General features: G+C 48.2%; 5 protein-coding genes, 2 long non-coding RNA genes, 100 other non-coding genes and 5 pseudogenes across 108 annotated transcripts; 6 read left to right on the forward strand and 106 right to left on the reverse strand.

Annotated features, from left to right (window-relative positions):
- Positions 1–11,030: 11,030 nt before the first annotated feature.
- Positions 11,031–11,103, reverse strand: TRNAM-CAU (transfer RNA methionine (anticodon CAU)). Its single transcript has one exon. It is a non-coding gene; the product is annotated as a tRNA-Met (tRNA).
- Positions 11,104–20,781: 9,678 nt separating this feature from the next.
- LOC144134106 (uncharacterized) lies at positions 20,782–21,960 on the reverse strand (annotated as a pseudogene).
- A 4,010-nt stretch (positions 21,961–25,970) lies between these two features.
- TRNAM-CAU (transfer RNA methionine (anticodon CAU)) lies at positions 25,971–26,043 on the reverse strand. The gene has a single exon. It is a non-coding gene; the product is annotated as a tRNA-Met (tRNA).
- A 2,379-nt stretch (positions 26,044–28,422) lies between these two features.
- TRNAM-CAU (transfer RNA methionine (anticodon CAU)) lies at positions 28,423–28,495 on the reverse strand. Its single transcript has one exon. It is a non-coding gene; the product is annotated as a tRNA-Met (tRNA).
- A 131-nt stretch (positions 28,496–28,626) lies between these two features.
- On the reverse strand, positions 28,627–28,698 carry TRNAM-CAU (transfer RNA methionine (anticodon CAU)). The gene has a single exon. It is a non-coding gene; the product is annotated as a tRNA-Met (tRNA).
- A 5,060-nt stretch (positions 28,699–33,758) lies between these two features.
- LOC144134108 (uncharacterized) lies at positions 33,759–36,552 on the forward strand (annotated as a pseudogene).
- Positions 36,553–39,460: 2,908 nt separating this feature from the next.
- On the forward strand, positions 39,461–42,453 carry LOC144134109 (uncharacterized). The gene is made up of 8 exons (XM_077667089.1): positions 39,461–39,645; positions 39,985–40,071; positions 40,129–40,204; positions 40,279–40,356; positions 40,525–40,733; positions 40,804–40,963; positions 41,825–41,953; positions 42,416–42,453. The coding sequence occupies exons 3-8, from the start codon at positions 40,192–40,194 to the stop codon at positions 42,451–42,453; spliced, it is 627 nt and encodes a 208-aa protein (XP_077523215.1). The 5' UTR covers positions 39,461–39,645; positions 39,985–40,071; positions 40,129–40,191.
- A 997-nt stretch (positions 42,454–43,450) lies between these two features.
- LOC144134110 (uncharacterized) lies at positions 43,451–61,035 on the reverse strand. Its single transcript, XM_077667090.1, has 2 exons — positions 60,162–61,035; positions 43,451–43,620 (listed from the first exon to the last, which is right to left on the reverse strand). Exons 1-2 carry the CDS (start codon positions 61,033–61,035, stop codon positions 43,451–43,453), a joined length of 1,044 nt encoding a protein of 347 aa, XP_077523216.1.
- Positions 44,819–44,891, reverse strand: TRNAV-CAC (transfer RNA valine (anticodon CAC)). Its single transcript has one exon. It is a non-coding gene; the product is annotated as a tRNA-Val (tRNA).
- On the reverse strand, positions 44,993–45,065 carry TRNAV-CAC (transfer RNA valine (anticodon CAC)). The gene has a single exon. It is a non-coding gene; the product is annotated as a tRNA-Val (tRNA).
- On the reverse strand, positions 56,101–56,173 carry TRNAV-CAC (transfer RNA valine (anticodon CAC)). The gene has a single exon. It is a non-coding gene; the product is annotated as a tRNA-Val (tRNA).
- Positions 61,036–63,512: 2,477 nt separating the features above from the next.
- On the reverse strand, positions 63,513–63,585 carry TRNAM-CAU (transfer RNA methionine (anticodon CAU)). The gene has a single exon. It is a non-coding gene; the product is annotated as a tRNA-Met (tRNA).
- Positions 63,586–63,675: 90 nt separating this feature from the next.
- On the reverse strand, positions 63,676–64,839 carry LOC144134913 (uncharacterized; annotated as a pseudogene).
- A 2,470-nt stretch (positions 64,840–67,309) lies between these two features.
- LOC144134111 (uncharacterized) lies at positions 67,310–68,467 on the reverse strand (annotated as a pseudogene).
- Positions 68,468–91,991: 23,524 nt separating this feature from the next.
- On the reverse strand, positions 91,992–92,064 carry TRNAV-CAC (transfer RNA valine (anticodon CAC)). Its single transcript has one exon. It is a non-coding gene; the product is annotated as a tRNA-Val (tRNA).
- A 1,891-nt stretch (positions 92,065–93,955) lies between these two features.
- Positions 93,956–94,028, reverse strand: TRNAV-CAC (transfer RNA valine (anticodon CAC)). The gene has a single exon. It is a non-coding gene; the product is annotated as a tRNA-Val (tRNA).
- A 275-nt stretch (positions 94,029–94,303) lies between these two features.
- TRNAV-CAC (transfer RNA valine (anticodon CAC)) lies at positions 94,304–94,376 on the reverse strand. The gene has a single exon. It is a non-coding gene; the product is annotated as a tRNA-Val (tRNA).
- A 103-nt stretch (positions 94,377–94,479) lies between these two features.
- TRNAV-CAC (transfer RNA valine (anticodon CAC)) lies at positions 94,480–94,552 on the reverse strand. The gene has a single exon. It is a non-coding gene; the product is annotated as a tRNA-Val (tRNA).
- Positions 94,553–94,654: 102 nt separating this feature from the next.
- Positions 94,655–94,727, reverse strand: TRNAV-CAC (transfer RNA valine (anticodon CAC)). Its single transcript has one exon. It is a non-coding gene; the product is annotated as a tRNA-Val (tRNA).
- A 103-nt stretch (positions 94,728–94,830) lies between these two features.
- On the reverse strand, positions 94,831–94,903 carry TRNAV-CAC (transfer RNA valine (anticodon CAC)). The gene has a single exon. It is a non-coding gene; the product is annotated as a tRNA-Val (tRNA).
- Positions 94,904–95,005: 102 nt separating this feature from the next.
- Positions 95,006–95,078, reverse strand: TRNAV-CAC (transfer RNA valine (anticodon CAC)). The gene has a single exon. It is a non-coding gene; the product is annotated as a tRNA-Val (tRNA).
- A 626-nt stretch (positions 95,079–95,704) lies between these two features.
- TRNAV-CAC (transfer RNA valine (anticodon CAC)) lies at positions 95,705–95,777 on the reverse strand. Its single transcript has one exon. It is a non-coding gene; the product is annotated as a tRNA-Val (tRNA).
- A 451-nt stretch (positions 95,778–96,228) lies between these two features.
- Positions 96,229–96,301, reverse strand: TRNAV-CAC (transfer RNA valine (anticodon CAC)). The gene has a single exon. It is a non-coding gene; the product is annotated as a tRNA-Val (tRNA).
- Positions 96,302–96,576: 275 nt separating this feature from the next.
- Positions 96,577–96,649, reverse strand: TRNAV-CAC (transfer RNA valine (anticodon CAC)). The gene has a single exon. It is a non-coding gene; the product is annotated as a tRNA-Val (tRNA).
- A 448-nt stretch (positions 96,650–97,097) lies between these two features.
- TRNAV-CAC (transfer RNA valine (anticodon CAC)) lies at positions 97,098–97,170 on the reverse strand. Its single transcript has one exon. It is a non-coding gene; the product is annotated as a tRNA-Val (tRNA).
- A 275-nt stretch (positions 97,171–97,445) lies between these two features.
- On the reverse strand, positions 97,446–97,518 carry TRNAV-CAC (transfer RNA valine (anticodon CAC)). Its single transcript has one exon. It is a non-coding gene; the product is annotated as a tRNA-Val (tRNA).
- Positions 97,519–97,793: 275 nt separating this feature from the next.
- TRNAV-CAC (transfer RNA valine (anticodon CAC)) lies at positions 97,794–97,866 on the reverse strand. Its single transcript has one exon. It is a non-coding gene; the product is annotated as a tRNA-Val (tRNA).
- Positions 97,867–103,527: 5,661 nt separating this feature from the next.
- Positions 103,528–103,600, reverse strand: TRNAV-CAC (transfer RNA valine (anticodon CAC)). Its single transcript has one exon. It is a non-coding gene; the product is annotated as a tRNA-Val (tRNA).
- Positions 103,601–103,700: 100 nt separating this feature from the next.
- TRNAV-CAC (transfer RNA valine (anticodon CAC)) lies at positions 103,701–103,773 on the reverse strand. Its single transcript has one exon. It is a non-coding gene; the product is annotated as a tRNA-Val (tRNA).
- Positions 103,774–103,873: 100 nt separating this feature from the next.
- Positions 103,874–103,946, reverse strand: TRNAV-CAC (transfer RNA valine (anticodon CAC)). Its single transcript has one exon. It is a non-coding gene; the product is annotated as a tRNA-Val (tRNA).
- Positions 103,947–107,707: 3,761 nt separating this feature from the next.
- LOC144134112 (uncharacterized) lies at positions 107,708–114,121 on the reverse strand. Its single transcript, XM_077667091.1, has 2 exons — positions 113,264–114,121; positions 107,708–108,273 (listed from the first exon to the last, which is right to left on the reverse strand). Exons 1-2 carry the CDS (start codon positions 114,119–114,121, stop codon positions 107,818–107,820), a joined length of 1,314 nt encoding a protein of 437 aa, XP_077523217.1. The 3' UTR covers positions 107,708–107,817.
- A 3,805-nt stretch (positions 114,122–117,926) lies between these two features.
- Positions 117,927–117,999, reverse strand: TRNAM-CAU (transfer RNA methionine (anticodon CAU)). Its single transcript has one exon. It is a non-coding gene; the product is annotated as a tRNA-Met (tRNA).
- A 130-nt stretch (positions 118,000–118,129) lies between these two features.
- TRNAM-CAU (transfer RNA methionine (anticodon CAU)) lies at positions 118,130–118,202 on the reverse strand. The gene has a single exon. It is a non-coding gene; the product is annotated as a tRNA-Met (tRNA).
- Positions 118,203–118,333: 131 nt separating this feature from the next.
- TRNAM-CAU (transfer RNA methionine (anticodon CAU)) lies at positions 118,334–118,405 on the reverse strand. Its single transcript has one exon. It is a non-coding gene; the product is annotated as a tRNA-Met (tRNA).
- A 4,246-nt stretch (positions 118,406–122,651) lies between these two features.
- LOC144134113 (uncharacterized) lies at positions 122,652–125,038 on the forward strand (annotated as a pseudogene).
- Positions 125,039–125,933: 895 nt separating this feature from the next.
- LOC144134916 (uncharacterized) lies at positions 125,934–127,816 on the forward strand. Its single transcript, XR_013315298.1, has 3 exons — positions 125,934–126,114; positions 127,084–127,257; positions 127,650–127,816. It is a non-coding gene; the product is annotated as an uncharacterized LOC144134916 (long non-coding RNA).
- A 212-nt stretch (positions 127,817–128,028) lies between these two features.
- Positions 128,029–129,608, forward strand: LOC144134914 (uncharacterized). 2 transcript variants are annotated; one of them, XM_077667721.1, is made up of 8 exons: positions 128,029–128,314; positions 128,391–128,456; positions 128,530–128,586; positions 128,654–128,740; positions 128,798–128,873; positions 128,948–129,025; positions 129,194–129,402; positions 129,473–129,608. In XM_077667721.1, exons 1-6 carry the CDS (start codon positions 128,257–128,259, stop codon positions 128,964–128,966), a joined length of 363 nt encoding a protein of 120 aa, XP_077523847.1. In that variant the 5' UTR covers positions 128,029–128,256; the 3' UTR covers positions 128,967–129,025; positions 129,194–129,402; positions 129,473–129,608. The 2 variants fall into 2 exon arrangements, with proteins under 2 accessions (XP_077523847.1, XP_077523846.1); XM_077667720.1 differs by having other exon boundaries at positions 128,391–128,459; positions 129,473–129,605.
- Positions 129,609–144,335: 14,727 nt separating this feature from the next.
- TRNAV-CAC (transfer RNA valine (anticodon CAC)) lies at positions 144,336–144,408 on the reverse strand. The gene has a single exon. It is a non-coding gene; the product is annotated as a tRNA-Val (tRNA).
- Positions 144,409–145,719: 1,311 nt separating this feature from the next.
- TRNAV-CAC (transfer RNA valine (anticodon CAC)) lies at positions 145,720–145,792 on the reverse strand. The gene has a single exon. It is a non-coding gene; the product is annotated as a tRNA-Val (tRNA).
- A 611-nt stretch (positions 145,793–146,403) lies between these two features.
- TRNAV-CAC (transfer RNA valine (anticodon CAC)) lies at positions 146,404–146,476 on the reverse strand. The gene has a single exon. It is a non-coding gene; the product is annotated as a tRNA-Val (tRNA).
- A 1,273-nt stretch (positions 146,477–147,749) lies between these two features.
- TRNAV-CAC (transfer RNA valine (anticodon CAC)) lies at positions 147,750–147,822 on the reverse strand. The gene has a single exon. It is a non-coding gene; the product is annotated as a tRNA-Val (tRNA).
- A 436-nt stretch (positions 147,823–148,258) lies between these two features.
- TRNAV-CAC (transfer RNA valine (anticodon CAC)) lies at positions 148,259–148,331 on the reverse strand. The gene has a single exon. It is a non-coding gene; the product is annotated as a tRNA-Val (tRNA).
- A 448-nt stretch (positions 148,332–148,779) lies between these two features.
- Positions 148,780–148,852, reverse strand: TRNAV-CAC (transfer RNA valine (anticodon CAC)). The gene has a single exon. It is a non-coding gene; the product is annotated as a tRNA-Val (tRNA).
- A 101-nt stretch (positions 148,853–148,953) lies between these two features.
- TRNAV-CAC (transfer RNA valine (anticodon CAC)) lies at positions 148,954–149,026 on the reverse strand. Its single transcript has one exon. It is a non-coding gene; the product is annotated as a tRNA-Val (tRNA).
- A 100-nt stretch (positions 149,027–149,126) lies between these two features.
- Positions 149,127–149,199, reverse strand: TRNAV-CAC (transfer RNA valine (anticodon CAC)). Its single transcript has one exon. It is a non-coding gene; the product is annotated as a tRNA-Val (tRNA).
- Positions 149,200–149,468: 269 nt separating this feature from the next.
- Positions 149,469–149,541, reverse strand: TRNAV-CAC (transfer RNA valine (anticodon CAC)). Its single transcript has one exon. It is a non-coding gene; the product is annotated as a tRNA-Val (tRNA).
- A 269-nt stretch (positions 149,542–149,810) lies between these two features.
- TRNAV-CAC (transfer RNA valine (anticodon CAC)) lies at positions 149,811–149,883 on the reverse strand. Its single transcript has one exon. It is a non-coding gene; the product is annotated as a tRNA-Val (tRNA).
- Positions 149,884–149,980: 97 nt separating this feature from the next.
- Positions 149,981–150,055, reverse strand: TRNAL-GAG (transfer RNA leucine (anticodon GAG)). The gene has a single exon. It is a non-coding gene; the product is annotated as a tRNA-Leu (tRNA).
- A 1,290-nt stretch (positions 150,056–151,345) lies between these two features.
- TRNAV-CAC (transfer RNA valine (anticodon CAC)) lies at positions 151,346–151,418 on the reverse strand. Its single transcript has one exon. It is a non-coding gene; the product is annotated as a tRNA-Val (tRNA).
- A 101-nt stretch (positions 151,419–151,519) lies between these two features.
- On the reverse strand, positions 151,520–151,592 carry TRNAV-CAC (transfer RNA valine (anticodon CAC)). The gene has a single exon. It is a non-coding gene; the product is annotated as a tRNA-Val (tRNA).
- A 103-nt stretch (positions 151,593–151,695) lies between these two features.
- On the reverse strand, positions 151,696–151,768 carry TRNAV-CAC (transfer RNA valine (anticodon CAC)). Its single transcript has one exon. It is a non-coding gene; the product is annotated as a tRNA-Val (tRNA).
- Positions 151,769–152,375: 607 nt separating this feature from the next.
- TRNAV-CAC (transfer RNA valine (anticodon CAC)) lies at positions 152,376–152,448 on the reverse strand. Its single transcript has one exon. It is a non-coding gene; the product is annotated as a tRNA-Val (tRNA).
- Positions 152,449–153,217: 769 nt separating this feature from the next.
- TRNAV-CAC (transfer RNA valine (anticodon CAC)) lies at positions 153,218–153,290 on the reverse strand. The gene has a single exon. It is a non-coding gene; the product is annotated as a tRNA-Val (tRNA).
- A 95-nt stretch (positions 153,291–153,385) lies between these two features.
- TRNAV-CAC (transfer RNA valine (anticodon CAC)) lies at positions 153,386–153,458 on the reverse strand. The gene has a single exon. It is a non-coding gene; the product is annotated as a tRNA-Val (tRNA).
- Positions 153,459–153,553: 95 nt separating this feature from the next.
- TRNAV-CAC (transfer RNA valine (anticodon CAC)) lies at positions 153,554–153,626 on the reverse strand. Its single transcript has one exon. It is a non-coding gene; the product is annotated as a tRNA-Val (tRNA).
- A 95-nt stretch (positions 153,627–153,721) lies between these two features.
- TRNAV-CAC (transfer RNA valine (anticodon CAC)) lies at positions 153,722–153,794 on the reverse strand. The gene has a single exon. It is a non-coding gene; the product is annotated as a tRNA-Val (tRNA).
- A 263-nt stretch (positions 153,795–154,057) lies between these two features.
- TRNAV-CAC (transfer RNA valine (anticodon CAC)) lies at positions 154,058–154,130 on the reverse strand. Its single transcript has one exon. It is a non-coding gene; the product is annotated as a tRNA-Val (tRNA).
- Positions 154,131–154,225: 95 nt separating this feature from the next.
- On the reverse strand, positions 154,226–154,298 carry TRNAV-CAC (transfer RNA valine (anticodon CAC)). Its single transcript has one exon. It is a non-coding gene; the product is annotated as a tRNA-Val (tRNA).
- A 436-nt stretch (positions 154,299–154,734) lies between these two features.
- TRNAV-CAC (transfer RNA valine (anticodon CAC)) lies at positions 154,735–154,807 on the reverse strand. Its single transcript has one exon. It is a non-coding gene; the product is annotated as a tRNA-Val (tRNA).
- A 448-nt stretch (positions 154,808–155,255) lies between these two features.
- On the reverse strand, positions 155,256–155,328 carry TRNAV-CAC (transfer RNA valine (anticodon CAC)). The gene has a single exon. It is a non-coding gene; the product is annotated as a tRNA-Val (tRNA).
- A 101-nt stretch (positions 155,329–155,429) lies between these two features.
- TRNAV-CAC (transfer RNA valine (anticodon CAC)) lies at positions 155,430–155,502 on the reverse strand. Its single transcript has one exon. It is a non-coding gene; the product is annotated as a tRNA-Val (tRNA).
- A 100-nt stretch (positions 155,503–155,602) lies between these two features.
- TRNAV-CAC (transfer RNA valine (anticodon CAC)) lies at positions 155,603–155,675 on the reverse strand. The gene has a single exon. It is a non-coding gene; the product is annotated as a tRNA-Val (tRNA).
- A 269-nt stretch (positions 155,676–155,944) lies between these two features.
- Positions 155,945–156,017, reverse strand: TRNAV-CAC (transfer RNA valine (anticodon CAC)). Its single transcript has one exon. It is a non-coding gene; the product is annotated as a tRNA-Val (tRNA).
- Positions 156,018–156,286: 269 nt separating this feature from the next.
- TRNAV-CAC (transfer RNA valine (anticodon CAC)) lies at positions 156,287–156,359 on the reverse strand. Its single transcript has one exon. It is a non-coding gene; the product is annotated as a tRNA-Val (tRNA).
- Positions 156,360–156,456: 97 nt separating this feature from the next.
- On the reverse strand, positions 156,457–156,531 carry TRNAL-GAG (transfer RNA leucine (anticodon GAG)). The gene has a single exon. It is a non-coding gene; the product is annotated as a tRNA-Leu (tRNA).
- A 1,290-nt stretch (positions 156,532–157,821) lies between these two features.
- On the reverse strand, positions 157,822–157,894 carry TRNAV-CAC (transfer RNA valine (anticodon CAC)). The gene has a single exon. It is a non-coding gene; the product is annotated as a tRNA-Val (tRNA).
- A 101-nt stretch (positions 157,895–157,995) lies between these two features.
- Positions 157,996–158,068, reverse strand: TRNAV-CAC (transfer RNA valine (anticodon CAC)). The gene has a single exon. It is a non-coding gene; the product is annotated as a tRNA-Val (tRNA).
- A 269-nt stretch (positions 158,069–158,337) lies between these two features.
- On the reverse strand, positions 158,338–158,410 carry TRNAV-CAC (transfer RNA valine (anticodon CAC)). The gene has a single exon. It is a non-coding gene; the product is annotated as a tRNA-Val (tRNA).
- A 265-nt stretch (positions 158,411–158,675) lies between these two features.
- On the reverse strand, positions 158,676–158,748 carry TRNAV-CAC (transfer RNA valine (anticodon CAC)). The gene has a single exon. It is a non-coding gene; the product is annotated as a tRNA-Val (tRNA).
- Positions 158,749–159,517: 769 nt separating this feature from the next.
- Positions 159,518–159,590, reverse strand: TRNAV-CAC (transfer RNA valine (anticodon CAC)). The gene has a single exon. It is a non-coding gene; the product is annotated as a tRNA-Val (tRNA).
- Positions 159,591–159,685: 95 nt separating this feature from the next.
- On the reverse strand, positions 159,686–159,758 carry TRNAV-CAC (transfer RNA valine (anticodon CAC)). Its single transcript has one exon. It is a non-coding gene; the product is annotated as a tRNA-Val (tRNA).
- A 95-nt stretch (positions 159,759–159,853) lies between these two features.
- On the reverse strand, positions 159,854–159,926 carry TRNAV-CAC (transfer RNA valine (anticodon CAC)). The gene has a single exon. It is a non-coding gene; the product is annotated as a tRNA-Val (tRNA).
- Positions 159,927–160,021: 95 nt separating this feature from the next.
- On the reverse strand, positions 160,022–160,094 carry TRNAV-CAC (transfer RNA valine (anticodon CAC)). The gene has a single exon. It is a non-coding gene; the product is annotated as a tRNA-Val (tRNA).
- Positions 160,095–160,357: 263 nt separating this feature from the next.
- Positions 160,358–160,430, reverse strand: TRNAV-CAC (transfer RNA valine (anticodon CAC)). The gene has a single exon. It is a non-coding gene; the product is annotated as a tRNA-Val (tRNA).
- Positions 160,431–160,525: 95 nt separating this feature from the next.
- Positions 160,526–160,598, reverse strand: TRNAV-CAC (transfer RNA valine (anticodon CAC)). Its single transcript has one exon. It is a non-coding gene; the product is annotated as a tRNA-Val (tRNA).
- A 95-nt stretch (positions 160,599–160,693) lies between these two features.
- Positions 160,694–160,766, reverse strand: TRNAV-CAC (transfer RNA valine (anticodon CAC)). The gene has a single exon. It is a non-coding gene; the product is annotated as a tRNA-Val (tRNA).
- Positions 160,767–160,861: 95 nt separating this feature from the next.
- On the reverse strand, positions 160,862–160,934 carry TRNAV-CAC (transfer RNA valine (anticodon CAC)). Its single transcript has one exon. It is a non-coding gene; the product is annotated as a tRNA-Val (tRNA).
- Positions 160,935–161,198: 264 nt separating this feature from the next.
- On the reverse strand, positions 161,199–161,271 carry TRNAV-CAC (transfer RNA valine (anticodon CAC)). Its single transcript has one exon. It is a non-coding gene; the product is annotated as a tRNA-Val (tRNA).
- A 431-nt stretch (positions 161,272–161,702) lies between these two features.
- On the reverse strand, positions 161,703–161,775 carry TRNAV-CAC (transfer RNA valine (anticodon CAC)). The gene has a single exon. It is a non-coding gene; the product is annotated as a tRNA-Val (tRNA).
- Positions 161,776–168,136: 6,361 nt separating this feature from the next.
- Positions 168,137–168,209, reverse strand: TRNAV-CAC (transfer RNA valine (anticodon CAC)). Its single transcript has one exon. It is a non-coding gene; the product is annotated as a tRNA-Val (tRNA).
- Positions 168,210–173,308: 5,099 nt separating this feature from the next.
- Positions 173,309–173,381, reverse strand: TRNAV-CAC (transfer RNA valine (anticodon CAC)). Its single transcript has one exon. It is a non-coding gene; the product is annotated as a tRNA-Val (tRNA).
- A 6,037-nt stretch (positions 173,382–179,418) lies between these two features.
- On the reverse strand, positions 179,419–179,491 carry TRNAV-CAC (transfer RNA valine (anticodon CAC)). Its single transcript has one exon. It is a non-coding gene; the product is annotated as a tRNA-Val (tRNA).
- A 787-nt stretch (positions 179,492–180,278) lies between these two features.
- On the reverse strand, positions 180,279–180,351 carry TRNAV-CAC (transfer RNA valine (anticodon CAC)). The gene has a single exon. It is a non-coding gene; the product is annotated as a tRNA-Val (tRNA).
- Positions 180,352–180,975: 624 nt separating this feature from the next.
- Positions 180,976–181,048, reverse strand: TRNAV-CAC (transfer RNA valine (anticodon CAC)). Its single transcript has one exon. It is a non-coding gene; the product is annotated as a tRNA-Val (tRNA).
- A 101-nt stretch (positions 181,049–181,149) lies between these two features.
- On the reverse strand, positions 181,150–181,222 carry TRNAV-CAC (transfer RNA valine (anticodon CAC)). The gene has a single exon. It is a non-coding gene; the product is annotated as a tRNA-Val (tRNA).
- A 100-nt stretch (positions 181,223–181,322) lies between these two features.
- TRNAV-CAC (transfer RNA valine (anticodon CAC)) lies at positions 181,323–181,395 on the reverse strand. Its single transcript has one exon. It is a non-coding gene; the product is annotated as a tRNA-Val (tRNA).
- A 101-nt stretch (positions 181,396–181,496) lies between these two features.
- On the reverse strand, positions 181,497–181,569 carry TRNAV-CAC (transfer RNA valine (anticodon CAC)). Its single transcript has one exon. It is a non-coding gene; the product is annotated as a tRNA-Val (tRNA).
- A 269-nt stretch (positions 181,570–181,838) lies between these two features.
- TRNAV-CAC (transfer RNA valine (anticodon CAC)) lies at positions 181,839–181,911 on the reverse strand. Its single transcript has one exon. It is a non-coding gene; the product is annotated as a tRNA-Val (tRNA).
- A 268-nt stretch (positions 181,912–182,179) lies between these two features.
- On the reverse strand, positions 182,180–182,252 carry TRNAV-CAC (transfer RNA valine (anticodon CAC)). The gene has a single exon. It is a non-coding gene; the product is annotated as a tRNA-Val (tRNA).
- A 101-nt stretch (positions 182,253–182,353) lies between these two features.
- Positions 182,354–182,426, reverse strand: TRNAV-CAC (transfer RNA valine (anticodon CAC)). Its single transcript has one exon. It is a non-coding gene; the product is annotated as a tRNA-Val (tRNA).
- A 268-nt stretch (positions 182,427–182,694) lies between these two features.
- On the reverse strand, positions 182,695–182,767 carry TRNAV-CAC (transfer RNA valine (anticodon CAC)). Its single transcript has one exon. It is a non-coding gene; the product is annotated as a tRNA-Val (tRNA).
- Positions 182,768–183,035: 268 nt separating this feature from the next.
- Positions 183,036–183,108, reverse strand: TRNAV-CAC (transfer RNA valine (anticodon CAC)). The gene has a single exon. It is a non-coding gene; the product is annotated as a tRNA-Val (tRNA).
- Positions 183,109–183,209: 101 nt separating this feature from the next.
- On the reverse strand, positions 183,210–183,282 carry TRNAV-CAC (transfer RNA valine (anticodon CAC)). Its single transcript has one exon. It is a non-coding gene; the product is annotated as a tRNA-Val (tRNA).
- A 268-nt stretch (positions 183,283–183,550) lies between these two features.
- Positions 183,551–183,623, reverse strand: TRNAV-CAC (transfer RNA valine (anticodon CAC)). The gene has a single exon. It is a non-coding gene; the product is annotated as a tRNA-Val (tRNA).
- Positions 183,624–183,724: 101 nt separating this feature from the next.
- On the reverse strand, positions 183,725–183,797 carry TRNAV-CAC (transfer RNA valine (anticodon CAC)). The gene has a single exon. It is a non-coding gene; the product is annotated as a tRNA-Val (tRNA).
- A 101-nt stretch (positions 183,798–183,898) lies between these two features.
- On the reverse strand, positions 183,899–183,971 carry TRNAV-CAC (transfer RNA valine (anticodon CAC)). The gene has a single exon. It is a non-coding gene; the product is annotated as a tRNA-Val (tRNA).
- A 101-nt stretch (positions 183,972–184,072) lies between these two features.
- Positions 184,073–184,145, reverse strand: TRNAV-CAC (transfer RNA valine (anticodon CAC)). The gene has a single exon. It is a non-coding gene; the product is annotated as a tRNA-Val (tRNA).
- A 269-nt stretch (positions 184,146–184,414) lies between these two features.
- Positions 184,415–184,487, reverse strand: TRNAV-CAC (transfer RNA valine (anticodon CAC)). The gene has a single exon. It is a non-coding gene; the product is annotated as a tRNA-Val (tRNA).
- Positions 184,488–184,756: 269 nt separating this feature from the next.
- On the reverse strand, positions 184,757–184,829 carry TRNAV-CAC (transfer RNA valine (anticodon CAC)). Its single transcript has one exon. It is a non-coding gene; the product is annotated as a tRNA-Val (tRNA).
- Positions 184,830–184,926: 97 nt separating this feature from the next.
- TRNAV-CAC (transfer RNA valine (anticodon CAC)) lies at positions 184,927–184,999 on the reverse strand. Its single transcript has one exon. It is a non-coding gene; the product is annotated as a tRNA-Val (tRNA).
- Positions 185,000–185,100: 101 nt separating this feature from the next.
- Positions 185,101–185,173, reverse strand: TRNAV-CAC (transfer RNA valine (anticodon CAC)). Its single transcript has one exon. It is a non-coding gene; the product is annotated as a tRNA-Val (tRNA).
- Positions 185,174–185,270: 97 nt separating this feature from the next.
- Positions 185,271–185,343, reverse strand: TRNAV-CAC (transfer RNA valine (anticodon CAC)). Its single transcript has one exon. It is a non-coding gene; the product is annotated as a tRNA-Val (tRNA).
- A 5,027-nt stretch (positions 185,344–190,370) lies between these two features.
- Positions 190,371–190,444, reverse strand: TRNAV-CAC (transfer RNA valine (anticodon CAC)). Its single transcript has one exon. It is a non-coding gene; the product is annotated as a tRNA-Val (tRNA).
- A 96-nt stretch (positions 190,445–190,540) lies between these two features.
- Positions 190,541–190,614, reverse strand: TRNAV-CAC (transfer RNA valine (anticodon CAC)). Its single transcript has one exon. It is a non-coding gene; the product is annotated as a tRNA-Val (tRNA).
- Positions 190,615–190,710: 96 nt separating this feature from the next.
- Positions 190,711–190,784, reverse strand: TRNAV-CAC (transfer RNA valine (anticodon CAC)). Its single transcript has one exon. It is a non-coding gene; the product is annotated as a tRNA-Val (tRNA).
- A 97-nt stretch (positions 190,785–190,881) lies between these two features.
- Positions 190,882–190,954, reverse strand: TRNAV-CAC (transfer RNA valine (anticodon CAC)). The gene has a single exon. It is a non-coding gene; the product is annotated as a tRNA-Val (tRNA).
- Positions 190,955–191,049: 95 nt separating this feature from the next.
- On the reverse strand, positions 191,050–191,122 carry TRNAV-CAC (transfer RNA valine (anticodon CAC)). The gene has a single exon. It is a non-coding gene; the product is annotated as a tRNA-Val (tRNA).
- Positions 191,123–191,859: 737 nt separating this feature from the next.
- On the reverse strand, positions 191,860–191,932 carry TRNAL-CAA (transfer RNA leucine (anticodon CAA)). The gene has a single exon. It is a non-coding gene; the product is annotated as a tRNA-Leu (tRNA).
- A 2,380-nt stretch (positions 191,933–194,312) lies between these two features.
- On the reverse strand, positions 194,313–194,385 carry TRNAM-CAU (transfer RNA methionine (anticodon CAU)). The gene has a single exon. It is a non-coding gene; the product is annotated as a tRNA-Met (tRNA).
- A 20,171-nt stretch (positions 194,386–214,556) lies between these two features.
- TRNAM-CAU (transfer RNA methionine (anticodon CAU)) lies at positions 214,557–214,629 on the reverse strand. The gene has a single exon. It is a non-coding gene; the product is annotated as a tRNA-Met (tRNA).
- A 35,089-nt stretch (positions 214,630–249,718) lies between these two features.
- Positions 249,719–257,201, forward strand: LOC144134917 (uncharacterized). The gene is made up of 3 exons (XR_013315299.1): positions 249,719–249,825; positions 254,464–254,622; positions 256,992–257,201. It is a non-coding gene; the product is annotated as an uncharacterized LOC144134917 (long non-coding RNA).
- An 8,476-nt stretch (positions 257,202–265,677) lies between these two features.
- On the reverse strand, positions 265,678–273,834 carry LOC144134918 (uncharacterized). The gene is made up of 5 exons (XM_077667722.1): positions 273,789–273,834; positions 272,350–272,362; positions 270,776–270,888; positions 267,350–267,511; positions 265,678–265,898 (listed from the first exon to the last, which is right to left on the reverse strand). The coding sequence occupies exons 1-5, from the start codon at positions 273,799–273,801 to the stop codon at positions 265,888–265,890; spliced, it is 312 nt and encodes a 103-aa protein (XP_077523848.1). The 5' UTR covers positions 273,802–273,834; the 3' UTR covers positions 265,678–265,887.
- Between the last annotated feature and the right edge of the window lie 2,022 nt (positions 273,835–275,856).

Below are 275,856 nucleotides of genomic sequence, written 5' to 3' on the forward strand. Positions count from 1 at the left end.
TCCGGGACTTTAAACCCCAGATGCTATACCATACCTTTACAACGATTCGCCATTGATTGAAGATGATTGCTAGCGCTGTCTAGAACAACACCAAAAGTCCCGAGGTCGTCCTCGTATGGTTAGACTGTCCTCGTTCCAAACAGAACACTCTAAGTACCTTCGAGTGGATCATGGCTAATTGTCCTCATGAGCATGTGCTCAGTTAGTAGTTTGCTAGACGACTCGAGGATGAAAATTCCTCAAACGTCCTACCATCGTCCTATCACAGGACAATATTGTGGTAGTTAACTAAAATCAAACCAACTTAATCTCTCGCACTCGGCTTCAATTACTTAAAAACTTCAGTTTATTAAAAGATGTGTGTAGAATGCCGTGATATAATGAATTAGAAACCATGGTGACCGAAAACATTATATATGCATTAGAAGATATATTTTTGCCTTTAAACCTGGTCTTATATACGCCAACCTTGTGATGAGGTTTACTGTTTAGATCTTTAGGTCACTCGTCTTTTCCATTCAGGCCGCAGAATTGAACTCCAGAGAGAGATCTCTGCGACCCTGGACATGGTAAACCCGTGCTGTGCCTCTTCTTTTTGCTTATTATGATTAGCCTCTTCTGCATTATCTTTGAATACGGCCCTCCTATGAAAAAGAAGCTCTTGGTTCAAATCTCAAGTACTCCTGAAAATGCCCTCAAACGTGATCCTCGAGACATCCTTAGTATGCGCAACGCACGGACAAATGAATCCGAGTTGAACTGCTTGAGGACCAATTAGAGACAACCTGAGAACCTGACGTGGGCATCCTGAGGTCATACTCTGGACGTTTTTGCGTTGTCTAAGCTATGGTAACAGTCGTAGTAGTAGCTACTAGAAAACCGCTGATATGCATACACGGTGAAAAAAGGAAAAGCAGTAGGAAATCTCGCCCTCGTCAGGGGCCAGTTATCCATGCAGCCTTTCACTGGTACTCCCTCGCAGGTACGTGGGATCATGGGCCAAATTTGGACAACTAGAATTGTGAGCCTCGTGCGACTCGGACCAAGGCGCGCTAAATTCTGGGGGAGCTTGAAACACGGCCCAAATAAGGTTGCTTTAACGTCACAAGCCAGCGACAAGTGCGACCATTTTGACAGCCAGAAAAGGCTCTGGTGGAAGCTAATCTAAAGTTCTCGTCCAAGGTGCAGAACAAATCTCTATTTTGAATCTTTTGTTCTAATTAGAAGCACTAGCACAGACTTGAACCTCCATCGTGTCCATGACCGCGCTTGACATGTTCAAATCTGCTGCATCTGAGATAACTAGAACATATATATTGTAGCGGATGAAATGGCTTTAGTACAGGTGAGAGCTTTACACGGTCGCCGACGGCCCAAAGCCCAGATCAGACTGCGCGCGCCACTCTCCTCTTCCTCGAACTCCTCGGAGGAACGATTTCCCCGGGGGCAGATGATTCTCGTCCCCGTCAAAATTGGTAGATCAACGATGGCAGCGATTCAAGCGAGCCACATGCATGAACAACTTGTGTCTTGCCGGAACGGCGCTTATCCGTCGTCACCTTGGCGACGACGTAATTCACGTCAGTCAGTTGGTCCAACACGACGAAGGGGCCATCGTACTTGTACAGGAACATTCTCATGCAATCCTTCCCTTGCGGGTTGGCGTCCAAAGCCCATGAAAGTCTCCTGGAGATTAAGACGCACGATGACGCAGGTCGTATAGTATTCTTTGGAACGGCGTTCTGAGGCCAGTGTACTTAAGCGGGCTATACGACGGGCTTCTTCGGCACGGCATTGTATCTGGCCAACGGACGCGTTTTCGTCGGGGGAAAACGGGAAGATGGTATCAGGAAAACGCGGGGAGTTCTGGAACGTAGCAAATAGAAGGGAGAACACCAGGTGACCTCATGATTGGCAGTATTATAGGCGTACGTCACATATGCGTGTGCACACCTGTGTAACGCTTTGCTTCTATTTCCCAGTTGTGGCCTGCACCTGAAAACATCCATCGCCTGGGCAAGCCCAGACGCCCAGCCGATCAAGTTTGCCTCCGAACAGCGAAAGCGTCCACTGCGCCTGCGCTGTGATACGCCCCGAACGCCGCCTTCCCTGACGCTACAAAAGGAACTGCTTCGTCGCCTCCTGCTACATTTGGCAGTAGCGACTACCCGTGTGCGCGCCTGTGTAACGCTTTGCTTCTATTTCCCAGGTTAGTGAAAGTACAGTTTTTTTCCCTTCCTGTTTCATGTACTTCGTCGCTTCTGCCGGGTGGATAACTTAGTGCTTTTGCCTCAAATAGTGTTGTGGAGCTTGGTTTTTGCCCAGCTGTTTGTTCTTGTCCCTTTGCATCGTTTTGACTGTACGTTAACACTTGTTGAGATGAAGGACGAGATGAAAGCTGAATTTGTGAAGATGGAAGAGGAAATGAAACAAGAACTCAAGGTTTTCCGTCAGTCGATAGAAAGGGACCTGCGTAGTGAAATCCGGGACCTAAAGAATGAACAAAAGAGTATAACCCAAAGCCTTGAATTCGCGCATGCAACAACAGAAGAGCTAAAGAAGAAACTGGATGACGAGGTTGCTAAAAACCGCCAGATAGAAGCTCAAAACGAGGCACTTCAAATGAGGCTCATGTCGACGGTGACCAAATTGAAAGACCTAGAAAGCCGGCTAACCCGCTCCGAACAATACTCTAGGAAGAACAATTTTGAGATACAGGGTGGGATTAAAACTGACCACGAATCAGTCCCTGATGTTCTGATGTCCCTGATGTCCCTGATGTTATAAAAGAGCCAATTATTGAGGCTGGCATCGAAGTCTGCCATCGTGTGCCGACCCGAAGTCCCGATAAAAGTAACATCATCGTCCAGTTCCGGGCACGCACTAAGCGCGATAACGTCCTCGCGAAAGCGAAAAAGGCTCGTTTCACGAACAGCAACATCGGTCTTGACACTTCAGAGCCCGTCTACATAAACGAGCACCTATGTCCAGCACTTAAAAAAACTTCTAGCCCTGACTGTTAGAAGAAGTACGAAAACAGTTGGAAGTCCGTTTGGACAAGCAATGGAAAGATCTACGCAAGGCAGGCCGATGGCCTGCCGGCAGTGTAAATTCTCAGTGAAGCGGACATCGATAAAATATTTTCAGACCAGGCTAGGGTTGTATCTTCATCTTCTAACAGTGACTGAAGTATGTACAGGCTTAGCTGCTTGTACGAAAGGTAACAAAGGATATACACAAAATGCCAGTACAGCTCAATTGCCTCAAAAGCCTAAAACCTGATGGCACATTATCTTTTCTTCACCTAAATGCCCGTTCGCTGGTATATAAGCATGATGATTTCGAACTCCTGCTGAATTCCGTAGATATCAAGTTTGATGCTATTATGGTATCCGAAAATTGGTATACTGAAACTTCCTGTTCGTTTAATCATCCGGCTTATAATAGCTTTACACTTTGCCGTCCGCATAAAAGGGGCGGTGGTTTGCTGCTCCTTTTGAAACATTGTTTTAACGGGCATATCGTTGAAGAATACTCTGACTCAAATGAAAATTACGAGGTATTGACGGTTCGTGATGCTTGCAGATTTTTCGCCGTGGTTTATCGTCCACCACACGCAAACGTCGCAATTTTTTGCGTTTTCTTGAACTCCTTTTTGACTTCATATCATTAAATAAGTACTCTATTTCTTGGTGGCGATGTAAACATTGACCTGCTTGTCAATTCAACCTGTCGAACTCGTCTGCTGTCTGTTTTTGATGCGTATGGCTTTGTTAACCTCATAAATGAGCCCTCACGTATAACATCATCCTCGCAAACTCTAATTGATATATTTGTTACAGATGTTGATATACCTGCAATCTCTGGAACTCTTGTATGTGATAATAGCAATTACTTTCCTATTTTTGTATTTATTCAGGATAAATATGCCCCCAGGACAGACAGCTCACCTCCCTTGCTTTTTCAAAACATCACCGATACTTCTTTGAACAGTTTTCGCACTGATATTCAAGCCCACGCCTGGACTCATGTTCTTGAAAAAACTGATGTTGATTCCATGTATGACGCTGTCATGTCAGATATTACAATCCTGTACAAAAACATTTCCCGTACATGTCACGCGTAAATAACAAAAACTCATGGAAGCCATGGATTACAAGCTATCTTCTAGCTCAAGTTAAATTAAAAAATAAGCTATACTGGAACTTTGTTAAACAAAGGATGTGTCAGAACTTCAAACGTTTAAATCATTCAGGAATCGTTTAAATGCCAAACTTAAGCATGCCAAGCATCAGTATTTGATGGCGCATTTCAATGACGCAATTAAAAATACTGATTTGCTGTGGAAGCGTTTAAACAGTCTTCTGCGATGCAAAAAACAAACTGCACTGAGGGTGGGTAGTACATATGTGACTGCCAAGGTGCTCTCTGATATGCTGAAGGACCCCTTTATTGGCGTGAGCGCCTCAAGCAGACTGCCGGCAATAAGTTCGGTCCCACTTACCGGACGAATTTCAGTCAGTAATAGCATGGTATTTTTCCCCACAACTGCGACAGAAATTACAACTGCATTTCAGGCAATGAAAAATTCTAAATCACTGTATGTCAATGACATGCAGATTTCTCCAGTTAAGTATGACCTTGATCTGATTGCGCCTGTCTTATGCCAACTATATAACCTGGTTCTAGAATGCAGCTGTTTTCCCAGGAACATGCAGATTGCAAAAGTGGTGGCCCTATACAAAGGAGGTGATAAAAATAACATCAATAACTTTCGTCCCATCTCCGTACTGCCTATATTTTCAAAAGGTTTGGAAAAGGTAATGCACACGCGTCTTTACAGTTTCCTAAACAAATTCTCTCTGATCTCGCATTATCAGTATGGCTTCGTGAATGGAAAATCCACGGAATCAGCTCTATTAGCTGAAAAGGAACTCACCATTGACGCCTTTGAACGTAAAGAACTTGTACTAGGTCTGTCCATTGATTTTTCAAAAGCGTTTGCCTGTGTCTATCATAAAACCCTATTGTCTAAACTGGAGGACTACGGAGTGCGCGGCAGTGCAAATCTTCTTCTTTCTTCATATCTTCATAAAAGGTGCCAATATGTAAATCACAATAATCATAATTCTAACATAAAAAGCAACCTTTCCGGCGTACCTCAAGGAAGTATCCTTAGGCCTTTGTTATTTGTTGTTTATATTAATGATATTTTTTCCCTGCATGACGCCGTAGCATGGGTTGGTTACGCGGATGATACTGCTATGTTTTTCAGAGGGGAAAATATTGATGATTTAATTTACTCTGCAAACCATGGACTGTCATTTGTTAGCGACTGGTCGCAAAGAAATCATTTACGGTTGAACGCTAAAAAGACACAGGCTATTCCTTTCCGCACTTAAGAACACAAATGTTAACCCCGAAGGTAAGATTCTTTTAGACGGTGTGGAAGTATTGTTAACGAAATTAAGACCCTTGGCGTAACATTTTCTGAGACCCTTACGTGGAATAAGCATGTTGAAGTACTCTGCAATAAACTTAACAAGGTTTGCGGGATACTAAACAGACACCGCCAATTCCTACCAACCGCACTTAAACGCGTAATTTATAACTCCCTTCCTTATCCCTTCCCTTACGGCGCGGTTCAGGTGTCCAACGATATATGAGACAGATACTGCGCCATTTCCTTCCCCCAAATTCAATTATTATTATTATTATTATTATTATTATTATAACGGACTATTTCTGTCTACACTAAACTACTGTCATCTAATCTGGTAAACTACATCTAAGGGAAACAGAGGGAAACTTAATATCTGTCATAAACGTGCCTTGCGTGCAATTGCTAATATTCCATGCCATGCGCATACTTCTGATTACTTTCATCAGTTTAAAATTCTTCCCATAGAATCCATCTATCTTTTTCGTCTCACGTCTACATATCTCCCGTCCGTTTTGGCGTGTAATCGCAGCTTCCTGGACTTGATAAATCTTCGACCCCACGTTTCCTTCAACAATACTCGTTGAAATGACTCAGGGGTTGTGCCTTTCTGTCCTACAGATTATGGTCGCCAGTCCATTTCTTATCACGCAGCTGTTCTTTTAAATAACCTTGCGGCCACCGATGTCTGCCCGGAAAAGATGTCCAAACGAGCTGTTTATGCACATTTTCTTGCAGCTAGCGCCTGATAAATTTTGTATTCTTGTGTTTGTACTTTTTCGTGTTCTGGATTTTTGTTACTTGTTGCTTATTTTATTGTATCCTGTGTTTCTGACTGGCATGAAGTGCTCTGTACTGCTGCAGATTCTTTTTTTTTGATTGGTGTTGAAAGGTTTTTTTATAGGCATTGTGTTTAAGCTGAAGTGTACTTAAGGAAATCGAGAGGGTGGGAAATGGCTACCAGATCCCTTGGAGGCAAAGTCGAATACTTGGACGTGATGCGTGAAAATGTCTTTCAGGGTACGTCGTTCACTAGACGGGAGCGATTTGTTGACCATACGCTCTAGCGCAGCACAGTATTCAGACTTCGCTTGCGCGGCTCCTCTGCAACGAGAAATAGTTTCAATGGTGGGGGTCACATGGTTCTCAAATCTCGCGAGTGCTAGACCACAAGGAAGACGAACAGGCTCTTCTGACACATTCACAGTCCAGAGGTGTGCATGACCACCCACTGCCTCCAAGGTGGCACGTGGCACCAAAACATTTTTTTCGACCCGTTCGAAACATCTGGCTTGACGACTATTGAGTGTCTTCCCACGAAATGGGTCGGATGATTTCACAGGCACAAATGTTGCCGTCAACGCAGGCAGCAGCACAACTTCCGTCAGGGAGAGAACTCCTCCATGATAACGGGACAGGTTATCCACTAATGCGGGAATAATGTTCAGCTTCAAAGAAATTTCCCCGGTACTGAAGTCGAGCGTTGAACCACACTCGTGCAAATAGTCAACACCCAAGATAACATCATGTGTGGCACGTCTCAACGCAGCGAATTCTGTTCTGTAGCCCTCGTCACTAAGCACAACTGAAGCTGAGCACAGGCCACCCGGAACAAAGGTTCACTTCCAACTCCACATAAAGTACCGGTTCTGTCCCACACAAACTTAACTTTGTGCCCACGGCGGTTCTTAAATGAAAGGCTCATAACTGACACAGCGGCACCAGTATCAACCAAAGCATCCACTTCAACATTTTCAACACACACTGACACTTTGTTCTTTAAGATGATCACAGGCAGAGGTATTCGCGAAATTGACCGTCTGGCGACCTTACCTCCACCGGTCGCACCACCTATTTTCTCAGCGGTGGAGGAACGAAGCGGCGACGTGGGGATGGTGAACGGCCTTGTCGCTGCGGCGGGTCGGAGTGATGCTGCGATCGGAGACAGGGGAGTCATTGCGTGCACCGCGGTGGGGAGAAGGAGGCCGATACAAGGTAGCGGGTGGCCGCTCCCATTGGGCGTCATTCCTGAAACGTGGTGCGCGTTTAGCAGGGGGTCGAGAAAGTATAGACGACGCGGGCAAAAGCGGGAGATGGGTCCGCGGCGCCCACAGCCGTAACTTATGGGCGGCTAGCGGCTCTGGTGGCTCACAGTAGAATCCCTTCGAAGTTGAGGAGAGGCGAATGACGCGCGACGAGGCTCACCACGAGGCACCTCATCAGGATGAGACGGACGCTGCTGGAAATAAGGGTGCGAAGCCGATTGCTGGGTCCGCTCGGAACCGGAGTTGTAACGTGTGGTACGTAGTTATTTGGCGCAGTCCATGGCGTACGCTGTTTCTATATATGATGACACGGACCTCGATGTCTATTGGTAAGGTAGATCAAAATTTGTACGTTGCCGCTGAGCAGCCAACTCCTCGCGTACGATCCTCCTGACTATAGAAGCGATATCTTCTGCCTCGGGGATGTCGATGCTGGCGACGGATGTCACATTCGAAAGGCGGCCGAATTTCGGCGCTATCCGGCGTGCTTTAACGCTTCAAATGCACGGCACTGCTTTATGACTTTTGCAACCGTAGCAAGGGTGTCGCGTGATACAAGGAAGTGATACACGTCTTCAGCAACCCCCTTCAGAAGGTGCCCTACCTTGGCGTCTTCTAGCATCTGCCGGTTGACAATGCGACAAAGTTTCAAGACTAACTCGATGTATCGCGTACTACATGTTTCACCGGGCAGCTGTGCTCTCTGGGAAAGTTTCTGCTCAGCACGTTCCTTCTTCGCAATAGTATTTCCAAGGGACTTCCTGATTTCTTTAAGGAATCGGCTCCAGGTCGTAAGAATTCCCTCGTGGCTGTCAAAGTCAGAGCCGTGCAAGCAAAGAAGAAAACGACGTTGTACAGGCGGGCGGTAGAGTCCCAACTGTCGTACTTGCTGCACCTTTCATAATGTCGAAGTTATTCTTCAACGTTCTCTTCGGTATCGCCGTGGAATGCACGCGGCTCTCGCTGATGGAGCAAGGCCGTCTCTTCGTCAGGTCGCTGTACCCGAGTCTGCGTCGCTTGCGGGGTATAGGCATTGGAAATAACTCTTGAGGCGAGAAAGGTGGCAAACCTGCTACACGGCGGCTGCGACGGGGTACTGGCGAATTCAGGGCGTGTGCACCCATCACCTCCACCAAATGTAGCGGATGAAATGGCTTTAGTACAGGTGAGAGCTAGTGATGCAAAACGATAGTATCGATAGTTTTTTGAAGCGGTCGATAGTGTAAAAGAACTATCGATAGTATTATCGATAGCACTATCGACAGTACTATTGATAGTGTGAAAAACTACCAATAGCGCTACTATCGATTTACTATTGATAGTACTATCGGTAGTGAGACTGCCGACAGTGAGACTTTCTTCTACACGCCGAGCAAGTTAATCAATTTTAAAGATAACTGTCGGGGTTTGAGAGCTTGCTAGAGTTACAATAAGTGCACCACTTTAAATTGAGACGCAAAAGCGGGACAATTCAGTTTAAAAGGTAGGTGGGAAATTTTGAAAGTATTTCCGATAGTGCTATCGATATTACTACTATCGATAGTTTTTTACCATAGATAGTTTGATAGTGACACAACTATCAAAAGCATCCATAATACTATCGGTAGTCTTTTATCACTAGTGAGAGCTCTACGGATGAAAGCTGGTCGCCGACGGCCCAGAGCCCAGATCAGACTGCGGGCGCCACTCTCCTCTTCTTCATCGAACTGCTCGGCGTAACAGTATGTATACTTCGTTTACCACTCATTCCCCAATGTGGACTAAAATTCCTTTGGACATCATATGGAGGTCATAAACGTCCACAGGACGTTCACGGATGTTTTAGGGCCCACTAGATCCTCTCTGTAAGGCCGATCGACCCTGAGAGTAAATAAACTGTAGCGCGACCCAAGACGGCCGCGCCTGATGCTGGCCAGGAAAACGATAATGATAAAGACTAGGAATATATATATATATATATATATATATATATATATATATATATATATATATATATATATATATATATATATATATATATATATATATATATATATTGATAAACAAGGCGAGTGCCCTAAAAGGTGTTCACTAAAATGTGCTAAAAGGACGCACGACGTGCTTGCAAACACAAACACTGCAAGTTCGAATGAGGTACCGCCAGGCTTAGGCCAGGTTCAACGGTTGAGGTAATGAAATAATCAAATGCGCGCATTTGCTACCGCGCTGACGTCAGCTCGCTCAATTCTATGCAGGCCTGGACACTCGCGGACGGGCGGTACAAACTTGTTCATCATTTTATGTACCTTTTGTTTTTGTAAATATTGCATATAATGTATATGAAAAGCTCTACCCTGTCATTGTTTTCATCGCTTCCGTCTGTACTTGTCCATCCTATCCTCTACCTGTCCATTAATTTTTTATTTGATTTATTTATGGAATAATGCAGACCCTAAGATGGGTCCAAGCAGGAGGGACAAAAAATATACATAAAAAGAAATGATTTATGCGGCTGCGCTGCTTAAAGAGGTGATGACACATTTTTTTAGGCTTCAGCTGTTAATTATTTGTTGTTCGCTATGGATCTAAGAAATGGGCAAAATATGAACTCGTTTAGCTAGTAATTTGCGATTGAATTTTTAAACGTTCTCCCGAAATGTGTAGCGGTCGGGCAACAATGGCGCACGCTCGCGCCCAATGACGACATAAGCCAACGGTCACGTGCTTGCTCGCGACTGAACTGCGCATTGCGCGTAGTGAGTGCAGCGGAGTGTTATGTTCCTGGTTCAGACTAGGGGTGAGGAGTTTTGAAGGGGGGAAGTTCGAGAGATGAAGCAGGGTCGCACACACCACAAGGGGACAAAGGCGTGTGTCCCTCCTGGCTCTGTTTAGCTTCTGCTGGACTGCCAGAAGAAAAAAAAAATACGGGCGATTTAGTTTACTTCTCTAAATGCGAAGTATGTGCACTATGGTTGAAAACAAGTCAAGAACGAAGCGGCGAATTCCGTTCAAAGGAGGCCCTCCAACCAATGCCGTCGACCTGTTCTCGCGACTTCTCGTTAATCCATTTGTATCTGGAAGGGTGCCAGTTAGGGGCTGACAGGTGAAACGGGAATAGTCACTTAATCGGATTTTCAGCGGTGTTATGAAAATATGTCGATGCCAATTGCTGGAGGGCCACCTATGAGGGGACTCGACCACTACATTGTGGAGTTGTATCTGATTTTATCGGGACGCGACTCATTTAGCTTTCTGTTCGAGGCTAGGTTTTCAAGGCCAGGCTTCAGGCAAAGATCGGTGAAATCAGTGAAAAGAGAGCTTAGCGGTAGATTACTATAAATTATTGGGACCACTTGAGGCATCATAAGAGGGCACTCCGATAGCGGCGTGCTCTGTATTCATTGCGCATGGACTCCTTCGGGAAGACCACGACATGCAAGGCACAGCGCGAGCGAGTGGCAGGTAAACATGCAGGGTGAACACTAGCGGCAAAAGCATAGTGTTCTCCTGCAGAAGCCAGCGGTGGATAAAGTGGGAAGGAAGTTAAAAAAAAACTAACTCCGCCTTGCCCCGGGTGAGGATCGAACTCACGACCTTCAGATTATGAGACTGACGCGCTGCCTACTGCGCTACCGAGGCGGATGAAATGACGCTGCAAAGGGTCCGTGCTTAGGGGGACAGAAGCTGCGATTTTGACCGGATGTGAGCATATATTTATCATCTCTGGATGCCCCAAAACGCACTTTTTGGCGGCACTCGCCTTCCCGAGGTGTCCCCTGGTAAATCACTTTGCTGCATAAGCCTTGCGAGCTAAGTGGTGCCGCTAGCCTACTAGGCCACGAGGGTGAAAGACTGTATTGTTGCTTTTTAGGGCCTCCGGCTAAATCAACCAAAGAGGGTCCCTACATCCTTGCCAACGCGAGTGTTCTGGAATTGACTGAAACCTTAGCGGTTCTGCGCAAGTAGCAGTGAACTCGGTTCGTTCCTGTTCGATTTTAAAACTTTCGAAAGCGCTGCTACGGGGGACACCAAGAGAAAAAAAAAACGAAGGACAAGCGCTTGTCCTTCGTCTTCTTTCTCTTGGTGTCCCCCGTAGCAGCGCTTTCGAAAGTTTTAAAATGATGTACCAACACGCTCAACTGTCCGTGTTCCTGTTCGAGTGCACCGAACGGTTGACCTTGTTCTTGCTGCGATCCTTGCGCCCTTCGGGGTGAAGTCGACATTTCTGCTTTGGCTTTGGGTCGAGCTGCGCTCCCCTCGGCAGTGATTTTTTATTTTTCGACATTCTGGGGTTGAGCCGACCTGAGCTCCCCTTGATTATGGCACACAGGGCAAAGGCTAACAACGCAGAACCCTTGTTACACTTCAATTGCGTTGGTTAGGAGGTGTTTCCTGGCGTAGGCCACAGGGCGAGTTTTAGTAGCCTTCATGGCGAAAACTAGCATAAAAAATTTTAAGTGTGCACAATTCAATCTTTGATTTTTCGGTGAGATATCTCCTGAACAATAAGCACGGGTAGTTGCGTCCCGTGAGGCAAAAAGCAGTTATACAGCCTGTCTGTGGGGAGGACCCTTGTGGCCTCCAGTCTGAAACTAAAGAACTGAAACGGAATTGACGGCCTCCAGCTTGCTGGGGAGAGGACTTTGGTCCTGGGCACGTCGCGGCCCTTCCAACTTGCGCGGCGCCCTCGGCTTGCCGAGGCAGAGGGGGATTCCTTGAAGACCCCTAGTCTATTTTTTTCTGAATTGACGGCCTCCAGTTCGCTGGGGAGAGGGCTTCGGTCCTGGGCACGTCGCGGCCCTTCCAATCTACGCGGCGCCCTCGGCTTGCCGAGGCAGAGGGGGATTCATTGAAGACCCCTAGACCTTTTCTTCCTGAGTTGACGGCCTCCAGTTTGCTGGGGAGAGGACTTTGGTCCTGGGAACTTCGCGGCGCCCTCAGTTCGCTGAGACAGAGGAGGAATTTGGACTCCTGTGACTTTGGATTTGACAACTCCTCTTTGGTCGGTTGGTTGGCGTCGTGGGGTCTGTCTTAGTTCTCATTTCGTAGATAGGATTTGTTAGCTTAGCTTCTGACTCGTCTATTATCCGGTTCCACTCCATCCCCTTTTTTCTTTTTCTATCCTTTTTTCTCTTTTTCATTATTTATTTATTTTTTAATTTTATTTATTTTTTCTGCCTTCTTAAACGCGGTCGCCCTGGGCGACGTGGTTTCTGAAAATGGCTCAGTTCACCGTAGAATACTCCACGGCTCCAATTATTTGTACTTTGTGTTCAGAGCGGTTAACATCTAAATTTAAACTAGAGCAGCACTATAAGACATGTCATGCCGTTAACCTGCTGTGGTTGTGTGCCATATGCAGGAATAAATTCTTATCCTTCTTTAAAGACCATGTCTAGTGATGTGTCTTCATGTAAGAAGCGGTTTCAGGAGGTGCAGTCCATTACACATAACACAGTTTCAGTTCAACCTACTCCGACCCTTGAGGCCTCCCCTGGTAGTTGTCCTCCTGAATTGGAAGCCATAGAACCTGAGGCTGGCATTGCTCCTCTTGGCTTTCAAGAGGCTCATTTTAATGCTCGTCCAGACCTTCAACGTACTATTAGCTCCCCTGAGCCAGTTTCTCAGGCAGCCTCGACTATTCTCATCCAATCTATTCTCATTGTAGATAGGCTGAGTCCGATCTAGTTTCTGTGGCGAGTGCGGAACTTAGATTGGGCTCAACCTCGAATATTAATCGGGCATTCCATGACAGCTTTTCTCCGCGTTCCATCTCGGCGATGGCCCAGGCTCGTCGCCGAGAGGACTACAAGAATATTCTGTCTATGATGCGTGCTAATAACATGACATCTCCGCCAGATCTCAATAGCTTTCATGACTCGGCTCCTGGTGGTCAACTAGCGCAACCTTTAACATTAGACTTTGAGGTCACTATACAGGTTCTTCTTGAGGTCGGTGTGGGGAATGAGGGTATGGCTTCAGCTTTAACTTTTGGACCCCTCTCCATTACTGACTTGTGGGACCTGTACAAAGCGTTTGGTTTCCGTACCGAGATACCTAAGTCAAAAGTTCAGACTCAGACACAGACAAACCAAGGAAAAAAACAAGAGCAGCCGCCGCAGGGTACGTTTTCGTGAGCACCAGCAGCTATACGCTCTTGGGCCTAAGGTTCTCGTTGACCATCTATTACTCGACGGCACCAAAGCTGGATGCTCAATGGATGATTGACACTCTCTCTTTGATGACATCTTTGGCAACCCATTAGCCCTTGTTTCCTCTCCACTCACAACAGAAAAAAGGTTTGAGGTCGATGAGGACTTGTTCTCTGTGGGTGAGGCGGACCAGGTCCTCCGCATGATGTCCAAGCATTCTGCTCCCGGTCCTGATGGTGTATCTCTTAAAGAACTTATTAAAATCCCTCCTGCGATACTAACAGGAATAATAAACAGCTGGTTTGCTTTTGGGGCTCTCCCTCAGGAAATGAAGGAAAGCTGAACGCTTTTCATTCCGAAGTGTTTACAACCCAAGGGTCTTTCAGACTTTAGGCCAATTTTCATCTTTCCAATCTTGTATCGACTGTTTTCCGAACTCCTTTTGTCCCGCCTACAAGTTTCAAACAACTCCAACTCTTTTCAGTCTGGTTTCGCGGATGATCGGTCCATCTCATCCAACTTAATTCTCCTCTAAGCTCTTATAAAATTTTTGAAATCAAGACACCGGCCTTTCTTCGCTGTGTCTCTTGATCTGAAGAAGGCTTTTGATTCCGTTTCACACCACTTCATTTTTCTGCTCTTGAAGCACACAAGGTGCCCCTAAAAATTCAGCTTCTCTTGCTTGAAATGTAAACAAATTGCTGTAGGAAGTTCTGGTGCCTCGGCACCACTGATAACGTGAAGGTGCCTCTTAGAAGAGGTATCAAACAAGGGGATCCTCTATCCCCTTTCCTTTTTAATCTGGTTTTAGATCCACTTTTGGACAAACTTAATTCTTCGGGCGCTGGAGTCCATCTCACTGATTCATCTCTATCCGCTCTTGCCTTTGCCGATGACCTGCTCCTGAGTTACGATACGTATGAAGGCTTGAAGACCCTCACTGATCGTACTTCAGAATATTTAAATAATCTAAACCATGAAATAGCTCCCGCAAAAACACAGTATTTCGGTTGGCGTCCGGACCACCAGTCCAAGTGGTTCAAGTACGGTCTTCCATATATGAAAGTTAACAACGTCCAAATTCATAGTAAACAGCCCAATGAACGTATAAAGTACCTCGGCTTCGGCCTTTCTCTATTTGTTAATAAGCCTCCTAAAGTTGTTTCGGAGAACGCAGCTGCGCTGCTTGAACTGGTGGCCCGGGCTTCGCCGAAGCCATTTCAAAAACTTTATTGTTGGCGGCAGCTTGTGCTGCCGGCATTCTTGTATGGTTGTTCCAATAGTCTATTGGTCTAAACAGAGGCATGCCATTTGGACCGCATGGTCAGATTGAAAGCTAAAAAGGTACTTCATTTCCCATCCGGTTTCCTCAACTCACACATTTGGATGCCTTCCAAGTTTGGGGGTTTGGGGTTCCTCCATCTTGAGCGTGTTGCTCAAGTAGTTCATTTCAAGTTTTTAACTCAACTTCTTAGACTCAATGAACGTTTCATCTTTGAGCTCTTGGAACTTGTCTTAATGCCCCACTATCGGCACCTCGCTGAGCGGTTCGGAGTTCCGGAAGGGGTCACCGACCCCAAAAATGCTAGCGCGGCCTTGAAAAGGGGTGCCAAAAAGTTGTGGCCACACTATCTAACCCGGTATAACAACCTGGATTTGTGTGCGCATAGGCACCAGCCTTATGCAAACGCTTGGCTAAACACGAAATACAAACTCTTACGTGATGGCGACCGGATCAAAGCGCTTCGTCTACGGACTAACTTATACCCAACTAGAGCACTAACCAAGAAACAGAGCAGCGACCCAAGCTCACAGCTTTGTCGGAGATGTGGTCTCCGTCGTGAGACTACTTTCCATATCCTACAGGAATGCGAAGCCATCGATCTGCCCAGAACAGAGCGACACAATTTTATTGCTAAGCAAGTCGCTCGACTTGCTAGGGAAAAACTCCCCGGTGTGGAGGTCAGTGAAGAGGCAATCTTCACCACGACCAGAGGGACGCGTCTAAAACCTGACACAGTAATAGAGTCAACCTCACATGTCCTTGTAGTTGGCATTGCTGTAGTATGGGATGCCAATGAGGGAATCCTTTCAAGCAAGAATGCTGAGAAAGCCAAGAAGTACAGCGTGCTCCGGGCCAACTTCCCGGCTGGGAAGAAATTCCAAGTTTTTGGAATGGCCTTTGGTGCCCGAAGCATGCTGTGCCCATCAACCATCAAGGTGGACAAGCTTCTTGGTTTGACTTATTCTGACCTAGCATGGCTTGCTTCCAAAGTGTTAATTGGAAGTTTAGTATGCCTTGGACGTTTCACCAAGAAAGTGATTTTGTAGTTTTAACTTTGGGGGATGTCTCCATTTGTCCTCGCGTTGGGTTTCTAGTTTTAGGGGATTTGGGGCTGGCCGCTGCTTTTACCATCTTTGGGGGTTTTGTACACAATTTTGGTTTCTCCATTCTCTCGAGTCAAACATGAACTTGGGAGGTCAAGATGGGCATGCAGCCAAATGCGGTGGGCTACGGCTCGCCCATTTTGGACCCGCAACCATGTTTCCCCCAGCAGCGGCGACGTTCACCCTGGGTAGTGTACTGCTACCCTTGGAAATGCATGTTTTTAAGCCTGCTTAGTAACGGCCAATACACGCGCTGTCCCCCAGCGTTAACAACGGCGGATTATGCCTGCATTATATGAGATCCTGTAGAAAGTGGTTTAATAAAAACTTGTAAGTGTGCAAAGAAGAGCAGCTCGATTTATAATGTTTATATATACACGTACTGACTCTGTAACAGAGATGCTGCGTCTTCTCAATTTTCCACTTCAAGCGTAACGTCGCCGAATGGCAAGACTAAAATTTTTATTTCAATATCGATATCTCCCATTACTTGGTCCCAAAACAACTTACTCATCTGAGAGGGAGCAATGAATACCCTTAACAAACCCCGAACCCATGCATTAATGTGTACGCTAATTCTTACTTTCCGAGGACGATAGCAGAATGGAATGATTTACCAGCATGTCTTACAGTCCAGTACATTGACAACGTTCGGAAAAGCTATCTCCATTTCACACTAAAAATTACTTGTTTTTTTATATGTCATGCGCCTAACTACTACATGATGACATCTCGCCTAAGATGAAGGCCGGGAATATAGAAAAGTTTCCCTTTTTCCTTTCCGGTGTGAAATAACAGTACGTTTTTAAAGTGAATGTTTTTTAACACTATTTCTGTAAAAAAAGAAGAGGGAAACATTACGCTGAAAAAAATATGAATGTAGATGACGGCGACTTTGTATTTCTGTTTAATGAACAGGAAACCTATTACGCCCCACCACTGTAACGGCCCCACGGCCAACAGTAAAAAAATGGGATCCCAACGGTCTAAAATAAACAACTACACCTTGCCCCGGGTGAGGATCGAACTCAGCACCTTCAGATTATGAGACTGACGCGCTGCCTACTGCGTTACCGAGGCTTTTTTTTTCTTTATTACCGGTATGATCACGTTCAATGTACAGACAAAACACACCAGCCAGTCTTCGGTTGGAGGAGTAGGGTTAAAATATCTTCAGGCACACCAAATCATCAAATACATTAATCCACTCAGGGGGGTCAGGTAACGCCTGATAGACTTCTCTCATGTAGATCATATGCTGGATGAAGTTTTCGCGTACAGAGTGAGCAGTAACGTCAGCATGGCGGACTGCCATTCGGGTTTGCCACAGACTGTGAAGGCCCAGTAGCATCAACATATCAAAGGGAATGCCTTCATCACATTTAACAGGGAGAAACCGGATCCCGTATGGCGTTATTGGCAGTTGTTTCTTAAGGGTTAGCTGCAGAATGTCCCAGTGGAATATAGGGTCCCAAAAGTCAATAAATACGTGTTCAATAGTTTCTGGTTTTTTGCAGAGTAAGCAGTTGATTGTCCAGGGTACAAATATCCCTTTCTGATCTGGCCACGCTTTTACTGGTAATGTGTTCGTGTGCAGTTTAAAGAAAAAGGATTTGACAGAAGGTCTTATCGGCATTTTTCTAACCCGTTTTAAAACGTCCTTTCCTGGGCCACCACAGTAAACAGACCTTTACAATGGTGTCGGCAGTAGATTTGCAATTAAGTCCGCGTGCAGTTTCTTCTTCGTGACAGAACATAGGTAATCCATTGAAAACCTTGCATGCAACATGCGAAAAGAAACAACAACTCCATGAAAGTAACCAGTCACACGGCGACATCTTATATCACTTGTAGCCACAATAAATTCAGGGAGCGCTTTCGCAAGTCGCACTTGTATGACTGAGCGCAAAAAACTGTCGCTTTGGTCCCGCAGAAAAAAAAACGCGACACAATCTGTCTGATAAACAAATGAGAAAGACCTAGGCCTCCATCGCGGACTTTTCGAAAAAGGTTGGCACGACTCACCCTCTCCCATGTTGAGCCCCATATAAACACAGCAAAAACCCGATGCATTTTCTGCACATTTGTGCGGGACATAAACAGTACTCACAACACATACCAAACTTTAGCGATTAAAAACAAATTGCACGCAGAGGCACGCGCAAACATTGAAAGGCCGCGACCCTGCCAGTTTCCCGTCCTCTCCTTCATTTTTTCCGTTGCGTGGTTCCAGTACCTTGCGGGTTCCTGGTAGTGCTCGAAAGGCACACCGAGGTACGTCGTAGGTGCGCCTGTCAATGTCGTACAAGCAAACCTTTCTGGCTTGATGTCCCAGTTACCGTGCCATATACCAACACTCTTTTCCCAGTTTATCTCTGAACCCGTTAGCTTACAGAAAGCCTTAGCAAGGTTGACCACTTCTAACACACTCTCGCGATCTTGACAAAATACGGCTATGTCATCAGCATACGCCAACAGTTTTACCTCCGTAGAATGCACTTTGAAGCCTCGTATTGATGTTTGGTGAATTACGGCTAAACAAAAGGGTTCGACATATATAGCAAACAAGAGGGGAGACAGTGGGCATCCTTGCCTTACTGAAGATTGTACTGGGACTCTTTCTGTTAATGACTTATTTATTATGAGCTGGGTACAGCAATCTCGATAGGCCATCATTACACCGTCTAAAATTGTGCGGCCTAAATTTGCATGCTTCAATACGCAGAAGAGGACCTCGTGTGACACTCTGTCGAAAGCTTTCGCCAAATCTAGTTGCAACATGGCAACTTGGCCGTCCATGTCGTCGCAGCATTCTAACACATTTCTTGCTACATGAGTGTTCGTGAAAATCGTTCGCCCTTTGATGCCACATGTTTGATGCGGCCCAACTAAGTGCTTGATCACCCTTTGCAGCCGCTTCGCGAGCACTTTCATAAACACTTTGTAATCGGTGTTCGTAAGGCCGATAGGCCTGTATGAACCTACTGACAGCAGCTTGTCACGATCATCCGTCTTAGGGATCAAAACGACATGAGCAGCCCTGAAGGACGGTGGCACTTGCCTTGTTTTATACGCCCCATTGATAACGCGGTGTAACACACATGCCAGTTGATGGGCGAAAACCTTGTAAAATGTGGCTCCCAAGCCGTCTTGTCCCGGGGACTTTCCTACCGGCAATTCGCCGATAGCGGCCTCGATTTCGCGAACACTTATCTCTTCCTCAAGGCTGTCTCTGACATCGTGTGCTATCTTTGGCAGATAAGTCATGAATTCAGTAATGAAAGTGTCACTTGCACGAGTAACGTTGCTAAACAACTCGCGATAATATTCCACGAACGCCTGCTCTATCTTTTTCTGCTCGCCCGTCACCTCGTTCTTATAGCGGATCTGTTTGATTTCATTTTTTGATGCATACCTTTTCTCGTCACTAAGAGAGCGTTTATTCGGTGCTTCCCCAAGCCATCATCGTTGGCCCCGGGCACGAGTCATAGCTGCCTTATATCTTTCATTGTCTCTCAACTCATGTTCACTTTTGGTTTTTTTTATTTCGTCTGCCACTTTTTTAGGCTCCAAAATCACTGCGTTTAGCAAGTATTCTAGTTGGCGCTGAAGATCTTTTTCATTCTTCATCTCATTTCGACGCTTGATGCTTGCTCTTTCAATCGCTGCCATTTTAACTTCATTTTTGAATTGTTCCCAGGCAGTCGAATAGTTTTCTTGCTGATCATTCACTAGCCGCCCTAGTTTTTCCTCAACTGCTTCAACAAAAGGTTCATCATTGAGCAATTTAGCGTTCAACTTCCACAGGTGCCAGTTAAATCGTGGCTGCTTTTGCTTATTGCCAATGTTGAAACTCACAAGGCTGTGATCAGAGAATGAAACAGGTATAACGTTGTAACTATTGCAAAGGGGAATTAGAGCGAGGGACACGTAAACTCTGTCAAGCCTTGCTTGACTACCTTGTTGGGTGTGAGTGAACTGCGGCCGCCCGCCGCTTGTTATTGTGTGACCCACATCCTCCAAGTTATAGTCCACCACCAAGGAGCTAAGTAACTCGGCGCTCCTATCACGTACGTATGCTACTCTAGATCTATCCTCAGAAAAGCAAACGCAATTAAAGTCTCCCAGCAGAATAAGATGTCTTTCACAAGGCAGATACTGATTAAGGTGTTCAAAGAAAATACATCTCTCACTGACATAGTTCGGGGCATAGACACACACCAGACGCCACTTTTCTCCCGACAACGAAAAATCCAAGACGATGAGGCGACCATTTTCAGACACAGTAATCATTTCCTCAATAATCCCCACACTTTTGCGTATCAATACAGCACAGCCAGCAGATTTTCCAGCGGCATGGCATACCCAAACATTATAAATCGTTGTGAAAGGTGACACCATAAGATCAGTCTGCTCTTGTTTTTCCACCTTTGTTTCTTGTACCGCAATTAGATCTAGCTCATTCTCCATGCAAAGGCGACTAAGCTGGTATTGCCGTCGCCTTGCAGCAAAGCCCCTAACATTGATTGTCGCTATGCGTAGCGAAGAATTTAAGCTATTTGCCATTTTGAATCAAGCAGCATGATACCAATGAAGTCATTAGAAACATGACTGACACTTTTCTATCACTTCTAAGGTGAAAAATAACATGACATACAAAAAAGAAGTCCAGTAACGTCTTCAGCCGTACGTCGAATGTGTCGCTCGTAGCTTAAGTGATTCCGACCATTTCGAATCCGTAGTAGCCCGGCACCTTCGACGACACCAAGTTTGTGTGCTAAGTGGGCGTCACCGCCGAACGCCTATCCGGCGGGATTTTCGGTTGCGGGCGCAGCGTCGGTCGACGCACACCCGGCGTCTTTGGCGGGGGTTCATCGTTGTTCGGCTCGCTCGGTTGTCCATCCTGGGTAGCTAACTCGTCATGAGTTCTCTTCACCACCGCACCACTTGTGCCTGTCTCGCTGGCGTCCATTGCCTCAGCTTTATCCGTAGCACTTCTTCCGTCGTGCGAGCTTAGAGAGATTGCACCCGTAGTCGTGTTCGTCGCAGTGGGCTCCGGTTCAGAAGCGGTGAGAGACGGAGAATCACTGGCCTTGGGGTCACCTCCGGACTTCTCTTCTGGAGACTTCGCGTCCTCGCCGCTCTTCTCCTCTGCTCCTTTCGAAGCTTCCTCAACTTCGGCTTCATCCTGCAGCAGGTCGTTGACGTCTAGAACCTTCGCAGCTTTCTGCGTGACAGAAGCATGCGTCTTCACGCACTGCTCTTCTCCGTGGCCGTATCGGTGGCATAGTGCGCAGCGTGGCACGCGGCAGTCGCGTCGAATGTGGCCGGTATTGCGACAGCGCAAGCATAGCGGGGCCCTACCGGGCACCACAACAAGCGCCAGTTCACCTGCAACACGGATCTGATGGGGCAGGTCATCCACTGTCACGCCCGTCTTCAAATTTAAGGCCACCAAGCGTGTCGAGGACGCTTTGTCTTGCACACTTTGAGCACGCCAACGTTCAGGGGAACGTCCGTCACTCTGCCGTACGGCAAAAGCGCCGCCCGTATGTCATCGTCCAGTACGTTGTGAAGCATCCAGTGAAGCTTGATACGCAAAGCTTGGTTGTTAGGATCTATCACAACGCACCGCCTTTCCTTCACGGTCAATTCCTTCAAAGCCAAAAGCTTATGCACGCCGTCTCCGTTTTTGAAGGTTACCGCCCATACATGACTCATCTGATACGCCCTCAGGGCGATAACTTCAGACAGTAGGCCTAGGCTAGCCAGTGTGTCACGGAAGTCTTCCACATGGTATGGCCTTTCACGCGCATTGGCATGCAAAAAAAGTGTTCAAAACAACTCGCCCTGTAGGTAGCTGAGGCAAAAGCACTTGATAATCCGGGTCATCACAGCCAGAAATCCTGTTACCGCGGCCCTGCTGGGCCGCTGAAGCCGCTCCTACGGAGCCCATGACACACACGTCCGTTCGCCTCGGCGTCCGGAAATGGAATCCCACTGCGTTACTGAGGCGGATGAATTGGTGCTGCAAAAGGTCCCAGATTAGGGTGGAAGCCTGCTTAGTAACGGCCAATACACACGCTGTTCCCAGCGTTAACAACGGTGGATTAAGTGAGACTGAAATAAAAAAAAAACGAAGTCCGCCTTGCCTAAGGTGATGATCGAACTCGCGACCTTCAGATCATGAGACTGACGCGCTGCCTACTGCGCTACTTCTTTTTTCTTTATTGCCGACTTCGACATCCAAAACAGACACGATCAACTATAAAAACCTGAAAGCACACCTTTGCATGACACGGTATGTTAAAAATTTTTGAGTCTTACCAAACCGTGTTTTCACTGATGAGGTGGAGGTGGTGTGGAGTTTAAAGAAAAAAGGATTTCATCGTTGGTAACATTGGCATCTTCTTAACTCGATCTTTTAACTACATCAGCTCCTGGGCCTGCACTGTGTGGCAAACGATATATCGGTGCAGAAAGTATTGTGTCCACTAAGTCCACGTACAATTTTTTTCTTGACATTACACAAATACTCCATGGAAAACCGAACATGCAGCATTCTGTACGCGAGTACTACTTCTTTACGGTACCCTTTTATCGCACCATTTACCTTCACAGAAAAACCTACAAGAAAGCCAGGGAGAGGTCGACAAAGCCGAACTTGCTTTACGGTCCGGAGAAAGCCATCATTTTGATCCCGAAGGTATATGAAATGCGAGACAACTTGTCTCAAAAATAGGTGCGCCAGGCCAAGCCAACTTCTCTTCACAGAAAGAAACAAGTTTGTTCGACTCGTCCTTCCCCAGGTCGAAGCCCAAGTAGAAACCGCAAATACACGATGAAGTTTTTGAATGCTTGCCAGGGAAGCACTCAGCACATTCATCACATAGCACACTTTGGCAGTGAAAAACAGGTTACATATAATGGCACGTAAAAACATCCATATTGTCTTCCTTGCCATGCATCACTTCTTTCCTTGGCCCTCGATGCTTGGTCTTGCCAGTACGAATCTGGGTCCTGGTAAGAGTCAAGGAGTACTCCTAAATACAACGCTGGAGTGGTAGACCAGCGTATTCGAGAATAGTGTTCCGGTGTGACATCCCAGCTACCATGCCAGAACCGTTTGCTTTTTTCCCAGTTGATCTGGGCCCCTGTGCAGGTACAAAATTTGTGTACTAAGTTTGATACCTCAGAAATATTTTCTGCATTTGCACAAAAGACAGCGATGTCATCGGCATGAGGCAATATTTTTACGTGCGCTGATTGTAGCCTAAAACCCGTTATGCTTTCATTATTCCGGATGGCCAAGCAAAGTCGCTCAAGGTAGGCCGCGAATAGCCATGGCGACAGGGGAGACCCCTGCCTTACAGAAGATCGCAATTGCAGGCTGTCAGTGAGTACGCCGTTCGCAACAATCTGAGTCGTACAATTTGCGTATGCCATTCTAACACCCTCTATTATTATTTGACCAACATTTGTATGCTCTAATACGGCAAACAGGACATCGTGAGGCACGCGGTCAAAGGCTTTTGCCAGATCTAGTTGCATCATCGCCACTTGGTCATCAAAAGAGTCGCAGCATTCTAGTATGGACCGTGCCACGTGTATGTTAGTAGCAATACTTCGACCTTTTATGCCACACGTTTGGTGCGTGCCTACAAGCGATGTTGTAACACCCTGAAATCTTTTCGTCAACACTTTCATAAAAATCTTGTAGTAGACGTTGTTGAAGCTTATCGGGCGATAAGACACCACCATCAGCAGCTTTTCAGGGTCATCGGTTTTAGGAATGAGCACTATGTGCGAAGTTGTGAAGGACAGCGGAACACGTTTTTTCTCATAACTTTCAACGACAATGATTTGCAGAATCCGCGTTATGGCACTTTTGAAAGCTTTGTAGAAAGCTGCTCCCAGGCCGTCAGGGCCAGGAGCTTTACCGGTTGGCAATGCATCTATCGTCTCCTCTATTTCTTGCACGGAAATCGCCTGTTCAAGCCGTGTTTTGACTTCTTCGTCAAGTTTCGGCATAAGTGGTAACAATTCACTATGGAAACCCCTTTCGGCTTTTCGCGAATGACCCAGTATATTTTTGAAATGATCACAGATTGCTTCCTTGATTACATCACTGTCCGCCGAAACCCCTGCCCCAGTGTTTCTCTGTCGTATTTGCTTTCGACACGAGTATCGTTTTTCATCACATATCGCTCGCTTTGTTGGTGTTTCCTCTGCCCATAGCTGCTCAGTTCGCGCCCGAATAACTGCCACAGTGTACTTATCAGCGTCCATTTTTTTCCAGCTGTTCTTTGACATCCCTGATTTCATTAAAGCATGTGCCTGGTTGGGCGTTTTCTATACACGTGCGGTATTTAAGCTGTTCACGAAGCTGTGGTTATTTTTGTTTCTCGGCATATTTCAATTGCGTACTTTTTCAATCGCTCTTATTTTTAATTTGCTTAAACTCCTCCCACTCTGCATCGAAGCTCGACGGTTGAGCTGTAATTAGCTTCTATAGTTCTTGCTCTAATTCCTTAACAAATCCTTCGTCCTCCAACAACTTATTATTTAAGTTCCATAAATGGCAATTAAACCACTTTTTACTTTGCTGCCTACTAAAGGTTGTAATCACTAGAGCGTGGTCACTGAAAGCCACAGGTCTGACTTCATACAAGGTGCATAGTGAAACAAGTTCTGCCGACACATACACTCTGTCCAATCGGGCATGGCCATTGCCCTGAAAATAGGTATACCGTGTATAAGTGCTATTTGTAAACACACTTCCAATTTCATCTAAATCATGGCCATAGACCAATTCGTTCAAGATCTCAGCACTCTTATCTCTCACAAATTACCTTTTTGCGCTATCGGAAGCCTGACAGACGCAATTGGAATCGCCCAGTAGGATCATCACCTAGTCACAGTTTAGGTAAGTCTCAAAGCGGTCACAAAACACTCTTCGCTCGGTGCATACACACAAATAACTCTGAACTCAAGGCCGCAGACAAAAAATCAACGACAAAAAGACGGCCGCTATCACCAGAGAAAAGTGACTACACAGTAATGCCGAGATCATTGCGAGGAAAAAGTACGCGGCCACCCGAGGCACCTACAGAATGACACACACATACATCAAAGTGTGCACGGAAAACGAACACCATGCTTTGTGTAGATTCTTGGCTTTCAATTTTATTTTCTTGAATTGCAACTACGTGCAGACCGTTGTCTAGGAGAAGGCGACTGAGCTGGCATTGTCGCCTTCTTGTTCCAAGGTCTAGCACGTTTAAAGTGGCTACACGTAGTGCTTCACATAGGATGATAGCCATATCGAAAAAAAAAACGCCATATTTTATGGTGTCTGCCATCGCGCCACACCTCAAAAATCCCCACGCACCAAAACGGGCTCTAGGCATGAAACTACGGAGGAGGTTTCCCCGCCTGCCATGTTTCGGCCGAAGTACTCGGCCGCGGCTTCAAGGTCGGTCGCCTCATACCTGCTGCTTTGGACGGCGGCTCGTCTCCGCCATTGCCGTCCTGGTGAAGCGCCGTGTTGTCGCCGTCGTCGTGCGGGCTCTTTGCCGCCGCCAGGCTAGCCGCTCCCGAAGACATGTCCATGCTCTCAGGGTCAGGAAGAATGCAAGGAGCGCCAGTAACGACTGAGGATTTCACCTCGCCCTCCGACCTCGGCACGACTTCCTGGCGAGGAGCTGGTTAAAGTATTGTGACGCCCGCCTAGCAACAATTTTCTCCTGTTGCGGTGTCTCCAAGACATTCTTCGCCTCGCCCTCTGCTGTCTGAATCGTAGCGGCAGACATCTCTTCCATCTACTGCGCTACCGAGGCGGATGAAACGATACTGCAAAGGGTCCAAGCCTAGGGTGGAAGCCTACTTAGTAACGGCCAACACACACACCGCCCCCAAGCGTTAACAACGGTGGATTAAGTGAGAAAAAAAAAACGAACTCCGCCTTGCCCCGGGTGAGGATCGAACTCACGACCTTCAGATTATGAGACTGACGCGCTGCCTACTGCGCTACCGAGGCTTTTTTTTTCTTTATTGCATGGAAGAACTTCTGTAGAAAGGAGGAAACTTCAATCAGACTAGTTCGCGTCTCATGTTACCGGGCTGCTTAATATGAGCCCCCCATAGCCCTAACTCACCACTGCATCCCCATCAAAACATCAAAATTCAGGGAGGCACACACAAGCATCTAGGCACGGCAGCCAGCTTGGAGGTTCGTCGCGAGCAGCATATACACTCCTCACCAACGCACACTGTTCCCGAAACACAGATTTGGACGATCTTGGTGGCTCGGCATGTCTGTCCATCATACGGCTTTTCCAAAGACTGAATAGTCCCATCAACACAAACACGTCATAAGGCACAACAGAGTTTTTGTCTACAGGCAGAAATCTAATAGTGTATGGTGTAATTTCAATGTCCTTCTTAAGAGTTCGTTGTAGTATGTCCCAAAAGAACATGGCATCACGGCACAGGATGAAGCAATGATCAATTGTCTCAGGCACGTTACACAGACGACAATTCACATTCCAGGGTATAAACATCCCCTTGTCATTAAGAAATGTCTTGACAGGCAGCGTCGCTGTGTGTAGTTTGAAAAAGAACGTTTTAGCGGCTGCCTGAATGCACATCCGCCTAACACGCTTTAGAACACTGATGTCCAAAGACCCCAAATAAGGCTGCCGATACAATGGTGTAGGGAACAAAGACTCAGTGAGAGCCTGGGTCATCTGCTTTCTCGAGAGGCTATACAGGTAATCTAAAGAGAAGCGCACAGTGAGAAAATTGAAAGTGTCAGCAACCTCCTTAAGAAATCCCCATAAAGTCCCCTCACGAGCCTGCACAGTCGGTGCGAATAAGTAAGGCAAATGAAAACTAAGCCGCCTAATGAGCACAGCTACCAGAAACGGGTCGTTTGCCGATTTGAAAAAGAAAAAACGGGAAACGAGTTGATGCACGAACAGGTGAACAAGGCCCACTCCACCACCCTCTAAGGGAAGGAACAAGTTGTCACGCCTCATCGGCTCCCATTGAGAGCGCCAAACGAATGCTGCAAATATTCTATGTATTGCTTGCACCTTCCTCCTCGCACAATGCAGGACTTGAAGGACATACGCGAGCTTTGCAAACAAAAAAATGTTACAGACCTGTGCCCTCGCAAACACTGAGAGTTCTCTACCCATCCAAGCCTGTGTTTGCCGCCGTAGAGTTAGTTTGTGAATCCCAGTAGGCTGTACTGTTGCGAACTTGGTGCAGCGGAACGCCTAGGTACTCAAGTGGGCTACAGTTCCAGCATATACCACCGAACTGGCTTGGCCTAGTTCTCCAATGACCCAACCAAAAGCCTTTGGATTTCTCTAAATTAAGAGCCGCGCCTGATACATCGCAGAACTGTTTAGTCAAGTTTAGAGCCTCGAGTACACTCTTTTTGTCAGAACAAAAGAGGGCGACATCATCAGCGTAAGCTAAAACTTTAACTTCACATTGAGCCAGAGAGAAACCGCGGATAGCTGCGCTGTTAATTATAATGAGACAGAGGGGTACCAGATATAGGGCAAACAACAATGGAGACAGTGGACATCCTTGACGAACAGATGCTTCTAGTGGTACTGGTTTCGTTAGCTCCTGATTAACAATAACCCTTGTATAGGAGTTCTTATAGCACAGCCTTATGCCTTTGAGCAAGACGTCACCAATATTGGCATACTCCAAGACCGCGAACAAGAAATCGTGCCGAACTTTATCAAACGCCTTAGCCAAGTCAATTTGAATCAGAGCTACTTGGCCTATCTCATCTGATACTGTCTCTAATACTGAACGTGCAATATGGATATGTGTTTGAATACTGCGGCCTCTAATACCACAGACCTGATGCGGACCTATCAAGTCCATAATGACGAGCTGCAGACGACTGCTAAGAACCTTGGCAAAAATTTTGTAATCAACATTGCAAAGGGAAATTGGACGATATCCCTCAACAGTTTTCAACCGATTAGTATCTTTGCTTTTGGGAATTAATATTGTGTGCCCAGAATAAAAAGTGGGAGGCAGGACACCCACATCATAAGATGCTTTGAAAACTTCCATCAAAACAGGCACTAGGCAAGGCGAAAATGTTTTATAGAATTCGCTAGTAATACCATCTGGCCCAGGAGATTTCTGGCTCTGCAGGACAGAAATGGCTGATTGAATTTCATCCAAAGTGATAGGTCCCTTCACTATAGCCCACTTCTCATCATCAAGTCGAGGGAATTCATCCGCTACCGAGGCGGATGAATTGGTGCTGCAGAGGGTCCAAGCCTAGGGTGGAAAACTGCTTAGTAACGACCAATACACACGCTGTCCCACAGGGTTAACAAGGATGGATTAAGTTAGACTGAAAAAAAAACGAGCTCCGCCTTGCCCCGGGTGAGGATCGAACTCACGACCTTCAGATTATGAGACTGACGCGCTGCCTACTGCGCTACCGAGGCGGATGAAATGGTACTGCAAAGGGTCCAAGCCTAGGATGGAAAACTGCTTAGTAACGACTAATACACACGCTGTCCCACAGCGTTAACAACGGTGGATTAAGTGAGAATGAAACAAAAAACGAACTCCGCCTTGCCCCGGGTGAGGATCGAACTCACGACCTTCAGATTATGAGACTGACGAGCTGCTACTGCGCTACCGAGGCGGATGAAATGGTACTGCAAAGGGTCCTGGTCTAGGGTGGAAAACTGCTTAGTAACGACTAATACACACGCTGTCCCACAGCGTTAACAACGGTGGATTAAGTGAGAATGAAATAAAAGAAAACGAACGCCGCCTTGCCCCGGGTGAGGATCGAACTCACGACCTTCAGATTATGAGACCGACGCGCTGCCTACCGAGGCGGATGAAATGGTACTGCAAAGGGTCCAAGCCTAGGGTGGAAAACTGCTTAGTAACGACCAATACACACGCTGTCCCATAGCGTTAACAATGGTGGATTAAGTGAGAATGAAAAAAAAAAACGAACTCCGCCTTGCCCCGGGTGAGGATCGAACTCACGACCTTCAGATTATGAGACTGACGCGCTGCCTTTTTTTTTTTATTGCCCGGCTTCGACAGAATACAACAAAAAACATACACGGGTAGACACCCAAACTACAAAAAGGTAGCCTACAGCCCCCAGAGGGGCAGGCCTTGTCAGTTTAAAATTCCCTGAGTTCCGTCAAAGGTTCGAGCTTTGAAAGCCACTCAGGGGGAGATGCTTGTGTTTTCAGCACCTCGATGAACTTGTGCATTATCTCACGGAAATACAATCGCGCAGGCCGCGCATCCGGGTCACAATGAAATCCTGCCATTCGGGAGCGCCATATGCTATGGAGGCCCGCGAGCATTACTAAATCAAACGGCTTGCCATCTTCTTTTGCTGTAGGCAGGAATCGGATTCCATATGGATCCAATGGTAATTCTTTTTTGATGGTCCTTTGAAGGACGTCCCAAAAATATACCCCTTCCCAGCATTGCAAAAAGAAAACGTGGTCGATGGTTTCTGGTTGTTTACATATAAGGCAGTGGGATCCCCAAGGTAGGTAAAACCCCTTTTTTTCTTGGAAAGATTTTACCGACGGAGTCCCAGTGTGAAGCTTGAAGAAGAAATTTTTTGTTCCCGGTGGTACGTGCATTTTTTTCACCCGTTTCAGAACATCTCTGCCTGGGCCTCCGGAGCATATTGCCCTGTACATTGGTTCCGGCAATAACACGTCACATACATCCTTGTACAATGTTTTCCGCTGAACAGCAATTCAATAATTTTTTGAAAATCTCGCCGTCAAAAACCTGACGCTAAACACAACCTCTTTAAGAAAACCAAAAATACTTCCAGTCAGTCTCCGTTCCAACAATGAAATCTGGCACAGCACGCCCAAGCCTGACTTGGCACACGGTACGTAGAAAGGGATCTTTAACGTCTCGGAGAAACAAAAATCTGTTTACTATCTGCCGTATGACCAAGTGCCCCAGACCAAGTCCCCCTATCTTGACGCTCCTGAACAAATTTGTTCGGCTGCACCTCTCCCATTTTGAGGCCCATATAAATACAGCGAAAATACGGTGCAGCTTTTGCACATTTAACCGTGAGCAGTGGAGTACTTGCATCACGTACCAGAGCTTGCTTATCAAAAACAAATTGCACACAGTTGCTCTTGCAAATACAGACAAATTAGCACTTTTCCATTTTTCGGCTTTCTCACGCGTTTCTTCAACCTGTGTTTTCCAAAAAGGCTCAGTGTCCCTGTAAAATTCGAGTGGAACACCTAGGTATTTCACGGGTGTTGTCACCCAAGAAACGGTGGCGAAAACAGCTGGAGTTGACGGCCATTCTCCGTGCCCGAATCCCAGGCACTTGCCCCAATTCACCAAACTTCCGGTGACCTTACTGCTTCGATTGTCGTGCTTATGCTATCTTGGTTAACGCAGAAAACAGCAACGTCATCTGCGTATGCTAAGAGCTTAACTTCTGATGCCTGTACACGAAAACCATGAATAGCCTCATTTCCTATAATGTTTAGGCAGAGGGTTTCTATATAAATACAAAACAGCAGGGGGCGGAGGGGACAGCCCTGGCGTACCGATCTCTGCACACTAATGGGGGCCCCCAAGGTCTTGTTTACTATTAACCTCGTAGTGCAGTTACGGTAAGCCATGGCCACACTCTCTCTTATAACAGAACCAACGTTAATGTAATGTAGAATGCAAAGCAGCAATTCGTGCGCCACACAGTCAAACGCCTTCTCAAGGTCAATCTGAAGAACTGCGACCCGAGCATATATTGCGTCACAACACTCAAGCACGCACCTAGCCTTGTGAATATTCTCAAGAATGGAACGCCCCTTGATCCCACACGTTTGGTGAGGTCCGACAATTTTATGCATTACGGTCTGTAGCCTGCCTGCAAGAACATTCATATAAATTTTGTAGTCGACATTTGTGAGGGCTATGGGCCTGTAAGATGTTACCTGTCTGAGTTTTTCTGTTTGATCGGTTTTTGGTACGAGCACAGTATGCGAGGATGCATATGATGTAGGCAGAGCTTGCAACACATAAGCTTCATTAAATACCACTGAGAGGAGCGGTGCTAGTTCCTTCTTAAAAGCTTTATAAAAAGCCGCGCTCAGGCCGTCAGGACCCGGCGATTTTTCTGGGTTTAATTTATCAATAGCCTGTTCCACTTTTTGTTCGCTAATTGGCAGCTCTAATCTTATTCTGTCTGCGTCATCAATACGTGGCATGGCCCCTAAAATATCTCCTTAAATCTTCCCATGTCAACATGCCTCGAAGCGAAAAGCGCTTGATAGAAATCAAAAAAAGCCTTTGCAATGTTGTCATCGTCAGATGCAGTGGCACCGCCCCATTGAATTTCCGCGACATGGTTTCGCCGAGCGTGCGCCCTTTCCATTCCTAACGCCCGTTTTGTGGGTGTTTCGCTTGCGGCGAATTGCTCAGCTCTCGCGCGCACAAGTGCTCCGCGATATCGCTCTTCCTCTATCGTTTCTAGCTTTTGCTTGGTTTTTCGGACGTCTTCACTGAAAACACCCGGTGCCTTGCATTCCTGAGCTAATAACTTGTCCAGTAAAGACTTCAAATGCGCCTCGCTTAACCTTTCTTGAAAACGTATGCAGCTGGCCCTTTCTATTGCATGCACTTTTATCTGCTGTTTGCAACTTTCCCTTTGTTCTCCAACTGCTCGATTGCCATTTACGGTTATTTTATTAATTTCCTGTGCTGCAAAGCCGGTGTAAATTTCGTCTTTCAGAAGCTTATTGTTGAATTTCCAGAGGTCCCACTGGAAAGAGCTTTTACGTTTTACCGCGCCTATACTGCATTTCACCAAGCAGTGATCCGAGAAAGTTGCAGGAACAACATCGTAGCTGTGACACTTTGGCGACAGGTCGACCGATACATATATTCTATCAAGGCGGGCATGGCTACTTAGTTGGAAGTGCGTGAACATCATGCCGCGCTTGTATACCACACATTCAGTCACGTCCTCCAATGCAAACTTATCGATCAAGTGACGGAGAAGTTCGGCGCTTTCATCGCGGTGGGACCGCGTGCTGGTTTTGTCAGCCGCGCTCAAGACACAAATAAAATCTCCCAACAATATCAGGTATTTTTCTGTGCGTAAGAAACGCTGAATGCTCTACAAAAAAGCTACCCTATCCTCGCCCACGTTAGGTGCGTAAACGCAAATAGTCGCCATTGAGAGCAGGCGAAAGCAAAATCCACTACTACACAACGACCCGAAGGGCACGATCCCAGACAACACCAAACATCCTGAGGACGTCCTCAAATGGTCCAAACGTCCTCGTGGCCTCTAAAACATCCTCAATATGTCCTCATAATGTCCCTGGTTGGATTGTCCTCAAAACGTTCGCAGAATGATGTTCTCAGGTCATACCAGCGGCTTCGTGGTCCTCAAAAGGTCATTTTGAGGACATATGTTTGTGAACACGCATGCATGAAAATTATCAGGAAAATAATGCTTATATATATATATATATATATATATATATATATATATATATATGTGTGTGTGTGTGTGTGTGTGTGTGTGTGTGTGTGTGTGTGTGTGTGTGTGTGTGTGTGTGTGTGTGTGTGTGTGTGTGTGTGTGTGTGTGTGTGTGTGTGTGTGTGTGTGTGTGTGTGTGTGTGTGTGTGTGTGTGTGTGTGTGTGTGTGTGTGTGTGTGTGTGTGTGTGTGTGTGTGTGTGTGTGTGTGTGTGTGTGTGTGTGTGTGTGTGTGTGTGTGTGTGTGTGTGTGTGTGTGTGTGTGTGTGTGTGTGTGTGTGTGTGTGTGTGTGTGTGTGTGTGTGTGTGTGTGTGTGTGTGTGTGTGTGTGTGTGTGTGTGTGTGTGTGTGTGTGTGTGTGTGAAATTTGATTTCTAAGCATTTACTTCCATTAAGTTTAATTTGTGATGCATTACTGCGACGGCGCTCTGAAGTTTTATCCCTTTGACAGTATGCATGCACAGTTTTTTTCAACGACAGCGCGCTTAGACCGCAAATTGCTGCACGCGGAAACGAGAGAATTTAAACCACCGCCTTTAGCTGACTGCCGCACATGCACGCTGGTTCTAACTGCAACCCAGAGCACGCTTGCTGCGTACCAATGACAGAGAAAAACATTTGAGGTGCGGTTCCGGTAAGGCTCGTGCAACGTCGTATTCAACCACCCGCATCGCTGCTGGTTCATGTCCTGAGAAAACCGATGAGTTCTGGTCTACCGTAGTTGTGATTGCCGTTTTTTCATGTGACGACGCTATCGTGCACAATTAAAGCTTCTGCAAATCGTTTTCCTTCATGCAAGACTACGTGTTGTACGCAATGCCGCTAGCTTTTCCTTTGGCGAAGGAGCACGATTTTAGCCCGTTCACGGAAAGCGGGCTTGAATCCGGGGGCCCGTCTGTGTGTTGCTGGGTAGGCAAATTACGGTGCTTTTTATTTCAGTAAAAAATGTTCTTTTTCACAAAGTCAATCGTTCCGCAATATTTATTGCCTCTTAACATCGCATCGCACGATCAACATCATTACGTGTGTGGCCGATTCTCGTTTAAGCCAAGCCAGGCCTGCAACCGCAACGTCGTGATCGATCACCGTGACGGCGAAGCACGCACGCTACTCGCACGTGCGCGTTATTCCGCGATGGATGCCTCTCAGAAAAGTGAGGGACGCCTTTGTAGATTTGCACTACGACCTGCTGATTTGCACGATGTCAACGGAAAGTCGTGCGCGAAAGTTTCGCCGCACAAGGAAAAGACGGGTTGACGTTAGCTTGCAGCTTGCCGCGTGTGCCGAAGCTGGTGCTGATCCATTGTCCGAACAGTGCAACCAGCTTGAGCGTGATGTGTGTGTGACCGAACCTTTTGTGCCCGATACTGAGGATGTGCCGATCCCAGACCCCACAAGTCAAGATGTTGAAGCTGGGACCTCATCGGTTTTTGTAGATTTAAGCTCCGATCAGGACCTTTGTCCTCAGGTTGACAGCAGGTTTGATTACGAAGCCGATCATGAACGCGCTGACGAGGACGTAGCGACTTTCCGCCACCAGCTTCAAACATGGGCAGTGGAGTCTGGGTCGTCGCATACTGCTGTCACGTCACTTTTGAAAGTGCTCCGCAGCCGCAAGTGTTTTTCTTCTCTCCCATCATCGGCGAGAGCGCTGCTCCAGACACCGAAAAAATCGAATGAACTTTCCGAAATTTCGGGAGGCCAGTACCGCCACTTCGGTGTAGAAGCAGGGATACGGGAAATCCTGGGACAGTGTCGAGACCTGCCGCCGGAACTGAATTTGACTTTTCATATTGATGGCCTATCATTATCGAAAAGTTCTAGAGGCCAGTTTTGGACAATTCTCGGCCGCATAAGCAACCTCAAGCATGCGGCACCATTTGTGACGAGTGTTTTCTTCGGTGACAGCAAGCCGAGAGATTCAAATGAGTTCCTATACAGCTTTGTTGAAGAGCTAAATGTTCTTTTATCTACAGGAATTGCTGTTGAAGCTTTCACAATACCTGTAAAGCTAAAAGCCATTGTGTGTGATGCGCCTGCAAAGGCATTTGTTTTGTGTGTCAAAAACCACACGGGCTATTACAGCTGCACGAAGTGCTCTGTTAAGGGTGCGTACATTGAAGGAAGAGCCTGTTTTCCAAACATTAGCAGTGAGCTGAGAACTGACTGCAGTTTTAGGCAGAGGTCGCAGGAGCAGTATCATACTGGAAGCAGTATTGTTGAGCAGCTACCAATAGACATTGTGAGGGATGTCCCGCTAGATTATATGCACCTCGTTTGCCTAGGCGTGGTGCACAAATTGCTTGTATTGTGGTTCCGTGGCCCGAAAGCTATAAGGCTTGGCAGCAAAGTCCGCATTGAACTGTCAGTGAGAAATGTCAAGGCCGCACAGTTTGTTCCTTGTGAATTTTACCGAAAGCCTCGTAGCCTCACAGATCTGGGTCGCTGGAAGGCCACAGAGTTTCGTTTCTTTTTGCTGTATGGGGGACCGTGCTCCTGTCATCGCTTCTTCCGTCACAGATGTATGAGAATTTTCTAGCTTTGCATGTTGGTATTACCATTCTTTCAATGCCTAATGGCACAAAAAGTGAAGTGCAGTATGCAGGGCAGCTTCTGAACCATTTTGTTAAAGGCTTTATGAAGATATATGGCAAGGAGCATGCTTCGCACAATGTGCATGGACTATGCCATCTGGCATCCGATGTTGAGCACCTGGGGCCATTGGATTCATGGAGTGCGTTCCCATTTGAGAACCACATGTCTGCTCTGAAAAGGCGGCTCCGAAAACCAGAGCGACCACTAGAGCAGCTCTCTAACAGACTATCAGAGCAAGGAGCTGTACTGAAGGAGGCTCAGCAGACGCCAAACTTCCCACTGCTCACTGGACAACATGAGTCTGGGCCCCTTATTGCTCCATGTCAAGGGCCTCAGTTCAAAAAAGTGAAGCTGCCAGGCAGCGTGGTCCTTGCCCCATGCAAGAAGGACAGCTGCTGCATTCTGCAAGATGGATCTATAATTGTCATCGAGAACTTTGCACATCTGCCAACTGGAGCACCTTGCGTTGTAGGAAGAAAGTTCATTCAGCTCGAGGACCTGTACTCCTCTCCATGCCCATCATCAATGCTTGGCATATATAGAGCATCACAACTGTCTAGTCTGCGTGCCTGGCCACTAGAGAATGTTTCACGCAAATCTTTGAAACTCTTTTTTTAAACGCGATGCCATTATTTTTCCCCTCCTTCATTCAGAAATATCAGCATAACTGACTGTATAAACCATGAGTTTATGCCAGTGGCAGAAGCTGAAGGCTTTATCTATGGCTGGTGGCATGTTATTTTTTTCCAACTCCAAATGTATGCTTTCAAACAGTATCTCTCATCATTGCATTTCAACTTGGCCAGTACTGTTTATGTGTGCTACAGAATTATCGGCGGTATTTTATTAAATTTTACTGAGGGTTTTCTCGGTTTTCTGGTTCATGTCAGTGGTGCGTTTGTACACAAAAGACGAGAAATTCTCTATTCACTTTAGGAAATGTTGTGTGAAACAGAAATGTAATGCTTGCTGAGGGGCTAGTTGGTGCATATTTTCGTGAAAGGACCTAGTGCCGAAACAGACAGCATGCAGTAAGAGAGAAGGAACAAGCGCTTGTCTTGTATTGTTTGCTGCCTGTTTTGGTGCGGAGTCCTTTTATGAAAACATAAATGTAAAGAGGAAGGGAGTGAATAGCTTAACGAAATGATCGACTGAGCAGTTCAGTTATGGCTGTTTTTTTCCTTTCCTGCGCCTGCGCATTTGTCATTTTTTCCAAGTATTTATTTCGCTCTCGCACTAAATACACTCAGTTGTTAGTCAGCGCTCCAGTTTGTCTTTCTTGTCCTGTGTGTTTTCTTTTGCACTGTTTTCCCTCAGAATATCTCACCAGCTTACCCAACAACACACCTTGATATGGCTGGATGTTTGTGTGTGCCTTTTCTTCCCAAATATACACTACTTATGGGCAAGTATTTATTAATTGCATGAAATATTTCTTTTTTGGATGCACAACTTGCTAAATAATAACATGATTTGCCTGTGCTCCGGTGTTCTACTATGTTTGTTTTGGGTTTGTAAATGTGTGTCCTCATAAATGCATGTTTCCTCTCTTTTAAGGTGGCGTCTATTTTGTCAAATTTCCCCAAGAAGATAATGATGTGGCAGCTGTTCATAAGAACTGGTTGTCTGGAGACAGCTGCATGTGGCCACCAAAAAGGAAAGAGATCCGAAGTCTTATTAAAGGGGCAGCAACACCTGCACTCGACTGGAAAAAAGTGCCTTGCATCGTAGTGCAGGCATTTGGTAATAGGAACAATGTTTCTCTATTACTTATTGCTCTTGCATATTAATCTCTAGTTGTCCACTGTGGCCATGTAAAGTCTAAAAGGCTGTAGTATTATTCGAGGGAACAGCTCCACATTTGGGAGGGATTGTTTATGGCAGTGGCTGTTAGAAACAAACTGAAGTGAAGAGCACACCAATAAAAATAGTACTTAACTTTGTCTAAGAATAAATATTTAGGAATAATTCAATGACATGCATTAAATGAGAATGAAGGTAGATGACTTAAAAGCAGTAACAGTAAAAATTAAACCTGCCGCAGTGGTTGGATGGAGGCGAAATGCAAAAGGCACCCCTGCGCTGTGTGATGTCAGTGCAAGTTAAAGATATCTAGGTGGTCAAAAAACAGGCCGATAAGGCCGCCCGCGCACTCTCTCCCCGGGCTATCTCCCTGTCCTTGGAAGGGTACTCCCAATCAGACAATCTGGTCATTACATTCAAACAAATCACCGATTACTACAAGGAGGAGCACCGGCGCTACCCGGCCCCTTGTAAGGGTCTGGATCGCGCTGACGAGCGCCTCCTCATCAAAATTCTCACTAACACTGTACTGTGCCCGGCGGTGCTTAAACACTTCAATACATCCTTTGATGGCACGTGCCAGTTCTGTGGGGAGGTGTCTGACACCTTCCACATGGTTTGGGCGTGTCAATCTAACCCATCTGTCCCCCCCAACCCCAACCCCACCAGAGAGGACTGGGAGGCGGCCCTGCTCGGCTGTCAAGACCTGAAGAGCCAAAAGGCCTTGGTTCAACGGACGCGGGCGGCGTTGCTTGCCAATGGGGCCCCGGAATAGGGGCTCCACCTAGTACTGTGAGGGGAAAGGGCCAATAGGGTCCTACCCCAATCACCTTTCTGTAAAAATTTAATTGCTTATAAATGTTTTTCACCACCACCAAAATTATTCTGGAGCCCTCCACTATGGAGACTTCCTTCTCTCACTCCCTCCTTTATCCTTTCCCTTACAGCTCAGTTCAGGTGTTCACAGAGATGTGAGACAGATACTGCGCCACTTCCTTCCATCAAAAATCAATTTTCTATCTCAAAATAAGAAACAGCCATATTTATTAGTTTGTGGTCATTCATGAGCAGTCTGAGGTCTGCTCTTGCTAGGTCTTTTTATAACTACAGCTACCTGAGAGAACAAAATGTTGGATAGTGTCATGAGCAGTCTTCACCTAGCCTGAGTCTGATAATCTTTCGGTTACTTCATTGGTTCAATTGTTGTACATGCCACTCAATGGCTTGGAGCTTAAAGCAGCATTTCAGTTTATTTATTGCACTCTCACATCTCTTGTGTTTAGCAGAATATATAACAAATAAATGACATTGCATGTTTGTTTGTTTCTTGCAAACTGAACTAAGATTTCATTTCTTAAAATGAGTTGCCATCCCAAAAGTTTTCGTACGTACATGGACAAGTACGGAGAGTCAAGGCCCATTTTCTTTCTTTGATGGACCTTATGGCATTACTGTTTTCAGATACATATGGAGAAGCACAGAAAGGACTACGGAAGGCAGAGGACACATCAGATCTTCTGTCTGACTATGATTTATGAAGGGGAAAAAGAAGAAGACTAATCAGGCAACAGAGTAGCTCTGAGGATGAAAATGTGTCCCCCCCACCACCACAGCCACCACAGTCAATGCTTCAAAGTAATGTACATCTTAGCTTCTTTATAGGTGTTACTCTCAAATGCAAAGAGCCATTTTATACAAACTGCTTTGAAATAATTGATTGCAAATTTAAATGACCTTTGGTACTCTAGTGTTGATCAGTTGCACTGTGTACGATACAAGCTGCACTGTGTGAGTCGTAGGAAAGTTGCATTCACTGTTATAGTGAGGGCCAGGATCCAGATTCTGGTGTTGTTTCACCTGCCCAACTATTTAGCAGCTAGTGCTCAATGTTGGTAGCATTGGGCCAAATCCAGCCTACCACTGATGACAAGGAACTCCCCTTTTCAGTTCTAAGTCGCATCTTGCAGATTGTTTATATTTGGCATTGTCACACTGCAACTAAGTTAATGTTTTTTATTTCTGTTAGAAGCGATACAACGCAAGGAATCAAGCAGCAGGAAGTCAAAAGAAGCAACCGCTTTGTCCTATCCTTCACGCTTTCCTGCCCATGACGGTATAATTTTCAAGTAACCTAATTGTCCAAAGTATGCTGTGGTATTAAATGTTCTGCTTCAAAAGCTGCAATGCCTTAAAATAGAGGTCAAATGCTTTGGTTTGCAAAAGGGATGCTAGAACTTGCTGCATGCTCATCATATAAGATCACTGCAAACAAAGACTTTATGTGCCATATTAAGCTATAAAACATGGGCTATCAAGTATGCATATTACTTAGTTTTTGTGCACGATGCACATTATTTGTTACTACCATATGAAGGACTTACGTTGTTATCAATTGTAACGTTGTTTAGTCTTAAAAGAAGCAAATGAAAAACAAATAATTCTTTAAGGCACCAAGCCTCTGGTGTGGTGTTTCTTTGTGCTCATTCTTGTGTGTCAGTTTCCTTAACTTGGGGGCTTGTAGTGATGTTGATTCTGTCTCATTACAAGTGGTTTCTATTAATGAATGAGCTGCTTTGGCCTAGATTCCACATGAAAACCCCTGGCATGTTCTCTTGCAGCAGGCAGGAATGAAATGCCAGATGCCTGGAATCAGCCTTCAGGGAGGAGGGTACTTCATTCTCAGAATTTAGGTTAGTGAAGGAAGTGAAATTTAAATAGACTTTTTTGTAATATCAGGAGTGCAGTAAATGCATTTTTTATTTGCAGGTGACAGTGCTGACTTTTTCAGTAATGAACCTTCACCTGAAAGTGCTGGGGGAGATATGCTTAACTGTCGTAAGTGACTTCTGCACAGGAAAGTACCTCATACACAGGGCAGGAAAGTGATATTTTGTGTCTTTGACAGGGTATACTCGGAGCACTCAGTCGTACGGACAGTTTACACCTAATGGGAGAGAGCAATGTAAGTCTGGTGCCACAGGTACATTCTTAAACTTATGGGGGTGCACTGTTTGGCTGTCTCTAAACAGGGCAAAGATCCCAGAACCTTCAGCCTGAAAATGCCTGGCCTGCACGCATGGCTCACTCACAGCCAGAAACTCTCCGCTCCTGGCCAGGTAAGGAATCGAGAGCTATTATCCTAGTTTTCTTCCTCATATATTTTTGTTCTGCAGCACACAGGCAGAGGAATGATAGCCGATTTCCAACTTTTGGCAGTGAGTCGCCACCCTTAACTCATGGAAGGACAAGGTGTGCATTCCTTGCCAAGTGAGGATTGGGAACCGTTATTCTGGTTTTATTACTCGTTTCGTTCTCACTTTCAGCACATACTTCTTGGTCTGACGGGGGATCAACACCTCGAAGCACAGCATCCGCAGCTGTGAGGGCTCTCAAACCTGCCGGTAAGCAGTTATTAAAGGTGATCCCATTGAGTACTTGAATCATTATGTGTTCATTTTTAGTTTCTATAATTGGTTACAAAACCTTATTTCGACTGCCAGATTTAATATTACCTAAAAGAATAGCCTTTGTGCAGTGCGGTACTTATAAATATCTTTTTCTTTTTATAGAGTTTGAACAAATCATGAAGCTACTGCACACAATAGACATGAGGGTGGAGCAGCAAGGAAGACAGCTGGACGTAATATCGCGACGTCTGAGCAGCGGCTTTACATATGCTGTGAGGTCAGAGGTTGTCACACGGCCATTTAATGAAGTCAGTGCCTTTGAAGAATTCGATTCCCAGTTAGGGATGAATGAAGGCTTGAAGACACGACTTGTAAGGCACTGTTTTCATCTTTGTTGATGTTTAAACTTGTATGCAGCCTAAAAGAATGTACTTTTTCTAGTTGCAGCAACTGTGTGGCCTTGGAGGAGTGGCTGCACCACCGGCCACCAGAAATGTGCTGGAGGCCCTCATGACGCCAAAAGTCGCTGTAAACTATAGCTGGTCGGGCCAAAAAGGCAAAAAAAAGTTCTGCAGCCTTAATGTTGCAGACGTGATCCTGAGTAAGCTACTGTTATTGGTTCAGTTGTTCTGTGTACTGCACCCTTGTTACATGGGCATTTTCAGTGGTAGTTAGCTAACCATAGGTTGAACTTGATGGCAGTGGCTGTTACAATGCTGCTTTTGGGTTTAGTAGGTAAATCACACATTAAGTACATTCATATCGCCCTCATGTTTGATAGGTGGTTCCTACGCTCATGGATACTTATGGCACAGAGATACAAGGTATTTCAGGGAATTTTTAAAAATGGGGTTTTAGACAGAAAAAGAAGCTTTTTGGTGCATAGTAATGTCATTGTTGACTCCCATCTTTTATTGAACTTGCCTTAAGGTAGGAGGAGTCAACAAACACGTGTAGTGCATTTCAGGCAGTTGTGTGGTGGCTTTGTTTCTGCTTTTATTTTGTTTTTAGGTTTCCATGAATAAATAGGTCTACTCAGAGGCTGTGTAGCTGCAAATTAGGCCCACAGAAATAAAAATACAAACTCTGCTTTCACCGATCACTATGTATCACATCCCTGATCGTAGAGTGACAAGCCGCCACGGGACTGGCTGAAAGGTTGGGTGACTCCTGCCGTCAGCAGTGAGTTAAAAAAAAGGCGGGAGCTGGGACATTTAATCCGATTTAAATTAGGGAAATCGGCTGCACAGGACAATACTTTGAATTTTCTAAGAATGCTCGGAACGACGTCTGCCAACACTGGTATTAATATGCCGTAAAAAGCTTCTCTTTACCTCAAAAATCCTATTTTTAAACATTACTACCTGGCTGCTTTGAAACACCTAATATATATGGTGCACATGTGTTATTTGACTGTTGTGTGGATTTGCAATCGCATATAACTAATACGTTTTTTTTTCAGGGGCTGTGAAACAGAATTTTTCTGAGTCCACACAATGTGACGTCATTAATGTTGTAAAGGTGTGGCTTCGCCACTCAGCAAAAAAGCTGAAGAAAGAAGAGGCAAAAGCTGCAAAAGTCCTGCACATAGGTAGGTGACTTTCTCAGCACAACTGACGTAAGCTTTGAATGGGGGTTATTGTTTTCTTAATGTCCAACAATGTCAGTGCACGTTAAAGAACCCCAGGTGGTCGAAATTTCTGGAGCCCTTCACTACGGCATCTCTCATAGCCTAGGCTGAGTCGCTTTAAGACGCTAAACCCCATAAAAAAAAGTTCTCGCATTGTAGGGTCATGCAGCAGAACTATTTTGCTATGGATGAACTGCTTCAGTGCATGAGGTCATTTTATTCTCATATGAGCCCATGAATATCTGTTGGAGTGATTAACTTTTATGGCAGTTGCTCATGCAGAAGAGTGTGTTGCACTGCGAGTTGTAAGTTCCGATACTGAAAGTCATATTTGCATCTCGTTGCACTAGGAGTATAAAGAACTGTGTGCTTGAACTGAATTGCATATATTCAACTGCTGATTTTCCATCTCTATTTCTGTAGGCACCACAGAAGACAGCCGCAGCTCACACGAGCAGTAAAGGAGCCCGTGCAGCGCACCGGGATAGCAGCAAGCAGCTGAGGAATTTAATGAATAAATTATTTGCACAAATTTTTCGCGTTTTTTTATGCAGCTTGACCAGTTATAACCTCCTCAGAATGTACTCAAAACATCAGAAATTCTCCTTTTGAGGCTATTCTGAGGATGTCCTGAGGCCGGATATGAGGACCTTTTTAGTACATTTTGAGGACCATTTCAGGATGTCCTGAGGATAAAGAATGTCCTCAAAAAAACATCCTCAGTATGTCCTCAGGATATTTCAGTGTTGTCTGGGATGTGTACGCCTGCACCTCGAGACTAGGCAGCTTTTTTATGAACACAATGCATCCGGCAGATGTGCCGACGGCATGGCTCACGACCGCATAGAATCTTGACCTAAAACGTTGCACGATGCTCTCGGTGTCTTGTTCCCCTTCCACTTTTGTTTCCTGAATAGCAAGCAGATCGATATTATGATCTGTTAACATGCGGTGCACTTGGCTCTGCTTCCTCTTAGCGGCAAAACCTCTGACATTGAGCGTTGCAAAAGTCAAGGAGGTTGCGGAAGCCATATTTAAAAACGTGTGAAGACGCCGAGAGCACCGTGCTCACCTTTCACGTCTAGCACGAAGCTAGACGCCGTTGCCACCACCGGAGCCGTCAGGAGCGGATGCCTGGTTTTGCTGCGGAGGCAGTGGAGGCGCCTTCTCGGCGACCCGCTTGCCTGCCGCAAGGTTGGGCGTTGGCCTGAGTGTTGATCGCCTGGACTGGCCTGTTTTTGCTGGCGACTCCTCAAAGCCGCCAGCTGCGGGCTTGTCCCCTTCGTTGTCGGTCAGGTCGTGAGGTCGCTTGGCTGGGGCGGCGACGGTCGTCACAAGGGCGCCGCTCTGGTCCATCTGTTTCTCGCTGGTCGGTGGTTGGTCGACTTTTTTAGCCGGATGACTGGTCCCGTCGATGGATGACCCTTCATTTGTCCCAGCAGGAATTACCGTCCCCGGTTACTTCCCACCACCGCTGGCCGTGTTTCCGTCGCCGCTCGGGTGCCCAGAAGATTCCGTCGTCACCGCCGGTTTCGTCGTCACGTCGGTTCCGTTTTCCGCCTCTTCTGTCTCGGTGACGTCCATAATGTGCTCCGTCGTGTCGACTCCCATCGCCAGCCCGGTTGCCGCTGCGTATGTGCAGACGCAGTCGTGATCGGCGTGGCCGTAACGCCTGCATTTCGAACACCGGGGCACTTTACACTCTCGCCGAACGTGGCCCGTGCCATGACAGCGCAAGCACTGCATCGGTCGCCCCGGCGACACGTATCTGGTGAGGCAGATCGTCAACCTTCAAACCAGGTTTCAGTTTTAGGAGCACAGTTCGTGTTGTAGATCCCTTGTCGTGGACGCCTTGGAGGCGCCACCGTTCCCGTGTAACTTCGGTTACCTTCCCAAACGCAGCAAAAGCCGTCCGGATATCTTCGTCGGCCACGCCTTCCAGCATCCAGTGGAGCCGTAGCTTGACTTGTTGGTCTTCCGGATCAATAATAAGACATCGCCGTCCTTTCACGTTGAGTTCCTTGAAGGCGAGAAGCCTCTTGGCTCCTTCAGCGGTCTTGAAAGTCACAGCCCAAACGTGGTTGATTTGGTACGCCCCCAAAGCCACCACGTCAGGGAGCGTACCAGCCTGGGCCAGCGCATCACGAAAATCCTCGACCCGAAAGGGCCTAACACGAACATTGCCGTGCAGAAAAAGTGTGTTTAAAACCACACGTCCGGTAGACAGCTGCAGCAAGATCACCTGATAATCCGTATCGTCGTTTCCTTCGATCTTGTTTCCGCGGCTAGCAAGGGTCGCTGTCGCCGCTCCGCAGGAGCTCACGATCCTGCGTCCGTCACGCTCGGTGGCCGGAAGTAGAAAGTGATAACCGCTACACCACGGAAACGGGAATGAAAGCAGGGATTTCTTGTTTGTTCTGGGGGTTGTGACCGCGACTGCCCAAAATTGATGCGCAGGGTGCACAAAGCTAAAAAAAACTTAAACCAAAGTTTCCGCCCGGGGTCGAACTGGGGACCTTGCGCGTGTGAGGCGCACGTGATAACCGCTACACCACGGAAACGGGAATGAAACCAGGGATTTCTTGTTTGTTCTGGGGGTTGTGACCACGACTGCCCAAAATTGATGCGCAGGGTGCACAAAGCTAAAAAAAAACCAATGTTTCCGCCCGGGATCGAATCGGAGACCTTGCGCGTGTGAGGCGCACGTGATAACCGCGAGACCACGGAAACGGGAATGAAAGCAGGGATTTCTTGTTTGTTCTGGGGGTTGTGACCACGACTGCCCAAAATTGATGCGCAGGGTGCACAAAGCTAAAAATAAACCAATGTTTCCGCCCGGGGTCGAACCGGGGACCTTGCGCGTGTGAGGCGCACGTGATAACCGCTACACCACAGAAACGGGAATGAGAGCAGTGATTTCTTGTTTGTTCTGGAGGTTGGGACCGCGACTGCCCAAAATTGATGCGCAGGGTGCACATAGCTAAAAAAAACTTAAACCAAAGTTTCCGCCCGGGGTCGAACCGGGGACCTTGCGCGTGTGAGGCGCACGTGATAACCGCTACACCACGGAAACGGGAATGAAACCAGGGATTTCTTGTTTGTTCTGGGGGTTGTGACCACGACTGCCCAAAATTGATGCGCAGGGTGCACATAGCTAAAAAAAAACCAATGTTTCCGCCCGGGATCGAATCGGAGACCTTGCGCGTGTGAGGCGCACGTGATAACCGCGAGACCACGGAAACGGGAATGAAAGCAGGGATTTCTTGTTTGTTCTGGGGGTTGTGACCACGACTGCCCAAAATTGATGCGCAGGGTGCACATAGCTAAAAAAAAACCAATGTTTCCGCCCGGGATCGAATCGGAGACCTTGCGCGTGTGAGGCGCACGTGATAACCGCTACACCACGGAAACGGGAATGAAACCAGGGATTTCTTGTTTGTTCTGGGGATTGTGACAGCGACTGCCCAAAATTGATCTGCAGGGTGCACATAGCTAAAAAAAAACCAATGTTTCCGCCCGGGATCGAATCGGAGACCTTGCGCGTGTGAGGCGCACGTGATAACCGCGAGACCACGGAAACGGGAATGAAAGCAGGGATTTCTTGTTTGTTCTGGAGGTTGTGACGGCCACTGCCCAAAACTGATGCGCAGGGAGCACACAGGATAAAAAAAATTGAAGCCAATGTTTCCGCCCGGGGTCGAACCGGGGACCTTGCGCGTGTGAGGCGCACGTGATAACCTTTTTTTTTCTTTATTGCCGGTATTTTGACCCACATGAAAAGAAAACACATATTCATACATAAGCACTAAAACACAATCAGCATCTTTGTTAAAACAACGGCCGCCCAGCTTGTGCGGTCACGCTCATGCTAAAATTCCTTCATCGCCAATAATAACTCAACACGTGATAGCCACTCTGGACTACATTCCAGCATCTTTTTCTCCTGAACAAAGTTGCTTATGCTTTCTTTCAAATATTGACGTGCCGGTCTTGCATCGAGATCGGCGTGCCTTACTGCCATTCTGCATTTCCAAATACTGTGTAAGGCTATTAGCATGATCAAATCAAATGGGGTACGTCAACACTTTCAATTTTGCAAGTAGCGAATTCCGTACCCATCAAGCGGAAATTCATTTTTGATTGTGCGCTGAAGCACATCCCAAAGGAGCACAGCATCCCAGCATTCAAGGAACACATGCTCAATTGTCTCCTCCTTTCTGCATATTATACAGTGAGTACCCCAGGGAACAAAACAACCTTTTTCAGCCATCCACGGTTTGACAGTCAGAGTTCCAGTGTGTAATTTAAAAAAAGAAAGTCTTAACACCAGACGGGACTGACATTGCCTTAACACGCTTTAGTACCTTGTTACCTATACCTTCCCTGTAATGGGACCGATATAAAGGCACGGGGAGAACCACACTACAGAGGTCTTTATACAGTTTTTTCCGGTTGACTTCACTCAGGTATTGGAGTGAAAACAGCGCCGTCAAAAACCTTCATGAAACCACAACTTCGCGTAGAAAACCATGCACTCCACCGGGCATACTGCCAGCAGAGACAACCATATTAGGCAAGTACTACCCCAGGCGAAGTTGACAGACAGTGTGTAGAAACGGGTGCTTAACGTCCCGAAGAAATAAATACCGATTGACAACCTGTCTCAAAAACAAATGTGACAAACTGAGTCCTCCATTTCGAACTCGTAGAAATAAATTGGTGCGGCTTGATCTTTCCCAGGAAGATGCCCACACGAACACTGCAAACACCCGGTGAAATTTTTGGATATGAACCCTGGAGCAATGCAAGACTTGAAGGACATACCAAAGCTTGCTCACTAAAAATATGTTGCAAATTGTGGCTCTCGAGAACATTGACCAATTCCATCCATTCCATTTATTCACTCTTTCCCTCATTTTATCCACTTCACTCCTCCAGTAGGCTTCGCTGTCTTTGTAACACTCAAGAGGAACTCCCAAGTATTTAACAGGAGTCGTAGTAAAACTCATGTTGGCAAAAGTGTCTGGGGCCTCCGGCCAATCCCCGTGCCAGAATCCCAGGCACTTACTCCAGTTTACCGCGCTGCCACTGGCCGCACAAAAACTTTTAACACACTTAACAGCCTGTGTTACACTGTCGTAATCATTACAAAACATGGCTATATCATCCGCATAAGCCAACAGTCGGACTTCTAACTGATGTAGTTTAAAACCGCGCATACAATCGCTCTGTATCACGCTCAAACAAAATGACTCTATATACAAACAAAACAACAGTGGCGAAAGAGGGCAACCCTGGCGCACCGAGCGTTTGACTGGAATGCGTGAACTCACAACCTTGTTGACAATTAGACTTGTCGTGCAATCCTGGTACGCCATGGCGACCCCGCCTCGAATGATTCTACCCACATTCACATGATCTAGAATGCACAGAAGAATTTCATGAGGCACCCTACATGCAATGCAGCGATGGCGTAGAGGTAGAACATCCGCCTCGCGTGCAAGAGGACCGGGGTTCAAATCCTGGCGCCGCGCAATTCTCCACCGGGTTTAAAAAAAAAAGAAAAATCCACGTGTCGATGGAATTGCATAACCAGGCCTGGAGTGCGGCCTTATCTCGGTGACCAGAACCGACAACGCACTCTCTCACCAGAGCAGGATTTGGCCACCCTGGTGTAGTACTTGGCCACAACCTTCTATGATCAAACCAATTAACCCTCGGCCCTCAGTCCCCAGCGGCTGCAGAGCAACTGACCACTGCGGCGGTCAGACCTGTGACGCAGCGGAGGGTGCTAAGAATCTCTGGCTCCGGACAGGCCGCCATTGGAATCTGAACCTGGCAACGTTTAACGCTAGAACTTTAGCTAGTGAGGCTAGCCTAGCAGTGCTGTTCGAGGAACTAACGGGAATTAAATGGGATGTGATAGGGCTTAGCGAAGTTAGGAGGAAAGGTGAGGCGTATACAGTACTAAAGGACGGACACATACTGTGCTATCGCGGGTTAGAGGATAGACGAGAACTTGGTGTGGGATTCCTCATTAATAAGGATATAGCTGGCAACATAGAGGAGCTCTACAGTATTACCGAGAGGGTAGCAGCTATAGTAATTAGGCTGAATAGGAGGTACAAGCTGAAAGTGGTGCAGGCCTACGCACCCACATCCAGCCATGATGACCAGACCGTTGAAAGCTTCTATGAGGACGTAGAATCAGCAATGAATAGAGTAAAATCGCAGTACACTGTACTGATGGGCGACCTCAATGCGAAGGTGGGCAAGAAGCAGGCTGACGACCACGCGGTAGGTGACTATGGGATAGGCTCTAGAAATAGCAGGGGAGAGTTATTAGTCGAATTCGCGGATAGAAATAATTTACGGATCATGAATACCTTCTTCCGCAAACGAGAAAACAGGAAGTGGACCTGGAAGAGCCCCAATGGTGAGATTAAAAATGAAATCGACTTCATACTATGCGCTAGACCTGGCATCATTCAGGATGTGGCCGTCTTCGGAAGGGTGCGTTGCAGCGACCATAGAATGGTAAGGTCTAGAATTAGCTTAGACTTGAAGAGGGAACGGAAGAAGCTCGCAGGTGATCGCTCCCCTCTGGATTACCACGCTTTTCCCCGCCCCTCTTGCTGCCTGTCCACCGGACATCTCGCCGGAATGGACGCCCGCTCTCAACCGAACCGATATGTGCCAGCCTTGCGCCATCACCGCTTCGCCCGATCGTGCGCCGACTTCAGTGCACTGCACACTCGACAGACAGTTGGAAACACCATCGCCATCAACATCCTCTCCCGCTCCAGCTTTTAAGCAGCTTCGGCCACCGGCGTCGCTTTGTGGGCTCGATGGCTGTGCTACGATGCGGTCGCTTACCCCGTTCTGCCTCGCCATGCAGGTGATCGCTCCCCTCTGGATTACCACGCTTTTCCCCGCCCCTCTTGCTGCCTGTCCACCGGACATCTCGCCGGAATGGACGCCCGCTCTCAACCGAACCGATATGTGCCAGCCTTGCGCCATCACCGCTTCGCCCGATCGTGCGCCGACTTCAGTGCACTGCACACTCGACAGACAGTTGGAAACACCATCGCCATCAACATCCTCTCCCGCTCCAGCTTTTAAGCAGCTTCGGCCACCGGCGTCGCTTTGTGGGCTCGATGGCTGTGCTACGATGCGGTCGCTTACCCCGTTCTGCCTCGCCATGCAGGTGATCGCTCCCCTCTGGATTACCACGCTTTTCCCCGCCCCTCTTGCTGCCTGTCCACCGGACATCTCGCCGGAATGGACGCCCGCTCTCAACCGAACCGATATGTGCCAGCCTTGCGCCATCACCGCTTCGCCCGATCGTGCGCCGACTTCAGTGCACTGCACCCTCGACAGACAGTTGGAAACACCATCGCCATCAACATCCTCTCCCGCTCCAGCTTTTAAGCAGCTTCGGCCACCGGCGTCGCTTTGTGGGCTCGGTGGCAGTGCCACGATGCGGTCGCTTAACCCGTTCTGCTTCGCCATGCTGGTTAGTAAGCCATGTTGTCTTTACGCTAAGAAATCTAGTGATTACTTTTTGATACAGCTGCCGAGCCCGCAATGCTGCCTTGCCATTGTCACTGAGTGTTCTGATGTCATTATTTCCTTGCTTTTGTTGTCCGGCGACATAGAGACTAACCCCGGCCCTGCCTCACTCGAAACTGTAGTTACGGAACTTAAAAAATTGTCCGCCGGTCAGTCGACATTAATCGCGGAAGTTACAGACCTCAAAAACCAGTTACTAACAACAGACAACCTTATTTCTGATCTAAGCAGGCGCATCAGCGCTCTTGAAGGTCATTACCAAACCATACAGTCACTACGCACAGAGATAGAAGGCCTAAGCACTCACACCACCCAGGCAACTCGCCAGCTCTGTGATCTCGAGGATCGCATAGACGAAGCAGAAAACCAATCACGAAGAAACAACCTCATATTCTACAACATTCCGGACCCTGACCCATCTGAAACGTGGGCCGACTCTGAAAAGCTACTAATTCGCCACTGCTCCGAATTTTTGGACATCACCCTCGACCCCAAAACAATAGACCGCACTCACCGTCTTGGGCGCCACGAACCTGATCGCTGCCGTCCGTTAATTGCCAAATTCGCACTTTTCAAAACGAAGGACGAAATTCTAGCTAATGGCCGCAAATTCAAGAACACTGACTACTCCGTCGGTGAAGATTTTTCACGCCGCGTTCGCAATGTGCGCAAACATCTAGTTACATTTGCCAAAAGCAAGACTAACCGTTTTTCTTTGCGATACAAAACCCTGTTCATCCGTTCCCGACGATATATCTTCGACGAACCATCGCAATCTGTAAAAGAGATACCATAGCGGTTGCTGCGCCGCCAGCCCCCAGCCGCTCATGTACCTACCACCCCCCAGCCTAATCTTTCCTTTTCGGCGATTTTCACAAACATACGTAGTTTTCTTCCGAAACGTGAAATCATCTCCAATCTTGTGTGTTCATCTGCTAGTAACTTGCTGATACTTACCAAAACATGGCTCACTAATGGCATCACCGATACTGAAGTTCTTGCTGACTTACCGAATTTTAACCTTCTTCGCAAAGATCGCACATCCGCTCGAGGTGGAGGCGTTTTCATCGCAGTTAGCAATCAGTTCTCGTGTACAGTTATTAATATTCCATCAGACCTTGAGATAGTATGGCTACTTTGTCGCGCTGCGCCCCAAACCGTACTGCTGGGCGTTTGTTATAGAGCGCCAAATACCAACTCCGATTTCTCTCGAATTCTTAACGACGTGATCAGCCAATTAACGAGGAAATACCCAAAAGCGCATATCATTCTTTTTGGAGACTTCAATTTTCCAGAAATCAACTGCCAGACACAGACAGCTGTCGGCAACAGGGAAGCGAATGATTTTATCGAGGTCTGCCTAAACTTCAACTTAACTCAAGTGGTATCTGAACCGACCCGCGGTGCAAACACCCTAGATCTAATCCTGACTACCCACCCGGAAGCCCTCTCATCTATCACTTATCTACGCGAAATCAGCGACCATAAAGTAATCCACGCCACATTTGAGTTCCACCCATCACGACGCCAGAATCAAAACAAAACTATTCGCCTCTACGACAAAGGAAACTATGAAGCCTTTAGTCTTGAATTAAACCAATATCTCACAACATTTGAAGCATCTTTTCACGATAATTCAGTAAATGACAATTGGTCCCGTTTTAAGAAAAAGGTTAGGGAACTAACCGATAGATACATCCCCAAAATAAGCTTCCACTCGGACCGCCAGAAACCATGGTATACCAAAACGATAAAAAGACTCGACAATAAAAAGAAGCGCCTTTTCCGTGCGGCAAAATTAAAGCAATACGACGAGTGCGCATGGGAAAAATACTATACAGCCGAACGCACCTACCTATCAGAAATTCGCTACGCAAAATACTCTTTCCTTCACAACGACCTCCCCAAATTGTTGACTTCCAATCCCAGAAAGTTTTGGCAGGTCATAAGTGAGCACCCGGCACATACCATCACTCTAACTAAAGAGTCTGGAGAGGAAGCTGATGACATTGAGTGCGCTGACATTTTTAATAACGCCTTTTCATCCGTGTTCACTAATGAAATTCACCCACCAACTGCAACTTTCGCCGTCAATATAGAGTCCAGCATGCCTGCTATCGCGTTTTCTGAAGCCGGCATTACCTCGCTCATTGAACACCTTAAAACTTCATCATCGGCCGGCGTCGACAAAATTAACTCCAAAATACTGCGCAACACTAATAATATTTCTGCAATGTACTTATTGTTATTGTTTTCACAGTCGCTTTCTACAGGTTCCATTCCGGATGACTGGAAAGTGGGAAAGGTCATTCCCGTCTTTAAGTCCGGTAACAAAGATTCTCCTTTAAATTACCGTCCGATATCATTAACCAGCATACCTTGCAAAATCATGGAACACGTCATCTATTCTCAAATCATGGACTTTCTTGACGCTATCAACTTCTTTCATCCCTCACAACACGGGTTTCGCAAGGGTTTGTCATGTGAAACTCAACTGGCCGTCTTTCTTCATGACGTTCACTCTAACCTCGACCTAAATTTACAAACTGACGCTATTTTTCTAGACTTTGCTAAAGCATTTGATAAAGTTCCCCACAGGCGTTTACTGCTAAAACTAACCATGCTAAAACTGCATCCTAACGTCTTATTGTGGATCGAAGAATTCCTTTCTAAGCGCTCCCAGTTTGTTCTCGTTAATAGCCAGAGTTCCAACCCTCTTCCAGTAACATCAGGCGTACCCCAAGGTTCTGTACTTGCTCCCCTCCTATTCATAATCTACATAAACGACTTACCCTCAAACCTGGTTTGCAATGTTCGTCTGTTTGCAGACGAATGCGTTATTTACCACACGATTTCCAACACCTTTGACCAATCACAGCTGCAAAACGACATTGACACAGTGCATGCCTGGTGCGATGACTGGCTAATGTCGCTTAATCCTAATAAATGTAAACTCGTATCTTTTCACCGCCGGCGTAACCCCCATATTTTCTCTTACTCCGTTGCTAACGTTCCACTAGAATCTGTATGCTCATACAAGTACCTAGGTGTCACCTTGTGCCAGGATCTCTCCTGGCGCTCTCATGTAACGAACATCGTCGCATCAGCTAACCGGTCATTGGGTTTTTTGAAACGTCACCTACGGCACGCCCCTCAAAGTATTAAACTTCTCGCCTACCAATCACTCATTCGACCAAAACTAGAATACGCATCTGCTATCTGGAGCCCGCAACAAGCATATCTCATCAGTTCACTAGAATCTGTCCAAAATCGCGCCACGAGGTTCATTCATTCTGCCTATTCATACGACATCAGTGTATCGTCACTTAAACGACAATCAGGTTTATCAACTCTTGCCCATCGTCGTCGCATTGCTTCTCTTAGTCTGTTTCATAAGTTTTTTTTACAGTTACCTCGGACAACCACCCTACATCACACCGCCCGCTCGCATATCTCATCGCACCGGCGATCCACTGCAAGTGTCATGCCAACGCTCCCGCACCGTCACTTTTTCCGCATCCTTTTTTCTTCGCACTGCTAAAGACTGGAATGGCCTTCCCCACGACGTTGATGCCATCACCTGCCAATCAAGTTTTGTGAACAATTTAAATATGCATTTCATAAATATCATGTAAGCAACCATATTCAACCCATATTTGTACTCCCACCCCTTATGTAACACCCCCAAAGTGGGGTCTTTAAGGTAATAAAGTGAAGTGAAGAAGAAAACCATTAACGAGTTAGCCGTAAGAGGGAAAGCACAGGAGTTTAGGATAGCGCTGCAAAACAGATACTCGGCTTTAACTGAGGAAGATGATCTTGATGTTCATTGAATGCACGATAACCTGACATCAATAATTACGGAGTGCGCAGTAGAAGTAGGCGGTAGGACAGTTCGAAAAGATACCGGGAAGCTATCTCAGGTGACGAAAGATCTGATTAAGAAGCGCCAAAACATGAAGGCATCTAACACTACCGATAGAATAGAACTAACGGAGCTATCAAAGTTAATAAATAAGCGCAAGGTAGCCGACATAAGGAAGTTTAATATGGAGAGAATCGAGCATGCTATAAAGAACGGAGGTAGCCTAAAAACAGTGAAGAGGAAACTAGGCATAGGTAAAAACCAGATGTATGCATTAAGAGACAAGCAGGGCAATGTCATTAGCAATATGGATAAGATAGTTAACGTAGCCGAAGAGTTCTACACAGAGCTGTACAGTAGCCAATGTAATCAGAGCGCCAATGAGAAAGACAGCAGTGCACAGCAATGCGTCATCCCGCCAGTAATGAAAGATGAAGTAAAGAAAGCCTTAGAAGCAATGAAAAGGGGAAAAGCAGCTGGGGAGGATCAGGTAACAGCAGATCTGTTGAAGGATGGAGGGGACGTCGTGCTAGAAAAACTAGCCACCCTGTATACGCAATGCCTTATGACCTCGACTCTACCAGAAGCTTGGAAGAATGCAAACATTATCTTAATTCATAAGAAGGGAGACGCCAAGGACTTGAAAAATTACAGGCCGATCAGCTTACTATCCGTTGCCTACAAAGTATTTACTAAGGTAATCGCTAATTGAGTCAGGGCAACGTTAGACTTTAATCAACCAAATGATCAGGCAGGCTTTCGTAAAGGATATTCCACAATAGATCATATTCACACTATCAATCAGGTGATAGAGAAATGCGCAGAATATAACCAACCTCTATATATAGCTTTCATTGATTACGAGAAAGCATTCGACTCAGTGGAAACCTCAGCAGTCATACAGGCATTGCGTAATCAGGGGGTAGAAGAGCCTTATGTCAAAATACTGGAAGATATATATAGCAACTGCACAGCTAATATAGTCCTCCATAAAGTCAGCAATAAAATTCCAATAAGGAAGGGCGTCAGGCAAGGAGACACGATATCGCCAATGCTGTTCACCGCATGTTTGCAGGAGGTATTTCGAGGCCTGAATTGGGAACAGTTGGGGATAAGAATAAATGGAGAATACCTAAATAATCTGAGATTTGCTGATGACATTGCCTTGCTGAGTCACTCAGGAGGTGAAGTGCAAATCATGATCAACGAGTTAGACAGGCAGAGCAGATTGATGGGTCTAAAAATTAACATGCAGAAAACCAAGGTAATGTTCAACAGTCTAGCAAGGGAACAACAGTTCACAATTGGCAGCGAGAGCCTAGAAATTGTGCCGGAATACGTCTACTTAGGGCAGGTAGTGACAGCTGATCCGGATCATGAGAGGGAGATGACTAGAAGGATAAGAATGGGGTTGAGCGCATATGGCAAATTCTCGCAGATCATGAGTGGCAGTTTACCAATTTCCCTCAAGAGGAAAGTGTACAACAGCATAATCTTACCGGTACTCACCTACGGGGCAGAAACGTGGAGGCTAACGAAAAGAGTTCAGCTTAAGTTAAGGACAACGCAGCGAGCCATGGAAAGAAAAATGATAGGTGTAACGTTAAGAGATCGGAAGCGGGCAGAGTGGGTGAGGGAACAAACATGGGTTAATGACATCCTAGTCGAAATCAAGAGAAAGAAATGGGCTTGGGCAGGGCATGTGATGCGAAGGCAAGATAACCGCTGGTCTTTAAGGGTAACGGAGTGGGTTCCAAGAGAAAGTAAGCCTAGCAGGGGGCGGCAGAAGGTTAGATGGGCGGATGAGATTAAGAAGTTTGCAGGCAAAGGGTGGATGCAGCTGGCAAAGGATAGGGTTCATTGGAGAGACATGGGAGAGGCCTTTGCCCTGCAGTGGGTGTAGTAAGGCTGATGATGATGATGATGATGATGATGATGATGACCCTATCGAAAGCTTTCTCCAGATCAATTTGGATCATTGCCACTTGTGTGCCCATTGCGTCGCAGCACTCAAGGATACTACGCGCTACATGTATATTTGAGAAAATAGATCGGCCTTTAATACCGCACGTTTGATGCGGCCCCACCAGGTCAGTAATGACTGTCTGCAATCGCTTAGCCAAAATTTTCATCATTATCTTATAGTCTCCATTTGTGAGGCAAATTGGACGGTAAGAAGTTACTCTGCGCAATACAGAGGGGTCTTCTGATTTCGGTATAAGAACAGTGTGGGAGGATGTGAAGGAAGGCGGCAGTACATTGAGATCGAATGCCTCATTATAGACAGCAGCTAAAACTGGTGAAATTATTCTTTTTAGACGTTTATAAAAGGCTGAGGTCAGTCCATCCGGGCCCGGAGACTTCCCCGGCTGCAAGCTTTCAATAGCGTTTTTCACCTCCTCTACTGAGATAGCTGCCTCCAATAGTTCCTTCGTACTGTCGTCTAGGCTGGGCATCAACAAAAGGAAGTCCTTCTTGAAACGATCAATGTCAACGGAGCAGTTGGCAAATAACCCACTGGAGTGCTCGAAGAAAGCGGCGCACGTGATAACCGTTACACCACGGAAACGGGAATGAAAGCAGGGATTTCTTGTTTGTTCTGGAGGTTGTGACCGCGACTGCCCAAAATTGATGCGCAGGGAGCACATTGCTAAAAAAAAACTAAAACCAATGTTTCCGCCCGGGGTCGAACCGGGGACCTTGCGCGTGTGAGGCGCACGTGATAACCGCTACACCATGGAAACGGTTTTTTTTTCTTTATTGCCGGTAAACAATACATAAAAATCTCTAGCCACACTTTGGCCGAGACAATGGGTTAAAACTTTTTCATGTTAATCAGTTCATCCATAACTGCCACCCAGTCCGGCGGCTGGGGTTGACTGCGGAGAACATCTCTCAGGAAATCTGCACTTTCTATAAAGTTTTCTCTCACTGGTCGCACATTTGCGTCGGCGTGCCTGGCCGCCATTCTCGTTTTCCAGATGCTGTGGAGGCCCAGTAGCATAAACATGTCGTAAGGAACCTCCTCACTTTCTACAGGTAGAAACCGGATGCCATAAGGAGTTACAGGTAGTTCTTTCTTCAATGTTCTTTGCAAGATGTCCCAGTGGAAAACCGGGTCCCAGCAGTCGATAAACACATGTTCGATGGTCTCGGGTTTTTTGCAGAGTATGCAGTCGGTGGTCCAGGGCACAAAAATGCCTTTATCGTTTAGCCATGTTTTCACCGGAAGGGTACCGGTATGAAGTTTAAAGAAAAAGGATTTCACAGTCGGTCTTACCGGCATCTTCTTAACTCGCTTTAACACATCTTTGCCTGGGCCTCCGCAGCAAAAGGAACGGTATAAGGGAGCAGGTATAAATATATCTAGCAAATCTTTGTACAGTTTTTTCCTGGGTACAGCAGATAGATACTGTGTAGAAAAGTGAGCGCTCAAAGTGCGAAAGGCTGCCACAACTTCACGCAAAAAACCTGTTACAGCACGATTCGTGGCCGGGTAACTGGACACAACAAATTCCGGCAACACGTTGCCTAAGCGCACCTGCAACATTGTGCGCAACAAGGGATCGGTTTGATCACGTAGAAACGAAAATATTGAGACAACTTGCTTCAGAAACAAATTAGAAAGACCAAGGCCGCCCCTTTTGACCGGAAGGAACAGATTAACTCGACTTGTTCGCTCCCAATTTGAGCTCCAAATAAAGACAGCAAACACTCTATGCAGCTTCTGCAGGTTTGCTCGGGTAATGAGCACGAACTGCAATATATACCAAATTCTGGCTATTAAAAATACATTGCACACACTTGCGCGCGCGAAAACAGAAAGGTCACGTCCTTTCCAGCCATCCGCTTTTCTCCTTGCACTCTGCGTTATCTCACCCCACAACTCCGTACTGCTTTTATAGTGCTCCAAGGGTACCCCCAAGTACTTCGCAGGGGCGGTCGTCCATTTCATGTTAGCAAACACGGCAGGTGTGCTGTCCCAATCACCGTGCCAAAAACCTATGCACTTATCCCAGTTAATTTCGGACCCAGTCTTTTTGCAATATTCCCCTAAGACTTTCACAACTTCTTTAACGCTTTCTTGATCCGCGCAAAAAACAGCAATATCATCAGCGTAAGCAAGCACTTTTACTTGCGCCGACAGAAGAGTGAAACCGCAGATCCCATCATTGTGCAACAGTGATAACAGAAAAGGCTCAAGGTAGATCGCAAAGAGCAAAGACGAGAGCGGGCAACCCTGCCTGACCTAAGAACACACAGGTACAGGTTCAGTCAGCTGTTTGTTCACTATAATTCGGGTAACACAGTTGTCGTACGCCATCTGTACACCTTGTATTATCACAGAGCCGACGTTGGCATATTCTAGAATGGCGAAAAGAATGTCATGCGACACTCGATCGAAGGCCTTTGCAAGGTCAAGCTGTATCATGGCAACTCGGCCCCCGAAGGCATCGCAGCATTCAAGAACAGTTCTAGCAATGTGCACATTTGTTCCAATGGTGCGACCTTTAATACCGCACGTTTGGTGGGGCCCTACAAGGTCCTTTATGACCTTTTGCAGTCTGTTGGCAAGAATCTTCATAAACACTTTATAGTCAACGTTGGTTAGGCTTATCGGCCGATAAGCCCCAACGGACAGAAGTTTAGCCTGGTCCTCACTCTTGGGTATTAAAACCACGTGTGCTGTTTTAAATGATGGTGGCATTTTCTTTGTCTCATAAATGTCGGTGAAGACGCAGTGGAGAGCTTGGGTGAGTTCGGCTTTGAACTTCTTATAAAATTCACTACCTAAGCCGTCAGGACCGGGAGATTTTCCGGCACTCAGCTCTTCGATTGCTCTTCCCACTTCGCTTACGCTGATTGGTACCTCCAGCCCTTGTTTTATATCGTCTCCTAGTTTTGGCATACGGGACAAGAACGTGTTTGCAAACCCCTCTTCTTCAAGCCATCGCCGCCAAAGCAATTCCCGATACTGCTCAACAAACGCCAACTGAATCACTTTGCTATCATTCGTTACCTCGTTTCTGTACCTGATTTGTCTTACTTCGTTCTGAGTCGCGTACTTCTTTTCGTCACTAAGCGAGCGTTTAGTAGGTACTTGGTCAAGCCAGAGGCGTTCAGCACGGGCCCGTATCATGGCAGCTGTATACTTGTCTTTTTCGATAATCTCAAGTTTACTTTTTGTATCTCTTATTTCTTTCTTATATTTTCCCGGCTGGGAACTTTCCAGGCTTACGAGCAAGTCAAGTTGGCAATGTAGTTCTTTTTCTTTAACACGTTTATCGTGGCATATGATGCTTGCCCTTTCAATCGCGTTTATTTTCACTTGTTCTTTGAAATCTTCCCACCTAATTACCCAGTTCCCAGGATCTGCTGATAGCAATGCTTTAATGCATTCATTAACTTTAATGTCAAAGCGTTCATCCTCGAGTAATTGTGCGTTAAACTTCCACAGGTCCCACGAGAAACGAGATTTCTTGTCTTTGTTCCCCAGGGTAAACGTAACTAAGCTGTGGTCGGTAAAAGACATGTGTTTTACCTCGTATCTATTGCACAAAGGAATCAGATCAAGCGACACATACGCTCTGTCAAGTCTCGCGTGACTTTCACCCTGGAAGTGAGTAAAATGCGGCGCTACCGAAAGAACTTCAGCAACATCATCTAAACCATTTTCTTGCACAATCGAATTCAACAATTCCGCACTTTTGTCACGAAGGAGTCTTTTTGTAATTCTATCCTCTGCTTTACAAACGCAGTTAAAGTCGCCCAAAAGCACAATTAACCGCTCACAGCACACATATGGTTCAACGCGCTCAAAAAATTCCTTGCGCTCGTTCTCCCTGTTAGGAGCATACACGCATATGACTCTCCATAGCAAATTGCAATAAAAAAAATCCACTACAACCAAACGGCCAGTTTGACACACAGTTAAATTCTGCTCGACAATCCCGAGAGAATTCCTAATAAATACAGCACAACCGCCCGATGTGCCAGAAGAATGGCACACACAAACATTGTAGCGTGCCGTAAAAGGCTGCACCATAAGGTCCGCCTGTTCCTGTCTTTCGACTTTCGTCTCCTGTACGGCTATTATGTCTAGGTCATTATCAACGAACAGCCGGCTTAGCTGGTACTGACGCTTCTTGGAAGCCAGTCCCCTGACATTAATTGTTGCAATGCGCAACGCTCTAAGAGGTGTAGAAGCCATCTAGTTTAGGTACAGGAGCCATATGGTGCATACCTCGGGACACAAGGCGACGGTGCGGGTGACTTGCCTAGTCTGAGGTGCTCGATGGGTGCGGTGCCGGTAATCCAAAGTCTCTTACACAAGTGCCTCTTGCGTATGGACTGGAAAATCAGCCCATGCAGTCCGTTACCGAAAAAGGCCATCTCACGCCCACAGAAACCACTCACAGGGCACTCACTCCAACTAAGGCGGCGGCTTAGCCGCCGCTCGTTGATCGGCCTGTACATTCGGCCGCGGTTTCAACGTCGGTCGCCTGACACCAACAGTCTTCTGCGGCGGCTCGTCGCCTTCGCTCACTTTGGGCTCTCCATTCGCACTGTGCTCGTGCGGTCGCTTCCCTGCTTGGTTGCTGGTTGATGCATGTGACACTTCCATGCTGTCACCATGCTGGGGAACGACGGGAGCTGACGCCCCACCGCTCAAGACTTCGTCCGTTGGCGCCTTGACTTCTGCAGGCTGCGCTACCTGTTGCTGCCGCTTACTGCTGGGCTCCTCTACGCTTGTGGATATTTCCGTAGGGGGCACAGCAGGGGCCTTCTCCACACTGTCCCCTGCCTCTGCTGCAGCGTCTTCCGCGTCAGCCTCGTCCATGACAAGTTCGGACGAAATGTCAGTGTTGACTGGGACGGCAGCACTCGCGTACGTGCGTACGCAGCTGCTTTCTTCGTGCCCGTAGCGACGACAGGCGCCGCATCGTGGAACCTTGCACTCACGGCGAATGTGCCCAGTACCGTGGCAGCGCAGACACAGCGGAGCTCTGCCCGGTACAACCACGAGAGCCAGCTCACCGCCAACCCTGACTTCGTGAGGGAGGTCTTCCAGCTTCACGCCAGGATTCATTTTCAATGAAACCAAGCGTGTCGTCGACCCCTTGCTGGCGACACCCTGGACGCGCCACCGCTCCTTGGAGACTTCGCTCACCTTGCCGTACGGAGCAAAGGCTACCCTCACGTCTTCGTCGGGCACGTTGTGCAGCAGCCAGTGCAGCTTGACGCGGACGTCCTGGTTTGCCGGGTCGATGACGAGACAGCGGCGGTCCTTGACTTTCAGTTCGCCGGCAGAAAGAATTTTCGTCACCGCCTCAGCACTCGCGAAAGTAACAGCCCATACATGGCTCATGCGATACGCCCCCAAGGCGATAACCTCGGGGAGCAGCATCAGCTGAGCCAGCGCATCCCTGAAATCTTCGACCCGATAAGGACGGGCCCGCACGTCAGCGTGCAAAAAAACTGTGTTCAACACAACACGTCCTGTAGGAAGGGTAGGCAGAATCACCTGATACTCTTCATCCGAGGCAAAAGCCCTGTTTCCGCGGCCAGACATGACCGCTGTAGCTGCTCCAACGGAGCCCGTCATCGCACGTCCGTCACGCTCGGTGGCCGGAAGTCGAATCCCCACACCACGGAAACGGTAATGAAATCAGGGATTTCTTGTTTGTTCTTAAGATTGTGACCACGACTGCCAAAAATTGATACACAGGAAACCCGAGCCAAAAAAAAAAAACTAAAACCAATGTTTCCGCCCCGGGTCGAACCGGGGACATTGCGCGTGTGAGGTGCACGTGATAACCGCTACACCATGGACTCTTTTTTTTCTTTATTGCCTGACTTCGGCAAGAACCAGAATACACAAATACATTTACAGGGAACAATACTTAACACTATCCTCCTGGTGGGTTGTGGCTTCGTCATATTAAAACTCAAAACTCTCCAAGCGCCACCAATGGCTCTACTCTTTCGAGCCACTCGGGAGCTTCAGGAGCGATTTTCTGAATTTCAGTATACTTATACATACACTCCTGAAAATAGATCCGGGCTGGCAGTGCATCAGGATCGCAATGATATCCTGCCATTCTGGAGCGCCAAATACAGTGGAGTCCCATTAGCATAATAAGGTCTAATGGTGTCCCATCCTCACTCTCTACAGGCAAGTACCGTATTCCATGAGAGTCTAGCGGAAATTCCTTTTTTAAAGTCCTCTGCAAGATGTCCCAGAAGTATACCCCTTCCCAACAATGCAAAAAACGCGGTATATTGTCTCCGGTTGTTTACAGAATAAACAATGTGATCCCCAAGGTAGAAATAAATGCTTCCCCTCCAAAAATTTCTTTACTGGTAGTGTTCCGGTATGTAACTTAAAGAAGAATGTTTTTGCACTTGGCGGCACCTGCATCGCCTTCACACGCTTAAGTACGTCGCGTCCCAGGCCTCCACTGTATATGGCCCTGTACATAGGTTGTGGAAGAACTACATCGCACTAATCCCTATACAACTTCTTCCTGCTAACAGAAGACAAATACTCATACGAAAACCGAACAGATAGGTATCGAACACTCGCGACAACCTCTCTAAAGTAACCAAAAATACGTCCCGATAAATTTTCGGTAGAGACAACAATATCCGGCAGTACATTTCCAAGCCTTAATTGGCACACAGTGCGCAAGAACGGATCCCTTACATCACACACACAAAAAAAAAATCTGCTTACGACCTGCCGCAGAAATAAGTGCCCCAGACTGAGGCCACCGTCCTTGACCCGCATAAACAAATTCGTCCGGCTGCATCGTTCCCAGCCTGCAGCCCATACAAAAACGGCAAAGGTCCGGTGCAATCTCTGTAAGTTCATCCTTGCACAATGCAACACTTGCATCACGTACCACAACCTAGACATAAAAACCAGATTACACACTGTGGCCCTTGCGAAAATTGACAGATGTTGCCCTTTCCACCTCTCAATCTTTTCACGCATGTCTTGCGTCTGTTCTCTCCAGTACGGTTCGCTATCGCGATAACCGTCTAGTGGGACGCCCAAGTACTTTACTGGGGTCGTAACCCAGGACATGTTCGCAAAATTTTCGGGCTTCGTTGGCCATTCTCTGTGCCAAAACCCCAGGGACTTTGACCAATTCACTTTATTGCCTGTGACTTTGGTGAATTCTTTTACACATGCCATGGCCTCGGTTACACCTTGATTCACTGTGAACATTGCCACATCATCCGCATAGGCCTGCAGCTTAACTTCTGCCGCCTGAAGCTGGAAGCCACGAATTTTTTCATTTTTCATGCTATTAAAACACAACGCTTCGATGTAAATGCAGAATAGAAGGGGGCTAAGGCGACAACCCTGGCGCACCGAACGCTGCAGGACGATGGGGGCCCCCAAATCTTACAATTATTCTTGTCGTGCAGCTCCGGTACGCCAAGGCCACTCCCTCGAGAATAATTGACCCTGCATTTACATGATCGAGTATGGAGAACAGGATTTCGTGCGAAACTCAAATGCTTTTTCAAGATCAAGCTGAAGTATTGCTACACCGCTATTTGTATGATCACAACATTCAAGCACACACCTCGCTCGATGAATATTGGTAACAATGGAGCGTCCCTTGATCCCACACGTCTGATGAGGACCGACTATATCTTGATTAACTGACTGCAGTCTACGGGCTAAAATCTTCATGAAAACTTTATAATCTACGTTTGTGAGTGCGATAGGGCGATATGCTGTGACCTGTTGTAACTTTTCTGCTTCATCACATTTAGGAATTAATACTGTGTGGGATGTACCGTAAGACGGAGGCAATTCATTTACTTTGTAGGCTTTATTATACACTGCTGTCAGTACTGGCACTATTTCGTGTTTATATTCTTTGTAAAAAGCCGCACTTAATCCATCAGGTACAGTGGAACTGCGCTACCGAGGCGGATGAAAACCTGTTGCAATGGGTCCAAGCCTAGGGTGGACGCCTACATCGTAACGGCCGACACACACGCTGTCCCCCAGCGTTAACAACGCTGGATTAGGGGAGAATGAAATATAAAAAAACTCCGCCTTGCCCCGGGTGAGGATCGAACTCACGACCTTCAGATTATGAGACTGACGCGCTGCCTACTGCGCTACCGAGGCTTTTTTTTCTTTATTGCCGATTATTACATGCTACAACAAAAGTAGAAATAATAAAAACAGCAGCAGCCTACTTGGCTGACACAGGAGAGGTTAAAATCTTCTCAAGACAACTAAGTCGTCCAGAACAGAGGTCCATTATGGCTGTTCAGCTCGCGCACGATACACTTCTCTTAGGCTTACAACGCTTTCAATAAAATTTTCTCGGACCGAACGGACATTGACATCGGCATGTCGCACTTGCATTGGTGTCCTCCAAAGGCTGTGGAGGCCCAAAAGCATGATTAAAGCATATGGCACTCCTCCTTCGTTTGTGATCGGCAAAAGCCTGATGCCGTATGGATCCAGGGGAAAATCTTTTTTCACGGTTCGTTGGAGGACATCCGAATGAAAAATTGGGTCCCAACATTGAAGAAACACGTGCTCCACCGTTTCAGGATTTTTGCATAGTAGGCAGTTGGTCGTCCATGGGACGAACATCCCCTTTTCATGCAGCCACGCCTTAACAGGAAGTTTGTTACAATGTAAATAAAGAAGAATGTTTTTACGGTTGGTTTAACCGGCATTCTTTTAATTCGTTTTAAGACGTCTTGTCCGGGGCCTCCACGGTGCTGTAAACGATAAATGGGAATCGGCAGCATTGTTTCCACAAGATTCTTATACAACTCTTTTTTGGAAACATTACACAAGTACTCAAGTGAAAAACGCGCGTACAGTAGTCGAAAAGAAAGTACAACTTCTCGCATGTACCCATTGACATCACCGCACATACCTTCACAGCATGAGACAGCGATTTCTGGGAGGAGTCTCTGCAACCTTACCTGGATAACAGTCCGCAGAAAAGGATCCCTTTGATCTCGGAGAAAGATAAAACGCGACACAACTTGGCGCAAGAATAGGTGCACGAGGCCGAGCCCTCCTCGTTTAACCGAAAGAAACAAATTGGTACGGCTAGTTCTCTCCCAGCTTGACGCCCAAATAAACACAGCAAACACGCGATGCATCTTTTGAATGCTGGCCCGACTCGCACACAGAACATTCATCATGTACCACATTTTCGAAACAAGGAAAAGGTTGCAGATGGAGGCGCGTGAAAACATTGATAACTGCCTCCCTTGCCATGCATCTGCTTTCTCCCTCGCCCTTGAGCATCGCTCGTTCCAACTTTCACTTGGGTCTCGATAACAGTTAAGGGGGACGCCGAGATATTGCGTTGGCAGGCAAGACCATCGCAGCCGGGAGGAGTGATCAGGCCTCGTTTCCCAGTCACCGTGCCAAAATCCAGAGCTCTTGTCCCAGTTTACCATACACCCTGTTTGCTTACAAAATTTATCAACGATACTGATCACTTCAGTAATACTGTCTCGATTGGAACAGAAGACTGCGATATCGTCCGCGTAAGCGAGGATTTTGACATGTGCCGACTGCAATCGAAAGCCTGAGATGCGGTCACTTTTGGCAATAGCTAAACATAGTGACTCTAGGTATGCCGCAAACAAAAGGGGCGACAGCGGGCATCCCTGCCCTACAGACCAACGGACTATTAGCCTATCTGTGAGGTCACCATTTAGAATAATGCGTGTGGTACAGTTTGCATATGCCATTCTGACGCCTTCTATGATAATGCGGCCAACGTTCCCGTGCTCCAGTATGTGAAAAAGTACATTTTGCGACACGCGATCAAAGGCTTTTGCCAAATCCAGCTGCATCACTGCAATGCGGTCCCCCATCGCATCACAGCATTCCAATACAGTACATGCGACGTGTACATTCGTGGCAATGCTGCGTCATTTAATTCCGCAAGTCTGGTGCGGTCCAACCAATTTTGTTATTACACTCTGGAATCTCCTAGCTAAGACCTTCATGAATATTTTGTAGTCAAAGTTGGTGAGGCTTATTGGGCGATAGGACCCCACCAACAAACGCTTCTCTGGGTCATCTGATTTTGGGATCAACACTAAGCGATGTGGTGAATGACAGCGGTACTTGCTCACGTTCATACGCCTCATCCTGCACTCTTAGCAGTAACTGAGCGACTATGGGCTTAAATGTTTTGTAAAACTCGGCGCCCAGCCCATCAGGTCCCGGAGCTTTACCGGTCTGTAAGTCCTCAATTGCAGATTCTATATCATTCTCAGTTATAGGTACCTCAAGACTCTCCTTTACATCATCCTCAAGTCTTGGCATGAACGACAAAAAGTCTGAAGAAAAAGCATCACCAATCTCTCTTACTTGGCCAAGAAGGTCGTTGAAGTACTTTTGAAATGACCGCTGGATTACATTGGCATCACATGACATTTCAGCACCATTTCTTATCTGCCCGATTTCTTTCTGTCTAGCGTACCGCTTTTCATCTGTTAAGGCTCTCTTTGTCGGTGTTTCACCGGCCCACAGTTTTTGTGCCCTTGCGCGTATAAGTGCTGCTTTATACCTTTCACTGTCAAGTCTTTCAAGCTGGCTTTTCACATCCCTTATATCTTTTGCATATCTCCCGGGCTCGGAGCTTTCCATGCTTACAAAAAACTGCAGTTGCTCGCGCACTACTTTTTCTTCTTGTTTTTCTTTGTGTCGGTTGGAGCAACTCTTTTCTATGACTTTACTTTTTAGCCGTTCTTTGAAGTCTTCCCACTGAGCGGCAAAAAGACTGGGCCGCTCCTCGAGCAGCCTTTGCATTTCATTTACGATGGCTTTTAAAAATCCATCGTGCTCCAAGAGTTTGGCATTGAATTTCCAGAGATTCCAGTTGAAGCGCGTACACCTTTCTTTCACACCGAAACTTCCTATCACAATACAATGATCACTAAACGCCACAGGTTCAACTTTGTAACCTGTGCAAAGGGGCACAAGTTCAACAGATGCATAGATTCTATCCAATCTGGCATGGCTATCACGTTGAAAGTGTGTGTATATCGGTCTATTACCGCAGGTAAATATGCTGCCAATATCCTCTAAGCTGTTGTCACTAACCAAAGCGTTTAATAATTGTGCACTCCTATCACGCACAGGCGGACGCTTCACTCGATCGGCAGCGGCACACACACAGTTGAAATCGCCCAAAAGCAACAGCACTTTATCACAAACAATGTTAGACTTCAATCTGTTAAAAAATTCTTGTCGTTCCGAGTCAACGTTCGGTGAATACACGCATATAATGCGCCAGTATAACTTCGAAAAAGAAAAGTCAACTACAAGAAGGCGTCCACTTGGACAAGGAAAAATCGACTCCACACTGATGCCTAAGTTATTGCGCAGAAAAAGGGCGCACCCACCCGAGGTGCCAACAGAATGGCAAACACAGACATTAAAGAACGCACTAAAGGTGGACACCATACGCCCAGTAAACTCCTCACTTTCAATCTTCGTCTCCTGTACAGCTACGATGTCCAGCGCATTGTCAGCAAGAAGACGATTAAGTTGGCATTGGCGACTACGAGCACCAAGACCCCTCACATTCAATGTTGCTATGCGCAAAGCTGTGTCAACTTTCATCGCCATACGTGAGGAATAGCTGACATATGATGTACAGTGCCCGCCATAACAGACGAAACACTTCTAGACTTAGTGTGCTCTGTGCGGCGTCGCCAATCCATTAGTCCGTTTGCAGGCACCGGGAAAACCGCCAGGCAGTCCTCCGCCGGCCTTTCCGGACCTTGGAACTACCTCTTCTTGGTACTTCCACCCACAACCGCGGAAAACAGGAACACACTTACCCAGACACATTGCTGCGCTAGGGCGGCGGCTTCCCCGCCTGTCGTGTCTCGGCCGCAAAGTTGGGCCGTGGTTTCAAAGACGAGCGCCGAACTCCCGGGGATTTCGAAGGCGGCTCGTCAGCGCCAGCGCCTACCTGTGGCTTTTCACCGACGCTTTCCTCGTGGGAGCGCTTCCCAGCTATGAGGCCGGCAGCCTCCTGGCTGTAATCCATAGCCTCGCTGTTGTCCGGTCCTACGTTATCGGGATTTTCAGCAACAGCTCCCGTCGCTTCCTTCTGCGTGCTCACGGGTTCTGTTGGAAGGTCACGCTGCACTGGTTCGTCCGCCGCAACTGCGGTTGACGTCGTCGCCCCTCGCTTCGTCAGGCGCGTCAACGTAGGTCCATCCCGTGTCGCTGGCTGCCCAGTTTCACGGGCCGCGTCCTCCGCGTCCGCCTCGTCCATTAGCAGCTCAACCGTGTCTTCACTGGTCCCGGGGCCAGCAATGCTCGCGTAAGTGCGGGCACATTGGCTGTCCTCGTGGCCGAACCGTCGGCACGCTCCGCAAAGTGGGACTCGACACTCTTTTCTGATGTGATCCGTATTGCGACAGCATAGGCACAACGGGGGACGGCCTGGTACGACGACCAGCTGCAACTCACCGCTAACGTTCAGCTGGTGCGGCAAGTCGTCAAGCTTAACTCCGGCTTTCAATTTCAGTGTGACGAGCCTCGTTGTCGAGCCCTTTTCTAGCACACCCCGCACTCGCCAACGCTCTCGGGATATTTCCGTGACTTTCCCGTACGGAGCATAGGCAGCACGTACGTCTTCGTCCGGTACGTTGTGCAGCAGCCAGTGCAGCTTCAGTCGCACATCCTGATTGGTCGGGTCAATAACCAGGCAGCGGCTTTCTTTCACAAGCATTTCTCCGACGCTCAACATCTTCGTTACGGCTTCGGAATCCTTGAGAGTGACTGCCCAGACGTGGCTCATCCGATACGCCCCCAGGGCGATAACATCGGGGAGCAGCGCGTGCTGAGCTAGGGCATCCCGGAAATCCTCGACCCGGTACGGGCGGGCTCTGATATCGGCGTGCAAAAAAACTGTATTTACAACGAAACGCCCTGTAGGCAATCATGGCAGAACAACCTGGTAAGCATTTTCCTCATCAGTGAACCTGTTACCGCGGCCGGTCATGCCGCTGAAGCCGCTCCTACGGAGCCCGTCATCACACGTCCGTCATGCTCGGTGGCCGGAAGTAGAATCCCACTGCGCTACCGAGGCGGATGAAATGGTGCTGCAAAGGGTCCGTGCTTAGGGGGACAGAAGCTGCGATTTTGAACGGATGTGAGCATATATTTGCCATCTCTGGATAATAATAATAATAATAATTGGTTTTTGGGGAAAGGAAATGGCGCAGTATCTGTCTCATATATCGTTGGACACCCGAACCGCGCCGTAAGGGAAGGGATAAAGGAGGGAGTGAAAGAAGAAAGGAAGAGGAGATGCCGTAGTGGAGTGCTCCGGAATAATTTCGACCACCTGGGGATCTTTAACGTGCACTGACACATCGCACAGCACACGGGCGCCTTAGCGTTTTTCCTCCATAAAAACGCAGCCGCCGCGGTCGGGTTCGAACCCGGGAACTCCGGATCAGTAGTCGAGCGCCCTAACCACTGAGCCACCGCGGCGATGTCTCTGGATGCCCCAAAACGCACTTTCTGGCGGCACTCACCTCCCCTAGGTGTCCACTGGTAAATCACTTTGCTGCATAAGCATTGCGAGATAAGTGGTGCCGCCGGTCTACTAGGCCACGAGAGTGAAAGGCTGTATTGTTGCTTTTTAGGGCCTCTGGCTAAATCAGCCGAAGAGGGTCCCCAAACCTTTGCCAACGCGAGTGTTCTGGAATTGACTGAAATCTTAGCGGTTCTGCGCAAGTAGCAGTGAACTCGGTTCGTTCCTGTTCGATTTTAAAACTTTCGAAAGCGCTGCTACGGGGGACACCAAGAGAAAAAAAAAACGAAGGACAAGCGCTTGTCCTTCGTCTTCTTTCTCTTGGTGTCCCCCGTAGCAGCGCTTTCGAAAGTTTTAAAATGATGTACCAACACGCTCAACTGTCCGTGTTCCTGTTCGAGTGCACCGAACGGTTGAGCTTGTTCTTGCTGCGATCCTTGCGCCCTTCGGGGTGAAGTAGACATTTCTGCTTTGGCCTTGGGTTGAGCTGTGCTCCCCTCGGCAGTGATGTTTTTTTCTTATTTTTCGACATTCTGAGGTTGAACCGAGCTGAGCTCCCCTTGCTTATGGCACACAGTGCAAAGGCTAACAACGCAGAACCCTTGTTACACTTAAATTGCGTTGGTTAAGAGTAGTTCCCTTGCGTGGCCGCAAGGCGAGTTTGCACCTAGTAGCCTTCGTGGCGAAAACTACCATCAGAAATTTTAAGTGTGCACAATTCAATCTTTCATTTTTCGGTGAGATATCTCCTGAACAATCAGCATGAGTAGCTGCGTCCCGTGGACAAAAAGTAGTTCAACAGCGTGTCTGTGGGGAGGACCCTTGTGGCCTCCAGTCTGAAACTAAACAACTGAAACGGAATTGACGGCCTTCAATTCGCTGGGGAGAGGGTTTGGTCCTGAGCACGTTGCGGCCCTTCCAACCTACGCGACGCCCTCGGCTTGCCGGGGCAGAGGGGGTTTCTTTGAAGACCCCTAGACCTTTTCCTGAGTTGACGGCCACCAGTTCGCTGGGGAGAGGACTTTGGTACTGTGCAAGTCGCAGCCCTCCCTACTTCGCGGCGCCCTCAGTTCGCTGAGGCAGAGGAGGACTTTGGACTCTTGTGACTTTGGATTTGACAATTCCTTTTTGGTTGGTTGGCGTCGTGGGGTGTTTGTCTTAGTTCTCATTTCGTATATAGGATTGGTTAGCTTAGCTTTTGACGCGTTCATTTTACGGTTCCACTCCATCCCCTTGTTCGTTTTTACGTCTCCTTTTTTCTCTTTATTCATTTTTTCATTTTTTATTTTTATTTATTTTTTTGCCTCGGTGGACGCGGTTGCCCCGGGCGACGTGGTTTCTGAAAATGGCTGAGATCACCGTAGAATACTCCTTGGCTCCACTTATTTGTACTTTGTGTTCAGAGCGGTTAACATCTAAAATTAAACTAGAGCAGCACTATAACACATGTCATGCCGTTAACCTGCTGTGGTTGTGTGCCATATGCAGGAATAAGTCCTGTCTCTCTTCAAAGACCATGTCTAGTCATGTGTCTTTATGTAAGAAGCGGTTTCAGGAGATGCAGTCCAGTCATTACACAACACAGTTTCAGTTCAACCTACTCCGACCCTTGAGACCTCCCCTGGTAGTTGCCCTCCTGAATTGGAAGCCATAGAACCTGAGGCTGGCATTGCTCCTCTTGGCTTTCAAGAGGCTCAGTTTAATGCTCGCCCGGACATTCAATGTGCTTTTAGCTCCCCTGAGCCAGTTTCTCAGACAGCCTCGACTATTTCTAGCATGTTACCCTCGGTTCGTCCAACTCGGGGACGATGGACCCCTTCTGAGTTAAAGGCCTTGACAAGGGTGGAAGCATCCATTGGTAATGTGCGTGCCAAGGTAGATAATATAGCTTCCCTGTTTAAATCTCGCAGCCGTGAGGCAATTGTAAAATCCAGACGCTTTCCGGCTTGCAAGGCAATTCTTCGAAACATCCTCTCCGAATCGCAGGAGGTTTCTACCTCCAGTCTAGCAGGGACTGGGTCGATTGAGGACTCTCCAATCTATTCTCATTGTAGATGGGCTGAGTTCGATCTAGTTGCTCTGGCGAGTGCGGAACTTAGATCGGGCTGAACATCGAATATTAATCAGGCATTCCATGACAGCTTTTCTTCGCGTTTCATCTCGGCGATTGCCCAAACTCGTCGCCGAGAACGCTACCAGAATATTCTGTCTATGATGCGTGATAATATCATCACATCTCCGCCAGATCTCCCTAGCTTTCATGACTCGGCTCCTGTTGGTCCACTAGCGCAACCTTTAACATTAGACTTTGAGGCCACTAGACAGGCTCTTTTTGATGCCGGTGTGGAAAATGAGGGTCTGGCTTCAGCTTTAACTGTTGGACCCCTCTCCATTACGGACTTGAGGGACCTGTACAAAGCTTTTGGTGTCCGTTTCGAGATACTCAAGTCAAAAGTTCAGACTCAGACACAGACAAACCAAGGAAAAAACAAGAGTAGCCGCCGCAGGGCACGTTTTCACGAGCACCAGCGGCTAGACGCTCTTGGACCTAAGGTTCTCGGTGACCACCTATTACTCGATGGCACCAAACCTGGATGCTCAATAGATGATTGACATTCTCTCTATGATGACATCTTTGGCAACCCATCAGCCGTTGTTTCCTCTCCACTCACAACAGAAAAAAGGCTTGAGGTCGATTAGGACTTTGTGGGTGAGGCGGACCAGGTCCTCCGCAATATGTCCAAGCATTCTGCTCCCGATCCTGATGGTGTATCTCTTAAAGAAGTTATTAAAATCCCTCCTGCGATACTAACAGGAATAATAAACAGCTGGTTTGGTTTTGGGGCTCTCCCTCAGGAATGAAGGAGAGCCGAACGGTTTTTATTCCGAAGTGTTCACAACCTAAGAGTCCTTCAGACTTTTGGCCAATTTCCATCTCCCCAATCTTGTATCGACTGTTTTCCAAACTACTTTTGTCCCGCCTACAAGTTTCAAACAACTTCAACTCTTTTCAGTCTGGTTTCGCGGATGATTGGTCCACCTCATCCAACTTGATCCTCCTCCATGCTCTTATGAAATTTTTGAAATCAAGACACCGGCCTTTCTTCGCTGTGTCTCTTGACCTGAAGAAGGCTTTTGATTCCGTTTCACACCATGCCATTTTTCTGCACTTGAGGCACACAAGGTGACCCTAAAAATTCAGCTTCTCTTGCTCGAAATGTACACAAATTGCTGTAGGAAGTTCTGGTGCCCCGGAGCCACTGATAATGTGAAGGTGCCTCTTAGAAGAGGTATCAAACAAGGAGATCCTCTATCCCCTTTCCTTTTTAATCTAGTTTTAGATCCGCTTTTGGCCAAACTTAATTCTTCGGGTGCTGGAGTCCATCTCACTGATTCATCTCTATCCGCTCTTGCCTTTGCCGATGACCTGCTCCTGATTTCGGATACGTATGAGGGCTTGAAAACCCTCATTGATCGTACTTCAGAATGCTTAAGCAATGTAAACCTGGAAATAGATCCCGCAAAAACACAGCATTTCGGTTGGCGACCGGACCACCAGTCCAAGTGGTTCAAGTACGGTCTTCCATCCACGAAAGTTAACAACGTCCAAATTCATAGTAAACAGCCCAATGAACCTATCAAGTACCTCGGCCTTTCTCTATTTGTTAATAAGCCTCCTAAAGTTGTTTCGGAGAACGCAGCTGCGCTGCTTGAACTGGTGGCCCGGGCTTCGCCGAAGCCATTTCAAAAACTTTATTGTTGGCGGCAGCTTGTGCTGCCGGCATTCTTGTATGGTTGTTCCAATAGTCTATTGGTCTAAACACAGGCATGCCGCTTGGACCGCATGGTCAGATTGAAAGCTAAAAAGGTACTTCATCTCCCATCCGGTTTCTCCAATTCCCACATTTGGATGCCTTCAAAGTGTGGGGGTTTGGGGTTCCTCCATCTTGAACGTGTTACTCAAGTCATTAATTTCAATTTTTTAACTCAACTTCTTAGACTCAATGAACGTTTCATCTTTGAGCTCTTGGAACTTGTCTTAATGCCCCACTATCGGCGCCTCGCATAGCGGTTTGAAGTTCCGGAAGGGGTCACCGACCCCAAAAATGTTAGCGCGGCACTGAAACGGGGTGCCGAAAAGGGGTGGCAACACTATCTAACCCGTTATAACAATCTGAATTTGTTTGCGCATAGGCACCAGCCTTATGCGAACGCTTGGCTAAACACGAAATCCAAACTCTTACGTGATGGCGACCGGATCAAAGCGCTTCGTTTAAGAACTTGTACCCAACTAGAGCACTAACCAAGAAACAGAGCAGCGACCCAAGCTCACAGCTTTGTCGGAGATGTGGTCTTCATCGCTAGACCACTTTTCATGATCCAATAGGAATGCGAAGTCATCGATCCGCCCTGCACAGAGCGACACAATTTTATTGCTAAGCAAGTCGCTCGACTTGCTAGGGAAAAACTTCCCGGGGTGGAGGTCAGTGACGAGGCAATCTTCACCACGACCAGAGGGACGCGTCTAAAACCTAACATAGTAATAGAGTCAAGCTCACCGGTCCTTGTAGTTGACATTGCTGTAGTATGGGGTGCCAATGAGGGAATCTTTTCAAGTAAGAATGCTGAGAAAGCCAAGAAGTGCAGCGTGCTCTGGGCCAACTTCCCGGCTGTGAAGAAATTCCAAGTGTTTGGAATGGCCTTTGGTACCCGAAGCACGCTGTGCCCATCAACCATCAAGGTGGCAAGCTTCTTGGTTTGACTTATTCTGACCTAGCATGGCTTGCTTCCAAAGTGTTAATTGGAAGTTTAATACGCCTTGGACGTTTCACCAAGAAAGTGATTTTGTAGTTTTAACTTTGGGGGATGTCTCCATTTGTCCTCGCGTTGGGTTTCTAGTTTTAGGGGATTTGGGGCTGGCCGCTGCTTTTACCATCTTTGGGGGTTTTGTACACAATTTTGGTTTCTCCATTCTCTCGAGTCAAACATGAACTTGGGAGGTCAAGATGGGCATGCAGCCAAATGCGGTGGGCTACGGCTCGCCCATTTTGGACCCGCAACCATGTTTCCCCCAGCAGCGGCGACGTTCACCCTGGGTAGTGTACTGCTACCCTTGGAAATGCATGTTTTTAAGCCTGCTTAGTAACGGCCAATACACATGCTGTCCCCCAGCGTTAACAACGGCGGATTATGCCTGCGTTATATGAGATCCTGTAGAAAGTGGTTTAATAAAAAACTTGTAAGTGTGCAAAGAAGAGCAGCTCGATTTGTAATGTCTATATGTACACATACTAACTCTGTAACAGAGATGCTGCGTCTTATCAATTTGCCACTTCTAGCCGAACGTCGCCGAATGATCAGACTAAAATTTTTATTTCAGTATCAATAGCTCCCATTACTTGGTCCCAAAACAACTTACTCATCTGATTGGGAGCAATGAATACTCTTAGGAAACCCCGAACCCACGCATTAATGTGTACGCTAATTCTTACTTTCCGAGGACGATAGCTGAATGGAATGATTTACCAGCATCTGTCTTACAGTCCAGTACATTAACAACGTTCGAAAAAGCTATCTCCATTTCACACTAAAAATTGCTTGTTGTTGTTTTTATATGTCATGTGCTTAACTACTACATAATTACATCTCGCCTAAGATGAAGGCCGGGAATATAGAAAAGTTTTCCTTTTTCCTTTCCGGTGTGAAATAACTGTACGTTGTTAAAGTGACTGTTTATTAACACTTCTTCTGTAAAAAAAGAGAAGAGGGAAACATTACGCTGCAAAAAAATAAAAATATGTAGATGGCGACGACGACTTTGTATTTCTGTTTAATGAAAAGGAAACCTTTTACGCCCCAACACTATAACGGCCCCAAGGCCAACAGTAAAAAAATTGGATCCCAACAGTCTAAAATAAACGAACTCCGCCTTGCCCCGGGTGAGGATCGAACTCAGGACCTACAGATTATGAGACTGACGCGCTGCCTACTGTGTTACCGAGGCGGATGAATTGGTGTTGCAAAAGGTCCCAGCTTAGGGTGGAAGCCTGCTTAGTGACGGCCAATACACACGCTGTTCCCAGCGTTAACAACGGTGGATTAAGTGAGACTGAAATAAAAAAAAACGAACTCCGCCTTGCCCAAGGTGAGGATCGAACTCACGACCTTCAGATTATGAGACTGACACGCCACCTACTGCGCTACTTTTTTTTTCTTTATTGCCGACTTCGACATCCAAAACAGACACGATGAACGATAAAAACGTGTCAGCACACCTTTGCATGACACGGTATGTTAAAAATTTTTCAGTCTTACCAAACCGTCATAATAAAGTTGTTACCAACCAAACCAAACCAAACCGTCAAGCACATCAATCCAATTTGGCTGTTCAGGGAGGGCCTTATACACTCCTCTGCACCTCACAACATTTTGAATGAAATGTTCCTGTACAGGCTTGACTTGCTCATCTGCATTGTTAAACTCCATCCTGGTTTCCTACAAGCTGTGAAGGCCCAGCAGCATTATTGTATCAAATGGAAAATCATCTGTTTTGTGAAAGGGTAAAAATATTATTCCATATGCATCTAGGGGTAGTTCTTTTTTTAAGTTCTCTGAAGGACATCCCCCCCAAAAAATGGGATCCCAACAGTCTAAAAACGCATGTTCAATGGTTGCAGGTTTGTGGCACAGGAAACAGTTTGTTGACCAAGGGACGAAAATACCTTAATCGTGTATCCATGTTTTCACTGATTAGGTATTAGTGTGGAGTTTAAAGAAAAAAAGGATTTTATCGTTTTTTAACATTGGCATCTTCTTAAATCGATCTTTTAAGTACATCAGCTCCTGGGCCTGCACTGTGTGGCAAACGATATATCGGTACAGAAAGCATTGTGTCCACTTAGTCCACGTAAAGTTTTTTTCTTGACATTACACAAATACTCCGTGGAAAACCGAACATGCAGCATTCTGTAGGCGAGTAAAACCTCTTTAAGGGACCCTCTTATCGCACCATTTATATTTAGTGAAGAACGTACAAGAAATTCGGGGAGAAGTCGATTAAGCCGAACTTGCATTACGGTCCGGAGAAAGACGTCATTTTGATCCCGAAGGTATATGGAACGCGAGACAACTTGCCTCAAAAATAAGTGCGCCAGGCCAAGCCCACCTTTCTTCACAGAAAGAAACAAGTTTGTTCGACTCGTCCTTTCCCAGGTCGAAGCCCAAATAAAAACCGCAAAAACACGATGAAGTTTTTGAACGCTTGCCCTGGAAGCATTCAGCACATTCATCACATACCACTCTTTAGCAGTGAGAAACAGGTTACATATAGTGGCACGTGAAATTATCAATAATTGTCTTCCTTGTCATGCATCACTTCTTTCTTTGGCCCTCGATGCTTGGTCTTGCCAGTACGAATCTGGGTCCCGGTAAGAGTCAAGGAGTACTCCTAAACACAACGCTGGAGTGGTAGACCAGCGTATCCGAGAATAGTGTTCCGGTGTGACATCCCAGCTACCATGCCAGAACCCTTTGCTATTTTCCCAGTTGATCTGGGCCCCAGTGCAGCTACAAAATTTGTGTACTACGTTTGATACCTCAGAAATATTTTCTGCATTTGCACAAAAGACAGCGATGTCATCGGCATGAGCCAAGATTTTTACGTGCGCTTATTGTATCCTAAAACCCGTTATGCTTTCATTATTCCGGATGGCCAAGCAAAGTCGCTCAAGGTAGGCCGCGAATAGCAATGGCGACAGGGGACAACTCTGCCTTACAGAAGATCGGAATTGCAGGCTGTCAGTGAGTTCGCCGTTCGCAACAATCTGAGTCGTACAGTTTGCGTATGCCGTTCTAACACCCTCTATTATTATTTGACCAACATTTCTTGTATGCTCTGATATGGCAAACAGGACATCGTGAGACACACGGTCAAAGGCTTTTGCCAGATCTAGTTCCATCATCGCTACTTGGTCATCAAAAGAGTCGCAGCATTCTAGTATGGACCACGCCACGTGTATGTTAGTAGCAATACTACGACCTTTATGCCACACGTTTGGTGCGTGCCTACAAGCGATGTTACAACACTCTGCAATCTTTTAGTCAACACTTTCACAAAATCTTGTATTCGACGTTGTTGAAGCTTATCGGGCGATCAGACACCACCATAAGCAGCTTTTCAGGGTCATCGCTTTTAGGAATGAGCACTATGTGCGAAGTTGTGAAGGATAGCGGAACACGTTTTTTCTCATAACGTTCAACGATAGTGATTTGCATAATCCATGTTATGGCACTTTTGAAAGCTTTGTAGAAAGCTGCTCCCAGGCCGTCAGGGCCAGGAGCTTTACCGGTTGGCAATGCATCTATCGTCTCCTCTATTTCTTGCACGGAAATCGCCTGTTCAAGCCGTGTTTTGACTTCTTCGTCAAGTTTCGGCATAAGTGGTAACAATTCACTATAGAAACGCCTTTCGGCTTTTCGCGAATGACCCAGCATATCTTTGAAATGATCACAGATTGCTTCCTTGATTACACCACTGTCCGCAGAAACCCCTGCCCCAGTGTTTATCTGTCGTATTTGTTTTCGACACGAGTATCGTTTTTCATCACATATCGCTCGCTTTGTTGGTGTTTCTCCTGCCCATAGCTGCTCAGTTCGCGCCCGAATAACTGCCGCAGTGTACTTATCGGCGTCCATTTTTTTTCCAGCTGTTCTTTGACATCCCTGATTTCATTAAAGCATGTGCCTGGTTGGGCGTTTTCTATACACGTGCGGTATTTAAGCTGTTCACGAAGCTCTGGTTATTTTTGTTTCTCGGCATATATCAACTGTGTACTTTTTTCAATCGCTGTTATTTTTCGTTTGCTTAAACTCCTCCCACTCTACACCGAAGCTCGACGGTTGAGTTGTAATTAGCTTCTCTAGTTCTCGCTCTAATTCCTTAACAAACCATTCGTCCTCCAACAACTTATTATTTAAGTTCCATAAATGGCGATTAAACCGCTTTTTGCTTTCCTGCGTACCAAAGGTAGTAATCACTAGAGCGTGGTCACTGAAATCCACAGGTCTGACTTCATACAAGGTGCACAGTGAAACAAGTTCTGCCGACACACACTCTGTCCAATCGGGCATGGCCATTGCCCTGAAAATGGGTATACCGTGTACAAGTGCCATTTGTAAACACATTTCCAATATCTTCTAAATCATGGAAATAGACCAATTCGTTCAAGATTTCAGCACTCTGTGATGACCCCCATAATGCGCAGGTCCACACGGGACGGAGAGGCAAAGAGACACCGTATGGCTCAGTTTAAACAAACAGATATATTCAATAATTATACATGATTAAGATTCAGAGGCCGGGGCGTCCGGGCTTACGTGCCGACGACTTCATGGGGGCGATGGAGTGGCTCCGGAGTTGGGCTCGAGCGGTTGCTGGTGGTAGCTGCACGCCGTCGGGTTTCGGCGCTGAAGGCCCTCTTGGCGAACGATGTCGTCCTGAGCGTGCTTCTTCCGTACTGCTTCTCGATTTTTATATCCTCTTCTCCACACTCCCTAGGGTGAGGACGCCCACGCCGGAGGGGAAGGAGGGGGGGCTAGGGCTTTCACTTGGGCGCACAAACATACCACCGCACTTATTGTCTCGCCCCCCTCACGTGTTGAGTCCGAGGGAAAGAATGTTGTCTTCGAGGTAGCGCATAGCGTCGGCTGTGGTAAGGCGCGCTCTGGCCCGCTGACAGTTCCCGCGGGTCACCGGCCTCCATTCTCCATCCATCAACTGACACTCGCTCCTCAAGGTAAGGCGCGCTCTGGCCCGCTGAGAGTTCCTTTGTCCTGGAATGTGCTCGGGAGAGCCGCCCCTGGAACCGCCACGCCAATTGGGGAGGATAAAGCCTGTTTCCCCGCGGCGGCGGCGGCGGGTCCGGTTGGGCTTAAGCCCCTTCGTTCTGGTTGTCACTCTCAACGAGCATGGCTGGGTAATTGATGATGCCTGTCATCTGGGTCTCCGTCTACGCCGCGCCGTCGAACGTGGAACCTCGTAGCACACACAAGGAATGTACCTCTTAGCACACACAAGGAATGTACCTCGTAGCACACACAAGGAATGTACCTCGTAGCACACACAAGGAATGTACCTCGTAGCACACAAGGAATGTCACACTCGCTCACCCTCCAGAAGAATGTTCTCCGAACATTTGAGTCCCTGCAGCTCCCCTTGACTTTCTGAATCGCCTCGCACAGTGCGTCCGACAAAACACTTTTCGCGGCACTAAACACCACTGCACAACACCATATGCCTCCGCTGTCATAACTGGCGTCTCCAGGGGCAGCACTGATCTTCTTTTACAGATAAACATGAAACTCAGCACCCAAGCCTCTCCTTTCTAGTCCAAACTGGACGAAATAAATTTACCACAGTTACAAAGGAGCTCCCACTTCTAGCACGATCACGGCACAGACAAAAATATAGATAACGAAAGGAAGTAGGGCAGGTTCTGCATGCGCTCCGCATGCTCTCCTGTGAAGGTGTTACTTAATGACAGAAAGGTTTAACTACTAACTCCGATAACTTAACACATACGCATATAGCAATGTTATGAGCTGCGGCATTACACAATTCTGACCAGTTCACAACTCCGCTCTGTTTACACCATTAGTCCGACTTAGCTTTCCGATTTCGCAGCGGATATCGGCCTTCATGAGTCATACTAAGTAAGTCTGTGACCCTTTGTCTGCTTTGGGACTCGCGAGGGCTCGTGGCAGGAGCCTCTCCTGGCGTTATCTGCGCGGCAACCTCGCGCGCTTCTTCTTCTAGGAATGCATGAAGTAAATCCGGTGGCATTCTGGCCGTCACCTCTGGCGCCTGCCGAACAAATGCAGGAGAGGGCGTTTCTTGCGAACTATCTGCGCGCTCCGCTTCACTTCTGTCCCCATCAAAATCCGCGCTTTCCCTTTCCTCATTTCGTGAATACTGAACCGGTGCCGACTTGAGGCGATTTGCGTGTATCCTTATCAAGCGCCGGTTCACGTCTCGGACTCTGAAGTTTACCGGAGAAAGCTTCTCGACAACCTCGCACGGTCCTCTCCACTTCGTCTGGAACTTACGAGCTAGCCCAATCTGCCTTTGGCAGTTTTCAATGTACACGCAGTCCCCCACATTAAACGGCGCGTCTCTAGCACTGCGATCGTGCACCTCCTTCCTGCGCTTCGCCGCTTTCTTTAAGGCCTCCTTTGCGATGTCCCTCGCCACTTGCAAGCGCCATTCTAGCTCCACCTTATAGTCGTCCAGTGAAGCGTATGGGACACGACGGGGGCCCTCTGGCACTTCACTAGGCTGGTCCGGGTCTCGGCCGTAGAGAAGAAAGAATGGCGATTCGCCCGTGCTCTCGTGTGCTGCGGAATTGTAGGCAAACATTGCATACGGGAGCCACAAGTCCCAGTCCCGCTGGTCGCGCGAAACAAAATGCGACAGGAACCCGGCCACGGTTTGGTTCAGTCGCTCCACCGCGCCGTTGCAAGCCGGATGGTACGGTGTTGTCTGCTTCTTAGCGATCTTAAGCAGCTCGCAAACTCTCCTCATTAGCTGCGACACGAAGTTCGTTCCCCGATCTGTCAAGAGTTGCCTCGGGGGTCCATGTCGGAGCACGATCTGTTCGACAAATGCTCTTGCAACCGTGCCTGCCTTCTGATCTTGGAGTGCTACCGCTTCCGCGTATTTTGAAAGGTGATCGACAAATACTAAAATGTACTTGTTTCCGGAAGTGGTCGTGGGCAATGGGCCCATTATGTCCATACCTGTCCGCTCGAAGGGAGCCGAAACCTCAGGGAACGGCTGAATTGGAGCTGGTCTTCGTCCCTTGGGTGTTTTTCTTTCGAGACAGGAATGACACTTCGCACAGTAGTCTCTAACATCCTGTCGCATGCCACTCCAAAAGTACAAACGCTCCACACGCCTGCGTGTCTTCGCTACGCCAAAATGACCGGCGCATGGCGCATCGTGAAACGCGCGAAGAACCCTTTCTGTCCACGACCGAGGTATGACGACTCTCTCCCAAGCGGTTTTCTCTGGTCTCCCTTTCCTGGTTGGCCTCGTGAGCCGACACAGGGTGCCGTCTTTGCCAATGAAATAACCTAGCTGTTCGGGGTGAGACGGTGCGCCCTCTAAGCTTTCGATTATTCGCTTCAGGTCAGGATCTTTGCACTGCTCTGTGCGTAATTCGGCGGGGTCGACTACGGGGACAAACTCATCTATAGCTGCCACGGCAGCTGTGCGGCTGAGTGCATCAGCATTCAGATGCGTCTTTCCTGACTTGTGCTCAACTTCAAAGCAGTATTCCTGCAGGTGTAGATTCCATCTAGCGAGTCGCGAGCTAGGGTCCCTGACACTCATCACCCATTTCAGAGGATGGCAGTCTGTGACTAGCTTGAATTTGCGGCCGTAAAGGTAGCATCTGAAGTGCTTTACTGCCCAGACAACGGCGAGGCACTCCCTTTCCGTAGCTCCGTACTTTTGCTCTGTGGGGCTCAGCTGTCGGCTAGCAAAAGCAACGGGATGTTCTTTGCCCTCGATAACCTGAGATAGCACGGCACCAACTGCGAACTTTGACGCATCTGTGGCCATAACGAAGGGCAAATTAAAATCCGGGTGGCGCAACAGCGGTGCACTCATTAGCTTCCTTTTCAGGGCCCCAAAACCATTCTCCGCGTTTTCGTCCCAGCGAAAGGCGACATTTTTGGCTGTTAAGGCGGTGAGCGGCTTAGCGAGCTTGGCGAACTCCTCTATGTGCCTTCGGTAGTAACCGATCAGGCCGAGAAACTGCCGGACCTGGCGGACGCTAGTCGGGGATGAAAAATCCGAGACACACCTTAGTTTCTCAGGGTCCGGTCGCACGCCGTCAGCTGAAACAACGTGCCCGAGGTATTTCACCTCGTTTTTGAGGAATTGGCACTTAGAGGGCTTTAGCTTGAGACCCGCTCCTCTTAGTCACACCAAAATCTGCTCAATATCGCGCAAATGGTTCTCAAAACTGTCACTGTATATGATAATGTCATCCATATACACGAACAACAGCCTCCCCAGAAGACCTGCCAGGATAACATCAGCGGTTCTCTGCCAGACAGCAGGGCTGTTGGCCAGACCCATCGGCATTCTTTTCCATTCATAGTGCCCTGAGGGCGTGTTGAATGCCGTTTTCTCGGCATCTGCCGGATCCATTGCTATCTGCCAGAATCCCGCCGCCATGTCCACTACCGTGAAGTACCTGGCAGAGCCCAGCTGAGAAAGCGTCTCCTGTATATTGGGGATGGGGTATGGATCGATTCGAGTTACGGCATTTAGTTTGCGGTAGTCCACTACCAATCGATACGAGCCATCTGGCTTTTCCACCAATAGTGCTGGTGCTCCCCAGGGTGACTTTGAGTGTTCGACAATGCCGCGATCAATCAGGTCCTGCACCTGCCGCTCCATCTCCTCACGTTGGGAGTAAGGAATCCTGTACGCACGCTGGTAAACGGGCGATGAAGTGCCGGTTTCTATCCTGTGCTTTATAACGCCACAGCAGCCCAAATCCAGGTTGGACGCGGCGAATACCTCCGAGTAGTCGTTCAGCAAACCAGCCAGAGCCTCCCTCTCCCTGGATTTTACGTGAGAAAGATCGAACGACACCTTTGGAGCAGCCGAAGGACTAGCATGCTCTACAGTTGCGAGTACCGTATCGGTGGGCTCACGTTTCTCTATCGCAGAGGTGAAGAAAGCCAATGTTTTGTTTTTGGGAAGGCTCAGTGGCTGCTGGCTACAGTTAACCACCCGTAGGGGCACTCTGTGGGCGTCATTAACTGTCACGAGGCACGCGGCTGCCTTCAGGCCATTGCTGAGAGAGTCGACCGGCTCAAGCACTCCCACGGCGCCGCTCTCTACATCTGAAGGCACAAACGCGTACAAAATGTGCTCCGACCAAGGAAGGACGACCGCCTCATCGACCAGCCTGACGGCAACCCGCGAATATACCTTCTCCAATGATCCCACTGTTTGACGGGTGTTAATATCGGTAATGCGAATCTCAGCCCCTCTCCTGTTCAAAAACGGAACTTTTGAGCCGCCCGCATTAACCTCTTCCTCAGAGAATGAGACTACTACCTTCCCTTTTCTCAAAAAATCCTGCCCTAATATACCTGACACTCCGTTTGGCAGAGACACCGTGTCCGGGCATACGTAGCAGGGGTGCTCCAATGCAATTCCGCCGAGAGAGAAGTGTAACCGGTAGAGTCCACTTATGCCAAGAGGATCCCCCGTTATGCCTACAAATTTGGTTCCCATACCACCAGACGCTTCCAACACCTCGCGGTCCCCCTTCCTTCGAAGCGTGTTAAAACTGCTCTCCTTAAGCAATGGCACCTTTGACCCCGTATCTATCAACAATTCCATGCAACAACCATTTAACTGGCAACGCACAACAGGGCATGCCTCGTCGGCCACACAAACTACCATTACCTCATCATCCACTGCTCCCTCCCCACGCTCCTCAGGCTGGGGAGGACTATCTAATTTTTTGTCTCGGTATCTGGAGCCCCGCTGTAGGCTTGCTTAGGGCGTGTCTCGCCTGCTTCTCTTTGTGGCTCCCCACGGCGCACGTTTTGGCAGAACCTGGCGATGTGTCCGCGACCCTGGCAAGCGAAGCATACGATTTCTTCAAACTCTCGCATACCGCGCCTGTAGCTTTGTGGCGGTCTCCGGTTTCCAGCGAATGGGCGCTGTTGAGCGCGCGCTTCAACCTGGCGTTCTACCTGCTGAGATAGCAGCTGTTCTAAGCGATCTAACCGCTCTGTCAAGAGAGCAACCTCAGGGTTGAGCACCGCTCTCTCTATGACGCGTACTCTCGCTGCGGTTGTCGTTAACGCCTCATTTTGTTCCTCATCCAATGCGGCCTCCACGGCTTGGTCGAAATTGCTCGGCTTGCGCGAGAGCACGAACCGGCGCACGGGGTCTTGCAGACCAGCCACGAACAAAGCGGTCATTTCCTCTTTAAGTATATCCTCCGCGTATTTCTTCTTAAGCTGGTCTCCTTCCTCCTCCCTGCTTAACGTATCGCGCGCTAAGCGCTGAAGCCGCGACGCAAACGTTCGCACGTTCTCCCCTACCATCTGTCCGGCGTCACGGAACCTCTGTACTCGCACGTGACGTGGTTCAGTGTCAAAATGCTCAAACGCGAGCTTCTTAAATTCCGCAAATGATTTTGTGGATTTTACTTTTTCGTCTCGCCATGCAAAATCATGAGCAGCTCCTGCCATCTTACACCTCGCCATTCCCAGCATTTGAGCATCGGACAATCCCCCCATTTTCCCAATCTCTTCTAGCATGGAAAAGAAATCGCAGATTGGAACCCCTGTCTTATCTCCTGTAAACGTCGGAACGACGCTTCCTAATGCCAGCATGCTTGCTCCGAGCGACGGCTGTGGAGTGGGAGCTCCCTCAGATAAAGACATTTTTTTTTTCAAGCCCTCCGGTGCCTCAAGCCTCTCAAATGGGGGTAAAAGTCCCACAATCAGTCCCGTGATTCCCTTTTGATTACAAATTTGAAGTCATGAATGTCGCAGCATTCAGAGGACATTTGCTTTTGAGACCCCACTTCTGACACCAGTGTGATGACCCCCATAATGCGCAGGTCCACACGGGACGGAGAGGCAAAGAGACACCGTATGGCTCAGTTTAAACAAACAGATATATTCAATAATTATACATGATTAAGATTCAGAGGCTGGGGCGTCCGGGCTTACATGCCGACGACTTCATGGGGGCGATGGAGTGGCTCCGGAGTTGGTCTCGAGCGGTTGCTGGTGGTAGCTGCACGCCGTCGGGTTTCGGCGCTGAAGGCCCTCTTGGCGAACGATGTCGTCCTGAGCGTGCTTCTTCCGTACTGCTTCTCGATTTTTATATCCTCTTCTCCACACTCCCTAGGGTGAGGACGCCCACGCCGGAGGGGAAGGAGGGGGGGCTAGGGCTTTCACTTGGGCGCACAAACATACCACCGCACTTATTGTCTCGCCCCCCTCACGTGTTGAGTCCGAGGGAAAGAATGTTGTCTTCGAAGTAGCGCATAGCGTCGGCTGTGGTAAGGCGCGCTATGGCCCGCTGACAGTTCCCGCGGGTCACCGGCCTCCATTCTCCATCCATCAACTGACACTCGCTCCTCAAGGTAAGGCGCGCTCTGGCCCGCTGACAGTTTCTTTGTCCTGGAATGTGCTCGGGAGAGCCGCCCCTGGAACCGCCACGCCAATTGGGGAGGATAAAGCCTGTTTCCCCGCGGCGGCGGCGGCGGGTCCGGTTGGGTCCGGTTGGGCTTAAGCCCCTTCGTTCTGGTTGTCACTCTCAACGAGCATGGCTGGGTAATTGATGATGCCTGTCATCTGGGCCTCCGTTTACGCCGCGCCGTCGAACGTGGAACCTCGTAGCACACACAAGGAATGTACCTCGTAGCACACACAAGGAATGTACCTCGTAGCACACACAAGGAATGTACCTCGTAGCACACAAGGAATGTCACAACTCTTATATCTCACAAATGACCTTTTTGCGCTATCGGCAGCCTGACAGACGCAATTGAAATCGCCCAGTAGGATCATCACCTAGTCACAGTTTAGGTAAGTCTCAAAGCGGTCACAAAACACTCTTCACTCGGTGTATACACACAAATAACTCTGAACTCAAGGCCGCAGACAAAAAATCAACGACAAAAAGACGGCCGCTATCACCAGAGAAAAGTGACTGCACAGTAATGCCGAGATCATTGCGAAGAAAAAGTACGCGGCCACCCGAGGCACCTACAGAATGACACACACATACATCAAAGTGCGCACGGAAAATGAACGCTATGCGTTGTGTCGATTCTTGGCTTTCAATTTTATTTTCTTGAATTGTAACTACGTGCAGATCGTTGTCTATAGGAGAAGGCGACTGATCTGGCACTGTCGCCTTTTTGTTCCAAGGTCTCGCACGTTTAAAGTGGCTACACGTAGTGCTTCACATAAGATGATAGCCATATCGAAAAAAAAAGTCTTATTTTATGGTGTCTGCCATCACGCCACACCTCAAAAACCCCAGACCCCAGAACGGGATCTAGGCATGAAACTACGGAGGAGGTTTCCCCGCTTGCCGTGTTTCCGCCGAAGTACTCGGCCGCGGCTGCAAGGTAGGTCGCCTCAAACTTGCTGCTTTGGACGGCGGCTCGTCTCAGCCATTGCCGTCCTGGTGAAGCGCCGTGTTGTCGCCGTCGTCGTGCGGGCTCTTTCCCGCCGCCAGGCTAGCCACTCCCGAAGACATGTCCATGCTCTCAGGGTCAAGAGGAGAAGGAGCCCCAGTAACGACTGAGGATTTCACCTCGCCCTCCGACCTCGGCGCGACTTCCTGTCGAGGAGCTGGTTAAAGTATTGTGACGCCCGCCTAGCAATAATTTTGTCCTGTCGCGGTGTCTCTAAGTCATTCTTCGCCTCGCCCTCTGCTGTGTAAATCGTAGCGGCAGACGTCTCTTCCATCTACTGCGCAACCGAGGCGGATGAAACGATACTGCCAAGGGTCCAAGCCTAGGGTGGAAGCCTGCTTAGTAACGGCCAATACACACGCTGTCCCACAGCGTTAACAACGGTGGATTAAGTGAGAATGAATAAAAAAACGAACTCCGCCTTGCCCCGGGTGAGGATCGAACTCACGACCTTCAGATTATGAGACTGACACGCTGCTTACTGCGCTATTGTTTTTCTTTTTTTTTCTTTATTGTCGATGAACAATACATACGCAGGAATAAAAATCTCTAGCCACACTTCGGCCGAGACAATGGGTTAAACATTTTCATATCAATCAGGTCATCCATAACTGCCACCCAGTCTGGCGGCTGGGGTTGACAGCGGAGAACATCTCTCAGGAAACTGCACTTTCTATAAAGTTTTCTCTCACTGGTCGCACATTTGCGTCGGCGTGCCTGGCCGCCATTCTCGTTTTCCAGATGCTGTGGAGGCTCAGTAGCATAGACATGTCGTAAGGAACTTCCTCACTTTCTATAGGTAGAAACAGGATGCCATAAGGAGTTACAGGTTGTTCTTTCTTTATTATTCTTTGCAAGATGTCCCAGTGGAAAACCGGGTCCCAGAAGTCGACAAACACATGTTCGATGGTCTTGGGTTTTGTGCAGAGTATGCAGTCGGTGGTCCATGGCACAGAAATGCCTTTATCGTTTAGCCATGTTTTCACCGGAAGGGTACCAGTATGAAGTTTAAAGAAAAAGGATTTGACGGTCGGTCTTACCGGCATCTTCTTAACTCGCCTTAGCACATCTTTGCCTGGGCCTCCGCAGTAAAAGGAACGGTATAAAAGAGCAGGTATAAATATATCTAGCAGATCTTTGTACAGTTTTTTCCTGGGTACAGCACATATATACTGTGTAGAAAAGTGAGCGCTCAAAGTGCGAAAGGCTGCCACAACTTCACGCAAAAAACCTGTTAAAGCACGGTTCGTGGCCGGGTAACTTGACACAACAAATACCGGCAACACGTTGCCTAAGCGCACCTGCAATATTGTGCGCAACAAAGGATTGGTTTGATCACGTAGAAACAAAAATCTTGAGACAACTTTTTTAAGAAACAAATTAGAAAGACCAAGGCCGCCCCTACGGACCTAAAGGAACAGATTAACTCGACTTGTTCGCTCCCAATTTGAGCTCCAAATAAAGACAGCAAACACTCTATGCAGCTTCTGCAGGTTTGCTCGGGTAATGAGCACAAACTGCAATAAATACCAAATGCTGGCTATTAAAAATACATTGCACACATTTGCGCGCCCGAAAACAGAAAGGTCACGTCCTTTCCATCCATCCGCTTTTTTCCTTGCACTCTGCGTTATCTCACTCCACAACTCCGTACTGCTTTTATAGTGCTCCAAGGGTACCCCCAAGTACTTCGCAGGGGAGGTCGTCCATTTCATGTTAGCAAACACGGCAGGTGTGCTGTCCCAATCACCGTGCCAAAAACCTATGCACTTATCCCAGTTAATTTCGGAACCAGTCTTTTTGCAATAATCCCCCGCAACTTTCACAACTTCTTTAACGCTTTCTTGATCCGCGCAAAAAACAGCAATATCATCACTGTAAGCAAGCACTTTTAATTGCGCCGAAAGAAGAGTGAAACCGCATATCCCATCATTGTGTAAAAGTGATAACAGAAAAGGCTCAAGGTAGATCGCAAAGAGCACTGGCGAGAGCGGGCAACCCTGCCTGACCGAAGAACACACAGGTACAGGTTCAGTCGGCTGTTTGTTCAATACAATTCGGGTAACACAGTTTTTGTACGCCATCTGTACACCTTGTATTATCACAGAGCCGACGTTGGCATATTCTAGAATGGCGTAAAGAATGTCGTGCGACACTCGATCGAAGGCCTTTGCAAGGTCAAGCTGCATCATGGCAACTCGGCCCCCGAAGGCATCGCAACAATCAAGAACAGTTCTAGCAATGTGCACATTTGTTCCCATGGTGCCACCTTTAATACCGCACGTTTGGTGGGGCTCTACAAGGTCCTTTATAACCTTTTGCAGTCTGTTGGCAAGAATCTTCATAAACACTTTATAGTCAACGTTGGTTAGGCTTATCGGCCGATAAGCCCCAACGGACAGAAGTTTAGCCTGGTCCTCACTCTTGGGTATTAAAACCACGTGTGCTGTTTTAAATGATGGTGGCATTTTCTTTGTTTCATAAATTTCGGTGAAGACGCAGTGGAGAGCTGGGGTGAGTTTGGCTTTGAACTTATAAAAATCACTACCTAGGCCGTCAGGACCGGGAGATTTTCTGGCACTCAGCTCTTCGATTGCTCTTAACACTTCGCTTACGCTGACTGGTACCTCCAGCCCTTGTTTTATTTTGTCTCCTAGTTTTGGCATACGGGACAAGAACGTGTAGGCAAACCCCTCTTCTTTAAGCCGTCGCCGCCCAAGCAATCCACGATGCTGCTCAAAAAACGCCAACTGAATCACTTTGCTATCATTCGTTACCTCGTTTCTGTACCTGATTTGTCTTACTTCATTCTGAGTCGCGTAGTTCTTTTCGTCACTTAGCGAGCGTTTAGTAGGTACTTGGTCAAGCCAGAGACGTTCAGAACGGGCGCGTATCATGGCAGCTGTATACTTTTCTTTTTCGATAATCTCAAGTTTGCTTTTTGTATCTCTCAGTTCTTTCTTATATCTTCCCGGCTGGGAACTTTCCAGGCTTACTAGCAAGTCAAGTTGGCAAATGTAGTTCTTTTTCTTTAACACGTTTATCGTGACATATAATGCTTGACCTTTAAATCGCGTTTATTTTCTCTTGCTCTTTGAAATCTTCCCACCTAATTACCCAGTTCCCAGGCTCTGCTGATAGCAATGTTTTAATGCATTCATTAACATTAATGTCAAAGCTTTCATCCTCGAGTAACTGTGCATTAAACTACCACAGGTTCCACGAGAAACGAGATTTCTCGTCTTTTTTCCCCAGGGTAAACGTAACGAAGCTGTGGTCGGTAAATGACACGTGTTTCACCTCGTAGATATTGCACAAATGAATCAGATCAAGCTAACTAAGCTGTGGTCGGTAAATGACATGTGTTTAACCTCGTAGCTGTTGCACAAAGGAATCAGATCAAGCGAAACATACGCTCTTTCAAGTCTCGCGTGACTTTCACTCTGGAAGTGAGTAAAATGCGGCGCTACCGAAAGAACTTCAGCAACATCATCTAAACCATTTTCTTGCACAATCAAATTCAACAATTTCGCACTTTTCTCACGAAGGAGTCTTTTGATAATTCTATCCTCTGCTTTACAAACGCAGTTAAAGTCGCCCAAACGCACAATTAACCGCTCACAGCACACACATTGTTCAAGGCGCTCAAAAAATTCCTTGCGCTCGTTCTCCCTGTTAGGGACATACACGCATATGACCATCCATAGCAAATTGCAATAAAAAAAATCCACTACAACCAAACGCCCAGTTTGACACACAGTTAAATTCTGCTCGACAATCCCCAGAGAATTCCTAATAAATGCAGCACAACCGCCCGATGTTCCAGAAGAATGCCACACACAAACATTGTAGCGTGCCGTAAAAGGCTGCACCATACGGTCCGCCTGTACCTGTCTTTCGAGTTTCGTCTCCTGTACGGCTATTATGTCTAGGTCATTATCAACGAACAGCCAGCTTAGTTGGTACTGACGCTTCTTGGAAGCCAGTCCTCTGACATTAATTGTTGCAATGCGTAACGCTCAAAGAGGTGTAGAAGCCATCTAGCTTAGGTACGGGAGCCATATGGTGCATACCTCGGGACACAAGGCGACGGTGCGGGTGACTTGCCTAGTCTAAGGTGTTCGATGGGTGCGGTGGCGGTAATCCAACGTCTTTTGCACAAGTGCCTCTTGCGTATGGACTGAAAAATCAGCCCATGCAGTCCGTCACCGAAAAAGGCCATCTCACTCCGGAGCCCTCCACTACGGCACCTCCATCTTCCTTTCTTCTTTCACTCCCTCCTTTATCCCTTCCCTTACGGCGCGGTTCAGGTGTCCAACGATATATGAGACAGATACTGCGCCATTTACTTTCCCTAAAAATACCAATTATCCCACAGAAACCACTCACAGGGCACTCACTCCAACTAAGGCGGCGGCTTAGCCGCCGCTCGTTGATTGGCTTGTACATTCGGCCGCGGTTTCAACGTCGGTCGCCTGACACCAAAAGTCTTCTGCGGTGGCTCGTCGCCTTCGCTCACTTTGGGCTCTCCATTCGCACTGTGCTCGTGCGGTCGCTTCCCTGCTTGGTTGCTGGTTGATGCATGTGACACTTCCATGCTGTCGCCATGCTGGGGAACGACGGGAGCTGACGCCCCACCGCTCAAGACTTCGTCCGTTGGCGCCTTAACTTCGGCAGGCTGCGCTACCTGTTGCTCCCGCTTACTCCTGGGCTCCTCTACGCTTGTGGATATTTCCACAGGAGGCACAGCTGGGGCCTTCTCCACCCTGTCCCCTGCCTCTGCTGCAGAATCTTCCGCGTCAGCCTCGTCCATGACACGTTCGGATGAAATGTCAGTGTTGACTGGGACGGCAGCACTCGCGTACGTGCGTACGCAGCTGCTTTCTTCGTGCCCGTAACGACGACAGGCGCCGCATCGTGGAACCTTGCACTCACGGCGAATGTGTCGTGTACCGTGGCAGCGCAGACACAGCGGAGTTCTGCCCGGTACAACAACGAGAGCCAGCTTACCGCCAACCCTGACTTCGTGAGGGAGGTCTTCCAGCTTCACGCCAGGATTCATTTTCAATGAAACCAAGCGTGTCGTCGACCCCTTGCTGGCGACACGCTGGACGCGCCACCGCTCCTTGGTGACTTCGCTCATCTTGCCGTACGGAGCAAAGGCTACCCTCACGTCTTTGTCGGGCACGTTGTGCAGCAGCCAGTGCAGCTTGACGCGGACGTCCTGGTTTGCCGGGTCGATGACGAGACAGCGGTGGTCCTTGACTTTCAGTTCGCCGGCAGAAAGAATTTTCGTCACCGCCTCAGCACTCGCGAAAGTAACAGCCCATACATAGCTCATGCGATACGCCCCCAAGGCGATAACCTCGGGGAGCAGCATCAGCTGAGCCAGCGCATCCCTGAAATCTTCGACCCGGTCAGGACGGGCTCGCACGTAAGCTTGCAAAAAAACTGTGTTTAACACAACACGTCCTGTAGGAAGGGTAGGCAGAATCACCTGATATTCTTCATCCGAGGCAAAAACCGTGTTTTCGCGGCCAGACATAGCCGCTGTAGCTGCTCCAACGGATCCCGTCATCGCACGTCCGTCACGCTCGGTGGCCGGAAGTCTAATCCCCCGCTACACCACGGAAACGGGAATGAGAGCAGTGATTTCTTGTTTGTTCTGGAGGTTCTGACCGCGACTGCCAAAAATTGATGCGCAGGGAGCACATAGCTAAAAAAACTAAAACCAATGTTTCCGCCCGGGGTCGAACCGGGGACCTTGCGCGTGTGAGGCGCACGTGATAACCGCTACACCACAGAAACGGTTTTTTTTTCTTTATTGCCTGGCTTTGACTCATAACATTTACACAAAAAACACTCAACAAAAAACACACAAAACGCTATGTACATACGACACTGTCGTGGTCAGCCATCATGAGTCTGGCTTCGTCATATTAAAATTCACGAAGCATACAGAGCGGCTCTAGCCTCGAGAGCCACTCGGGAGGCTCCGCAGCTGCTTTCTGGATGGCCAGAAAGCAGTCCATTCTTTCCCGAAAATAAATTCGGGCAGGTCGTGCGTCTTTGTCACAATAATAGCCTGCCATTCTGGAGCGCCATATACTGTGGAGGCCCAAGAGCATTATGAGATCAAATGGTACCCCATCCTCATTGTCTGTGCTTAAATAACGAATTCCCTGCGCGTCAAGTGGTAGCTCTTTCTTTATTGTCCTTTGTAACACATCCCAAAAATAAACCCCTTCCCAGCAATGCAAAAAAACATGGTCTATTGTTTCGGGCTGTTTACAAATTAAGCAGTTCGATCCCCACGGTAAAAAGAAATCCTTTCCTTCCAAAAACTTTTTAACTGGGAGTGTCCCGGTGTGTAATTTAAAAAAGAAGGTCTTTACTCCTTGTGGCACCTGCATTTTCTTTGCCCTTTTTAAAACATCAGCTCCAGGACCTCCACTGTACAAGGCCCTGTACATAGGCTCTGGGAAAACAATATCACAAAGATCATGGTACAACTTCTTTCTTTTAGTTTTATACAAATAATCGCTAGAAAAACGCGCTGAAAGAAACCTAACACTTGCTACAATCTCTTTGTAGTAACCAAAAATTCCAACATTCACAAAGCATGCAGTGTACTTGAAATCTGCGAAGCAATTAATGGGCGGGTGGCTATGCTTCAGATTGATCTCGAAAAAGCTTTTGATTGTGTTTCTCATGAAATCTTGTTTTCCGTTTTAGACCATGTGAATGTCGGTTCAGTTATCCGCGAGGGTGTAGCCCTGGCGTATCGAAACTGCACGACAAGATTGATTGTTAACAAGTGCCTGGGGGCCCCCATTAACGTGCAGCGTTCGGTGCATCAGGGCTGCCCCCTCAGCCCTCTCTTATTTTGTATTTACATCGAAACACTGTGTAGGAAAATATTAGAAGACAATAGTATTAATGGCTTCAGGTTGCAAGCTGCTGAAGTTAAGCTGCTGGCGTATGCTGACGACGTTGCTGTATTCACGGTTGATCAGGAGAGCATAAGCGAAGCTTTCGGGTGTGTACGCGAGTTCAGCGAAGTCACCGGTAGCGGGGTTAATTGGTCCAAATGCCTCGGACTCTGGCATGGATGGTGGCCATCCCACCCGGACCATTTTGCCAACGTACCGTGGACGACGACACCGGGCAAGTATTTGGGCGTTCCGCACGATGCTTATCGCGAAAGCGAGGAGTATTGGAAACAGCAAACGAAAGAAGCACGTGACAGAGCTGGAAAATGGAAAGGCACCAATCTCTCCATTTTCGCCAGAGCTACAGTCTGCAACCTGTTTTTTATTAGCAAGCTCTGGTATGTGATGCAGGTTTTGCATTGCTCTCGGGTGCACATTCAGAAGTTACACCGGATTTTTGCCGTCTTTATATGGGCTTCCGAATGGGAACGTTGCAGCCGAACGAACCTGTTCCGGCGGGTAAAAGACGGGGGGTTGGGGCTAGGGCACCTCTTTTTAAGGCAGCTGGTGAACCGTTTTTTGTTTTTTCGCGACGTCTCAGACCCGTTCTTGCGCACCGTGTGCCAGGTGAGGCTGCGGCGATTGCTGCCCGAGTTTGTTGTTACCACAGAAGAGCTCTCGGGTGGAATTGTTCTGGAGGTTGTCACCGCCACTGCCCAAAACTGATGCGCAGGGAGCACATAGGCTAAAAAAAAAACTAAAACCAATGTTTCCGCCCGGGGTCGAACCGGGGACCTTGCGCGTGTGAGGCGCACGTGATAACCGCTACACCACGGAAACGGGAATGAAAGCAGGGATTTCTTGTTTGTTCTGGAGGTTGTGACCGCGACTGCCCAAAATTAATGCGCAGGGAGCACATAGCTAAAAAAAAACTAAAACCAATGTTTCCGCTCGGGGTCGAACCGGGGACCTTGCGCGTGTGAGGCGCACGTAATAAACGCTACACCACGAAAACGGGAATGAAAGCAGGGATTTCTTGTTTGTTCTGGAGGTTCTGACCGCGACTGCCAAAAATTGATGCGCAGGGAGCACATAGCTAAAAAAACTAAAACCAATGTTTCCGCCCGGGGTCGAACCGGGGACCTTGCGCGTGTGAGGCGCACGTGATAACCGCTACACCACGGAAACGGGAATGAAAGCAGGGATTTCTTGTTTGTTCTGGAGGTTGTGACCGCGACTGCCCAAAATTGATGCGCAGGGAGCACGTAGCTAAAAAAAAAACTAAAACCAATGTTTCCGCTCGGGGTCGAACCGGGGACCTTGCGCGTGTGAGGCGCACGTGATAACCGCTACACCACGGAAACGGGAATGAAAGCAGGGATTTCTTGTTTGTTCTGGAGGTTGTGACCGCGACTGCCCAAAATTGATGCGCAGGGAGCACGTAGCTAAAAAAAAACTAAAACCAATGTTTCCGCTCGGGGTCGAACCGGGGACCTTGCGCGTGTGAGGCGCACGTGATAACCGCTACACCACGGAAACGGGAATGAAAGCAGGGATTTCTTGTTTGTTCTGGAGGTTGTGACCGCGACTGCCCAAAATTAATGCGCAGGGAGCACATAGCTAAAAAAAAAACTAAAACCAATGTTTCCGCTCGGGGTCGAACCGGGGACCTTGCGCGTGTGAGGCGCACGTGATAACCGCTACACCACGGAAACGGGAATGAAAGCAGGGATTTCTTGTTTGTTCTGGAGGTTGTGACCGCGACTGCCCAAAATTGATGCGCAGGGAGCACATAGCTAAAAAAAAACTAAAACCAATGTTTCCGCTCGGGGTCGAACCGGGGACCTTGCGCGTGTGAGGCGCACGTGATAACCGCTACACCACGGAAACGGGAATGAAAGCAGGGATTTCTTGTTTGTTCTGGAGGTTGTGACCGCGACTGCCAAAAATTGATGCGCAGGGAGCACATAGCTAAAAAAAAACTAAAACCAATGTTTCCGCTCGGGGTCGAACCGGGGACCTTGCGCATGTGAGGCGCACGTAATAAACGCTACACCACGAAAACGGGAATGAAAGCAGGGATTTCTTGTTTGTTCTGGAGGTTGTGACCGCGACTGCCCAAAATTAATGCGCAGGGAGCACATAGCTAAAAAAAAACTAAAACCAATGTTTCCGCTCGGGGTCGAACCGGGGACCTTGCGCGTGTGAGGCGCACGTAATAAACGCTACACCACGAAAACGGGAATGAAAGCAGGGATTTCTTGTTTGTTCTGGAGGTTGTGACCGCGACTGCCCAAAATTAATGCGCAGGGAGCACATAGCTAAAAAAAAAACTAAAACCAATGTTTCCGCTCGGGGTCGAACCGGGGACCTTGCGCGTGTGAGGCGCACGTGATAACCGCTACACCACGAAAACGGGAATGAAAGCAGGGATTTCTTGTTTGTTCTGGAGGTTCTGACCGCGACTGCCAAAAATTGATGCGCAGGGAGCACATAGCTAAAAAAACTAAAACCAATGTTTCCGCCCGGGGTCGAACCGGGGACCTTGCGCGTGTGAGGCGCACGTGATAACCGCTACACCACGGAAACGGGAATGAAAGCAGGGATTTCTTGTTTGTTCTGGAGGTTGTGACCGCGACTGCCCAAAATTGATGCGCAGGGAGCACATAGCTAAAAAAAAACTAAAACCAATGTTTCCGCTCGGGGTCGAACCGGGGACCTTGCGCGTGTGAGGCGCACGTAATAAACGCTACACCACGAAAACGGGAATGAAAGCAGGGATTTCTTGTTTGTTCTGGAGGTTGTGACCGCGACTGCCCAAAATTAATGCGCAGGGAGCACATAGCTAAAAAAAAAACTAAAACCAATGTTTCCGCTCGGGGTCGAACCGGGGACCTTGCGCGTGTGAGGCGCACGTAATAAACGCTACACCACGAAAACGGGAATGAAAGCAGGGATTTCTTGTTTGTTCTGGAGGTTCTGACCGCGACTGCCCAAAATTGATGCGCAGGGAGCACATAGCTAAAAAAACTAAAACCAATGTTTCCGCCCGGGGTCGAACCGGGGACCTTGCGCGTGTGAGGCGCACGTGATAACCGCTACACCACGGAAACGGGAATGAAAGCAGTGATTTCTTGTTTGTTCTGGAGGTTGTGACCGCGACTGCCCAAAATTGATGCGCAGGGAGCACGTAGCTAAAAAAAAACTAAAACCAATGTTTCCGCTCGGGGTCGAACCGGGGACCTTGCGCGTGTGAGGCGCACGTAATAAACGCTACACCAAGAAAACGGGAATGAAAGCAGGGATTTCTTGTTTGTTCTGGAGGTTCTGACCGCGACTGCCAAAAATTGATGCGCAGGGAGCACATAGCTAAAAAAACTAAAACCAATGTTTCCGCTCGGGGTCGAACCGGGGACCTTGCGCGTGTGAGGCGCACGTGATAACCGCTACACCACGGAAACGGGAATCAAGGCAGGGATTTCTTGTTTGTTCTGGAGGTTGTGACCGCGACTGCCCAAAATTGATGCGCAGGGAGCACATAGCTAAAAAAAAACTAAAACCAATGTTTCCGCTCGGGGTCGAACCGGGGACCTTGCGCGTGTGAGGCGCACGTAATAAACGCTACACCACGAAAACGGGAATGAAAGCAGGGATTTCTTGTTTGTTCTGGAGGTTCTGACCGCGACTGCCAAAAATTGATGCGCAGGGAGCACATAGCTAAAAAAACTAAAACCAATGTTTCCGCTCGGGGTCGAACCGGGGACCTTGCGCGTGTGAGGCGCACGTAATAAACGCTACACCACGAAAACGGGAATGAAAGCAGGGATTTCTTGTTTGTTCTGGAGGTTCTGACCGCGACTGCCCAAAATTGATGCGCAGGGAGCACATAGCTAAAAAAACTAAAACCAATGTTTCCGCCCGGGGTCGAACCGGGGACCTTGCGCGTGTGAGGCGCACGTGATAACCGCTACACCACGGAAACGGGAATGAAAGCAGTGATTTCTTGTTTGTTCTGGATGTTGTGACCGCGACTGCCCAAAATTGATGCGCAGGGAGCACGTAGCTAAAAAAAAACTAAAACCAATGTTTCCGCTCGGGGTCGAACCGGGGACCTTGCGCGTGTGAGGCGCACGTAATAAACGCTACACCAAGAAAACGGGAATGAAAGCAGGGATTTCTTGTTTGTTCTGGAGGTTCTGACCGCGACTGCCAAAAATTGATGCGCAGGGAGCACATAGCTAAAAAAACTAAAACCAATGTTTCCGCTCGGGGTCGAACCGGGGACCTTGCGCGTGTGAGGCGCACGTGATAACCGCTACACCACGGAAACGGGAATCAAGGCAGGGATTTCTTGTTTGTTCTGGAGGTTGTGACCGCGACTGCCCAAAATTGATGCGCAGGGAGCACATAGCTAAAAAAAAACTAAAACCAATGTTTCCGCTCGGGGTCGAACCGGGGACCTTGCGCGTGTGAGGCGCACGTAATAAACGCTACACCACGAAAACGGGAATGAAAGCAGGGATTTCTTGTTTGTTCTGGAGGTTCTGACCGCGACTGCCAAAAATTGATGCGCAGGGAGCACATAGCTAAAAAAACTAAAACCAATGTTTCCGCCCGGGGTCGAACCGGGGACCTTGCGCGTGTGAGGCGCACGTGATAACCGCTACACCACAGAAACGGGAATGAGAGCAGTGATTTCTTGTTTTTTCTGGAGGTTCTGACCGCGACTTGGTTGGTTGGTTGTGAAACTTTATTTCCAGCGGATACAGAGGAGCGACACGAAGTCGCCCCCCGCTAAAACGGCGGCCGCTATCCCTTGGGCAGCGGCGGCGTCTTCAGCCAGCTGGAGGAGCTTGATATGTATCCCCGGGTCGGGGCTGAGCAATAGAGCCTCCCAATGAGCAGATTCGGTAATGAAGTGACTCGCGGGTAGGGACTGCGGGCAGTTCCAGATCATATGATTTAGATCGGCTTTCGCATCACAATTTTTGCATTTGTTTGAGTAGAGTCCTTTCGAATAGAAGCAACACAATTGGGGATTTGGATAGGTGTTAGTTTGAAGTTTACGCCAGGCTTTGGCCTGTTGCTTGGAGAGCGTTTTATCTGCTGGGGGGAATCTGAGTTTTGCAAGCCTGTAGTGCTGCAGGATTTCTCTGTAAGAAAACAACCTGTCCTTGCCAGAGTATAGGGCGGGTGGGCTGCACGACCCAGCTCGGCGGGACAGTTCTCGAGCTAGGTTATGAGCCGCCTCATTACCAGCAAGGGAAGCATGAGCAGGCGTCCAGATTAGGCGAATGCGCCGCGTGGGCTGAAAGTTTAGCAGAATCCGTGCTGCTTGTGTGGAGATTCTTCCAAACGTGTAGTTACGTATAGCCAATTTTGAGTCGCTGACAATGGTTTCTGCCGAGGATCCCACAATGGCTAGAGCAATGGCTGTTTCTTCTGCAACATGTGTGTGCTGAGTGCGTATAGTGCCCCCAGTTATGAGTGTACCACGTTCCGTGGTGACCACAGCTACCATCTTGTCAGCTGAAGAATCTGCAGCATCTACATATACCACAGAGGTATCATTAAGAAAGCGTTTGCCTAATGATTTGGCTCTCTCTGTACGACGTTCAGCGTGGAAATCTGGGTGCATGTTCCGAGGTAGTGGAGGAATGACCAGAAGCTGGCGTATATGTTTGGGAAGGTCAGTTGTGGGTCCGCCTTGTCGTTCGTATGTTATGCCTAGTGTGGACAGAATGTGTCTGCCAGTTGGTGTGGCCGATAGTCGTTCGTACTGCGAGACGGTTACCGCTTCAATAATCTCACTTAGGGTGTTATGAAGAGCGAGACCTAACACTTTCTCAGTCGCTGTGTGCATGGGTAGCCCAACTGCCTGTTTGACGCATTTTCTGATTATGGCCTCCACTTTTTCTTTTTCAGCTGACTTGAGATGTAGGTAAGGGTATACGTAAGCTATGCGGCTTATCACAAGGCTTGTACTAAACGGAGAGTATTGCTTTCCTTCAAGCCCGAGTGGCGGTTACTAATGCGGCGAATGAGTCGCATAATTTGCTGCGAGGTTCCCTGAAGCTTCCGAATTACGTCACAATTGAAGCCGTGTTCTTGTAGAATTAGGCCCAAGATTTTAATTTTGGGCACTCGAGGAATGGGGACTCCGCGAATACTGAGTTCGATGGCCGGTGGGGTTTGCGCAAGGGATCTGATGTTGCGGAATATGAGAAATTCAGATTTGGCTGGAGAGCACCGCAGCCCCCTAGGGTCTACATAGTTCCCCACGATATCTATTGCATGCTGTAGTCTCTCCTCGACTTCGGCATCATTGCCCTCGGCGGTCCACAAGGTGATATCGTCAGCATAGAGGCTGTGGTGGAGTTGCGGAACCTGCGCTAATTGGTGTGGAAGTTTCAACATTGCAACGTTGAAGAGAAATGGTGATAGGACCGATCCCTGCGGGGTGCCCTTGTTGCCGAGGGGGAAGTCATGCGAGTGGAGACCTCCTACTTGAAAATGCGTCTTTCTACCTGAGAGAAAGTCGCGGATATAGTTGAAGGTGCGGGCTCCCACCCCGAGTTCATGAAGGTTCTCCAAGATCGCATCATGTCTGACATTGTCAAAGGCCTTTTCCAGGTCAAGTCCAAGAATTATTCTGGTGTCCCGCGTTTTTGCCTCAATAATCTGATGTTTGAGTTGAAGCATTACATCCTGCGTAGAAAGTTTTGGTCGAAATCTAATCATGGTTGGAGGGTACAGCTCGTTCTCCTCCATAAACCGGTTGAGGCGGGTATGAACTACGTGCTCCATGAGCTTACCGACACAAGACGTGAGCGAAATCGGCCTGAGGTTCTCAAGGCTGAGTGCCTTCCCTGGCTTTGGGATGAGAATGATCTCTGTCGTTTTCCATATTTGTGGGATGGAGCCCTCCGACCAGCATTTCTGCATATACTCAGTTAGTGATTGTAGCGACACTTCATCCAGGTTGCGGAGGATCTTGTTGGATACTGCATCTGGGCCAGTGGCGGATTTGCAGTTTAGCCTATCAATCTCTGCCTAACCTCATCCACAGTAATGGGGGAGTCGAGCTGCGTGTTTTCCGGACCAGCATAATCTGGGAAGGCTTGGATAGGAGCATTGCCAATATATCTATCTTTAAGTTCAAGGAAAAGGTCCTCTGGTGGGCCTGCATACTCATGCACAAGCTTCTGCAGGTTCTGCCTCTGGGTGGTTCTGCTACCTGTAGGGTCAAGTAGATGACGGAGCAAGTGCCAAGTCTTAGAGACTCCCATATTGCGATCCATTTGGTTGCATATGTCATCCCAGTTTTGTTGAGTAAGTTTAGCTGCATGATCCTCGATCTCCTTGTCTAGCCTAGCTATTCTTCTGCGCAGATTGCGGTTCCATCGTTGTCGTTTGAGTCGGTTCTCGAGTCCTCTCTTTGCCTCCCATAGGTGGAGAAGCCGGCTGTCCGCAATCTCCAGGTGGTCAGCCTGGTCTAACGTATGGGTGACTGCTTTGGCATCTTGACAAAGATCCTGTGCCCAGATATCTATGTCTAGTATTTGGGGGTATCAGCTTCTCGAGCGGCTCTTTTAGCGCGGAACGTGTCCCAATCAATAAGGGTGGGGGCTCGAGCGCTACGACGTTTGTGGCCAGTTGAGGTCACTATTTCCAATATGTAGTGATCGCTGCCGAAATTTTGTTGAGTGTTTATCCATGTTGGAGTGCCCGAATTTTTAGCAAAAGTCAGATCGTGAGACGTATCCCTGGAAACACTGTTACCGCAGCGGGTGGGGACTAGTGGATCTGTAAGAAGAGTCAATCCACACTGTTGTGCGATGAGCCACAGTTTTCTACCTTTAATGTCCTCCTGTGCGTAACCTCAAGCCGGGTGTTAGGCATTAAAGTCTCCCGTGAAAATGACGGGGTGATTGCGTGCGAGCTTCAGGGTCGCCTGAAAAAGCGGGCCGCAGCTTGCCTTCCGTAACTTTGGGCTGCTATAGACATTCAGCACAAACAGACTGTGGTCGGGTTTCCTAGGCGGAATTAATTCGACTAGCACGTGTGTGACATTTGTGACTGGAGTATCGTGCTGTACTACCGTACTATTTCGTTTGACAAGAGTCGTGACTCCAAGCGTTCCACCCCGCGATGAAAAGGATTGATACCCAGCTAGCTTGCTATTAGTTTGTGTCTCTTGTAGTGCGATTAAGTCCGGTCCGTCCCTATTGTTGAGGAATTGTTGGAGTACAGCTCGTTTGCGGTTAAATCCTCGGCAGTTCCACTGCCAGATGGTGTAATTGGGTTGTGGCGCCATGTTGCTGCTAGTCGGATACCGCTTCAGAAGAAGCGGGTTTGCGAATTTTGTGAGGAAGGAGCCTGCTCTCTGCTTCCTGCTGCCTAAGTTAATTAATTCCTGCCGGTGTCTGCATAATTCTTCCATGATGGAAGTCATTGTAAGCTGCACTTGAATGAGGGTGCTGTTAGTCTGCGTTTGCGCTTCTTCAATTTTGTGAATGGTGTCGGCTAGTGCTTGGCCTTCGGACAGGGAATCGCCTGCTTTTCGCTTAGGCGGGGGTGCCCGCTTTGATTCAGCATGCATGTCCGCTCCGGCGGAGGTAGAGGGGGTAGGGTTATTGGCGCCATCGGTCGTAGGCGGTGACCCAGCCTGCATTTGTTGCTGTTTTAGAGCGGCATTTTCTTTCTTTAGGTCCTCGACCTCACGAAGTAATTTCCCTACCAGCACTTTCAGGTCCGCTAGCTCAGAGGGGTTGGAGTTAGATTTCTGGGAGGCTTTATCTGCCCAGCCTATCGTTTGCATGCCGACGGCGTCCTGGTTCAAACCGGGGTTCCGTGGCTGGTGTGAAGGAGTCCTGGATTTGGAGGCGGACCGGCCTCTCAGTTCCAGTCGTGGAAAGGAGCTGGATCGATGTCTATAATTTGTTCGTCCCCTGCTTTTGGAGCGGCTGCGTCGCTCTTTAGACTGCGGCGACTCTTGGCTATGCTGGGTCAGATGTTGGCGTTCCTGTTCCCAGCGGCGTTTGCTGACAATGTATGGAGTGCGGTAGATTTCGCGGCATTTGTTGCTGCCCAGTTCATGGCCCTTACCGCACAAGGCACACTCAGGCTCGCAGCTATGTGTCTCAGGAGGATTGGCCACGCCGCATCCGCGGCAGCGAGCGTTTTTCGGGTCCGGGCAAACGTCTCTGCGATGTCCGAGTTGTCCGCACAAAGAACATACTTCGTATTTTTTTTTGGTAGAGGCAGCAGCGAATCATGCCACCACCGAAGCTGATCCAACGGGGAACTCGCTCACCGTTGAAGAGAATGAGGACCGTCTGCGACTGCGCACCCATGCGCCGGACTCCACATATTGGAGGATTCCTTGGATGCTGAAGGTTCGCAAGGATGTAAGCGTCCGATAGATGTTTCGGAACGCCTTGGATCACTCCTTTACCACTGCCATCCGGCGTGGCGACATACGAGGTGATGACGATCTTGTTCGCGCCGTAGATGAGCTCATTGATGTTTAAGTAGCGTTCGACTCGTACCGCGGAATGGGTGGCCACCAGTATGGTGTGTTGCTTGAAGTTGAGTAGCATGCAGTCTTCAGATGATTCTGCCAAGGTGAGGCCCGCGGCGTCCCGGATGAGTTGAAAGATGCCGAGTTGGCCACAGCTCTCGAGTATACGGAGGCCGCCCGATGGCCGGAATATCACCTTGGTTAGGCCCTTGGGTAGGCGAGGTAGGCTCGACGCCACCGATTGTCGAGCAAGTTGTCGACCAAGCTTTTTCGCAGAGGAGTCGGCAGAGTGCCGCATGCTGCCCTGTCCCTGGGCGCGATCGGTTCCATTGTGTGCCGCGGGGTTATTCTTTTGGCGTTCGTGACCGGAGCGTTTCGATTCACCGACGGTGAACCAACCATATTGGTGCGAAACTTCTTCGGGGCTAATGTCAGTCCCCTCCACGGTGACTTCCATGTCCAATGTTGGAGGAAGATCCCACTCAGATAATGCGGCACAGCCCCGTCAGAGCGGGGTCGGTAGGCCTGGCGTGGGCCTAGCGGGCCGTGCGAACCGGCGAGAGCCGAAACGCAGAAAAGTCCGCAGAAACAGGCAAAAAGTTACTTGCCGATGCGTCCGACGGCGTTATCCGAGCTTCGAAGACGAAATCCAGGCAAGAGTGGTGTTGACCGTCGCTGAATTCAGCGGTGGGCATGGGTGAAGCGAGGAGCGTTCGCGCGAGCGTCCGATCCACGCCACGTCCGAGCCGGTTCTCCTGACCGCGACTGCCCAAAATTGATGCGCAGGGAGCACATAGCTAAAAAAACTAAAACCAATGTTTCCACCCGGGGTCGAACCAGGGACCCTGCGCGTGTGAGGCGCACGTGATAACCGCTACACCACGGAAACGGGAATGAGAGCAGTGATTTCTTGTTTGTTCTGGAGGTTGTGACCGCGACTGCCCAAAATTGATGCGCAGGGAGCACATAGCTAAAAAAACTAAAACCAATGTTTCCGCCCGGGGTCGAACCAGGGACCCTGCGCGTGTGAGGCGCACGTGATAACCGCTACACCACGGAAACGGGAATGAGAGCAGTGATTTCTTGTTTGTTCTGGAGGTTGTGACCGCGACTGCCCAAAATTGATGCGCAGGGAGCACATAGCTAAAAAAACTAAAACCAATGTTTCCACCCGGGGTCGAACCAGGGACCCTGCGCGTGTGAGGCGCACGTGATAACCGCTACACCACGGAAACGGGAATGAGAGCAGTGATTTCTTGTTTGTTCTGGAGGTTGTGACCGCGACTGCCCAAAATTGATGCGCAGGGAGCACATAGCTAAAAAAACTAAAACCAATGTTTCGGCCCGGGGTCGAACCGGGGACCCTGCGCGTGTGAGGCGCACGTGATAACCGCTACACCACGGAAACTTTTTTTTCTTTATTACCGGTATGATCACATTCAATGTACAGACAAAACACACCAGCCAGTCTTCGGTTGGAGGAGTAGGGTTAAAATATCTTCAGGCACACCAAATCATCAAATACATTAATCCACTCAGGGGGGTCATGTAACGCCTGATAGACTTCTCTCATGTAGACCATATGCTGGATGAAGTTTTCGCGTACAGAGTGAACAGTAACATCAGCATGGCTGACTGCCATTCGGGCTTGCCACAGACTGTGGAGGCCCAGCAGCATCAACATATCAAAGGGAAAGCCTTCATCACATTTAACTGGGAGAAACCGGATCCCGTATGGCGTTATTGGCAGTTGTTTCTTAAGGGTTCGCTGCAGAATGTCCCAGTGGAATATAGGGTCCGAACAGTCAATAAATACGTGTTCAATAGTTTCTGGTTTTTTTGCACAGTAAGCAGTTGATTACCCAGGGTACAAATATCCCTTTCTGATCTATCCACGCTTTTACAGGTATTGTGTTCGTGTGCAGCTTAAAGAAAAAGGATTTGACAGAAGGTCTTATCGACATTTTTCTAACCCGTTTTCAAACATCCTTTCCTGGGCCACCACAGTTAACAGTCCTGTACAATTGTGTCGGCAGTAGATTCGCAATTAAGTCCGCGTACAGTTTCTTCTTCGTGACAGAACATAAGTAATCCATTGAAAACCTTGCATGCAAGATGCGGAAAGAAACAACAACTTCATGAAAGTACCCAGTCACACGGCGACATCTTATATCACTTGTAGCCACAATAAATTCAGGGAGCGCTTTCGCAAGTCGCACTTGTATGACTGTGCGCAAAAAACTGCCGCTTTGGTCTCACAGAAAAAAAAAAACGCGACACAATCTGTCTGATAAACAAATGAGAAAGACCTAGGCCTCCATCGCGGACTTTGCGAAAAAGGTTGGCACGACTCACCCTCTCCCATGTTGAGCCCCATATAAACACAGCAAAGACCCGATGCATTTCCTGCACATTTGTGCGGGACATAAACAGCACTTGCAACACATACCATACTTTAGCGATTAAAAACAAACTGCAAGCAGAGGCACGCGCAAACATTGAAAGGCCGCGACCCTGCCAGTTTCCTGTCCTCTCCTTCATTTTTTCCGTTGCGTCGCTCCAGTACCTTGCGGGTTCCTGGTAGTGCTCGAGAGGCACACAGAGGTACGTCGTAGGTATGCCTGTCCATGTCGTACAAGCAAACCTTTCTCGCTTGATGTCCCAGTTACCGTGCCATATACCAACACTCTTTTCCCAGTTTATCTCTGAGCCCGTTAGCTTACAGAAAGCCTTAGCAAGGTTGACCACTTCTAACACAATCTCGCGATCTTGACAAAATACGGCTATGTCATCAGCATACGCCAACAGTTTTACCTCCGTAGAATGCACTTTGAAGCCTCGTATTGATGTTTGGTGAATTACGGCTAAACAAAAGGGTTCGACATATATAGCAAACAAGAGGGGAGACAGTGGGCATCCTTGCCTTACTGAAGATTGCGCTGGGACTCTTTCTGTTAATGACTTATTTATTATGAGCTGGGCACAGCAATCTCGATAGGCCATCATTACAGCGTCTAAAATTGTGCTGCCTACATTTGCATGCTTCAATACGCAGAAGAGGACCTCGTGTGACACTCTGTCGAAAGCTTTCGCCAAATCTAGTTGCAACATGGCAACTTGGCCGTCCATGTCGTCGCAGCATTCTAACACATTTCTTGCTACGTGAGTGTTCGTGAAAATTGTTCGCCCTTTGATGCCACATGTTTGATGCGGCCCAACTAAGTGCTTGATCACCCTTTGCAGCCGCTTCGCGAGCACTTTCATAAACGCTTTGTAATCGGTGTTCGTAAGGCTGATAGGCCTGTATGAACCTACTGACAGCAGCTTGTCAAGTTCATCCGTCTTAGGGATCAAAACGACATGAGCAGCTCTGAAAGACGGTGGCACTTGCCTTGTTTTATACGCCCCATTGATAACGCGGTGTAACACACATGCCAGTTGATGGGCGAAAACCTTGTAAAATGTGGCTCCCAAGCCGTCTGGTCCCGGGGACTTTCCTACCGGCAATTCGCCGATAGCGGCCTCGATTTCGCGAACACTTATCTCTTCCTCAAGGCTGTCTCTGACATCGTGTGCTATCTTTGGCAGATAAGTCATGAATTCAGTAATGAAAGTGTCACTTGCACGAGTAACGTTGCTAAACAACTCGCGATAATATTCCACGAACGCCTGCTCTATCTTTTTCTGCTCGCCCGTCACCTCGTTCTTATAGCGGATCTGTTTGATTTCATTTTTTGATGCATACCTTTTCTCGTCACTAAGAGAGCGTTTATTCGGTGCTTCCCCAAGCCATCATCGTTGGCCCCGGGCACGAGTCATAGCTGCCTTATATCTTTCATTGTCTATCAACTTAAGTTCACCTTTGGTTTTTTTATTTCGTCTGCCACTTGTTTAGGCTCCAAAATCACTGCGTTTAGCAAGTATTCTAGATGGCGCTGAAGATCTTTTTCATTCTTCATCTCATTTCGACGCTTGATGCTTGCTCTTTCAATCGCTGCCATTTTAACTTCATTTTTCAATTGTTCCCAGGCAGTCGAATAGTTTTCTTGCTGATCATTCACTAGACGCCCTAGTTTTTCCTCAACTGCTTCAACAAAAGGTTCATCATTGAGCAATTTAGCGTTCAACTTCCACAGGTGCCAGTTAAATTGTGGCTGCTTTTGCTTATTGCCAATGTTGAAACTCACAAGGCTGTGATCAGAGAATGAAACCGGTATAACGTTGTAACTATTGCAAAGGGGAATTAGAGCGAGGGACACGTAAACTCTGTCAAGCCTTGCTTGACTACCTTGTTGGGTGTGAGTGAACTGCGGCCGCCCGCCGCTTGTTATTGTGTGACCCACATCCTCCAAGTTATAGTCCACCACCAAGGAGCTAAGTAACTCGGCGCTCCTATCACGTACGTATGCTACTCTAGATCTATCCTCAGAAAAGCAAACGCAATTAAAGTCTCCCAGCAGAATAACATGTCTTTCACAAGGCAGATACTGATTATGGTGTTCAAAGAAAATACATCTCTTACTGACATAGTTCGGGGCATAGACACACACCAGACGCCACTTTTCTCCCGACAACGAAAAATCCAAGACGATGAGGCGACCATTTTCAGACACAGTAATCATTTCCTCAATAATCCCCACACTTTTGCGTATCAATACAGCACAGCCAGCAGATTTTCCAACGGCATGGCATACCCAAACATTATAAATCGTTGTGAAAGGTGACACCATATGATCAGTCTGCTCTTGTTTTTCCACCTTTGTTTCTTGTACCGCAATTAGATCTAGCTCATTCTCCATGCAATGGCGACTAAGCTGGTATTGCCGTCGCCTTGCAGCCAAGCCCCTAACATTGATTGTCGCTATGCGTAGCGAAGAATTTAAGTTATTTGCCATTTTGAATCAAGCAGCATGATACCAATGATGTCATTAGAAACATGACTGACACTTTTCTATCACTTCTAAGGTGAAAAATAACATGACATACCAAAAAGAAGTCCAGTAACGTCTTCAGCCGTACGTCGAATGTGTCGCTCGTAGCTTAAGTGATTCCGTCCATTTCGAATCCGTAGTAGCCCGGCACCTTCGACGACACCAAGTTTGTGTGCTAAGTGGGCGTCACCGCCGAACGCCTATCCGGCGGGATTTTCGGTTGCGGGCGCAGCGTCAGTCGACGCACACCCGGCGTCTTTGGCGGGAGTTCATCGTTGTTCGGCTCGCTCGGTTGTCCATCCTGGGTAGCTAACTCGTCATGAGTTCTCTTCACCACCGCACCACTTGTGCCTGTCTCGCTGGCGTCCATTGCCTCAGCTTTATCCGTAGCACTTCTTCCGTCGTGCGAGCTTAGAGAGATTGCACCCGTAGTCGTGTTCGTCGCAGTGGGCTCCGGTTCAGAAGCGGTGAGAGACGGAGAATCACTGGCCTTGGCCTTGGGGTCGCCTCCGGACTTCTCTTCTGGAGACTTCGCGTCTTTGCCGCTCTTCTCCTCTGCTCCTTTCGAAGCTTCCTCAACTTCGGCTTCATCCTGCAGCAGGTCGTTGACGTCTAGAACCTTCGCAGCTTTCTGCGTGACAGAAGCATACGTCTTCACGCACTGCTCTTCTCCGTGGCCGTATCGGTGGCATAGTGCGCAGCGTGGCACGCGGCACTCGCGTCGAATGTGGCCGGTATTGCGACAGCGCAAGCATAGCGGGGCCCTACCGGGCACCACAACAAGCGCCAGTTCACCTGCAACACGGATCTGATGGGGCAGGTCATCCACTGTCACGCCCGTCTTCAAATTTAAGGCCACCAAGCGTGTCGAGGACGCTTTGTCTTGCACACCTTGAGCACGCCAACGTTCACGGGAAACGTCCGTCACTCTGCCGTACGGCAAAAGTGCCGCCCGTATGTCATCGTCCAGTACGTTGTGAAGCATCCAGTGAAGCTTGATACGCAAAGCTTGGTTGTTAGGATCTATCACAACGCACCGCCTTTCCTTCACGGTCAATTCCTTCAAAGCCAAAAGCTTATGCACGCCGTCTCCGTTTTTGAAGGTTACCGCCCATACATGACTCATCTGATACGCCCTCAGGGCGATAACTTCAGACAGTAGGCCTAGGCTAGCCAGTGTGTCACGGAAGTCTTCCACATGGTATGGCCTTTCACGCACATTGGCATGCAAAAAAAGAGTGTTCAAAACAACTCGCCCTGTAGGTAGCTGAGGCAAAAGCACTTGATAATCCGGGTCATCACAGCCAGAAATCCTGTTACCGCGGCCCTGCTGAAGCCGCTCCTACGGAGCCCATGACACACACGTCCGTTCGCCTCGGCGTCCGGAAATGGAATCCCACTGCGTTACTGAGGCGGATGAATTGGTGCTGCAAAAGGTCCCAGATTAGGGTGGAAGCCTGCTTAGTAACGGCCAATACACACGCTGTTCCCAGCGTTAACAACGGTGGATGAAGTGAGACTGAAATAAAAAAAAAACGAAGTCCGCCTTGCCTAAGGTGAGGATCGAACTCGCGACCTTCAGATTATGAGACTGACGCGTTGCCTACTGCGCTACTTCTTTTTTTTTTCTTTATTACCGGTAAACAATACATAAAAATCTCTAGCCACACTTTGGCCGAGACAATGGGTTAAAACTTTTTCATGTTAATCAGTTCATCCATAACTGCCACCCAGTCCGGCGGCTGGGGTTGACTGCGGAGAACATCTCTCAGGAAAACTGCACTTTCTATAAAGTTTTCTCTCACTGGTCGCACATTTGCGTCGGCGTGCCTGGCCGCCATTCTCGTTTTCCAGATGCTGTGGAGGCCCAGTAGCATAAACATGTCGTAAGGAACCTCCTCACTTTCTACAGGTAGAAACCGGATGCCATAAGGAGTTACAGGTAGTTCTTTCTTCAATGTTCTTTGCAAGATGTCCCAGTGGAAAACCGGGTCCCAGCAGTCGATAAACACATGTTCGATGGTCTCGGGTTTTTTGCAGAGTATGCAGTCGGTGGTCCAGGGCACAAAAATGCCTTTATCGTTTAGCCATGTTTTCACAGGAAGGGTACCGGTATGAAGTTTAAAGAAAAAGGATTTGACAGTCGGTCTTACCGGCATCTTCTTAACTCGCTTTAACACATCTTTGCCTGGGCCTCCGCAGCAAAAGGAACGGTATAAGGGAGCAGGTATAAATATATCTAGCAAATCTTTGTACAGTTTTTTCCTGGGTACAGCAGATAGATACTGTGTAGAAAAGTGAGCGCTCAAAGTGCGAAAGGCTGCCACAACTTCACGCAAAAAACCTGTTACAGCACGATTCGTGGCCGGGTAACTGGACACAACAAATTCCGGCAACACGTTGCCTAAGCGCACCTGCAACATTGTGCGCAACAAGGGATCGGTTTGATCACGTAGAAACAAAAATCTTGAGACAACTTGCTTCAGAAACAAATTAGAAAGACCAAGGCCGCCCCTTTTGACCGGAAGGAACAGATTAACTCGACTTGTTCGCTCCCAATTTGAGCTCCAAATAAAGACAGCAAACACTCTATGCAGCTTCTGCAGGTTTGCTCGGGTAATGAGCACGAACTGCAATATATACCAAATTCTGGCTATTAAAAATACATTGCACACACTTGCGCGCGCGAAAACAGAAAGGTCACGTCCTTTCCAGCCATCCGCTTTTCTCCTTGCACTCTGCGTTATCTCACCCCACAACTCCGTACTGCTTTTATAGTGCTCCAAGGGTACCCCCAAGTACTTCGCAGGGGCGGTCGTCCATTTCATGTTAGCAAACACGGCAGGTGTGCTGTCCCAATCACCGTGCCAAAAACCTATGCACTTATCCCAGTTAATTTCGGACCCAGTCTTTTTGCAATATTCCCCCGCAACTTTCACGACTTCTTTAACGCTTTCTTGATCCGCGCAAAAAACAGCAATATCATCAGCGTAAGCAAGCACTTTTACTTGCGCCGACAGAAGAGTGAAACCGCAGATCCCATCATTGTGCAACAGTGATAACAGAAAAGGCTCAAGGTAGATCGCAAAGAGCAAAGGCGAGAGCGGGCAACCCTGCTTGACCGAAGAACACACAGGTACAGGTTCAGTCAGCTGTTTGTTCACTATAATTCGGGTAACACAGTTGTCGTACGCCAGCTGTACACCTTGTATTATCACAGAGCCGACGTTGGCATATTCTAGAATGGCGAAAAGAATGTCGTGCGACACTCGATCGAAGGCCTTTGCAAGGTCAAGCTGTATCATGGCAACTCGGCCCCCGAAGGCATCGCAGCATTCAAGAACAGTTCTGGCAATGTGCACATTTGTTCCAATGGTGCGACCTTTAATACCGCACGTTTGGTGGGGCCCTACAAGGTCCTTTATGACCTTTTGCAGTCTGTTGGCAAGAATCTTCATAAACACTTTATAGTCAACGTTGGTTAGGCTTATCGGCCGATAAGCCCCAACGGACAGAAGTTTAGCCTGGTCCTCACTCTTGGGTATTAAAACCACGTGTGCTGTTTTAAATGATGGTGGCATTTTCTTTGTCTCATAAATTTCGGTGAAGACGCAGTGGAGAGCTTGGGTGAGTTCGGCTTTGAACTTCTTATAAAATTCACTACCTAAGCCGTCAGGACCGGGAGATTTTCCGGCACTCAGCTCTTCGATTGCTCTTCCCACTTCGCTTACGCTGATTGGTACCTCCAGCCCTTGTTTTATATCGTCTCCTAGTTTTGGCATACGGGACAAGAACGTGTTTGCAAACCCCTCTTCTTCAAGCCGTCGCCGCCCAAGCAATTCCCGATACTGCTCAACAAACGCCAACTGAATCACTTTGCTATCATTCGTTACCTCGTTTCTGTACCTGATTTGTCTTACTTCGTTCTGAGTCGCGTACTTCTTTTCGTCACTAAGCGAGCGTTTAGTAGGTACTTGGTCAAGCCAGAGACGTTCAGCACGGGCCCGTATCATGGCAGCTGTATACTTGTCTTTTTCGATAATCTCAAGTTTACTTTTTGTATCTCTTATTTCTTTCTTATATCTTCCCGGCTGGGAACTTTCCAGGCTTACGAGCAAGTCAAGTTGGCAATGTAGTTCTTTTTCTTTAACACGTTTATCGTGGCATATGATGCTTGCCCTTTCAATCGCGTTTATTTTCACTTGTTCTTTGAAATCTTCCCACCTAATTACCCAGTTCCCAGGATCTGCTGATAGCAATGCTTTAATGCATTCATTAACTTTAATGTCAAAGCGTTCATCCTCGAGTAACTGTGCGTTAAACTTCCACAGGTCCCACGAGAAACGAGATTTCTTGTCTTTGTTCCCCAGGGTAAACGTAACTAAGCTGTGGTCGGTAAAAGACATGTGTTTTACCTCGTAGCTATTGCACAAAGGAATCAGATCAAGCGACACATACGCTCTGTCAAGTCTCGCGTGACTTTCACCCTGGAAGTGAGTAAAATGCGGCGCTACCGAAAGAACTTCAGCAACATCATCTAAACCATTTTCTTGCACAATCGAATTCAACAATTCCGCACTTTTGTCACGAAGGAGTCTTTTTGTAATTCTATCCTCTGCTTTACAAACGCAGTTAAAGTCGCCCAAAAGCACAATTAACCGCTCACAGCACACATATTGTTCAACGCGCTCAAAAAATTCCTTGCGCTCGTTCTCCCTGTTAGGAGCATACACGCATATGACTCTCCATAGCAAATTGCAATAAAAAAAATCCACTACAACCAAACGGCCAGTTTGACACACAGTTAAATTCTGCTCGACAATCCCCAGAGAATTCCTAATAAATACAGCACAACCGCCCGATGTGCCAGAAGAATGGCACACACAAACATTGTAGCGTGCCGTAAAAGGCTGCACCATAAGGTCCGCCTGTTCCTGTCTTTCGACTTTCGTCTCCTGTACGGCTATTATGTCTAGGTCATTATCAACGAACAGCCGGCTTAGCTGGTACTGACGCTTCTTGGAAGCCAGTCCCCTGACATTAATTGTTGCAATGCACAACGCTCTAAGAGGTGTAGAAGCCATCTAGTTTAGGTACAGGAGCCATATGGTGCATACCTCGGGACACAAGGCGACGGTGCGGGTGACTTGCCTAGTCTGAGGTGCTCGATGGGTGCGGTGCCGGTAATCCAAAGTCTCTTGCACAAGTGCCTCTTGCGTATGGACTGGAAAATCAGCCCATGCAGTCTGTTACCGAAAAAGGCCCTCTCACGCCCACAGAAACCACTCACAGGGCACTCACTCCAACTAAGGCGGCGGCTTAGCCGCCGCTCGTTGATCGGCCTGTACATTCGGCCGCGGTTTCAACGTCGGTCGCCTGACACCAACAGTCTTCTGCGGCGGCTCGTCGCCTTCGCTCACTTTGGGCTCTCCATTCGCACTGTGCTCGTGCGGTCGCTTCCCTGCTTGGTTGCTGGTTGATGCATGTGACACTTCCATGCTGTCACCATGCTGGGGAACGACGGGAGCTGACGCCCCACCGCTCAAGACTTCGTCCGTTGGCGCCTTGACTTCTGCAGGCTGCGCTGCCTGTTGCTGCCGCTTACTGCTGGGCTCCTCTACGCTTGTGGATATTTCCACAGGAGGCACAGCTGGGGCCTTCTCCACCCTGTCCCCTGCCTCTGCTGCAGCGTCTTCCGCGTCAGCCTCGTCCATGACACGTTCGGATGAAATGTCAGTGTTGACTGGGACGGCAGCACTCGCGTACGTGCGCACGCAGCTGCTTTCTTCGTGCCCGTAACGACGACAGGCGCCGCATCGTGGAACCTTGCACTCACGGCGAATGTGCCCAGTACCGTGGCAGCGCAGACACAGCGGAGCTCTGCCCGGTACAACCACGAGAGCCAGCTCACCGCCAACCCTGACTTCGTGAGGGAGGTCTTCCAGCTTCACGCCAGGATTCATTTTCAATGAAACCAAGCGTGTCGTCGACCCCTTGCTGGCGACACCCTGGACGCGCCACCGCTCCTTGGTTACTTCGTTCACCTTGCCGTACGGAGCAAAGGCTACCCTCACGTCTTCGTCGGGCACGTTGTGCAGCAACCAGTGTAGCTTGACGCGGACGTCCTGGTTTGCCGGGTCGATGACGAGACAGCGGCGGTCCTTGACTTTCAGTGCACCGGCAGAAAGAATTTTCGTCACCGCCTCAGCACTCGCGAAAGTAACAGCCCATACATGGCTCATGCGATACGCCCCCAAGGCGATAACCTCGGGGAGCAGCATCAGCTGAGCCAGCGCATCCCTGAAATCTTCGACCCGATAAGGACGGGCCCGCACGTCAGCGTGCAAAAAAACTGTGTTCAACACAACACGTCCTGTAGGAAGGGTAGGCAGAATCACCTGATACTCTTCATCCGAGGCAAAAGCCCTGTTTCCGCGGCCAGACATGACCGCTGTAGCTGCTCCAACAGAGCCCGTCATCGCACGTCCGTCACGCTCGGTGGCCGGAAGTCGAATCTACTGCGCTACTTCTTTTTTCTTTATTGCCGACTTCGACATCCAAAACAGACACGATCAACTATAAAAACCTGAAAGCACACCATTGCATGACACGGTATATTAAAAATTTTTCAGTCTTACCAAACCGTGTTTTCAGTGATGAGGTGGAGGTGGAGGTGGTGTGGAGTTTAAAGAAAAAAGGATTTTATCGTTGGTAACATTGGCATCTTCTTAACTCGATCTTTAAACTACATCAGCTCCTGGGCCTGCACTGTGTGGCAAACGATATATCGGTACAGAAAGTATTGTGTCCACTAAGTCCACGTACAATTTTTTTCTTGACATTACACAAATACTCCATGGAAAACCGAACATGCAGCATTCTGTACGCGAGTACTACTTCTTTACGGTACCCTTTTATCGCACCATTTACATTCACAGAAAAACCTACAAGAAAGCCAGGGAGAGGTCGACAAAGCCGAACTTGCTTTACGGTCCGGAGAAAGACATCATTTTGATCCCGAAGGTATATGAAATGCGAGACAACTTGTCTCAAAAATAAGTGCGCCAGGCCAAGCCAACCTTTCTTCACAGAAAGAAACAAGTTTGTTCGACTCGTCCTTCCCCAGGTCGAAGCCCAAGTAGAAACCGCAAATACACGATGAAGTTTTTGAATGCTTGCCAGGGAAGCACTCAGCACATTCATCACATAGCACACTTTGGCAGTGAAAAACAGGTTACATACAGTGGCACGTGAAAACATCGATAATTGTCTTCCTTGCCATGCATCACTTCTTTCCTTGGCCCTCGATGCTTGGTCTTGCCAGTACGAATCTGGGTCCCGGTAAGAGTCAAGGGGTACTCCTAAATACAACGCTGGAGTGGTAGACCAGCGTATCCGAGAATAGTGTTCCGGTGTGACTTCCCAGCTACCATGCCTGAACCCTTTGCTATTTTCGCAGTTGATCTGGGCCCCAGTGCAGCTACAAAGTATGTGTACTACGTTTGATACCTCAGAAATATTTTCTGCATTTGCACAAAAGACAGCGATGTCATCGGCATGAGCCAAAATTTTTACGTGCGCTGATTGTAGCCTGAAACACGTTATGCTTTCATTATTCCGGATGGCCAAGCAAAGTCGCTCAAGGTAGGCCGCGAATAGCAATGGCGACAGGGGACAACTCTGCCTTAAAGAAGATCGCAATTGCAGGCTGTCAGTGAGTTCGCCGTTCGCAACAATCTGAGTCGTACAGTTTGCGTATGCCGTTCTAACACCCTCTATTATTATTTGACCAACATTTTTTGTATGCTCTGATATGGCAAACAGGACATCGTGAGACACACGGTCAAAGGCTTTTGCCAGATCTAGTTGCATCATCGCTACTTGGTCATCAAAAGAGTCGCAGCATTCTAGTATGGACCACGCCACGTGTATGGTAGTAGCAATACTTCGACCTTTTATGCCACACGTTTGGTGCGTGCCTACAAGCGATGTTATAACACCCTGAAATCTTTTCGTCAACACTTTCATAAAAATCTTGTAGTAGACGTTGTTGAAGCTTATCGGGCGATAAGACACCACCATCAGCAGCTTTTCAGGGTCATCGGTTTTAGGAATGAGCACTATGTGCGAAGTTGTCAAGAACAGCGGAACACGTTTTTTCTCATAACTTTCAACGACAATGATTTGCAGAATCCGCGTTATGGCACTTTTGAAAGCTTTGTAGAAAGCTGCTCCCAGGCCGTCAGGGCCAGGAGCTTTACCGGTTGGCAATGCATCTATCATCTCCTCTATTTCTTGCACGGAAATCGCCTGTTCAAGCCGTGTTTTGACTTCTTCGTCAAGTTTCGGCATAAGTGGTAACAATTCACTATGGAAACCCCTTTCGGCTTTTCGCGAATGACCCAGCATATTTTTGAAATGATCACAGATTGCTTCCTCGATTACACCACTGTCCGCAGAAACCTTGCCCCAGTGTTTCTCTGTCGTATTTGCTTTCGACACGAGTATCGTTTTTCATCACATATCGCTCGCTTTGTTGGTGTTTCCTCTGCCCATAGCTGCTCAGTTCGCGCCCGAATAACTGCCACAGTGTACTTATCGGCGTCCATTTTTTTCCAGCTGTTCTTTGACATCCCTGATTTCATTAAAGCATGTGCCTGGTTGGGCGTTTTCTATACACGTGCGGTATTTAAGCTGTTCACGAAGCTGTGGTTATTTTTGTTTCTCGGCATATTTCAATTGCGTACTTTTTCAATCGCTCTTATTTTTAATTTGCTTAAACTCCTCCCACTCTGCATCGAAGCTCGACGGTTGAGCTGTAATTAGCTTCTCTAGTTCTTGCTCTAATTCCTTAACAAATTCTTCGTCCTCCAACAACTTATTATTTAAGTTCCATAAATGGCAATTAAACCACTTTTTACTTTGCTGCCTACTAAAGGTTGTAATCACTAGAGCGTGGTCACTGAAAGCCACAGGTCTGACTTCATACAAGGTGCATAGTGAAACAAGTTCTGCCGACACATACACTCTGTCCAATCGGGCATGGCCATTGCCCTGAAAATAGGTATACCGTGTACAAGTGCTATTTGTAAACACACTTCCAATTTCATCTAAATCATGGCCATAGACCAATTCGTTCAAGATCTCAGCACTCTTATCTGTCACAAATGACCTTTTTGCGCTATCGGAAGCCTGACAGACGCAATTGAAATCGCCCAGTAGGATCATCACCTAGTCACAGTTTAGGTAAGTCTCAAAGCGGTCACAAAACACTCTTCGCTCGGTGCATACACACAAATAACTCTGAACTCAAGGCCGCAGACAAAAAATCAACGACAAAAAGACGGCCGCTATCACCAGAGAAAAGTGACTGCACAGTAATGCCGAGATCATTGCGAAGAAAAAGTACGCGGCTACCCGAGGCACCTACAGAATGACACACACATACATCAAAGTGTGCACGGAAAACGAACACCATGCTTTGTGTAGATTCTTGGCTTTCAATTTTATTTTCTTGAATTGCAACTACGTGCAGACCGTTGTCTAGGAGAAGGCGACTGAGCTGGCATTGTCGCCTTCTTGTTCCAAGGTCTAGCACGTTTAAAGTGGCTACACATAGTGCTTCACATAAGATGATAGCCATATCGAAAAAAAAACGCCATATTTTATGGTGTCTGCCATCGCGCCACACCTCAAAAATCCCCACGCACCAAAACGGGCTCTAGGCATGAAACTACGGAGGAGGTTTCCCCGCCTGCCATGTTTCGGCCGAAGTACTCGGCCGCGGCTTCAAGGTCGGTCGCCTCATACCTGCTGCTTTGGACGGCGGCTCGTCTCCGCCATTGCCGTCCTGGTGAAGCGCCGTGTTGTCGCCGTCGTCGTGCGGGCTCTTTGCCGCCGCCAGGCTAGCCGCTCCCGAAGACATGTCCATGCTCTCAGGGTCAGGAAGAATGCAAGGAGCGCCAGTAACGACTGAGGATTTCACCTCGCCCTCCGACCTCGGCACGACTTCCTGGCGAGGAGCTGGTTAAAGTATTGTGACGCCCGCCTAGCAACAATTTTCTCCTGTTGCGGTGTCTCCAAGACATTCTTCGCCTCGCCCTCTGCTGTCTGAATCGTAGCGGCAGACATCTCTTCCATCTACTGCGCTACCGAGGCGGATGAAACGATACTGCAAAGGGTCCAAGCCTAGGGTGGAAGCCTACTTAGTAACGGCCAACACACACACCGCCCCCAAGCGTTAACAACGGTGGATTAAGTGAGAAAAAAAAACGAACTCCGCCTTGCCCCGGGTGAGGATCGAACTCACGACCTTCAGATTATGAGACTGACGCGCTGCCTACTGCGCTACCGAGGCGGATGAATTGGTGCTGCAAAGGGTCCAAGCCTAGGGTGGAAAACTGCTTAGTAACGACCAATACACACGCTGTCCCACAGCGTTGACAACGATGGATTAAGTTAGACTGAAAAAAAAACGAACTCCGCCTTGCCCCGGGTGAGGATAGAACTCACGACCTTCAGATTATGACACTGACGCGCTGCCTACTGCGCTACCGAGGCGGATGAAATGGTACTGCAAAGGGTCCAAGCCTAGGGTGGAAAACTGCTTAGTAACGACTAATACACACGCTGTCCCACAGCGCTAACAACGGTGGATTAAGTGAGAATGAAACAAAAAACGAACTCTGCCTTGCCCCGGGTGAGGATCGAACTCACGACCTTCAGATTATGAGACTGACGAGCTGCTACTGCGCTACCGAGGCGGATGAAATGGTACTGCAAAGGGTCCTAGCCTAGGGTGGAAAACTGCTTAGTAACGACTAATACACACGCTGTCCCACAGCGTTAACAACGGTGGATTAAGTGAGAATGAAATAAAAGAAAACGAACGGCGCCTTGCCCCGGGTGAGGATCGAACACACGACCTTCAGATTATGAGACTGACGCGCTGACTTTTTTTTTTATTGCCCGGCTTCGACAGAATACAACAAAAAAACATACACGGGTAGACACCCAAACTACAAAAAGGTAGCCTACAGCCCCCAGAGGGGCAGGCCTTGTCAGTTTAAAATTCCCTGAGTTCCGTCAAAGGTTCGAGCTTTGAAAGCCACTCAGGGGGAGGTGCTTGTGTTTTCAGCACCTCGATGAACTTGTGCATTATCTCACGGAAATACAATCGCGCAGGCCGCGCATCCGGGTCACAATGAAATCCTGCCATTCGGGAGCGCCATATGTTATGGAGGCCCGCGAGCATTACTAAATCAAACGGTTTGCCATCTTCTTTTGCTGTAGGCAGGAATCGGATTCCATATGGATCCAATGGTAATTCTTTTTTGATGGTCCTTTGAAGGACGTCTCAAAAATATACCCCTTCCCAGCATTGCAAAAAGAAAACGTGGTCGATGGTTTCTGGTTGTTTACATATAAGGCAGTGGGATCCCCAAGGTAGGTAAAACCCCTTTTTTTCTTGGAAAGATTTTACCGACAGAGTCCCAGTGTGAAGCTTGAAGAAGAAAGTTTTTGTTCCCGGTGGTACGTGCATTTTTTTCACCCGTTTCAGGACATCTCTGCCTGGGCCTCCGGAGCATATTGCCCTGTAGATTGGTTCCGGCAATAACACGTCACATACATCCTTGTACAATGTTTTCCGCTGAACAGCAATTAAATAATTTTTTGAAAATCTCGCCGTCAAAAACCTGACGCTAAACACAACCTCTTTAAGAAAACCAAAAATACTTCCAGTCAGTCTCCGTTCCAACAATGAAATCTGGCACAGCACGCCCGAGCCTGACTTGCCACACGGTACGTAGAAAGGGATCTTTAACGTCTCGGAGAAACAAAAATCTGTTTACTATCTGCCGTATGACCAAGTGCCCCAGACCAAGTCCCCCTATCTTGACGCTCCTGAACAAATTTGTCCGGCTGCACCTCTCCCATTTTGAGGCCCATATAAATACAGCGAAAATACGGTGCAGCTTTTGCACATTTAAACGTGAGCAGTGGAGTACTTGCATCACGTACCAGAGCTTGCTTATCAAAAACAAATTGCACACAGTTGCTCTTGCAAATACAGACAAATTAGCACTTTTCCATTTTTCGGCTTTCTCACGCGTTTCTTCAACCTGTGTTTTCCAAAAAGGCTCAGTGTCCCTGTAAAATTCGAGTGGAACACCTAGGTATTTCACGGGTGTTGTCACCCAAGAAACGGTGGCGAAAACAGCTGGAGTTGACGGCCATTCTCCGTGCCCGAATCCCAGGCACTTGCCCCAATTCACCAAACTTCCGGTGACCTCACTGAAACCCTTTACTGCTTCGATTGTCCTGCTTATGCTATCTTGGTTAACGCTGAAAACAGCAACGTCATCTGCGTATGCTAAGAGCTTCACTTCTGATGCCTGTACACGAAAACCATGAATAGCCTCATTTCCTATAATGTTTAGGCAGAGGGTTTCTATATAAATACAAAACAGCAGGGGGCTAAGGGGACAGCCCTGGCGTACCGATCTCTGCACACTAATGGGGGCCCCCAAGGTCTTGTTTACTATTAACCTCGTAGTGCAGTTACGGTAAGCCATGGCCACACTCTCTCTTATAACAGAACCAACGTTAATGTAATGTAGAATGCAAAGCAGCAATTCGTGCGCCACACAGTCAAACGCCTTCTCAAGGTCAATCTGAAGAACTGCGACCCGAGCATATATTGCGTCACAACACTCAAGCACGCACCTAGCCTTGTGAATATTGTCAACAATGGAACGCCCCTTGATCCCACACGTTTGGTGAGGTCCGACAATTTTATGCATTACGGTCTGTAGCCTGCCTGCAAGAACCTTCATATAAATTTTGTAGTCGACATTTGTGAGGGCTATGGGCCTGTAAGATGTTACCTGTCTGAGTTTTTCTGTTTGATCGGTTTTTGATATGAGCACAGTATGCGAGGATGCATATGATGTAGGCAGAGCTTGCAACACATAAGCTTCATTAAATACCACTGAGAGGAGCGGTGCTAGTTCCTTCTTAAAAGCTTTATAAAAAGCCGCGCTCAGGCCGTCAGGACCCGGCGATTTTTCTGGGTTTAATTTATCAATAGCCTGTTCCACTTTTTGTTCGCTAATTGGCAGCTCTAATCTTATTCTGTCTGCGTCATCAATACGTGGCATGGCCCCTAAAAATATCTCCTTAAATCTTCCCATGTCAACATGCCTCGAAGCGAAAAGCGCTTGATAGAAATCAAAAAAAGCCTTTGCAATGCTGTCATCGCCAGATGCAGTGGCACCGCCCCATTGAATTTCCGCGACATGGTTTCGCCGAGCCTGCGCCCTTTCCATTCCTAACGCTCGTTTTGTGGGTGTTTCGCTTGCGGCGAATTGCTCAGCTCTCGCGCGCACAAGTGCTCCGCGATATCGCTCTTCCTCTATCGTTTCTAGCTTTTGCTTGGTTTTTCGGACGTCTTCACTGAAAACACCCGGTGCCTTGCATTCCTGAGCTAATAACTTGTCCAGTAAGGACTTCAAATGCGCCTCGCTTAACCTTTCTTGAAAACGTATGCAGCTGGCCCTTTCTATTGCATGCACTTTTATCTGCTGTTTGCAACTTTCCCATTGTTCTCCAGCTGCTCGATTGCCATTTACGGTTATTTTATTAATTTCCTGTGCTGCAAAGCCGGTGTAAATTTCGTCTTTCAGAAGCTTATTGTTGAATTTCCAGAGGTCCCACTGGAAAGAGCTTTTACGTTTTACCGCGCCTATACTGCATTTCACCAAGCAGTGATCCGAGAAAGTTGCAGGAACAACATCGTAGCTGTGACACTTTGGCGACAGGTCGACCGATACATATATTCTATCAAGGCGGGCATGGCTACTTAGTTGGAAGTGCGTGAACATCATGCCGCGCTTGTATACCACACATTCAGTCACGTCCTCCAATGCAAACTTATCGATCAAGTGACGGAGAAGTTCGGCGCTTTCATCGCAGTGGGACCGCGTGCTGGTTTTGTTAGCCGCGCTCAAGACACAATTAAAATCTCCCAACAATATCAGGTATTTTTCTGTGCGTAAGAAACGCTGAATGCTCTAAAAAAAGCTACCCTATCCTCGCCCACGTTAGGTGCGTAAACGCAAATAGTCGCCATTGAGAGCAGGCGAAAGCAAAATCCACTACTACACAACGACCCGAAGGGCACGATCCCAGACAACACCAAACATCCTGAGGACGTCCTCAAATGGTCCAAACGTCCTCGTGGCCTCTAAAACATCCTCAATATGTCCTCATAATGTCCCTGGTTGGATTGTCCTCAAAACGTTCGCAGAATGATGTTCTCAGGTCATACCAGCGGCTTCGTGGTTCTCAAAAGGTCATTTGGAGGACATATGTTTGTGAACACGCATGCATGAAAATTATCAGGAAAAAAATGCTTATATATATATATATATATATATATATATATATGTGTGTGTGTGTGTGTGTGTGTGTGTGTGTGTGTGTGTGTGTGTGAAATTTGATTTCTAAGCATTTACTTCCATTAAGTTTTATTTGTGATGCATTACTGCGACGGCGCTCTGAAGTTTTATCCCTTTGACAGTATGCATGCACAGTTTTTTTCAACGACAGCGCGCTTAGACCGCAAATTGCTGCACGCGGAAACGAGAGAATTTAAACCACCGCCTTTAGCTGACTGCCGCACATGCACGCTGGTTCTAACTGGAACCCAGAGCACGCTTGCTGCGTACCAACGACAGAGAAAAACATTTGAGGTGCGGCTCCGGTAAGGCTCGTGCAACGTCGTATTCAACCACCCGCATCGCTGCTGGTTCATGTCCTGAGAAAACCGATGAGTTCTGGTCTACCGTAGTTGTGATTGCCGTTTTTTCATGTGACGACGCTATTGTGCACAATTAAAGCTTCTGCAAATCGTTTTCCTTCATGGAAGACTACGTGTTGTACGCAATGCCGCTAGCTTTTCCTTTAGCGAAGGAGCACGATTTTAGCCCGTTCACGGAAAGCGGGCTTGAATCCGGGGGCCCGTCTGTGTGTTGCTGGGTAGGCAAATTACGGTGGTTTTTATTTCAGTAAAAAATGTTCTTTTTCACAAAGTCAATCGTTCCGCAATATTTATTGCCTCTTAACATCGCATCGCACGATCAACATCATTACGTGTGTGGCCGATTCTCGTTTAAGCCAAGCCAGGCCTGCATCCGCAACGTCGTGATCGATCACCGTGACGGCGAAGCACGCACGCTACTCGCACGTGCGCGTTATTCCGCGATGGATGCCTCTCAGAAAAGTGAGTGACGCCTTTGTAGATTTGCACTACGACCTGCTGATTTGCACGATGTCAACGGAAAGTCGTGCGCGAAAGTTTCGCCGCACAAGGAAAAGACGGGTTGACGTTAGCTTGCAGCTCGCCGCGTGTGCCGAAGCTGGTGCTGATCCATTGTCAGAACAGTGCAACCAGCTTGAGCGTGATGTGTGTGTGACCGAACCTTTTGTGCCCGATACTGAGGATGTGCCGATCCCAGACCCCACAAGTCAAGATGTTGAAGCTGGGACCTCATCGGTTTTTGTAGATTTAAGCTCCGATCAGGACCTTTGTCCTCAGGTTGACAGCAGGTTTGATTACGAAGCCGATCATGAACGCGCTGACGAGGACGTAGCGACTTTCCGCCACCAGCTTCAAACATGGGCAGTGGAGTCTGGGTCGTCGCATGCTGCTGTCACGTCACTTTTGAAAGTGCTCCGCAGCCGCAAGTGTTTTTCTTCTCTCCCATCATCGGCGAGAGCGCTGCTCCAGACACCGAAAAAATCGAATGAACTTTCCGAAATTTCGGGAGGCCAGTACCGCCACTTCGGTGTAGAAGCAGGAATACGGGGAAATCCTGGGACAGTGTCGAGACCTGCCGCCGGAACTGAATTTGACTTTTCATATTGATGGCCTACCATTATCGAAAAGTTCTAGAGGTCAGTTTTGGACAATTCTCGGCCGCATAAGCAACCTCAAGCATGCGGCACAATTTGTGACGAGTGTTTTCTTCGGTGACAGCAAGCCGAGAGATTCAAATGAGTTCCTTTACAGCTTTATTGAAGAGCTAAATGTTCTTTTATCTACAGGAATTGCTGTTGAAGCTTTCACAATACCTGTAAAGCTAAAAGCCATTGTGTGTGATGCGCCTGCAAAGGCATTTGTTTTGTGTGTCAAAAACCACACGGGCTATTACAGCTGCACGAAGTGCACTGTTAAGGGTGCGTACATTGAAGGAAGAGCCTGTTTTCCAAACATTAGCAGTGAGCTGAGAACTGACTGCAGTTTTAGGCAGAGGTCGCAGGAGCAGTATCATACTGGAAGCCGTATTGTTGAGCAGCTGCCAATAGACGTTGTGAGGGATGTCCCGCTAGATTATATGCACCTCGTTTGCCTAGACGTGGTGCACAAATTGCTTGTATTGTGGTTCCGTTGCCCGAAAGCTATAGAGCTTGGCAGCAAAGTCCGCATTGAACTGTCAGTGAGAAATGTCAAGGCCGCACAGTTTGTTCCTTGTGAATTTAACCGAAAGCCTCGTAGCCTCACAGATCTGGATCGCTGGAAGGCCACAGAGTTTCGTTTCTTTTTGCTGTATGGGGGACCCGTGCTCATGTCATCGCTTCTTCCGTCACAGATGTATGAGAATTTTCTAGCTTTGCATGTTGCTATTACCATTCTTTCAATGCCTAATGGCACAAAAAGTGAAGTGCAGTATGCAGGGCAGCTTCTGAACCATTTTGTTAAGGGCTTTATGAAGATATATGGCAAGGAGCATGCTTCGCACAATGTGCATGGACTATGCCATCTGGCATCCGATGTTGAGCACCTGGGGCCATTGGATTCATGGAGTGCGTTCCCATTTGAGAACCACATGTCTGCTCTGAAAAGGCTGCTCCGAAAACCAGAGCGACCACTAGAGCAGCTCTCTAACAGACTATCAGAGCAAGGAGCTGTACTGAAGGAGGCTCAGCGGACGCCAAACTTCCCACTGCTCACTGGACAACATGAGTCTGGGCCCCTTATTGCTCCATGTCAAGGGCCTCAGTTCAAAAAAGTGAAGCTGCCAGGCAGCGTGGTCCTTGCCCCTGGCAAGAAGGACAGCTGCTGCATTCTGCAAGATGGATCTATAATTGTCATCGAGAACTTTGCACATCTGCCAACTGGAGCACCTTGCGTTGTAGGAAGAAAGTTCATTCAGCTCGAGGACCTGTACTCCTCTGCATGCCCATCATCAATGCTTGGCATATATAGAGCATCACAACTGTCTAGTCTGCGTGCCTGGCCACTAGAGAATGTTTCACGCAAAGCTGTGAAACTCTTTTTTTTTAAACGCGATGCCATTATTTTTCTCCTCCTTCATTCAGAAATATCAGCATAACTGACTGTATAAACCATGAGTTTATGCCAGTGGTAGAAGCTGAAGGCTTTATCTATGGCTGGTGGCATGTTATTTTTTTCCAACTCCAAATGTATGCTTTCAAACAGTATCTCTCATCATTGCATTTCAACTTGGCCAGTACTGTTTATGCGTGCTACAGAATTATCGGCGGGATTTTATTAAATTTTACTGAGGGTTTTTTCGGTTTTCTGGTTCATGTCAGTGGTGCGTTTGTACACAAAAGACGAGAAATTCTCTATTTACTTTAGGAAATGTTGTGTGAAACAGAAATGTAATGCTTGCTGAGGGGCTAGTTGGTGCATATTTTCGTGAAGGGACCTAGTGCCGAAACAGACAGCATGCAGTAAGAGAGAAGGAACAAGCGCTTGTCTTGTATTGTTTGCTGCCTGTTTTGGTGCGGAGTCATTTTATGAAAACATAAATGTAAAGAGGACGGGAGTGAATAGCTTAACGAAATGATCGACTGAGCAGTTTAGTTATGGCTGTTTTTTTCCTTTCCTGCGCCTGCGCATTTGTCATTTTTTCCAAGTATTTATTTCGCTCTCGCACTAAATACACTCAGTTGTTAGTCAGCGCTCGAGTTTGTCTTTCTTGTCCTGTGTGTTTTCTTTTGCACTGTTTTCCCTCAGAATATCTCACCAGCTTGCCCAACAACCCACCTTGATATGGCTGGATGTTTGTGTGTGCCTTTTCTTCCCAAATATACACTACTTATGAGCAAGTATTTATTAATTGCATGAATTATTTCTTTTTTGGATGCACAACATGCTAAATAATAACATGATTTACCTGTGCTCCGGTGTTCTACTATGTTTGTTTTGGGTTTGTAAATGTGTGTCCTCATGAATGCATGTTTCCTCTCTTTTAAGGTGGTGTCTATGTTGTTAAATTTCCCCAAGAAGATAATGATGTGGCAGCTGTTCATAAGAACTGGTTGTCTGGAGACAGCTGCATGTGGCCACCAAAAAGGAAAGAGATCCGAAGTCTTATTAAAGGGGCAGCAACACCTGCACTCGACTGGAAAAAAGTGCCTTGCATCGTAGTGCAGGCATTTGGTAATAGGAACAATGTTTCTCTATTACTTATTGCTCTTGCATATTAATATCTAGTTGTCCACTGTGGCCATGTAAAGTCTAAAAGGCTGTAGTATTATTCGAGAGAACAGCTCCACATTTGGGAGGGATTGTTTATGGCAGTGGCTGTTAGAAACAAACTGAAGTGAAGAGCACACCAAGAAAAATAGTACTTAACTTTGTCTAAGAATAAATATTTAGGAATAATTCAATGACATGCATTAAATGAGAATGAAGGTAGGTGACTTAAAAGCAGTAACAGTAAAAATTAAACCTGCCGCAGTGGTTGGATGGAGGCGAAATGCAAAAGGCACCCCTGCGCTGTGTGATGTCAGTGCAAGTTAAAGATATCTAGGTGGTCAAAATTATTCTGGAGCCCTCCACTATGGAGACTTCCTTCTCTCACTTTCCTCCTTTATCCTTTCCCTTACAGCCCAGTTCAGGTGTTCACAGAGATGTGAGACAGATACTGCGCCACTTCCTTCCCTCAAAAATCAATTTTCTATCTCAAAATAAGAAACAGCCATATTTATTAGTTTGTGGTCATTCATGAGCAGTCTGAGGACTGCTCTTGCTAGGTCTTTTTATAACTACAGCTACCTGAGAGAACAAAATGTTGGATAGTGTCATGAGCAGTCTTCACGTAGCCTGAGTCTGATAATCTTTCGGTTACTTCATTGGTTCAATTGTTGTACATGCCACTCAATGGCTTGGAGCTTAAAGCAGCATTTCAGTTTATTTATTGCACTCTCACATCTCTTGTGTTTAGCAGAATATATAACAAATAAATGACATTGCATGTTTGTTTGTTTCTTGCAAACTGAACTAAGATTTCATTTCTTAAAATGAGTTACCATCCCAAAAGTTTTCGTACGTACATGGACAAGTACGGAGAGTCAAGGCCCATTTTCTAACTTTCTTTGATGGACCTTATGGCATTACTGTTTTCAGATACATATGGAGAAGCACAGAAAGGACTACGAAAGGCAGAGGACACATCAGATCTTCTGTCTGACTATGATTTATGAAGGGGAAAAAGAAGAAGACTGATCAGGCAACTGAGTAGCTCTGAGTATGAAAATGTGTCCCCCCCACCACCACAGCCACCACAGTCAATGCTTCAAAGTAATGTACATCTTAGCTTCTTTATAGGTGTTACTCTCAAATGCAAAGAGCCATTTTATACAAACTGCTTTGAAATAATTGATTGCAAATTTAAATGACCTTTGGTACTCTAGTGCTGATCAGTTGCACTGTGTTCGATACAAGCTGCACTGTGTGAGTCGTAGGAAAGTTGCATTCACTGTTATAGTGAGGGCCAGGATCCAGATTCTGGTGTTGTTTCACCTGCCCAACAATTTAGCAGCTAGTGCTCAATGTTGGTAGCATTGGGCCAAATCCAGCCTACCACTGATGACAAGGAACTCCCCTTTTCAGTTCTAAGTCGCATCTTGCAGATTGTTTATATTTGGCATTGTCACACTGCAACTAAGTTAATGTTTTTTTATTTCTGTTAGAAGCGATACAACGCAAGGAATCAAGCAGCAGGAAGTCAAAAGAAGCAACCGCTTTGTCCTATCCTTCACGCTTTGCTGCCCATGACGGTATAATTTTCAAGTAACCTAATTGTCCAAAGTATGCTGTGGTATTAAATGTTCTGCTTAAAAAGCTGCAATGCCTTAAAATAGAGGTCAAATGTTTTGGTTTGCAAAAGGGATGCTAGAACTTGCTGCATGCTCATCATATAAGATCACTGCTAACAAAGACTTTATGTGCCATATTAAGCTATAAAACATGGGCTATCAAGTATGCATATTACTTAGTTTTTGTGCACGATGCACATTATTTGTTATTACCATATGAAGGACTTAACGTTGTTATCAATTGTAACGTTGTTTAGTCTTAAAAGAAGCAAATGAAAAACAAATAGTTCTTTAAGGCCCCAAGCCTCTGGTGTGGTGTTTCTTTGTGCTCATTCTTGTGTGTCAGTTTCCTTAACTTGGGGGCTTGTAGTGATGTTGATTCTGTCTCATTACAAGTGGTTTCTATTAATGAATGAGCTGCTTTGGCCTAGATTCCACATGAAAACCCCTGGCATGTTCTCTTGCAGCAGGCAGGAATGAAATGCCACATGCCTGGAATCAGCCTTCAGGGAGGAGGGTACTTCATTCTCAGAATTTAGGTTAGTGAAGGAAATGAAATTTAAATAGACTTTTTTGTTATATCAGGAGTGCAGTAAATGCATTTTTTATTTGCAGGTGACAGTGATGACTTTTTCAGTAATGAACCTCCACCTGAAAGTGCTGGGGGAGATATGCTTAACTGTCGTAAGTGACTTCTGCACAGGAAAGTACCTTATACACAGGGCAGGAAAGTGATATTTTGTGTCTTTGACAGGGTATACTCGGAGCACTCAGTCGTACGGACAGTTTACACCTAATGGGGGAGAGCAATGTAAGTCTGGTGCCACATGTACATTCTGAAACTTATGGGGGTGCACTGTTTGGCTGTCTCTAAACAGGGCAAAGATCCCAGAACCTTCAGCCTGAAAATGCCTGGCCTGCACGCAAGGCTCACTCACAGCCAGAAACTCTCCGCTCCTGGCCAGGTAAGGAATCGAGAGCTATTATCCTAGTTTTCTTCCTCATATATTTTTGTTCTGCAGCACACAGGCAGAGGAATGATAGCCGATTTCCAACTTTTGGCAGTGAGTCGCCACCCTTAACTCATGGAAGGACAAGGTGTGCATTCCTTGCCAAGTGAGGATTGGGAACCGTTATTCTGGTTTTATTACTCGTTTCGTTCTCACTTTCAGCACATACTTCTTGGTCTGACGGGGGATCAACACCTCGAAGCACAGCATCCGCAGCTGTGAGGGCTCTCAAACCTGCCGGTAAGCAGTTATTAAAGGTGATCCCATTGAGTACTTGAATCATTATGTGTTCATTTTTAGTTTCTATAATTGGTTACAAAACCTTATTTCGACTGCCAGATTTAATATTACCTAAAAGAATAGCCTTTGTGCAGTGCGGTACTTATAAATATCTTTTTCTTTTTAAAGAGTTTGAACAAATCATGAAGCTACTGCACACAATAGACATGAGGGTGGAGCAGCAAGGAAGACAGCTGGACGTAATATCGCGACGTCTGAGCAGCGGCTTTACATATGCTCTGAGGTCAGAGGTTGTCACACGGCCATTTAATGAAGTCAGTGCCTTTGAAGAATTCGATTCCCAGTTAGGGATGAATGAAGGCTTGAAGACACGACTTGTAAGGCACTGTTTTCATCTTTGTTGATGTTTAAACTTGTATGCAGCTTAAAAGAATGTACTTTTTCTAGTTGCAGCAACTGTGTGGCCTTGGAGGAGTGGCTGCACCACCGGCCACCAGAAATGTGCTGGAGGCCCTCATGACGCCAAAAGTCGCTGTAAACTATAGCTGGTCGGGCCAAAAAGGCAAAAAAAAGTTCTGCAGCCTTAATGTTGCAGACGTGATCCTGAGTAAGCTACTGTTATTGGTTCAGTTGTTCTGTGTACTGTACCCTTGTTACATGGGCATTTTCAGTGGTAGTTAGCTAACCATAGGTTGAACTTGATGGCAGTGGCTGTTACAATGCTGCTTTTGGGTTTAGTAGGTAAATCACACATTAAGTACATTCATATCGCCCTCATGTTTGATAGGTGGTTCCTACGCTCATGGATACTTATGGCACAGAGATACAAGGTATTTCAGGGAATTTTTAAAAATGGGGTTTTAGACAGAAAAAGAAGCTTTTTGGTGCATAGTAATGTCATTGTTGACTCCCATCTTTTATTGAACTTGCCGCTTAAGGTAGGAGGAGTCAACAAACACGTGTAGTGCATTTCAGGCAGTCGTGAGGTGGCTTTGTTTCTGCTTTTATTTTGTTTTTAGGTTTCCATGAATAAATAGGTCTACTCAGAGGCTCTGTAGCTGCAAATTAGGCCCACAGAAATAAAAATACAAACTCTGCTTTCACCGATCACTATGTATCACATCCCTGATCGTAGAGTGACAAGCCGCCACGGGACTGGCTGAAAGGTTGGGTGACTCCTGCCGTCAGCAGTGAGTTAAAAAAAAAGGCGGGAGCTGGGACATTTAATCCGATTTAAATTAGAGAAATCGGCTGCACAGGACAATACTTTGAATTTTCTAAGAATACTCGGAACGACGTCTGCCAACACTGGTATTAATATGCCGTAAAAAGCTTCTCTTTACCTCAAAAATCCTATTTTTAAACATTACTACCTGGCTGCTTTGAAACACCTAATATATATGGTGCACATGTGTTATTTGACTGTTGTGTGGATTTGCAATCGCATATAACTAATATGTTTTTTTTTTCAGGGGCTGTGAAACAGAATTTTTCTGAGTCCACACAATGTGACGTGATTAATGTTGTAAAGGTGTGGCTTCGCAACTCCGCAGAAAAGCTGAAGAAAGAAGAGGCAAAAGCTGCAAAAGTCCTGCACATAGGTAGGTGACTTTCTCAGCACAACTGACGTAAGCTTTGAATGGGGGTTATTCTTTTCTTAATGTCCAACAATGGCAGTGCACATTAAAGAACCCCAGGTGGTCGAAATTTCTGGAGCCCTTCACTACGGCATCTCTCATAGCCTAGGCTGAGTCGCTTTGGGACGCTAAACCCCATAAAAAAAAGTTCTCGCATTGTAGGGTCATGCAGCAGAACTATTTTGCTATGGATGAACTGCTTCAGTGCATGAGGTCATTTTATTCTCATATGAGCCCATGAATATCTGTTGCAGAGATTAACTTTTATGGCAGTTGCTCATGCAGAAGAGTGTGTTGCACTGCAAGTTGTAAGTTCCGATACTGAAAGTCATATTTGCATTTCGTTGCACTAGGAGTATAAAGAACTGTGTGCTTTAACTGAATTGCATATATTCAACTGCTGATTTTCCATCTCTATTTCTGTAGGCACCACAGAAGACAGCCGCAGCTCAGAAGAGCAGTAAAGGAGCCCGTGCAGCGCACCGGGATAGCAGCAAGCAGCTGAGGAATTTAATGAATAAATTATTTGCAGAAATTTTTCGCGTTTTTTTATGCAGCTTGACCAGTTATAACCTCCTCAGTATGTACTCAAAACATCAGAAATTCTCCTTTTGAGGCTTTTCTGAGGATGTCCTGAGGCCGGACATGTGGACCTTTTTAGTACATTTTGAGGACCATTTGAGGATGTCCTGAGGATAAAGAATGTCCTCAAAAAAACATCCTCAGTATGTCCTCAGGATATTTCAGTGTTGTCTGGGATGTGTACGCCTGCACCTCGAGACTAGGCAGCTTTTTTATAAACACAATGCATCCGGCAGATGTGCCGACGGCATGGCTCACGACCGCATACAATCTTGACCTAAAACGTTGCACGATGCTCTCGGTGTCTTGTTCCCCTTCCACTTTTGTTTCCTGAATAGCAAGCAGATCGATATTATGATCTGTTAACATGCGGTGCACTTGGCTCTGCTTCCTCTTAGCGGCAAAACCTCTGACATTGAGCGTTGCAAAAGTCAAGGAGGTTGCGGAAGCCATATTTAAAAACGTGTGAAGACGCTGAGAGCACCGTGCTCAGTTTTCACGTCTAGCACGAAGCTAGACGCCGTTGCCACCACCGGAGCTGTCAGGAGCGGATGCCTGGTTTTGCTGCGGAGGGAGTGGAGGCGCCTTCTCGGCGACCCGCTTGCCTGCCGCAAGGTTGGGCGTTGGCCTGAGTGTTGATCGCCTGGACTGGCCTGTTTTTGCTGGCGGCTCCTCAACGCCGCCAGCTGCGGGCTTGTCCCCTTCGTTGTCGGTCAGGTCGTGAGGTCGCTTGGCTGGGGCGGCGACGGTCGTCACAAGGGCGCCGCTCTGGTCCATCTGTTCCTCGCTGGTCGGTGGTTGGCCGACTTTTTTAGCCGGATGACTGGTCCCGTCGCTGGATGACCCTTCATTTGTCCCAGCAGGAATTACCGTCCCCGGTTCCTTCCCACCGCCGCTGGCCGTGTTTCCGTCGCCGCTGGGGTGCCCAGAAGATTCCGTCGTCACCGCCGGTTTCGTCGTCACGTCGGTTCCGTTTTCCGCCTCTTCTGTCTCGGTGACGTCCATAATGTGCTCCGTCGTGTCGACTCACATTGCCAGCCCGGTTGCCGCTGCGTATGTGCAGACGCAGTCGTGTTCGGCGTGGCCGTAACGCCTGCATTTCGAACACCGGGGCACTTTACACTCTCGCCGAACGTGGCCCGTGCCATGACAGCGCAAGCACTGCATCGGTCGCCCCGGCGACACGTATCTGGTGAGGCAGATCGTCAACCTTCAAACCAGGTTTCCGTTTTAGGAGCACAGTTCGCGTTGTAGATCCCTTGTCGTGGACGCCTTGGAGGCGCCACCGTTCCCGTGTAACTTCGGTTACCTTCCCAAACGCAGCAAAAGCCGTCCGGATATCTTCGTCGGCCACGCCTTCCAGCATCCAGTGGAGCCGTAGCTTGACTTGTTGGTCTTTCGGATCAATAATAAGACATCGCCGTCCTTTCACGTTGAGTTCCTTGAAGGCGAGAAGCCTCTTGGCTCCTTCAGCGGTCTTGAAAGTCACAGCCCAAACGTGGCTGATTTGGTACGCCCCCAAAGCCACCACGTCAGGGAGCGTACCAGACTGGGCCAGCGCATCACGAAAATCCTCGACCCGAAAGGGCCTAACACGAACATTGCCGTGCAGAAAAAGTGTGTTTAAAACCACATGTCCGGTAGGCAGCTGCAGCTAGATCACCTGATAATCCGTATCGTCGTTTCCTTCGATCCTGTTTCCGCGGCTAGCAAGGGCCGCTGTCGCCGCTCCGCAGGAGCTCATGATCCTGCGTCCGTCACGTTCGGTGGCCGGAAGTAGAAAGTGATAACCGCTACACCACGGAAACGGGAATGAAAGCAGGGATTTCTTGTTTGTTCTGGGGGTTGTGACCGCGACTGCCCCAAATTGATGCGCAGGGTGCACAAAGCGAAATAAAAAAAAAACCAATGTTTCCGCCCGGGTCGAACCGGGGACCTTGCGCGTGTGAGGCGCACGTGATAACCGCTACACCACGGAAACTTTTTTTTTCTTTATTACCGGTAAACAATACATAAAAATCTCTAGCCACACTTTGGCCGAGACAATGGGTTAAAACTTTTTCATGTTAATCAGTTCATCCATAACTGCCACCCAGTCCGGCGGCTGGGGTTGACTGCGGAGAACATCTCTCAGGAAATCTGCACTTTCTATAAAGTTTTCTCTCACTGGTCGCACATTTGCGTCGGCGTGCCTGGCCGCCATTCTCGTTTTCCAGATGCTGTGGAGGCCCAGTAGCATAAACATGTCGGAAGGAACCTCCTCACTTTCTATAGGTAGAAACCGGATGCCATAAGGAGTTACAGGTAGTTCTTCCTTCAATGTTCTTTGCAAGATGTCCCAGTGGAAAACCGGGTCCCAGCAGTCGATAAACACATGTTCGATGGTCTCGGGTTTTTTGCAGAGTATGCAGTCGGTGGTCCAGGGCACAAAAATGCCTTTATCGTTTAGCCATGTTTTCACCGGAAGGGTACCGGTATGAAGTTTAAAGAAAAAGGATTTGACAGTCGGTCTTACCGGCATCTTCTTAACTCGCTTTAACACATCTTTGCCTGGGCCTCCGCAGCAAAAGGAACGGTATAAGGGAGCAGGTATAAATATATCTAGCAAATCTTTGTACAGTTTTTTCCTGGGTACAGCAGATAGATGCTGTGTAGAAAAGTGAGCGCTCAAAGTGCGAAAGGCTGCCACAAATTCACGCAAAAAACCTGTTACAGCACGATTCGTGGCCGGGTAACTGGACACAACAAATTCCGGCAACACGTTGACTAAGCGCACCTGCAACATTGTGCGCAACAAGGGATCGGTTTGATCACGTAGAAACAAAAATCTTGAGACAACTTGCTTCAGAAACAAATTAGAAAGACCAAGGCCGCCCCTTTTGACCGGAAGGAACAGATTAACTCGACTTGTTCGCTCCCAATTTGAGCTCCAAATAAAGACAGCAAACACTCTATGCAGCTTCTGCAGGTTTGCTCGGGTAATGAGCACGAACTGCAATATATACCAAATTCTGGCAATTAAAAATACATTGCACACACTTGCGCGCGCGAAAACAGAAAGGTCACGTCCTTTCCAGCCATCCGCTTTTCTCCTTGCACTCTGCGTTATCTCACCCCACAACTCCATACTGCTTTTATAGTGCTCCAAGGGTACCCCCAAGTACTTCGCAGCGGCGGTCGTCCATTTCATGTTAGCAAACACGGCAGGTGTGCTGTCCCAATCACCGTGCCAAAAACCTATGCACCTATCCCAGTTAATTTCGGACCCAGTCTTTTTTCAATATTCCCCCGCAACTTTCACAACTTCTTTAACGCTTTCTTGATCCGCGCAAAAAACAGCAATATCATCAGCGTAAGCAAGCACTTTTACTTGCGCCGACAGAAGAGTGAAACCGCAGATCCCATCGTTGTGCAACAGTGATAACAGAAAAGGCTCAAGGTAGATCGCAAAGAGCAAAGGCGAGAGCGGGCAACCCTGCCTGACCGAAGAACACACAGGTACAGGTTCAGTCAGCTGTTTGTTCACTATAATTCGGGTAACACAGTTGTCGTACGCCATCTGTACACCTTGTATTATCACAGAGCCGACGTTGGCATATTCTAGAATGGCGAGAAGAATGTCGTGCGACACTCGATCAAAGGCCTTTGCAAGGTCAAGCTGTATCATGGCAACTCGGCCCCCGAAGGCATCGCAGCATTCAAGAACAGTTCTAGCAATGTGAACATTTGTTCCAATGGTGCGACCTTTAATACCGCACGTTTGGTGGGGCCCTACAAGGTCCTTTATGACCTTTTGCCGTCTGTTGGCAAGAATCTTCATAAACACTTTATAGTCAACGTTGGTTAGGCTTATCGGCCGATAAGCCCCAACGGACAGAAGTTTAGCCTGGTCCTCACTCTTGGGTATTAAAACCACGTGTGCTGTTTTAAATGATGGTGGCATTTTCTTTGTCTCATAAATTTCGGTGAAGACGCAGTGGAGAGCTTGGGTGAGTTCGGCTTTGAACTTCTTATAAAATTCACTACCTAAGCCGTCAGGACCGTGAGATTTTCCGGCACTCAGCTCTTCGATTGCTCTTCCCACTTCGCTTACGCTGATTGGTACCTCCAGCCCTTGTTTTATATCGTCTCCTAGTTTTGGCATACGGGACAAGAACGTGTTTGCAAACCCCTCTTCTTCAAGCCGTCGCCGCCCAAGCAGTTCCCGATACTGCTCAACAAACGCCAACTGAATCACTTTGCTATCATTCGTTACCTCGTTTCTGTACCTGATTTGTCTTACTTCGTTCTGAGTCGCGTACTTCTTTTCGTCACTAAGCGAGCGTTTAGTAGGTGCTTGGTCAAGCCAGAGACGTTCAGCACGGGCCCGTATCATGGCAGCTGTATACTTGTCTTTTTCGATAATCTCAAGTTTACTTTTTGTATCTCTTATTTCTTTCTTATATCTTCCCGGCTGGGAACTTTCCAGACTTACAAGCAAGTCAAGTTGGCAATGTAGTTCTTTTTCTTTAACACGTTTATCGTGGCATATAATGCTTGCCCTTTCAATCGCGTTTATTTTCATTTGTTCTTTGAAATTTTCCCACCTAATTACCCAGTTCCCAGGCTCTGCTGATAGCAATACTTTAATGCATTCATTAACTTTAATGCCGAAGCGTTCATCCTCGAGTAACTGTGCGTTAAATTCCACAGGTCCCACGAGAAACGAGATTTCTTGTCTTTTTTCCCCAGGGTAAAAGTAACTAAGCTGTGGTCGGTAAAAGACATGTGTTTCACCTCGTAGCTATTGCACAAAGGAATCAGATCAAGCGACACATACGCTCTGTCAAGTCTCGCGTGACTTTCGCCCTGGAAGTGAGTAAAATGCGGCGCTACCGAAGGAACTTCAGCAACATCATCCAAACCATTTTCTTGCACAATCGAATTCAACAATTCCGCACTTTTGTCACGAAAGAGTCTTTTTGTAATTCTATCCTCTGCTTTACAAACGCAGTTAAAGTCGCCCAAAAGCACAATTAACCGCTCACAGCACACATATTGTTCAAGGCGCTGAAAAAATTCTTTGCGCTCGTTCTCCCTGTTAGGGGAATACACGCATATGACTCTCCATAGCAATTTGCCATAAAAAAATCCACTACAACCAAACGGCCAGTTTGACACACAGTTAAATTCTGCTCCACAATACCCGGAGAATTCCTAATAAATACAGCACAACCGCCCGATGTACCAGAGGAATGGCACACACAAACATTGTAGCGTGCCGTAAAAGGCTGCACCATAAGGTCCGCCTGTTCCTGTCTTTCGACTTTCGTCTCCTGTACGGTTATTATGTCTAGGTCATTATCAACGAACAGTCGTCTTAGCTGGTACTGACGCTTCTTGGAAGCCAGTCCCCTGACATTAATTGTTGCAATGCGCAACGCTCTAAGAGGTGTAGAAGCCATCTAGTTTAGGTACAGGAGCCATATGGTGCATACCTCGGGACACAAGGCGACGGTGCGGGCGACTTGCCTAGTCTGTGGTGCTCGATGGGTGCGGTGCCGGTAATCCAAAGTCTCTTGCACAAGTGCCTCTTGCGTATGGACTGGAAAATCAGCCCATGCAGTCCGTTACCGAAAAAGGCCATCTCACGCCCACAGAAACCACTCACAGGGCACTCAGTCCAACTAAGGCGGCGGCTTAGCTGCCGCTCGTTGATCGGCCTGTACATTCGGCCGCGGTTTCAACGTCGGTCGCCTGACACCAACAGTCTTCTGCGGCGGCTCGTCGCCTTCGCTCACTTTGGGCTCTCCATTCGCACTGTGCTCGTGCGGTCGCTTCCCTGCTTGGTTGCTGGTTGATGCATGTGACACTTCCATGCTGTCACCATGCTGGGGAACGACGGGAGCTGACGCCCCACCGCTCAAGACTTCGTCCGTTGGCGCCTTGACTTCTGCAGGCTCCGCTACCTGTTGCTGCCGCTTACTGCTGGGCTCCTCTACGCTTGTGGATATTTCCGTAGGGGGCACAGCAGGGGCCTTCTCCACGCTGTCCCCTGCCTCTGCTGCAGCGTCTTCCGCGTCAGCCTCGTCCATGACAAGTTCGGGCGAAATGTCAGTGTTGACTGGGACGGCAGCACTCGCGTACGTGCGTACGCAGCTGCTTTCTTCGTGCCCGTAGCGACGGCAGGCGCCGCATCGTGGAACCTTGCACTCACGACGAATGTGCCCAGTACCGTGGCAGCGCAGACACAGCGGAGCTCTGCCCGGTACAACCACGAGAGCCAGCTCACCACCAATCCTGACTTCGTGAGGGAGGTCTTCCAGCTTCACGCCAGGGTTCATTTTCAATGAAACCAAGCGTGTCGTCGACCCCTTGCTGGCGACACCCTGGACGCGCCACCGCTCCTTGGAGACTTCGCTCACCTTGCCGTACGGAGCAAAGGCTACCCTCACGTCTTCGTCGGGCACGTTGTGCAGCAGCCAGTGCAGCTTGACGCGGACGTCCTGGTTTGCCGGGTCGATGACGAGACAGCGGCGGTCCTTGACTTTCAGGTCTCCGGCAGAAAGAATTTTTGTCACCGCCTCAGCACTCGCGAAAGTAACAGCCCATACATGGCTCATGCGATACGCCCCCAAGGCGATAACCTCGGGGAGCAGCATCAGCTGAGCCAGCGCATCCCTGAAATCTTCGACCCGATAAGGACGGGCCCGCACGTCAGCGTGCAAAAAAACTGTGTTCAACACAACACGTCCTGTAGGAAGGGTAGGCAGAATCACCTGACACTCTTCATCCGAGGCAAAAGCCCTGTTTCCGCGGCCAGACATGACCGCTGTAGCTGCTCCAACGGAGCCCGTCATCGCACGTCCGTCACGCTCGGTGGCCGGAAGTCGAATCCGCTACACCACGGAATTTTTTTTTTCTTTATTACCGGTAAACAATACATAAAAATCTCTAGCCACACTTTGGCCGAGACAATGGGTTAAAACTTTTTCATGTTAATCAGTTCATCCATAACTGCCACCCAGTCCGGCGGCTGGGGTTGACTGCGGAGAACATCTCTCAGGAAAACTGCACTTTCTATAAAGTTTTCTCTCACTGGTCGCACATTTGCGTCGGCGTGCCTGGCCGCCATTCTCGTTTTCCAGATGCTGTGGAGGCCCAGTAGCATAAACATGTCGTAAGGAACCTCCTCACTTTCTACAGGTAGAAACCGGATGCCATAAGCAGTTACAGGTAGTTCTTTCTTCAATGTTCTTTGCAAGATGTCCCAGTGGAAAACCGGGTCCCAGCAGTCGATAAACACATGTTCGATGGTCTCGGGTTTTTTGCAGAGTATGCAGTCGGTGGTCCAGGGCACAAAAATGCCTTTATCGTTTAGCCATGTTTTCACAGGAAGGGTACCGGTATGAAGTTTAAAGAAAAAGGATTTGACAGTCGGTCTTACCGGCATCTTCTTAACTCGCTTTAACACATCTTTGCCTGGGCCTCCGCAGCAAAAGGAACGGTATAAGGGAGCAGGTATAAATATATCTAGCAAATCTTTGTACAGTTTTTTCCTGGGTACAGCAGATAGATACTGTGTAGAAAAGTGAGCGCTCAAAGTGCGAAAGGCTGCCACAACTTCACGCAAAAAACCTGTTACAGCACGATTCGTGGCCGGGTAACTGGACACAACAAATTCCGGCAACACGTTGCCTAAGCGCACCTGCAACATTGTGCGCAACAAGGGATCGGTTTGATCACGTAGAAACAAAAATCTTGAGACAACTTGCTTCAGAAACAAATTAGAAAGACCAAGGCCGCCCCTTTTGACCGGAAGGAACAGATTAACTCGACTTGTTCGCTCCCAATTTGAGCTCCAAATAAAGACAGCAAACACTCTATGCAGCTTCTGCAGGTTTGCTCGGGTAATGAGCACGAACTGCAATATATACCAAATTCTGGCTATTAAAAATACATTGCACACACTTGCGCGCGCGAAAACAGAAAGGTCACGTCCTTTCCAGCCATCCGCTTTTCTCCTTGCACTCTGCGTTATCTCACCCCACAACTCCGTACTGCTTTTATAGTGCTCCAAGGGTACCCCCAAGTACTTCGCAGGGGCGGTCGTCCATTTCATGTTAGCAAACACGGCAGGTGTGCTGTCCCAATCACCGTGCCAAAAACCTATGCACTTATCCCAGTTAATTTCGGACCCAGTCTTTTTGCAATATTCCCCCGCAACTTTCACAACTTCTTTACCGCTTTCTTGATCCGCGCAAAAAACAGCAATATCATCAGCGTAAGCAAGCACTTTTATTTGCGCCGACAGAAGAGTGAAACCGCAGATCCCATCATTGTGCAACAGTGATAACAGAAAAGGCTCAAGGTAGATCGCAAAGAGCAAAGGCGAGAGCGGGCAACCCTGCCTGACCGAAGAACACACAGGTACAGGTTCAGTCAGCTGTTTGTTCACTATAATTCGGGTAACACAGTTGTCGTACGCCATCTGTACACCTTGTATTATCACAGAGCCGACGTTGGCATATTCTAGAATGGCGAAAAGAATGTCGTGCGACACTCGATCGAAGGCCTTTGCAAGGTCAAGCTGTATCATGGCAACTCGGCCCCCGAAGGCATCGCAGCATTCAAGAACAGTTCTGGCAATGTGCACATTTGTTCCAATGGTGCGACCTTTAATACCGCACGTTTGGTGGGGCCCTACAAGGTCCTTTATGACCTTTTGCAGTCTGTTGGCAAGAATCTTCATAAACACTTTATAGTCAACGTTGGTTAGGCTTATCGGCCGATAAGCCCCAACGGACAGAAGTTTAGCCTGGTCCTCACTCTTGGGTATTAAAACCACGTGTGCTGTTTTAAATGATGGTGGCATTTTCTTTGTCTCATAAATTTCGGTGAAGACGCAGTGGAGAGCTTGGGTGAGTTCGGCTTTGAACTTCTTATAAAATTCACTACCTAAGCCGTCAGGACCGGGAGATTTTCCGGCACTCAGCTCTTCGATTGCTCTTCCCACTTCGCTTACGCTGATTGGTACCTCCAGCCCTTGTTTTATATCGTCTCCTAGTTTTGGCATACGGGACAAGAACGTGTTTGCAAACCCCTCTTCTTCAAGCCGTCGCCGCCCAAGCAATTCTCGATACTGGTCAACAAACGCCAACTGAATCACTTTGCTATCATTCGTTACCTCGTTTCTGTACCTGATTTGTCTTACTTCGTTCTGAGTCGCGTACTTCTTTTCGTCACTAAGCGAGCGTTTAGTAGGTACTTGGTCAAGCCAGAGACGTTCAGCACGGGCCCGTATCATGGCAGCTGTATACTTGTCTTTTTCGATAATCTCAAGTTTACTTTTTGTATCTCTTATTTCTTTCTTGTATCTTCCCGGCTGGGAACTTTCCAGGCTTACGAGCAAGTCAAGTTGGCAATGTAGTTCTTTTTCTTTAACACGTTTATCGTGGCATATGATGCTTGCCCTTTCAATCGCGTTTATTTTCACTTGTTCTTTGAAATCTTCCCACCTAATTACCCAGTTCCCAGGCTCTGCTGATAGCAATGCTTTAATGCATTCATTAACTTTAATGTCAAAGCGTTCATCCTCGAGTAATTGTGCGTTAAACTTCCAGAGGTCCCACGAGAAACGAGATTTCTTGTCTTTGTTCCCCAGGGTAAACGTAACTAAGCTGTGGTCGGTAAAAGACATGTGTTTTACCTCGTAGCTATTGCACAAAGGAATCAGATCAAGCGACACATACGCTCTGTCATGTCTCGCGTGACTTTCACCCTGGAAGTGAGTAAAATGCGGCGCTACCGAAGGAACTTCAGCAACATCATCTAAACCATTTTCTTGCACAATCGAATTCAACAATTCCGCACTTTTGTCACGAAGGAGTCTTTTTGTAATTCTATCCTCTGCTTTACAAACGCAGTTAAAGTCGCCCAAAAGCACAATTAACCGCTCACAGCACACATATTGTTCAACGCGCTCAAAAAATTCCTTGCGCTCGTTCTCCCTGTTAGGAGCATACACGCATATGACTCTCCATAGCAAATTGCAATAAAAAAAATCCACTACAACCAAACGGCCAGTTTGACACACAGTTAAATTCTGCTCGACAATCCCCAGAGAATTCCGAATAAATACAGCACAACCGCCCGATGTGCCAGAAGAATGGCACACACAAACATTGTAGCGTGCCGTAAAAGGCTGCACCATGAGGTCCGCCTGTTCCTGTCTTTCGACTTTCGTCTCCTGTACGGCTATTATGTCTAGGTCATTATCAACGAACAGCCGGCTTAGCTGGTACTGACGCTTCTTGGAAGCCAGTCCCCTGACATTAATTGTTGCAATGCGCAACGCTCTAAGAGGTGTAGAAGCCATCTAGTTTAGGTACAGGAGCCATATGGTGCATACCTCGGGACACAAGGCGACGGTGCGGGTGACTTGCATAATCTGAGGTGCTCGATGGGTGCGGTGCCGGTAATCCAAAGTCTCTTGCACAAGTGCCTCTTGCGTATGGACTGGAAAATCAGCCCATGCAGTCTGTTACCGAAAAAGGCCATCTCACGCCCACAGAAACCACTCACAGGGCACTCACTCCAACTAAGGCGGCGGCTTAGCCGCCGCTCGTTGATCGGCCTGTACATTCGGCCGCGGTTTCAACGTCGGTCGCCTGACACCAACAGTCTTCTGCGGCGGCTCGTCGCCTTCGCTCACTTTGGGCTCTCCATTCGCACTGTGCTCGTGCGGTCGCTTCCCTGCTTGGTTGCTGGCTGATGCATGTGACACTTCCATGCTGTCACCATGCTGGGGAACGACAGGAGCTGACGCCCCACCGCTCAAGACTTCGTCCGTTGGCGCCTTGACTTCTGCAGGCTGCGCTACCTGTTGCTGCCGCTTACTGCTGGGCTCCTCTACGCTTGTGGATATCTCCGTAGAGGGCACAGCAGGGGCCTTCTCCACGCTGTCCCCTGCCTCTGCTGCAGCGTCTTCCGCGTCAGCCTCGTCCATGACAAGTTCGGACGAAATGTCAGTGTTGACTGGGACGGCAGCACTCGCGTACGTGCGTACGCAGCTGCTTTCTTCGTGCCCGTAGCGACGACAGGCGCCGCCTCGTGGAACCTTGCACTCACGGCGAATGTGCCCAGTACCGTGGCAGCGCAGACACAGCGGAGCTCTGCCCGGTACAACCACGAGAGCCAGCTCACCGCCAACCCTGACTTCGTGAGGGAGGTCTTCCAGCTTCACGCCAGGGTTCATTTTCAATGAAACCAAGCGTGTCGTCGACCCCTTGCTGGCGACACCCTGGACGCGCCACCGCTCCTTGGAGACTTCGCTCACCTTGCCGTACGGAGCAAAGGCTACCCTCACGTCTTCGTCGGGCACGTTGTGCAGCAGCCAGTGCAGCTTGACGCGGACGTCCTGGTTTGCCGGGTCGATGACGAGACAGCGGCGGTCCTTGACTTTCAGGTCTCCGGCAGAAAGAATTTTCGTCACCGCCTCAGCACTCGCGAAAGTAATAGCCCATACATGGCTCATGCGATACGCCCCCAAGGCGATAACCTCGGGGAGCAGCATCAGCTGAGCCAGCGCATCCCTGAAATCTTCGACCCGATAAGGACGGGCCCGCACGTCAGCGTGCAAAAAAACTGTGTTCAACACCACACGTCCTGTAGGAAGGGTAGGCAGAATCACCTGATACTCTTCATCCGAGGCAAAAGCCCTGTTTCCGCGGCCAGACATGACCGCTGTAGCTGCTCCAACGGAGCCCGTCATCGCACGTCCGTCACGCTCGGTGGCCGGAAGTCGAATCCCCGCTACACCACGGAAACGGGAGTGAAAGCAGCGATTTCTTGGTTAGTTCTGGAGGTTCGGACCGCGCTGCCCAAAATTGATGCGCAGGGAGCACATAGCTAAAAAAAAGCCAATGTTTCGGCCCGGGGTCGAACCGGGGACTTTGCGCGTGTGAGGCGCACGTGATAACCGCTACACCACGGAAACGGGAATGAAAGCAGCGATTTCTTGTTTGTTCTGGAGGTTCTGACTGCGCTGCCCAAAATTGATGCGCAGGGAGCACATAGCTAAAAAAAAGCCAATGTTTCGGCCCGGGGTCGAACCGGGGACTTTGCGCGTGTGAGGCGCACGTGATAACCGCTACACCACGGAAACGGGAATGAATGCAGCGATTTCTTGTTTGTTCTGGAGGTTCTGACTGCGCTGCCCAAAATTGATGCGCAGGGAGCACATAGCTAAAAAAAAGCCAATGTTTCGGCCCGGGGTCAAACCGGGGACTTTGCGCGTGTGAGGCGCACGTGATAACCGCTACACCACGGAAACGGGAATGAAAGCAGCGATTTCTTGTTTGTTCTGGAGGTTCTGACTGCGCTGCCCAAAATTGATGCGCAGGGAGCACATAGCTAAAAAAAAGCCAATGTTTCGGCCCGGGGTCGAACCGGGGACATTGCGCGTGTGAGGCGCACGTGATAACCGCTACACCACGGAAACGGGAATGAAAGCAGCGATTTCTTGTTTGTTCTGGAGGTTCTGACTGCGCTGCCCAAAATTGATGCGCAGGGAGCACATAGCTAAAAAAAAGCCAATGTTTCGGCCCGGGGTCGAACCGGGGACTTTGCGCGTGTGAGGCGCACGTGATAACCGCTACACCACGGAAACGGGAATGAAAGCAGCGATTTCTTGTTTGTTCTGGAGGTTCTGACTGCGCTGCCCAAAATTGATGCGCAGGGAGCACATAGCTAAAAAAAGCCAATGTTTCGGCCCGGGGTCGAACCGGGGACTTTGCGCGTGTGAGGCGCACGTGATAACCGCTACACCACGGAAACGGCAATGAAAGCAGCGATTTCTTGTTTGTTCTGGAGGTTCTGACCGCGCTGCCCAAAATTGATGCGCAGGGAGCACATAGCTAAAAAAAAACTAAAAAGAATGTTTCCGCACGGCGTCGAACCTTGGACCTTGCGCGTGTGAGGCGAACGTGATAACCGCTACACCACGGAAACGGGAATGAAAGCAGCGATTTCTTGTTTGTTCTGGAGGTTCTGACCGCGCTGCCCAAAATTGATGCGCAGGGAGCACATAGCTAAAAAAAAACTAAAAACAATGTTTCCGCACGGGGTCGAACCGGGGACCTTGCGCGTGTGAGGCGCACGTGATAACCGCTACACCACGGAAACGGCAATGAAAGCAGCGATTTCTTGTTTGTTCTCGAGGTTCTGACCGCGCTGCCCAAAATTGATGCGCAGGGAGCACATAGCTAAAAAAAACTAAAAACAATGTTTCCGCACGGGGTCGAACCGGGGACCTTGCGCGTGTGAGGCGCACGTAATAAACGCTACACCACGAAAACGGGAATGAAAGCAGGGATTTCTTGTTTGTTCTGGAGGTTCTGACCGCGCTGCCCAAAATTGATGCGCAGGGAGCACATAGCTAAAAAAAACTAATGTTTCCTCCCGGGGTCGAACCTTGGACCATGCGCGTGTGAGGCGCACGTGATAACCGCTACACCACGGAAACGGGAATGAAAGCAGCGATTTCTTGTTTGTTCTGGAGGTTCTGACCGCGCTGCCCAAAATTGATGCGCAGGGAGCACATAGCTAAAAAAAAACTAAAAACAATGTTTCCGCACGGGGTCGAACCGGGGACCTTGCGCGTGTGAGGTGCACGTGATAACCGCTACACCACGGAAACGGCAATGAAAGCAGCGATTTCTTGTTTGTTCTGGAGGTTCTGACCGCGCTGCCCAAAATTGATGCGCAGGGAGCACATAGCTAAAAAAAAACTAAAAACAATGTTTCCGCACGGGGTCGAACTGGGGACCTTGCGCGTGTGAGGCGCACGTGATAACCGCTACACCACGGAAACGGCAATGAAAGCAGCGATTTCTTGTTTGTTCTGGAGGTTCTGACCGCGCTGCCCAAAATTGATGCGCAGGGAGCACATAGCTAAAAAAAAACTAAAAACAATGTTTCCGCACGGCGTCGAACCTTGGACCTTGCGCGTGTGAGGCGAACGTGATAACCGCTACACCACGGAAACGGGAATGAAAGCAGCGATTTCTTGTTTGTTCTGGAGGTTCTGACCGCGCTGCCCAAAATTGATGCGCAGGGAGCACATAGCTAAAAAAAAACTAGAAACAATGTTTCCGCACGGGGTCGAACCGGGGACCTTGCGCGTGTGAGGCGCACGTGATAAATGCTACACCACGGAAACGGCAATGAAAGCAGCGATTTCTTGTTTGTTCTGGAGGTCCTGACCGCGCTGCCCAAAATTGATGCGCAGGGAGCACATAGCTAAAAAAAAACTAAAAACAATGTTTCCGCACGGGGTCGAACCGGGGACCTTGCGCGTGTGGGGCGCACGTGATAACCGCTACACCACGGAAACGGCAATGAAAGCAGCGATTTCTTGTTTGTTCTGGAGGTTCTGACCGCGCTGCTCAAAATTGATGCGCAGGGAGCACATAGCTAAAAAAAAACTAAAAACAATGTTTCCGCACGGGGTCGAACCGGGGACCTTGCGCGTGTGAGGCGCACGTGATAACCGCTACACCACGGAAACGGGAATGAAAGCAGCGATTTCTTGTTTGTTCTGGAGGTTCTGACCGCGCTGCCCAAAATTGATGCGCAGAGAGCACATAGCTAAAAAAAAACTAATGTTTCCTCCCGGGGTCGAACCTTGGACCTTGCGCGTGTGAGGAGCACGTGATAACCGCTACACCACGGAAACGGGAATGAAAGCAGCGATTTCTTGTTTGTTCTGGAGGTTCTGACCGCGCTGCCCAAAATTGATGCGCAGGGAGCACATAGCTAAAAAAAAACTAAAAACAATGTTTCCGCATGGGGTCGAACCGGGGACCTTGCGCGTGTGAGGCGCACGTGATAACCGCTACACCACGGAAACGGGAATGAAGCCAGGGATTTCTTGTTTGTTCTGGGGGTTGTGACCGCGACTGCCCAAAACTGATGCAGTGGGTGCACATAGCTAAAAAAAACTAATGTTTCCTCCCGGGGTCGAACCTTGGACCTTGCGCGTGTGAGGCGCACGTGATAACCGCTACACCACGGAAACCGCAATGAAAGCAGCGATTTCTTGTTTGTTCTGGAGGTTCTGACCGCGCTGCCCAAAATTGATGCGCAGGGAGAACATAGCTAAAAAAAAACTAAAAACAATGTTTCCGCACGGGGTCGAACCGGGGACCTTGCGCGTGTGAGGCGCACGTGATAACCGCTACACCACGGAAACGGGAACGAAACCAGGGATTTCTTGTTTGTTCTGGGGGTTGTGACCGCGACTACCCAAAATTGATGCGCAGGGTGCACATAGCTAACGAAAAAACCAATTTTTCCGCCCGGGGCCGAACCGGGGACCTTGCGCGTGTGAGGCGCACGTGATAACCGCTACACCACGGAAACGGGAATGAATGCAGCGATTTCTTGTTTGTTCTGGAGGTTCTGACTGCGCTGCCCAAAATTGATGCGCAGGGAGCACATAGCTAAAAAAAAGCCAATGTTTCGGCCCGGGGTCGAACCGGGGACTTTGCGCGTGTGAGGCGCACGTGATAACCGCTACACCACGGAAACGGGAATGAAAGCAGCGATTTCTTGTTTGTTCTGGAGGTTCTGACTGCGCTGCCCAAAATTGATGCGCAGGGAGCACATAGCTAAAAAAAAGCCAATGTTTCGGCCCGGGGTCGAACCGGGGACTTTGCGCGTGTGAGGCGCACGTGATAACCGCTACACCACGGAAACGGGAATGAATGCAGCGATTTCTTGTTTGTTCTGGAGGTTCTGACTGCGCTGCCCAAAATTGATGCGCAGGGAGCACATAGCTAAAAAAAAGCCAATGTTTCGGCCCGGGGTCGAACCGGGGACTTTGCGCGTGTGAGGCGCACGTGATAACCGCTACACCACGGAAACGGGAATGAAAGCAGCGATTTCTTGTTTGTTCTGGAGGTTCTGACTGCGCTGCCCAAAATTGATGCGCAGGGAGCACATAGCTAAAAAAAAGCCAATGTTTCGGCCCGGGGTCGAACCGTGGACTTTGCGCGTGTGAGGCGCACGTGATAACCGCTACACCACGGAAACGGGAATGAAAGCAGCGATTTCTTGTTTGTTCTGGAGGTTCTGACTGCGCTGCCCAAAATTGATGCGCAGGGAGCACATAGCTAAAAAAAAGCCAATGTTTCGGCCCGGGGTCGAACCGGGGACATTGCGCGTGTGAGGCGCACGTGATAACCGCTACACCACGGAAACGGGAATGAAAGCAGCGATTTCTTGTTTGTTCTGGAGGTTCTGACTGCGCTGCCCAAAATTGATGCGCAGGGAGCACATAGCTAAAAAAAAGCCAATGTTTCGGCCCGGGGTCGAACCGGGGACATTGCGCGTGTGAGGCGCACGTGATAACCGCTACACCACGGAAACGGGAATGAAAGCAGCGATTTCTTGTTTGTTCTGGAGGTTCTGACTGCGCTGCCCAAAATTGATGCGCAGGGAGCACATAGCTAAAAAAAAGCCAATGTTTCGGCCCGGGGTCGAACCGGGGACCTTGCGCGTGTGAGGCGCACGTGATAACCGCTACACCACGGAAACGGGAATGAAAGCAGCGATTTCTTGTTTGTTCTGGAGGTTCTGACTGCGCTGCCCAAAATTGATGCGCAGGGAGCACATAGCTAAAAAAAAGCCAATGTTTCGGCCCGGGGTCGAACCGGGGACTTTGCGCGTGTGAGGCGCACGTGATAACCGCTACACCACGGAAACGGGAATGAAAGCAGCGATTTCTTGTTTGTTCTGGAGGTTCTGACCGCGCTGCCCAAAATTGATGCGCAGGGAGCACATAGCTAAAAAAAACTAATGTTTCCTCCCGGGGTCGAACCTTGGACCTTGCGCGTGTGAGGCGCACGTGATAACCGCTACACCACGGAAACGGGAATGAAAGCAGCGATTTCTTGTTTGTTCTGGAGGTTCTGACCGCGCTGCCCAAAATTGATGCGCAGGGAGCACATAGCTAAAAAAAAACTAAAAACAATGTTTCCGCACGGGGTCGAACCGGGGACCTTGCGCGTGTGAGGCGCACGTGATAACCGCTACACCACGGAAACGGCAATGAAAGCAGCGATTTCTTGTTTGTTCTGGAGGTTCTGACCGCGCTGCCCAAAATTGATGCGCAGGGAGCACATAGCTAAAAAAAAAACTAAAAACAATGTTTCCGCACGGGGTCGAACTGGGGACCTTGCGCGTGTGAGGCGCACGTGATAACCGCTACACCACGGAAACGGCAATGAAAGCAGCGATTTCTTGTTTGTTCTGGAGGTTCTGACCGCGCTGCCCAAAATTGATGCGCAGGGAGCACATAGCTAAAAAAACTAAAAACAATGTTTCCGCACGGCGTCGAACCTTGGACCTTGCGCGTGTGAGGCGAACGTGATAACCGCTACACCACGGAAACGGGAATGAAAGCAGCGATTTCTTGTTTGTTCTGGAGGTTCTGACCGCGCTGCCCAAAATTGATGCGCAGGGAGCACATAGCTAAAAAAAAACTAAAAACAATGTTTCCGCACGGGGTCGAACCGGGGACCTTGCGCGTGTGAGGCGCACGTGATAACCGCTACACCACGGAAACGGCAATGAAAGCAGCGATTTCTTGTTTGTTCTGGAGGTTCTGACCGCGCTGCCCAAAATTGATGCGCAGGGAGCACATAGCTAAAAAAAAACTAAAAACAATGTTTCCGCACGGGGTCGAACCGGGGACCTTGCGCGTGTGAGGCGCACGTGATAACCGCTACACCACGGAAACGGCAATGAAAGCAGCGATTTCTTGTTTGTTCTGGAGGTTCTGACCGCGCTGCTCAAAATTGATGCGCAGGGAGCACATAGCTAAAAAAAACTAAAAACAATGTTTCCGCACGGGGTCGAACCGGGGACCTTGCGCGTGTGAGGCGCACGTGATAACCGCTACACCACGGAAACGGGAATGAAAGCAGCGATTTCTTGTTTGTTCTGGAGGTTCTGACCGCGCTGCCCAAAATTGATGCGCAGAGAGCACATAGCTAAAAAAAAACTAATGTTTCCTCCCGGGGTCGAACCTTGGACCTTGCGCGTGTGAGGAGCACGTGATAACCGCTACACCACGGAAACGGGAATGAAAGCAGCGATTTCTTGTTTGTTCTGGAGGTTCTGACCGCGCTGCCCAAAATTGATGCGCAGGGAGCACATAGCTGAAAAAAAACTAAAAACAATGTTTCCGCACGGGGTCGAACCGGGGACCTTGCGCGTGTGAGGCGCACGTGATAACCGCTACACCACGGAAACGGGAATGAAGCCAGGGATTTCTTGTTTGTTCTGGGGGTTGTGACCGCGACTGCCCAAAACTGATGCAGTGGGTGCACATAGCTAAAAAAAACTAATGTTTCCTCCCGGGGTCGAACCTTGGACCTTGCGCGTGTGAGGCGCACGTGATAACCGCTACACCACGGAAACCGCAATGAAAGCAGCGCTTTCTTGTTTGTTCTGGAGGTTCTGACCGCGCTGCCCAAAATTGATGCGCAGGGAGAACATAGCTAAAAAAAAACTAAAAACAATGTTTCCGCACGGGGTCGAACCGGGGACCTTGCGCGTGTGAGGCGCACGTGATAACCGCTACACCACGGAAACGGGAACGAAACCAGGGATTTCTTGTTTGTTCTGGGGGTTGTGACCGCGACTACCCAAAATTGATGCGCAGGGTGCACATAGCTAACGAAAAAACCAATTTTTCCGCCCGGGGTCGAACCGGGGACCTTGCGCGTGTCTCAGGCGCACGTGATAACCGCTACACCACGGAAACGGGAATGAAAGCAGCGATTTCTTGTTTGTTCTGGAGGTTCTGACTGCGCTGCCCAAAATTGATGCGCAGGGAGCACATAGCTAAAAAAAAGCCAATGTTTCGGCCCGGGGTCGAACCGGGGACTTTGCGCGTGTGAGGCGCACGTGATAACCGCTACACCACGGAAACGGGAATGAAAGCAGCGATTTCTTGTTTGTTGTGGAGGTTCTGACTGCGCTGCCCAAAATTGATGCGCAGGGAGCACATAGCTAAAAAAACACCAATGTTTCGGCCCGGGGTCGAACCGGGGACTTTGCGCGTGTGAGGCGCACGTGATAACCGCTACACCACGGAAACGGGAATGAAAGCAGCGATTTCTTGTTTGTTGTGGAGGTTCTGACTGCGCTGCCCAAAATTGATGCGCAGGGAGCACATAGCTAAAAAAAAGCCAATGTTTCGGCCCGGGGTCGAACCGGGGACTTTGCGCGTGTGAGGCGCACGTGATAACCGCTACACCACGGAAACGGGAATGAAAGCAGCGATTTCTTGTTTGTTCTGGAGGTTCTGACTGCGCTGCCCAAAATTGATGCGCAGGGAGCACATAGCTAAAAAAAAAGCCAATGTTTCGGCCCGGGGTCGAACCGGGGACTTTGCGCGTGTGAGGCGCACGTGATAACCGCTACACCACGGAAACGGGAATGAAAGCAGCGATTTCTTGTTTGTTCTGGAGGTTCTGACTGCGCTGCCCAAAATTGATGCGCAGGGAGCACATAGCTAAAAAAAAGCCAATGTTTCGGCCCGGGGTCGAACCGGGGACTTTGCGCGTGTGAGGCGCACGTGATAACCGCTACACCACGGAAACGGGAATGAAAGCAGCGATTTCTTGTTTGTTCTGGAGGTTCTGACCGCGCTGCCCAAAATTGATGCGCAGGGAGCACATAGCTAAAAAAAAACTAAAAACAATGTTTCCGCACGGGGTCGAACTGGGGACCTTGCGCGTGTGAGGCGCACGTGATAACCGCTACACCACGGAAACGGCAATGAAAGCAGCGATTTCTTGTTTGTTCTGGAGGTTCTGACCGCGCTGCCCAAAATTGATGCGCAGGGAGCACATAGCTAAAAAAAAACTAAAAACAATGTTTCCGCACGGCGTCGAACCTTGGACCTTGCGCGTGTGAGGCGAACGTGATAACCGCTACACCACGGAAACGGGAATGAAAGCAGCGATTTCTTGTTTGTTCTGGAGGTTCTGACCGCGCTGCCCAAAATTGATGCGCAGGGAGCACATAGCTAAAAAAAAACTAAAAACAATGTTTCCGCACGGGGTCGAACCGGGGACCTTGCGCGTGTGAGGCGCACGTGATAACCGCTACACCACGGAAACGGCAATGAAAGCAGCGATTTCTTGTTTGTTCTGGAGGTTCTGACCGCGCTGCCCAAAATTGATGCGCAGGGAGCACATAGCTAAAAAAAAACTAAAAACAATGTTTCCGCACGGGGTCGAACCGGGGACCTTGCGCGTGTGAGGCGCACGTGATAACCGCTACACCACGGAAACGGCAATGAAAGCAGCGATTTCTTGTTTGTTCTGGAGGTTCTGACCGCGCTGCTCAAAATTGATGCGCAGGGAGCACATAGCTAAAAAAAAAAACTAAAAACAATGTTTCCGCACGGGGTCGAACCGGGGACCTTGCGCGTGTGAGGCGCACGTGATAACCGCTACACCACGGAAACGGGAATGAAAGCAGCGATTTCTTGTTTGTTCTGGAGGTTCTGACCGCGCTGCCCAAAATTGATGCGCAGAGAGCACATAGCTAAAAAAAAACTAATGTTTCCTCCCGGGGTCGAACCTTGGACCTTGCGCGTGTGAGAAGCACGTGATAACCGCTACACCACGGAAACGGGAATGAAAGCAGCGATTTCTTGTTTGTTCTGGAGGTTCTGACCGCGCTGCCCAAAATTGATGCGCAGGGAGCACATAGTTAAAAAAAAACTAAAAACAATGTTTCCGCACGGGGTCGAACCGGGGACCTTGCGCGTGTGAGGCGCGCGTGATAACCGCTACACCACGGAAACGGGAATGAAGCCAGGGATTTCTTGTTTGTTCTGGGGGTTGTGACCGCGACTGCCCAAAACTGATGCAGTGGGTGCACATAGCTAAAAAAAACTAATGTTTCCTCCCGGGGTCGAACCTTGGACCTTGCGCGTGTGAGGCGCACGTGATAACCGCTACACCACGGAAACGGGAACGAAACCAGGGATTTCTTGTTTGTTCTGGGGGTTGTGACCGCGACTACCCAAAATTGATGCGCAGGGTGCACATAGCTAACGAAAAAACCAATTTTTCCGCCCGGGGTCGAACCGGGGACCTTGCGCGTGTGAGGCGCACGTGATAACCGCTACACCACGGAAACGGGAATGAAAGCAGCGATTTCTTGTTTGTTCTGGAGGTTCTGACTGCGCTGCCCAAAATTGATGCGCAGGGAGCACATAGCTAAAAAAAAGCCAATGTTTCGGCCCGGGGTCGAACCGGGGACTTTGCGCGTGTGAGGCGCACGTGATAACCGCTACACCACGGAAACGGGAATGAAAGCAGCGATTTCTTGTTTGTTGTGGAGGTTCTGACTGCGCTGCCCAAAATTGATGCGCAGGGAGCACATAGCTAAAAAAAAACACCAATGTTTCGGCCCGGGGTCGAACCGGGGACTTTGCGCGTGTGAGGCGCACGTGATAACCGCTACACCACGGAAACGGGAATGAAAGCAGCGATTTCTTGTTTGTTGTGGAGGTTCTGACTGCGCTGCCCAAAATTGATGCGCAGGGAGCACATAGCTAAAAAAAAGCCAATGTTTCGGCCCGGGGTCGAACCGGGGACTTTGCGCGTGTGAGGCGCACGTGATAACCGCTACACCACGGAAACGGGAATGAAAGCAGCGATTTCTTGTTTGTTCTGGAGGTTCTGACTGCGCTGCCCAAAATTGATGCGCAGGGAGCACATAGCTAAAAAAAAGCCGATGTTTCGGCCCGGGGTCGAACCGGGGACTTTGCGCGTGTGAGGCGCACGTGATAACCGCTACACCACGGAAACGGGAATGAAAGCAGCGATTTCTTGTTTGTTCTGGAGGTTCTGACTGCGCTGCCCAAAATTGATGCGCAGGGAGCACATAGCTAAAAAAAAGCCAATGTTTCGGCCCGGGGTCGAACCGGGGACCTTGCGCGTGTGAGGCGCACGTGATAACCGCTACACCACGGAAACGGGAATGAAAGCAGCGATTTCTTGTTTGTTCTGGAGGTTCTGACTGCGCTGCCCAAAATTGATGCGCAGGGAGCACATAGCTAAAAAAAAGCCAATGTTTCGGCCCGGGGTCGAACCGGGGACCTTGCGCGTGTGAGGCGCACGTGATAACCGCTACACCACGGAAACGGGAATGAAAGCAGCGATTTCTTGTTTGTTCTGGAGGTTCTGACTGCGCTGCCCAAAATTGATGCGCAGGGAGCACATAGCTAAAAAAAAGCCAATGTTTCGGCCCGGGGTCGAACCGGGGACCTTGCGCGTGTGAGGCGCACGTGATAACCGCTACACCACGGAAACGGGAATGAAAGCAGCGATTTCTTGTTTGTTCTGGAGGTTCTGACTGCGCTGCCCAAAATTGATGCGCAGGGAGCACATAGCTAAAAAAAAGCCAATGTTTCGGCCCGGGGTCGAACCGGGGACCTTGCGCGTGTGAGGCGCACGTGATAACCGCTACACCACGGAAACGGGAATGAAAGCAGCGATTTCTTGTTTGTTCTGGAGGTTCTGACTGCGCTGCCCAAAATTGATGCGCAGGGAGCACATAGCTAAAAAAAAGCCAATGTTTCGGCCCGGGGTCGAACCGGGGACTTTGCGCGTGTGAGGCGCACGTGATAACCGCTACACCACGGAAACGGGAATGAAAGCAGCGATTTCTTGTTTGTTCTGGAGGTTCTGACTGCGCTGCCCAAAATTGATGCGCAGGGAGCACATAGCTAAAAAAAAGCCAATGTTTCGGCCCGGGGTCGAACCGGGGACCTTGCGCGTGTGAGGCGCACGTGATAACCGCTACACCACGGAAACGGGAATGAAAGCAGCGATTTCTTGTTTGTTCTGGAGGTTCTGACTGCGCTGCCCAAAATTGATGCGCAGGGAGCACATAGCTAAAAAAAAGCCAATGTTTCGGCCCGGGGTCGAACCGGGGACCTTGCGCGTGTGAGGCGCACGTGATAACCGCTACACCACGGAAACGGGAATGAAAGCAGCGATTTCTTGTTTGTTCTGGAGGTTCTGACTGCGCTGCCCAAAATTGATGCGCAGGGAGCACATAGCTAAAAAAAAGCCAATGTTTCGGCCCGGGGTCGAACCGGGGACTTTGCGCGTGTGAGGCGCACGTGATAACCGCTACACCACGGAAACGGGAATGAAAGCAGCGATTTCTTGTTTGTTCTGGAGGTTCTGACCGCGCTGCCCAAAATTGATGCGCAGGGAGCACATAGCTAAAAAAAACTAATGTTTCCTCCCGGGGTCGAACCTTGGACCTTGCGCGTGTGAGGCGCACGTGATAACCGCTACACCACGGAAACGGGAATGAAAGCAGCGATTTCTTGTTTGTTCTGGAGGTTCTGACCGCGCTGCCCAAAATTGATGCGCAGGGAGCACATAGCTAAAAAAAAACTAAAAACAATGTTTCCGCACGGGGTCGAACCGGGGACCTTGCGCGTGTGAGGCGCACGTGATAACCGCTACACCACGGAAACGGCAATGAAAGCAGCGATTTCTTGTTTGTTCTGGAGGTTCTGACCGCGCTGCCCAAAATTGATGCGCAGGGAGCACATAGCTAAAAAAAAAACTAAAAACAATGTTTCCGCACGGGGTCGAACTGGGGACCTTGCGCGTGTGAGGCGCACGTGATAACCGCTACACCACGGAAACGGCAATGAAAGCAGCGATTTCTTGTTTGTTCTGGAGGTTCTGACCGCGCTGCCCAAAATTGATGCGCAGGGAGCACATAGCTAAAAAAACTAAAAACAATGTTTCCGCACGGCGTCGAACCTTGGACCTTGCGCGTGTGAGGCGAACGTGATAACCGCTACACCACGGAAACGGGAATGAAAGCAGCGATTTCTTGTTTGTTCTGGAGGTTCTGACCGCGCTGCCCAAAATTGATGCGCAGGGAGCACATAGCTAAAAAAAAACTAAAAACAATGTTTCCGCACGGGGTCGAACCGGGGACCTTGCGCGTGTGAGGCGCACGTGATAACCGCTACACCACGGAAACGGCAATGAAAGCAGCGATTTCTTGTTTGTTCTGGAGGTTCTGACCGCGCTGCCCAAAATTGATGCGCAGGGAGCACATAGCTAAAAAAAAACTAAAAACAATGTTTCCGCACGGGGTCGAACCGGGGACCTTGCGCGTGTGAGGCGCACGTGATAACCGCTACACCACGGAAACGGCAATGAAAGCAGCGATTTCTTGTTTGTTCTGGAGGTTCTGACCGCGCTGCTCAAAATTGATGCGCAGGGAGCACATAGCTAAAAAAAACTAAAAACAATGTTTCCGCACGGGGTCGAACCGGGGACCTTGCGCGTGTGAGGCGCACGTGATAACCGCTACACCACGGAAACGGGAATGAAAGCAGCGATTTCTTGTTTGTTCTGGAGGTTCTGACCGCGCTGCCCAAAATTGATGCGCAGAGAGCACATAGCTAAAAAAAAACTAATGTTTCCTCCCGGGGTCGAACCTTGGACCTTGCGCGTGTGAGGAGCACGTGATAACCGCTACACCACGGAAACGGGAATGAAAGCAGCGATTTCTTGTTTGTTCTGGAGGTTCTGACCGCGCTGCCCAAAATTGATGCGCAGGGAGCACATAGCTGAAAAAAAACTAAAAACAATGTTTCCGCACGGGGTCGAACCGGGGACCTTGCGCGTGTGAGGCGCACGTGATAACCGCTACACCACGGAAACGGGAATGAAGCCAGGGATTTCTTGTTTGTTCTGGGGGTTGTGACCGCGACTGCCCAAAACTGATGCAGTGGGTGCACATAGCTAAAAAAAACTAATGTTTCCTCCCGGGGTCGAACCTTGGACCTTGCGCGTGTGAGGCGCACGTGATAACCGCTACACCACGGAAACCGCAATGAAAGCAGCGCTTTCTTGTTTGTTCTGGAGGTTCTGACCGCGCTGCCCAAAATTGATGCGCAGGGAGAACATAGCTAAAAAAAAACTAAAAACAATGTTTCCGCACGGGGTCGAACCGGGGACCTTGCGCGTGTGAGGCGCACGTGATAACCGCTACACCACGGAAACGGGAACGAAACCAGGGATTTCTTGTTTGTTCTGGGGGTTGTGACCGCGACTACCCAAAATTGATGCGCAGGGTGCACATAGCTAACGAAAAAACCAATTTTTCCGCCCGGGGTCGAACCGGGGACCTTGCGCGTGTCTCAGGCGCACGTGATAACCGCTACACCACGGAAACGGGAATGAAAGCAGCGATTTCTTGTTTGTTCTGGAGGTTCTGACTGCGCTGCCCAAAATTGATGCGCAGGGAGCACATAGCTAAAAAAAAGCCAATGTTTCGGCCCGGGGTCGAACCGGGGACTTTGCGCGTGTGAGGCGCACGTGATAACCGCTACACCACGGAAACGGGAATGAAAGCAGCGATTTCTTGTTTGTTGTGGAGGTTCTGACTGCGCTGCCCAAAATTGATGCGCAGGGAGCACATAGCTAAAAAAACACCAATGTTTCGGCCCGGGGTCGAACCGGGGACTTTGCGCGTGTGAGGCGCACGTGATAACCGCTACACCACGGAAACGGGAATGAAAGCAGCGATTTCTTGTTTGTTGTGGAGGTTCTGACTGCGCTGCCCAAAATTGATGCGCAGGGAGCACATAGCTAAAAAAAAGCCAATGTTTCGGCCCGGGGTCGAACCGGGGACTTTGCGCGTGTGAGGCGCACGTGATAACCGCTACACCACGGAAACGGGAATGAAAGCAGCGATTTCTTGTTTGTTCTGGAGGTTCTGACTGCGCTGCCCAAAATTGATGCGCAGGGAGCACATAGCTAAAAAAAAAGCCAATGTTTCGGCCCGGGGTCGAACCGGGGACTTTGCGCGTGTGAGGCGCACGTGATAACCGCTACACCACGGAAACGGGAATGAAAGCAGCGATTTCTTGTTTGTTCTGGAGGTTCTGACTGCGCTGCCCAAAATTGATGCGCAGGGAGCACATAGCTAAAAAAAAGCCAATGTTTCGGCCCGGGGTCGAACCGGGGACTTTGCGCGTGTGAGGCGCACGTGATAACCGCTACACCACGGAAACGGGAATGAAAGCAGCGATTTCTTGTTTGTTCTGGAGGTTCTGACCGCGCTGCCCAAAATTGATGCGCAGGGAGCACATAGCTAAAAAAAAACTAAAAACAATGTTTCCGCACGGGGTCGAACTGGGGACCTTGCGCGTGTGAGGCGCACGTGATAACCGCTACACCACGGAAACGGCAATGAAAGCAGCGATTTCTTGTTTGTTCTGGAGGTTCTGACCGCGCTGCCCAAAATTGATGCGCAGGGAGCACATAGCTAAAAAAAAACTAAAAACAATGTTTCCGCACGGCGTCGAACCTTGGACCTTGCGCGTGTGAGGCGAACGTGATAACCGCTACACCACGGAAACGGGAATGAAAGCAGCGATTTCTTGTTTGTTCTGGAGGTTCTGACCGCGCTGCCCAAAATTGATGCGCAGGGAGCACATAGCTAAAAAAAAACTAAAAACAATGTTTCCGCACGGGGTCGAACCGGGGACCTTGCGCGTGTGAGGCGCACGTGATAACCGCTACACCACGGAAACGGCAATGAAAGCAGCGATTTCTTGTTTGTTCTGGAGGTTCTGACCGCGCTGCCCAAAATTGATGCGCAGGGAGCACATAGCTAAAAAAAAACTAAAAACAATGTTTCCGCACGGGGTCGAACCGGGGACCTTGCGCGTGTGAGGCGCACGTGATAACCGCTACACCACGGAAACGGGAATGAAAGCAGCGATTTCTTGTTTGTTCTGGAGGTTCTGACCGCGCTGCCCAAAATTGATGCGCAGAGAGCACATAGCTAAAAAAAAACTAATGTTTCCTCCCGGGGTCGAACCTTGGACCTTGCGCGTGTGAGAAGCACGTGATAACCGCTACACCACGGAAACGGGAATGAAAGCAGCGATTTCTTGTTTGTTCTGGAGGTTCTGACCGCGCTGCCCAAAATTGATGCGCAGGGAGCACATAGTTAAAAAAAAACGAAAAACAATGTTTCCGCACGGGGTCGAACCGGGGACCTTGCGCGTGTGAGGCGCACGTGATAACCGCTACACCACGGAAACGGGAATGAAGCCAGGGATTTCTTGTTTGTTCTGGGGGTTGTGACCGCGACTGCCCAAAACTGATGCAGTGGGTGCACATAGCTAAAAAAAACTAATGTTTCCTCCCGGGGTCGAACCTTGGACCTTGCGCGTGTGAGGCGCACGTGATAACCGCTACACCACGGAAACGGGAACGAAACCAGGGATTTCTTGTTTGTTCTGGGGGTTGTGACCGCGACTACCCAAAATTGATGCGCAGGGTGCACATAGCTAACGAAAAAACCAATTTTTCCGCCCGGGGTCGAACCGGGGACCTTGCGCGTGTGAGGCGCACGTGATAACCGCTACACCACGGAAACGGGAATGAAAGCAGCGATTTCTTGTTTGTTCTGGAGGTTCTGACTGCGCTGCCCAAAATTGATGCGCAGGGAGCACATAGCTAAAAGAAAGCCAATGTTTCGGCCCGGGGTCGAACCGGGGACTTTGCGCGTGTGAGGCGCACGTGATAACCGCTACACCACGGAAACGGGAATGAAAGCAGCGATTTCTTGTTTGTTGTGGAGGTTCTGACTGCGCTGCCCAAAATTGATGCGCAGGGAGCACATAGCTAAAAAAAAACACCAATGTTTCGGCCCGGGGTCGAACCGGGGACTTTGCGCGTGTGAGGCGCACGTGATAACCGCTACACCACGGAAACGGGAATGAAAGCAGCGATTTCTTGTTTGTTGTGGAGGTTCTGACTGCGCTGCCCAAAATTGATGCGCAGGGAGCACATAGCTAAAAAAAAGCCAATGTTTCGGCCCGGGGTCGAACCGGGGACTTTGCGCGTGTGAGGCGCACGTGATAACCGCTACACCACGGAAACGGGAATGAAAGCAGCGATTTCTTGTTTGTTCTGGAGGTTCTGACTGCGCTGCCCAAAATTGATGCGCAGGGAGCACATAGCTAAAAAAAAGCCGATGTTTCGGCCCGGGGTCGAACCGGGGACTTTGCGCGTGTGAGGCGCACGTGATAACCGCTACACCACGGAAACGGGAATGAAAGCAGCGATTTCTTGTTTGTTCTGGAGGTTCTGACTGCGCTGCCCAAAATTGATGCGCAGGGAGCACATAGCTAAAAAAAAGCCAATGTTTCGGCCCGGGGTCGAACCGGGGACCTTGCGCGTGTGAGGCGCACGTGATAACCGCTACACCACGGAAACGGGAATGAAAGCAGCGATTTCTTGTTTGTTCTGGAGGTTCTGACTGCGCTGCCCAAAATTGATGCGCAGGGAGCACATAGCTAAAAAAAAGCCAATGTTTCGGCCCGGGGTCGAACCGGGGACCTTGCGCGTGTGAGGCGCACGTGATAACCGCTACACCACGGAAACGGGAATGAAAGCAGCGATTTCTTGTTTGTTCTGGAGGTTCTGACTGCGCTGCCCAAAATTGATGCGCAGGGAGCACATAGCTAAAAAAAAGCCAATGTTTCGGCCCGGGGTCGAACCGGGGACCTTGCGCGTGTGAGGCGCACGTGATAACCGCTACACCACGGAAACGGGAATGAAAGCAGCGATTTCTTGTTTGTTCTGGAGGTTCTGACTGCGCTGCCCAAAATTGATGCGCAGGGAGCACATAGCTAAAAAAAAGCCAATGTTTCGGCCCGGGGTCGAACCGGGGACCTTGCGCGTGTGAGGCGCACGTGATAACCGCTACACCACGGAAACGGGAATGAAAGCAGCGATTTCTTGTTTGTTCTGGAGGTTCTGACTGCGCTGCCCAAAATTGATGCGCAGGGAGCACATAGCTAAAAAAAAGCCAATGTTTCGGCCCGGGGTCGAACCGGGGACTTTGCGCGTGTGAGGCGCACGTGATAACCGCTACACCACGGAAACGGGAATGAAAGCAGCGATTTCTTGTTTGTTCTGGAGGTTCTGACTGCGCTGCCCAAAATTGATGCGCAGGGAGCACATAGCTAAAAAAAAGCCAATGTTTCGGCCCGGGGTCGAACCGGGGACCTTGCGCGTGTGAGGCGCACGTGATAACCGCTACACCACGGAAACGGGAATGAAAGCAGCGATTTCTTGTTTGTTCTGGAGGTTCTGACTGCGCTGCCCAAAATTGATGCGCAGGGAGCACATAGCTAAAAAAAAGCCAATGTTTCGGCCCGGGGTCGAACCGGGGACCTTGCGCGTGTGAGGCGCACGTGATAACCGCTACACCACGGAAACGGGAATGAAAGCAGCGATTTCTTGTTTGTTCTGGAGGTTCTGACTGCGCTGCCCAAAATTGATGCGCAGGGAGCACATAGCTAAAAAAAAGCCAATGTTTCGGCCCGGGGTCGAACCGGGGACCTTGCGCGTGTGAGGCGCACGTGATAACCGCTACACCACGGAAACGGGAATGAAAGCAGCGATTTCTTGTTTGTTCTGGAGGTTCTGACTGCGCTGCCCAAAATTGATGCGCAGGGAGCACATAGCTAAAAAAAAGCCAATGTTTCGGCCCGGGGTCGAACCGGGGACCTTGCGCGTGTGAGGCGCACGTGATAACCGCTACACCACGGAAACGGGAATGAAAGCAGCGATTTCTTGTTTGTTCTGGAGGTTCTGACTGCGCTGCCCAAAATTGATGCGCAGGGAGCACATAGCTAAAAAAAAGCCAATGTTTCGGCCCGGGGTTGAACCGGGGACCTTGCGCGTGTGAGGCGCACGTGATAACCGCTACACCACGGAAACGGGAATGAAAGCAGCGATTTCTTGTTTGTTCTGGAGGTTCTGACTGCGCTGCCCAAAATTGATGCGCAGGGAGCACATAGCTAAAAAAAAAGCCAATGTTTCGGCCCGGGGTCGAACCGGGGACCTTGCGCGTGTGAGGCGCACGTGATAACCGCTACACCACGGAAACGGGAATGAAAGCAGCGATTTCTTGTTTGTTCTGGAGGTTCTGACTGCGCTGCCCAAAATTGATGCGCAGGGAGCACATAGCTAAAAAAAAGCCAATGTTTCGGCCCGGGGTCGAACCGGGGACTTTGCGCGTGTGAGGCGCACGTGATAACCGCTACACCACGGAAACGGGAATGAAAGCAGCGATTTCTTGTTTGTTCTGGAGGTTCTGACTGCGCTGCCCAAAATTGATGCGCAGGGAGCACATAGCTAAAAAAAAGCCAATGTTTCGGCCCGGGGTCGAACCGGGGACTTTGCGCGTGTGAGGCGCACGTGATAACAGCTACACCACGGAAACGGGAATGAAAGCAGCGATTTCTTGTTTGTTCTGGAGGTTCTGACTGCGCTGCCCAAAATTGATGCGCAGGGAGCACATAGCTAAAAAAAAGCCAATGTTTCGGCCCGGGGTCGAACCGGGGACCTTGCGCGTGTGAGGCGCACGTGATAACCGCTACACCACGGAAACGGGAATGAAAGCAGCGATTTCTTGTTTGTTCTGGAGGTTCTGACTGCGCTGCCCAAAATTGATGCGCAGGGAGCACATAGCTAAAAAAAAAGCCAATGTTTCGGCCCGGGGTCGAACCGGGGACTTTGCGCGTGTGAGGCGCACGTGATAACCGCTACACCACGGAAACGGGAATGAAAGCAGCGATTTCTTGTTTGTTCTTGAGGTTCTGACTGCGCTGCCCAAAATTGATGCGCAGGGAGCACATAGCTAAAAAAAAGCCAATGTTTCGGCCCGGGGTCGAACCGGGGACTTTGCGCGTGTGAGGCGCACGTGATAACCGCTACACCACGGAAACGGGAATGAAAGCAGCGATTTCTTGTTTGTTCTGGAGGTTCTGACTGCGCTGCCCAAAATTGATGCGCAGGGAGCACATAGCTAAAAAAAAAGCCAATGTTTCGGCCCGGGGTCGAACCGGGGACTTTGCGCGTGTGAGGCGCACGTGATAACCGCTACACCACGGAAACGGGAATGAAAGCAGCGATTTCTTGTTTGTTCTTGAGGTTCTGACTGCGCTGCCCAAAATTGATGCGCAGGGAGCACATAGCTAAAAAAAAGCCAATGTTTCGGCCCGGGGTCGAACCGGGGACTTTGCGCGTGTGAGGCGCACGTGATAACCGCTACACCACGGAAACGGGAATGAAAGCAGCGATTTCTTGTTTGTTCTGGAGGTTCTGACTGCGCTGCCCAAAATTGATGCGCAGGGAGCACATAGCTAAAAAAAAAGCCAATGTTTCGGCCCGGGGTCGAACCGGGGACTTTGCGCGTGTGAGGCGCACGTGATAACCGCTACACCACGGAAACTTTTTTTTTTTTTTCTTTATTACCGGTAAACAATACATAAAAATCTCTAGCCACACTTTGGCCGAGACAATGGGTTAAAACTTTTTCATGTTAATCAGTTCATCCATAACTGCCACCCAGTCCGGCGGCTGGGGTTGACTGCGGAGAACATCTCTCAGGAAAACTGCACTTTCTATAAAGTTTTCTCTCACTGGTCGCACATTTGCGTCGGCGTGCCTGGCCGCCATTCTCGTTTTCCAGATGCTGTGGAGGCCCAGTAGCATAAACATGTCGTAAGGAACCTCCTCACTTTCTATAGGTAGAAACCGGATGCCATATGGAGTTACAGGTAGTTCTTTCTTCAATGTTCTTTGCAAGATGTCCCAGTGGAAAACCGGGTCCCAGCAGTCGATAAACACATGTTCGATGGTCTCGGGTTTCTTGCAGAGTATGCAGTCGGTGGTCCAGGGCACAAAAATGCCTTTATCGTTTAGCCATGTTTTCACCGGAAGGGTACCGGTATGAAGTTTAAAGAAAAAGGATTTGACAGTCGGTCTTACCGGCATCTTCTTAACTCGCTTTAACACATCTTTGCCTGGGCCTCCGCAGCAAAAGGAACGGTATAAGGGAGCAGGTATAAATATATCTAGCAAATCTTTGTACAGTTTTTTCCTGGGTACAGCAGATAGATACTGTGTAGAAAAGTGAGCGCTCAAAGTGCGAAAGGCTGCCACAACTTCACGCAAAAAACCTGTTACAGCACGATTCGTGGCCGGGTAACTGGACACAACAAATTCCGGCAACACGTTGCCTAAGCGCACCTGCAACATTGTGCGCAACAAGGGATCGGTTTGATCACGTAGAAACAAAAATCTTGAGACAACTTGCTTCAGAAACAAATTAGAAAGACCAAGGCCGCCCCTTTTGACCGGAAGGAACAGATTAACTCGACTTGTTCGCTCCCAATTTGAGTTCCAAATAAAGACACCAAACACTCTATGCAGCTTCTGCAGGTTTGCTCGGGTAATGAGCACGAACTGCAATATATACCAAATTCTGGCTATTAAAAATACATTGCACACACTTGCGCGCGCGAAAACAGAAAGGTCACGTCCTTTCCAGCCATCCGCTTTTCTCCTTGCACTCTGCGTTATCTCACCCCACAACTCCGTACTGCTTTTATAGTGCTCCAAGGGTACCCCCAAGTACTTCGCAGGGGCGGTCGTCCATTTCATGTTAGCAAACACGGCAGGTGTGCTGTCCCAATCACCGTGCCAAAAACCTATGCACTTATCCCAGTTAATTTCGGACCCAGTCTTTTTGCAATATTCCCCCGCGACTTTCACAACTTCTTTAACGCTTTCTTGATCCGCGCAAAAAACAGCAATATCATCAGCGTAAGCAAGCACTTTTACTTGCGCCGACAGAAGAGTGAAACCGCAGATCCCATCATTGTGCAACAGTGATAACAGAAAAGGCTCAAGGTAGATCGCAAAGAGCAAAGGCGAGAGCGGGCAACCCTGCCTGACCGAAGAACACACAGGTACAGGTTCAGTCAGCTGTTTGTTCACTATAATTCGGGTAACACAGTTGTCGTACGCCATCTGTACACCTTGTATTATCACAGAGCCGACGTTGGCATATTCTAGAATGGCGAAAAGAATGTCGTGCGACACTCGATCGAAGGCCTTTGCAAGGTCAAGCTGTATCATGGCAACTCGGCCCCCGAAGGCATCGCAGCATTCAAGAACAGTTCTAGCAATGTGCACATTTGTTCCAATGGTGCGACCTTTAATACCGCACGTTTGGTGGGGCCCTACAAGGTCCTTTATGACCTTTTGCAGTCTGTTGGCAAGAATCTTCATAAACACTTTATAGTCAACGTTGGTTAGGCTTATCGGCCGATAAGCCCCAACGGACAGAAGTTTAGCCTGGTCCTCACTCTTGGGTATTAAAACCACGTGTGCTGTTTTAAATGATGGTGGCATTTTCTTTGTCTCATAAATTTCGGTGAAGACGCAGTGGAGAGCTTGGGTGAGTTCGGCTTTGAACTTCTTATAAAATTCACTACCTAAGCCGTCAGGACCGGGAGATTTTCCGGCACTCAGCTCTTCGATTGCTCTTCCCACTTCGCTTACGCTGATTGGTACCTCCAGCCCTTGTTTTATATCGTCTCCTAGTTTTGGCATACGGGACAAGAACGTGTTTGCAAACCCCTCTTCAAGCCGTCGCCGCCCAAGCAATTCCCGATACTGCTCAACAAACGCCAACTGAATCACTTTGCTATCATTCGTTACCTCGTTTCTGTACCTTATTTGTCTTACTTCGTTCTGAGTCGCGTACTTCTTTTCGTCACTAAGCGAGCGTTTAGTAGGTACTTGGTCAAGCCAGAGACGTTCAGCATGGGCCCGTATCATGGCAGCTGTATACTTGTCTTTTTCGATAATCTCAAGTTTACTTTTTGTATCTCTTATTTCTTTCTTATATCTTCCCGGCTGGGAACTTTCCAGGCTTACGAGCAAGTCAAGTTGGCAATGTAGTTCTTTTTCTTTAACACGTTTATCGTGGCATATGATGCTTGCCCTTTCAATCGCGTTTATTTTCACTTGTTCTTTGAAATCTTCCCACCTAATTACCCAGTTCCCAGGCTCTGCTGATAGCAATGCTTTAATGCATTCATTAACTTTAATGTCAAAGCGTTCATCCTCGAGTAATTGTGCGTTAAACTTCCACAGGTCCCACGAGAAACGAGATTTCTTGTCTTTGTTCCCCAGGGTAAACGTAACTAAGCTGTGGTCGGTAAAAGACATGTGTTTTACCTCCTAGCTATTGCACAAAGGAATCAGATCAAGCGACACATACGCTCTGTCAAGTCTCGCGTGACTTTCACCCTGGAAGTGAGTAAAATGCGGCGCTACCGAAAGAACTTCAGCAACATCATCTAAACCATTTTCTTGCACAATCGAATTCAACAATTCCGCACTTTTGTCACGAAGGAGTCTTTTTGTAATTCTATCTTCTGCTTTAAAAACGCAGTTAAAGTCGCCCAAAAGCACAATTAACCGCTTACAGCACACATATGGTTCAACGCGCTCAAAAAATTCCTTGCGCTCGTTCTCCCTGTTAGGAGCATACACGCATATGACTCTCCATAGCAAATTGCAATAAAAAAAATCCACTACAACCAAACGGCCAGTTTGACACACAGTTAAATTCTGCTCGACAATCCCCAGAGAATTCCTAATAAATACAGCACAACCGCCCGATGTGCCAGAAGAATGGCACACACAAACATTGTAGCGTGCCGTAAAAGGCTGCACCATAAGGTCCGCCTGTTCCTGTCTTTCGACTTTCGTCTCCTGTACGGCTATTATGTCTAGGTCATTATCAACGAACAGCCGGCTTAGCTGGTACTGACGCTTCTTGGAAGCCAGTCCCCTGACATTAATTGTTGCAATGCGCAACGCTTTTAGAGGTGTAGAAGCCATCTAGTTTAGGTACAGGAGCCATATGGTGCATACCTCGGGACACAAGGCGACGGTGCGGGTGACTTGCCTAGTCTGAGGTGCTCGATGGGTGCGGTGCCGGTAATCCAAAGTCTCTTGCACAAGTGCCTCTTACGTATGGACTGGAAAATCAGCCCATGCAGTCCGTTACCGAAAAAGGCCATCTCACGCCCACAGAAACCACTCACAGGGCACTCACTCCAACTAAGGCGGCGGCATAGCCGCCGCTCGTTGATCGGCCTGTACATTCGGCCGCGGTTTCAACGTCGGTCGCCTGACACCAACAGTCTTCTGCGGCGGCTCGTCGCCTTCGCTCACTTTGGGCTCTCCATTCGCACTGTGCTCGTGCGGTCGCTTCCCTGCTTGGTTGTTGGTTGATGCATGTGACACTTCCATGCTGTCACCATGCTGGGGAACGACGGGAGCTGACGCCCCACCGCTCAAGACTTCGTCCGTTGGCGCCTTGACTTCTGCAGGCTGCGCTACCTGTTGCTGCCGCTTACTGCTGGGCTCCTCTACGCTTGTGGATATTTCCGTAGGGGGCACAGCAGGGGCCTTCTCCACGCTGTCCCCTGCCTCTGCTGCAGCGTCTTCCGCGTCAGCCTCGTCCATGACAAGTTCGGACGAAATGTCAGTGTTGACTGGGACGGCAACACTCGCGTACGTGCGTACGCAGCTGCTTTCTTCGTGCCCGTAGCGACGACAGGCGCCGCATCGTGGAACCTTGCACTCACGACGAATGTGCCCAGTACCGTGGCAGCGCAGACACAGCGGAGCTCTGCCCGGTACAACCACGAGAGCCAGCTCACCGCCAACCCTGACTTCGTGAGGGAGGTCTTCCAGCTTCACGCCAGGGTTCATTTTCAATGAAACCAAGCGTGTCGTCGACCCCTTGCTGGCGACACCCTGGACGCGCCACCGCTCCTTGGAGACTTCGCTCACCTTGCCGTACGGAGCAAAGGCTACCCTCACGTCTTCGTCGGGCACGTTGTGCAGCAGCCAGTGCAGCTTGACGCGAACGTCCTGGTTTGCCGGGTCGATGACGAGACAGCGGCGGTCCTTGACTTTCAGGTCTCCGGCAGAAAGAATTTTCGTCACCGCCTCAGCACTCGCGAAAGTAACAGCCCATACATGGCTCATGCGATACGCCCCCAAGGCGATAACCTCGGGGAGCAGCATCAGCTGAGACAGCGCATCCCTGAAATCTTCGACCCGATAAGGACGGGCCCGCACGTCAGCGTGCAAAAAAACTGTGTTCAACACAACACGTCCTGTAGGAAGGGTAGGCAGAATCACCTGATACTCTTCATCCGAGGCAAAAGCCCTGTTTCCGCGGCCAGACATGACCGCTGTAGCTGCTCCAACGGAGCCCGTCATCGCACGTCCGTCACGCTCGGTGGCCGGAAGTCGAATCCCGCTACACCACGGAAACGGGAATGAAAGCAGCGATTTCTTGTTTGTTCTGGAGGTTCTGACTGCGCTGCCCAAAATTGATGCGCAGGGAGCACATAGCTAAAAAAAAGCCAATGTTTCGGCCCGGGGTCGAACCGGGGACTTTGCGCGTGTGAGGCGCACGTGATAACCGCTACACCACGGAAACGGGAATGAAAGCAGCGATTTCTTGTTTGTTCTGGAGGTTCTGACTGCGCTGCCCAAAATTGATGCGCAGGGAGCACATAGCTAAAAAAAAGCCAATGTTTCGGCCCGGGGTCGAACCGGGGACTTTGCGCGTGTGAGGCGCACGTGATAACCGCTACACCACGGAAACGGGAATGAAAGCAGCGATTTCTTGTTTGTTCTGGAGGTTCTGACTGCGCTGCCCAAAATTGATGCGCAGGGAGCACATAGCTAAAAAAAAGCCAATGTTTCGGCCCGGGGTCGAACCGGGGACTTTGCGCGTGTGAGGCGCACGTGATAACCGCTACACCACGGAAACGGGAATGAAAGCAGCGATTTCTTGTTTGTTCTGGAGGTTCTGACTGCGCTGCCCAAAATTGATGCGCAGGGAGCACATAGCTAAAAAAAAACACCAATGTTTCCGCCCGGGGTCGAACCGGGGACCTTGCGCGTGTGAGGCGCACGTGATAACCGCTACACCACGGAAACGGGAATGAAAGCAGCGATTTCTTGTTTGTTCTGGAGGTTCTGACTGCGCTGCCCAAAATTGATGCGCAGGGAGCATATAGCTAAAAAAAACACCAATGTTTCCGCCCGGGATCGAATCGGAGACCTTGCCCGTGTGAGGCGCACGTGATAACCGCTACACTTTTTTTCTTTATTGCCTGGCTTTGCCTCACAACATTTAACCAAACAACACAACAAAAACCGCACAAAACACTATGTACATAAGACGCTGTCGTGATCAGCCAGCATGAGTCTGGCTTCGTCATTCTAAAATTCACGAAGCATACAGAGCGGCTCTAGCCTCGAGAGCCACTCTGGAGGCTCCGCAGCGGCTTTCTGGATGGCCAGAAAGCAGTCCATTTTTTCCCGAAGATAAATTCGGGCAGGTCGTGCGTCTTTGTCACAATAATAGCCTGCCATTCTGGAGCGCCATATACAGTGGAGGCCCAAGAGCATTATGAGATCAAATGGTACCCCATCCTCATTGTCAGTGCTTAAATAACGAATTCCCTGCGCGTCAAGTGGTAGCGCTTTCTTTATTGTCCTTTGTAGCACATCCCAGAAATAAACCCCTTCCCAGCAATGCAAAAAAACATGGTCTATTGTTTCGGGCTGTTTACAAATTAAGCAGTTCGATCCCCACGGTAAAAAGAAATCCTTTCCCTCCAAAAACTTTTTAAATGGCAGTGTCCCGGTGTGTAACTTAAAAAAGAAGGTCTTTACTCCTGGTGGCACCTGCATTTTCTTCACCCTTTTTAAAACATCAGCTCCCGGACCTCCACTGTACAAGGCCCTGTACATGGGCTCTCGCGTACACACCCGACAGCTTCGCTTATACTCCCCTGATCAACCGTGAATACAGCAACGTCGTCAGCATACGCCAGCAGCTTAACTTCAGCAGCTTGCAACCTAAAGCCATTAATACTATTGTCTTCTAATATTTTCCTACACAGTGTTTCCATGTAAATCCAAAATAATAGAGGGCTGAGGGGGCAGCCCTGACGCACCGAACGCTGCACGCTAATGGGAGCTCCCAGACACTTGTTAACGATCAATCTTGTCGTGCAGTTTTGATACGCCAGGGCTACACCCTCGCGAATAACTGAACCGACATTCACATGGTCTAAAACGGAAAACAAGATTTCATGAGGAACACAATCAAAAGCTTTTTCGAGATCAATCTGAGCATGGAGCCCATTAATATCATCGCAGCTTTCAAGTACACTGCGCGCTTTGTGAATGTTGGAAAAAATCGATCGCCCTTTTATTCCGCATACCTGGTGAGGTCCAACAATATCCGATATCACTGTTTGGAGTCTTCGCGCCAATACCTTCATAAAGATTTTGTAGTCGACATTAGTGAGTGCTATTGGTCGATATGCGGTAGCAGATTGCAATTTCTCTATATCATCAGTTTTCGGAATGAGTACTGTATGGGAAGTCCCAAAAGACGGAGGCAAAAAGTTTATTCTATAGGCTTCATTAAACATTGTACACAGCACCGGGGAAATTTCATGCTTAAATTCTTTATAAAATGCCGCACTGAATCCATCTGGTCCTGGTGATTTCCCGAGGTTTAATTCATCTATCGCTTGCGCTACTTCGTTTTCAGGTATTGCTAGTTCCACTTTCGTTTTCTTTTCTTCGTCCAGCCGTGGCATTGCCCCAAGAAACTGATGCTTAAATGCGACTGCGTCTACCGGATGCCATGAAAAAAGCGTCTCGTAGAATTCTTTAAAGGCTGCTTCGATGTGGTCAGTGTCTGCCGATAAGATACCCCCCATTCTATTTTATCGATGTGATTACTTTCAGCGTGGGTTTTTTCTAGACCGAGAGCACGTTTTGATGGCGCTTCGCAGCAGCTGTGTCTTCCGCCCTCGCCCTCACCAGTGCTCCGCGATAACGCCGTTCATCCGTGAGCTCTATCTTTTGCTTGGTTTTCCTGACATCTTCTATCCATTGCCCAGGCGCTTTGCATTCCTGCTTCAGCAACATTTGCAGCAGTGCCGTTAACTCAGCTTCGTCTTGTTTTTCCTTATACCGGATACAAGTGGCCCTTTCTATTGCTTTGAATTTTAAAGATTCTTTGCTTAGCTCCCACTGTTGCTAAATTTTCAGGTTCTTGCACGGGTTTATTTTCCCTATTTCATCCTTTACTGCTCGGTAGTACACATCGTCGCGAAGAAGCGTGTTGTTTAGCTTCCACATATCCCATGAAAATGCCTTGCTTCGCTTGACACTTCCGAGGCAGCACTCAACTAAACAGTGGTCTGAGAAGGACACTCCCACAACTTTGTACTGGCTGCATACAGGGGCAAGGTCAACTGATGTATAAATGCGGTCCAGCCGTGCATGGCTTGAGCCCTGAAAATGGGTGAACTTCACTGCCCGCGCACTCTCAAGCCATTCAACCACATCCTCGAGGTTCCCGTTATCAATAATTTTGATCAACACTTCAGTGCTCCTGTCTCGGAACCCACGGATTCTTGACTTATCGCGCGCATTTAGGGCACAATTGAAGTCGCCTTGGAGGATTTGGAAAAAAGCAACTCTTTCCTCTACCACATTCTGTGCATACACGACAACAATGCGCCACTCAATGCTATTCAGTGAAAAGTCAAGGACAATACACCGGCCAGACACACACCAGAAATATGCTTGCACCTCTAGCCCCGGGATCTTCTTTACAAAGAGCACGCAAACAGCAGATGTCCCCACTGCATGACTGACGACAGCAAAAAATCTAGTCGTGAAACGCAGCACCATGCTGTCGGTTCCTTCGTTGCCGTCCACTTTCGTCTCTTGCACGGCCAATACATCTATCTCGCGCTCCGTAATAAGTCGATACACCTGACCTTGTTTTTTCCTGGTCGCCAGGCCCCGAATATTTAGCGTAGCGACTTTAAAGGCGGAGGCGGGAGCCATTTTAACACAAAAGGAAGGACCCAACAGCATGGTGCTTACCACCCACGTCTAGCGCGCGGCTAGACGCCACTGTTGCCGCCGGTATCATCCGGCGGAAGAACATCGGCCTGCTCGAGGAGTACCTTGTCGCCGGCCCGCTTGTCATCCCAAAGGTTCGGGCGCGGCCGGAACTTCGGACGCCGGGATTGAGAGGTCTTCGCAGGGGGTTCTTCGACGTCGGGCGCAACCACCTTGTCCCCTTCGGGGCTGGTCTGGTCGTGGGGACGCTTCACCGGGGTGGTGACGGGGGGGCGTGACGCTAGTTGTGCAGGCGCCGCTCTTCCCGTGGTCGTCCTTGTTCGGGTCGTTTGACTGGACGGCCTCGGGCTCTGTTGGGCTAGCCCCGTTCCCATCTGTCACGTTATCGGCACCGAGGGAGTCTGCCGTCGGCGGTTGGCTAGCTGGTTCGTCGGCCGCCTTGCTGCTATCCCCGGAGCTCACACACGTGGCAAGCGTCGAAGCCGGCTTGCCCGCCTCGTCCGTGCCAGTCGCTGCTTCCTCCGCCTCGGCGACGTCCATGAGTTCCGCGGTGTCGTTCGCCTTTCCGAGACCGGTAGCCGACGCGTAGGTACGGACGCAGTCCGCGTCCGCGTGTCCATAGCGCCTGCACTGGGAACACCTGGTCACCTTGCAGTCGCGGCGAACGTGGCCCGTGCCGTGACAACGCAAGCACTGCATCGGTCGCCCTGGCACAACCACGAGGGCCAGCTCACCGGCTACTCGCAACTGGTGTGGCAAATCATCCACCTTCATTCCCGGCTTCAACTTCAGTAGCACGGTCCTGGTGGTTGAGCCTTTCTCCTTCATCCCTTGGACGCGCCAACGCTCCCGCGTCACCTCCGTCACGTTTCCGAACGCCGCGAAAGCAGTCCGGATGTCTTCGTCGGCCACACCGTGCAGCATCCAATGCAGGCGCAGCTTTACCTGTTGATCCTCCGGGTCGAAAATGATGCACCGGCGTCCTTTCACTTGTAGCTCCTTCAACGCAGCAAGCTTTTTCGTGGTTTCAGCACTGCTGAGCGTCACCGCCCACACATGTTTTATCTGATACGCCCCCAACGCCACGACGCCACGGCGTTTGCGAGGGCGTCCCGAAAATCTTCCACCCTGTAGGGCCTCGCTCGTACGTCACCGTGCAGAAACACCGTGTTAAGCACAACACGTCCTGTTGGCAGCTTAGGCAGAACAATCTCGTATTCCTTATCTGCGTCGGCAGCAAGCCTGTTTCCGCGGCCAGCAAGGGCCGCTATCGCCGCTCCGCCGGAGATCATGATTCTGCGTCCGCACCGAACGGTTGCCGGAAGTAGAATGAGATAACCGCTACTCCACGGAAACGGGAATGAAAGCAGGGATTTCTTGTTTGTTCTGGAGGTTGTGACCGCGACTGTCCAAAATTGATGCGCAGGGAGCACATCGCTAAAAAAAACTAAAACCAATGTTTCCGCCCGGGGTCGAACCGGAGACCTTGCGCGTGTGAGGCGCACGTGATAACCGGTACACCACGGAAACGGGAATGAAACCAGGGATTTCTTGTTTGTTCTGGGGGTTGTGACCGCGACTGCCCAAAATTGATGCGCAGGGTGCACATAGCTAAAAAAAAACCAATGTTTCCGCCCGGGGTCGAACCTTGGACCTTGCGCGTGTGAGGCGCACGTGATAACCGCTACACCACAGAAACGGGAATGAAAGCAGCGATTTCTTGTTTGTTCTGGAGGTTGTGACCGCGACTGCCCAAAATTGATGTGCAGGGTGGACACAGCTAAAAAAAATCCAATGTTTCCGCTCGGGGTCGAACCGGGGACCTTGCGCGTGTATGGCGCACGTGATAACCGCAACACCACGGAAATGGGAATGAAACCAGGGATTTCTTGTTTGTTCTGGGGGTTGTGACCGCGACTGCCCAAAACTGATGCAGTGGGTGCACATAGCTAAAAAAAAAACTAATGTTTCCTCCCGGGGTCGAACCTTGGACCTTGCGCGTGTGAGGCGCACGTGATAACCGCTACACCACGGAAACGGGAATGAAAGCAGCGATTTCTTGTTTGTTCTGGAGGTTCTGACCGCGCTGCCCAAAATTGATGCGCAGGGAGCACATAGCTAAAAAAAACTAAAAACAATGTTTCCGCACGGGGTCGAACCGGGGACCTTGCGCGTGTGAGGCGCACGTGATAACCGCTACACCACGGAAACGGCAATGAAAGCAGCGATTTCTTGTTTGTTCTGGAGGTTCTGACCGCGCTGCCCAAAATTGATGCGCAGGGAGCACATAGCTAAAAAAAACTAAAAACAATGTTTCCGCACGGGGTCGAACCGGGGACCTTGCGCGTGTGAGGCGCACGTGATAACCGCTACACCACGTAAACGGCAATGAAAGCAGCGATTTCTTGTTTGTTCTGGAGGTTCTGACCGCGCTGCCCAAAATTGATGCGCAGGGAGCACATAGCTAAAAAAAACTAATGTTTCCTCCCGGGGTCGAACCTTGGACCTTGCGCGTGTGAGGCGCACGTGATAACCGCTACACCACGTAAACGGCAATGAAAGCAGCGATTTCTTGTTTGTTCTGGAGGTTCTGACCGCGCTGCCCAAAATTGATGCGCAGGGAGCACATAGCTAAAAAAAACTAATGTTTCCTCCCGGGGTCGAACCTTGGACCTTGCGCGTGTGAGGCGCACGTGATAACCGCTACACCACGGAAACGGGAATGAAAGCAGCGATTTCTTGTTTGTTCTGGAGGTTCTGACCGCGCTGCCCAAAATTGATGCGCAGGGAGCACATAGCTAAAAAAAACTAATGTTTCCTCCCGGGGTCGAACCGGGGACCTTGCGCGTGTGAGGCGCACGTGATAACCGCTACACCACGTAAACGGCAATGAAAGCAGCGATTTCTTGTTTGTTCTGGAGGTTCTGACCGCGCTGCCCAAAATTGATGCGCAGGGAGCACATAGCTAAAAAAAACTAATGTTTCCTCCCGGGGTCGAACCTTGGACCTTGCGCGTGTGAGGCGCACGTGATAACCGCTACACCACGGAAACGGGAATGAAAGCAGCGATTTCTTGTTTGTTCTGGAGGTTCTGACCGCGCTGCCCAAAATTGATGCGCAGGGAGCACATAGCTAAAAAAAAACTAAAAACAATGTTTCCGCACGGGGTCGATCCGGGGACCTTGCGCGTGTGAGGCGCACGTGATAACCGCTACACCACGGAAACTTTTTTTTTTTTTTTCTTTATTACCGGTAAACAATACATAAAAATCTCTAGCCACACTTTGGCCGAGACAATGGGTTAAAACTTTTTCATGTTAATCAGTTCATCCATAACTGCCACCCAGTCCGGCGGCTGGGGTTGACTGCGGAGAACATCTCTCAGGAAAACTGCACTTTCTATAAAGTTTTCTCTCACTGGTCGCACATTTGCGTCGGCGTGCCTGGCCGCCATTCTCGTTTTCCAGATGCTGTGGAGGCCCAGTAGCATAAACATGTCGTAAGGAACCTCCTCACTTTCTACAGGTAGAAACCGGATGCCATAAGGAGTTACAGGTAGTTCTTTCTTCAATGTTCTTTGCAAGATGTCCCAGTGGAAAACCGGGTCCCAGCAGTCGATAAACACATGTTCGATGGTCTCGGGTTTTTTGCAGAGTATGCAGTCGGTGGTCCAGGGCACAAAAATGCCTTTATCGTTTAGCCATGTTTTCACAGGAAGGGTACCGGTATGAAGTTTAAAGAAAAAGGATTTGACAGTCGGTCTTACCGGCATCTTCTTAACTCGCTTTAACACATCTTTGCCTGGGCCTCCGCAGCAAAAGGAACGGTATAAGGGAGCAGGTATAAATATATCTAGCAAATCTTTGTACAGTTTTTTCCTGGGTACAGCAGATAGATACTGTGTAGAAAAGTGAGCGCTCAAAGTGCGAAAGGCTGCCACAACTTCACGCAAAAAACCTGTTACAGCACGATTCGTGGCCGGGTAACTGGACACAACAAATTCCGGCAACACGTTGCCTAAGCGCACCTGCAACATTGTGCGCAACAAGGGATCGGTTTGATCACGTAGAAACAAAAATCTTGAGACAACTTGCTTCAGAAACAAATTAGAAAGACCAAGGCCGCCCCTTTTGACCGGAAGGAACAGATTAACTCGACTTGTTCGCTCCCAATTTGAGCTCCAAATAAAGACAGCAAACACTCTATGCAGCTTCTGCAGGTTTGCTCGGGTAATGAGCACGAACTGCAATATATACCAAATTCTGGCTATTAAAAATACATTGCACACACTTGCGCGCGCGAAAACAGAAAGGTCACGTCCTTTCCAGCCATCCGCTTTTCTCCTTGCACTCTGCGTTATCTCACCCCACAACTCCGTACTGCTTTTATAGTGCTCCAAGGGTACCCCCAAGTACTTCGCAGGGGAGGTCGTCCATTTCATGTTAGCAAACACGGCAGGTGTGCTGTCCCAATCACCGTGCCAAAAACCTATGCACTTATCCCAGTTAATTTCGGACCCAGTCTTTTTGCAATATTCCCCCGCAACTTTCACAACTTCTTTAACGCTTTCTTGATCCGCGCAAAAAACAGCAATATCATCAGCGTAAGCAAGCACTTTTACTTGCGCCGACAGAAGAGTGAAACCGCAGATCCCATCATTGTGCAACAGTGATAACAGAAAAGGCTCAAGGTAGATCGCAAAGAGCAAAGGCGAGAGCGGGCAACCCTGCCTGACCGAAGAACACACAGGTACAGGTTCAGTCAGCTGTTTGTTCACTATAATTCGGGTAACACAGTTGTCGTACGCCATCTGTACACCTTGTATTATCACAGAGCCGACGTTGGCATATTCTAGAATGGCGAAAAGAATGTCGTGCGACACTCGATCGAAGGCCTTTGCAAGGTCAAGCTGTATCATAGCAACTCGGCCCCCGAAGGCATCGCAGCATTCAAGAACAGTTCTGGCAATGTGCACATTTGTTCCAATGGTGCGACCTTTAATACCGCACGTTTGGTGGGGCCCTACAAGGTCCTTTATGACCTTTTGCAGTCTGTTGGCAAGAATCTTCATAAACACTTTATAGTCAACGTTGGTTAGGCTTATCGGCCGATAAGCCCCAACGGACAGAAGTTTAGCCTGGTCCTCACTCTTGGGTATTAAAACCACGTGTGCTGTTTTAAATGATGGTGGCATTTTCTTTGTCTCATAAATTTCGGTGAAGACGCAGTGGAGAGCTTGGGTGAGTTCGGCTTTGAACTTCTTATAAAATTCACTACCTAAGCCGTCAGGACCGGGAGATTTTCCGGCACTCAGCTCTTCGATTGCTCTTCCCACTTCGCTTACGCTGATTGGTACCTCCAGCCCTTGTTTTATATCGTCTCCTAGTTTTGGCATACGGGACAAGAACGTGTTTGCAAACCCCTCTTCTTCAAGCCGTCGCCGCCCAAGCAATTCTCGATACTGCTCAACAAACGCCAACTGAATCACTTTGCTATCATTCGTTACCTCGTTTCTGTACCTGATTTGTCTTACTTCGTTCTGAGTCGCGTACTTCTTTTCGTCACTAAGCGAGCGTTTAGTAGGTACTTGGTCAAGCCAGAGACGTTCAGCACGGGCCCGTATCATGGCAGCTGTATACTTGTCTTTTTCGATAATCTCAAGTTTACTTTTTGTATCTCTTATTTCTTTCTTATATCTTCCCGGCTGGGAACTTTCCAGGCTTACGAGCAAGTCAAGTTGGCAATGTAGTTCTTTTTCTTTAACACGTTTATCGTGGCATATGATGCTTGCCCTTTCAATCGCGTTTATTTTCACTTGTTCTTTGAAATCTTCCCACCTAATTACCCAGTTCCCAGGCTCTGCTGATAGCAATGCTTTAATGCATTCATTAACTTTAATGTCAAAGCGTTCATCCTCGAGTAATTGTGCGTTAAACTTCCAGAGGTCCCACGAGAAACGAGATTTCTTGTCTTTGTTCCCCAGGGTAAACGTAACTAAGCTGTGGTCGGTAAAAGACATGTGTTTTACCTCGTAGCTATTGCACAAAGGAATCAGATCAAGCGACACATACGCTCTGTCAAGTCTCGCGTGACTTTCACCCTGGAAGTGAGTAAAATGCGGCGCTACCGAAAGAACTTCAGCAACATCATCTAAACCATTTTCTTGCACAATCGAATTCAACAATTCCGCACTTTTGTCACGAAGGAGTCTTTTTGTAATTCTATCCTCTGCTTTACAAACGCAGTTAAAGTCGCCCAAAAGCACAATTAACCGCTCACAGCACACATATTGTTCAACGCGCTCAAAAAATTCCTTGCGCTCGTTCTCCCTGTTAGGAGCATACACGCATATGACTCTCCATAGCAAATTGCAATAAAAAAAATCCACTACAACCAAACGGCCAGTTTGACACACAGTTAAATTCTGCTCGACAATCCCCAGAGAATTCCTAATAAATACAGCACAACCGCCCGATGTGCCAGAAGAATGGCACACACAAACATTGTAGCGTGCCGTAAAAGGCTGCACCATAAGGTCCGCCTGTTCCTGTCTTTCGACTTTCGTCTCCTGTACGGCTATTATGTCTAGGTCATTATCAACGAACAGCCGGCTTAGCTGGTACTGACGCTTCTTGGAAGCCAGTCCCCTGACATTAATTGTTGCAATGCGCAACGCTCTAAGAGGTGTAGAAGCCATCTAGTCTAGGTACAGGAGCCATATGGTGCATACCTCGGGACACAAGGCGACGGTGCGGGTGACTTGCATAATCTGAGGTGCTCGATGGGTGCGGTGCCGGTAATCCAAAGTCTCTTGCACAAGTGCCTCTTGCGTATGGACTGGAAAATCAGCCCATGCAGTCTGTTACCGAAAAAGGCCATCTCACGCCCACAGAAACCACTCACAGGGCACTCACTCCAACTAAGGCGGCGGCTTAGCCGCCGCTCGTTGATCGGCCTGTACATTCGGCCGCGGTTTCAACGTCGGTCGCCTGACACCAACAGTCTTCTGCGGCGGCTCGTCGCCTTCGCTCACTTTGGGCTCTCCATTCGCACTGCGCTCGTGCGGTCGCTTCCCTGCCTGGTTGCTGGTTGATGCATGTGACACTTCCATGCTGTCACCATGCTGGGGAACGACGGGAGCTGACGCCCCACCGCTCAAGACTTCGTCCGTTGGCGCCTTGACTTCTGCAGGCTGCGCTACCTGTTGCTGCCGCTTACTGCTGGGCTCCTCTACGCTTGTGGATATCTCCGTAGGGGGCACAGCAGGGGCCTTCTCCACGCTGTCCCCTGCCTCTGCTGCAGCGTCTTCCGCGTCAGCCTCGTCCATGACAAGTTCGGACGAAATGTCAGTGTTGACTGGGACGGCAGCACTCGCGTACGTGCGTACGCAGCTGCTTTCTTCGTGCCCGTAGCGACGACAGGCGCCGCATCGTGGAACCTTGCACTCACGGCGAATGTGCCCAGTACCGTGGCAGCGCAGACACAGCGGAGCTCTGCCCGGTACAACCACGAGAGCCAGTTCACCGCCAACCCTGACTTCGTGAGGGAGGTCTTCCAGCTTCACGCCAGGGTTCATTTTCAATGAAACCAAGCGTGTCGTCGACCCCTTGCTGGCGACACCCTGGACGCGCCACCGCTCCTTGGAGACTTCGCTCACCTTGCCGTACGGAGCAAAGGCTACCCTCACGTCTTCGTCGGGCACGTTGTGCAGCAGCCAGTGCAGCTTGACGCGGACGTCCTGGTTTGCCGGGTCGATGACGAGACAGCGGCGGTCCTTGACTTTCAGGTCTCCGGCAGAAAGAATTTTCGTCACCGCCTCAGCACTCGCGAAAGTAACAGCCCATACATGGCTCATGCGATACGCCCCCAAGGCGATAACCTCGGGGAGCAGCATCAGCTGAGCCAGCGCATCCCTGAAATCTTCGACCCGATAAGGACGGGCCCGCACGTCAGCGTGCAAAAAAACTGTGTTCAACACAACACGTCCTGTAGGAAGGGTAGGCAGAATCACCTGATACTCTTCATCCGAGGCAAAAGCCCTGTTTCCGCGGCCAGACATGACCGCTGTAGCTGCTCCAACGGAGCCCGTCATCGCACGTCCGTCACGCTCGGTGGCCGGAAGTCGAATCCTCCTACACCACGGAAACGGCAATGAAAGCAGCGATTTCTTGTTTGTTCTGGAGGTTCTGACCGCGCTGCCCAAAATTGATGCGCAGGGAGCACATAGCTAAAAAAAAACTAAAAACAATGTTTCCGCACGGGGTCGAACCGGGGACCTTGCGCGTGTGAGGCGCACGTGATAACCGCTACACCACGGAAACGGCAATGAAAGCAGCGATTTCTTGTTTGTTCTGGAGGTTCTGACCGCGCTGCCCAAAATTGATGCGCAGGGAGCACATAGCTAAAAAAAACTAAAACAATGTTTCCGCACGGCGTCGAACCTTGGACCTTGCGCGTGTGAGGCGAACGTGATAACCGCTACACCACGGAAACGGGAATGAAAGCAGCGATTTCTTGTTTGTTCTGGAGGTTCTGACCGCGCTGCCCAAAATTGATGCGCAGGGAGCACATAGCTAAAAAAAAACTAAAAACAATGTTTCCGCACGGGGTCGAACCGGGGACCTTGCGCGTGTGAGGCGCACGTGATAACCGCAACACCACGGAAACGGCAATGAAAGCAGCGATTTCTTGTTTGTTCTCGAGGTTCTGACCGCGCTGCCCAAAATTGATGCGCAGGGAGCACATAGCTAAAAAAAACTAAAAACAATGTTTCCGCACGGGGTCGAACCGGGGACCTTGCGCGTGTGAGGCGCACGTAATAAACGCTACACCACGAAAACGGGAATGAAAGCAGGGATTTCTTGTTTGTTCTGGAGGTTCTGACCGCGCTGCCCAAAATTGATGCGCAGAGAGCACATAGCTAAAAAAAACTAATGTTTCCTCCCGGGGTCGAACCTTGGACCTTGCGCGTGTGAGGCGCACGTGATAACCGCTACACCACGGAAACGGGAATGAAAGCAGCGATTTCTTGTTTGTTCTGGAGGTTCTGACCGCGCTGCCCAAAATTGATGCGCAGGGAGCACATAGCTAAAAAAAAACTAAAAACAATGTTTCCGCACGGGGTCGAACCGGGGACCTTGCGCGTGTGAGGCGCACGTGATAACCGCTACACCACGGAAACGGCAATGAAAGCAGCGATTTCTTGTTTGTTCTGGAGGTTCTGACCGCGCTGCCCAAAATTGATGCGCAGGGAGCACATAGCTAAAAAAAAAACTAAAAACAATGTTTCCGCACGGGGTCGAACTGGGGACCTTGCGCGTGTGAGGCGCACGTGATAACCGCTACACCACGGAAACGGCAATGAAAGCAGCGATTTCTTGTTTGTTCTGGAGGTTCTGACCGCGCTGCCCAAAATTGATGCGCAGGGAGCACATAGCTAAAAAAAAACTAAAAACAATGTTTCCGCACGGCGTCGAACCTTGGACCTTGCGCGTGTGAGGCGAACGTGATAACCGCTACACCACGGAATCGGGAATGAAAGCAGCGATTTCTTGTTTGTTCTGGAGGTTCTGACCGCGCTGCCCAAAATTGATGCGCAGGGAGCACATAGCTAAAAAAAAACTAAAAACAATGTTTCCGCACGAGGTCGAACCGGGGACCTTGCGCGTGTGAGGCGCACGTGATAACCGCTACACCACGGAAACGGCAATGAAAGCAGCGATTTCTTGTTTGTTCTGGAGGTTCTGACCGCGCTGCCCAAAATTGATGCGCAGGGAGCACATAGCTAAAAAAAAACTAAAAACAATGTTTCCGCACGGGGTCGAACCGGGGACCTTGCGCGTGTGAGGCGCACGTGCTAACCGCTACACCACGGAAACAGCAATGAAAGCAGCGATTTCTTGTTTGTTCTGGAGGTTCTGACCGCGCTGCTCAAAATTGATGCGCAGGGAGCACATAGCTAAAAAAAAACTAAAAACAATGTTTCCGCACGGGGTCGAACCGGGGACCTTGCGCGTGTGAGGCGCACGTGATAACCGCTACACCACGGAAACGGGAATGAAAGCAGCGATTTCTTGTTTGTTCTGGAGGTTCTGACCGCGCTGCCCAAAATTGATGCGCAGGGAGCACATAGCTAAAAAAAACTAAAAACAATGTTTCCGCACGGGGTCGAACCGGGGACCTTGCGCGTGTGAGGCGCACGTGATAACCGCTACACCACGGAAACGGCAATGAAAGCAGCGATTTCTTGTTTGTTCTGGAGGTTCTGACCGCGCTGCTCAAAATTGATGCGCAGGGAGCACATAGCTAAAAAAAAACTAAAAACAATGTTTCCGCACGGGGTCGAACCGGGGACCTTGCGCGTGTGAGGCGCACGTGATAACCGCTACACCACGGAAACGGGAATGAAAGCAGCGATTTCTTGTTTGTTCTGGAGGTTCTGACCGCGCTGCCCAAAATTGATGCGCAGGGAGCACATAGCTAAAAAAAAACTAATGTTTCCTCCCGGGGTCGAACCTTGGACCTTGCGCGTGTGAGGAGCACGTGATAACCGCTACACCACGGAAACGGGAATGAAAGCAGCGATTTCTTGTTTGTTCTGGAGGTTCTGACCGCGCTGCCCAAAATTGATGCGCAGGGAGCACATAGCTAAAAAAAAACTAAAAACAATGTTTCCGCACGGGGTCGAACCGGGGACCTTGCGCGTGTGAGGCGCACGTGATAACCGCTACACCACGGAAACGGGAATGAAGCCAGGGATTTCTTGTTTGTTCTGGGGGTTGTGACCGCGACTGCCCAAAACTGATGCAGTGGGTGCACATAGCTAAAAAAAACTAATGTTTCCTCCCGGGGTCGAACCTTGGACCTTGCGCGTGTGAGGCGCACGTGATAACCGCTACACCACGGAAACCGCAATGAAAGCAGCGATTTCTTGTTTGTTCTGGAGGTTCTGACCGCGCTGCCCAAAATTGATGCGCAGGGAGAACATAGCTAAAAAAAACTAAAAACAATGTTTCCGCACGGGGTCGAACCGGGGACCTTGCGCGTGTGAGGCGCACGTGATAACCGCTACACCACGGAAACGGGAACGAAACCAGGGATTTCTTGTTTGTTCTGGAGGTTCTGACCGCGCTGCTCAAAATTGATGCGCAGGGAGCACATAGCTAAAAAAAAACTAAAAACAATGTTTCCGCACGGGGTCGAACCGGGGACCTTGCGCGTGTGAGGCGCACGTGATAACCGCTACACCACGGAAACGGGAATGAAGCCAGGGATTTCTTGTTTGTTCTGGGGGTTGTGACCGCGACTGCCCAAAACTGATGCAGTGGGTGCACATAGCTAAAAAAAACTAATGTTTCCTCCCGGGGTCGAACCTTGGACCTTGCGCGTGTGAGGCGCACGTGATAACCGCTACACCATGGAAACCGCAATGAAAGCAGTGATTTCTTGTTTGTTCTGGAGGTTCTGACCGCGCTGCCCAAAATTGATGCGCAGGGAGAACATAGCTAAAAAAAACTAAAAACAATGTTTCCGCACGGGGTCGAACCGGGGACCTTGCGCGTGTGAGGCGCACGTGATAACCGCTACACCACGGAAACGGGAATGAAGCCAGGGATTTCTTGTTTGTTCTGGGGGTTGTGACCGCGACTGCCCAAAACTGATGCAGTGGGTGCACATAGCTAAAAAAAACTAATGTTTCCTCCCGGGGTCGAACCTTGGACCTTGCGCGTGTGAGGCGCACGTGATAACCGCTACACCACGGAAACCGCAATGAAAGCAGCGATTTCTTGTTTGTTCTGGAGGTTCTGACCGCGCTGCCCAAAATTGATGCGCAGGGAGAACATAGCTAAAAAAAACTAAAAACAATGTTTCCGCACGGGGTCGAACCGGGGACCTTGCGCGTGTGAGGCGCACGTGATAACCGCTACACCACGGAAACGGGAACGAAACCAGGGATTTCTTGTTTGTTCTGGAGGTTCTGACCGCGCTGCTCAAAATTGATGCGCAGGGAGCACATAGCTAAAAAAAAACTAAAAACAATGTTTCCGCACGGGGTCGAACCGGGGACCTTGCGCGTGTGAGGCGCACGTGATAACCGCTACACCACGGAAACGGGAATGAAGCCAGGGATTTCTTGTTTGTTCTGGGGGTTGTGACCGCGACTGCCCAAAACTGATGCAGTGGGTGCACATAGCTAAAAAAAACTAATGTTTCCTCCCGGGTTCGAACCTTGGACCTTGCGCGTGTGAGGCGCACGTGATAACCGCTACACCACGGAAACCGCAATGAAAGCAGCGATTTCTTGTTTGTTCTGGAGGTTCTGACCGCGCTGCCCAAAATTGATGCGCAGGGAGAACATAGCTAAAAAAAACTAAAAACAATGTTTCCGCACGGGGTCGAACCGGGGACCTTGCGCGTGTGAGGCGCACGTGATAACCGCTACACCACGGAAACCGCAATGAAAGCAGCGATTTCTTGTTTGTTCTGGAGGTTCTGACCGCGCTGCTCAAAATTGATGCGCAGGGAGCACATAGCTAAAAAAAAACTAAAAACAATGTTTCCGCACGGGGTCGAACCGGGGACCTTGCGCGTGTGAGGCGCACGTGATAACCGCTACACCACGGAAACGGGAATGAAAGCAGCGATTTCTTGTTTGTTCTGGAGGTTCTGACCGCGCTGCCCAAAATTGATGCGCAGGGAGCACATAGCTAAAAAAAAACTAAAAACAATGTTTCCGCACGGGGTCGAACCGGGGACCTTGCGCGTGTGAGGCGCACGTGATAACCGCTACACCACGGAAACGGCAATGAAAGCAGCGATTTCTTGTTTGTTCTGGAGGTTCTGACCGCGCTGCTCAAAATTGATGCGCAGGGAGCACATAGCTAAAAAAAAACTAAAAACAATGTTTCCGCACGGGGTCGAACCGGGGACCTTGCGCGTGTGAGGCGCACGTGATAACCGCTACACCACGGAAACGGGAATGAAAGCAGCGATTTCTTGTTTGTTCTGGAGGTTCTGACCGCGCTGCCCAAAATTGATGCGCAGGGAGCACATAGCTAAAAAAAAACTAATGTTTCCTCCCGGGGTCGAACCTTGGACCTTGCGCGTGTGAGGAGCACGTGATAACCGCTACACCACGGAAACGGGAATGAAAGCAGCGATTTCTTGTTTGTTCTGGAGGTTCTGACCGCGCTGCCCAAAATTGATGCGCAGGGAGCACATAGCTAAAAAAAAACTAAAAACAATGTTTCCGCACGGGGTCGAACCGGGGACCTTGCGCGTGTGAGGCGCACGTGATAACCGCTACACCACGGAAACGGGAATGAAGCCAGGGATTTCTTGTTTGTTCTGGGGGTTGTGACCGCGACTGCCCAAAACTGATGCAGTGGGTGCACATAGCTAAAAAAAACTAATGTTTCCTCCCGGGGTCGAACCTTGGACCTTGCGCGTGTGAGGCGCACGTGATAACCGCTACACCACGGAAACCGCAATGAAAGCAGCGATTTCTTGTTTGTTCTGGAGGTTCTGACCGCGCTGCCCAAAATTGATGCGCAGAGAGAACATAGCTAAAAAAAAACTAAAAACAATGTTTCCGCACGGGGTCGAACCGGGGACCTTGCGCGTGTGAGGCGCACGTGATAACCGCTACACCACGGAAACGGGAATGAAGCCAGGGATTTCTTGTTTGTTCTGGGGGTTGTGACCGCGACTGCCCAAAATTGATGCGCAGGGTGCACATAGCTAACGAAAAAACCAATTTTTCCGCCCGGGGTCGAACCGGGGACCTTGCGCGTGTGAGGCGCACGTGATAACCGCTACACCACGGAAACCGCAATGAAAGCAGCGATTTCTTGTTTGTTCTGGAGGTTCTGACCGCGCTGCCCAAAATTGATGCGCAGGGAGAACATAGCTAAAAAAAAACTAAAAACAATGTTTCCGCACGGGGTCGAACCGGGGACCTTGCGCGTGTGAGGCGCACGTGATAACCGCTACACCACGGAAACGGGAACGAAACCAGGGATTTCTTGTTTGTTCTGGGGGTTGTGACCGCGACTACCCAAAATTGATGCGCAGGGTGCACATAGCTAACGAAAAAACCAATTTTTCCGCCCGGGGTCGAACCGGGGACCTTGCGCGTGTGAGGCGCACGTGATAACCGCTACACCACGGAAACGGGAATGAAGCCAGGGATTTCTTGTTTGTTCTGGGGGTTGTGACCGCGACTGCCCAAAATTGATGCGCAGGGTGCACATAGCTAAAAAAAAACCAGTTTCCTCCCGGGGTCGAACCGGGGACCTTGCGCGTGTGAGGCGCACGTGATAACCGCTACACCACGGAAACTTTTTTTTTATTGCCGACTTTGACATTCAAAACACACAAGATGAACAATTAAAACGTGTCGGCAGACCTTTGCCTGACACGGCATGTTAAATTTTTTTCAGTCTTGCCAAATCATCAAGCACATCGATCCATTTTGGCTGTTCTGGGAGGGCCTTATACGCCTCCCTAAATCGCACATTTTGAATGAAATGTTCCCGTACAGGTTTCATTTGTTCATCTGCATTGTTAAACTCCATTTGGGTTTTCCACAAGCTGTGAAGTCCAAGGAGCATTACTGCATCAAATGGAAAATCATCTGTTTTGTGAAACGGTAGAAATCTTATGCCATATGCATCTAATGGTATGTCTTTCTTTAAAGTTCTCTGAAGGACATCCCAGAAAAAAATGGGATCCCAACAGTCCAAAAACACATGTTCAATGGTTTCCGGTTTGTGGCACAGGAAACAGTTTGTTGACCGAGGGACGAAAAGACCTTTATCGTGCATCCACGTTTTCACTGATAAGGTATTAGTGTGGAGTTTAAAGAAAAAGGATTTGATCGCTGGCAATATTGGCATCTTCTTAACTCTCCTGGGCCTGCAATTTGTGGCAAACGATATATCGGCAGAGGAAGCATTGTGTCCACTAAGTCCACGTACAATTTTTTTTTCTTGACATTACACAAATACTCCATGGAAAACCGAACATGCAGAATTCTGTACGCGAGCACAACTTCTTTAAGGTACCCACTTATCGCACGATTTACATGTACCGAACTGGCATTACGGTCCGGAGGAAGACATCATTTTCATCCCGTAGGTACATGAAACGCGAGACAACTTGTCTCAAAAATAAATGCGCCAGGCCAAGCCCACCTTTCTTTACAGAAAGAAGCAAGTTTGTTCGACTCGTCCTTTCCCAGGTCGAAGCCCAAATAAAAACCGCAAATACTCGATGAAGTTTTTGAATGCTTGGCCGGGAAGCACTGAGCACATTCATCACATACCACACTTTAGCAGTAAGGAACAGGTTGCAGATAATGGCATGCGAAAACATCGATAACTGTCTCCCTTGCCATGCATCACTTCTTTCCTTGGCCCTCGATGCTTGGTCAAGCCAGTATAGATCTGGGTCCCGGTAACTGTCAAGGGGTACTCCTAAATACAACGCTGGAGTGGTGGACCAGCGCATCCGAGAATAGTGTTCAGGCGTGACGTCCCAGCCACCGTGCCAGAACCCGTTGCTTTTTTCCCAGTTGATCTGGGCTGCAGTGCAGCTACAAAATTTGTGCACTACGTTCGTTACCTCAGAAATACTTTCTGTATTTGCACAAAATACAGCGATGTCATCAGCATAAGCCAAGATTTTTACGTGCGCTGATTGCAGCCTGAAACCCGTTATGCATTCATTATTCTGGATGGCCAAGCAAAGTGGCTCAAGGTACGCCGCGAACAGCAATGGCGACAGGGGACAACCGTGTCTTACAGAAGATCGCACTTGCAGGCTGCCAGTGAGTTCGCCGTTCACAACAATCTGAGTCGTACAGTTGGCGTATGCCATTCTAACACCTTCTGTTATTATTCGGCAAACATTCGCATGCTCTAGTACGGCAAACAGGACGTCATGAGACACCCGGTCAAAGGCTTTTGCCAGATCTAGTTGTATCATCGCCACTCGGTCATCAAAAGAGTCGCAGCATTCTAGTATGGACCGCGCCACGTGTATGTTCGTAGCGATACTTCGACCTTTTATGCCACACGTTTGGTGCGTGCCTACAATCGATGTTATAACACTCTGCAGTCTCTTCGCCAACACCTTCATGAAAATCTTGTAGTCGACGTTTGTGAGGCCTATCGGGCGATAAGACCCCACCATAAGGAGCTTTTCAGCATCATCGGTTTTATGAATGAGCACTATGTGCGAAGTTGTGAAGGACAGCGGAACACGTTATTTCTCATAACTTTCAACGACAATGACTTGCAGTATCTGGGCTATTGCAGTTTTGAAAGCTTTGTAGAAAGCTGCTCCCAGGCCGTCGGGGCCAGGAGCTTTACCGGTCGGCAATGCATCTATCGCGTCCTCTATTTCTTGCAAGGAAATCGTCTGTTCGAGCCGTGTTTTGATTTCTTCGTCAAGTTTTGGCATAAGTGGTAGAAATTCGCAATGGAAGCCCCTTTCCGCTTTCCGCGAATGACCCAGCATATCTTTGAAGTGATCACAGATTGTTTCCTTGATTACGCCACTGTCTGCCGAAACCCCTGCCCCAGTGTTTATTTGTCGTATTTGCTTTCGGCAGGAGCATCGTTTTTCATCGGATATCGCTCATTTTGTTGGTGTTTCCCCTGCCCGTAGCTGCTCAGTTCGCGCCCGAATAACTGCCGCAGTATACTTATCGGCGTCCATTTTTTCCAGCTGGGCTTTGACATCCCTGATTTCATTAAAGCATGTGCCTGGTTGGGCGCTTTCTATACACGTGAGGTATTCAAGCTGTTCACGAAGCTCTGCTTCCTTTTGTTTCTCGGCATTTTTCAACTGCGTACCTTTTTCAATCGCTCTTATTTTTACCCTTTGCTTAAACTCCTCCCACTCTGCTGCGAAGTTCGACGGTTGGGCTGTTATTAGCTTCTCTAGTTCTTGCTCTTATTCCTTAACAAATCCTTCGTCCTCCAACAACTTATTATTTAATTTCCATAAATGCCAATTAAACCGCTTTTTGCTTTGCTGCCTGCCAAAGGTTGTAATCACTAGGGCGTGGTCACTGAAAGCCACAGGTCTGACATCATACAATGTGCATAGTGAAAAAAGTTCTGCCGACACATACACTCTGTCCAATCGGGCATGGCTATTGCCCTGAAAATGGGTATACCTTGTACAAGGGCCATTGGTGAAAACACTTCCAATATCTTCTAAATTATGGCCATGGACCAATTCGTTCAAGACATCAGCACTCCTATCTCTCACAAACGAAGTTTTTGCACGATCGGTAGCCTGACAGGCGCAGATGAAATCGCCCAGTAGGATTAGTACTTTGTCACAGTTTAGGTATGTCTCAAAGCGGTCAAAAAACACTCTTCGCTCGGTGCATACACACAAATAACTCGGAACCCAACGCCAGAGTACAAAAAATCAACGACAAGAAGACGGCCGCTATCACCAGAGAAAAGTGACAGCACAGTAATGCCGAGATCATTGCGAAGAAAAAGTACGCAGCCGCCAGAGGCACCTACAGAATGACACACACATACTTCAAAGTGCGTACGGAAAACGGACACCATACGTTCTGTAGCTTCTTGGCTTTCAATTTTAGTTTCTTGTATTGCAACTACGTGCAGATCGTTGTCTAGAATAAGGCGACTGAGCTGGCATTGTCGCCTTCTTGCTGCAAGGCCTCGCACGTTTAAAGTGGCTACACGCAGTGCTTCAGTTAAAATGAGAGCCATATCGAGAGAAAAAAACGCCTTATTTTATGGTGTCTGCCTTCGCGCCATGCCTAAAAAAAAAATCCTCAGACCCCAGAACGGGCTCTAGGCATGAAACTACGGAGGCGGTTTCCCCGCCTGCCGTGTTTCGGACGAAGTGTTCGGCCGCGGCTTCAAGGTCGGCCGCCTCATACCTGCGGCTTTGGATGGCGGCTCGTCTCCGCCATTGCCTTCCTGTTGAAGCGCCGTGCTCTCACCGTCGTCGTGCGGGCGCTTTCCCGCCGCTAGGTTATCCGCCCCGGAAGACATGTCCATGCTCACAGGGTCAGGAGGAATGGAAGGAGCCCCAGTAGCGACTGGGGATTTCACCTCGCCCTCCGACCTCGGCCCTTCGTCCTGGCGAGGCGCTTGTTCACGTATGGTTACGCCCTCCTCAGCAACAATTTTGTCCTGTTGCGATGTCTCCACGGCATTCGTCTCGCCCGCCGCTGTCGCAGTCGTAGCGGCAGACGTCTCTTCCATATCCGCCGCGTCCATGAGCAAGGCTGAAGCGTCCTGAGTGTTAACGGACCCGGTGACATTTGCGTAGGTACGCTCGCACTGGCTGTCCTCGTGGCCGAACCGTCGACAAGCACTGCACCGCGGTATGCGGCACTCCCGGCGTATGTGGCCCGTGCCACGGCAGCGAAGGCAGAGCGGAGCCCTGCCCGGCACGACCACGAGACCACCCACCGGCGACGCTCACCTGGTGCGGAATGTCGTCGAGCTTCACTCCCGGTTACAGCTTCAGGATGACGAGCCTTGTAGTGGAGCGTTTGTCTGCCATACACTGCACTCGCCACCGCTCGCGGGCAACGTCAGTCACCTTGCCAAATGCCGCGAAGGCGAGCTTCACGTCGTCGTCAGGAACACTGTGTAAAAGCCAGTGGACTTTCATGCGCACGTCTTGGTTAGCTGGATCGATGACGAGACACCGGCACTTTTTCACAACCAGCTCACCAGCACTCACAATTTTTTTCACGGCGTCTTCATCCTTAAACGTAACCGCCCACACGTGGCTCATCCTGTAGGCTCCGATGGCGATTACTTCCGGCAGGAGCGATAACTCAGCCAGAACATCGCGGAAATCTTCCACCCGGTATGGGCGTGCCCTGATATCACAGTGCAAAAAAACTGTGTTGGCAACGAAACGCCCTGTAGGCAAACTCGGTAGAACTACCTGGTATTCAGCACCTGTCGAAGAAAAAGCACCAAAAGACCTGTTTCCGCGGCCCTGCTGGGCCGCTGACGCCGCTCCGACGGAGCTCATGATAATGCGTCCGTTCGCTAGCGCGGCCGGAAGCAGAATCGCTACACCACGGAAACGGGAATGAAACCAGGGATTTCATGTTTGTTCGGGGGGTTGTGACCGCGACTGCCCAAAATTGATGCGCAGGGTGCACATAGCTAAAAAAAAAACCAATGTTTCCGCCCGGGGTCGAACCGGGGACCTTGCGCGTGTGAGGCGCACGTGATCAACCGCTACACCACGGAAACGGGAATGAAACCAGGGATTTCTTGTTTGTTCGGGGGGTTGTGACCGCGACTGCCCAAAATTGATGCGCAGGGTGCACATAGCTAAAAAAAAACCAATGTTTCCGCCCGGGGTCGAACCGGGGACCTTGCGCGTGTGAGGCGCACGTGATCAACCGCTACACCACGGAAACGGGAATGAAACCAGGGATTTCTTGTTTGTTCGGGGGGTTGTGACCGCGACTGCCCAAAATTGATGCGCAGGGTGCACATAGCTAAAAAAAAACCAATGTTTCCGCCCGGGGTCGAACCGGGGACCTTGCGCGTGTGAGGCGCACGTGATCAACCGCTACACCACGGAAACGGGAATGAAACCAGGGATTTCATGTTTGTTCGGGGGGTTGTGACCGCGACTGCCCAAAATTGATGCGCAGGGTGCACATAGCTAAAAAAAAAACCAATGTTTCCGCCCGGGGTCGAAGCGGGGACCTTGCGCGTGTGAGGCGCACGTGATAACCGCTACACCACGGAAACGGGAATGAAACCAGGGATTTCTTGTTTGTTCGGGGGGTTGTGACCGCGACTGCCCAAAATTGATGCGCAGGGTGCACATAGCTAAAAAAAACCAATGTTTCCGCCCGGGGTCGAACCGGGGACCTTGCGCGTGTGAGGCGCACGTGATAACCGCTACACCACGGAAACTTTTTCTTCTTTGTTGCCTAATCTGACATGGAAACAAAACAATTTTCACATAAATGTTAAAACCGCGACAGCGACACGTTGGCCATCACGAAAGGTTTAAAATCTCTTCAAACATACAACTTCTTCTAGAGAGGTAATCCACTCAGGTGGATCGGGTAGTGCCCTGTATGCTTCTCTAAGGAGCACCACACTTTCAATGAAGTTTTTGCGCACAGGACGTGTATTGAGATCTGCATGTCGAACTTGCATCCTTGTTTTCCACAGCCTGTGGAGGCCCAGGAGCATGAATAAATTCAAAGGAATGCCCTCACTCTCAACTGGTAGAAGCCGTATGCCATATGGGACTAAAGGAAGTTCTTTTTTCAGTGTTCTCTGGAGGACGCCCTAATGAAAGATTGGGTCCCAACAGTCCAGAAAGACGTGCTCTATTGTTTCAGGCTTCTTGCAAAGAAGGCAGTTTGTTGTCCAAGGAACGAAAATACCTTTTTCATGCAACCAAGTTTTAACTGGCTGTGTGTTGGAATGTAGTTTAAAAAAGAAAGTTTCAACTGAGGGTCTAACTGGCATCCTTTCAATACGTTTTAAGACATCTTGTCCAGGGCCTCCACGGTGCGGTGAACTGTACCGCTGAAACGGGAATGAAAGCAAGAATTTCTTTCTTGTTCTGGAGGTTGTGACCGCGACTGCCCAAAATTGATGTGCAGGGAACACATAGCTAAAAAAAAAACTGAAACCAATGTTTCCGCCCGGGGTCGAACCGGGGACCTTGCGCGTTTGAGGCGCACGTGAAAACTGCTACACCACGGAAACGGTGATGAAATCAGGGATTTCTTGTTTGTTCTTAAGACTGTGACCACGACTGCCAAAAATTGATACACAGGGAACCCGAGCAAAAAAAAAAAACTAAAACCAATGTTTCCGCCCCGGGTCGAACCGGGGACCTTGCGCGTGTGAGGCGCACGTGATAACCGCTACACCACGGACTCTTTTTTTTTCTTTATTGCCTGACTTCGGCAAGAACCAGAATACACAAATACATTTACAGGGCACAATGAACAATACTTAACACTATCCTCCTGTGGGTTGTGGCTTCGTCATATTAAAACTCAAAACTCTCCAAGCGCCACCAATGGCTCTACTCTTTCCAGCCACTCGGGAGCTTCAGGAGCGATTTTCTGAATTTCAGTATACTTATACATACACTCCTGAAAATAGATCCGGGCTGGCAGTGCATCAGGATTGCAATGATATCCTGCCATTCTGGAGCGCCAAATACAGTGGAGTCCCATTAGCATAATAAGGTCGAATGGTGTCCCATCCTCACTCTCTACAGGCAAGTACCGTATTCCATGAGAGTCTAGCGGAAATTCCTTTTTTAAAGTACTCTGCAAGATGTCCCAGAAGTATACCCCTTCCCAACAATGCAAAAAAACGCGGTCTATTGTCTCCGGTTGTTTACAGAATAAACAATGTGATCCCCAAGGTAGAAATAAATGCTTCCCCTCCAAAAATTTCTTTACTGGTAGTGTTCTGGTATGTACCTTAAAGAAGAATGTTTTTGCACTTGGCGGCACCTGCATCGCCTTCACACGCTTAAGTACGTCGCGTCCCAGGCCTCCACTGTATATGGCCCTGTACATAGGTTGTGGAAGAACTACATCGCACTAATCCCTATACAACTTCTTCCTGCTAACAGAAGACAAATACTCATACGAAAACCGAACAGATAGGTATCGAACACTCGCGACAACCTCTCTAAAGTAACCAAAAATACGTCCCGATAAATTTTCGGTTGAGACAACAATATCCGGCAGTGCATTTCCAAGCCTTAATTGGCACACAGTGCGCAAGAACGGATCCCTTACATCACGCACAAAAAAAAAATCTGCTTACGACCTGCCGCAGAAATAAGTGCCCCAGACTGAGGCCACCGTCCTTGACCCGCATAAACAAATTCGTCCGGCTGCATCGTTCCCAGCCTGCAGCCCATTCAAAAACGGCAAAGATCCGGCGCAATCTCTTTAAGTTCATCCTTGCACAATGCAACACTTGCATCACGTACCACAACCTAGACATAAAAACCAGGTTACACACTGTGGCCCTTGCGAAAATTGACAGATGTTGCCCTTTCCACCTCTCAACCTTTTCGCGCATGGCTTGCGTCTGTTCTCTCCAGTACGGTTCGCTATCGCGATAACCGTCTAGTGGGACGCCCAAGTACTTCACTGGGGTCGTCACCCAGGACATGTTCGCAAAATTTTCGGGCTTCGTTGGCCATTCTCCGTGCCAAAACCCCAGGGACTTTGACCAATTCACTTTACTGCCTGTGAACACTGCCACATCATCCGCATAGGCCTGCAGCTTAACTTCTACCGCCTGAAGCTGGAAGCCACGAATTTTTTCATTTTTCATGATGTTCAAACACAACGCTTCGATGTAAATGCAGAATAGAAGGGGGCTAAGGGGACAACCCTGGCGCACCGAACGCTGCAGGACGATGGGGACCCCCAAATCTTATTTACGATTATTCTTGTCGTGCAGCTCCGGTACGCCAAGGCCACTCCCTCGAGAATAATGGACCCTGCATTTACATGATCGAGTATGCAGAACCGGATTTCGTGCGAAACTCAATCAAATGCTTTTTCAAGATCAAGCTGAAGTATTGCTACACCGCTATTTGTATGATCAGAACATTCAAGCACACACCTCGCTCGATGAATATTGGTAACAATGGAGCGTCCCTTGATCCCACACGTCTGATGAGGACCGACTATATCTTGATTAACTGACTGCAGTCTACGGGCTAAAATCTTCATGAAAACTTTATAATCTACGTTTGTGAGTGCGATAGGGCGATATGCTGTGACCTGTTGTAACTTTTCTGCTTCATCTTATTTAGGAATTAATACTTTGTGGGATGTACCGTAAGACGGAGGCAATTCATTTACTTTGTAGGCTTTATTATACACTGCTGTCAGTACTGGCACTATTTCGTGTTTATATTCTTTGTAAAAAGCCGCACTTAATCCATCAGGTACAGTGGAACTGCGCTACCGAGGCGGATGAAAATCTGTTGCAATGGGTCCAAGCCTAGGGTGGACGCCTACTTCGTAACGGCCAACCCACACGCTGTCCCCCAGCGTTAGCAACGCTGGATTAGGGGAGAATGAAATAAAAAAAAACTCCGCCTTGCCCCGGGTGAGGATCGAAATCACGACCTTCAGATTATGAGACTGACGCGCTGCCTGCTGCGCTACCGAGGCTTTTTTTTTCTTTATTGCCGATTCTTACATGCTACAACAAAAGTAGAAATGATAAAAACAGCAGCAGCCTACTTGGCTGACACGGGAGAGGTTAAAATCTTCTCAAGACAACTAAGTCGTCCAGAACAGAGGTCCATTAGGGATGTTCAGCTCGCGCACGATACACTTCTCTTAGGCTCACAACACTTTCAATAAAGTTTTCTCGGACCGAACGGACATTGACATCGGCATGTCGCACTTGCATTCGTGTCCTCCAAAGGCTGTGGAGGCCCAAGAGCATGATTAAATCATATGGCACTCCTCCTTCGTTTGTGATCGGCAAAAACCTGATGCCGTATGGATCCAGGGGAAAATCTTTTTTCACGGTTCGTTGGAGGACATCCCAATGAAAAATTGGGTCCCAACATTCAAGAAACACGTGCTCCACCGTTTCAGGATTTTTGCATAGTAGGCAGTGTGTCGTCCATGGGACGAAAATCCCCTTTTCATGCAGCCACGTCTTAACAGGAAGTGTGTTGCAATGTAAATTAAAGAAGAATGTTTTTACGGTTGGTTTAACCGGCATTCTTTTAATTCGTTTTAAGACGTATTGTCCTGTGCCTCCACGGTGCGGTAAACGATAAATGGGAATCGGCAGCATTGTTTCCACAAGATTCTTATACAACTCTTTTTTTGGAAACATTACACAAGTACTCAATTGAAAAACGCGCGTACAGTAGTCGAAAAGAAAGTACAACTTCTCGCATGTACCCATTGACAGCACCGCACACACCTTCACAGCATGAGACAACGATTTCTGGGAGGAGTCTCTGCAACCTTACTTGGATAACAGTCCGCAGAAAAGGATCCCTTTGATCTCGGAGAAAGATAAAAGCGACACAACTTGGCGCAAGAATAGGTGCACGAGGCCGAGCCCTCCTCGTTTAACCGAAAGAAACAAATTGGTACGGCTAGTTCTCTCCCAGCTTGACGCCCAAATATACACAGCAAACACGCGACGCATCTTTTGAATGCTGGCCCGACTCGCACACAGAATATTCATCATGTACCACATTTTCGAAACAAGGAAAAGGTTGCAGATGGAGGCGCGTGAAAACATTGATAACTGCCTCCCTTGCCACGCATCTGCTTTCTCCCTCGCCCTTCAGCATTGCTCGTTCCAACTTTCACTTGCGTCTCGATAACAGTTAAGGGGGACGCCGACATATTGCGTTGGCAGGCAAGACCATCGCAGCCGGGAGGAGTGATCAGGCCTCGTTTCCCAGTCACCGTGCCAAAATCCAGAGCTCTTGTCCCAGTTTAGCATACACCCTGTTTGCTTACAAAATTTATCAACGATACTGATCACTTCAGTAATACTGTCTCGATTGGAACAGAAGACTGCGATATCGTCCGCGTAAGCGAGAATTTTGACATGTGCCGACTGCAATCGAAAGCCTGAGATGCGGTCACTTTTGGCAATAGCTAAACATAGTGGCTCTAGGTATGCCGCAAACAAAAGGGGCGAAAGCGGGCATCCCTGCCCTACAGACGAACGGACTATTAGCCTATCTGTGAGCCTATCAGCAGCGGCGGAGCGGATAACACGCAGCCTGCTGAATACTTCTTTCTGTACGGTCCCAGGTTATCGCGCTCTCCCGGAATACGCAGCGGAACTGTGAGCTTCCCGAGGTGCTGCAGAAGTTCTGTACCCGGCACTCTTCAACGGCCTGGCGGAGCCAACGTTTTGAAACACGCGCCACATCGCTGCTGGCCACATCGCTGCAACGATTCTGCGCAAGCGCTGCTGTTATCTGCAAGCTACGCTACGGAAACGGCGGTGGCGGTTCCTCTCACTTTGGCAGCAGCGGCGGAGCGGATCACACGCAGCCTGCTGAATACTTCTTTCTGTACTGTCCGAGGTTATCGCGCTCTCCCGGAATACGCAGCGGAACTGTGAGCCTCCCGAGGTGCTGCAGAAGTTCTGTACCCGGCACTCTTCGACGGCCTGGCGGAGCCAATGTTTTGAAACACGCGCCACATCGCTGCTGGCCACATCGCTGCAACGATTCTGCGCAAGCGCTGCTGTTATCTGCAAGCTACGCTACGGAAACGGCGGGGGCGGTTCCTCTCACTTTGGCAGCAGCGGCGGAGCGGATCACACGCAGCCTGCTGAATACTTCTTTCTGTACTGTCCCAGGTTATCGCGCTCTAACGGAATACGCAGCGGAACTGTGAGCCTCCCGAGGTGCGGCAGAAGTTCTGTACCCGGCACTCTTCGACGGCCTGGCGGAGCCAACGTTTTGAAACACGCGCCACATCGCTGCTGGCCACATCGCTGCAACGATTCTGCGCAAGCGCTGCTGTTATCTGCAAGCTACGCTACGGAAACGGCGGGGGCGGTTCCTCTCACTTTGGCAGCAGCGGCGGAGCGGATCACACGCAGCCTGCTGAATACTTCTTTCTGTACTGTCCCAGGTTATCGCGCTCTAACGGAATACGCAGCGGAACTGTGAGCCTCCCGAGGTGCGGCAGAAGTTCTGTACCCGGCACTCTTCGACGGCCTGGCGGAGCCAACGTTTTGAAACACGCGCCACATCGCTGCTGGCCACATCGCTGCAACGATTCTGCGCAAGCGCTGCTGTTATCTGCAAGCTACGCTACGGAAACGGCGGGGGCGGTTCCTCTCACTTTGGCAGCAGCGGCGGAGCGGATCACACGCAGCCTGCTGAATACTTCTTTCTGTACTGTCCCAGGTTATCGCGCTCTCCCGGAATACGCAGCGGAACTGTGAGCCTCCCGAGGTGCTGCAGAAGTTCTGTACCCGGCACTCTTCGACGGCCTGGCGGAGCCAACGTTTTGAAACACGCGCCACATCGCTGCTGGCCACATCGCTGCAACGATTCTGCGCAAGCGCTGCTGTTATCTGCAAGCTACGCTACGGAAACGGCGGGGGCGGTTCCTCTCACTTTGGCAGCAGCGGCGGAGCGGATCACACGCAGCCTGCTGAATACTTCTTTCTGTACTGTCCCAGGTTATCGCGCTCTCCCGGAATACGCAGCGGAACTGTGAGCCTCCCGAGGTGCTGCAGAAGTTCTGTACCCGGCACTCTTCGACGGCCTGGCGGAGCCAACGTTTTGAAACACGCGCCACATCGCTGCTGGCCACATCGCTGCAACGATTCTGCGCAAGCGCTGCTGTTATCTGCAAGCTACGCTACGGAAACGGCGGGGGCGGTTCCTCTCACTTTGGCAGCAGCGGCGGAGCGGATCACACGCAGCCTGCTGAATACTTCTTTCTGTACTGTCCCAGGTTATCGCGCTCTAACGGAATACGCAGCGGAACTGTGAGCCTCCCGAGGTGCGGCAGAAGTTCTGTACCCGGCACTCTTCGACGGCCTGGCGGAGCCAACGTTTTGAAACACGCGCCACATCGCTGCTGGCCACATCGCTGCAACGATTCTGCGCAAGCGCTGCTGTTATCTGCAAGCTACGCTACGGAAACGGCGGGGGCGGTTCCTCTCACTTTGGCAGCAGCGGCGGAGCGGATCACACGCAGCCTGCTGAATACTTCTTTCTGTACTGTCCCAGGTTAGTAATTGTTGTTCAGTGCCGCTTGCACTGTGTATAGGCTCTCCGCCGTTTGCTGCCGGTGTGATGGGTTGCTGACAATGTAAACGCGATACGCACGTTTGAGAGCGCCCTAGGCCGAGGCAGTATTCTTATCTACCATTGTCGTTTGCTTATGATGGAGCGGTGTAACATCTGTCGGTGTGCAGTGAGTGATGATGGTTTTGCATTGACCTGCGGAGAGTGTGAATTTTTATTTCATGTAGGAACGTGGTCTGGCGTCACTGAGCAGCAGTTTCAGTCTAAAAGGCTTGCTAAGAAGTCTTGGAAGTGTGAAGTTTGTAAAACAGGAAACACCAGGAGTCCACATACGAGGACATCCGATAGTGAAGTGGTGGCTAAACTTGTAGAGATGGACCGGAAATAAACACGCTGCTTGAATTACCGACCAAGGTAAACGGCATAGAAGAGTCTATCCAGCTACTCTCAGACCGCTTTGATGCCATACGGCAACGTCAGGACCGCCAAGAAAAAGAACTCAAAGATATTAGGCGCGAAGTCGAGAGCATTGAGAAATCCGGAGCCACTAAGCAGCTAGTGCAGCTTGAGACAGACATAGATGCACTTGAGTGGCGTAGCAGAAGCCTCAACATCGAGATCCACGGTGTTGCTGAAATGAAGGGCGAAGATCTTTTTGAGAAAGTGAATGACCTGGCGAAAGAACTAAACCTAAATGTTCTAACTAGAGAGGACGTGGTAGCACTCCACAAACTGCCAGCAAAACCCGGAAACACGCCAGGGATTATAATGCGCTGTGCTCGCCAAGAACTTAAGAATGCTTTCATGGCTAAAAGGAAAGCTTTGAATGGACCTGACGAGAAGCGGTACATCTGTGAAAATATGACGTCTCGGTCTAAGAAGCTGCTTACATTCGCTAAAGAATGGGCGAAAGGAGCAGACTACAAATTTGTGTGGCACACAGGCGGCAAGGTTCTCGTGCGCAGGGCTCCAGGTGAAACAGCCACAGTGATCAAATGTGAAAGTGACCTAGACGCTCTACATTCGTAGACGTCCTTTCCACTTTGTAGCTTTTTGAAACTTTCTCTCCTTATGGACAGCTTGCAATCTATACCAAAAGAACAGTGGTTCACTCTTCATAACTTGGGTTCAAAACGACTGAGCTGTGTTCATATGAATGTCCAGTCACTCAATAAGAAAATTCCAGAGTTGGAGGCCTACTTTGCTGGCATAAACATACACTGTGATGTTATGTTTAGTGAGACATGGTATAATGAAGATTCTGAGGTATTTAGATTGCCCAATAAAAACACATTTTATTTGAACAGGACATCAAGACGTGGCGGAGGTGTTGCAATGTTGATAGATGACTCTATGAAAACTGATTTGTTATCTGATTTCTGTTCCGTGACCGATGACTACGAAATGCTCTGTGTTGAAGCCAATTGTTTACTTTTTGCTACGTGTTATCGGCGCCCTGATGGAGACCATAGTGCATCCTTCAATATTCTTGAGAAATTTTTTGTCTTTGCAAGTCAGAATAGGCAGAGAGTTATAATTGGCGGCGATTTCAACATTGATATCAAAGGCGCTACTCGCAAATCATTAGACTTTGAAAGACTACTTGCATCCTATGGATACGCGAATGTTATAAAATCTGAAACAAGGATAGCTTCCACGTCAGCTACTTTACTTGACCTTTTTATCACGAACTACGATCTGCCATGTGTGTCCAGTGCCGTACTAAGCTGCTGCATAGGTGATCATATGCCAATATGTATGTCCGTTAAAGCACCCGAAAGAGCACCGAATACGAAGAAAGCATGTATAAACTTGCAAAGCATCACTGAAAACTCTCTAGAGGCTTTCCGCATCGACATACAAGGTACTTGCTGGGATACCGTGTTTTTACAACATACAGCACAGGAGGCTTATGATACCTTCATAAGTCACTTTGTGACAGTATACAAGAAACACTTTGTCTCTAAAGAGCAAAAAATAAATAAAAAGATTCGGAAGCCTTGGGTAGCCAATGAGCTTTTAAGGAAAATTAGAAAACGAGACAGGTTGTAGGCGAAATTTCTAAAAACTCGAGAACCCTCACATCTCAAATTGTTTAAGACCTTCAGAAATAAGTTAAATAAAGAGTTAAGAATAGCAAGAGACGCGTATTATATTCAGGAATTTGTATCCTGTGCCGGACAGACGAATAAACTGTGGAACAAGGTAAATGCTCTTACAGGACGGAAACAGAAGAGAGAACAACCACAAGAGATTTCGTTAAATGGACGCTTAGTGAGAGACAGGGAGCTTGCTGATGCATTTAATCAGTACTTTGTAACAAAAGATACTGATCAGAATGCTCGTCCTAGCAATGACCTCACTGCACCTAGAAACAATAATTCCATTTTTTTCGCGCCAACTGACAGTGATGAGGTGTGCTCCATTTATCTCAACCTTAAAAGTTCACGCAGCTGCGACATAGACGACCTACAGATACGGCCTGTTAAATATGCCATACATGAACTCGCCCCTATACTGGTGTACATTTATAACATGTGTATCTCTTGCGGGGTTTTTCCCGACAGAATGAAAACCGCAAGAGTAATTTCTATTTTTAAAAAAGGCGACAAACAGAATATAAAAAATTACCGTCCAATATCGATTCTCCCCATCTTTTCTAAAGGTTTTGAGAAAATTATCCTCAATAGGCTGTCTTCATTTTGCAGTAAACACCAACTTATAACCGAAGCACAGTATGGATTTCAGAAAAAAGTCCACAGAACTAGCGCTTTTATATCAGAAAGAGCACATATTAAGAAACTTTGAAAACAAGCTTTTAACTCTCGGTATATTTGTTGATTACACTCAGGCGTTTGACCATATCAACCACAATATTCTCCTCAATAAACTAGAATGGTACGGCGTAAGGGGCACACCACTCGCTTTATTATCTTCCTACCTCAAAAAACAGGCACCAATGTGTCTCATTAAGCGAATTCAAATCGCAAACCAAGGGCATAATCTCAGGTGTACCACAGGGAAGTATTCTCGGGCCGCTACTTTTTAACATTTATGTTAATGCTATAGTATCGGTTTATCAAGAAGCAAAATTTATAATGTACGCAGATGACACGAGTATTTTTTTATCGTCCTGCAATTACACAGACTTAATAAGAATGGCAAATGAACTTCTCGGGAGACTTTCGATTCGGTCGAAAAAAAATTGCCTACAGGTTAATTGCAGTAAAACAAAAGCAGTAATTTTCCGAACTCAAGGAAAAGAAATCCCACAGTACCATAATATAATGTTCGAGTCTATGCAAATTGAGGTTGTTAACTCAATTAAAATTCTTGGTGTAACCTTCTCCAGCAGCCTACAATGGAACGAGCATGCAGATTCAGTCCTCAAGAAGCTAAGCAGTACGGTTGGTATGCCAAGTCGCAATCGACACATTTTTCCTACTTTTGTTAAAATACTTTTGTATAATGCCTTGTTTGCCTCGCACATTAATTATGGTCATTTAGTATGGGGTACAACGACACAATCAAATCTTAATAATATATTAATCATGCAGAAAAGGGCTCTACGTATTATTGCCAATGTATCCTTTACGGAACACACTGAACCACTCTTCGAGAAGTATAATATAAGAAAGATTCACGACATTTACACATACAGACTTCTGCGGGATTTTTACTATAGCAGCAGGAAACATAATTTTACGTTAGTGAAAATCGCGAACCTGCATCAGAATTTACCTGCCTACACTACACGCCGCACAGAAATATGGAATGTTTCGAGATACAGAACTAATTATAGCAAACAGATGCTTGAGAATAATTTACCAAGGTTGTTGAATTCCCTAATTGAAATGGGTATCGACATTCTAAGCATGAACCCGTCAAACTTTAAAGCCTTCATGCGTTCCTATACTGCATAAAATGTAATATATTTTTGTCTATTATTTCTTTAATACCTCTGTCTCTCCTTCATACATATTTGTGAATGTTTCTATGTTTTGTTTTGGGCTTTCTTTATTCACTTCTTGTGTTCTGATGAGCTGACTGCCACCGCTGCTCTGCCAAGTGTACACCAGGATGCAGGACCGGTCAAGCCTCCAGGAGGCTTTTTGCCTGCCATCCTCGACATTATATCTGTATGGTGTAATGTTGGAATAAATATTTGAAGTGAAGTGAAGTCGCCATTTAGAATAATGCGTGTGGTACAGTTTGCATATGCCATTCTGACGCCTTCTATGATAATGCGGCCAACGTTCCCGGGCTCCAGTATGTGAAAAAGTACATTTTGCGACACGCGATCAAAGGCTTTTGCCAAATCCAGCTGCATCATAGCAATGCGGTCCCCCATCGCATCACAGCATTCCAATACAGTACGTGCGACGTGTACATTCGTGGCAATGCCGCGTCCTTTAATTCCGCAAGTCTGGTGCGGTCCAACCAATTTTGTTATTACGATCTGGAATCTCCTAGCTAAGACCTTCATGAATATTTTGTAGTCAAAGTTGGTGAGGCTTATCGGGCGATAGGACCCCACCAACAAGCGCTTCTCTGGGTCATCTGATTTTTGGATCAACACTATGTGCGATGTGGTGAATGACAGCGGTACTTGCTCACGTTCATACGCCTCATCCAGCACTCATAGCAGTAACTGAGCGACTATGGGCTTAACTGTTTTGTAAAACTCGGCGCCCAGCTCATCAGGTCCCGGAGCTTTACCGGTCTGTAAGTCCTCAATTGCAGATTCTATATCATTCTCAGTTATAGGTACCTCAAGCCTCTCCTTTACATCATCCTTAAGTCTTGGCATGAACGACAAAAAGTCTGAAGAGAAAGCATCACCACTCTCTCTTACTTGGCCAAGAAGGTCGTTGAAGTACTTTTGAAATGACCGCTGGATTACATTGGCATCACATGACATTTCAGCACCATTTCTTATCTGCCCGATTTCTTTCTGTCTAGCGCACCGCTTTTCATCTGTTAAGGCTCGCTTTTTCGGTGTTTCACCGGCCCACACTTTTTGTGCCCTTGCGCGTATAACTGCTGCTTTATACCTTTCACTGTCAAGTCTTTCAAGCTGGTTTTTCACATCCCTTATATCTTTTGCATATCTCCCGGGCTCGGAGCTTTCCATGCTTACTAAAAACTGCAGTTGCTCGCGCGCTGCTTTTTCTTCTTGTTTTTCTTTGTGTCGGTTCGAGCAACTCTTTTCTATGACTTTACTTTTAAGCCACTCTTTGAAGTCTTCCCACTGAACGCCAAAAAGACTGGGCCGCTCCTCGAGCAGCCTCTGCATTTCATTTACGATGGCTTTTAAAAATCCCTCGTCCTCTAAGAGTTTGGCATTGAATTTCCAGAGATTCCAGTTGAAGCGCGTACACCTTTCTTTCACACCGAAACTTCCTATCACAAGACAATGATCACTAAACGCCACAGGTTCAACTTTGTAACCTGTGCAAAGGGGCACAAGTTCAACGGATGCATAAATTCTATCCAATCTGGTATGGCTATCACGTTGAAAGTGTGTGTATAGCGGTCTATTACCGCAGGTAAATATGCTACCAATATCCTCTAAGCTGTTGTCACTAACCAAAGGGTTTAATAATTGTGCACTCCTATCACGCACAGGCGGACGCTTCACTCGATCGCCAGCGGCACACACACAGTTGAAATCGCCCAAAAGCAACAGCACTTTATCACAAACAATGTAAGACATCAATCTGTTAAAAAATTCTTGTCGTTCCGAGTCAACGTTCGGTGAATACACGCATATAATGCGCCAGTATAACTTCGAAAAAGAAAAGTCAACTACAAGAAGGCGTCCACTTGGACAAGAAAAAATCGACTCCACACTGATGCCTAAGTTATTGTGCAGAAAAAGGGCGCACCCACCCGAGGGGCCAACAGAATGGCAAACACAGACATTAAAGAACGCACTGAAGGTGGACACCATACGCCCAGTAAACTCCTCACTTTCAATCTTCGTCTCCTGTACAGCTACGATGTCCAGCGCATTGTCAGCAAGAAGACGATTAAGTTGGCATTGGCGACTACGAGCACCAAGACCCCTCACATTCAATGTTTCTATGCGCGAAGCTGTGTCAAGCTTCATCGCCATACGTGAGGAATAGCTGAGATATGATGTACAGTGCCCACCATAACAGACGAAACACTTCTAGACTTAGTGTGCTCTGTGCGGCGTCGCCAATCCATTAGTCCGTCTGCAGGCACCGGGAAAACCGCCAGGCAGTCCTCCGCCGGCCTTTCCAGACCTTGGAACTACCTCTGGTTGGTACTTCCACCCACAACCGCGGAAAACAGGAACACACTTACCCAGACACATTGCTGCGCTAGGGCGGCGGCTTCCCCGCCTGCCGTGTCTCGGCCGCAGAGTTGGGCCGTGGTTTCAAAGACGAGCGCCGAACTCCCGGGGATTTCGAAGGTGGCTCGTCAGCGCCAGCGCCTACCTGTGGCTTTTCACCGACGCTTTCCTCGTGGGAGCGCTTCCCAGCTATGAGGCCTCCTGGCTGGAATCTATGGCCTCGCTGTTGTCCGGTCCTACGTTATCGGGATTTTCAGCAACAGCTCCCGTCGCTTCCTTCTGCGTGCTCACGGGTTCTGTTGGAAGGTCACGCTGCACTGGTACGTCCGCCGCAACTGCGGTTGACGTCGCCGCCCCTTGCTTCGTCAGGCGCGTCAACGTAGGTCCATCCCGTGTCGCTGGCTGCCCAGTTTCACGGGCCGCGTCCTCCGCGTCCGCCTCGTCCATTAGATGCTCAGCCGTGTCTTCACTGGTCCCGGAGCCAGCAATGCTCGCATAAGTGCGGGCACATTGGCCGTCTTCGTGGCCGAACCGTCGGCAGGCTCCGCAACGTGGGACTCGACACTCTTTTCGGATGTGGCCTGTATAGCGACAGCGTAGGCACAACGGGGGACGGCCTGGTACGACGACCAGCGTCAAGTCACCGCTAACGTTCAGCTGGTGCGGCAAGTCGTCAAGCTTAACTCCGGCTTTCAATTTTAGTGTGACGAGCCGCGTTGTCGAGCCCTTTTCTAGCGCACCCCGCACTCGCCAACGCTCTCGAGCGATTTCCGTGACTTTCCCGTACGACGCGAAGGCAGCACGTACGCATTCGTCCGGTACGTTGTGCAGCAGCCAGTGCAGCTTCAGTCGCACATCCTGATTGGTCAGGTCAATAACCAGGCAGCGGCTTTCTTTCACAAGCATTTCACCGACGCTCAACATCTTCGTTACGGCTTCGGAATCCTTGAGAGTGACTGCCCAGACGTGGCTCATCCGATACGCCCCCAGGGCGTATCGGGGAGCAGCGCGTGCTCAGCTAGGGCATCCCGGAAATCCGGGATGGCTCTGATACGGGCGGGCTCTGATATCTGCGTGCAAAAAAAACTATTTACAACGAAACGCCCTGTAGGCAATCCTGGCAGAACAACCTGGTAAGCATTTTACTCATCAGTAAACCTGTTACCGCGGCCAGACATCGCCGCTGAAGCCGCTCCTACGGAGCCCGTCATCACACGTCCGTCACGCTCGGTGGCCTGAAGTATGTGATGACCCCCCATAATGCGCAGGTCCACACGGGACGGAGAGGCAAAGAGACACCGTATGGCTCAGTTTAAACAAACAGATATATTCAATAATTACACATGATTATGATTATACATCCGAGGCTGGGGCGTCCGAGCTTACGTGCCGACGACTTCATGGTGACGATGGAGGGGCTCCGGAGTTGAGCTCGAACGGTTGCTGGCAGAAGCTGCACGCCGTCGGGCTTCGGCGCTGAAGGCCCCCTTGGCGAACGATGTCGTCCTGAGCGTGCTTCTTCGGTACTACTTGTCGATTTTTATATCCTCTTATCCCCACACTCCCTAGGGTGAGGACGCCCACTCCGGAGTTGGGGGGGGGGGCCTAGGGCTTTCACTTGGGCGCACAAACACACCACCGCACTTATGGTCGCGCCCCCTCACGTGTTGAGTCCGAGGGAAAGAAGGTTGTCGTCGAGGTAGCGCATAGCGTTGGCTGTGCTAAGGCGCGCTCTGGCCCGCTGTCGGTTTCCGCGGATCACCGGCCTCCGTTCTCCATCAAATGACACTCGCCCCTCAAGGCCGGAACGCGAGGTCACTAAAAGGCCGGGAAAGTGGTCCCTTGTCCTGGGATGTGCTCGGGAGGGTTGATTGATGATGCCCGCCGTCTTGCCACGGGGCCAGGCCCGCCGAAACGAGGCCCCCCCTGGAACGGCCATGGCAATTGGGGAAGATAACGCCCGTCTCTCCGCGGCGGCGGCGGCGTTCGTCTCGTGCCGACACTATGGAAAGGGGGTCCGGTTGTGCTTAAACCCCTTCGTTCTGGTCGTCTCCGTGCGGTCCATGGCGGCAGGCCCGAAAGCAATCCCACTCAAGTTGCTTGCAGCCATATACAGTAGAAACATGAAAGGGGGTCCGGTTGTGCTTAAGCCCCTTCGTTCTGGTCGTTCACTCTCAACGAGTATGGCTCGGTAATTGATGATGCCGCTGTCACCTGGGGCTCCGTCTACCCTCGTAGCACACACAAGGAACGTCACACTCGCTCACCCTCCAGAAGAATGTTCTCCGAACATTTGAGTCCATGCAGCTCCCCTTGTCTTTCTGAATCGCCTCGCACAGTGCGTCCGACAAACTCTTTTCGCTGCACTCAACACCACTGCACAACACCATATGCCTCAGCTGACATAACTGGCGTCTCCAGGGGCAGCACTGATCTTCTTTTACAGATAAACATGAAACTCAGCACCCAAGCCTCTCCTTTCTAGTCCAAACTGGACGAAATTAATTTACCACAGTTACAAAGGAGCTCCCACTTCTAGCACGATCACGGCACAGACAAAAATATAGATAACGAAAGGAAGTAGGGCAGGTTCTGCATGCGCTCGCATGCTATCCTGTGAAGGTGTTAGTTAATGACAGAAAGGTTTACCTACCAACTCCGATAACTTAACACATACGCATATAGCAATGTTATGAGCTGCGGCATTACACAATTCTAACCAGTTCCCAACTCCGCTCTGTTTACGCCATTAGTCCGACTTAGCTTTCCGATTTCGCAGCGGATATCGGCCTTCATGAGTCATACTAAGTAAGTCTGTGACCCTTTGTCTGCTTTGGGACTCACGAGGGCTCGTGGCAGGAGCCTCTCCTAGCGTTATCTGCGCGGCAACCTCGCGCGCTTCTTCTTCTTCTAGCAATGCATGAAGTAAATCCGGTGGCATTCCGGCCGTCACCTCTGGCACCTGCCGAACAAATGCAGGAGAGGGCGTTTCTTGCGAACTATCTGCGCGCTCCGCTTCACTTCTGTCCCCATCAAAATCCGCGCTTTCCCTTTCCTCATTTCGTGAATACTGAGCCGGTGCCGACTTGAGGCGATTTGCGTGTATCCTTATCAAGCGCCGGTTCACGTCTCGGACTCTGAAGTTTACCGGAGAAAGCTTCTCGACAACCTCGCACGGTCCTCTCCACTTCGTCTGGAACTTACGAGCTAGCCCAATCTGCCTTTGGCAGTTTTCAATGTACACGCTGTCCCCCACATCAAACGGCGCGTCTCTAGCACTGCGATCGTGCACCTCCTTCCTGCGCTTCGCCGCTTTCTTTAAGGCCTCCTTTGCGATGTCCCTCGCCACTTGCAAGCGCGATTCTAGCTCAACCTTATAGTCGTCCAGTGAAGCGTATGGGACACGACGGGGGCCCTCCGGCACTTCACTAGGCTGGTCCGGGTCTCGGCCGTAGAGAAGAAAGAATGGCGATTCACCCGTGCTCTCGTGTGCTGCGGAATTGTAGGCAAACATTGCATACGGGAGCCACAAGTCCCAGTCCCGCTGGTCGCGCGAAACAAAATGCGACAGGAACCCGGCCACGGTTTGGTTCAGTCGCTCCACCGCGCCGTTGCAAGCCGGAGGGTACGGTGTTGTCTGCTTCTTAGCGATCTTAAGCAGCTCGCAAACTCTCCTCATTAGCTGCGACACGAAGTTCGTTCCCCGATCTGTCAAGAGTTGCCTCGGGGGTCCATGTCGGAGCAAGATCTGTTCGACAAATGCTCTTGCAACCGTGTCTGCCTTCTGATCTGGGAGTGCTACCGCTTCCGCGTATTTTGAAAGGTGATCGACAAATACTAAAATGTACTTGTTTCCGGAAGTGGTCGTGGGCAATGGGCCCATTATGTCCATACCTGTCCGCTCGAAGGGAGCCGAAACCTCAGGGAACGGCTGAATTGGAGCTGGTCTTCGTCCCTTGGGTGTTTTTCTTTCGAGACAGGAATGACACTTCGCACAGTAGTCTCTAACATCCTGTCGCATGCCACTCCAAAAGTACAAACGCTCCACACGCCTGCGTGTCTTCGCTACGCCAAAATGACCGGCGCATGGCGCATCGTGAAACGCGCGAAGAACCCTTTCTGTCCACGACCGAGGTATGACGACTCTCTCTCAAGCGGTTTTCTCTGGTCCCCCTTCCTGGTTGGCCTCGTGCGCCGACACAGGGTGCCGTCTTTGCCAACGAAATAACCTAGCTGTTCGGGATGAGACGGTGCGCCCTCTAAGCTTTCGATTATTCGCTTCAGGTCAGGATCTTTGCACTGCTCTGTGCGTAATTCGGCGGGGTCGACTACGGGGACAAACTCATCTATAGCTGCCACGGCAGCTGTGCGGCTGAGTGCATCAGCATTCAGATGTGTCTTTCCTGACTTGTGCTCAACTTCAAAGCAGTATTCCTGCAGGTGTAGATTCCATCTAGCGAGTCGCGAGCTAGGGTCCCTGACACTTATCACCCATTTCAGAGGATGGCAGTCTGTGACTAGCTTGAATTTGCGGCCGTAAAGGTAGCATCTGAAGTGCTTTACTGCCCAGACAACGGCGAGGCACTCCCTTTCCGTAGCTCCGTACTTTTGCTCCGTGGGGCTCAGCTGTCGGCTAGCAAAAGCAACGGGATGTTCTTTGCCCTCGATAACCTGAGATAGCACGGCACTAACTGCGAACTTTGACGCATCTGTGGCCATAACGAAGGGCAGATTAAAATCCGGGTGGCGACACAGCGGTGCACTCATTAGCTTCCTTTTCAGGGCCCCAAAAGCATCCTCCGCGTTTTCGTCCCAGCGAAAGGCGACATTTTTGGCTGTTAAGGCGGTGAGCGGCTTAGCGAGCTTGGCGAACTCCTCTATGTGCCTTCGGTAGTAACCGATCAGGCCGAGAAACTGCCGGACCTGGCGGACGCTAGTCGGGGATGGAAAATCCGAGACACACCTTAGTTTCTCAGGGTCCGGTCGCACGCCGTCAGCTGAAACAATGTGCCCGAGGTATTTCACCTCGTTTTTGAGGAATTGGCACTTAGAGGGCTTCAGCTTGAGACGCGCTCCTCTTAGTCGCACCAAAACCTGCTCAATATCGCGCAAATGGTTCTCAAAACTGTCACTGTATATGATTATGTCATCCATATACACGAAGCACAGCCTCCCCAGAAGACCTGCCAGGATAACATCAGCGGTTCTCTGCCAGACAGCAGGGCTGTTGGCCAGACCCATCGGCATTCTTTTCCATTCATAGTGCCCTGAGGGCGTGTTGAATGCTGTTTTCTCGGCAGCTGCCGGATCCATTGCTATCTGCCAGAATCCCGCCGCCATGTCCACTACCGTGAAGTACCTGGCAGAGCCCAGCTGAGAAAGCGTCTCCTGTATATTGGGGATGGGGTATGGATCGATGCGAGTTACGGCATTTAGTTTCCGGTAGTCCACTACCAATCGATACGAGCCATCTGGCTTTTCCACCAATAGTGCTGGTGCTCCCCAGGGTGACTTTGAGTGTTCGACAATGCCGCGATCAATCAGGTCCTGCACCTGCCGCTCCATCTCCTCACGTTGGGAGTAAGGAATCCTGTACGCACGCTGGTAAACGGGCGATGAAGTGCCGGTTTCTATCCTGTGCTTTATAACGCCACAGCAGCCCAAATCCAGGTTGGACGCGGCGAATACCTCCGAGTAGTCATTCAGCAAACCAGCCAGAGCCTCCCTCTCCCTGGATTTTACGTGAGAAAGATCGAACGACACCTTTGGAGCAGCCGAAGGACTAGCATGCTCTACAGTTGCGAGTACCGTATCGGTGGGCTCACGTTTCTCTATCGCAGAGGTGAAGAAAGCCAATGTTTTGTTCTTGGGAAGGCTCAGTGGCTGCTGGCTACAGTTAACCACCCGTAGGGGCACTCTGTGGGCGTCATTAACTGTCACGAGGCACGCGGCTGCCTTCAGGCCATTGCTGAGAGAGTCGACCGGCTCAAGCACTCCCACGGCGCCGCTCTCTACATCTGAAGGCACAAACGCGTACAAAATGTGCTCCGACCAAGGAAGGACGACCGCCTCCTCGACCAGCCTGACGGCAACACGCGAATATACCTTCTCCAATGATCCCACTGTTTGACGGGTGTCAATATCGGTAATGCGAATCTCAGCCCCTCTCCTGTTCAAAAGCGGAACTTTTGAGCCGCCCGCATTAACCTCTTCCTCAGAGAATGAGACTACTACCTTCCCTTTTCTCAAAAAATTCTGCCCTAATATACCTGACACTCCGTTTGGCAGAGACACCGTGTCCGGGCATACGTAGCAGGGGTGCTTCAATGCAATTCCGCCGAGAGAGAAGTGTAACCGGTAGAGTCCACTTATGCCAAGAGGATCCCCCGTTGTGCCTACAAATTTGGTTGCCATACCACCAGACGCTTCCAACACCTCGCGGTCCCCCTTCCTTCGAAGCGTGTTAAAACTGCTCTCCTTAAGCAATGTCACCTTTGACCCCGTATCTATCAACAATTCCATGCAACAACCATTTAACTTGCAACGCACAATAGGGCAAGCCTCTTCGGCCACACAAACTACCACCACCTCATCATCCACTGCTCCCTCCCCATGCTCCTCAGGATGGGGAGGACTATCTAGTTTTTTGTCTCGGTATCTGGAGCCCCGCTGTAGGCTTGCTTAGGGCGTGTCTCGCCTGCTTTTCTTTGTGACTCCCCACAGCGCACGTTTTGGCAGAACCTGGCGATGTGTCCGCGACCCTGGCAAGCGAAGCATACGATTTCTTCAAAATCTCGCATACCGCGCCTGTAGCTTTGTGGCGGTCTCCGGTTTCCAGCGAATGGGCGCTGTTGAGCGCGCGCTTCAACCTGGCGTTCCACCTGCTGAGATAGCAGCTGTTCTAAGCGATCTAACCGCTCTGTCAAGAGAGCAACCTCAGGGTTGAGCACCGCTCTCTCTATGACGCGTACTCTCGCTGCGGCTGTCGTTAACGCCTCATTTCGTTCCTCATCCAATGCGGCCGCCACGGCTTGGTCGAAATTGCTCGGCTTGCGCGAGAGCACGAACCGGCGCACAGGGTCTTGCAGACCAGCCACGAACAAAGCGGTCATTTCCTCTTTAAGTAGATCCTCCGCGTATTTCTTCCTTAGCTGGTCTCCTTCCTCCTCCCTGCTTAACGTATCGCGTGCTAGGCGCTGAAGCCGCGACGCAAACGTTCGCACGTCCTCCCCTACCATCTGTCCGGCGTCACGGAACCTCTGTACCCGCACGTGACGTGGTTAAGTGTCGAAATGCTCAAACGCGAGCTTCTTAAATTCCGCAAATGATTTTGTGGTTTTTACTTTTTCGTCTCGCCATGCAAAATCATGAGCAGCTCCTGCCATCTGACACCTCGCCATTCCCAGCATTTGAGCATCGGACCATCCCCCCATTTTCCCAATCTCTTCTAGCATGCAAAAGAAATCGCAGATTGGAACCCCACTCTTATCTCCTGTAAACGTCGGAATGACGCTTCCTAATGCCAGCATGCTTGCTCCGAGCGACGGCTGTGGAGTGGGAGCTCCCTCAGATACAGACATTTTTTTTTTCACTCAAGCCCTCCGGTGCCTCAAGCCTCTCAGATGGGGCTAAAAGTCCCACAATCAGTCCCGTGATTCCCTTTTGATTGCAATTTTGAAGTCATGTATGTCGCAGCATTCAGAGGACATTTGCTTTTGAGACCCCACTTCTGACACCAGTGTGATGACCCCCCATAATGCGCAGGTCCACACGGGACGGAGAGGCAAATAGACACCGTATGGCTCAGTTTAAACAAACAGATATATTCAATAATTACACATGATTATGATTATACATCAGAGGCTGGGGCGTCCGAGCTTACGTGCCGACGACTTCATGGGGACGATGGAGGGGCTCCGGAGTTGAGCTCGAACGGTTGCTGGCAGAAGCTGCACGCCGTCGGGCTTCGGCGCTGAAGGCCCCCTTGGCGAACGGTGTCGTCCTGAGCGTCCTTCTTCGGTACTACTTGTCGATTTTTATATCCTCTTATCCCCACACTCCCTAGGGTGAGGACGCCCACTCCGGAGTTGGGGGGGGGGCCTAGGGCTTTCACTTGGGCGCACAAACACACCACCGCGCTTATGGTCGCGCCCCCCTCACGTGTTGAGTCCGAGGGAAAGAAGGTTGTCGTCGAGGTAGCGCATAGCGTCGGCTGTGTATAAGGCGCGCTCTGGCCCGCTGTCGGTTCCCGCGGGTCACCGGCCTCCGTTCTCCATCAAATGACACTCGCCCCTCAAGGCCGGAACGCGAGGTCACTAAAAGGCCGGGAAAGTGGTCCCTTGTCCTGGGATGTGCTCGGGAGGGTTGATTGATGATGCCCGCCGTCTTGCCACGATGCCAGGCCCGCCGAAACGAGGCCCCCCCCTGGAACGGCCATGGCAATTGGGGAAGATAACGCCCGTCTCCCCGCGGCGGCGGCGTTCGTCTCGTGCCGACACTATGGAAAGGGGGTCCGGTTGTGCTTAAACCCCTTCGTTCTGGTCGTCTCCGTGCGGTCCACGGCGGCAGGCCCGAAAGCAATCCCACTCAAGTTGCTTGCAGCCATATACAGTAGAAACATGAAAGGGGGTCCGGTTGTGCTTAAGCCCCTTCGTTCTGGTCGTTCACTCTCAACGAGTATGGCTCGGTAATTGATGATGCCGCTGTCACCTGGGGCTCCGTCTACCCTCGTAGCACACACAAAGAACGTCACAAGTAGAATCTGCTGCGCTACCGAGGCGGATGAAAAGCGGTTGAAAGGGGTCCAAGCCTAGGGTGGACGCCTACTTAGTAACGGCCAACACTTTTTTTTCTTTATTGCCGATTTTGGCAAGTAAACAAAATTACAAAAAGGATAAAAACACCTCAGCCCAATTCGGCCGATACAAGAGGGTTTAAAATCTTTTCGATACAGCCAAGTCATCGAGTATAGAGAGTTATTCCGGCTGTTTGGCTCGTGCCCGGTACACTTCTCTCTGGCACACGACACTTGCAATGAAGTTTTCTCGCACAGAATGCCTGTTTCCATCGACATGCCGCACCTGCATTCTGGTTTTCCACAAGCTGTGGAGGCTTAGCAGCATGATTAAGTCATAGGGCACTCCTGTTTTATTTTGAATTTGCAAAAATCTAATACCGTAGGGGTTCAGGGGAAGATCTTTTTTAATAGTTCTTTGGAGGACGTCCCAGTTAAAAATGGGGTCCCAACACTCCAGGAATACGTGCTCTATCGTCTCGGGCTTCTTGCATAGGATAGAGTTAGTTGTCCAGGGGTCGAAAATACCCTTTTCGTTCAGCCATGTTTTAACAGGGAGCGTATTTGAATGTAGTTTGTAGAAAAACGTGTTCATAGATGGATTAACTGGCATTCTTTTGACTCTTGGTACCTTGCATTCACGTCGAAAGTGACCCGTGCCACGGTACCGTAGGCCCTTCATAGGCCGCCCAGGCACCACATCATGGGCCAGCTCCCCGGCGATGCGTAACTGGTGTGGCAGGTCGTCAACCTTCATGCCGGGTTTCAGATTCAGGAGAACGGTCCTAGTTGTAGACCCCTTCTCCTTGACGCCTGAAACACGCCAACGCTCCCGGGTCACCTCCGTTACGTTCCCAAATGCCGCAAGTGCTGTCCGAATGTCGTCGTCGGATACACCGTGCAGCATCCAGTGCAGCCGTAGTTACACGTGTTGGTCGGCAGGATCGATGATAATGCAGCGCCGTCCTTTAACTTCCAGTTCCTTGAACGCTGCCAGCTTCTTCGTTGCTTCGATACTGTTGAACGTGACCGCCCAAACATGGTTGACCTGATACGCCGCCAACGCCACAACGCCGGGGAGCGCACCGGCGTTGGCGAGGGCGTCGCGGAAATCCTCGACCCTGTAGGGCCTAACTCGCACGTCGTCGTGCAAAAAAAAAACGGTATTGAACACAACACGACCGGTAGGCAACGTAGGCAAAATAACTTCGTAGACATGGTCAATTTATCTTCAATCCTGTCTCCGCGGCCCGCTATCGCCGCTCCGCCGGAGCTCATGATCCTGCGTCCGTACCGAACGGTAGCCGGAAGTAGAATGAATACTGCGCTACCGAGGCGGACGGAATGGTGTTGCAAAAGTGTCGGAGCCTAGTGTGCAAACCCACTTTGTAACGGCCAATACACACGCTGTCCCCCAGAATAAACAACGGTGGATGAAGTGCGACTGAATTAAAAAAAAACTCCGCCTTGCCCCGGGTGAGGATCGAACTCACGACCTTCAGATTATGAGACTGACGCGCTGCCTGCTGCGCTACCGAAGCTTTTTTTTTCTTTATTGCATGGAAGAACTTCTGTAGAAAGGAGGAAACTTCAATCAGACTAGTTCGCGTCTGAAGTTACCGGGCTGCTGAATATGAGCCCCCCATAGCCCTAACTCACCACTGCATCCCCATCAAAACATCAAAATTCAGGGAGGCACACACAAGCATCTAGGCACGGCAGCCAGCTTGGAGGTTCGTCGCGAGCAGCATATACACTCCTCACCAACGCACACTGTTCCCGAAACACAGATTTGGACGATCTTGGTGGCTTGGCATGTCTGTCCATCATACGGCTTTTCCAAAGACTGAATAGTCCCATCAACACAAACACGTCATAAGGCACAACAGAGTTTTTGTCAACAGGCAGAAATCTAATAGTGTATGGTGTAATTTCAATGTCCTTCTTAAGAGTTCGTTGTAGTATGTCCCAAAAGAACATGGCATCACGGCACAGGATGAAGCAATGATCAATTGTCTCAGGCACGTTACACAGACGACAATTCACATTCCAGGGTACAAACATCCCCTTGTCATTAAGAAATGTCTTGACAGGCAGCGTCGCTGTGTGTAGTTTGAAAAAGAACGTTTTAGCGGCTGCCTGAATGCACGTCCGCCTAACACGCTTTAGAACACTGATGTCCAAAGACCCCAAATAAGGCTGCCGATACAATGGTGTAGGGAACACAGACTCAGTGAGAGCCTGGGTCATCTGCTTTCTCGAGAGGCTATACAGGTAATCTAAAGAGAAGCGCACAGTGAGAAAATAGAAAGTGTCTGCAACCTCCTTAAGAAATCCCCATAAAGTCCCCTCACGAGCCTGCACAGTCGGTGCGAATAAGTAAGGCAAATGAAAACTAAGCCGCCTAATGAGCACAGCTACCAGAAACGGGTCGTTTGCCGATTTGAAAAAGAAAAAACGGGAAACGAGTTGATGCACGAACAGGTGAACAAGGCCCACTCCACCACCCTCTAAGGGAAGGAACAAGTTGTCACGCCTCATCGGCTCCCATTGAGAGCGCCAAACGAATGCTGCAAATATTCTATGTATTGCTTGCACCTTCCTCCTCGCACAATGCAGGACTTGAAGGACATACGCGAGCTTTGCAAACAAAAAAATGTTACAGACCTGTGCCCTCGCAAACACTGAGAGTTCCCTACCCATCCAAGCCTGTGTTTGCCGCCGTAGTGTTAAAGTTTGTGAATCCCAGTAGGCTGTACTGTTGCGAACTTGGTGCAGCGGAACGCCTAGGTACTCAAGAGGGCTACAGTTCCAGCATATACCACCGAACTGGCTTGGCCTAGTTCCCCAATGACCCAACCAAAAGCCTTTGGATTTCTCTAAATTAAGAGCCGCGCCTGATACATCGCAGAACTGTTTAGTCAAGTTTAGAGCCTCGAGTACGCTCTTTTTGTCAGAACAAAAGAGGGCGACATCATCAGCGTAAGCTAAAACTTTAACTTCACATTGAGCCAGAGAGAAACCGCGGATAGCTGCGCTGTTAATTATACTGAGACAGAGGGGTTCCAGATATAGGGCAAACAACAATGGAGACAGTGGACATCCTTGACGAACAGATGCTTCTAGTGGTACTGGTTTCGTTAGCTCCTGATTAACAATAACCCTTGTATAGGAGTTCTTATAGCACAGCCTTATGCCTTTGAGCAAGACGTCACCAATATTTGCATACTCCAAGACCGCGAACAAGAAATCGTGCCGAACTTTATCAAACGCCTTAGCCAAGTCAATTTGAATCAGAGCTACTTGGCCTATCTCATCTGATACTGTCTCTAATACTGAACGTGCAATATGGATATGTGTTTGAATACTGCGGCCTCTAATACCACAGACCTGATGCGGACCTATCAAGTCCATAATGACGAGCTGCAGACGACTGTTAAGACCGAAGCTTTGTTGTCGTTATTGCATGTTTCGACAGTTTACAACAGATAACAAGCATGTTCTGCGCTGCATTCTCAAACATCAAGAGCGGATATGCGTTTCACTCACCTGAGAAAATCTCAACTGTTTCAAAGAACACAAGTCACCCACCAACTCGATAACTGCATCTCCAAAACATAGCTCCTTGTACACTTCACGCAGCTTAAATGTGTGTTTTTTTTTAAGTAATCTCGAACAGACCGGGCATCTTCATCGCAGTGTCGTACAGCCATACAACTTCGCCAAATGCTGTGCAAGCCAAGAATGAAAATTACATCATATTTCTAGAGATCCGGCTCAACGTCCAGGAATCGTACCCCATACGGTGTCAAGGATAAGTGTTTATTGTACGCTGGAGCACGCCCCAAAAGAGCAGCACATCCCAGCAATGAACAAAGACGTGTTCTATTGAATGTGGTGTGTGACATAACAAGCAGTCAGCACCCCATGGTAAAAGCAATCCCTTCTGCTCCATCCATGTTTTAACCGGCGACGTTCCAGGGTGCAACTTGAAGAAAAACATCTTCACACCCTTTGGCACCACCGTTTTCCTTACTCCTTTTAAAACATTTCTTCCTTGCCCTCCACTATACAGATATTGATAAAATGTCTCAGAGAAGACACAGTCAAGCAAATAATTTAGCAATTTCTTACGCGTGACATTTGAAAAGTATTCCAAACTCAACCAAGCATTTAGAAACTGGGAAGCAAATACCGCTTCTTTCAAAAGTCTACTTTCACTGTATCGCATCCCGTCTACAGTGGAAATAACATTGTTTGGCAAAGCTGAATAAAGCCTCACTTGAATAAAGGTCCGCAGGAAAGGGTCCCGTTGATCTCTAAGATACAAATATTGACACCACCGACCTCAGGTAAAAGTGCGGCAAAGAATACCCCCTTTTCTCAAACGCTGAATTAAATTATCACGTTTATTCCTCTCCCATAAGGACTGCTAAACAAAAAAGTCGAAGAGACGATGAATTTTTCGAATATTAAGTCGAGAGCACGAAATTACCTGCAACAATTAGCACAGTTTTGAAACCAGGTATACACTATATATGTTTGCGCGCGCGAAAATAGACAGCTTGTTTTCCGACAATTTCTGTGTACGCATGGACAGTTCTTGAATTTTCTCCTTCCAAAAGTCATCGTTATCTCGATACTTGTCAAGAGGAACATCTAGGTACTTGGAAGGGACATGCGACCAATTTACACTTGCATAAAACAAAGGCACTGATGTCCAGTTCCCATGCCAAAGGCCCACACATTTGTCCAGATGAACAATGCTATTGGTTACATCACAAAACCTTTGAACAACCGAGATCGCATGTTCTATGCTGCTCTGATCGCTACAAAAAATGGCCACATCATCGGCATAAGCCAAGACGTTAATTTCACATGCTTCTAGTTACAAACAACGAATAGAGGTGTTGTTTATTTTATTACGGAAAAGTGGCTCTAGGTACAGAGCGAAAAGTAGTGGTGACAATGGGCAGCCTTGCCGCACGGATGCTCTCACTGCAACTCTGCCTGTGACCTCTCGGTTAACAACCAGATTCGTGGTACAGTTACTATAAGCAGTTTTAACCCCCTTTAAAATTACTTCCCTAACACAGACATGTTCGAGGATTTTAAAAAGAATTTCATGACATACACGGTCAAAGACCTTCTCTAAATCAATCTGCAACACTGCGACTCGCCAAAAGTCAGCATCACAGCACTCCAGTATACTTCGAGTGACATGAACATTCGTGAAAATGGTCCGCCTTTGAATTCCACACGACTTGGGGGGGGGGGGGGGGGGGGGGCAACCAAGATGTCCACAACTGACTGTAAACGTTTGGCTAATACTTGCATAAAAAATTATAATCAACATTACTAAGCGTTATCAGCCGATAACCAGTAACTTGCTTAATCTTAGCAGGATTGTCAGTTTTCGGTATAAGTACTGCATGTGCACGAGAAAGCGAGGGTGGTAAAAAACCCATTCTAAATGACTCTTCATAAATGCGTTGTAAAATAAAACCAGTTTCGCGTTTGAATGCCTTATACAATTCTGCTGTTATCCCATAAGGACCTGGCGATTTCCCCAAGTGAAGCTCATCAATAATGTATTCCAAATCCGTTGTTGACATGTCGGCAAACAGGATATCAGTGTCTTCACTGGTCAGTTGGGGTAATAGATTTAAAAATTCAGCCTGAAAGGCCTATAAATCCGCCGAGTTAGAAGCGAACAAATCACGCTAATACTGACTGGAAGCCTCCATTATCACCTTCTGATCGTCCGTCAGAGTACCTTTGTTTTCAATTTCTACAATATTTTGCCTTCTAGCGTATCTCTTTTCTGTCGTAAAATTCCGCCTACTGGGCATATCATCTGCCAGCAAGTGATCCGTTCGTGCCCGGATTGCAGCTCCCTGAAAGCTGGTCACATCGATAGCCTCAAGCTTGGTTTTAACTTCGCTGATAAGATCAGTGTATAGTCCCGGAGCTATACTTTTCTGTTAAATTAATTCTCTCAACATCTGTTTTAGGTTCTTTTGTTCAGCTTTTTCAGCTGGTTTTATTTCTACGGACCTTTCGATAGCCCTCATTTTGACTTCAACTTTCAATTCCTCCCCCTTTTCTGCCCAACCTTTCACATAACTCAACCAAACGTTTTCTAACACGTTTTTTGTTTCTAAAAGAAACGTATCGTGCTTTAATAATTTTGCGCCGAAGCGAATGGAATGGTGTTGTAAAGGGTCCAAGCCTAGGGTGCAAGCCTACTCATAACTCAACCAAACTTTTTCTAACACGTTTTTAGTTTTTAAAAGAAAAGTATCGTGCTTTAATAATTGTGTGCCGAGGCGAATGGAATGGTGTTGTAAATGGTCCAAGCCTAGGGTGCAAGCCTACTCATAACTCAACCAAACTTTTTCTAACACGTTTTTTGTTTCTAAAAGAAACGCATCGTGCTTTAATAATTTTGCGTTGAGGCGAATTGAATGGTGTTGTAAAGGACCCAAGCCTAGGGCGCAAGCCTACTTAATAACGGGTAATACAACCGCTTTCCCGCAGATTTATCAAGGATGAATAAAGTGCGCATGAATTAACAAAACAAACTCCGCCTTTCGGGTGCAAGGATTTAACTCACGACCTTCAGATTATGAGACTGACGCGCAGCCTACTGCACTACCGAGGATTTTTTTTCTTTACTGCCTGGCTTTGGCACATAACAAAAGAACACACGAAACGCTATGTACGCACGACACAGTCGTTGTCACCCAGCACGAGTCTGATTTCGCCATATTAAATTTAACGTAACATACACAACGACTCTAGTCTTGAGAGCCACTCGGGAGGCTTTGCAGCGGCTTTCTGAATGGGAAGACACCAGTCCATTTTTCAGAAAATAAATTCGGTCAGGTCGAGTATCTTTGTCACAATGATAACCTGCCATTCTCGAGAGCCATATACAGTGGAAGCCCAAGAGCATTATGAGATCAAATGGTACCCCATCCTTTTTATCAGTAGCTCTTTCTTCATTGCGCTTTATAACACATCCAAAAAATAAACGTCAGCAATTAAAAAAAAACACAGACTATTGTTTCCGGCTGTTTTACAAATTAAGCAGTTCACTCCCCACGTTTTTAAATTTTACGAAAGCGTTTGATCTTGTTTCACATAACAAACTAATTTGTAAACTCAAATTCGCTGGTCGACCTTCTTTCTTAATCAAATGGATTATTGCATACCTCACTGACAGAACCCAATTTGTTTATGTCGGTGCTCACTAATCGCGCTCTATTCCGTAACACCTGGAGTCCCTCAAGTAAGCGTCCTTGGCCCATTATTATTGCTTATCTATATGAACGATATTGTTAACGTTATCACGCAACCAGTTCAAATTAGGCTGTTCGCGGATCACTGCGTTTTATTCACAGAAATTAAAACTCCGGAGGACCAAGTAGTGCTTAACTCTATCCTCAACAGCATTAACGATTGGTGTTACAGACACGAGATGAAACTAAAAGGTGGTGGTGGTAGTAGTGGTTTTTATTAAAATAATAGTAAAAAGGAAGGAAAAGATTTTTGCTAGCCTTGGCATCTGCCATCGATACTGAAGCACCTGAGCTGGGGCAGCGGAAATAAAGGATAGCAGGCAGAATAGAGAAATGAAATGCCGAAAAACGGTTTTTATGAGATTAACTAACAAAAAGCACAGTCTATCTTACCAGTACCGCTTATCATCACGGTGCCTATCAGAAGTAACGCAGTACAAGTACCTTGGTGTAACAATAACTAATACCTTAAGTTGGAAAGCTCACATTTCTAACATTTGTGCATCATCGATCTGTAAACTGTGTTTTCTTAGATATAAATTAAAACGAGCCCCTTCCGCAACTAAGCTTTAGGCTTATACATCAATCATTAATGAAAAATTAGAATATGCCTGTACAGTGTGGGATCCTTTTACTAAAACCAATATCCATGCATAAGAAATGATTCAGCGTAAAGCAGTTCGTTTTATTTTTTCTAATTCCCGCACTACCGATTCCCTATGATTTAATGAATGTTAATTGCATGCAAACACTGTTAACTCGAAGAAGGCTTTTGCGACTAAAATTTCGCTTTTTGTTGAAAAATAAAAAGTTATCAATGAGCCCAGACTCTCAATTAAGACCACTAGTGACACGATTAACGAGACATCATCACGCCCAGTCCTTAACACCTTATCGTGCCAGAACAAACTTGTACAAATATTCTTATTTTCCCCGAACAATAAGTGAGTGAAACCAGCTTCCTTTGAGTGGACTAATAAGCACGAAGAGAATTGCTAATTGTTATAAAGACTTTTTAATGTTGTATGTCCTGTTCTGGCAAAAAAAAATGGTGTTCAATTTACCTATTTTTTGTTCGAATCATGCATGTGTTGTGTTTGTTTTGTTTATCTTTTAATTTGTGTGCTAAATATTACCATGCCTTGTATCTCGTTGTATTGCCCCTCCTTCCAAGGCCTACCAAGGCAGGTAGTATTGGGTGAATAAATAAATAAATAAATAAATAAATAAATAAATAAATAAATAAATAAATAAATAAATAAATAAATAAAAAGAAGTCTCTTCCCTCTATAAAACTAACTGGTAGCGTCCCGTTATGTAATTAAAAGTCTTTACCTCTGGTGGCACCGGCATTTTCATCCCCCCTTTTAAAACATCAATTCTACGGCCTACAATGTACAAGGCCCTGTACATGGGCTGCGGGTAAACATTATAACAAAGATTCTGGTACAACTTCTTTGGTTTAATTTTGTGCAAATCATCGCTGGAAAAACGTGCAGTCAGGCACCTAATACTCGCTCGCTACAATTTCTGTGTAGGAACTAAAAATCCTACCAGAGAGCTCGTCTGTGGATACAACTCCAGCAGCAATCGCAGCAGCCTCACTTGACACACGGAGAGCAAGAACGGGTCTGTGACGTCGCGAAAAAACAAAAAAAAAACGGTTCACCAGCTGCTTTAAAAGAGATGCCCTAGCTCTAGCCGCTTATCTTTTACCCGCCGGAACAGGTTCGTTCCGCTCCAACGTTCCCATTGAGAAGCCCATAAGAACACGGCAAAAATCCCACATAGCCTCTGAATTTTCACACGAGAGCAATGCAATATCTGCATTACATACCAGAGCTTGCTAATTAAAAAAATGTTGCAGTCTGTAGCTCTGGCGGAAATCGAGAGGTTGGTGCCTTTCCATTTCTCAACTTTGTCACGAACGTTTTTAGTTTTCTCTTTCCAGTAATTCTCGCTTTCGCGGTAAGCATCAAGCGGAACGCCCAAATACTTGCCTGGGGTCGCCGCCGACACTATATTGGCAAAAAGGTCCGGCTGACCTGGCCACCTTCTATACCAGAGTCCAATGTACTTGGAACAGTTAACCCCGCTACCGGTGACTTCGCTGAACTCTCGAACACAACTGACTGCCTCGCTTATGCTCCCCTGATCAGCTGTGAAAACTGCAACGTCATCTGCATAAGCCAGCAGCTTAACCTCGGCTGACTGTAACCTAAAACCATTAATCCTATTGTTTTCTATTTTCATACACAGCGTTTTATTATAAACACGAAACAAGAGAAGACTGAGGGGACAGCGCTGACGCATCGAACGCTGAGAGGGGCCCCAGACTCTTGTTAACGATCAATCTTGTCGTGCAGTTTCTATACGCCAAGGCTGCACCCTTAAATATAACTGAACCAACATTCACATGTTCTAAAACAGGAAACAAAATTTCAGGAGAAACGCAATCAAATGTTTTTTTGAGATCAATCTGGAGCATGGCCACTCGCGCATTAGTGTCATCACAGCATTAAAGTACACTGAGTACTTTGTAAATGTTCGAAACAATCGAGCACCCTTTTCTTCCACATGTCTGATGGGGTCCAACAATATCCGACATAGCTGTCGGTAGCGTTCGCACCAATACCTTCATAAATATTTTATACTCCACATTAGCGAGTGCTATCGGCGGGTATGCGGTAACCAATCGTAGTTTCTCTATTTGATCAGTTTTAGGTATGAGCACTCTCTGGGGAGTCCCAAAAGACGGAGGCAATACATTTATTCTATAGGCTTCAGTAAAGATTGCAAACAACACCGGGGAAATGTCATGCTTAAATTCTTAACAAAACGCAACACTGAACTAATCCGGACCTCGAGATTTCCGCGGTTTAATTTACATATCGCATACTTGGCTTCGCTTTGAGTTCTTACTATTTCCAATTTCTTTTTGTATTCTTCGTCGAGCCGTGGCATTACACCAAGAAAACGATGCTCAACTGCGACTGCGTCTACCGCCTGCGAAAGCTTGTTGTAGAATTCATTAAAGGCTGCTTTGATGTGGTCGGTGTATGCTGATAAGATACCCTTCCCCCCTCCCCCAATTCATATTTACCGATGTGATTCCTTTCAGCGCGCGATTTTTCTAAGCATAGCCCACGTTTTGATGGCGCATCGCTAGCAGCTGTGTCTTCGCCTTCGCCCTCAGCAGTGCTCTGCGATAACGCTGTTCTTCCATGAGCTCTATCTTTTGTTTTGCTTTCCTGACATCCTCTATCCATTTCCCAGGCTGTTTGCATTCCTTCTTCAAAAACGTTTACAGCCCTGCCATTGACTCAGCTTCTTCTTGGTTTTCTTTATACCGGATACAAGTAGCCCTTTCTATTGCTTTGATTGTTGAAGATTCTTTACTTAGCTCCCACTGTTGCCAAATCTACAGGTTCTTGCGCGGGTTTATTTTTCCTATTTCATCCTTTACTGCTCGGTAGCAGACATCGTCGCGAAGAGGCGTTTAGTTTAGCTTCCACATTTCCCATGAAAATGCCTTGCTTCGCTTCACACTTCCCTGGCAGCACTCAATTAAACAGTGGTCTGAGAAGGCCACTCCAGCAACTCCATAAAGGCTGCATTCAGGAGAGAGAGAGAGAGATAAAACATTTAATATTTCATTGAAGTGTTCTACGAGTCAGGTAGGCGGACTCCTCAGTTCAAGACTCCGGTGGCTTGGGCGGATGCCTGGACCAGTCTGATGATGCGACACTAGTCCTCCAGAACATTGCTGGTCAGAGCTGCCTCCCACTGCTCGTATGATGTCTGTAATGTTTATTGATGAGGTAGTTTTTGAGGACAATTCCAGGAAATGTGAAACAGCGTAGGCTTATCGCCGCACCATGGACAGAAGGGACGGTATTTGGAAGGGTGAATGAATTTGTACAAGTACAGGTTAGGGAAGGTATTCGTTTGTATTCGCCTCCAAAATGTGGCTTCTTCTGTGGTGAGTTTAATATCGGGAGGGGATATATTCTACGATCTAATCTAAGCATCTCCAGCCGTTCCCCATAGTTTGATGGTAGAGGGGTGAGGTACGGGCAAGGATCCGCTCGGTTCATTAGCTCACGAGCTAGATCGTTTGCCACCTCGTTGCCTTCAAGACCTGAATGGCCCGGGGTCCAAGTAATGTTATGGGGGCGTTGAAGTGTAAGTGAGAGGCCCGACGGTATGAGTAGAGCCGCTATCATTTTTGGGACGCTCCCTGTAATGTAATATTGACAGGCTAGCTTCGAGTCAGTTATTATGTGAGCTGATTTGTCCGCCAGATCACAGTGCCTTATGGCAAGGGCGATGGTGGAGGCTTCCGCCGCGGCAGGATCCTCAGCCCGGAGTGAAGCACTCGTCAGTAGTTGAAAATTGTGGTCAATGGCGACTGCAACAAAGATGCTCGGTTCAGTGTACGCCGCCACGTCTACATAGACGCCGTGCATGGCTCAAGCCCTGGAAATGAGGGAACTTCACTGCCCGCGCACCCTCAAGACATTCAGCCACATCCTCGAGGTTTCCGTTATCAATGATTCTCATCAATACGTCAGTGCTCCTGTCTCGAAACCCCCGGACGCTTGACTAATCGCGCGCATTAAGGAGACAATTGAAGTCGCCTAAGACAATGAGCTGCCTTGCCGTGCAAACGCGCTCTTGGAGGCTTTAGAAAAAAGCAACTCTTTCCTCAACCACATTCGGCGCATACACGGTAACAATGCGCCACTCAATGCTGTTCAGTGAAAAATCAAGGACAATACACCGGCCAGACACACGAGAAAAATAAGCTTCCACCTCTAGCCCCGGCATCTTCTTTACAAAGAGCACGCAACCAGCCGATATCCCCCCTGCATGACTGACGACAGCAAAACATCCAGTCGCGAAACGTCGCACCATGCGGTCCGTTCCTTCGTTGCCGTCCACTTTCGTCTCTTGCACGGGCAATACATCTATCTCCCGCTCCGTAATAAGTCGGTACACCTGACCTTGTTTTTTCCTGGTCGCCAGGCCCCTTACATTTAGCGTAGCGACTTTAAAGACGGAAGCGGGAGCCATTTTTACGCAAGAGGAAGGACCCAACAGCATGGTGCTTACCTGCCAAGTCTAGCGCGCGGCTAGACGCCACTGCTGCCGCCAGTATCATCCGGCGGAAGAACATCGGCCTGATCGAAGAGTACTTTGTCACAGGCCCGCTTGCCATCCGAAAAGTTTGGGCGCAGCCGGAAATTCGGACGCCGGGTTTGAGCTGTCTTTGCAGAGGGTTCCCCAACGCCGTGCGCTAGCACCTTGTCCCCTTCTGGGCTAGTCTGGTAGTGGGGACGCATCGCCGGGGTGGTGAAGGGGGGCGTGACGCTAGTTGTGCGGGCGCCGCTCTTCTCATGGTTGTCCTCGTTCAGCTCTTTTACCTCAGCGGCCTCGGGCTCTGGTGGGCACGCCCCATTCCCTGACGTCTCGTTAGCGAAGCCGAGGGAGTCTGCCGTTGGCGGTTGGCTGGCTGGTTCGTCGCCCGCCTTGGTGTCATCCCTGGAGCTCACACACGTGGTAAGCGTTGAAGCCGACTTGCCCGTCTCGTCCGTACCAGTCGCTGCTTCCTCCGCCTCGGCGACGTCGATGAGTTCCGCGGTGTCGTTCGCCTTTCCGAGCCCGGTAGCCGACGCGTAGGTACGGACGCAGTCCGCGTCAGCGTGTCTATAGCGCCTGCACTGGGAACACCTGGTAACCTTGCAGTCGCGGCGAACGTGACCCGTGCCGTGGCAACGAAGGCACTGCATCCGACGCCCGGACCCAACAGCATGGTGCTTACCTCCCACGTCTAGCGCGTGGCTACGAGGGCCAGCTCACTGGCTACTCGCACCTGGTGTGGCAATTCACGCGCCTTCATTCCCGGTTTTAATTTAAGTAGCACGGTCGTGTTGGTTAGGCTAGAGTGACTCCAGGTTAGGCCTTTCTCCTTCATCCCTTGGACGCGCCAACGCTCCCGCGTCACCTCCGTCACGTTTCCGAACGCCTCGAAAGCAGTTCGGATGTCGTCGTCAGCCACACCGTGCAGCACCCAGTGCAGGCGCAGCTTTACCTGCTGATCCTCCGGGGCGAAAATGAAGCACCGGCGTCCTTTCACTTGTAGCTCCTTGAAGGCAAGTTTCTTTGTGGCTTCAGCACTGCTGAACGTCACCGCCCGCGCATGATTAAACTGATACGCCCCCAACGCCAAGACGTCGGGGAGCGCACCAGAGTTGGCGAGGGCGTTCCGAAAATCTTCTACCCTGTAGGGCCTCGCTCGCACGTCACCGTGAAGAAACACCGTGTTATGAACAACACGCCCTGTTGGCAGAGTAGGCAAAACACTCTCGTACTCTTTATCTGCATCGGCAGTAAACCTGTTTCCGCGTCCAGCAAGGGCCGTTATCGCCGCTCGGCCGGAGCTCATTATTCTGAGTGCGCACCGAATGGTAGCCGGAAGTATAATGCGCCACCTAGGCGGATGAAGTGCTATCGCTAAGGGTCCAAGCCTAGAATGGAAACCTACTTAAAGGCGCCCAATGCACGCGCTGTCACCAAGTGTTACCGATGGTGAATGAAATAAGGAAATAAGAAATGGCTGCGGTTTAGCTCTGGTTATACCTGGAGTGACACGATAGCCACATCTGCATTCACTCTATTTCCAACTTTTCAACGATTGAAACATAGACAGCTTGTCTAATTGGTATTGAATTATGCGTAAACATTAAAAATCACTCAATAGTCAGCGCTCGTCCCGCTTTCTTTCTTGTCTGCTGTGTTTCGCGATGTTTCCACATAAGTCTATTGACTTCTACGCTACACTAAGTTTTAATCCGGGCTTGTGTGATGTCACTGCCCTGCTTTTGAGCCATCAATGTTCCAATCGCTCTTTGGTAATGTCTTTCGCAACCCCATGACCGCATGGTGAACTGTGTATTGATATCTGGACGGATATTGCTGCATTATATATTCGGATAAATAAAATAAAATGCGGCATTTCCCCGTCAAAGGACGCCCTTACAGCCACTGGCGTTGACCGATTATCGGGAACGTGCTAAAGTGACAATGTAGGGAGTGGCATATGAAAGGGGTAGCCTCCTCCCTGCATTGTCAGGTACAGTCCCCTCTCTGTGGGTAACACAGTCATGCTACCCACGATAGCGTAGCAGGTTCATGAGAATTGGCCGACGAAATTGGATAGAATTGGGCCCTTGACAGGGAAAAGCCGCTTTTTTCTTGAGTTGCATAAAATATTGCAAAATTTACCACACACTATACGTGTGCCGATCGTCTTCTTGGTTAAATTTCTTACTGAAGCATCGAGGTCTAACCCTGACCTCGTTTCAATGAGTAGTGCGTTGCCTCTTGAGTTATAATAGACCGATTTTTTCCGCATATGAATAACCCTTTTTATATAGGCAGGTCTAGAAATTGACATATAATTTATTTCATTACTTAATCTTGTTCTTACCGTCTGCTATTCTTACCTGTCGTATAAAGTACATTATTCTTTGGCACTGGTTTCCTGCATACTTAGTGATTAGTTTCCGTGTTCTTTTATGCATTTTTTAGGGGGCGAAGAGAAACCACCTGCTTAAGTGGGGTGGCAGCAATATCTGAACTGACCCTTTTGGTAGGATATCGGGGCTGTATGAATGCCAGGCAAGAAGAGCGAGCTATTAACGAATGTGCAGACACGTTGTGAGAGGAGAGACACGGAACAGCCGCGTTCGCAGAGGTATGTGGAAGGCTATCATAATTGCTGCTCAATGAACCTATCGTGAACAAGTAGACACCACAGCATCTAACAGCTCTTAAGCTTGTTGAGCTTTCATGTGCACGCAAAAGAAATGTCCAATGCACATTTTTGTACTAGTGTCGCAAATGCCAGCAATACTTTACACTGTTGCATAGTGTCTGAAAACATGAATTTCAAAGCACACAAGCCGAGACAGAAAGCATGTATGCTTGTTAAAACACCAGTTTCAATATTTTAACGTTTATTGCAAACGTGGCACAAGGAATCTTCGCTACACATAAAATTTACTTGCGTATAATAAGACTGGGCACATTTGTAGACAAAATGACCGAGTAGGTAAAGAGGTCGAGTAGAGTATCAAAAAATTCTCTACTCGAATAATAACAAAAAATTCAGTTGAGGCAGCTATTCCTTGGTGCTCATTCTTCAGAAGAATTGAGGATAACACTTAAGTTATCTGTGATAAGCTTCGATTATATTGAAGGCTGAACACAATTTGCTTTACAGCCTTTTTGTGATGACAGCACTAATTTGATAAGTTCAATGTCGATTGGTCATAAAAATAACTTGGCAGCAAAAGCCCTACCGAAGACCCAAAGATGCATGCCTAGAAACATTTACCAGAGTGTTAAGTGGTTTATTACCTTTGTATATCTGTTTAGAAAACAGGGCGATTAAGAAAGGAGATATATATAGCTACTATCAGCCCTCAGCAGCGCTCCAGACATCGCGTGCGCACAGAAACTAACTTTCTATAAAGGAAACCGGGAATAGTTGGAACACTGTGGAATTGTCCTGGCATGCATTAGAGGCAAGCCTGCTTTTGAAGTGACTGAGCAGGAAATTTCATTACATCATGGTTGCAGCTCTGAAAGAAGTAATTATTAATAAATATTGCTAAAATAAAAATTCTCTCACTATCAAAGGAGCTCGCAGTGGCATGTTAAAGTCATGAGCTTGTTTTCTTTACTTGAGCTCGAAGGCTACTAGGAAAGTGTCTTTTTAGAGCGGTGAGGAAGTAACCACTCAGGTTAGTTAAACTGAAAAGTATTATTAAAGAAGTAAAGACACCCGAAAAAAAAAAGTTTCACATCCAGCTAAGTCGAATGTGCAAATATAGCCATACTGCAGCAATCTTGCAGTTTTCATTTGTATACCAGAAGTAAAAGCTCACTTATTGCTTGCGCTCACTGGCATGTGTGGCATTACATTCGGATGAGGGGAAGGTAGACCGACTATAGATGCAGGCTTGCACGCTATAAATAATTAGCTTTGTAAAGCCAATGAAAAAAAAACAATCAGCACATCCTGTTTACATAAGTTGGCGAGCTCTATGAACTGTGCTAGCTATTCAGAAGATGCACAGCACAACCTTCCCATTCAGATAATGAAATGTGTGTAAAAAGTGCGTAAATTGATACGAGTGCTGTGCCTTAGTCATTGCAAAAGATGCGGCGTTTATGTTGAAGCACTGTCTTTAGAAAGGGCCTGAGCATCACGTCTAGCGGAATTAAGGCTCATTGGGTCTCATGTGAAGAAAAGAAAAATAATGAGCCAGGGTTAAATTACCTCTAGAGGTAGCATCACCTTCTCTCCCTGCTAGTTTTAAACCCCGTGACGGCATTTCAGATACATGAAGTTTTGGTAAACATTTGAAAGCAATTTTTTGCTGCTGTAGGTTTGTACACAACGGCTGACTTTCTTCAGAAAGGCATTTGGCGAACAGTTATAGGTCGAAAAAATAAATGCATGATTAAAAACAGCGCCTGAGAATTCGCTTCTACGTTTAGAAGCAAGCAGGAAACCTTTCGAGGTCATATATGTTTTTCTATTTATCTTTGATCATTAACTAGACAGACACCATGTACAGCGAACTGGCAACTCAGCCTCTGTTACAACTTCTGGAGTGGTTACAAGGCGGAAACAATTACCGTTTCGCCTTCAAAATCTGATTACAATACATGTTGCAGACTTGAAAACTCATGATTTATATCTGTCCCGCACATGACATTGCGGCAAACACATTTCGTCGTTCAGTCTTTAGTATAGGAAAAAATAAAGCTAGAAACATGCAGACACAATCTTGCCCTATGGCACTTCTAAGGATGAAAAATCCGACATCAAGGCTCTCAGGGGAGTAATCAGAATGCCACACCATAACTGAATTTTTCTCTTCCGAGCAAGGTATTCTTCGCTTGGTATTTTTTGTGTTCAATACATGAACCGACATACGAAGAGTAAGGAAACAATGCAATGGAATTTGTACTTGAAATTCCAGCTTTGTACAGTTGCGCACAGATGTGAACGGAGCGCACCACACAATAAAAAGCCGGGAATATTGGCTGAGCTCCCTCTGACCAGCGCCGGATAATTACCTACGCCCTGAAGAGGATAGCTCTCCAAGGGCTGGCTCTCCTTTGCCCTGTAAGGGCAACCGCCTCAGGGTTGCCTCGTGCCATGTAAGAGAAGACGGGGTTGCCCCCCCCCCCCTCCCCCCCCAACGCACTGCATTGCTTGGCAATAATCGTTTTCACCCCAGCACTCTCATCGAGACCTTTCGCTTCTCTCTCGGTCCGCGACAGCGTCCGTCCATTTGCTTCACCTTAGTTGGATTCCTTCTTTCTATCATGAATTGCTGCCACTTTCTTCGTTAGCTCATCTATTTCTCGTAGACTCTTCTGTCGGTGACCTCTCATCCACGCGATGGCTTACTCTTGGTTTTGTAAAACAACTAACGGCATGAAAGCAGCGTTTCTTTCTGTGTCATTGATGAACGAGGACATTGTTTTCGTCTCTTTCTCGCACATTGTTGAGTGCGAGCCGACTCGAGGCCCTGAACCTCGAACCGGGGTCGTGCGCAGAAGAGATTCTCAATGCTATGGTGTTGGGGTGTGCGAATATTGAAATTTTCGAATACGAATCGAATACGAATATGAAGAAAAAATGGCTTCGAATATCGAATCGAATATCGAATATCTCTTCAGTACAAAGAAAATTACAGAAACTGATAAGCAAGCAAATGTTGTTTCCTTTATTTTTTCAAACTAGTGTATGGTCTTTACAACTAACATAAACAAAACTAGACTGGCTCAGTACCGTATTAAAAAAACATGATGTGCACAGAAATGTATACTACTTGATAAGACAGCATAATAGTATCTGAACTGTAATGAGGTCATGCAAAAAAATGACAGGTCTGGCAGCAAAAAATAACATGATGACTAGAAAAACCTTATTCATTCGTAGTTCAAGGGACCGAAAGGAATTCCTGGTTCATCGGAAGGCCTCGATTTATAAAATTCTTCGCCGCCTCCCAAACCCCTCCCTTCCCGAAAAAGAAGAAAACCTGCCGAAAATAAGAAGTTGAAGTAAAGCCTTATGAGGTGACTCCATCGCGCTAACACCTGTATGCCCGTGACGAGCCGGCTGTTCTGGAGTGCCGGAAGAACAACACAAATGCAAGCAAGGGGCCGGGGAACACACACTGGCGTCGGAACGGCGCTACGGTTTCTAAAAAAGGAAAACGAAATCACCTTCGTTGCGCCAGTTGGTGTCCGAAAGCCACGCGGAGCTGGGATTGGACAACCGGCGATTTCGTGGGCCGACAGTTGCAGTGACCCGTGGTGGCGGCGGCGAAGCTCAGAAACCGAAACTACACGGAAAGGATGTTTTTTAACCTATAGCGACAGGGGCCTTCCAATCGTTGACACGCCTGCCGTTACGCCCACTAAAGAGGTGAGCGGGTTAGAATGCACCATACAATAGGCGGTGTTTTTACAGGATCCTTGCCCTATTGGGACATTTCTACGCGCCCCTTGAGGAAGCGCCAGCGTAATTCCGCAAGTAGGCTTTCCCGCATAGCATAGCTTACAAAATGTGATGGCGGAGGTCATCCTCAGAGAGTTATGAAGGCGACAGGAAGCATTTTCGGATGTGGGCATGAAATATGTAACGCATTATGGAAGGATTAAAAAAGCGCGATTTCGCTTTGCGATTGTTCGAAGCGGGCTGTCGGCCATCTTGTTCGCAGCACGTGTGATGTGTGGAAAAGCCAACTTCCGGAATTTCGCACGAGGTCAAGCCTAGCGGCGTCGGAATGCGATCGGTCCGCGTGATAAACGACGAAGGAAGAGAATAGGACCTCTGTATTGTTTTCCTGGCACTTTTTACTCGATCATCGGCTAATTTGCACAGATGCTGTGGATTTACCACCGTCGAATTTATGAAAGTGCGCAGTTTACAAACGCTGGCGAGTATTCAGGAATTTTCGCATATTCGGAAATTCTCGAGTATCAATTTTTCGAATACGAGTCGAGTATCAAATATATTCGATTTGTATTCTAAATTTCGAATATTAGCACCCCCTAATATCGTGACATCAATCATCTTCGTTTACCTTTGTGCCAGGCTTATCTGTGTCGATAGGCAGACAAGGTATTCTAGAAGGCGCCCATGCAGTTATCAGACTCACAATTCTAATTACATTTCTGAGGCGCACCTGCATAACACCTTATAGGCAAATTTCACACATCGATGGCGTGTGTGCCCAACCGCCTTTACTGTAAGCAGTGCCTTTCCTATTGGGAGCGCGCGTTTCCCCCTCTTTCTTTGCTGTGGCCTGTGGATACTGCAGCGTCAAAGACCTGGGTCAAGATTCGAAGTTCGTGCTTCGGGCTCCACCATAGGTGCCCCACCGTCTAAGGCGGTATAGCAAGTGAGATCAGGCAGCACCTGACTCGAGGGAAGACACTGAAGCTTTATTCAGAATGTTACACCTTTAGAAAAGACTGAGCAGCACGCAGAAAACAACATTGAACTGGCTAAGGGCAAATCTTCCCTCTTTAGCATCGTCGAAGATGCAAGAGATCAAGGTATAGCTCAGGACTTTTTTCCAGGCTTCGGGGATCGCTTTTAAAACCCAGGAGCCTGGCCTATATTTTGCATAACCCAATCACAACAAACCCAACACATGATTTCTTTACAAAATGCATGGCACGCGTTCCACCTTCTGCAAGGTTCGAAACCCTCTCTGTAAAATACACACTGCAAAAAGAACAAAAAAGTGCAAGAAAGCGCATGTAAAAGACATCAAAAACACTTCGGGAAGCGTCGTCTTCCCGAAGACTCATGACCCTGGCGGCTCCCACCGTTAGGGCATGGATGGATGGAAAAACTTTATTTTCGTCAGAGAGCATGTGTGGACGATTCCGTGTCAGATGGCCATCAACCCATGGCTGACGGCGACCTGGGTGGCCCACTCCACGGCCCTGGTCTGGACGACCGGGTCTGAGCTGGCCAATACGGCCTCCCACTGCTCGAGGGAAGGATCACGCATAATGTCCGCCGGTGGCGGTGCTATGCTACAGCTCCATAATATGTGGTCATAGGTTGCCAATTCGTGACACCATTTGCACTCCGGCTGAATGTCCGGGTAGATTTTGCTCAATACGTATGGGTTGAAGAAACATCTAGTCTGCAATCGTCGCCAGACGCATTCCTGCGCCTTCACCAATTGCTTGTCCGGGGGTGGGTAAATCCTCCGCTCAAGTCTGAAATGATTAGTAATGTCATGAAAGGATACCAGCCCATCTCTCGTGGACCTTCCCGTGACGTCCAGCTCACCTACTCGGCTGACGAAACCTTGAGCATTCATGTGAGCCGTCTCGTTCCCAGGGTTCCCAGAGTGTGCAGGTACCCAGACAATTTCCGTCTCCGTAATCCCTCGCTCCGTGGCCCGATTCAGCAACCGCGCCGCTGTGACAGATATTCTGCCCCTCGCCAAATTTCGGATGGCTGTTTTTGAATCGCTGAAGATCATGTCAGCATTACTACTAGTCATAGCTAGTGCTATCGCCGCTTCCTCAGCAGTTTCTGGGGAGCGGGTTTTGACTGATCCAGAGGCGATCAAGCGTCCTCGCCCGTCCACCACCGCAATTACAAATGCATCTTTGTCCTTATACTCGGCGACATCTACATAGACTGCCCCGTTGTACTTCCCGTACTTAGCATGTAAAGCTTTGGCTCTTGCCTTCCTGCGGTCCTCATGATGTATTGGATGCATGTTCTTGGGCAAAGGTTTTATGTACAAGCCCTTGTGCATTTCCCGCCTCATCTGAATTTTCGTGTCACCGGCTGGAACGTCAACTCCAATGCCGATCCTTTCCAATATGTCCCTTCCTGCTTTTGTTTTTGAAAGCCTACCGAGCTGCATCACCAAGTGCGCCTCCCGTAGTTCTTCTAGGGTGTTGTGCACCCCTAATCCCAGCAGCCTTTCGGAAGACGCATTTTGAGGCAAGCCAAGGGCCGCTTTATACGCCTGCCTAATCATAGCCTCCACCTTTCCTTTTTCCGCCGCGTCCAACTTCAAATAAGGCGTCGCATACACTATTCTACTGAGCACAAATGCCTGCACTAGCTTACACAAGTCTTTTTCCTTAACGCCTCTCTTACGATTGGCGATTCTCCTGATTAGCCGCACGGTAGCATTGATCGTATTTTTAAGCCTTTGCAAGGACTCGCTATTCTTCCTGTTAGTCTGCAGATACATACCCAGGATCCTGATCGTTTGGACCTCAGCGACCGGTACTCCCCCCACTTTCACCTCTAAAGGTGGTGGCGGCGTATAGTGCCTCGCATGTATCCCTCTTGGTTTATCCCTCAGAACAAAAAGCTCGGACTTGGGCTGAGAGCACGAGAGTCCTGCTTCCCCTGCTAGCTCCTCCACAATATCCACCGCCTGTTGTAGAGTTTCTTCCAACTGTGCGTCACTGCCTCTTGTTACCCATAGAGTAATGTCATCCGCATAAAATGTATGTTTAAGTCCCGATATCCCTTGCAGCCTGGGTGGTATCTTGATCAAGGCGAGATTAAATTATCGGCCTCAAACAAGCCGTTACTTCCGCGAGTACAAAGCGGAAGCGCTGAACCGCGTTCCTATGCTACTCTTCTTCATGACGAATGTTGACAGGCATCCCCCGAATTCCGGAAAATGACGCAAACCATGCCGTTGCCGCCCTTTAATGTGCGGCGGCAGCCCCTTTGTTTGGCTGCGTTCCGTTATGCCAGCCCGTTTCCCGAGAGCTGTTGACGTATACAACGTCTTCTGGCGTTGGAGCCATCACAGACCCTACTAGCCGCGTTTTTGCTGACCGTACGTCACGCTTAATTGCTTTCAATCAAGACCGAGTTCCTGGATACGTCTCGTCCGGCGGTGTTCTCCCTTCAAAGGCTCTGCCGACCTTCCAACCCAGACGATCTTTGTTACGTCACAACGAGGGGCGGTCGGCGTATGGCGGCTTCGGCGGGGCAACGGCTCCCACCACTCAGAGCGTTCTCTATGTGCTCCCGCATATACAGGGTCACTAACCACTCTTAGCGTCTCTGGTGCGAAGCAACTCCGTGGAGGGCAATTAGAAAACTGAGCGGCCCTACCCTCGTCTCCGCGCGTATACGCATTGTTGCCGCAAACGGAACCTTGGGCGGTTCCGGGAAGACGCGTCTCCATCCTTTGCCGCAACTCTGTCGCGGCCTTGGCTGGTCAACGTTTGGCATGCCTCGCCTTGTGCGGTTCTTGCCACACACTTTACGGGGGTTTACGAGGAGTTCGCCGCTTCGGGGCTTCGGGACAGCAACAAAAGGAGGCATGATACTAACAACGCCGCGGGCATCCACCGATCGCTCACAACTGGTAACAGTTTGCTCGTACTCAGGCTGCTTTTGACCCCTGTGATTCTTCCCCGTTTGCCGGTCAGATATCTAGCGTCATGACAATTCCCGAATTTAAGGCTTCCCACGGTTGTTAGTGCACATGACCGCATCTGCAGCGGACCTCAAAGACTGGATACAGCAAACAAATATATTGACATACGCTAGATGGTCTGATAAGAATAATTGCACAAAAAAATGTACCTTTAGTATTATGCTTTTATAATTGACCGCTTCCCGCTGCCTGAAAGTACGGCCAATTAACACCGTTTACTTCAAGGTGGATTTCATGGCTCGCTGGTTGCATTTTATGGTTACATTGCGCAAATTTCGCCGTACTTGCCGCCACGCCTTGGATGAGCCGATTTCACGCGTTCGCTGACGTGATTCACTGATGCTCACTGGTGATTCGCTGATGCCTCCTCTCCGCACTGGCCACGGACGCTTTTTGCCTTAGTTACAGCCACCTCTCAGCGAACGCCCATGCAGATTTTCCCTCTCATCTCTCGCCAAACATCTTGCGCCAAACACTACATCTGCGGGCTCACGAGTCGCGGCACAAGGGGTCCTATTTGCGGCCATCGACAGCTGGATATCTCTCTCCATTTTTGGAAGGTTGAAGATTCGCCGTGGGGATACATGGCGTATAAGAAAAGGGAACGCGAAAGCGATCACCTCCTTAACCTGTCCGCGACATTCAGGTCGCGACGGGTGTAGGATATTTTGCTTGCCGGGATGGGCGAGAGCTATACTCGACGTTCAACGCGGCGGCTTTCCAACTTCGACCTCTTTGCTAGACCGTGTACCTCTTCCTGTGTTTTCAGGAAAATAGAGAACTTCGTGTGGAGAATGCCATCGTTACATGTTCGAAGGCAAAGCAGCCACATTCACTACCATAAGAGAACTAAACCTCCAAACAAGCGTAGTTTCTCGAGGTGTGCGCTGAGCCACTGTCATGTGAGCTTGATTTTCAGAAAAAATTAAATATTTGTTTCAAGGCTATGTGGATTCTTTAATACTTATTAGTGTGTACAAATATTCCCGGGAACACAAAATCGCAGACAATTTTTGGCTTTTCTGCCGCCGTTTTACCTCACTGAGAAGAAGGTTGTTTCCGGAACCCTTGCATCAGCTTGGCCTTAGCGTGAGCAGTTCGCTCTTCCTATCATTTGGCGCCATCATATTTGGGTACTGACAAAGGTCTCTCTGTTAGACCATTAGTTAATTTTTTTTCTGGAATATAATCGTACGATTTGATAAGTTTTACAATAATACCATCTATGTCATTTTTATATCGATTTTAATCACAGTGTGAGCTCTGTATGCAACTTCATCCTTCTCACCTCTTCTAGACTATACATTTATATTATATTGCCACACTGCTCACATTCTGCGAGCGCCGCCATGCGGCCGAGCGGCATTTCTGGGCTCGTGTGGGAGCGAAGAGGAGGACGCCCCCGTTCGAACGCGCGCTGCTGGGTTCCTGACCTTCGGATTAAAAAAAAGCCTTTTTTTTTCGTGCCGCCCTACGTTTGTCGGCGACATTTTGGGGGAGGTGCTGGGTATCGTTCCATGAACGCTCACCCCGAGGGCAACTCTGACGCTGATCAGCGACGCTTGGACACAACACCCGTCCACAAAGCGAGCCGCCGCCTGCGAGGCCTACAACCCGAGTTCGGCCAACTGACAGCGCCGGTAAGGGCCATGACATCCACCGCGGCTAGCCAGACAAGTCAGCACTCCGGGAGTGCCCCGCCATTTGTCCTTCATGCACCTCGATCGCCGCCACCGTTCCACGGGGACAGGAACCAGTCCTCGAAGACTGGTTGGCCAGTTTTGACCGAGTGGCGGGTTTCAATGAGTGGGACGGCGAGCGCAAGCTGCGCGACGTCTATTTTGCGCTGCAGGACTCGGCCAAAACGTGGTTTGAGAACCACGAAGCTTCTTTTACCACCTGGGAGGCTTTTCGTCGAGAGCTGCTGGCGACATTTACCAGCAGCCAAAGAAAAGACAAAGCGGAAATCGCCCTGCGCTCGAGATCACAGCAGCCGAACGAGAGCGTCGCAATGTTCATCGAGGACATGACGCGACTGTTCAACCAGGCCGACCCTGCAATGCCCGAAGCCCAGAGGGTACGACACTTAATGCGTGGCGTAAAAGAGCAGCTGTTTGCCGGACTGGTCCGTGACCCGCCACGAACAGTGTCCGACTTCACCAAGGAGGCAATGGGTATCGAGCGCTCTTTACAGGAACGGCGCGCCCACTACGGACGTCAGGCTACTGTAGCAGCCTCTTCCCAGTCCCAGTACACGCCTACGTCGCTGCCCGCCGAGGACCTTCGGGAACTTGTAAGAAGCCTGGTGCGCGAGGAACTGGCGAAACTTCGCTTTGAAGCTCCACAGGTCAGCGTCGCTGCCTTTACGGACGTGGTCCACGAAGAAATCCGACCAGTTGTGCAGCCACCCCCAGCTTCACACCCGGCGCCCTCCGTTATGACGTACAGCGAGGCGCTACGAAGTGCCGGGCCAGCGATGCGAACCTTTTCCCCCATCGCTCCTGTGCAATACCTGCAGGAGCCAATCGCAACAGCACCCTCCGTGCCGCAGGAGTTGAGGCCCCCCGTGAGCAAAGCGCACGTTTTGCGTACGCCAAACAATCGACCGCTCTGTTACCACTGCGGAGAGCCTGGCCATATCCTCCGCCACTGCCCCTACCGCAGGATGGGTTTAACGGGGTTTTCACCTGACTCACCTCGACAACGCTACGGTGAAAGACCCCGGGATATCGAACAGTACTTGGCTGAAAACGTGCAATCTTCGACCTCGCAGCGACGCCAGTCCCGATCGCCATCCCCAAGGCGGTTCTCTTCGCCCGGCCGCCCGTCATCCTCTGGCCAGTTCAGAGGTACGTCCCCACGTCGGGAAAACTGAAGACGGCGTCCTCTGGGGGTAGGACCGCCGCTGCCGCAGACAGTGAACAGCCTCCATCCGACGATTTTATGCGACGACCCCACCCGCCGACCTTAAAGACGATACCACCGCCGACCTCACCGACGACCTCAGCGACGACCCCATCGACGACTCCACCAAAAACCTCGCCGACAAATTGTCAAACAATTGTTTCCGCCGCCGAAATTCTTGTTGCCGCCGATGGCTATGACGTATCTGCACTCGTCGATACCGGAGCCGACTTTTCTGTCATGAGTAGTAACCTAGCCGCAACCCTCAGAAAGGTTCTAACACCTTGGCATGGGCCGCAGATACGCACAGCTGGTTGCCGTGTGGTAACGCCGGTTGGCGTCTGCACCAGCCGTATAAAGATCCGCGGTGCAACTTTCACTAGCTCCTTCGCCGTGCTACGAGAGTGCTCTAAAGAACTGATTCTCGGCATGGACTGCACGAGCAATTGGTATCGTTTTCGACACAGCGAGCCGTTGATACCGACCCCGAGCCGCACAGAGCACCATTACGCATCTCTGATGACCACACAACGATACCGCCGAGAGCAAGCAAGTTTGTCACAGTCCAGTGTGATACCAGCTCCGGTACTCGGGGCATTGCCGAAGCGAATATGTCGCTGCTACTGTCTCGGCAAGTTTGCGTTGCTCGCGCCCTTGTCGACCTTGTTCACGCGCGTACCACGGTCTTAGTGACAAACTTTAGTTGTGAACCCCAACATTTGACGAAAAACACGGTGATTGCCCATTTTGAAGAACTTGGCGAACATGCCGGCCAATGTGCCTTATCAACAACGGCTCCCGAAATAGCTGAACAGGACACTGCAACAGCCATTCGGACCGACGTGAACCCTGACCTTCTGACCAATCAGAAATTCCGCGTGGAAAGCCTTATTGACTCTTTCCGCGACTGTTTTGCATCAACATCCAAGGTTCGCCAGACGCCAATAACTAAGCACCGTATTATCGTCGACAGTGACCAGAGACCGCTATGTCAGCGTCCTTATCGAAGGAGCGCGATGCTATCCGCCGCCAAGTTGCCGAAATGCTCCACGACGACGTCATACAACCATCGACGAGCCCCTGGGCGTCACCTGTTGTTCTCGTCGCAAAGATGGACGGCAGCCTACGGTTCTGTGTATATTATAGACGTCTCAATAACGTTACCAAAAAAGATGTCTATCCACTGCCGCGCATTGATGACTCATTAGACCGCCTCCGCCATGCTACCTACTTTTCGTCACTCGACCTTCGTAGCGGTTATTGGCAAGTCGAGGTCGACGAACGTGACCGAGAAAAGACCGCCTTCGTTACTCCTGACGGACTGTACGAATTTAAGGTGCTTCCTTTCGGCTTGTGTTCAGCCCCTGCGACGTTCCAGTGAAGAGGTAGAAGCCGGTTTAAAGATCCACAATAAAGTTAGAATTTTCAATTAAGTCATATTATCGCCCCTATACTCAGAGGCCCTATCGCCCCAAAAAATGGCTCACAATGGCGTGCCATTCCGTGTGTGCTGTGCGTGTGCGTGCGTAAGAGTTAAAAAGCCTGTGTCATCATCATCCAGTAAATCTAAACGCTGCGCGATAGGGAACCACTAACTTAGATCCACGTGCTTGCTAAACAGCGTTCCTCAATAATGAAACCTCTGACGAAGATATCCTTCGTCTAAAAAGCCAAGCCCGCCCAGATGCATGGCGCAAAGGAACTTGGGCCGCAATATTTTGATGATTTCTCTTCTAATTTCGACCTCTTATTCACGGTTTATCATCACTCAGCGGTGGAAAAAATTGGCCGTGTCAGGACGGTACTTTATGTGTATAAAGCCGCTCTTCAGGTTTAAAAGGCATGAGCGGAAAAATTTGTCTACTTAGGCATATGACAAATTCCGCACGGAAAAGTTACAATTGCAAACATTTTTTACTTTAAGGGCGGCAGGAATGACCCCATCGTTTTATTTAGACATTAGGACATGAGACGTATTAAACAACAGTTTTAGTTAAACACGAACTGCCAGTTAATGCACAAACAGAATGTACATTTCAATTCTCTTATTGCAGTAGCAAGTGGTTATAGTATACTTCAATGTTAAAGCATGTTAAAGTTTTCCTTTGGCCTGAATGCCGTCCTTACAATAGATATAGTTTTACAAAAGAAACCAAAAAATAACAGTCGCGGCATCTACGGTACATATTTCAATAAAAAACTGTTCTGAACCTTCCAGCATAATTAGTGTGTTCCACACACACACACACACACACACACACACACACACACACACACACACACACACACACACACACACACACACACACACACACACACACACACACACACACACACACACACACACACACACACACACACACACACACACACACACACACACACACACACACACACACACACACACACACACACACACACACACACACACACACACACACACACGCACGCACGCACACGCACGCACGCACGCACACGCACACACACACGCACGCACGCACGCACGCACGCACGCACACGCACGCACGCACACACACGCACGCACGCACGCACGCATCGCATAATCGAGCTGCTTTTCGCTGAAAAGCAAGATTATTTTAATACACACTTCAAAGGGGCGAAACTGCTTCGACATATACAGGTATCACTACCACGATAAAACAGTTCACAAGTTTTGAATATTACACGCTACAACTACTTTGCTTTGAAAATTTGGTAGACACTTGTACGGAAAGCAACTACCACGAACACGTGCATCCAATGGCAATGGCAAGAACTTATAAACGCAGCTTTGGCACATCCTTTCTATTGTTGGTTAGCAACACCCATTCTCCATAGAATAGCGCAGTGAGAACATATTTGTTCATTTACAATATCAGAAATGCCTTCGCCAGGTGACGAAAGAATTTTGATCGCAGTCGGCCCTCGAAGGGGAAATGCGTTCGAGAACCACTCCTCTCATTTCATAAACCCGTCGGCACTTTCAGTTTTAATCACTTTATTGTTCGGTAAAATTCGACCGTCCTTGCAAGAATGAACGATCGAACTCGAAAACAGCATAATGAAGCACCTGCAAGCGGACGTCAATCATTTTTCGTCTGAGTAGACTCCGAGTGCTCTTAAGGCTCATCTAGAGCTCACGTGAACACCCCCCCCCCCCCCCCCCCCCCGGTTTTCATAACGTTGTGGCAACAGCAGCATTCGACATGGACTAATATAAAAAATAGAGAGCTATAGCAAATATTTAACGTCCTTACTTTACCACATACATGGTTCGGCTCCTTACTTTACCACATACAAGGTTCGGCTACTGACCTCTGCGCATGCGCGGCCATTACTTGGGCGCAAGCATTTTAGGGGACTCCTTTTAGCGTTGCGGTGGAGTTAGGGTTCGCTCGTGAATCAACACGTCTGAGCGCCGTACGCCCGCTGAGGACCAGATAAGTCATCGCTGGCGCATTCGTGGCCGCAATTTCTCGCTGTATAGTCGGATACAACTTAAATCTGCATCGAAGCTCCGCCCACACTCAAGACCGGCACGCAGAATTCCTCCACGACGAAAAAGTAGTCCATTGTGAAAACATCTCTAGTCACCTTAACAAGAAGCTAATCACAAGAAAAAGTTATAAGCTCTAGAATTTTGACACCCGGCTGGCTTGTTTAATAAAGTCAAACGCTAATATTCTGATTTTCTTTACTTTTGTGACAGGCTTGCGGAGTAATACAGTATACACTGGACCGTGAACCAGTGTTAAGAACTGCTTTTTTAAAATTTGTATCGTACTAGAAGTAATGGCATTCGCTTTTATTTCGCGTACTCTCACTCATACGCCGAGAAATAAGCAACGACTAGCCGATACTTTTGCGGGAAAGCACTAATTCACGAGGTCCAACCGGATCTCCAGTTTGTGTGGAGCTTTATCTTGAGGGTGACCATGGAGAAACGGTAAATAAATAAATGAAATAAATATTGCCGCGACTAGTATTCAAACCCGTGACCGCACCAACAGACCAGCACTATGCTATCGCCACAGCCTATCACGCCTCGTATTAAACTACAACACACTCTGGCATTGTGCATTGCACAACGTCTTCTTAATCAACAAATACTGCTATCCAACTAATATTCGCGCTAAGAGCTATGTGGCGGTAGTGAGAGACCGATGTGCGCTGGATGCGTTGGCGTGGACCTTGTTTCAGCACAAACACAGCACTAGCACAATACGCGTTGGCGTTTACAACATTGCTGCATGCTGCTATCCAACTAATATTCGTGCTTGGAGCTATGTGGTGGTAGTGAGAGACAGATGTGCGCTGGATGCGTTGGCGTGGACCTTGTTTCGGCACCAACACGGCACTAGCACAATACGCGTTGGCGTTTACAACATTGCTGCATGCTGCTATCCAACTAATATTCATGCTTTGAGCTATGTGGTGGTAGTGAGAGACAGATGTGCGCTGGATGCGCTGGCGTGGACATTGTTTCAGCAGAAACACGGCGCTCGCTCTATACGCGTTGGTGTTGACAACATTGCTGCTGAAACGGAACAGCATTCAGCGCCGACGTACATTGGGTAAATTGGCAGTGAATAAGAAAAAGTTGAAAACGCGCATAACTCGTTCCTTGGGTCAGTGGAAACCTCAGTTGCGCTGTCAGGAACGCAGCGGCGGTGTCCACCTGAAAAACTGCGCTTTCGCACAATACTCCGTGCTTAGCAATCCTAAATCTCCAGCCAATCTTTCAAATAATTTGGCGATTTTCGAGCTGTTGAGCCTATCTGCCGTGTACATAGCCAAAATAGCAATGACAACACGACAGGTCTTTAGCTTTGTGCCGGATTTATCATTTTCCTTTTTTTATAGTTTGATTCGTAAAAAAGCAAATGCTGGTAATGCACTCACCATATTCATCAGTAAGTGCCGAAAAAAAAAGTGTTTTTGGCCCACAGGTGAAGCCACTTGACTTACTGTCACTAGATGGCGGCACTGTGTACACATCTAAACCTTTCTCTATGTCTGGAGGTGGTGGTAGTAAATTTCGGTTTTTATGCTATTCCTCATGCATGCTACTGCCGGTGTTGTGGTGCAGCGGTTAAGCGACGCCTGCGCACATAATATACATCTGGCCGAACTAGGATAAACCATTCTAATTTTTTTTTCTATGTGCTGGGTATTTGGTCTTTGCATGCCCATAAAAAGCGACCGAATAACATGAGGAGTGCTTCTTTAATGCATGCCGTTTCTGCGAAACTACGTTTGGATACTGATAAGCATCAAATCCAGGACTGGACTGCACAACAAAAACAAAGCTACAATATGTCAGCTGCCCAGGGCTGCTTCTCACGTGCACGCATGGCAGGTAAGATAAAAGAAGGTCAAGGACATTAGCCGAGCCAGGCTAAACCATCCGTAATTTTTTTTTCTGTGTGCTGGCTATTCGGTCCTTGCATGCCCATAAAAAGCGACCGAATAAAAGGAGAGGTGCTTATTTAATACATGCCGTTACTGCGAAACTACGCGGAGATAATGATATGCGCCAAATCCAGGACTGGACTGCACAACAAAAACAAAGCTTTTATATGTAAGGCGCGCAGGGCTGCTTCTCACATGCACGCATGGCAGGCGAAGAAGAAAGAACAAGGTTGATTTGCTAATTCTTTTAACATTCTTCGACCTCCTGTGTTTTCACCGGAATGCTGTCTCTTATTTTACTTTAAATATTCTTCAGTCGTTTTTATAGATACACTTTTTTCAAAATTCACGCTTGCTGTTAAAATTGTGTCGTAATCTCCTATGGAAATATCCTTGTTTATGCCACTACACCATGCCCAAACACCCGCGTGGGTTTGTGCCATATTTACTGAGGCAAAGAAGAAGAGGAAGACATTAGCAGCCTGGCGTTTCTTTGATCCTCCAAGATGGGTAAGCTAATCAACTGCTTCCTTGTGTGTTCCGGCAGTGGGCTATGGATTTACGAGACCAAAGTTAGATGCCATATTCTAAGGCGGCGGCTCAGAGCCGATCATTGACTTTACAAGAAGAAATTGAGGCCGTAGCTCAGCGTGGCATGTCGAATGCCTCTAGATAACTAGAGCCGATCACTGGATTTAGAAAAAGAAATCGAGGGCGTAGCTCAGCGTGGCTATAAGCACATCGTGGTGGTTGCATGTCGAATGCCTTTAAATACTTTCCGCCACTTCAAAACACTTGCCTGAAATCGATTGGTGTAAGCCGCGCTGCGAACTTCACCTGTAAATGTTAATGCCACTGGAAAAAGCGGACCATACCAAGAAGACAACAGCAGACGGGCCCCTTGAAATGCCCAGTGGGTGTCTAAGCCGTTTCTTGGTATGTTAAAGTGAAAGCTTTTGTAAACGTTCGCAATATTGAAAGATATGCCTCACAACCCTGCACCGTTCGCGAGTGTCGCTCAGCGCACGTAGAGGTTGTGCAAATACCAGCATTCTTTTGTCTCTGAAATGGTGGTTGTCGGTCGAAGGTAGGAACATGAATGTTAGCTGGCCGAAATTCACTCTGTAAACAAAAAAATTAGGGAAATTTTGTTGTCTTATAAGTAGGTTAAAAGAGAGGAGAAACTATCGTCTGGGGCACCTTGTGCCCTGTTCCAGCGCACCGCCCCCTACATAGACCACTTGCACTGTTTTAACGCGCCGTCCTCCCCTGAATGCTTATGGTGGTCGGCTGCTGTCCCGAAAGACGCCAGTTCGATTCCGGCCGCGGCGGCCGAATTTCGATGGAGGCGGAAATTTTGAGGCCCGTGTACTGTGTGATGTCAATCCACGTTGAAGAGCCCCGGGTAGTCGAAATTTCCGGAGCCCTCCATTACAGCGTCCCTCATAGCTTGAGTTACTTCGGGGCGTTAAAAGCTCCTGAACTACAAAGCATCTTCTGAACGGAAGAAAATCGATGAAAATAAACGAAGGCTTTATAGAAAAGCTGCTCTGCAATGAAAATTGTTCTAGAAGCCGTGTTAAATTTGGCTGCCGCTCACGCCCCCCCTCCCCCCCCCCCACCCCCTCCTGTTGATCGCTGGCTGGCGGTGACCAATGGGAGCGGGTATTTTTCATCGATATCAGCTGTAGAGCGGTAGAGTAATGCGGCCTCAGGATGCAGAGCGCGGTGCATGCTAAATGTTAAAACTGAAAATTCGGTCATCGCAATGTGAATGGCGAAAAGAGCGCAGTGTAAGTTCGTAACTACAGCTGCTGAGGGCAATATCAGCAAAGATATGTAAACTCTATAAAGCGTTTCCGGCCGTATATTTTATTTCTGGCGGAATAAAATCGAGCTGTTAGTCAGTGCGTTGGGTCACCGTGTTCCTTCTCGCTCGTGTTTTTGGGCTGTTTTTCTCTGTTAAGCTAAGATAAAAGTCTAGAATAACATGGAAAACCTACTCACGCGCTCACAGTAATTACATACTCAGTTCCGTTTCTTGGAGCGCGGTTGGCGGTTCGATCCGGAAGACAGGAAACAAGACATTATACTGGGCTTACTTGCTCCCCGAATTGCAGATGTATAGGAGAGAGCTAAGCCTATCGGCACACGTGGCCTCCATGCAATATTTTTATGAAGATGTTTTATATCGGTGTATAACGATCCGTACATTTCCGTCGGTTCTTTTTCAGGTGGCTCATCGATGTTGTTTCCAGCTCAAATGTCCCGCAAGAATCGCATCGGTTAGTTCCTGCAACGCAGCACGGCGTGCCTACTTTTGAAGATGCCGTGATTTTTTTTTATTCGAAAATGAAACTGAGCACAATTCAATATGTACAATAATAACTGGACCCATAGCCAGGGGCTAGTTTCGGGTCCAACACAATACAATACAACATATTTGCAGCACGCGGAAACGAACATTTCTATTCCTAAAATGAAAATTAGAACGTTATAAGATTTGCGCAGAAAAAATACAGGAATACAAACAAAACGCTCACAAAAAAACATATCTCTCTTCAAAACAAAAAGTAAAAAATTCATACCATATACTTCACATATTCATCAGGAACATTTTGAGGGATCGTACAAAATTTGTTTCTGTTTTAACCTCATTAGGAATGCCATTCCAGATTAAAACTCCATTGAATTCTAATAATCTTTGCCCGTAAGTATTATGACAGGCGGGCAAATTGAAATGTTTTGCACTAGCAGCCCTAGTCTCCCTTTTAGGAGTTATAAAGATACTGTGGGGAAGCGGTTCATTGAGCTGTAGTATTTTATGAATTGTCTGGGCTATCTTTAATGTATACATGGAATGGAAAGGTAGAATGCCGGTGGACTTGAAAAGTGGTTCAGTAGAGTCAGTATATTTTGAATAAGTAATTATTCTTATCGCTCTCTTCTGCAATCGGATTACAGGTTCGAGATATGTGGGGTATGTGTTACCCCATGACTCCATGCAGTAGATTAGCTGGCTTTGTATAAAAGCAAAGTAGAGTATTCGGAGTATAGAGAAATTATATTCTACTGGCGCAAGTGCTGAGTGGCAAAGTAGCGGCATTGCTAATGCGTTGGTGATGTGCAGTGCAAGTTTTATTTTTTTTAGTATTTCACCACATAGACGCCGAGCATTAGGCCAATGCAAAGCCTGCGCGTATAGGGTAACCAGGTTGGCACCGGGCTGCTTTGGGGATCGAACCCCGTGACATTATCACGTGAGGCGCATGCTTGAATCGCTAGGCCATTCCTGCGTGACCTATTGTAGTTTATAACTCTCCTACATGTTCCTAATTGATTACAACATAGATTTTAAATGCTGAGTAGGCGTAAGTGTCTACTTTGAATATAGTCGTTCTGCACTTCTTAGGGAATTGCCGCATAGGTAGTTCGAAAGCGCCAGTCATCCCTCTTCACATTTCTGCAGAGCACGGCAGAGTAGGAGTGTTTTAATTTTGAAAATCACTTTTCTGAGGTCTTTTGAGCTGATTTTTTGCTTTTTTCTTCTTTTCTTTAGTTTCAACGAAAGAGTAAGTAGAATCCTAACATCCCGCGTCAAGTCAAGATGTTATTCTCAACAGACCAGGTCGCTAAGGTAGCTGTTCTCAAAAGCAGCTGTGCAGCTGCAAGCTGATATTTTCCGATTGGACGGTTGTCGTACGGCACACCTCGAAAATACGACAAAGTTCGCAGTCAGAAGATGTTGCCGACCTCGTTTAAGACTGTGCGAAGTATTCTCGTTCACAGATAGCTGGAAAGACCAGATTTAGCCTTAATGAACAATGTTCGTTAAACGAAAAAACATAACTTTTAACAATAAAGAAAGTTATTTAATCAGAATGCTCTGTACTTATGCGCATATTTCACAATTCGCGACCTCCATTTTCGCTCACAGCTGTTTGTTGCATGTGGCTGTCAGTGCAAAGAAATTGTTTCTGCACATATCCTCCTACTACTGATCCGGAGTTCCCGGGTTCTAACCCGACCGCGGCGGCGGCGTTTTTATGGAGGAAAAACGCTAAGGCGCCCGTGTGCTGTGCGATGTCAGTGCACGTTAAAGATCCCCAGGTGGTCGAAATTATTCCGGAGCCCTCCACTACGGCACCTCTTTCTTCCCTTCATTTATCACTTCCTCCCTTATCCCTTCCCATGCGGCGCGGTTCAGGCGTCCAACGATATATGAGACAGATACTGCGTCATTTCCTTTCCCCAAAAGTCAATTATTATTATTATTATTATTATTATTATTATTATTATTATTATTATTATTATTATTATTATTATTATTATTATTATTATTATTATTATTATTATTATTATTATTATTATTATTATTATTATTATATCCTCCTGGTAGCCAGCTACGAAAAATTTATCCAGTGTATAAGAGAATGAAGTGGCTGAGTCGGCAGCCAAGGTAGCAGGTTGTACTGCCCTGAAGAAAACTTTTTACTACTTCCTGTACAATAATTAAGTGGTTATGACCAGAGCCGTATCGTTTTTCTCCGGTACAAGAACCCTCGAAAATGTGCTATAAAGGAGCAAAACACGCAGCAACGACCAGACTGGGGCAACAAGGTTCCTCCCGTTCCGCCCCCGTGCTTCTGAATTCTCGATTTTCTATATACTGATAATTTCTGTGCGCACACCGAAAAGTTGGAAACCTGACAAGAGATATTTGCATTATTTTTTTTACCTTACATCTATATCCAGAGTCCTCGAGAACCAATGGATAAATTTACACTGTGGGCCTTGGAGAATATATTTATTATTCCGGGGTAGCTTAACTTACTAAACGAGCAGGACAACCCTTGCCCGTCTCGTGATGGGTAAGGTTTGCCCCTCAACATCACGATGCTAAAATAAGTTGAAATAAAGATTGACTGAGTGGGTGAAATGTGTATACCTGGACATCCTTTGCGCATTAAAAGGAGCAAGCCAGCATAGTAAAACTGCTCATCAGATGGTCAAACAGCCTGAAATGAGTGACGTACTTTGCAGACTGCCTCCACGAACGATCTTCGATATTCTCGAATTATTAAAGTATAAGGGCGCCCATGAAGGAAGAAGCCAGTGAGGTCTTGGCAATATTCAGTCGAGCGCGCCATGAAAGGTGAATTTAAAAAATAACACTGCCATGTAGCTGCTATAAACAAAGCGCACTGATTGAAGAAGTAAACGTAAAAAGAAACTTTCTAGACGCAGCATATATTTCAGTAGGGGTGGCCAGTTTTGACTTATATCGACAGTGCTTATTTCTCTAGGTGAGGATGCGAATGTTATTGAGATCCAGGAAGTCTCTCTCCCTGAGTAACATCATGTACGCGTTTCTTCACTCAGTATAGACAACGTTGCCTCAATAGGAGTTTGGTGTGTCCTGACATCACCTTTTTCTGGGCTTCCCATCTTTTTGTGCCTCGCAGGCTTGAGGCGCACTCAGCCCACGAGACCAGCATCACGCGCCGGCTTATCGTGGGTGCCATCTGCGCCTTCCTTGTCGCGGGAATCTTTTCCTACCTGATTATCAAATCCTTCTGTGAGTTCCCCACCAACGATGCCGCTTTTCCTTGCGCACAGTCTCGATGTTTCGGTACATACACAAAGATATAGTGACTGCTGCATCATGGAAATTGCACAGGTTTTACTGGACCTGCAGTCTTCTTTTTAGCCATAAAATTGCATTGCAACACAACTTGCTGCTTTTACGCGCTTTTACGCACCGGCCGAATAAGTAGCAACGATGAACTTTAACAAAACCCGCTTCGGCGGATATAAAATGCGTAGTGCTGCGTAGCTCTATTAAAGAACTATGGCAGCTGTGTAAGCGTGCTGGAAATATTCTGTTCAGATTATGAAGCTTCAGGAACAAAATAGGATCCACACTGTTGCTTTTTACTCATTTGCAGCCAAGTGCCGTCGATTGTAGCACTACAATATCATGCCTCGGAAGCGAATGCTAAATTTTGTAGGCTCTGTCAAAACCAGCGGGCGTCATTGTCTTTTACATGGTGACTCCAGAAAGCAAGTGAAACGCGAAGTCTTTAGTTGAGCATGGTGCTACCCGCCATCCTCTTCGCGAGGCGCCACGTTGCATGATCTACTTCGGCCTAACCAAAAAATGTTGAAAGGAATGTTTTGTAAATCTGGACTGGTATTCAAGATGCCTCGAGTTGTGCGCTGCCTTGTACTTTCCGCGAGTTTTCGCGACGGCAGTCATTGAAAGAAGATAGTATGGAACATGCAAAACATGAAACTGTATGTTGAGAGAGCGCCATGTACTCGTATATAAACACAAGCTGAACCTACGCATGCCGCGTCCACTTTTCAAGCATACCAGACGGCGCAATGCAGAGCGTAAGAGTGCCGCTTAATGTTATCAACGCAATACTGCAGATCATCACAACGTGATCTGTACGCTGTTTATATACACACTCACCGGAAGCCATTCGCTACGTCTCTTTCCAGTGCGTCGAAGTCCTGTCTCCTCTTACCGGCGTTATGTTTCTATCCACAGTCGAAGACGAACAGTGCAGACGCGGTGCATTCTTCATCCATTTTGCTTCTGTCGTTGATAGCACGACCATGCCGACTGAGAGCTATGTGAAATAACGCTGCCGGTTAATGGCACGTGCTCCATAGCACCTCTTCGTCATCCATGATTAGAATTGCGAGAAGCTGCAGTGATGTGCCAACAGCATTTTGCTGTGCGGTGCATGGTTACAATGCAGGTTTTAGCGTCTTCGTGCCATCGCTGTCCCAGATGAGAAACCAGTGACAGCCGACCCGTTATGTGTATTCGATAGTGACCCTCAGATTCATCAGCGATGAAGTCCGTTACACCTTTTTTGTTTCTATAGTGAACAATGTTGGTGTCTGTCTGCACGCCTTTGATGTAGCCGTCAAAGGCTCTGCCGGAAAATAACCGCCTACCCGCAGCTTGTGCGTGTCTAAAAATTACACGCCACTCTTTAGGTGTGAAATATGGTTTTGACCGAGAGGCGAAATGGGCAAAAATTCGTGGAGGGTGAATGCCCCCGAATTAAGCTCGGAACGGCCATGACAGTGGGAGCAGCGGTAGCAGCCTGGGCGCTTGCTTCAAGCGGCTGAAAATGTCAGTATGTCCTACTGGAGCTGTTTAATGGCATAAAAGACGAGGAGCTCCGGCGCCATTTTTGAGTGTCGTAAAGACCAGTGCTCTGGTGACGACCTAGGTCTGCAAGGACTGCGTGGCGGGCTTCATTCGTTCACAGTCGAAGAGCAAGTCCTCTGTGCCCACTCATTATATAGAACTGAGAGTTTACAGGGAAGCGCTGGCCCGACTGGTACTTTGGACATTGCCAGATCTCTGTAAGCCGCTGTTTGAGAGACGTCTGTGAGTCGCTGTGCAAAAGTGGTGGCTTGCTTTTCAAAGGCTACGGCTCACCGTGCTTATTTATATTATGGCACGCTATTTTCTTCGCGGTATCATCGTGGACATCGATGATGTGTCGACGTCACATACGTTAGAAAAAAGGCTCCTTCAAAATTTAACCCGGATGTCATCACGGCATCAAGGAGATTATGTTCCTCAAGCCATAAAAATTACAAGAGGCGCAACCTCATGTAGAGGCAAAACGCTTGTCTAGAACAACCAGACAGTGTGTTCCGCAGCTCCCATAGGCGCTGCGACCGGGCAAGCAAAAAAATCGAGATAAAATTCTATGAGTTTAACTGCACATGCTTACGTACAGATAATTTTCAACAAAATGTTATATCTAAATATCGCATGCTAAGTCCAAAACAAATCCAGAACGTGCTCTATACAAGCGTTCTGACCTCTCTACGATCACTAGCTTAAATATTTGAGAGATGCGTAGGCATACATTCATAGCGACACCGTTTGTCTAACACTTCGATACCGAAATACGTAGCCGTTCGCCGCTAATTAAGGCTTGGGGTAGCTCATCCTTAAAGGGACGTTACGTTACCATACCAGAGCGCTCCCTCTGGCTGTAGGAAAGTGACGTCAACCGGCAGAAATATTTTAATTGGCTGGAGGTAAGCAACATCACCAAAGCTAACTTGACGTCACTACGTCAATAGAACGTAATACACGTCACTTCCGGTGAAGGCACTGACTGGTGCTATGCTGCCACATTGCCAGTGCGTAATGGAATTTGGTTTCCCTGTCAACTTTTAACGTGATAGTGCTAAGGAGCTTGTGTCGAAGGAAGTCCTGGTCGCCGTCGGCGTCGTTGACCGAGAGCCAAAAATCCACCAAAAATTCCCAGAGAAGCAACCTAGGAGGCAGGTGGGCTACCGATGTAACGTAACATTGTGGCGTCATCACAGCCAGCCCACTAGATTGTGAGCAATCCTCGAATCGTGGCAAATGGAGGTTAAGTCAGTGATTGGGCAGTGGGTCCATTCAGAGCAACCTGGTTCGCAAAAGCCACGCCTGGTGGCAGCACCTGCCATCGCAGGGCAATGGCGCATCGTTTAACCGCTGCACCACTGCTCCAAGCGAGGTATGATGACTCCCACGGACACATTCTGCATGTATGGGCTTTAACCCATTAAGGTATCGTGCCATAACTTTAAAGGGAAGCTTCAGCGTCGTCTCCAATTGTCAACTAACTCACAGATGTAATTTTGTTTAAGAACGTATCATAAAATGCACAAAAGAAGACTTGTTGATTTACCACAGTGCGCCATATGTTGTGGCCACTCAATATGATCCTGGACCCTGCAACATGTTGTTCCTAATTTAACTTCACATTACAAAGAAATATGCACTTTAAAGGTGAATGCTGACCCTGTTGTTTCCGGAATGATATTTAAAAATAAAATCACCTTCCACCGGGCTGGTATTCGTTGTAGACGTGCTGTCTCTTCTTGCCACACTTTCGGTTGTTCTAGGTGTGGTTAATTCTGTACATGGCTTGCAGGCACTTTTCCCTTGCTTTATAAAATGTTTTACACACACACACACACACACACACACACACACACACACACACACACACACACACACACACACACACACACACACACACACACACACACACACACACACACACACACACACACACACACACACACACACACACACACACACACACACACACACACACACACACACACACACACACACACACACACACACACACACACACACACACACACACACACACACACACACACACACACACACACACACACACACACACACACACACACACACACACACACACACACACACACACACACACACACACACACACACACACACACACACACACACACACACACACACACACACACACACACACACACACACACACACACACACACACACACACACACACACACACACACACACACACACACACACACACACACACACACACACACACACACACACACACACACACACACACACACACACACACACACACACACACACACACACACACACACACACACACACACACACACACACACACACACACACACACACACACACACACACACACACACACACACACACACACACACACACACACACACACACACACACACACACACACACACACACACACACACACACACACACACACACACACACACACACACACACACACACACACACACACACACACACACACACACACACACACACACACACACACACACACACACACACACACACACACACACACACACACACACACACACACACACACACACACACACACACACACACACACACACACACACTACCACCGTAGATGCGTGGTCTATCGCTACGCGGCGCCACGAAACTACGTTTTGCCGGGCGTTCTGGATATCCATATTGCAGATACGCATTCGGGCCCTTCGTACTGCTTTTTATTCACTGTTTCAGTCTGGATCAGGGAAATGGCCGACGGTGTACTCAGAGTGTTTCTTCCCTTAAAGATTTTTCATGCGGTGACTTTGCCTTTTTTGTTCAGATGGCCGAGTCGCGCACCCGCGACTGTAGGAAACGAAAAAATCGGCCTGAAATAACTTAGAATGATTTATTTTTCGGCACTTGTGACTTGCTGCTAAGTAGTTTGAGCTACTTGTTGATTAAGGCAGAATTTGAACGTACGCACGCAGTGCGGTAAATTCGTGCAAGAATAATTAAAGAACAAAACTTTTCCCTAAATAGCCAGAGTCTCTCGTCCAAGTCCGGTGACCGGTGTGTACGAGGATGAAATGCCACCAGGTGGGGGCAACCGTCATGCCCCCCCGAGAAGGACGACGCCACCCGAGCCTACCGATGAGCTAGACGTGCAAACTTTGAAGAAAAGCATCGTGCCTTCCACGAGTGAGCCTTTCCCATCACCGTTCAGTAAAACGCGACCAGAGCGCTGGCTACCTCTTTAAGAAAAGCATGACAGACATCGGGAGCTATGTCAGCGACGGCTGCTGGTGCTAGCTTTTCCGGGGCCACAATGGTGAATGTATGCGCGGCCACATATCTCTAGCACGAACCGTATGTGCACTCTGCATGGACCAGGCAGGGCTGGTGTTGGTGTCTGCAAAAGCAGCGATAATACTTGAGAAGTATGCAACGTAAGAAATAACAGTGAGTTGCATAACTTTAATGCGGAAAACGTTTCGATGTGCAACCTACACGTGAAGCCGGCTCTCGTGAACAATATATTCAAAATTGTTATGCAGTGCATAGAACGTTGCTTGTCTCAGCGAGCGCAGAAATGGCTTGCCTGCAGTTATATTCTTGCTTCGTGCTACTTAGAATGTGCGCATTAGTAGAGTATACACGCAAGATTCGAAAGGAAATTATTTCATGTGAAAGTTTCAAGTAGGCATTCTGGCTGCTTAGACCATGTCCCCTTGAAAGATTGTGTCCACGTACGTCTCCATAACCTGAACATTATAAAACCCTTGCATACAAGGCACAATGCGCACAAATGCGGATAAAACAAAATGTCTAACAATAGAAGAAACGTAGTATAGAAGCACATCAGAGACGACAGGCAAAATACGCGCAGAAGATTGTTTTAAATTGCACGCCTCTGTGTTTTGAGGTCGGTGTGATATGAACCGAGTGCGTCTTAGCGTTTTTGAAAAGTTTTAATTGAAACCTGCTTTCTAAACAAATAAAAATTTTCATATACGTCGGTTGCAGGCATTATCGCTTGAAAGTTTCCAGAAAGCGCCAATTTGTTCAGTCCACGACTTCATGTGACTAGAGTGCGGAAAAAGTTTTAAAACTGAAAATTTGAAAGGAATGTTAAGTCAAGACGTTGTCATAGCAAAAACCGGTAGAATTTGGGAAATAATCATAGGGGAAGTTGCGTTCTTTGGTGCGCAATGTGTTTGTGACAGGTATAAGAAAATTTTATAATCTCCCAACGGTCTCTAATTTGTTCGGTGCCATAGCGGTCGTCTATTTTTCAATTGTTCCGTGGGTGCTGGCAAAGCACGGACTGCACATATACTGCGAACAATACTTTCATAGAACGCCAAAATATGGCGCAGACATGGTGCGACTGCCGACCAGGCCACTTCCCTCTGTGCTTCAGGTACATGCAGTTGAGGCTTGAGAGAGAAGTAGTAGCATTCTCGATAGTATGCGCGAGAACACTAAAAAATCATGTTGGCGCTTGTTCTGAAAATAATCAAAATTCTTGATTTCACTAACTAATGCAAATTGGTAGATGTTTAACTTAGTCAAACCGAGCAGACATGCAAAATCAGGTGGTGATTCTTCAAATACAGGAGGCACTTAAGCTCCACCTTAAAGGCATGACGCGACGTATGTTTTGGTGAAATGTCCATACATGCAGAATTGCGCATTCTCTTCTTAGAATTCATAAATGGCGGCGAGTCCTCGTACCGCTAACAGTGGGGCAGCGGTTAAGCGATGCGCCGCTGTACTGGCAGGTGGATGCTCCGATCAAAGCCACCAGTAGGGATTGTGCGACCAAAGTTCATTAAGGATGCACTGACGGTACCCTCTTGAAAACCTGGCGTAGAGAAGCATTCGCTTCAAAATGTTAGAACCAATGAATGAAGGAGCAGAAAATTTCATGGGCGAACTGGTTGTATGTTAACTGGAAAACGGGGCACATGTGCTCGGAACGCTTGGAATACCGCGTGCCCAAGGCCCAAGACATAAATTGTGTCACAGCTGTGAAAAACTCGTAACAATACTATTCAACAGTAAGTTTCTTTACCTGGTCATTAGCATATTATGATTTGTTTTTTGCCTTGAAGACATTTATCCGGGAATTTGCTTACTGAATCAGTGAAACTCTGGACCTCAGTCATCCAAACAGGCAGGCTACTTTCTGAAGTCCACTAGACCATAAACCGTATTGATATCATTACGGCTCAGAGATACCGGTAGGATATAACGCATGGGTATGGCGGGCGTCTAAGTGTAAACCAGCCTCCGTTTTAAGAAATATGGAAAGTCCTTCGAGAGTAAAACTAGCTCATTATGATTGCTACTCAGTGGGCCTGTCGCCAATATTATTATCACTCTGCCTAGTTAACGTGTTAATTAGGACTATTTAGCTAATTTCTGAACTCTTGCTTTTAGGCAGGTTGGTGCTGCAAGAGCTAGGATTTAATAACGCGTTCAGTCTCCGCGAGAAGTTATTCTGCGGTGAAACCTGCCCCACTTTTGTGGGTGTTTGAGCTTTCTCTTTTTTTCTTTTATCGCAGCAGTGAAGTCAGAAGACGAGGAGCCGGAAGAGCTTACTATGCAGAAAGAAGAGAAGGTTGCCCCGCACAATGAACAACGAAACCCAAATGCCAACGAGTGAAGTGGGCCAAGTGGTCCGGTTTCGAAGGAATGCAATGGACTTTTGCATGAAACTTTGTTATAGTGCGCATAAATGTGCTCACCTTAATTATAATATAGAGATTGAACGCCTTTTTTTGTAGCGGGAGATAAACGCTATTTGCATTTATCAGGAAAAAAGGCGTGCTGAGCCTTGCGGTGAATCATTTCAGGGTGTTTTAGAGCCCTGACGGTGGTGACGTTATCATCTTGTTATCACAGCAAAAAGATAGGCAACTATATGCTTACGCGCCACTATATGCATATGTTTGGCTAGCTACCTCCGGCGAAGGCCGACTTGGGGACGTGAATTCGAAGCGGACGTACGCCATAATGCAGAGTGCGATTCTCCTAATTCCACCCAGTCTTACATGGGCTATTGCGGCTTTTTTGTTTCGTCAACGCCACTTTAGTGGTAGCGGCAGTCGTGGGCAGCGCGATCCATCGCACCATCAGCTAGCGGTGGTCTCTCGTCGTAGCCTGAAAGAAAACGGCCGGGCTTTTGCAAACCTTCATTTTTAAAACTCGCAGCTTAACGACCTTTTCAATTCCTTGCCTTAATATACCGATCGCCAGGAAACACCTTCGGCGTTGCTTTTATAAATTGCGCAGCACCGCCGGGAACAAAAAGGTCAGCGGAGACACTGAAGACAGCTTACCTGTGGAATGGTTTCAGCCCACTCCGCTCACTGTGAGCGCAGTCGCTTTGCGCTGCGGCGTGGTGTGGCCCGATGCCACGCAGCTGGCAATTCTACCAGTGCATGGGTCTACGTAGCCGCCGCTCCGACACCGCCGCGCACTTTGTGATCTGCGCGCTAACTTCATGAAGGCAGTCGCCGCCCTACCGTGGTCCGCACCCGCGTCCCCCACCAGGTTTCATTGGGTGCGCCGACAGTCTGCATGAGGTCATACTCAACTTTACATTCATAGTATCTGACAGCTATACCACTCCTTGCGTGTTTAAGTGGTTAAGGGATGCGCCATTGCCCTTCTATGGCAGGTGCTGCGATCGGTGGGGTCTGTGCGACCCAAGCTGCGCTTCCCGGGCAACCTCTCCAGTAAATCATTACCTCTCAGGTGGAAGCTAAGCTATGCGCCGCTACCCTGGGATGGCAGGTACTGCCATCAGTGGGACTTGTGTCCCACAACAGGTTGTACAACAACATGTTCAGCAACATCTAGAAAAGAAAATTCCGCGCCTAATAAAGCCACAAAGATGTTCAAGATTATGTGTTCATTTTGCCCAGACACTGCGAGAAGCCGGAATTGCCATGTTGTGATTGATCCGAATTGAAGACATCGCTTGTGCATAAAACTGCAGAATGCTACTGTCGTCATCCCCTTTCTCAGGCGCCACTTCCAGTCGAACGAGCACTTATATCGAACGCGGATCGAAATCAATGCGTGATTTTGTTGACTCTGGCAGTAGTTTGTACACTGTTAATCTGGTTTTACGTAGGTTTCACTTAATAATTTATTTGTAATTTTCTGGAGAAGTCGAACTTTTCTGAATTAAACTGTGTTAGAGGTTCAGACGGCAGTGAAATATGTAGTACAACGCTACAGTTAATATAATGTCGTTAATGAAACAGTGTTCCTGATACCCTGATCTGGAACACCATCGCGGCTTTATTTTGAAAAGTGTTTTGTGGGACAGTGTTTCAGTTACGGCCTTCAAACAATCAGGCCTTTCAAGAAACTGGCCAGCACCACTTGTCTGCAAGGATGCCGAACTACTCGTACTAATGCAGCCATACCCAACAATTTTGGACAAAAGCATTTTAAGAGCGTCAGCTCTTACTCATCACGTTTCTCGACTTCTTGGGGTCTGCTACCACCCCTGCTGCGTGAAATTTTCGAGGTCTGAGGAATTCAAGATGGCGGCTCCCATACTAATTCGATATAGCGACCAATCTGGTGATTGAGTGGTGATGTCATTAGTATACCGAACTTGTGATTTAATGGTGACTTCAATAATGTATCAAATTGGTGATTGATTACTCATGTCACTTATAAGTTAAAGCTGTCAAATTCGCATTTCCACTGGTGTACCTCAAATTAATCTCATTCGTATCAATTCTAGGAAACCAATAGCTAACGCTCGTCACTTCAACGTCTTTCAGACGGTGGTGGCATCTTTTTTGATCGTGAAAGTGTATATAAAGACAATTTTTTATATATTTGAATATTGCGCTGTAGTCGCATGTCTCTCTTTGAGAAACGAATTTTTTTCTCGCTAACGGTTTTCCTATCGTCAAAAGAATTCGCCTTTGGTTTTCTATGGCAGTCATAATGCTCTATGTGAGCAATGGAAAAAGTTTAAAAGAAAGACATTGCTGCGCATTGGAAGAAAGGGCCATTGCATTCAATATAAGAGCACCTTACCATTTTCTAATATTAACTTTTTATACAAGAATGTTGGACATGTTACCGTTGTCATGTCGTTGCATCTGCATTGCAGGCCAGCACACTATTAAAGTGGGAGTTTATTTTCTTGCTTTTAATGATAAGGCAAAGTCGTCCTTTACTGTACGCACTCGGCAACGCTCCAAGTGATCTGCTTACGTTATCTGGTGCCTAAATGCCCTACTTTACACTGAATCGAAAGCTTAAGGAGAATATTTCGGAAAACAACTTAGCCGTTGATGATTCAATGCCCTTAGAGTAACCGGCACCGCAATTCACCTCGCAAAGCAGTTTTCAGATGTCTTCGTAGATTCAGACTTTATGATACATAGACAGGTCGATTACCAAAGTCAAGTGCAAAAAATAACTACCTTCGCCCCCTGGCTAAATGTAGCAAAAAAAGCGCTAAAAATGTTCGATTAAAGTCGCTTCGCTCTATTCGCATTAACAACATAAAGTGAAAAAGTAGAATATGCTCTGAACATCCGAAACGTTATTTAAATCTTCAACTTATTCATGTTCTCGCCCTTATAATGTGTGCTTGGGCACCACCAAACAAAAACAAAAGGCATGAAATGGAATTTGTTAAAAATGCTGGGGCATCTGCATCGAGAGCATCGCAATAACGTGGCGTGGCAGTTAACCACTCGCTGAAGTTACACTTGCCTGCTAAACTGCGTATCTAGGCAATAAAAGCGCAATAATCAACACTCTTCCGAAACTCATGGGGCTGTAGTGGCAAACCATCATACCTAAAACACCACACGCGTCGTTCGAGGAGTGGGAGGCAGGACAGTGCAGCCTTGTCTTAGAAGATAACCGCAAGTTAATCGACTGGGGCAACAAACAAACAAACAAACAAACAAACAAACAAACAAACAAACAAACAAATAAATAAATAAATAAATAAATCGGAGTTCCTTATACCGCTACAAAAGAACAAGGACACAGGAAGTAGTACACAGGACAGGCGGATATAGCGCCCGTCCTGTGTACTTCTTTCTGTGTCCTTGTTTTTTTGTAGCGCTATAAAGAACTTCGAGAAGCTATGCGTCACCAACTAGCCCCACAACGTGTTTTGTTAAATAAATCGGCTTCGTGTGTACCCACTGATTCCGGCACCGCTTGTCCATTTTATCGGCATCACATGTTCGCTCCTTAAGGTCCTCTCCTCGCTGAAACTCTCAGCGCTTCGCGGGCTCTGTACTCCAAATATGTTCAGTGCTGGTCGAAAGAACAGAATTTCCGCCTTTCTTGGCCGTGCTTCACTTGAAGCTGACAACAATCTTCTGAGATAATATGTGCAAAGCAAACACAACAGTCTCGAATAGAGCAGAGTTGGTTCCGCTTGGCTGTGATAATTCTAGATAAATGGGTTTGCAGCCTGCGCCAGAGACAAAGTGATATATCCGCGTGAAGGCGCCAATGAACAAGAACAAGAAAGCTTTGCACAGCTTAGAATATAAATAGATAATATTTTGGTTTTATCGAGTTTAACGTCCCATAGCGACTCAGGCTATGAGGGACGCCGAAATGGAGGGCACAGATTAATATCAACCACTTGGAGCTTTTTTTTTTCATAGCGTTGTTCATTGCCTCTGGGCTTAAGGGGAGTTTGGAAGAAAAGAGAAAAGAAAGAAAAGAAAATAGTGGGTGGGTGTTAAACCACTTGGAGCTCTTCACCGTGCACTGACATCACACAGTACACGGTCCTCTAGCATTTCGCCTTCATTGAAATGCGACCGCCGCGGGTGGGATAGACCCCGCGTCTTTCGGATTACCAGTCGGGCACCGTAACGACTGAGCCACCGCGGCGGCTAATATCAAAAGAATAATAGATATTCAAAAACTATCATTCATTTGGTCGCTGTAACGTTTTCGAACACGAAGACACACAAGGGTTGCCGTTTGGCTCCAATTAGGTTGGCTTCGCCGCGTGACAGCGATGCGACGTGTAAATTGAGTACAGGAGAACAAAGGTCACCGTTGAGCACACTCCAGGTGGTGGTGGTGGTGGTGGAAAATATTTATTCAAGGATGTTTACAATAAAGGGTAGGGACTGGTCTCAAGGGCCAGCCCTTTACAAATTCCAGGAGAGGTCCCTATAGTCCGGGACCCCTGTGGCTTCCGCGACAGCTCGGGCCCTAGCGGCGAGGGCTCTTTGGGTAACGTATAGAGCAGTTGAGCACTCAAGGTGCACCTCGCTATCCGGTTCAATAGTGCCAGGACTGGCAACTTTGCGCCGCGCAGCCGACTGGTCTCCGTGCGCGAAATGTGGTCGAATAGCGGCGTTAGCTGCAGCTGCAGGGACTCGGCGCGCCGTTTGGAATATCGAACGGCGAATGTTCAGTTCCTTATATTCCGTAAATTTCCTATACATTTACTTAGGATTTTCAATTGCATAATCTGTGTTTTCGACCTCTACTCAAATCAGCACACAAAAGCCAGAGAGTCAAGACTGCAACAATCAAGATCATTAGTGCCCAGAACGTCTCAAACACGACGTGTCATCAGTAACCTGCAAAAGAGGTTGAAAGTCCGTGCTGAGAAGAGGTGCCGGTTTTTTTTTTTAAGGGCGTCCCTTTTTGAAGGCCTCAACTGGACTGGGGAACCACAAAATCTTCTTCAAAATAAATCTACAACAGTGTCCGAGATATGAGAATGTGGAAAAATTATTCACATGGAATCGTGAATTTTAACTTTCACGTTATATCGCATACTGCACTGCTTTCTTGACCTACGATGCGGTCCCGCTTATTTAAGTTGAACTTCTTAAAAACTTCGCCACTAATTCCAGGTGCTAATTGGAACCCACGTGGAACCATTATTAACATTGCGCGAATGTCTGCAGGAGTCAAAGACTTTTGCCAATTATTTTATATCCGCAATTTAAGAAAGGTCTCGTTTGAATGAAATTAGCGCCTGAGAAAGGTCAGTGTGACAGCAGGAGTCTGCATTTACGCTCATGAACGGTATCTTCAGGCTGGGATAGTCTCAACATGGCATTCCAGGCTTCTGATAACCTCTAGAGAAAATGGTCATAGGAAAAAACACTACGCTGCGCGAAATTTTCTACCCTAAATGTTGGTACACCGTTATTCTTTGTGTCATTGATCGCGTCTCATGTAATAGTAGGGCCTGCTTCTAATAATCTTATTGGCCAGAAAAAACTACAAGTGCAGTGCATAATCTTCGGTGTTATGGAAGAAAACAGGAGTTTTCACGTTCGATGAAAAGATTCTTTCACTTAGCAAAGAGAACTAAAATTTTTTTTTAAGTGGTTGTGTATAATAATGAACGTGAAAGTTAATATTCATTTGTGCAGTTCTGCTCATGCATTCGTAGGTCAGGTGCATTTGGATCTCATGAACTTGCCCCGAACTTGTCACACCATCCTAACTCCCGCAGAAACTCACATACTAAATGTTCTTTCAATTCGGAGGAAATGGAACCTAAACGTGAAACACACAGGGAATCGAACTAATGAAATAAGGTTTCGCAGACTGGTGGCACACGATTAAGACGGAGAGCCGAGGTATGGCTAAAAATAAATCAACATATATTACCATCGAGGACAGTGTTCATTGGTGAGATATGACAGAGGCATAGTCAGGCTGATGATGACCACCATCATCGTGGCTCTAAAGTTGAATAAATTGGGGCAGATACCAGGCCAAAATCAAAGTAAGCTATCGCCAGGCAGTGTAGAAGAGGCTAGGTAGCTCCTTGTCTTATAGCCTCGTGGGTCGTTTTTCTTAAGTTTTTTGCAGTGTAATTCGAGATTTCTCTCTTCTCCTATTCAATGAAGTTGCGTGTCCGATAGGCAATTTTCGCTTACCTATTGGACATGGGCAGCGCCATCGTCTGTGTCAACCAAGATTTTTCCTACTGTCCCCTCCAGCGGCGGTAGCGTTAACGCAGCTTAGTGTTCCGCCATAGTTGTGACACAATAATGTCACGGTGGCAGCACTAAGCCTTATATTACGTCATAGTGCCGCCATGGAGGAGCCATGAGACGGAAGAGAGATCGTACTTTCGTGTTTTGTGTGTAAACTCAAATCTCTCAGTACGTCTCTGTTACATTGCTAAGGAGCTGAAGGAAGCGGCGTCTGCCGGCTCAATGTGCCAGCGTACCTAGCTCAAGAACTCTTCACGGCGTGTTTATTATTTCGCAGCGAAAGCTACACTGGCCACGGACTTGCGATTTCGCTGTGGCGGAGCTCCGAGGACGCTCAGAAACAGACCTTGAGAAGTTGCCTAGCAACCGCCCCAGCTGGGCGGACGCCGTGCGCTTGCCGCGCCACCTGGCATGACGTCACACCGCGCGCCTGGCCGCGGAGCCGCCCTTAACCGCCCTTACGCACTTAACCGCTAACCAACGTATTCGGTGGCAGCATCTATGGGAGCCGCTGAAACCCCCGCACACTCACTGAATAAAATAAAATCCTGTGTCAAGGCTGGAAATCGAACCAGGGCCTTCGGCGATTGAGGCGGAGACGCTACCGTTCCTCCACGGTGGCTTTTTTGTCTTTGTTGCATGTTTTGTACAACAGATCACAAACATATGTTCCGCGCTGCACTTTCGTACATCAAAAGCGGACATCTGTTTCACTGACGTGAGAAAATCAACAGTGTTCCAATAAACCCAACTCTCGCATCAACTCGATAACTTCATCTGAAAACATAGCTCCTTGTACACTTGACGCAGCTTAAATATGTTTTCTTTGAAGTTATCTCGGACAAACCGCGCATCTTATTTGCAGTGTCGTACAACCATCCTGCTTCGCCAAATGCTGTGCAGGCCAAGAAGGAAAATTGCATCGTATTCATAAAGAACCGCCTCAACGTCCAGGAATCGTATTTCATACAGCGTCAAGGGTAAGTCTTTCTTTACTGTGCGCTGGAGCCCGTCCCAAAAGAGCAGCGCATCCCAGAAATCAATAAATACGTTTCCTATTGACTCTTGTTTGTGACACAATAGGCAGTCAGCACCCCATGGTAGAAACAATCCATTCTCCTCCATCCACGTTTTAAATGGCAACGTACCAGTGTTCAACTTGAAGAGAAACGTCTCCACACTCGCTGGCACCACTATTTTCCTTACTCTTGTTAAAACATATTCTAATTGGCCTTCGCTGTACAGAGATCAATATATTGGCTAAGGGAAAACACACTCAAATCTTTTAGCAATTTGTTACAAGCGACATTTGAAAGGCATTCCAAACTGAACCGAGCATTTATAAACCGGAAAGCAAAAATCACTTCCTTCAAAAATCTACTTGCGCTGCTTCGCATCCCGTCTACAGTGGAATTAACATAGTTTGGCAAAGCCGAAGAAAGTCTCATTTGAATAAAAGTCTGCAGGAAAGTGTCGCGTTGATCTCGAAGAAACATAAATCTTGACACCGATTGCCTCAGGTACATGTGTGGCCAGGAAAGTCCCTTTTTTTTTCTCAAACGCAGAAATAAATTTTCACGTTTGGTCCACGACGGCTCAAGGCTTAATCATGGATAAATGCGCATCAAGTGAATGTACGGGATTAGTAAATTAACTCTTAGGATCCAGAGCTCGCCGCCCTTTCGTTACGTATATCTTGGCCTAAGAGAGCTTGGCCATCAGCAATTTTTTTATCCCTGCGATGCGGCGTAATGTGACAAAGCCACGCCAAAGGTGCTTCCTGATTATCTGTTCATATAAGGCGAGGAAACGAAAAGGTCGTTTACAGGCGAGTTTTAAAAACGACGTTTAACCAAAGTGCAGCCTTTTACACTCAGCATATAACGCGAGAACTATGCTAGCTCGCGGCGTCAGCCACCGCTTTAAACTGCCTTTGAACAACACATATATCCGTAGCATGTTTTGAATTAATGGGAGACAATAGGGGAACTACACTTTGCATTATGACCGTGGCTACGGAGCTCTGGCTCGAATTAGCTTGCCGTAGTTGGTCTTTGCCGGAGGTGGCCGTTCATTTGCATATAGCTGCACGTATGATATAGTTGCCTTTTTTTTTTGCTATAAAATGGGACGGACAGCTCCGACCACGCCACTCAAGTAGACACGGCTTCTACAGCTAGCGTTGTAAAAATATAAACGATTCACCATAAAGGTCAGAACTTGTACAATATTAACAATGCGAATAACGTTTATCGTGCGGTACTACAAACGAAGGGTTCTATCCTAGTGATACGATTAATGTGAGCCCATCAAGCGTGCACGCGCAAAGTCGCACACGGCAGTCATTGACATTGCTTCGGAAGGGGACCACTTGGCCGACTTCATTGGTCGGCATTGGGCTTTCGTCATTCACTCTGCTGGAGGGCGATCACTTCCTCCTTATGCGTAGTATGTTCTCCAGGTTGCTCATCGTTTAGTTCATTGCTGCAATGGAAGGAAAAAGGGTGAAAGTGCTACAACAGCTACAAAAGTGTCGCAGATTTTGTGGCAAAAGGTAACTACACAATGGACTGAAGGCTTTATTAAATGCGCAGCGATTGCAAGACTAATCTGCCTGAAAACGACAAAAGTTTGCTAATTAGGCCAGATGAACAGGTTAAATAGGGAGACCGATCAGAATACTAGTCACTGCGTCCACCAACTAATAGCCACAATCACATGCTTTATTGCTCGAAGGAATTTGTATCTTGTTCAAAGCTCTGCCTCCTTCAAGCTTGGGCGCTCGTAATATGAACTCAACATATTTAACGAGTGTCTCTAAGCCATTATATTAAAAATATGTCCAATGAGGAAATAGCCTCAAAAAAGTAGATTGTTTGGAGGCGCGTTAATGAGGACTAACGTTTTACTGATTCAGCAAGCAATTATGTGAGCTAATATCTTCAACGCGATCATTAGGTTATAAGGCAATAACAAGATAACCAACCTTCTTTTGCGATTGTTACCAGTCATTCAAGGCTCTGACACAGTTGAAGACTTAAGCACATGCAGATGCAAGTGTGTCTATACCTCCCGTCTGCCTTTTCCAGTAATTATATGATCATGTCTCCTAGGCCATATCTCCTATAGGACGCCCTCGGCCGCCATACTTTTGCAAACTTCGAAATTAAAATCTCGAACTGAGCAGTGCTCGCAGGCCCAAAAGATGCAGCACAAAGAGAGAGGGGGATGGAGGCCGCGTTCCCCACTGTCCTATTAGGCATGTCCAAGAACGCTAAAAAAGACCCCTCTGCCATGCCTTCGAGTAGGGGTCATTATAGGATTTGCGGGACAAAAGTATTGTGTCGCCAGTTTTGGCGTCGCACGATTTGAACACACTTCACAATCTCCACATTTGTGCACATTGTCAGTTGTATACAAAACCTTTTGAAGGTGCTAAGGTCGTTGCCATGCTTATGGACGCAGTTTTTGAAAGAGATAAGCTCTAAGCAGCCAGAATGCCGAGTCGCTACCCTTGCAACTTGCTTGCACGCTTTCTGGATAAAGCCACGTTGCGTGGGCCATAGTAAATAACAAAACTGCTCGATAACCATTCTTTCTTAGCAGAGAGAGGACGATCTATGTACCACAAAACGACTCCAAATAAATTTTCTACGAGACAAGGTGTCCCGCTATGATCATCTGCATAGTGTCTGTAATATAGTCGGACCTCTCTCATGAAATAACCACACCCATTCTACATGCCACATGCATCGTGCATACTTGGGACGGGCTAAATGGACGTGGCCGAGCATGCAGTCACCTATGAGGCCCCGAAAAATCATTGAAGCAGCAATCTTCACTGCCACCGGTGCAGATGTCTGCCAAGTGTTTCTTAAAGCGGTTGGTCTGCCCGCTGGTGTGCCTTTCATTTAACGGTGATGGAAAGGACTCACCCGTGGAAGGCACGGTGTCGTTGTTCGAAGTTGTGTCTAGCTCGTCGGTAGGCGGGTTTGGTGTAGTCCGTCTGTTGCGGGGTTCATGGTAGCGGTCATTTGAAGGCGGTGGCCATTCATAATCGTGGTCATCAGGCCTCGGGCCCGGATGGGAGACTCCGGCTGTTGAGAGAAATTTTTTTTTCTTCACTTCGTTCTTAATTTAGCACACCGCGTGGATACCATCAAGTTCTGCTTAAATCAGCAAATATTTCAGGTAGACAAGCTGCCCTGCAGGAAGTCACAAATGCCGCAGAAAGAAATGATTTATTCTGAGATATTTAAAAACAATGTGTCTGAAAGCCTTACAGTCCTGGGGACGTGGGGCGGCTGTCTGAAAGGAAAATCAAAGTGCCTCACATCTCATAAAAATTCACACGGGTTCGATTATGCGATGGCATAGCGACAGCGTTAGCAGCTGTTGATGCAGTCACTGGAAGTGACGCGTTGTCTGTTCTCGTGACGCCATTTCCTCCAGATAGTGGAAGAGTTTTATTAACGACGACGTATTTTGGGCATGCGGGGCTTCTAATGCTGCACCTATAAACGGGTCTTCGACAAGTTCCGGTACATGACACTGATCTCACTTAAGGAAAGGGAGAGAAGTTGCTCTCTAATAGAACATTCTTATGATGCGCAGAGCTTTGCTGTGTACCTCGCTACAACGTAGTCGTGTGTGTGGGCCTATTGGTTTATATTCCTGCAACCTTATAACATGAGGTGGATCAACTGTGTGTTTGAAATCTAACTTTTGGATCATTTTTCTTTTTTTTGACAAGCACAGTATTGACGAAAGGAAACATAGTTATAGTTCTGTGTGAACCCGCTAGAAAGCAGCGGTTACATGTGTAAATAATTATAACATCGTACTTTGTCAGTGAAAAGGGCAATAAACTGGCGTCTAATTCGTTGACTGTCATTGTTTAAACATTAAATGGCTTTTCAGTAAATATTAAGCCTCTCATGTAGACGACGCTCTCATAGACGTCCAAAAGAGATCGCCCAGAGCCGTAGAAAAACGCAGTCCGTCAACTCTACAATTCTATATATTGCGAACTCTGTCTTTTAAGCACCATCAGCCACAAGGCTATTGGAGAAAAAGCATTGGAGGAAACGGGATGACGAGGAGGCGACACGAAATTCTTCGTCCCGTTTTGTGCACTGGTTTTTCTTCAGTATGAATCCATACCCACTATCCCAGCTCACAATTGTTCTACAAGGCTGTTGCGGCGCTAGGTAGAAGCAGCCCAAAATTCCTTATGAGTAGCAAAAAAAGTTTATTGGGGCTAACTCACACCCACAAAGAACTCAACGACTCGGCGGCGGCGATGGCAGTAAGCGTGCTAGGAGGGCGTCGAACAGAGTGCCTGCCGTTCTCGTTCGCGCTCAATTTAAAGCCGCCAAGAACCCATGGAGATAGGCGCCAAAGCAACAACAATCAGGAACAAGTGGAAGCAGCGACGCATGTCAGCGATCATTAGGAATAAGTCTGGTTGCACCTCGCGTCACAAGAAAATAGTGAATTCGCGTGCCGGTGGCTTTGGGCGTGAAAAAAACGCTATTAAAATTCGCACTATACAGATTCGTGAGGAAAGAAACGATTATGAGCAGCAAATAATGCGCAAATGTGTTTTTTTTTTGTTCTTCAGTCTGAAAAACGAATTCCTCTAAGCATTCCTTGGTTTCCATGCATGAATATTGGCTTCTATAATACGTGTCTCAAAACAATTTCCCCGTTTTCCTATTGTATTCAGCAGAATAGCTCAGTTAGGCCAGTCAGTTACTCTTCTGAAGCATACTGACTAGAGCATTAAGAAGGAGACAATAGAAGACATACAAGACACGCGCCACTGTAGTCGCGTCTGTCGCATACGGCAGCGTAGTCGGACACATCGGTTCGATACAAGGGAACCGGAACTTCTATGCAAGCCTGAAAAAATGCGGGCAGATCAGGCCTACTCATCCAACCGAAACGTTTTAAAAAACGTGTGCCTGCAGCACCTCTCAAAAGGTACGCGAAAAGGCGGTTCGAATAGCAGCTCTTTCAAAGTTCCCTCATCTATGGCTGTAGAGCATCGTGGATATGACATAAATGGTCGCGGATTTTTTGTTGCCCTTGCTTTCGGGCAGAGCCACCTAATAGTTTAGTTGATGCACGAAACAATGAAGCAATTGCAATTCAGGTTCACTGGGCGTTTGTGCCCACTTTTTGTGGATAGGCGCCAGTACGCAGTCCGGTGTGGCACTTTGCAAAGAAAACGGGTCGTAGAACCTTAGAGGGGTGATGGTTGGGCCAGTGGGTAATTCACATGAGGTTCCATAGCGCAAAACGAAGGCACAAGACACGAGCACTATAAACTTCCACTAAGTGCTTTATTTAGCGCACACCTTGATACTGTGTAAAGGTTTAGATCTTTGTAAAACTTGTTAGCGCCAAATAAAGCGTTTAATGTAAGTTTAGCGGCTGTATCTTCTGCCTTAGTTTTGCGCTATGGAAGCTCTAGCAGCACCTATTTGCTGCAGTCTCAAGCTCAGCGCCGATGAGTTCCACTATATAGGTCAGTGGCTGTTTAAGAAAAAAGACAAAGGCGCAGTGAATAGACGTTCACATGAGCGCGGACTTGCGATGAAGCTACCCATTGCAAAAAATGCAGCAAGTGTCAAATACACTTAGAGCACTGTGACGTCATATGTTTTTATGCTGTTGAGCTCGCTAAGGAAGTGAATGAGGTTTACAATACATCAAATAAAGACACAGGTGCCAGTGTGTGATCCCTGCTTTATCGGAGAAAGAAGTGATATTGCTTTCAGCTAGAAAGCGAAACCCTTGTGACCTTTTTTTCTTTGAGTACCTTAGTTTTCATGCTTTCGTGGCTTTTACCAGTTTTTACTTTTGGTTGCGCTGCCTGGCACTTCTCTTCTCTGCGTTCTTGTCTTGTTTGCGGTGTTTTAAGAATGATCTTCCACAAACTCTTACAAGACTCAACATCGGCTAATTGACTGCCTATTAATTTTTGAGGGATAATATTCAAGCTTCGCGTACCCACGGGACCTGGTTGCGAATTGTTCAGTCGCAACGCCGAGGTTGTTTTTCTTCTCCTAGGCTCCTTATCTTAACGGCATGTTTGATGTACGTTCACTATGTTGCGTTCATTATTCGAGGGAGCTATTCAGCCTGGCGGCATTTACTTGCATCCAAGATCGACATTCGTAGAGTTCATCCTTGCTCTTTATTCAGCCCATACATGTGAGGAGGTAACAGCAACCAGCTTTGTGGTGGAGGAATAACATGCTGAAGAACTAAGTCCGCTGGTCGTGTGATGTCTGCACAACGTCACTGATAAAGCAACCGCTAAAAATTTTGTCTGGATAAAAATGTCGACTCACCAAGGGAGTCGATAATCAGGTAGGAAAAGATTCCTGCAATAAAGATGACGCAGATGGCACCCACGATGAGCCGGCGCTTGATGCTGGTGTCATTAGCCTCATGCTGCTCGAGTCTGCGATGCACAGCAAAGATGGAATGCTAAGAATTGAGCAAGGTGAGGCCACATGAGAATTCTACCGAGGCGAAGTTGTCAACCCTCAAGAATAAATCGAATACGTTATCTTATGCAGGAGCAGAAAATAGGGACACGACTTCTTTTTTTGATAGAAGAACTGCATTTTCCCTTAGAGCAAAGACCACCGCCGATAGAAGCTTCAGCTGACCACCTCACTCAGATATATGGTACCTTAACATGCGTTCTTTATCGTTTATTTCTTCAGACAATGCACCCTTCTGTTTATATGGCCGTGTCATTTTTAACTTCACCACGGGCGACAAGTGCCACCTATCATTACCATGACGTCACTGGTTTGTTCCCGTATGATCAGACTCTTGCTACCCAATTTGAGAATATCCATGGTTGCTCGCTAATGCTCATGCAGGCAGCCTAGAAAGCATGTCAATCACTATAATGTGTACATTGACCCATAGGCGGGTTCAGTTTTGCAGCTTCCTCTTCCGTGAATAGGGAAATTCTCAAGGGATATCGAGCTATACACTGGACAAACTGCGTCCATCAGGAAGGCAGTAGGAGTTGGCCATGAGCGTTTAATTTTACGGATATTGACCTAATAAAAATGTTCTCTTCGGGTCCAGAGTGTGAACTGTGTCATCGATTTTCCTCAAATGCTGCCGATGTAATTATTTGGTTACAAACATGATTAAAATATTTTTTGCTCCGCTTCCAGTTCTTCGTTTTGTACTCAGAAATATACAGTATTGAGAAAATGACGAGATTGTCGAAGAATGAGGAAAAATTTATGATCCCGTTTCACACATGTGTATTAGTTGCCCGGTTATGTGTTGGTTGTCAGAACTTTTTGAGAGCTTCTGAAAAACAAAACGACACGACTGTGATCATAACTACGAGATAGCTGGATAGTTTACGAAAGTATTAAGAAAAGGTTTCTAAAGGCAATAAGCCTCCTTTCTAATGTGCCGCGCTTGCAAATACGTTCTTGAATACACTGGCTGAATTTATTCATACCAGGCTACCTGGAGGACATGAGAAGAAACTACATATAGCGAACAGTTGGGCGACCAAGAATAGATGTCGCGGATTACGAAATAGGCACGCAAGCACAGCGCATAGCAAATTAAGGAATTTACTTTGTTACTAGAAGCTATTCCTTCCCATTTACATCTATTGCTCATTAAGGCTTAACCTGCCCTTCACTGCTAACTGCGAACGAGACTGCTTTGCTCAGCCTTAACCGATGTCAGCGAATTATGTTCATCCAGAATTTTCTTTTCCTCGACTTTTTGATGTCTGCAGAACGACATCTTGTGCAAGCCCTGCATGGAAAGACCGCCTTGCAGCTTGAGAGAGGTATTTATTAACTGCTGGCTTTGTAACCCGCTCATCTAGGACTATCACTGTTTCGTTGGCGCGGAATATTCAACTTTTACTTACTCTTGCGTTGGAACTTGGAAAAAAAAGAGGAAGAGACGGAATTTCAGCACGCAGGACGTCATAAAAATGTTTTTCAATATAAAAACGTGCCTAATCGGTCATGCTCTTCACAAAAGGCCAAAAGTGATACCGGGAGCTTTTGACGCCGTTTTGTCCCAATGTCTTAATGACAGCCATAGAAAGGTACAGCGCAGAACGCCTAGATTTAAGTGAAACATTTAAGTTCAACTCAGCATTTGAAGTAAGTTTACAAGCACCGAACTTCAAAGAGCATTAACAAGACTCGAGCCTACAGAGACAACTGCTTCTAGAAAAAAAGCAAGCTAGTGAACCGTGCTTGCAGATTAATCATCAATAACGTGCACCTGCGGTGTTATCCTTTAGGCAGCGTCGACATCTATATCCTCTGCCATTAGCTTATAGCCAAGACTACTTGCTTCTAGGCAACGTCAGTTCTGTCATTTTGCACAGCCAGGGTGGAAATCTCTCGATGGGGAAATGAAGACTTTTTCTGAACTCGCAAACCTGGGTCCTTCCTAGGATGCGAAAAGAGCCCCGGTACATCAGATGGAGTCAAACTTTTTAGACTCTCTACTTTTGACAGAGGCTGTATATACCGAAGCCACCTTCACCAACGGAGGTCACTTGTTTCATAGCTGGGCAGTTCGTCTTTTATCCCGGTCTCAACGACGAGGTAAATTCTATGTGAGCCAATCAAGATCCATCTCGATGCTTATCTGGCGTTCCAACACCATGAACTTTAAATGCGGCTGAGCTAGAGGGGGCTCGACATGAAGACTGGCTTCCAAACCCCACTCAAGGTTTCCGTAGTGTTTATAGGAGGCGTCACTGCTGGGTATTTACGTTCTCAGAAAGCACGAATTCCAACTACTATTCATGTAGTCCAAGTGCTCAATTACGAATAAATTACGAGGCAGTGTGTGTCCCTAAAGGGGTTTGTTTACTTTTACTGATCACAAAACAACTTGTTCGCCATAATTATAGGGGCACACAGTGCCATCAGCCCTTTATCGTGCAAAAGAGTAGTTTGGATTCGATTAGAAACCAGTGTGAGGTCTACAAACCACTATAGACCTTTTTGCGGTAACTTAGTGGCTTGAGTATCCGCCTTGTATGAGAGAGGTACGGGCCTATATCGCCTGTGAGCCTGGTTTCCTAATGAGCACAAGCTTTCCCCTGGCCTGATGCTCGCCTTCTCTGGGGTGAAACGTTTGGAAAAAATGGATATTTCGGAGCACATCAAGAAGAAGCAAAACACCTGCACTTTGCCGCCGCGTGGCCAATATGCCGCTGCGCCACTGAAAGAATAACATGGAGACCGAATCTGCTACCGTTGAAAAGCCGTGCTACACTAGAGAACCGAACTGATGTGACATTAACTGAACATTTGAGGTAAAAACTTAGGAAACTACACTTACCATTACCGCCCATACCAATAGCAGCAGTAGCCAACAGCGGCCATGCGTCATCTGAAGGAAACGGTAGAAATGGCACGGTTATATGGCCATATAAATTACAATCTTTAGAAAAAAAAGCACATGGACGCCCACATGTGCCGATAAGCTTCGCGCTTACCGGCACAGGTACGATTGGCGAGTCTTGTCTTCTTCGACAGATCATGCGATTTCATAAAAACGCGAAGCCTCGAATCGGTATTTAACTCGAGTTGTACTTTGCGTTTAATGATTGGCTCTTGTAAAGCTTTACATTATTTAAAAGTTTGGCAGAACTGAAGTCCTGACTCTCCTGTTCAGGCTTCGGATGGTCTCTTTCCTAAATCTCCATACGTTTATCTAGTCACCGCAAGCAGTGACAGAATACCAATCGCGGTTCATCAGTCTCTTGATGCTGTCCAGTTAGAAGCCCGACCGCTCTTTTGCCTCAGCTTCGTGTACAGATAAGTCCGGACTTCGCCCTGTCTGGCATCATGGTTTGTTCTCAAGACGTTCTAACATCCGAAGCTTGGGCGCTTCGTGTTCGATGAAGCTACCACCAGTACAACGCGCCGTTGCTGTCTACAACAGCCGCTATCATTATTGCGCGATGTAATAGAGAGGCTTGTGCAACAAAAACGACCGCCAGTGTTGGTGTTGACAGTGAACTCCTGGACCGAAGGACAGGTGACGCCTGTCAATTCTACCATGTCAATTCTAGATAGATGTCGTCCAACAAAGTAATACTCAATGGGTACTCTGGTATTCCATCGTTTAAGTGTGACTGCCACCTTTACAATACCGAAGAACGAATACGGCGGCCATCTATTCCGGGGCCCTGCTTGCTGAACGAAGCTCTTGTGAGGCTCAAAATTACGATGGGCACTAAGAGCACTTACGTGCTTAGACTGCGACAATCTTGTATTTTTTATTTCAATTTAATTTTTATATTACTCAGAAATTTTGTCTGTTCATTTTTTTTCTTTCTATTGTCACAGCTACTCATTAGCACACAGTCGTACGGCAGCGCACATACTAGGTTCACCTTTTTTCGCCAAGAAACACCTCAATTCTGTGACCTATGAGTTGCGTGCTCGCCTTCGCACTCGGAAAGTGCCGGATTCAATTTTACTCACTCTCGGACAAAACTTTATTAGTCTTCGCTGGGTCACCCGGTTTTTAGACGTCAATTTTTCTGTGCATCGGGCTTCGTTGCGATTAGTCATAAGATTTCGCATTAAAACAAGTGTCTGAAGCACGTCAAGATACGTCACTGCAGCTGTACTGGTGGGATAAAGCCAGTGGGCAGAGTTGAACGTGGTAAGGGGGTACATATTGCAGCGCGGTCTAGGGGAAGGATGGAGCTCAGGGGAGGATCACACCATGGAAACAGCATAAATTATGCATGTGGAGGGCGACGCGAAGAAACCTGTGCATCAGGTGCCGTGGATGATTGTGGCATCACTGCGCGATTCGGTTTGAAAGATGATAAAAAGCTTGCACATTGAGTAGACTTCGTCTAGTTGACATTAATATTCAGGTCTTCATCTGACGACCGACATTTCAGTTAGAAAAGAGTGCTTGTAGGCACTCCGTGCTGATATGCGAGGAGCTATTCTCGCGATCGGCGCAGGGTTGAGGCACGTCCTTCAGGGTTAAGCACGTTTGCGAGACGAACGTAGATTTTAATAGGGATTCGAAGTGGCTTTAATATTCATTGCATCTTTAAGGGGCACTTCCTGTGCGCGCCTTCTAGGTGAGGTGGGGTTTGCTTCAAAGGCAGGAGAATTTACAGGCGAAGTCAGGAGCGCGGCTTACACCAGTCGATTAGAGGCTGTCGTTATAAAGCGATGGATTCTACTTCAGAGTATTTAACACGCAAAAACCACTATATGCTGTAGCCGAACTCAACTTTGACCCCAATCTCTGCTTCCAGCGTCGATTATCGCCTCTAAGTCACCCACTTGACATATTACATCACACTGCGACGAATGGTACTGGTCCCTAGACAGGGTCAATAATGATGAAAATTTTGACGTTTCCGGAGCACAAC

Source organism: Amblyomma americanum, chromosome 5 (genome assembly GCF_052857255.1).
Source record: "Amblyomma americanum isolate KBUSLIRL-KWMA chromosome 5, ASM5285725v1, whole genome shotgun sequence".
NCBI classification, from domain to species: domain Eukaryota; kingdom Metazoa; phylum Arthropoda; class Arachnida; order Ixodida; family Ixodidae; genus Amblyomma; species Amblyomma americanum.

What these genes read in the sequence shown, in the direction of transcription:
- LOC144134109 (XM_077667089.1), top strand. An exon ending in AAGGCTTGAAGACACGACTT is followed by an intron (nt 40,734 to 40,803) that starts GTAAGGCACTGT and finishes TACTTTTTCTAG; the next exon opens with TTGCAGCAACTGTGTGGCCT. An exon ending in TGCAAAAGTCCTGCACATAG is followed by an intron (nt 41,954 to 42,415) that starts GTAGGTGACTTT and finishes CTATTTCTGTAG; the next exon opens with GCACCACAGAAGACAGCCGC.
- LOC144134110 (XM_077667090.1), bottom strand. Translation starts at nt 61,035, where the DNA reads ATGACGGGCTCCGTTGGAGCAGCTACAGCGGTCATGTCTGGCCGCGGA. An exon ending in AAGCGTAGAGGAGCCCAGCA is followed by an intron (nt 43,621 to 60,161) that starts GTAAGCGGCAGC and finishes GCACATACGCAG; the next exon opens with CGGCAACCGGGCTGGCGATG.
- LOC144134112 (XM_077667091.1), bottom strand. Translation starts at nt 114,121, where the DNA reads ATGACGGGCTCTGTTGGAGCAGCTACAGCGGTCATGTCTGGCCGCGGA. An exon ending in CTGTGGAAATATCCACAAGC is followed by an intron (nt 108,274 to 113,263) that starts GTAGAGGAGCCC and finishes TCTGTCACGCAG; the next exon opens with AAAGCTGCGAAGGTTCTAGA.
- LOC144134914 (XM_077667720.1), top strand. Translation starts at nt 128,257, where the DNA reads ATGCCACATGCCTGGAATCAGCCTTCAGGGAGGAGGGTACTTCATTCT. An exon ending in GGGAGATATGCTTAACTGTC is followed by an intron (nt 128,460 to 128,529) that starts GTAAGTGACTTC and finishes TGTCTTTGACAG; the next exon opens with GGTATACTCGGAGCACTCAG. An exon ending in ACCTAATGGGGGAGAGCAAT is followed by an intron (nt 128,587 to 128,653) that starts GTAAGTCTGGTG and finishes GTCTCTAAACAG; the next exon opens with GGCAAAGATCCCAGAACCTT.
- LOC144134918 (XM_077667722.1), bottom strand. An exon ending in CCTGATTATCGACTCCCTTG is followed by an intron (nt 267,512 to 270,775) that starts GTGAGTCGACAT and finishes TTCTCTCAACAG; the next exon opens with CCGGAGTCTCCCATCCGGGC.